This window comes from Schistocerca nitens, chromosome 12, assembly GCF_023898315.1.
Source record: "Schistocerca nitens isolate TAMUIC-IGC-003100 chromosome 12, iqSchNite1.1, whole genome shotgun sequence".
NCBI lineage: Eukaryota > Metazoa > Arthropoda > Insecta > Orthoptera > Acrididae > Schistocerca > Schistocerca nitens.
Genome location: NC_064625.1, coordinates 195,402,444 through 195,690,801, shown reverse-complemented (window position 1 = coordinate 195,690,801; position 288,358 = coordinate 195,402,444). Strand labels below are relative to the sequence as shown.

At 42.1% G+C, this 288,358-nt stretch overlaps 1 protein-coding gene and 6 non-coding genes across 7 annotated transcripts; 6 read left to right on the top strand and 1 right to left on the bottom strand.

Moving 5' to 3' along the window:
- Positions 1 to 94,240: 94,240 nt before the first annotated feature.
- Positions 94,241 to 210,366, bottom strand: LOC126215267 (uncharacterized). The gene is made up of 10 exons (XM_049941951.1): positions 210,340 to 210,366; positions 209,868 to 209,915; positions 208,749 to 208,942; positions 194,258 to 194,430; positions 174,398 to 174,518; positions 155,283 to 155,422; positions 144,144 to 144,277; positions 99,905 to 100,069; positions 99,514 to 99,650; positions 94,241 to 94,472 (listed from the first exon to the last, which is right to left on the bottom strand). The coding sequence occupies exons 2-9, from the start codon at positions 209,877 to 209,879 to the stop codon at positions 99,567 to 99,569; spliced, it is 1,023 nt and encodes a 340-aa protein (XP_049797908.1). The 5' UTR covers positions 209,880 to 209,915; positions 210,340 to 210,366; the 3' UTR covers positions 94,241 to 94,472; positions 99,514 to 99,566.
- Positions 210,367 to 243,460: 33,094 nt separating this feature from the next.
- Trnat-ugu (transfer RNA threonine (anticodon UGU)) lies at positions 243,461 to 243,535 on the top strand. The gene has a single exon. It is a non-coding gene; the product is annotated as a tRNA-Thr (tRNA).
- Positions 243,536 to 246,098: 2,563 nt separating this feature from the next.
- Positions 246,099 to 246,173, top strand: Trnat-ugu (transfer RNA threonine (anticodon UGU)). The gene has a single exon. It is a non-coding gene; the product is annotated as a tRNA-Thr (tRNA).
- An 810-nt stretch (positions 246,174 to 246,983) lies between these two features.
- On the top strand, positions 246,984 to 247,058 carry Trnat-ugu (transfer RNA threonine (anticodon UGU)). The gene has a single exon. It is a non-coding gene; the product is annotated as a tRNA-Thr (tRNA).
- Positions 247,059 to 247,868: 810 nt separating this feature from the next.
- Trnat-ugu (transfer RNA threonine (anticodon UGU)) lies at positions 247,869 to 247,943 on the top strand. Its single transcript has one exon. It is a non-coding gene; the product is annotated as a tRNA-Thr (tRNA).
- Positions 247,944 to 250,049: 2,106 nt separating this feature from the next.
- Trnat-ugu (transfer RNA threonine (anticodon UGU)) lies at positions 250,050 to 250,124 on the top strand. Its single transcript has one exon. It is a non-coding gene; the product is annotated as a tRNA-Thr (tRNA).
- Positions 250,125 to 257,945: 7,821 nt separating this feature from the next.
- On the top strand, positions 257,946 to 258,020 carry Trnat-ugu (transfer RNA threonine (anticodon UGU)). The gene has a single exon. It is a non-coding gene; the product is annotated as a tRNA-Thr (tRNA).
- Positions 258,021 to 288,358: the final 30,338 nt, after the last annotated feature.

The window sequence follows — 288,358 nt, the reverse complement described above, 5'->3', positions numbered from 1 at the left end:
TTGGATTGAGAAACGCCCCAGATTTGCAGACTTGCTGCTGCGTGGGTTGAAACCTACAACATGCTTGGTGTATTTAGATGACATTATTATTTTTTCTAAAACGATAAAAGAACATGCAGAAAGACTGAGGGATGTTTTGCAAAGGTTAAAAGGAGCTCATTTGAGTGTAAAATTAGAAAAGTGTGCTTTCGCCCAGTCACAAGTACAATATTTAGGTCATATAATAAGTGGAGAAGGTGTCAAACCGGACCCCCGTTTGACCACCGCAGTAAAGGAATTTCCAACACCGACAAATGTCAAAGAACTACAGTCATTTTTAGGCCTTGCAAACTACTACAGACGTTTTGTGTATAATTATGCCACCCTTGCTAAGCCCCTGACTAATTTATTGAAAAAAGGAGTTAGTTTTATTTGGACCAAGGAATGTGATAAAGCTATGCAAAAAATTCAACATGTTTTAACTAGAGCCCCTGTACTAGCGTACCCGGATTTTGAAAAACCATTCATACTGTCAGTGGACGCCTCAGATTATGCTGTAGGAGCCATCCTGTCACAAGAGATAGATGGCGAAGAACGACCAATTGGTTATGCGTCTCGACAGCTTAATAAAGCAGAGTCAAATTATAGCACAACTGAGAAGGGAGCCATCCTGTCACAAGAGATAGATGGCGAAGAACGACCAATTGGTTATGCGTCTCGACAGCTTAATAAAGCAGAGTCAAATTATAGCACAACTGAGAAGGGAGCCATCCTGTCACAAGAGATAGATGGCGAGGAACGACCAATTGGTTATGCGTCTCGACAGCTTAATAAAGCAGAGTCAAATTATAGCACAACTGAGAAGGAACTTCTAGCACTCATGTTTGGTGTAACTTATTTCCGATGTTATTTGTATGGGAGAAAATTCACTGTCATCACTGATCACGCCGCGTTACAGTGGATGTTGAGCTTAAAAGACCCTAGTAGTAGGCTAACTCGTTGGGCTTTGAAATTGAGCGAATTTGAGTATGAGGTGAAACACAAACCGGGCAAGTTACATCAAAACGCCGACGCATTAAGCCGAAAAGTCAGAGTGATCGTAGCTAGTGACGTTTCTATTGAAGAGTTAAGGGAGGCACAGCAAAGTGACGTCGAATGTCAGAAATATGTGGCTTTGCCTGAGTTTTCTGTTGAAGATGGAATTTTATATCGAAAGACCCACTTGGGTAAACAGGTAGTAATCCCGAAAGAATTACGTTCCAAGATTATCGCACAATGTCACGATAGCCTGCAGGCATGTCATAACGGCCTTCGCGCCACAAATTGCCGAATAGCCGCCCGTTATTTCTGGGCAGGAAGACGGAAAGACGTGCAAAAGTATATACAAAATTGTCTACCTTGCGTTAAGAGGTCATTACCACCTCGAACGAAAGTGCCTTTACAGCAGGTACCAGAAGCCACTTATCCCTGGGCAGTAGTAGCAGCAGATATTGTCGGTCCTTTCCCTGTGAGCCCCCAAAATAATCGGTATATTCTGTCCCTTATAGATCATTTCTCTAGGTTCTTGATTCTCATTCCCATACCAGATATGTCCGCTGAAACAGTAGCGCGTGCTTTTGTCACCCATTTGGTGTTACCATACGGAAGCCCTGAAGCTGTACTCACAGACCAGGGTACGAATTTCATGTCTGCGGTATTTACCGAAGTTTGTCGGTTATTGCGGATTAAAAAGTGGCGAACGACGCCCTTCCACCCAAAAGCGAACGGTCGCCTGGAGCGAGTCCACCGCACCGTTATGCGCATGCTGTCTTACTATGTTAATAAACATCACTCTGACTGGGACAAGTATGTTCAATACGTTACGTCAGCATATAACAGCCGTGTCCATGAAGCTACAGGGTACTCACCTTATGAAGCAGTATATGGCCGCCCTATGAATTCGCCTTTTGAAATTGACAAACTGCCCCCTGGAATTAAATCCAAAGATGTGAAAGGTTTAGCTCGACGTCTAAAATCCATTTGGAAAAAAGTAAGAGGGAACAATGCCCGAGTCACCGCCCAACAGTTAAAGAGAAGTAATCAAAAAGCAAAAATGCCTGAGTACAAGGTAGGAGACCTAGTTATGTTGAGCAATCCAGTAGTGAAAAAGGGAAGAACCAAAAAGTTTACACCTACTTATGAAGGACCGTACCGTATCATCCGGCTTACTTCACCAGTAAATGCGGAAATTCAGTTAGCGGAACGCACAGTGATCGTTCATTTTGACAGATTGAAACCGTATAAAGGACCCGAGCCACCCCCACCTAACAATGAAACCGGGCCTATTACGCCAGTAGTTCCACCCAAAAAAGCAAGAAAGAAGGTAATACAACCGCCTAGACAGCAACGTAGATATGCTCTAAGGTCAAACCCCTATGATTTGCGTTCCTGAAAGTAGGTCTGGAATGGTATGTAAACAGTTGGAAAAGCCCTGCATGCAGCAAGAGAATTAATTGACGGAAAACACCGTAGTTACTATACATTTAATTAAATTGTGCATGTTAGTTATAAGTAGACATAAGAATTGGCAACCACTGGTAACTAGTAATAGAATTTATGACGTCACATGCTAATGGAAGTGATTGAAGTTATGTAATCATTTTGTCATTTAACGTCTCCAGTAATGTTATCGTAGCAGTCGAGAATTAAAAACACAAACATTCTTTAATCATGGAATTAAGGGGAAAGTTGTCCTTGTCAAAAGAACACGTGGAGAAAGAATCAGTTAATCTTGTATATTTCAAAGGGATTCACATTTCACTTGTTAATTTAGTGAATAGTGCACGAACACAGGTATTAAAGCTTTACCATAAAAACGTGATACTAATACGCCTTCGTAACTGCCAGTAGATCAGTGACTACATGCAGCCGTCTACCTGTCCTTTGAAAGACGCCCTATTACATGTATGTTTTGCTAAATGATCACACAACGATAAAAACATGAATAAATATGTCCAAGTTAAACAACAAATAGGTTACTCTAAAGTAAAAGGGGTCTTCCTCAAGTGGTTCAAATGGTTCAAATGGCTCTGAGCACTATGGGACTTAACATCTATGGTCATCAGTCCCCTAGAACTTAGAACTACTTAAACCTAACTAACCTAAGGACATCACACAACACCCAGTCATCACGAGGCAGAGAAAATCCCTGACCCCGCCGGGAATCGAACCCGGGAACCCAGGCGCGGGAAGCGAGAACGCTACCGCACGACCACGAGCAGCGGACCTTCCTCAAGTGCTATTTTATTGTTTTCATGATGCGATGTGAACAGACAACAAGGTAAGTTTTCTTGGTACCACGTATTTCTGTATATTAAATGCCACGGAAGGAGTCGCGTAAATACCGCCGCTGTTGTCTACAGCTGTTCACATGCGGCGAGTCCCGCCCCTCCCTGTCAGCTGGTGACGCGGCCCCCTTCCCTTCCCTCTCACCAGCCTGCCGAGAGAGCGGCCATTGCAGTTCCCCCTTCCCCACCCGCCGCCTCTGTCTTTTGCACGTGCAGCATCTGCACCTTTCCCCTCGCCCCTCCACCCCCCCCCCCCCCACCCTTCGCCCTGCACGCCAAGTGCGTCAGCCACGCTACACCTTCGTACATTCGTACGTTGCAGTTTAAACAGCAAACCTAAAGGGATAGTTATAGAAATAAAATCACCAGCTTAATATTGCCCTACAGATTTTATTAGTCTTATCTAAAGACGGGAATCTATTTTTGATGTCTACCCGTGTTTTCAGTAAGGAACAAAATCGTGAGAGAGAACTTTTTCCTGGTACGCATTGTCTAAACCATCAGGATTAGAAAACATTGGAATTTCAGATCGATCTCCGGCTATGTTGTATGACCTCCACGGTAAAGAAACGGATCTATATGGCGTCAAGGAAGCCGGCACTTGCCGCTATATCTGTCCTGTAAACGACCGCTGTGTGGGAAACGCGTTAGCCAAGGAGTTGGGTTTGGAATGCCATCGCAAAATACAGTTTATCTAGAAGCCTAACACCTGCCAGTTACCTAAATTTTAGAAGAACAGAGTGTTTAAATAAAATAATTGGAACCCGATAGTTTTGTGACCTCTAGCGATTTAAGTCCCTTAGAAAAGAACATCCTCCATGCATAACTGTCGTGAACAACATAAGATAACTCTGGAAGGAAATTTTGTGACTGTACCGAGAGGTTAACTCCACGTGTAGCAAGAGGACGGACCCAGCGTGAACGCCAGTTCTGCCGCCCAGCCAGTGAAACCGGACGCAGCCGTACTGTCAGCTGTGCTGTCAGCAACTCACAATCTCACGAGCGCGACGCGTGTCGCACCTTAGCACCTCAAGCTGCACTGAATCTCAACACAGAAATACTTAACCATTATATAACGAACCCTTTGGATAACTTTGCGCACATTCTCAATAGTAAGGAACATACTTTGCTCCCTACACTCTCTTTATATGACAAATGAACTCTAATTTTATTAAAAACCAAAGCACCGACAGGTAAGTCATATCGACGTCTTCGAGATGCAACCAGCTTCGTCGAGCCGCCAATATTGATTATATGGAAGCAGGTATGTGAGAAAATTAACAAAAGGAACAACAATCATATCCTTGAACGATTGACTGGGTGACTGATAATCACAAATATTTGCAAAAACAAATCAACACGGCAGACAGCATATCACATGTTTAATAATTATTGGTCTGTTCATTGAAGGCGACACAAAACCACTTTTCATCAGAATCTTGTTAAAGGAAGTATTAACGTGACATCACACTATTCCATAGCATTACACACAACATTGCCATTACTTAATGACAGTTTTCTTGTGGGTAGAAGTACCAAAGATTAGTTGGTATGGAGATGCAAACGAGAGCATAAAGGAATACCAAGGGATACTTACACTCATTTTGCTACGAAATGTAACTGGAGGATAAGGAAGTTTTGTTTGAAGGAAATATTATTTTAAACTTTTGCTTTTGTTGCGGTTTTGCCATGTCTTTTATCACTATGACGAGTTGCCAATTACTTATGTCTAATTACTTGTGTCCAATTACTGAAGTCCATGTATTATTGTTGTTCATTTTCACTGTTTTATTACTACCTATTTAGAGAATTTTGCTAAAGTTTTGCCAGCACCAGTAATTTAGTATTTGTATCAACCTAGTGTTTCCATGTGTCGCTGTGTTACTATATTGATGAGGATAATCATTTTGTAGGATTTGAAATATGCTAAAGTAAGTTCCCGAGTACTGCCAATTATTTGTTTAATAATAATGATGTCTTAGGTGATAAATTGTTTTGGAAGAGTAATTTAGGATGTAACCATGCGTTATTTTGATTTGTATCTGAATGTTTATCTGGAGGGATATACCACATGCCTGCCGCCGTGATAGGTAACATAAACAGAGTGAATCACGCCCACAGAACGAGCAAGCTTTGGCCATATATCTAGTCTGTTGGATGAACAAGAGAACCACACCCGCAAGGGCACATACCTTACGTGACGCGGCTGGCACCCGCGCGGTCCCTTAGCTGTCTGTGTCGTTTCTTCACTTTTCCGTTTCGCGACATAGTCCATCCTACCCACTTTCATCTTTCCTCTCTCAGCACAACACATGAAGAGTCATGAACAACCCGCAGGGGCACGTACCTGACGTGACGCGAATGGCAATCGCGCGGAACCCTAGCTGTCTATGCCGTTTCTTCACTTTTCCGTTCCGCGACATAGTCTGTTCTACCCACTTTCATCTTTACACTATCAACAGAACAACCCTTGAAGAGTCATGCACCACCCGCATGGGCACGTACCTGACGTGACGCGGTTGGCACCTGCGCGGACCCGTAGCTGACTGTGTCGTTCCTTCACTTTTCCGTTTCGCGACATAGTCCATCCTACCCACTTTCATCTGTCAAATTTCAACAGGCACAAAACTATTCAGCCCAGACTTTGATCTTCCATGTCGAAGAAGAGTTCACGAGAACAGTGTTCCGTGCTCTCTGACGACAGCTGATCAGGTACCATCAGACGCGAACCGCGTCTAGCCCGCAGCTAAACACCAGTAAGCGGAAATCTCTGTTCAAAACCTTGAGCCTTCTTTGTTTCCCCATTGTATTTTCCGAAGGAATACCGATTATTGAAGTAGTAGCATTTAACTGTATGACGTGTCCCAGGACACTGCGATACAAGCAAGGATAGACGGAGTTTTAAGCAACCAGCTGGGCCCGAGGAGGCCAGCACTACGGAGTTACAGAGACGGCGAGTTTAGTCGCAAAATGTTGAGAGGATAAAGACGGCGAATTTGGTCGCAAAGTAAAGTTAGTCGCAAGATGTTGAGAGGATAAAGACGACGAATTTGGTCGCACAGTAAAGTTTTTTTTTTTTTTTGTGTGATGGAAGTCGAGTTTGAAGAAGTATGAAGCAGCTATCTTGGAGTCGCAGCATTGTCATGTACACAGTTAAGTAGGCGATAACGTCGTGTCAACGATGCGCCGTGCACTAACCCTTCATAATGGAAAAGTCCTTCAGAAATTACGCTCAAATTATATTCTAATTCAATTCCTTACACTTTCCGTTTCCACTGTGGAAATCTCTAAATTCTCGTCGAATTTTGTTCTTCTCTCATTAGCAACAGCATTGACATCCAACAACACAATCTACACCCCACCTGCACAAAACTGGTGTCACTTTTCCTTGTCAATTTTACTTGATATGTTTTGCAAATATATTGACGCATGAGAAACTTCCTCTCACAATGTGAACGTTATTGCAGTTAGATGGTCAGCCCACAGTTACATGTAACTTTGTTTGTTTATTGATATGGTATATACAGCAATTTAATATGATATTTGTGTACTTCACTTTTATATTTTCATGTTTTTATAACAATTATGTTTGGGCTAAAATGGATTTCATAGGAACTTGGTTACGAACCAACTTACTAATGCCTAATGTAATTTAAAACAGAACCACTGTAACAGCTCATCTAGCTTTATGTCACGCGTAATCCCACTTCTATTTTGTTGCATTTGACAGTCGGCATTTGACAGTCGTAGACCCCTCAGCTGCCGCGTGCAGCCCTGACGCCGCGCTGGCCTTGGAAATTATCTGCCGCGCGCCTTTCTGAGCGCGAGATTCGGCCTTGCAGTCAGCTGCCACTCTGACGTAGCCTCCGCGCAGATCTTTAGCAAACGGTTCCTGTTGGAACACCATTAATAACCTTTCATGCCACTATGGCTTACTCAATTAGCATTCGCGCCTCTTTAATTATGTTTTTTTTTTATACCTGAAAGCTTATTCGTGATCCCTTGTCAGCTAACGTTCCAGTTTTGTCTAATAAATCAAATGTTCACCTCCTATCGTCAATTGATGGCTTGCTAAAACATGAAAAAGGACAAATTTCTTACGTTCGCCTGTTGGCACTTACATGAATGGTAAACAGCCACAAACTAAACTCAACAATAAAGAGAAAACAAGAACCTATCAGGCATGTGCCCTCCCTTAGTTTTAAGAGTGAAACAGAGATATCAACTAATGTGGAAAAACTAGCGTAGTGTAGTGAAGTGTTCCCTTAGTGATAACTCCCTTTTCAACTGTCTTTTGAAACGTGTGGACCTCCCCTCATACCCCCCCCCCCGCGCTGAGTTCCAGTGCACGGACCTGGCCACGGCCACGCCCCCTCTTCCCGCCGGCAGCCTGCGCGCTGCCCGCTGAGGACAACACACCACGCCGCCTCGCGCCAGGCGCCCCGCAGTGACTCACCAGTGGTGATATCTTTACATTTTCAACTTATTCCAACAAAAGAAAAAAAAAGACGTTTTTACTTCAACTTAGCAACAAGAACACTTGACATGTTTATCTAATTCACACTGCTATGTTGTGTCCTAATTTTGTTTTGATATTCTATGATATTTTATGATGTTCTGATGTTTTACAGTGTTTTGATGTTTTATGATGATTCTTGAATACACACAATATTGTTGACATGTGTAAGTCCCCTTGCGACCCTTAGGAGGTCTTTAGAGTCTCTACACCCTCCCGTAGATTAAGACCCCTGCCGTCATCCGTGAGGGCCATTCTTAATCAAGTGATGTTCACTTTCTTTTGCAAGATAAATTTGTTTACATTCAAATAATAATTACATTGAGCGAATTCACGTACGTTCTCCGCTCCCATGGAAGGGGGAGGAATGTAAGGGATGAGCCAGACAATAAGGGATTTTACTTTATTATATGAGCCTCAAACCGGTAACTTCATTTTTCCATTACGGCCAAGCCACGGCCGGCAGTGTTAGCTGCCTGTAAATTCTTTCGTCCCATGGTCTAGTAACAGGAAGTCAGCACCGAGGAAGGCCACCTTGATCACGCGCCTCTCTCATGTGCTTACGAGGTAACGCCGCCCCAGGCGTCGCTTAGCAGGCAACGCTCTGGAAAGTTCCATGCCGCCCGCACGGTTTGCTCGGTCCTGACCAATCAGGGTGGAGGAAGCCGCATGGTGCGTCGAATATACCCGGCCGCCCGTCGCCGGGCCCCCTCTCTTGTATTCTTGCTCACCCGCGAGTCGGATGCGCGTCCTGTAGCACTGAACATCTCCCGCTTCTCCCGGTGCTACGGCACTGTGGACTTAGTTTTGGCAGACGACCAATTTCGGTAGCTTCGCGAACAATGTTCGCCAAATTGTAAGCTCTGGCTCACCCTCACCTCCCTAGGCCTATGTAGCCCCTTTCATCATGCTTTAGCCAATAAATGGCCTTTCTCTAAAATTTACACTATTATTCCATAACGCCCACCGCCTGCCCATACCCGCCATCCTGTACACTATTGCTGCTTCGGGCGCCTTATGTGCGTTCTCCTGTGAGTGTAGTTTTTCGAATCCGACGCAAAACTGACTTTTAATTGTAACGTTGCGACCCTGCTAACGATGATGGAACACACAAATTGCGTCGCGATTCAATACATCGTCCTCCAGCCGATTTGTCTCCAAGGGTCTATTGCTGCTTCGGGCGCCTTATGTGCGTTCTCCTGTGAGTCTAGTTTTTCGAATACGACGCAAAACTGACAGTTAATTGTAACGTTCACAACCTCTTGATGACGTTGGAAGACACAAATTGCGTCGCGATTCAATACATCGTCCTCCAGCCGACTTGTCTCCTAGGTTCTATTGCAGCGTCGATCACCTCAGGGTCGTTCTCCGGTGAGTCTAGTTTTTCGAATCCGACGCAAAACCTGCAGTTAATTGTAACTTTCACAACCTCTTAATGACGTTGGAACACACAAATTGCGTCGCGATTCAATACATCGTCCTCTAGCCGACTTGTCTCCTAGGGTCTACTGCTGCCTCGGGCACCTAATGGTCGTTCTCCTGTGAGTCTAGTTTTTCGAATCCGACGCAAAACTGACAGTTAATTATAACGCTCAGAGCGTCTTAATGACGTTGGAACACATTAACTGCGTCGCGACTGAATACATCGTCCTCCAGCCGATTTGTCTCCAAGGGTCTAGTGCTGTTTCGGGCGCCTTATGCGCCTTCTCCTGTGAGTCTAGTTTTTAGAATACGACGCAAATATGACAGTTAATTGCAACGTTCACAACCTCTTGATGACGTTGGAAGACACAAATTGCGTCGCGATTCAATACATCGTCCTCTAGCGGACTTGTCTCCTAGGGTCAACTGCTGCCTCGGGCACCTAATGGTCGTTCTCCTGTGAGTCTAGTTTTTCGAATCCGACGCAAAACTGACAGTTAATTGTAACGCTCAGAGCCTCTTAATGACGTTGGAACACACTAATTGCGTCGCGACTGAATACATCGTCCTCCAGCCGTCTTGTCCCCAAGGGTCTGTTGCTGCTTCGGGCGCCTTATGTGCGTTCTCCTGTGAGTCTAGTTTTTCGAATACGACGCAAAACTGACAGTTAATTGTAACGTTCACAACCTCTTGATGACGTTGGAAGACACAAATTGCGTCGCGATTCAATACATCGTCCTCCAGCCGACTTGTTTCCTAGGTTCTATTGCAGCGTCGATCACCTCAGGGGTCGTTCTCCTGTGAGTCTAGTTTTTCGAATCCGACGCAAAACCTGCAGTTAATTGTAACTTTCACAACCTCTTAATGACGTTGGAACACACAAATTGCGTCGCGATTCAATACATCGTCCTCCAGCCGATTTGTCTCCAAGGGTCTATTGCTGCTTCGGGCGCCTTATGTGCGATCTCCTGTGAGTCTAGTTTTTCGAATACGACGCAAAACTGACAGTTAATTGTAACGTTCACAACCTCTTGATGACGTTGGAAGACACAAATTGCGTCGCGATTCAATACATCGTCCTCCAGCCGACTTGTCTCCTAGGTTCTATTGCAGCGTCGATCACCTCAGGGTCGTTCTCCGGTGAGTCTAGTTTTTCGAATCCGACGCAAAACCTGCAGTTAATTGTAACTTTCACAACCTCTTAATGACGTTGGAACACACAAATTGCGTCGCGATTCAATACATCGTCCTCTAGCCGACTTGTCTCCTAGGGTCTACTGCTGCCTCGGGCACCTAATGGTCGTTCTCCTGTGAGTCTAGTTTTTCGAATCCGACGCAAAACTGACAGTTAATTATAACGCTCAGAGCGTCTTAATGACGTTGGAACACATTAACTGCGTCGCGACTGAATACATCGTCCTCCAGCCGATTTGTCTCCAAGGGTCTAGTGCTGTTTCGGGCGCCTTATGCGCCTTCTCCTGTGAGTCTAGTTTTTAGAATACGACGCAAATATGACAGTTAATTGCAACGTTCACAACCTCTTGATGACGTTGGAAGACACAAATTGCGTCGCGATTCAATACATCGTCCTCTAGCGGACTTGTCTCCTAGGGTCAACTGCTGCCTCGGGCACCTAATGGTCGTTCTCCTGTGAGTCTAGTTTTTCGAATCCGACGCAAAACTGACAGTTAATTGTAACGCTCAGAGCCTCTTAATGACGTTGGAACACACTAATTGCGTCGCGACTGAATACATCGTCCTCCAGCCGTCTTGTCCCCAAGGGTCTGTTGCTGCTTCGGGCGCCTTATGTGCGTTCTCCTGTGAGTCTAGTTTTTCGAATACGACGCAAAACTGACAGTTAATTGTAACGTTCACAACCTCTTGATGACGTTGGAAGACACAAATTGCGTCGCGATTCAATACATCGTCCTCCAGCCGACTTGTTTCCTAGGTTCTATTGCAGCGTCGATCACCTCAGGGGTCGTTCTCCTGTGAGTCTAGTTTTTCGAATCCGACGCAAAACCTGCAGTTAATTGTAACTTTCACAACCTCTTAATGACGTTGGAACACACAAATTGCGTCGCGATTCAATACATCGTCCTCCAGCCGATTTGTCTCCAAGGGTCTATTGCTGCTTCGGGCGCCTTATGTGCGTTCTCCTGTGAGTCTAGTTTTTCGAATACGACGCAAAACTGACAGTTAATTGTAACGTTCACAACCTCTTGATGACGTTGGAAGACACAAATTGCGTCGCGATTCAATACATCGTCCTCCAGCCGACTTGTCTCCTAGGTTCTATTGCAGCGTCGATCACCTCAGGGTCGTTCTCCGGTGAGTCTAGTTTTTCGAATCCGACGCAAAACCTGCAGTTAATTGTAACTTTCACAACCTCTTAATGACGTTGGAACACACAAATTGCGTCGCGATTCAATACATCGTCCTCTAGCCGACTTGTCTCCTAGGGTCTACTGCTGCCTCGGGCACCTAATGGTCGTTCTCCTGTGAGTCTAGTTTTTCGAATCCGACGCAAAACTGACAGTTAATTGTGAGGTTCAGACACTCTTAATGACGGTGGAAAACACAAATTGCGTCGCGATTGAATACATCGCACTCCAGCCGACTTGTCTGCAAGGGTCTATTGCAGCGTCGATCACCTCATGGTTGTTCTCCTGTGAGTCTAGTTTTTCGAATCCGACGCAAAACAGACAGTTAATTGAAACGTTCAGAGCCTCTTAATGACGTTGGAACACACTAAATGCGTCGCGACTGAGTACACCGTCCTCCAGCCGAAATGTCTCCAAGGGTCTATTGCAGAGTCGATCACCTCATGGTTGTTTTCATGTGAGTGTAGTTTTTCGAATCCGACGCAAAACTGACTTTTAATTCTAACGTTACGACCCTGCTAACGATGATGGAACACACAAGTTGCGTCGCGATTCAATACATCGTACTCCAGCCGTCTTGTCTCCAAGGGTCTATTGCTGCTTCGGGCGCCTTATGTGCGTTCTCCTGTGAGTGTAGTTTTTCGAATCCGACGCAAAACTGACAGTTAATTATAACGCTCAGAGCGTCTTAATGACGTTGGAACACATTAATTGCGTCGCGACTGAATACATCGTCCTCCAGCCGATTTGTCTCCAAGGGTCTACTGCTGCTTCGGGCGCCTTATGCGCGTTCTCCTGTGAGTCTAGTTTTTAGAATACGACGCAAATATGACAGTTAATTGCAACGTTCACAACCTCTTGATGACGTTGGAAGACACAAATTGCGTCGCGATTCAATACATCGTCCTCTAGCCGACTTGTCTCCTAGGGTCAACTGCTGCCTCGGGCACCTAATGGTCGTTCTCCTGTGAGTCTAGTTATTTGAATCCGACGAAAAACTGACAGTTAATTGTAACGCTCAGAGCCTCTTAATGACGTTGGAACACACTAATTGCGTCGCGACTGAATACATCGTCCTCCAGCCGTCTTGTCCCCAAGGGTCTGTTGCTGCTTCGGGCGCCTTATGTGCGTTCTCCTGTGAGTCTAGTTTTTCGAATACGACGCAAAACTGACAGTTAATTGTAACGTTCACAACCTCTTGATGACGTTGGAAGACACAAATTGCGTCGCGATTCAATACATCGTCCTCCACCCGACTTGTTTCCTAGGTTCTATTGCAGCGTCGATCACCTCAGGGGTCGTTCTCCTGTGAGTCTAGTTTTTCGAATCCGACGCAAAACCTTCAGTTAATTGTAACTTTCACAACCTCTTAATGACGTTGGAACACACAAATTGTGTCGCGATTCAATACATCGTCCTCCAGCCGTCTTGTCTCCAAGGGTCTATTGCTGCTTCGGGCGCCTTATGTGCGTTCTCCTGTGAGTGTAGTTTTTCGAATACGACGCAAAACTGACAGTTAATTATAACGCTCAGAGCGTCTTAATGACGTTGGAACACATTAATTGCGTCGCGACTGAATACATCGTCCTCCAGCCGATTTGTCTCCAAGGGTCTACTGCTGCTTCGGGCGCATAATGCGCGTTCTCATGTGAGTCTAGTTTTTCGAATACGACGCAAATATGACAGTTAATTGCAACGTTCACAACCTCTTGATGACGTTGGAAGACACAAATTGCGTCGCGATTCAATACATCGTCCTCTAGCCGACTTGTCTCCTAGGGTCAACTGCTGCCTCGGGCACCTAATGGTCGTTCTCCTGTGAGTCTAGTATTTCGAATACGACGCAAAACTGACAGTTAATTGTAACGTTCACAACCTCTTGATGACGTTGGAAGACACAAATTGCGTCGCGATTCAATACATCGTCCTCCAGCCGACTTGTTTCCTAGGTTCTATTGCAGCGTCGATCACCTCAGGGGTCGTTCTCCTGTGAGTCTACTTTTTCGAATCCGACGCAAAACCTGCAGTTAAATGTAACTTTCACAACCTCTTAATGACGTTGGAACACAAAAATTGTGTCGCGATTCAATACATCGTCCTCTAGCCGACTTGTCTCCTAGGGTCTACTGCTGCCTCGGGCACCTAATGGTCGTTCTCCTGTGAGTCTAGCTTTTGAATCCGACGCAAAACTGACAGTTAATTGTGAGGTTCAGAGACTCTTAATGACGGTGGAAAACACAAATTGCGTCGCGATTGAATACATCGCACTCCAGCCGACTTGCCTGCAAGGGTCTATTGCAGCGACGATCACCTCATGGTTGTTCTCCTGTGAGTCTAGTTTTTCGAATCCGACGCAAAACAGTTAATTGAAACTTTCAGAGCCTCTTAATGACGATGGAACACACAAATTGCGTCGCAATTGAATACATCGTCCTCCAGCCGAATAGTCTCCAAGGGTCGATTGCAGCGTCGATCACCTCATGGTCGTTCTCATGTGAGTCTAGTTTTTCGAATCCAATGCAAAACTGACTTTTAATTGTAACGTTCCGACCCTGATAACGACGATGGAACACACAAATTGCATCGTGATTCAATACATCGCCCTCCAGCCGACTTGCCTCCAAGGGTATATTGCTGCCTCGGGTACCTTATGTGAGTGTAGTTTTTCGAATCCGACGCAAAACTGATTTTAATTGTAACGTTACGACCCTGGTAACGATGATGGAACACACAAATTGCGTCGCGATTCAATACATCGTCCTAAAGCGGACTGGTCTCCAAGGGTCTATTGGTGCCTGGGCACCTTATGGTCGTTCTCCTGTGAGTCTAGTTTTTCAAATCAGATGCAAAACTGACAGTTAATTGTAACGCTCAGAGCCTCTTAATGACGTTGGAACACACTAATTGCGTCGCGACTGGATACATCGTCCTCCAGCCGAAATGTCTCCAAGGGACTATTGCAGAGTCGATCACCTCATGGTCGTTCTCATGTGACTCTAGTTTTTCGAATCCGATGCGAAACTGACTTTTAATTGTAATGTTTCGACCCTGTTAACGACGATGCAAAACACAAATTGCATCGTGATTCAATACATCGCCCTCCAGTCGACTTGCCTCCAAGGGTATATTGCTTCCTCGGGTACCTTATGGTCGTCCTCCTGTGAGTGTAGTTTTTCGAATCCGACGCAAAACTGACTTTTAATTGTAACGTTCCGACCATGCTAACGATGATGGAACACACAAATTGCGTCGCGATTCAATACATCGTCCTCCAGCCGATTTGTCTCCAAGGGTCTATTGCTGCTTCGGGTGCCTTATGTGCGTTCTCGTGTGAGTCTATTTTTTCGAAGCCGACGCAAAACTGACAGTTAATTGTAACGTTCACAACCTCTTGAAGACGTTGGAAAACACAAATTGCGTCGTGATTCAATACATCGTCCTCCAGCCAACTTGTCTCCTAGGTTCTATTGCAGCGTCGATTACCTCCTGTGAGTCTAGTTTTTCGAATCCGACGCAAAACCTGCAGTTAATTGTAACTTTCACAACCTCTTAATGACGTTGGAACACAAAAATTGTGTCGCGATTCAATACATCGTCCTCTAGCCGACTTGTCTCCTAGGGTCTACTGCTGCCTCGGGCACCTAATGGTCGTTCTCCTGTGAGTCAAGTTTTTCGAATCCGACGCAAAACTGACAGTTAATTGTGAGGTTCAGAGACTCTTAATGACGGTGGAAAACACAAATTGCGTCGCGATTGAATACCTCACACTCCATCCGACTTGTCTGCAAGGGTCTATTGCAGCGTCGAACACCTCATGGTTGTTCTCCTGTGAGTCTAGTTTTTCGAATCCGACGCAAAACAGACAGTTAATTGAAACGTTCAGAGCCTCTTAATGACGATGGAACACACAAATTGCGTCGCGATTGAATACATCGTCCTCCAGCCGAATAGTCTCCAAGGGTCTACTGCAACGTCGATCACCTCATGGTCGTTCAAATGTGAGTCTAGTATTTCGAATCCGATGCAAAACTGACTTTTAATTGTAACGTTCCGACGCTGCTAACGACGATGGGATATACAAATTGCATCGCGATTCAATACATCCTCCTAATGCCGACTGGTCTCCAAGGGTCTATTGCTGCCTGGCCACCTTATGGTCGTTCTCCTGTGTGTCTAGTTTTTAAAAACAGACGCAAAACTGACAGTTAATTGTATCGTTCACAGCCTCTTAATGACGTTGGTACACACTAAATGCGTCGCGACTGAATACATCGTCCTCCAGCCGAAATGTCTCCGATGGTCTATTGCAGCGTCGATCACCTCATGGTCGTTCTCCTGTGAGTCTAGTTTTTCGAATCCGTCGCAAAACCTGCAGTTAATTGTAACGTTCCGACCCTGCTAACGACGATGGAACACACAAATTGCATCGCGATTCAATACATCGCCCTCCAGGCGACTTGCCTTCAAGGGTCTATTGCTGCTTCGGGCACGTTATGGTCGTTCTCCTGTGAGTGTTGTTTTTCGAATCCGACGCAAAACTGACTTTTAATTGTAACGTTCCGACCCTGCTAACAATGGTGGAACACACAAATTGCATCGCGATTCAATACATCGCCCTCCAGCCGACTTGCCTCCAAGGGTCTATTGCTGCCTCGGGCACCTTATGGTCGTCGTCCTGTAAGTGTAGTTATTCGAATCCTAAGCAAAACTGACTATTAATTGTATCGTTCCGACCCTGCTAACGATGATGGAACACACAAATTGCGTGGCGATTCAATGCATCGTCCTAAAGCCGACTGGTCTCCAAGGGACTATTGCTGCCTGGGCACCTTATGGTCGTTCTCCTGTGAGTCTAGTTTTTCAAATCAGACGCAAAACTGACAGTTAATTGTAACGTTCAGAGCCTCTTAGTGACGTTGGAACACTCTAATTGCGTCGCGACTGAATACATCGTCCTCCAGCCGATTTGTCTCCAAGGGTCTATTGCTGCTTCGGGCGCCTTATGTGCGTTCTCCTGTGAGACTAGTTTTTCGAATCCAACGCAAAACCTGCTGTTAATTGTAACTTTCACAACCTCTTAATGACGTTGGAACACACAAATTGCGTCGCGATTCAATACATCGTCCTACAGCCGTTTTGCCTCCAAGGGTCTACTGCTGCCTCGGGCACCTTATGGTCGTTCTCCTGTGAGTCTAGATTTTCGAATCCAACGCATAACTGACAGTTACTTGTTAGGTTCAGGGACTCTTAATGACGGTGGAAAACACAAATTGCGTCGCGATTGAATACATCGGACTCCAGCCGAATAGTCTCCGTGGGGCTACTGCAGCGTCGATCAACTCAAGGTCGTTCAGATGTGAATCTAGTTTTTCGAATCCGATGCAAAACTGACTTTTAATTGTAACGTTCCGACGCTGCTAACGACGATGGGACACACGAATTGCATCGCGATTCAATACATCGCCCTCCAGCCGTCTTGCCTCCAAGGGTCTATTGCTGAATCGGGCACCTTATGGTCGTCCTCCTGTGAGTGTAGTTTTTCCAATCCGACGCAAAACTGACTTTTAATTGTAACGTTCCGACCCTGCTAACGATGATGGAACACACAAATTGCGTCGCGATTCAATACATCCTCCTAATGCCGACTGGTCTCCAAGGGTCTATTGCTGCCTGGGCACCTTATGGTCGTTCTCCTGTGAGTCTAGTTTGTAAAAACAGACGCAAGACTGACAGTTAATTGTAACGTTCACAGCCTCTTAATGACGTTGGTACACACTAATTGCGTCGCGACTGAATACATCGTCCTCCAGCCGAAATGTCTCCGATGGTCTATTGCAGCGTCGATCACCTCATGGTCGTTCTCCTATGAGTCTAGTTTTTCGAATCCGACGCAAAACCTGTAGTTAATTGTAACGTTCCGACCCTGCTAACGACGTTGGAACACACAAATTGCATCGCGATTCAATACATAGCCCTCCAGCCGACTTGCCTTCAAGGGTCTATTGCTGCTTCGGGCACGTTATGATCGTTCTCCTGTGAGTGTTGTTTTTCGAATCCGACGCAAAACTGACTTTTAATTGTAACGTTCCGACCCTGCTAACAATGGTGGAACACACAAATTGCATCGCGATTCAATACATCGCCCTCCATCCGACTTGCCTCCAAGGGTCTATTGTGGCCTCGGACACCTTATGGTCGTCGTCCTGTAAGTGTAGTTATTCGAATCCTACGCAAAACTGACTTTTCATTGTATCGTTCCGACCCTGCTAACGATGATGGAACACACAAATTGCGTGGCGATTCAATGCATCGTCCTAAACCCGACTGGTCTCCAAGGGACTATTGCTGCCTGGGCACCTTATGGTCGTTCTCCTGTGAGTCTAGTTTTTCAAATCAGACGCAAAACTGACAGTTAATTGTAACGTTCAGAGCCTCTTAGTGACGTTCGAACACTCTAATTGCGTCGCGACTGAATACATCGTCCTCCAGCCGATTTGTCTCCAAGGGTCTATTGCTGCTTTGGGCGCCTTATGTGCGTTCTCCTGTGAGACTAGTTTTTCGAATCCGACGCAAAACCTGCTGTTAATTGTAACTTTCACAACCTCTTAATGACGTTGGAACACACAAATTGCGTCGCGATTCAATACATCGTCCTCTAGCCGACTTGTCTCCTAGGGTCTACTGCTGCCTCGGGCACCTAATGGTCGTTCTCCTGTGAGTCTAGTTTTTCGAATCCAACGCAAAACTGACAGTTACTTGTTAGGTTCAGGGACTCTTAATGATGGTGGAAAACACAAATTGCGTCGCGATTGAATACATTGGACTCCAGCCGAATAGTCTCCATGGGGCTACTGCAGGGTCGATCACCTCAAGGTCGTTCAGATGTGAATCTAGTTTTTCGAATCCGATGCAAAACTGACTTTTAATTGTAACGTTCCGACGCTGCTAACGACGATGGGACACACGAATTGCATCGCGATTGAATACATCGGACTCCAGCCGACTTGTCTGCAAGGGTCTATTGCAGCGACTCCTGTGAGTCTAGTTTATCGAATCCGACACAAAACTGACAGTTAATAGTAACGTTCAGAGCCTCTTAATGACGGTGGAACACACAAATTGCATCGTGAATTAATACATCGCCCTCCAGCCGACTTGCCTCCAAGGGTATATTGCTGCCTCGGGTACCTTATGGTCGTCCTCCTGTGACTGTAGTTTTTCGAATCCGACGCAAAACTGACTTTTAATTGTAACGTTCCGACCCTGCTAACGATGATGGAACACACAAATTGCGTCGCGATTCAATACATCGTCCTCCAGCCGATTTGCCTCCAAGGGTCTATTGCTGCTTCGGGCGCCTTATGTGCGTTCTCCTGTGAGTCTAGTTTTTCGAACACGACGCAAAACTGACATTTAATTGTAACGTTCACAACCTCTTGATGACGTTGGACGACACAAATTGCGTCGCGATTCAATACATCGTCCTCCAGCCGACATGTCTCCTAGGTTCTATTGCAGCGTCGATCACCTCGTGGTCCTTCTCCTGTGAGTGTAGTTTTTCGAATCCGACGCAAAGCAGACAGTTAATTGAAACGTTCAGAGCCTCTTAATGACGATGGAACACACGAATTGCGTCGCGATTGAATACATCGCCCTCCAGCCGAATAGTCTCCAAGGGTCTATTGCAGCGTCGATCACCTCATGGTCGTTCTCATGTGAGTCTAGTTTTTCGAAGCCGATGCAAAACTGACTTTTAATTGTAACGTTCCGACCCTGTTAACGACGATGGAACAGACAAATTGCATCGTGATTCAATACATCGCCCTCCAGCCGACTTGCCTCGGGTACCTTATGGTCGTCCTCCAGTGAGTGTATTTTTTCGAATCCTACGTAAAACTGACTTTTAATTGTGACGTTCCGACGCTGCTAACGATGATGGTACACACAAATTGCGTCGCGATTCAATACATCGTCCTAAAGCCGACTGGTCTCCAAGGGTCTATTGCTGCCTCGGCACCTTATGGTCGTTCTCCTGTGAGTCTAGTTTTTCAAATCAGACGCAAAACTGACTGTTAATTGCAACGCTCAGAGCCTCTTAATGACGTTGGAACACACTAATTGCGTCGCGATTCAATACATTGTCCACCAGCCGACTTGTCTCCTAGGGTCTATTCCTGCCGCGGGCACTGGTCGTTCTCCTGTGAGTCTAGTTTTTCGGATCCGACGCAAAACTGACAGTTAATTGTGAGGTTCAGAGACTCTTAATGACGGTGGAAAACACAAATTGCGTCGCGATTGAATACGTCGCACTCCAACCGACTTGTCTGCAAGGGTCTATTGCAGCGTCGATCACCTCATGGTTGTTCTCCTGTGAGTCTAGTTTTTCGTATCCGACGCAAAACAGACAGTTAATTGAAACGTTCAGAGCCTCTTAATGACGATGGACCACACAAATTGCGTCGCGATTGAATACATTGTCCTGCAGCCGAATAGTCTCCAAGGGTCGATTGCAGCGTCGATCACCTCATGGTCGTTTTCATGTGAGTCTAGTTTTTCGAATCCGATGCAAAACTGACTTTTAATTGTAACGTTCCGACCCTGTTAACGACGATGGAACACACAAATTGCATCGTGATTCAATACATCGCCCTCCAGCCGACATGCCTCCAAGGGTATATGGCTGCCTCGGGTACCTTATGGTCGTCCTCCTGTGAGTGTAGTTTTTCGAATCCTACGCAAAACTGACTTTTCATTGTAACGTTCCGACCCTGCTAACGATATTGGAACACACAAATTGCGTCGCGATTCAATACATCGTCCTAAAGCCGACTGGTCTCCAAGGGTCTATTGCTGCCTGTGCACCTTATGGTCGTTCTCCTGTGAGTCTAGTTTTTCAAATCAGACGCAAAACTGACAGTTAATTGTAACGCTCAGAGCCTCTTAATGACGTTGGAACACACTAATTGCGTCGCGACTGAATACATCGTCCTCCAGCCAAAATGTCTCCAAGGGTCTATTGCAGCGTCGATCACCTCATGGTTGTTTTCATGTGAGTGTAGTTTTTCGAATCCGACGCAAAACTGACTTTTCATTGTAACGTTCCGACCCTGCTAACGATGATGGAACACACAAATTGCGTCGCGATTCAATACATCGTCCTCCAGCCGACTTGTCTCCTAGGTTCTATTGCAGAGTCGATCACCTCAGGGTCGTTCTCCTGTCAGTCTAGTTTTTCGAATCCGACGCAAAACCTGCAGTTAATTGTAACTTTCACAACCTCTTAATGACGTTGGAACACACAAATTGCGTCGCGATTCAATACATCGTCCTCTAGCCGACTTGTCTCCTAGGATCTATTGCTGCCTCGGGCACTGGTCGTTCTCCTGTGAGTCTAGTTTTTCGAATCCGACGCAAAACTGACAGTTAATTGTGAGGTTCAGAGACTCTTAATGACGGTGGAAAACACAAATTGCGTCGCGATTGAATACATCGCACTCCAGCCGACTTGTCTGCAAGGGTCTATTGCAGCGTCGATCACTTCATGGTTGTTCTCCTGCGAGTCTAGTTTTTCGAATCCTACGCAAAACTGACTTTTAATTGTAACGTTCCGACCCTGCTAACGATGATGGAACACACAAATTGCGTCGCGATTCAATACATCGTCCTAAAGCCGACTGGTCTCCAAGGGTCTATTGCTGCCTGGGCACCTTATGGGCGTTCTCCTGTGAGTCTAGTTTTTCAAATCAGACGCAAAACTGACAGTTAATTTTAACGCTCAGAGCCTCTTAATGACGTTGGAACACACAAATTGCGTCGCGATTCAATACATCGTCCTCCAGCCGACATGTCTCCTAGGTTCTATTGCAGCGTCAATCACCTCGGGGTCCTTCTCCTGTGAGTGTAGTTTTTCGAATCCGACGCAAAACAGACAGTTAATTGAAACGTTCAGAGCCTCTTAATGACGATGGAACACACGAATTGCGTCGCGATTGAATACATCGTCCTCCAGCCGAATAGTCTCTAAGGGTCTATTGCAGCGTCGATCACCTCATGGTCGTTCTCATGTGAGTCTAGTTTTTCGAATCCGATGCAATACTGACTTTTAATTGTAACGTTCCGACCCTGTTAACGACGATGGAACACACAAATTGCATCGTGATTCAATACATCGTCCTCCAGCCGATTTGTCTCCAAGGGTATATTGCTGCCTCGGGTACCTTATGGTCGTCCTCCTGTGAGTGTAGTTTTTCGAATCCTACGCAAAACTGACTTTTAATTGTAACGTTCCGACCCTGCTAACGATGATGGAACACACAAATTGCGTCGCGATTCAATACATCGTCCTAAAGCCGACTGGTCTCCAAGGGTCTATTGCTGCCTGGGCCTGCCTCATGTGAGTCTAGTTTTTCAAATCAGACGCAAAACTGACAGTTAATTGTAACGCTCAGAGCCTCTTAATGTCGTTGGAACACACTAATTGCGTCGCGACTGAATACATCGTTCTCCAGCCGTAATGTCTCCAAGGGTCTATTGCAGAGTCGATCACCTCTTGGTTGTTTTCATGAGAGTGTAGTTTTTCGAAACCGACGCAAAACTGACTTTTAATTGTAACGTTCCGACCCTGTTAACGACGATGGAACACACAAATTGCATCGTGATTCAATACATCGCCCTCCAGCCGATTTGCCTCCAAGGGTATATTGCTGCCTCGGGTACCTTATGGTCGTCCTCCTGTGAGTGTAGTTTTTCGAATCCTACGCAAAACTGACTTTTAATTGTAACGCTCCGACCCTGCTAACGATGATGGAACACACAAATTGCGTCGCGATTCAATACATCGTCCTAAAGCCGACTGGTCTCCAAGGGTCTATTGCTGCCTGGGCCTGCCTCATGTGAGTCTAGTTTTTCAAATCAGACGCAAAACTGACAGTTAATTGTAACGCTCAGAGCCTCTTAATGTCGTTGGAACACACTAATTGCGTCGCGACTGAATACATCGTTCTCCAGCCGTAATGTCTCCAAGGGTCTATTGCAGAGTCGATCACCTCTTGGTTGTTTTCATGTGAGTGTAGTTTTTCGAAACCGACGCAAAACTGACTTTTAATTGTAACGTTACGACCCTGCTAACGATGATGGAACACACAAATTGCGTCGCGATTCAATACATCGTTCTCCAGCCGTTTTGTCTTCAAGGGTCTATTGCTGCTTCGGGAGCCTTATGTGCGTTCTCCTGTGAGTGTAGTTTTTCGAATCCGACGCAAAACTGACAGTTAATTGTAACGTCCGACCCTGCTAACGATGATGGAACACACAAATTGCGTCGCGATTAAATACATCGTCCTCCAGCCAATTTGTCTCCAAGGGTCTATTGCAGCGTCGATTACCTCACGGTTGTTCTCCTGTGAGTCTAGTTTTTCGAATCCGACGCAAAACAGACAGTTAATTGAAACGTTCAGAGCCTCTTAATGACGATGGAACACACAAATTGCGTCGCGATTGAATACATCGTCCTCCATCCGAATAGTCTCCAAGGGTCTATTGCAGCGTCGATCACCTCATGGTCGTTCTCATGTGAGTCTAGTTTTTCGAATCCGATGCAAAACTGACTTTTAATTGTAACGTTTCGACCCTGTTAACGACGATGGAACACACAAATTGCATCGTGATTCATTACATCGCCCTCCAGCCGATTTGCCTCCAAGGGTATATTGCTGCCTCGGGTACCTTATGGTCGTCCTCCTGTGAGTGTAGTTTTTCGAATCCTACGCAAAACTGACTTTTAATTGTAATGTTCCGACCCTGTTAACGACGATGGAACACACAAATTGCATCGTGATTCAATACATCGCCCTCCAGCCGACTTGCTTCCAAGGGTCTATTGCTGCCTCGGGTACCTTATGGTCGTCCTCCTGTGAGTGTGAGTGCTTTCTGAAAAATTGTTGCATTACTTACTGTATATCCCTCATATAATTAATTGAGCATTTTAGACAATCCATTGTTCCATTTTAGTAATGTAGGACATACTATTTTGTATATTATGATCAGCTCAAACAAGCTGCATAGTTATTTCAATTGTAATAGGTGTCAAGAAATTCCTTTTAACACTTATTATTTAATGTTAGCTGAGGTGTAGCCTGTACTGACTACAGATGCTTGTTAGATGTTAAATTTCATTAATGTGTCTGTGTTGTAAAAATAAAATTTCAAACAATTTAATATCAGCAAGGTACCAGTTACTTAAAAGGAATATCTAACAGCATACATCAGTGCATAAAGTGCTGTTACATTTTTGAATAATTTAATGCTGCACTTCTGTATATTTACCCATTGTTAATTGTACCATGACCAAACAATGTACATGCGATGTTAGAAAACATGGTATTGTGTCAACTTGTAGGCTCAGCATAAACATGTAAATCTCACAGTATTAAATTTGACATGATCTTTGGTTTTAAATGTGGTCAATTACCACTTGCCATAAACAGAACAATCATATGTGTCTTACTATCACCTTTCTAGAAATGTCTGACATTACTTCCACTTACTTGTGTCAGACATATTCTGTTTTCTTTCCTGTCGGTCTCCCTTGACCAACTCTTGATCTTTTCTACCTCAATGGTATTAGGTTGCGAGGCCAGAGGGTGTCTTTCATTTTCTTTATTTAATCTCGTCTCTGATGGATGGAGGACATGCTCATGTATTGAAGAACAAGAACAAGATGAAGAGGAAGCAGTTGTGATACTATATTGTATCTCTTCAAAGTGTCTGGAGAAACCTTTAGCAATAATTGTATCAGACAGAGTGATGACCATGCTGTGGTGGAGCATTATTAAATTTCCGTGAAGTTGTGCAAAAGGCTGGACATCCCTGATGGACACAAAAGTAATTGGGAGGTGTCAGATGTTTGGAGAAGACTGAAATAGAAATGAGGACAGGACTTTGTGATGGAGCAGTGTTGAAAGTATATGAGGTACTGCTGTATCTCCTCACAAGAGAGTATCTTCTTGCTAAACAGTTATCCAGATGCTACTATGTTCAGAGTAATGTCTCTCATCCCAGACCTCATGGATGTCTGCCCTGCTCCTATCATTTGTATTTTGGTGTCCACTACTGGGAGAAAGATAATTGTCATCATGGGTGAATGTTCTCCAAGGCTGCTAACAGGAAGATGACACAAGGTCCAGCTAGCATTGTCAGATGCCTGAAGTACCTTTACCTGCAGCCTATCACTTGGGGAAGGCACCAAATTGTCTCACATCAGAAGCCCTACTTGCTGAGCATCACACTTTTTCCAGCCATTTACATGCCTCACCTTCCCAAAAATGTGCATCAGCATTATAAAAGCCAGAGCACAAATGTATTAAGGGTAGTTCATGAGTGACGTCAACTACAAGTTGTGGATTCTCCATCAGGCGTTGACATTGTAGTTACTCACAGCACTTCATATTGGTCTGAAAGCGATGTTAAGTGGTTGTGGATATCACTATTGTCTAGTGTGGGAGGAGCCAGCTTAAAATAAATATTGTGCAAGTTGCCAGTGTTAACCCAGTACTTCAGATGTGGAATTCCCTTCCAGATGTTTTAAAACACACCCAGTGAGACCTGGTGTGGTTAGGCAGGATCCCATAACTTCAGAATTAAATGGATAATAGAAATGGTAAAGTCGCTATTTTGGTCATTTATTTATTTAGTCTTAAATGCCATATGCTTCTGGGATATTTTCATTGGTGTTACATACATTTAATGTAAAATATGCAATCTGTTGTAAAACTGCCACACATTTCTCTTGCTGTACCCAGGGCATGTCAGACTTCCTATTACAGGTGTGTAAGAGTTATAGAAGGGACTTTGTATGTTTCCAGACATAGGTTCATTAATGAAACCTGGTGGATAAAGTTTGCTGTAGAACCTCTCTGTAATAGGAATTGTGAAACACTCTGGATTTTTAGTGACTAGGTGGATGGCATGTGTTGAGTGTAGACTTACTGAGGCTCAATAGTCACAAAAATCTTGCATTTAAGAAGCTTTGCTTTAGTCTTACCTAATCAATATAAATATGCAATAATACAAAAACATCATCATTTGGTGAAGTCCATACGATTCTCAGTTTAGATATCTTTTGTAGTAATATTACCTCAGTTTGGAGTTGTCAGTTATCGACTTCCATGTTTCCCTTTTAAATTCAGTATTACAGTGGTGAAGAATGTGACTGAAACACAACAGGTAAAATTACAACAGTTCGTTCATAAATATATTCTGAGGGCATGTGCTGTCAGCAAGAATCTATATATGTCACACTTACTGTTACAACAAACTTTTTTGTGGTTCACAAGTTACTGCAATAATGTCTTTGTATTCATAATATCATCCCTGTTGCCCCCCTGCGGGTTCGGGGATAAGAATAGGCCCGCGGTATTCCTGCCTGTCGTAAGAGGTGACTAAAAGGAGTCTCAAATGTTTCGGCCTTATGTGATGGTCCCCTCTCGGGTTTGACCTCCATCTTTCTAAATTATTCCGAAGAGCGAGCCAATTGGGGAATGGCGCCTTACACGGTGCACTGTATCCGTCGTGCATTGAGACCTTTAGCCAACTTTTTCGTCGTTGCAATGGTGTCCCGCTCGTTTTCCGTCTCTTGGGCGGGGATACGTCACTGGGTGCGATTACCACGCTGCACTCTGCAGTGTTGCTTTTAACTGCGACGACGACCTTGGACATTTTTGCACCTAAGATCCAGCACGGTAGCCACTCCGTTGTGGTGGGGCCGCCATGTACCCTCTTGGTTGTAGCCCCCTGACAACACAGGGATCGCTCTACTGATGCCTGCGCCGTTAACTCCCCACGTATGCCAAGGAGTAGATGCCCGTCTCCCTGGGGCATCAGGACTCCCGGCAATGGACATCCTGCCAGGTGGCTATTGCTGCGGCTGGGTGGCGCCCGTGGGGAGGGCCCTTGGTCGGAGTAGGTGGCATCAGGGCGGATGACCTGCAATGAAGCGTGGTACATCACCCGTCGGGGACGTCCGTCCCCGATTCTCAGCCGGAGAAGCGTCTAACTTCTTCCGCTGCTCTCGCCCGTAAGGGTTCCCTTGGGACCCTCCCTTCCCAGGGTTCCACCAGCGGGAAGGATGACGGCCGACAGTGGCATAAGTCCTCACCAGCGGCCGGGCGTAGGGCTTCACGATCCTCCTCTGTTCCGGAGACTGAATCGGTGAAGCGTTCCCAGCCGGTGAAACCCAAGGTTCAGCGAGAGAAGTCCAAGAGAAAGACCTCTAAGGCCAAAGAACTTGCGGTGGCACCAACCCCACCGCACCTTTGGCGCTCTGCGTCTGAGGATGAAGTCGAGATTCTAGCGTCCGCTGAGGACCTTGATCTCGCCGGTCCCTCAGACGCCATGGATGCCTCTCGTACGGGTACTGAATCGGTGGCAGTGAGTGAATAAGCGGCGTAAATTGCCTTCCCAGTCCTTTCACGCCTTTCTCAGCCATGGACAAAATCATCCTCCAGTGGAACTGCGGCGGTTTTTTCCACCATCTAGCTGAGCTCCAACAACTTATCAGCCTTCACCCTTTCTTCTGCATTGCTCTTCAGGAAACTTGGTTTCCAGCAATGCGAACCCCCGCCCTCCGTGGCTATCGGGGTTATTATAAGAACCGGGCAGCATATGAAAGGGTGTCTGGTGGCGTCTGCCTCTATGTCCTTCACACTCTGCACAGCGAGTCTGTCCCTCTCCAAACACCTTTAGAGGCTGTCGCTGTTCGGGTGTGGACGCCACAGGCTGTTACCGTCTGCAGTCTTTACCTTCCACCGGATGGTGATGTCTCGCAGCATGTCCTGGCTGCGCTGATAGCCCAATTGCCGCCACCTTTCTTGCTATTGGGCGACTTCAACGCCCATAACCCTCTGTGGGGTGGGTCAGTGGCAACAGGTCGAGGCGCCATCGTTGAGCATTTATTGTCCCAGCTCGATCTCTCGATTTTAAATGATGGTGCCTTCACACACTTCAGTGTGGCGCATGGCACATACTCCGCCATTGACCTTTCAATCTGTAGCCCTAGCCTCTTACCGTCTGTCCAATGGAGTGTGCATGACGACCTGTGTGGTAGTGACCACTTTCCGATCTTTCTGTCACTACCACAGCGTCACTCTTCTGGGCGCCCTAGCAGATGGGCTATGAATAAGGCTGACTGGGACTTGTTCTCCTCCACTGCTGCTCTTGAACCTCTCTCTAATGACGACATTGTTGCGGTGGTTCAATCGGTCACCACCGGCATCGTTACTGCCGCCGAATCTGCCATTTCCCGCTCCTCTGGGTCCCCTCGGCGGCGGACTGTGCCTTGGTGGTCGCCTGAGATCGCTGCAGCGATTACAAATTGCCGGCGGGCGCTACAGCGTCACAAGCGACATCCCTGCATTGAACACCTGATCACCTTCAAACGGCTGCGTGCGCAGGCACGCCGCCTTATCCGCCAAAGCAAGCAGGAGTGCTGGGAGCGGTACGTGTCCACCATTGGCCTCCATGTCGCTCCATCGCAGGTCTGGGCCAAGATTCGACGCGTCTACGGCTATCGGCCACCTGTCAGCGTCCCTGAGCTCTCACTGAATGGAGCAGCTTGTACTGACCCCGACGTCATTGCAAACCACTTAGCAGAGCATTTTGCTATGAGTTCCGCTTCTGCGAATTACCCTCAGGCCTTCCGCTCCATTAAAGAGCGGATGGAACGTCGGAACGTTTCGTTTCGCACCCACCATCCAGCATCGTACAATGTTCCATTCCGTGAGTGGGAATTCCGCAGTGCCCTTGCCGCTTGTCCTGATACCGCTCCTGGACCAGATAGCATCCACTGCCAGATGCTGAAACACCTCTCAGTGGACTGCCAGCGACGGCTCCTCGACCTTTACAACCGTATTTGGGTCGAGGGTGAGTTTCCGTCGCAGTGGCGGGCAAGTATCGTTATCCCCATTCTGAAACCAGGCAAGAACCCTTTGGAGGTGGACAGCTATCGCCCCATTAGCCTCACCAACGTTCTTTGCAAGCTTCTTGAACGGATGGTGAGCCGGCGCTTGACGTGGGTACTGGAGTCTTGGGGCCTTCTGGCTCCATCTCAGGGTGGGTTCCGTAAAGGCCGCTCCGCCGCCGACAATCTGGTGAGCCTGGAGTCGGCCGTCCGTACTGCCTTTGCCCGCCGTCAGCACCTGGTCGCTGTCTTTTTCGACATGCGGAAGGCATACGATACGACATGGCGTCATCACATCCTTTCTACGTTTCATGGATGGGGTCTTCGGGGCCCTCTGCCGATCTTCATCAGAAATTTTCTGTCGTATCGTACCTTCCGCGTGCAAGTCGCAGCCTCATATAGTTCCACCCACGTCCAGGAGAATGGTGTGCCACAGGGTTCTAAGTGTCTGCCTGTTTTTAATAGCCATTAACGGGTTCGCTGCGGCCGTGGGAAATTCTGTCTCTGCTTCCCTGTATGCTGACGACTTCTGCCTTTACTACAGCTCTACTGGCATTGCAGCTGTTGAACGTCAGCTACAGGATGCTATCCGCAAGGCGCAGTCTTGGGCTGTAGCTCATGGGTTCCAGTTTTCGGCAGCCAAGACCTGCGTAATGCATTTCTGCCGGCGACGCACTGTCCACCCGGAGCCGCGGCTATATCTTGCCGGCGTTTTCAGTGGTGGAATCACACAGGTTTTTGGGGGTGGTTTTCGATGCCCGGTTGACTTGGCTGCTTCATATCCGGCAGCTTAAACAGGCGTGTTGGCGGCATCTAAACGCTCTGAGATGCTTGAGCCACACCCGCTGGGGCGCCGACCGATTTACCCTGTTGCGGCTCTACCAGGCGTTAATCCAGTCCCGTCTGGATTATGGGAGCCTGGCTTATGGCTCAGCATCCCCCTCTGCGTTGCGGGTGCTGGACCCAATACTACACAGCGGGATCCGACTTGCCACTGGTGCCTTCCGCACCAGCCCTGTGGACAGCATCCTTGTTGAGGCAGGTGTCCCTCCACTGCGGTTACGACGCCAACAATTACTGGCTGCTTATGCTGCCCATGTTTTTAGCTTGCCCGGGCATCCAAATTACCGTGTCCTGTTCCCGCAGTCAGTCGTCCATCTGCCAGACCGTCGGCCCCGGTCGGGTTGTACGATCGCCGTACGCGTCAAGGAGCTTCTCTGCGGGCTTGGGTTTTTCCCTGTTCCACCTCCTTTCCGGGCGCCTCTGCGTACACCCCCGTGGTGTGTTCCTCGCCCTTGCCTTCGGCTCGAATTGGCACAGGGCTCGAAGGACTCGGTCCCTCCAGAGGCCTTCCGCCGCCGCTTTTATTCCATCCTGGCCACGTATCAGGGCTCTGGAATTATTTACACCGACGGTTCGATGGTTGCTGGTCGTGTCGGGTATGCGCTAACTCTAGGGGACCATTCCGAACAACGGTCCTTGGCGGCTGGCTGCAGCGTTTACACTGCTGAGCTAGTCACCATCTTTCGAGCCCTAGAGTATATCCGCTCCTGCTCAGGTGAGTCCTTCGTTATCTGTAGCGATTCCCTGAGCGGTTTACGAGCTCTCGACCAGTGTTTTCCTCGTTCTCGTCTGGTGATGGCTATCCGTGAGTCCCTGCATACTCTTGCGCGTTGCGGCCGCTCTGTGGTCTTTGTGTGGACCCCCGGTCATGTCGGTATCCCGGGCAATGAACATGTTGACCGCCTGGCGAAAGAGGCCACGAGACAACCTCCCAGAGACTGATTTGCGGGCAGTCCTCTGCCGAAAAGTTTTTGCACTTTGGGACGCTGAATGGCGCGATCGGATCACGCCCAATAAACTCCGTGCCATTAAGGAGACGACGACTGTGTGGCGGTCATCCGTGCGAGCCAACCGCAGGGACTCAGTCGTCCTTTGTCGGCTCTGCATTGGCCACTCCCGGCTAACACACAGTTATTTACTGCGCCGGGAGGACCCTCCTGTATGTCGCTTTGACAGTGGCCCACATTTTGTTGGCCTGCCCCCTTTTAGTTGTGGTCAGGCAGACATTTGCGCTGCCTGATACGCTCCCTGCCCTTTTATCTGATGACCCTGTTATGGCTGCCTTAGTTTTACGTTTTATTAGGGCAGGGAGTTTTTATTCTTTAATCTGAGTGTTTCTGTTTTATTTTATTGTTTTGTGTTGATTCTGGCCTTTGGCCTACGGTTTTAAACTAAGTTTTTAATGTGTTTTCGGTGGTTAGCTTTTCCCTTCTTTTTTTGTTCCTATGGTCGGCCAACCACCGTCACACTCGGTGTGATTTTATTTCGTTTTGTCTGGTCCTTGTCTATGTTTCTTTTGTTCTGTGTCGTCTGTCTCCTATTCTGTTGAACATTTTTTATTCTCTGTGGGTATTTTTAGTATTTTGGAAAAAGGGACCGATGACCTCTGCAGTTTGGTCCCTTTAATCCTTAAACCAACCAACCAATCATCCCTGTTGTGATAATCATATGTACACCAATTATAGTGATATTTGCATGTTCGTGTAGTTCATAAGTGAAAATTTAGTACCTAACCATCCAGATTTTGTAAAGGTATCAACAAATTGCCAATTGTTCAGACTCTGATGCCCTTTTATACACAGGAGTTAATCTTCTGACTGGTTTGCAAATAAGTTAATGGGCTCAATGTTTCACTTAAAGCATAATTGCAAACATTTGCTTGACGTTTTCTTCCTTACATGCTTGAAGTCATCAGAAGTCTGTAAGTGCACTCATCCTGAAATACTCAACAAATAATGTTACACTGACAAGCACACAGTTTCCTACTGTACTACCGGCCAATATCTACTCGCTAAGATGTATAATCTAACATTAAAAATGTCTTGTTGTGTTAAAGTCCATCAATAATTAACATATTTTTGTAGTTCCTGGAAGGCTTTAATAAGGCAACTTGCGACTGGTACTGTGTTCCTTGATATACAAATGAATCTCCAGTACCACAGTGTAAGAGTTAACTTGAAGGTCAGTTACTGGAATAACATTAGTTTAATAAGTGATGTCATTTGTTATGTGACTACTGTGCATAGAAAGCTGGTTTTGCAATACTGTCTGATTGTAAAGTGACTTAGTATTCAAAAAAGCCTTGAGTTATTAATATAGTGCATCTTCATTGGGGCTCTTCTCTGTTTTTATTACACTAGCCATTGGCTACAGATTTTTCTCCATCAGATGCATGTGTCCATGCATGTCCACTCCATGCACATTTCTTACGTAATGTGTAAGAATTTTGGGTACATGAACATTGATTAGTGTAGATCTTGTTTGAGTACATGGTTGTTGGGTGATCATAAATCATTAACTCAATCCATTAATTTATGGCTAAAGGTAGAAGCAGTTCCCAGCTGTGGAAAGTTCTTCATTCTCCTATGTCATATCTTTACTTAAACACATGTTTCATTCTTCTTGTGATACTGATCACTGCAATACAGGGGACCAAGCATACAAAGTGTCTGTTAACTGTTGTAGTTTGAATATGAACTTCTGTTAGTGGATACAGGACTCGGAGCATGTGAGTGTGGACTACCACAATCCAAAGACCCACAAATACCATCAAAAGCATGAGACAGCTGTTTCCAAAGTAGTTCCTCCGTGATTTACTTGTAATTATGTTGGGGGATCTGGTCATTACCAAGATAGTGAGCTGCAGTAGAATTAGCAGTTTACTCCCATTGACTTGCAATGTAGGGGAAGTTAGACATGTTTGCACACTTCCATTCTTTCACTGTTCCTCTCTATTACTGTGATTCAGTAACTTTACAATTGGATAGAAGGCAAACAGCTGGAGTATTTCTCTAGAATGTTTCTAAACACTTTTAATGTGAGTATTTAGAGAGATTGCTATACTCATATTCATTTCCTGTGGTGGATTAAATGTACTAAGCAACCAGTAGGAATAAATGGAATCAGTACCGATGTAGAAATTTCTTCTTAAATCAGGATGATGAAGTACTGGTGCCTCATGCAGCTGCTTTTTAATTAACTCAAATGCTTCTTGATATTCCTTATTCCATTTCCAGATGGAGATGGACTTGTGAAGATAAAAAAAATCGAGGATGAATACTGTGATAGAAATTGCATGAAATGAGAGATTTTCAGTTTTCTACAGCATATTTGTGCAGGAAAATTTCTCAGTGGTTTCATTTTCATCAGATCAGATATGATTCCACACAAAGAAATTACATGCCCAGGGAAATTGTTTTGGGATTTGGCAAATTCTTATTTATCCATCCTTAATGTGAGTCTTGCTCCACTAAACACTTAAATTACATCCCCCCTGTGGGTCCGGGGATTAGAATAGTCCCAAGGTATTCCTGCCTGTCGTAAGAGGTGACTAAAAGGAGTCCCTCCCCCTCAAGGGGGTAGTTAGCGCCTGCGTCCGGAGACGGACGGTTCCACGACCTATATTTGCGGTCATTTTGGTTTTTCACTTCTTCTCGTTTCTTCCTTCCTTTGGTGGGTTCCTTTCTTTGTTCTTCTCCATCTCACTGTCTTCCTTACTCTTTCCCTTGCCTCCTCGTCCTTGCCTCCTCGTCCTTGCCTCCTCGTCCTTGCCTCCTCGTCCTTGCCTCCTCGTCCTTGCCTCCTCGTCCTTGCCTCCTCGTCCTTGCCTCCTCGTCCTTGCCTCCTCGTCCTTGCCTCCTCGTTCTTGCCTCCTCGTCCTTGCCTCCTCGTCCTTGCCTTCGAGACAGTCTGGTTGTGCTGAGAACTAATTTCTCAGGATCTGTGTACCCAAATTGTGTGAAAATGTAATCACATGTCAGTTCTAGTATAATATATTTGCCCAATGAATACCCATTTATCATCTGCATTTCTTCTTGGGGTAGCAAGGCATTATGTATTTAAAGGTTGTAAAATGGACAGAAATACACACAAAAGTGTTTCTAGTTAGCTATTACTAATAAAACATAATGTAAGCTATAGCTTACACTGCTGTTGGTTTAGTTCATTTATTTATCTCCCCAGAAACCATAGTAGCCATTCTAATGCTTCACCTTAAAACCCCCTCCCAATCCATCACTGAGGGCAGGAAAGTGGCTAGCAATATATTATAAACTTTTGAACTGAGAGCATAAGGGTGTATTGAACATATTGATAAACAATATGATAGAGAGGTACGAAGTTCATTTCAAATTGACTTGGCATGAGTTTGCATCAGTTTTGCCATATGTGGCAGACACCCTAAGAAAAGTAGTTTACCACAAACTCCAGTCATTAACAACATTTATTGGGAAACGAGCTGCATGTAGACCAAGATACTTTGCGTGACAGCAGTTTTTTCAGTTGTTATTAATACTTCCAAATTCTATGAAAAAGTTTTGGGAAACTGTTGCGTATGACAAAAAATTAGCTTCATGAGGTCCAATACCAATTTTCATATATCCTAACGTATTTTATGCAAGGATCACATCATGAGTAATGCGTGATGGTTTTAATCATGATTTCAATAACCCACATTCATTCCCAACTCTTGGGCTATAAAACTATGCTTCCCAACATAGCCTCTGTTTAGTTCTGTGGCATTACACCACGTTAATGTGAGTCCGTATGCTGTAATGGTAGCCCTCTACTAGTCTGTCTGGGTAGAGTTCTTCTTGCATCAATAACTTTCTGATCATTACTGTAGTGCTTCCAGGGAATTCATCCTTCAGTGGACCAAAGAGGTCAAAGTATGAAGGTGTGAATTCTGGCCTGTATGGCAGATGGGAGAGAACAGTCACCAAAGTTTTATGGTCTCCACTCAGGTGCACAGACACATGTTACAGGGAAAAGGAGAAATGGGTTTGCATCTTTGTGGCCACAAGCACAGTGCAGTCATTTATTCATTAACTGTGGAGGAGGTTGTTGAACAGAATAATGCCTTCTGCCTCCTGTGGAGGAGGTTGTTGAACAGAATAATGTCTTCTGCCTCCCAGTTGACAGTAGCTATGACTTCACCAGCTGAGGGTACTCTTTCAAAGTACTTCTTTGATAGAGTTGCATTGTACCAGAATGTGGATTGTGTGCTGTTTGTTACCTATTTCGTTTCTTGATAACTGAATGATTGTGGAATCTTACGCGGTATATTGTGGTAGGACCACATTCGCACCACGTGTTTGTAATTGAGAATAATACGAGTAGTTCCAGCACAATTTCAGCAAGACTTATTTATTAGTAGCTGCTGAAAGATTACACACTGCAGATCTCGTTTGTCTAGGGTTTTTCGAAGTTTTGTCTGCAAAAATAATTACTCCAACAAGCATGGCCTGGGTTTTCTTTGTTTGAAATAAACACTACTGGATCCGAAATACTTTCAGCTAAAAATTATATTTATTCGTACTTTTTGTTTAGTAACTACAACATTTTCACTATGAACATTGATACTCTAAATGCATTACACTGCACTGGTCACGTAAACACGTCCATCTCCCTCCAGTATCGACAAAGAAGTGGCGGGCAAGCCAAAATGTGCCCGGAAGTTGCAGACATTCCTGCATTCCAGATTCTTTGGTCTACTGACCTTAATAAACTCCAAAGATACATATAAATAAATAAATACATACAAATATACAACATTTAACATCTCAAACGAATCCATTATTTATCATAAAAGAAACTATTCATAATTAAGTAAATTAAATACACTTTCTGGCAACATAATGAAGTTGCCTTAGCTCTTTTCTGTGGGCATCGCACTTTTCGCATGAGATAAACTTTATCTCAGACAGTTAATTACATTACAATAGCCCACCAGGACCTAAAAGTGTACCCTGGTCCATTTGTCAGTCCGATACAGAAATTGCATCATTGTCTTGGCTTGTATACAACTTTCTATCACCACTGTAGTAAACTGTTTATTCTTTCATCAACCATTGACTTCCTCCTTTGTCTCACAACATAAATTACATAAATACATATATCGATTTGTTGCCCAGAAATTAACTATAAAATAATACTAAAGTTAAAACATTTTATCATATTAGGACAAACATAGTACTAACTCCTATATCATCAGTGAAGTTGCAAAAGTATTTCAATTCAACAACACTATTCTCTCATGAGCCTTGTAAATTATGTGATATCAAAATTAAGAGGCAAAATAAGCCAACAAAGTATCTGTGTTGTGTTGTAAACAGAGCTGAATAAAAACAGTTATGGTGAGCATGATGTAAAACAAAGGCACACTTGCATTTACAAGAAAATATAGTCTATTAACTATACAATTTTTTAAGCATTATGGTCTATTTAAGTGAATGACCAAGATTTCAAAATTTGAGATTGGCTATTCTCAAACTGTGGGGGTGGGTGACATGTCTTGTCTCCTAGCATCATCAGTAAAATAAAATCCCTTATTTATCAAGTTTACATATTTTGTAATTCATTAAATACTGTACAATTACTTAAACAAGCACATAGGAATCATGAAATTAATCTTATAATAGAATTATGTGACAATCAGTCTAGATACAACATCGTTTTGCATGAGATATGTTACATGGCATAGTATGGTGACTGCATTTTTTTTTCTTTGTTTTCTTCCAGTAAAATTCTTTCCAGATAAAGGCATGTTTGTAGGCTCAGTTTGCTATTTTATCAATATACGGCTTCAAAGAAACAACATTCCTAAGACCAAACAGCTTTCTCGACTTGGGATATACTAATCGGTACGCATTTGGGTGGGGGTTCTCAATAATCTCAAATGGCCCAATGTAAAACCGAGCGAGGTGGCGCAGTGGTTAGACACTGGACTCGCATTCGGGAGGACGACGGTTCAATCCCGCGTCCGGCCATCCCGATTTAGGTATTCTGTGATTTCCCTAAATCGCTCCAGGCAAATGCCGGGATGGTTCCTTTCAAAGGGCACGGCCGACTTCCGTCCCCATCCTTCCCTAATCTGATGAGACCGATGACCTCGCTGTCTGGTCTCCTTCCCCAGAAACCAACCAACCAACCTAATGTAAATGTCAAAGAACTTCTTGAGTTCTGCTGTTAGTAACTTTGATCATTCGTGGGATTTCATTAAGACATGGTCACCTACTCTGAATGTGGTAGCTTTTATTTTCCTATCATGTCTGTTTTTCCTAGCTTCACCTAGTTTCTTCATGGTTTTCTTTACAATCTCTTCATGTTCTTTCATTGATATTAAGCTACATTGTGGAAAGTCTATTAATTCAGAAATAAGATTTGCTGGTCTGAGATGAAACATAATTTCATATGGTGAAAACCCAGTAGAGCTATGCTGCAAGCTGTTCATGATATCCTCGGAGTTGTTTACATGGTCGGACCAACTAGGGTGTTTGTGACTACAATATGTCCTACAAAGTCTCCCTATTTCTCTCATGTACCTTACTGCTGGGTTTGAAGATGGGTTGTACACTGATATCAAGATATGTTTTGTGTTAGTTTTTTCCATGAATGCTTTCCAGTTTTTTGAAACAAATTGTGAACCATTATCAGATAGTATAGCTTTAGGTTTCCCTACACTCTTGAAGTAATCTCTCTCAATCTTTGTAATAATCTCTTTACTTGTAGCTTTTCGAACAGAATAAAGTTTAATTAGTTTGGAAAATACATCAACCATGACGAATATAAAACAATGGCCACCTTTGCTTTTAGATAAAGGACCATAAAAGCCTACACCTACTAAATCTAATGGCTTATCTGGAATGATGTTCTGCATTTCTCCCTGACATGTTCTGTTGCTTACTTTTACTCTTTGACATTCGTCACATGTTGATATTTCGTTCCTCACCTTCTTTACCATGTTCTAAAAGTAGATATTTTCTTGTAACTTTTCTGCCTCACACTCTGGCCAACATAGCTTCCAATTGTCAGAGTCCACATCAGTTCTTCTAAAGAGTGTTCCCTTAAAGACCTTATAGTACTTGTCAAGTTTATCATACCCTCTTTTCCCTAAACAGTCCTTAACCAATTTCCAATTAGGATGTCCCCTCCTGATGTTATTGCAAAGTGTCATGAGCTTTTCATCTTGGATTCCCTTCATGTATCTTATTTTAAATTCCTTTTCTTCCTCTTGATCAAACATTTCCTGATCTCCTCCTACTGGTAACCTGGATAAAGCATCAGCTACTACATTTTCTGATCCCTTAATATACACAATTTCATAATCAAACTGTTGCATGAACATTGCCCACCTGGTTAATCTACTGTGATATAGTCTACACTCCTGCAAGTAACTTAAAGCTTTGTGGTCTGAATACACTTTTATCTTGTGTCCTAACAGGTATGTTTTAAATTTTGTAAACGCCCAGTGTACTGCGAGTAATTCTTTTTCTGTGACAGTGTACGTTCTCTCGTGTTTAAGTAACATTCTGCTGGCAAATGCAATGGTACAATGAAGATTTTTTCTAGTCACAACTTTCTCCTGAAATAGTTCTGCTCCTAGTCCATAATCACTACTGTCAGTGTGGAGACAAAATGGCAAACTAAAATCTGGTCTGTGTAAAAGACTGTTCTTACAAAGTTCATTCTTAATTTTATCGAATGCTTTCTGGCACTCTTCAGACCAATTCCATGTAGCATTTTTTCTAAATAAGTTGCTTAAACATGTTACATTAAGGCATTGTCCATTTACATATTTTCGATATAATGCACAGAGTCCGTAGAAAGACTCTAATTGTTTTCGGTTTCTAGGTGATGGAAAGTTTACAATAGATTTTATTTTCTCCAGATCTGCACTTATCCCTTCCTTAGTAATGACATGACCTAAAAATTTGAGTTCTGACACACCAAATTTACATTTTTTCCAGTTTTAATGTCATACCACCTCTTCTGAGTTTCTCACACACCTTTTTCAATAACTTCAAATGATCCTCCCAACTTTGATTTGAAACTAATATATCGTCTACATAAATTGTTAATTCTGACACAACTTCTTGGCCAAGTACATAGTCTAGTGCCCTTATAAATTCGGCAACTGATGAGCTTAATCCGAAAGGCACTACACGATACTGGTAACATCTCCCATTGTATAAGAAAGCAGTGTTCTTTCTAGAAATAATTGCAAGAGGTACTTGATGAAAACCTGAAGTTAGGTCATGGCTTGACATAATTTGGATATTTTTAAATTTATATAACAACTTATCGATGTTCTCTAGGTGGTCAGTTTCTCTATATAAACATTTGTTTAACTGTCTGGAATCCAGTACTAATCTGACTTGTCCATTAGGTTTATTTACAGTGACAAAGGGATTATTATAAGGGCTTATACTCCTCTCAATGATTTCACACACTTCCATCTTTTGCAATTCTTTCTCCACTGCTACCCTTTTCAAGATTGGAATACTGTATGGTTTTGTAAAGAAAGGTTCATGTGGCTTCAACTGTAAAGTACATTGGTATCCAATTACTTTACCTGGTATATTGCTAAATACATCACTATATTCCCACAAAAATAATTTCAAATCTTGTTTTTGGTTCTCAGTTAGTTCTCTAGCTTCGGCTACTTTTTCATTTACCAACTTTTCAAACTCTATCTCGTCTGTATCAAAATCTGTGACATGGCTTTCAATGTACTTACCTTCTTTTGTAACTTCAATACTTTTCAGTCTTATTCATACAAAACGCATTTGATTGAAGAAGTTTCGTAGTGATGACTTCACCACTTTGTAGAGTCATCATTAATTTCTGCCCTGCCCAATCAAATGCTGCACTTACTTTTGTTATCCAATCCTCTGAGAGATCAGGAATGACGAGACACCCATGTGACCATGATACTCCTTCAATTTCAAAAGTAATAAAAGCCTGACTCCTTATTGATTTACTGTGCTTCCCGGTAGCACCTCTTATTTTAATTCCTACTACAGGTAACGCAACATAATCCTTATTAGTTTTCAGTTTTTTACTTAATGTTTCAAATATCCCAGATACTTGACTTCCTGTGTCCACTAAACACTTTCCTTTCCATGATCCTATCTGCACAGCAATAAACGGACTGCTTACATAAAAGTCAAATTTTTTGTTAATATTCTCATGTAATAAGTCATCTTCAATTTCACTAAATCCATATCCCTTTCCAGTGTCCTTACCTGTATCATTACCACAAGAGTTATATGCTGTTATTACCCTAATTGCATTTTCTTTGGCCTGATTACTATTCCTGAATATTTCATTAATCCAACTACATTCATTTGTGCTATTGTGTGTCTCTCCTTTATATTTATCTCTTAACACTTGTGCATTATGATACTTAATTCTATGCCACCATTCTGGATACAACGTTTCACATATATCAAGTGTTACCTTTCTGAAATTTTCATCATCCTTAATGGCACTACTGTTAACCTATAAGTTAAACAAAAATTGCTCACTATCCGACATTTCATCATCTACTCCCCTAATGCTGTTAAGATTACCTGCTGTCAATTCCTTCTCATTTTTCTTACATGTATCAAGATCAAATAACTCGTTGACTAAAATTCTGGCATCCTTATCATTCAAATTGTCAACTGTTTTCATGTGTACCTCACTAACTTCATTACTATCCTCTTTTATATTAGTAATCCCTAAAGCTTCCAACTCCTCACTTACACCAATAAAACATCTTTCTTCACTACTATCCTCAATCTCCTTTCCTTCCCAATCAACATCACAAAAATTATCCTCTTGATCCTCTGCACCCTTACCTTCAGTATGCAGATACACATTTAAATCATCCTTACTAGGTGCTCTTTTCATTCCTAGCACACGAGACTCTTCCATAAGTTCTGTATTTCCTAATACACTTGGATCATTTGAACAACTATTTTCCAGCAAGGTGCCCCTCTCAGCCCACTCATAGAATGAATCTAAGTTTAATTCTTCACAGTTTTCTAAGCAATCAGTGTCTTTAAATAACTTACCTTTTGTTTCTGGTTTATTTGTATGACATATATTATTTGTAACAGATACTACATCAATGGGATAACACTTCTCTTTAAAATTACTCATTATGTCACTGGTATCTTTCTGTTTAGTTAGACAGTTTGGGTTGGCCGTTTCCATTTGCGTATAAGTAGCTCCTACCTTGCGGACCGCCAATGGAGCCCTACTCAGTTTTTTAACTCCTGTTCAGTTCTCCCCATACCATTATGACTATTCCACTCCTTTGGTTTATTTCCAAAGTGCCTGTTACCAAATTGATTATGACTATTTCCATATTGACCCTTGTAATGGAAATTGTGTCCTTGTGATCCCTTGAAATTGTACTGGTGATTTCTCTGATGAGAATCACTACTTCCAAAACTGTGTGGTTCCTTTTTATCATGTTGTGTGTTTCACCAATTTGTATGCCCTGTCTTTCGAAAATGGTTTTGACTATGGTGTGGTGATTTACCCGTTTTCTCAATAATTCTGTCTAGTTTGTCAACATATTTAAAAAACTGATCAATTGTGTCATCTGGACCATAAGCTAACTCCCACTGTAGTTCACACGGTAGCCTCCTTTTAAGTGCATCAATTTGAGTGAGTTCATCAAAAGGTTTGCTTGGGTGAGTGAGTTTCCTTAACTGATTTCTGCAAAATTGCTTCATGCTACCATATTCATGTTTATAAACAGGTTGATTCAAGAATTCGCTTTTTATTCATGCTTGTTCTGTCTCTGACCAGAATTTACTTAAGAACCTCTCCTCCAACTCTGCAAAAGCCATTCCCTCCATACCATAATGATTAGTCCATGACAATGCTTCCCCTTCTAGAAATCTTTTCACAAATTTAATTTTCAAATTATCATTGATATTTGGAAAAAAGTTATCTTTGCAATGCTGTAGGAAATCTACCGGATACATACTGCTCTCATCTGAAAAGTCTTTTACTGGAATGTTGCACCACAAAGTGCCTATATTGTTCGGCAAACTATTCGTGACCATATTGCTACCAACATTTTCAAGTTTCTTAGTGATGTCATTAATACTACTTTCTAAACTCTTGACTTCATTTTTGTTTATCTGATTATTTACATCTATTTTTTCAGTAATAATTCCTATCTTTTGTTCAAATTTGCTTTCTACTTTAACAATTTTATCGTCTACAAGAGAAATACAAACAGATACTGTTTCTTCTACATGCTTGATATCTGAATGCACAACTTCAAACGCATTGTGGATTTTCTCTCTACCTGTATTAACTTCAGTTTTCAGATTTTTTACTTTTGCATCTACATTTTTAACTTTTCTCCTGACATAATTGACCTTACTCGTGATCTTAACCATATTATGACTCAAATTGGAAATTTTTGCTTCTACTTTTTGAAAGTGATCGTCATTTTTCTTTTCATATTCTTTTAACTGTTTTTCAAAATTAACACTCATGAGCTTACGAGTCTGGTCTAACAGAGCAGCATTGTTTTGCTCCATTTGATCCAAACGAATCTCATTAGCATCGAGTCTGTCTTTAATATTTCCTAACCACTGTCCGTTTTGTCTGTTAGTGTCATCAATTGCCTTAAATTTTCCCTCTATATAATTCATTATTTTTGATAACATGTCTAACTTCATTCTGTCTTTCCATACGAGTTTCAACTTTGTCTACAGGATTCGGACTATTACTGTTGCATTCACTTTCGTATGATAAATTTACATCTGTACTAGCGTTGGCGACAATGTCGTCAACACTTTCCTCTTTCACAATAGTTATCTTTTTAAATGGGAATAAACAAAACACAACAAATTTATCTTTTCTAAAGGATACTAAACTATCTTACTCACAGTTTACTGATTTTCTTATCTTATAAGGTCTTCTTTGTTGATTGGTGCGTGATGGAATTCACAACACTGAAACACTACACTTATATGAATATTGCTTTTTTGTTGCACAACACTTTACACTTTTCTCTTCTTTCTTGACTTATTGCGCCGTTATTCTTGCTCCAGTAACTGCATTCTGTTGTCTTGAAGTATCAGCATACGACTTCCTTTGTCTTGAAAGTATCAGCATACGACTTCCTTGAACATTCTCATCCAGGATGTACGAATTCTGTCGTTTTCTTCGCAATCTCGGTGGTAATTTATTTCGGTAACATTTTTAATAATCCCGGACGATGCCACCATATTGTACTGGTTGTTACCTATCTCGTTTCTTGATAACTGAATGATTGTGGAATCTTACGCGGTATATTGTGGTATGACCACATTCGCACCATGTGTTTGTAATTGAGAATAATACGAGTAGTTCCAGCACAATTTCAGCAAGACTTATTTATTAGTAGCTGCTGAAAGATTACACACTGCAGATCTCGTTTGTCTAGGGTTTTTCGAAGTTTTGTCTGCAAAAATAATTACTCCAACAAGCATGGCCTGGGTTTTCTTCTTGTTTGAAATAAACACTACCGGATCCGAAATACTTTCAGTTAAAAATTATATTTATTCGTACTTCTTGTTTAGTAACTACAACATTTTCACTATGAACATTGATACTCCAAATGCATTATACTGTACTGGTCACGTAAACCCATCCATCCCTCCAATATCGACAAAGAAGTGGCGGGCAAGCCAAAATGTGCCCAGAAGTTGCAGACATTCCTGCATTCCAGATTCTTTGGTCTACTGACCTTAATAAACTCCAAAGATACATATAAATAAATAAATACATACAAATATACAACATTTAACATCTCAAACGAATCCATTATTTATCATAAAAGAAACTATTCATAATTAAGTAAATTAAATACACTTTCTGGCAACATAATGAAGTTACCTTAGCTCTTTTCTGTGGGCATCGTACTTTTCGCATGAGATAAACTTTATCTCTGACAGTTAATTACATTACAATTGACATTTTGTTTTTGGCTGAACACCACGAATTCACTTTTTGACATTATTGACAATGTTTCACAAGTCACCGTCAGCCTCATAATAAGCTTTCATGTTGATGTTTTTTGGTTAGGCATTGAGGAACACGGTGGCCACAGAGCTTAGTAACTGGTGGACAGTTTTCAGCTCTACTGGCAGAGATGAAAAGGTGAGCAATTAGTTGTTTGATAGTTACTCATTGATTACCTTAAATAAGTGTGTCTGCACAAAGTTTTGTATAGCCAGTCATTCCATGGGAGATAACAAAGATGTCATTTTTCATGGTCTTTCGATGAATTTTCTCAGCAACTTACTGGCTGGTGTCTGTAGATGGCTGTGAATATTTGTGACAATCTCGTTTTTTGCAGAAAGAAATTTGAAAACTGCTGTTTGCTTGGAATGTACCTCAGTTCCAGTGCACCATTTGGAGGACCAGTTACATGTGGCTATCTGGTGGGAGTTGGTGGAAATAGAGATGATACATGAATGAATGTTTAATGATGTCAAAAAGAAAACTCTCTTCTCGTGTAAATATTTAAGGGAGAACATCAGTTTCTTTATGTTTTAAGATGGAGCATGTGGGGAAAAAGAGGTGGTTATCATGTTTGCCTCAATTTGGAGAGAGTGGTTTGGATTCGATCCATTATGGACAGCCAGTGTCAGTGTCACTGCTCAGGCTGTTACCACCTTCAGCTTGAAACAAAATGGCAGTCCACTTTATGCTACAACATGATTCTTTAGAAGTAGCATTTCAAGAGAGCACTTTCATCTGGTGAAGTGATGGCTACAATCAACTGGGTCTGTGAAGGCATTATTCTATTTTATGACCTCCTCTGTGGTTAAACAATTGGCTCCAAAATCTGTTAGGATACTGTGCCACCACATTAGAGCAATTTTTCATGTTATTCATCAGCAAAGTAGCTGGCTGTCCTCTTGCGGGCTTTTGATACAAAATGAAACTGTTTCCCACAGCAACATCTCCAAAGTTGAAGCAACTTCTTATCAAATGTGATTGTAAGTGATGAAGCCTTTTGGGAGTACAAACATGTTTTGGAAACTGAACTTTAAAAAGAAAGTCTTGGAAGTCCCACGAAAAAGAACATTGGCCACATGAACACAGAGACAAGTTTCAGAGAATGGTTTTCATAAACTATGTGTTACATCCAGAATTATCTTTACTCACAAATATAAAAACGGGATCTGCAAATCTGATAACTGCTGCAGTGTACACAGTAAGCTCAGGGAAGAAAATCACTGATGGTTGTAAGTCATTGGGAATTTCCATTGGCGAACATGGTCCATCCACCAGGATTTGTTTGATCCCAGGTATTGAAAGTGAGATAATGATTCATAGATAAGTTCCGTAGCAGAATTAGATTTCGAGTCATGGTTTGAACAATAAATGAAACGTACCTTGCATCAACATATTTCTGTAATTCGATTCTTCACAGCACTTACATATTTCTTATTTGAAATATTTTGTGCAGGCTGTGCTGGACTACATTAATAAAGGTTGAAAATTGTTCTGTGTAATACATAACTGTGCTTCTTTATTTTTATTACAGACAATCAGTTTGGTCTCAAATCTGACAATCCTTGGATCAGTTGTAACAAAAGAGAATATGCTAACAGGTGTACACAATTATTATACTGAGTGTCTTATAAAACCTTACTTCTGACTCACCTTCCAGAGGGACAGGGTAAAGGAGAGAAACCTGAAGATGTAGAGAGATAAAGGGAGGGTGGAGAGAAGAGGGAAGTGCTGTAAAGATAGTTAGGGGGGAAGAGGGGTTAGGGGAGAGGGAGGATGCCAATGTGGGAGGGAGGAGGGAGAACAATGGTGGGTAAGGCAGTGCATGATCTGGACCAAGAAAGAGTAGTGGTGACAGAAGAGGGAAGGGAAAATGCAAGATGAGGCAGAGGAAACAGGTTAGCACATGCTTAGGGCACAGGGATTGCGAGAGTGCAGGATTTGTTGGACAGACAACTGCCAATATTCCAGTCAATGAACGCCTTGTACCATGCATGAAGTATGCAACAATTTTTTATTTCAGGACATTGTTAGTAGTTAGGAGATAAACGTTCTAAAATTCCCCACCCCCGGGAGGTGAGCCAAAGGTGGGAGACGGTGGAAAGGACCCATTTTTTGGCTTTTCACTTACATCTCAGAAAGAGTGCACTGTAGAAAAAGTGTTCTGAATAAACATGAACGGTGATTAAAATTCTTATAAAATTGTTGCAATACGTATTTGTTGGATTCCCAGTTGTTTCAGAGATATACATTATAGAAAGTTCATGATTTTTAGAAAAAAGAATTTTTACCTGACAGTGTCAAATAATTGCTTGTAGTGCTTCCCAAGATAGTTTCTCCGAAAAATTGTCAGGGAAAAAGTTCGTAGATCATTAAATTAGATTTTTTTTTAGATAGTCTTTTGCCGCTTTATCTCCAATCAATTGAAAGTTACAGAATTTTCGTGATGTATGCTCAATTCTGATGTTTGTCTAGAAGTGAATATATTGAGAACGTGTAGCATTTCAACTGCTGTAACTTATTGTCATGATGAATAAGACCACTTCAACAATGGACATCAGGTAACTGCAATTGAAATATGATAATTTCTTTATAATTTTAGATTTCATTATATCGTTAGAAATCGTGTAATGAAAGTGTTTACATGGAGTGATAGTAATAAAATAATAAAAAAAGTGCTTTCAAAGGAAAACCTTGGGTTTTAAGGCATAACAGTTGACGGTCATTCATCTTCATAAGCAGTAAAGACGTTCTTCTAGATTGGTAGAGTATATATATATCATCACCGACACTTGCTTCTTAACTTAATATTGCAATATTGCCCTTTTAATTCAGATCAGTGTCAAAGCAATTTAGTGATGCCTTTAGCTAAGACACCTGCCACTGTCAATATAGTTTCATACATTGGCAAAAAATAATATTAAAAATTTCGTCACATGTAGCATCCAACTGTGAACATTACAGAACTTGCTGGTCATTCCTCCTCTTCCAATTGCAGTTCAGCACCCCACCATTAGGTTCCTCTCCTAACCACAGGTGTACTTCGTGGTGCATCAGGAATGCATGCTGCTTCACAACATCCTTCAGTTGGATGGATAGCTGACAGATCAGGCAAAATGTTTCCAACATCTTTGTTAAATGATTTCTAGCAAAACTTTTTAAGGGATTTTTCTGTAGCTGGAGATCCATACCATGAGAAAGTACTCATGATGCCAGCTGTCTCAATGAATTCTGAGGAAGAGCAACAGCTAGCAAATACTTCAGCTGCATGTAGTAAGATTTTGGATTTTGGTATATTTTGACAAAACCCACTTTACTCTTGCAATATGCCATGGATGTAGTGATGTAGTGTCAAAGCCTGTAAATGCACCTATGAATAGCAGATGTGCTTTGTCCTTAATTTTCAACTCCTGGAACAGCTGTTGTGAGGAACATATGCTCATCTTGACCTTCACTCTTTCAGGTTTTACTGGAAGAATATCACAATGAGTTGGCTGCCGAGAGAACAGATGGGTTGACATCCACTCCAATAACAGCAATGAAGGAATTTTGTGATCTGTTTTCATAGCTGTCCTTGCAACATAATCATCATCAGCTGAAGCTCGGAGTGAATTTATCAGCTGACTCCTATGATGAAAGTTGGAAAACAAATAATGTTGTTTAACTTTAATTTCACTTTCCAAACTGGGCATTCATGTCCTCATGTCCCGGAGTCAATACTGTCAACATTGTTCAGGTGTCTTTGTGATTACTGAACTGCCAGTGTACCCACCAAAAACTGCTGTACAACCGCTCACCTCTCCGTTAATAACGAGTCTTCAAAAACCTAATGTAAGCATCACAAAAGGTTGATAAAGTTCTCTCTTTGTGGACTAGTAATCCCGATAAACAATAAAGTCAAAGGAATGTCCTCGTCAGTTTGCTTAACCCATGTGTGTAGTTTTTGAACTTCCTCATTCCAGTTTCGTTGAAGAAAGCTGGGGCTAGGGAGCCAGTTCATATTGCATGTCATTCTTCAAATACTCATCTGATTTCTTGATAATGGAGATTTGTGAAAGAGCAAGAATTGATGATAACAGTTTCATTGTCAATCTCTATTGTTGAATTTGCTTGGGAGAGAAGAAGTGTGAGAGCTTTCTGTGATAGTTTGATACTTGTGAATGGCTGGTTTTCCATTTTTGTTATTGCTTGTTTGGCAATTTTAAGTGCATCATGGCATAAGATTGTATCATTTCCCATTACTCCTGTCACTATTAACATGGTTTTATTGGTACTCAGAAAATGAGGATGATTATGAAATTAATGTGTAAGCTTGCCAATGTCATTTTCATCTTAACTTTGGTGAGATTCTCAAAAATTCTTGTGCTGCCCACTTGATGAAAACAATACACTACAATGTTCTTAATGTGAAGCACATACATCTTGAGTTTGTCATCCCAATTACCCATTTACTGGGAGAACTATCTGTCATACCACTACCATGGGTCATGCCACCTTGGCTTGAGAATGGCCAGATCAAAATTGTCTCAATGTCATGTCTGGCCACATGCCTGACCAGAGCTGGTCATTACTTTTCATAGTGAAGTAGTGTTTGTTCACAAACTTCTCATACTCCTCTGTTGTAAGTAGAACACAGGGGCCTTCTGTATCCTGAACACACAAATGTGAAGACTTGATACACAGGAAACCTCCAGCAGCATGAAAATAGGTTATCATTCACTTACAGAAGTTCATATGAGCAAGGAACTCTGCATGGATGTACTCCTTTATGAAATTCACTATTCTGAAGTATTGGATTCATAACATTGCAGTGGGTCCATGTTCCTGACCATGTAAATCACTTTTCCAAATTTGGAAGCAAGTTATTCAAGTAGTTTGTTTTTGTTCAAAGCATTTAGCGAGTGAAGCATGGAGAGGATATGTGATGTGGAGATTGTGATGCATATTTGCTCTTCCTCAGATAGTTTGGCATTGTCTAATATCATGTTTGAGAAGATATTTTCAAGAAGAAAATAACCCCACACTGCTCTGGCAAAGATGTGCCCTTTCAGTAATTGTCCACTGATAATGGAGCATATATAGTGGATAGAGCATCGTTCAAACCAGCTCGAATCATCAGGTACCCCACACAACCTAGAATTCATAATAGCAGATGAAATCTGCTGAGACATGTAACACAATTAGAGCGCTCAGAGTGTGATGTATTTGTGGCAGCTGCACCAATATCCCTGGCTCTTCAGTGTAACTTAATAACAACAAATTGTTTCTGATGAGTGTGATATCACAATTGTTTACATTAGTTTTAAGTGTGGCTGTTAATTTATAAGCAGTAGCAGCAAGCAGTCAGATGCTATCTGAAAAAATTTCTGTAGTGTGTTCAGGCTGTCAGATTTGTGTATGCACAGAGCAATCTCTGGCACCAAGCGCCACGGGTTTCGAATCCGCACCAGATGGCACAGACCTTCATTACCACTAGAGGCCTCTGCACTTGTTGTGCTGTAATTTCACACCTATCTCTTTGGGGCAAAGTTCACACTTCTGACAGACCATAAATCCTTAGTTACACTTTCTGTACCCGACTCTCACCTTCCAGAGCAGACGGTTCAATGTCTCCGGCACGGGTATTATTTTTACGGAATAAGCTTAAACCATCCAGAATTAGACCACCAGCCACCGTGCTAACACTGACGCTTTCACATCTCCCAGCAGGCTCTGATCCTGAATTTGACCAGCAGGAGGTCCTCTGTTCTCACATTGATTCTGCCCGCTGGAATGCGCTGGACAGTCTGTTTCTTATGGCTGCTCACATTGTCACGGCTACACACCGAGAACCTATCTCGCGGCAGGTTCTCCGCTACAGGGTCCACGGGTGGGCCTCGTATTACTCGGCGGATGTGGACTGACTTCAGCCCCTGGCACCACCTGTCCCACAGGCTCTCTGTGGTCGATGACGCCTTCTCTTGGCCATGGAGTCAGATGCCCATTGGGTGGTCATCCCTCTGGATTTGAGGCATCAAGTGCTCAGTTTGTCACATTACGGGCACTTCGTTACATTATGTCCAACATGAAGGTTTTGGCTCACTGGCATGTGTATTGCCCGACATCAATGGCGATTTTGACCGCCTGGTCTGCAGGTGCAATGTGTGAGCGTGTCACCAGGCACGACCCCCTCAGTCGTTTGCACCTTGGCTCATGCCTCGCGGCCCTGGGATTGCATCCATCTCAATTTTGCAGGACCGCTTTTGGGGTCGATGAGGCTACTTATCGTTGATGCCTATTCGGAACACCCATATGTCGTCTGCATGGTGTCCACGACCACGGAGGCCATACTCACGGACCTGGCACAGTTTCTTGCAATTGAGGGCCTGCCTCACACATTGGTCTCTGACAATCACCCCCAATTCAAGGCATCCTCCTTCCACAACTTCTGTCAGGCCAACGGTATCAAACATATCTGTAGCCCACCTTTCCACCCTTCCTCCTCTGGCGCAGTGGAGAGGCTTGTCAGCACATTCTTCCACATATTTCTGACATAAATTTAGTTCAGAGCTCAAAACACCACAACGTTATACCACGTTATCATTTACACCATCTAAAATTTCCACCATTCCCAAACATCTGTCTATTCTTTCCTCCAAATAAGAGAGTTCAGATAATAATAGAGCAGACATTGGTGCTGCACCTCGCTCACGATGTGACTTACTGAATGAAAGTGCTGGCAGGTCGACAGACACACAAACAAACACAAACATACACACGAAATTCGAGCTTTCGCAACAAACTGTTGCTTCATCGGGAAAGAGGAAAGGAGAGGGAAAGACGAAAGGATGTGGGTTTTAAGGGAGAGGGTAAGGAGTCATTCCAATCCCGGGAGCGGAAAGACTTACCTTGGGGGGAAAAAGGACAGGTATACACTTTCATCTTTCCCTCTCCTTCCCTCTTTCCTGACTAAGCAACCGTTGGTTGCAAAAGGTAGAATTTTGTGTGTTTGTTTGTGTGTCTATCGACCTGCCAGCACTTTAGTTTGGTATATTTTTACATATTTGCCTTTTTTGTAGTAATTAATTCAGAAGTGTCAATAAATTTTCTCAGATTTAGTTCCTAGTGATTAGTAATGGTTATTTGTATGACATGTCTCAAAGCAGGGTGCAACACATAATGGAACATTGCAAGTTTGACATTGGTATCTAGTTTCCCGGTGCACTTTGTTTTGTGCAAACTATGCATCTGCGCATTAGCGTACTATTCTGTGAATGTTTGCTCACAATAACTGCCAAAAAATGTCTCCCTGTGAATCACAGAGGATTCTTGTCATTGTAGTGCCTTTGCCTACCATCTTTCCTCTGTACTGTAGTATATTTTTCTACAGTCTCCCTTACAAGAGAAAGGTAAAACTCTGCGAGTGCCATTTTTGCTCTGTTACCGACTGGTGGAGAGCATGAGCATTTAGAATGCACAAATCTAGAACGTGAAAAAAAAAAAAATTCTTATACCATTTCACAGTCTTATGCACTGATTCCATTGAGCTCAGTAACATGTCACAACGGTCAACTGCACCTGTACACGAATTGTAATCCACAATACATTGCGGTTTCTTTATTTTTTTGCTAGTATTTCTCAGTCTTCTCTGTTTCAACCATTTGTGTTGTGCGACTTGTGGTCAACATCTACACCTCTCTCTTATCACACCACTTGATAGAAAGAACCTTTCAGTGGACCTAAACTCAGTTTCTCCTCGTTTTAATTTCTTCTGCAGTTTCGGCATGTCTTGCGAACAGTGCCACATATGGCTATTCCGTGGTTGTGAAGTCAGAGGAACAGGCCTGGGCTGCAGTACCAGTTATTGACATATAGTGTATGACCCTGTTCCAAACATGGTCCCATAAGAGTTGCTACGACGTCGCCAGTTTTTCCCAAATTGTGGAACCCAATTTCTGTTGTTGCGCCTGCATATACAATAAAATCTAAAATATACCCAATCTGACAGTCATACAGTACAAATTTCTTTCAACAGACTTTCATCTCTCTAAAGTTTGTGATGTGGGTGAAATGAATTATGAAACGTCTTACGAACTTTCTCAACAGTCGTTTTAATTTTATATAGACTGTCATCTCAAGTACTCGCACAGTTATCACTGAAGTGTAACATTCTCAGAAGTAGACAAAAATGGTCTTGGGACATAATTTTGGTGAAAACTGGTGTGTTCAAAAGTGTATCTCTGGACCAATAATCACTTAATTTTAACTTCTTAAGGGGAGCCAGAAGGATCCATCTGCTCCGTGTTAATTTTAGCAAATAGAAGGAACATTTTTTCTGAAACCATTAAACATATTGCTCTGAAATTTGGACTAAATGTTCAGTAAATATTTCTCTACAAAGTTATAATGCCACGTTATGAAATACTTATTGGTTTTTGTTTTACAATTTTTTAAACAGATGCTTATTTTTTCTCTAAAATTTTGCACTTTTTCTTTCTTAACTTTTGAATTATAAAACATTTTTACAATTTGTTATACAAATGAAGGAAAAGAAGTAAACAATGTTGTGTATAAATTTCACTGATATACTGTTAGCAGTTTTTGAGAAAATGTTCCTCAAAGATGAAAATTTTAAATTTACGGGAAATGGCTTCCAAAGTTTTTAATTCATTCCTGCCCCATATGATGGATTATCAGCATCCTCTTTCTTTTGCAGTGTTTCCTTTTCACTGGTCTTTTCTTCCCTTTGGCTGCATGTTGTAGGCTTTTGTCTCTTCTTCCTGCACCTCTTAGTATTTCTTCATCAATTAGGTGCGTTGTGGATATGGTGTTGTGTCCTGGTTGTAAACCTAAAAGTTTCAGCACATCACATTTGATCATGTTTGCTTCATTGTATGTTGCCACTGTATCATACACTCCAAAGTGCAATCTTTGTATCTGTGCAAACATTCTTTGGGAATCGTAATCCAAATTAAATTATTTACACTTTCATTTGGATTTTGTGTTTTCCCATGTAAGCACTCTTACAATAAACTTGGCTGTGATAAATCTCTAAATATGGGTTTAATTACATCAATTACAGCATTTGGCAAACAGTTTTTATGGGCATATTCCTTTCCTGATTGGTACTTAAACCATGAGCCATCACCTGTGGAGCACAGTGCATGTTGTGGGTGCTCATTTGTTGATGCAGTATGAAAAATTATGCCCATACTGCTGTCCTCATATGCTCAATGCTTCTTGTATTTTGCGTAATTGCACACCCATAGTACCTTCGCAATCTATCAATTGCTTCCTCCAAGGGTCTTACTGTCACTAAGCTTCTGGGATCCTAATGTCTGCTTTAGTTTGCACAAGCAAGCACCTATGTGCTTCAGCACGTGCCCAAATTTTAGGTAAGCTATTAAAATAATAAGACTAAAATATATTTTATCAAGCAGTAATATTTAAACAACCACTACCAAAGCAATCAGACTCCAATAAGCCTGATACTTAAACTAGAAAAATAACTAGGCCAGAATATAAGTTTTGGTCTTACTCCAAGCCATTCATTACACATGAACTGCCTCTCTTGGTATGAGCCCTTTTACTCTACAACAATCAACAGCCCCACCTCTGCCATCTCCTCAGGCAGGTCATTGTACACATGGGCGAGAACACAGACAAGATTCTAAAACACAGAAACAGATGGTGTTAATTCAACAAGCCTCAAAAACATGTCCGTATGTGCTTCAGGGAATACAGGCCAGACAGTAATGATAATGGCCTGGAAAACTTCAAGCAACCAATTGGTACAGTAAATAAAATAAAAAAAAAGAAGCAATACATAAATCACATTGTTTCCACAGTTCAGTTCATGGGCTGAAATTTTGCTCACCCCCCCCCCCCCCCCCCCCCCAGGAAAGAAAAAAGACGTGGTTCCAATGCCATCATGAGCAGAAACAAGGCTGTCCACTCAGTCCCATCCACCAATGAATGCCAGAATCACCAACACCAGTACCAACAGTCTCTGTTCTATGCATTGCCAGCTTATACTGCCACCCAGTGTGCTTCCAAACACAGTGGATGCAAGACTCATGCCTCCTAGCAGCTCCATGTTCACTCTCTCTTCGTTCCCCATCTGAGGCACATGCTATATCGGCAAACTTTATGCCAGATGGGATCGATATCCGCTAGGTCGATGTGCACACATCACTTTCCCATTTGTCCATCTTGTTTGTTCGCGGGCCACTCCCATTCTGTCCCACCATGCTTCCATTCATGGCAACACGGCAACTGGAATGGTCTCGGTTACAACACAGAGCTGTTATGGGTGAGTGAAGGGGTGGTGTTGGCGGGGGGGGGGGGGGGGGGGGCGGAGGGGGGTACATAGCCTCAACATGACTTCTGCTTATTTTTCATGATTTTTGCTGTTTTATTTTTGTTGGCAGCTCTCGCATTGGCTTGTAGATATCATGTGAATTAACACATTCACGTAGTCATGGAAGACTAAAATATGTTGTTATTTTCAGTTTCCTGATTTTTGCTGATCATTATCTTGCAGGACAACGAAAGAAATGTACCTTTCATGAACCTTTCTGCAGAGGCAGTCAGTTTATTTGTAATGAAGTGTTTCATCCCTCACTATTGCCTAGTTTGAACTGTTTGTTGAATTTCATGTGAATGTTTCCATTTTCTGGAAAGTATGGCATAATGCCTTAATAAACGTCTAACCCTTAGGAAATACAATACTGGTACTCCAAGAACACGCATCCCTACAACTGCACTGAGAACGTAAATGCTAGGTTGGAGTCTACTTCATATGAAACTGGACATATAAATTTGCACTTTAAGCCAAATTATGCACTTCAGTATGGTTTACAAAATTCTGATGATTTTGGAGTTTTCTGATGTCCTTATTCCGTTATGACATACTGTAAGATCTGTTACATACAAACATACATAAATGTTCATGTGAAGATCACTAAGCAGGTGGAATTGGTCAGTAGTATTGAATAAAATTTTAGGTTTTAAATATATTGACAGCTTTAGCAGAATTTTAGAAATCTGCCTTCTGTGAAGCACACTGTTTTTTGACCACAAATGTTACAACACTTGTCTTGTACCACCTCTAGGCTTATAGACTGGCAGCACACCATCATGTTTTATCACTGTAATTTCCCACAAGGCTTTATATTTACTCCTGGAGTAGAATATAAATTGTCCCTACCCTTCCCCACACCCCAAAGAAATTTGAATTCATTCTAATTAGGTTTTTACTGTGCTGTGTGAATGCAAACTTGATTGGAAGTGATAGACAACAGTATGGTCAAGTCATATGACTGAAATGTGATGTAAGGTGTATGAGCACAGAAAACACCAAGCAGGCCTCCCTATATGACCATAACTGTGCATGCATGGTAATGCTTGTCTTCCAGTACACTCTGGCAACTGTTCAGATGGACCTATTTCTGACAGGTTGTGGCAAAATATTGCTAATTGTGATTTGAGGAGCATTACTTTCAAAGTAAATTTCCTTTTATATAAGATGAACCATGTTACATGTGAGAATGTGGGATGAATTTCTTAAATCTCATTTGCCTCTTATTCACTTTGAGGACCTATCACTTAGAAAAATTTGAGGCCCAGAGTGCCAATCATTTCTGTCATTATTTAATATTTTACTGGCACATTTGTGTTTGATACATTTAAAGGGTAACACACATGAAAAAGGGCCAATATTCTGTGGAAAAGCTTAGCTATGCTTTCAGCTATGCTGTATGAGTATTAATTTAAACAATTAGTTTCACCTTTTTGTGTGTTAGCTTTACCTGACAGTGATGTTGCTACTGGCTAACTACATCACATACCCTATGCTCTTCATATCTGCTGTCATAGGCTGGCAAGATCACATAACATGAGCTATGATTGGCTGATGAAAGCACATTGCAATCTCGATTTCAGTGATTTGCAAACTAATGTGCTGTATGTGGCAGAATGTGTATTTATCGTTTCATAAAAAGAAAATCAGGGCACTGATGACCTCAGAAGTCCCATAGTGCTCAGAGCCAATAAGAAAATACACAATGTACATGATGCCGTGCATCAAAGATCTTCCCAAAACACATTTTTTCCCTGTTTCATTTCCTAAAGTGCCAGAAAGTTCTTTGACAGTGTATAAGATGTCCATCATTGAAAGGATTGGTGAGTTATACATCTCTGGGGGAGATGTACTGTCATTTAACACAGAAAGTGTACTTTCACACTGGAAGTAGTGTATTTTCACCTGGGAAGTCCTGGAAATTTTTCTTCTTACCCAAGTATATACACGAAACAAGACTTCTTCCTTGATCACTAAGTCCCCACCCCCTGCCCCAACATAATCAACTTGAGAAAGTTTTGGAGGGATTGGAGGAGAGAATCTACATTCTTCAAGAAGTTCTCTTGGTGGCTAAGTGTTGTAATTGGACTCTTCATTCTGAATACCTTGCCTTATTGTCTTGGCAGCTTTTCTGTTGATCTTGACATGCTCTGCTTCCTCATCATTTTCCTTATCATATAAAATGTTGGTTAACAATATGTACCAAGTGTTTCTACATCAAATCATTGCTACCTTGAATCTGTTGAACCCTGTGATAGTGAGTGTGATCCTCATATCTCCTCAACAGTTCGGTTACGATATTTCTCCACTCAGGTCAGTAATGGTGCACATAATTTCGTTTACTGTGAACTGAGTGTCAGTATTCACCTCCAGTAACTAACCAACCACTTCAATTGCATTTGAAACACAGTCTTCATTTGTGAATGTTTACAGTTTCGCATTCATCATGACATGCATCCTCATTCTGCAACAAAAAATTTAGGGAGAAAAGACAAACCATCATTTCATCTCCCCATTGACTGTGTCTAGCTTCAGCAGCATCCATATTCATTACTTATATGTTGGCTTTATTGTGTCCTCTTGTTATGTTAGTAACCAAAAATATCTCTTATGCCTCTCTTTGAGCTTCTTTTGCTCACCGTTAGCACCTTTGGCGCAAAAGACACACTTTGTTTTGGAACTGAATTTTAATTGTTTGGCTCTCAAACTTGCAGGCTAAGATGATTCAGAGAACACTGAAGGAGCCTTTCTGTTCAAATGAGGATTGATGGTTTGTGGTCTGGTGTGAACTTTTGTTATTATTTTTTTACTATATACGTTTGAAGTGAACTGAAGATAAATGGAGTGAGTGAGAACCCCACTCCCCTTCACACAGTCTCTCAGAAGAAACCATGTGGTTGGCATTTGTTGTTCCTTGAAGGGCCTCCCCATTGTTAATGCGTTCCTGTGCTTGAGGTATGGGCAACTTTGACGGCATCTCCATTGCTGATGAAAAGCAATGTGCCTTGAATCCCGCATCTCAAAACACCAATATGTTGTCTTGAATGCATATTTTCTTCCATTTGTGAATTACTATTGGTCCATTTAAATACACTTATTCTATGAAAAGTCACATTCAGTATATGTTTCCTAATGATATAATAAAAGCTATAAATTTAAAAAAAGTTGCTTGAAGTGGAATAACATTTTGTCCAATGTTAAAGTGATGTTATTCATCATGATCACAAGTTACAGCAGTTAAAATGCTACAGGCTCTCAACATGCTCGCTTGCAGAAGGGCATTGAACTTGAGCATACAGCATGGAATTTCAGTAATTTGGATTTGTTGAAGACAAAATTGCAAATGTTTATATGAAATTGAATGAAATTTTATGCCCTAATACTTTGTCCATGACAATCTTTCTGAGAAACCATCTTGGGAGGCACTACAAACAAATGATTGACAAAAAGAAAGAGGTAAAAATGATTTCTTTTGAAAATAGATTTTCAGTAACATATACGTCACAAACTATTGGGAATCTGACAAACACATACATCTCATAGTAAATTTAATTAGCTTTCATGTTTGAACACTTTTTTTTACAGTTCACTGTTTGCAAGACAAAAAAGAAAAAAATTCTCACTTCTAGCTCACCTCCCAAGGGTGGGAACTTGTATGTTCACCTCCTAATTGTTCCTAACAGTCAGTAAGTCAAGAATTGTTGTTTATTCTGTACACTCTACACTCCTTTTGAGCACCCATTCCCTGGACTACAACTGAATAGTTCAGAGAAATGTGTGCTGTAAGGGAGTATTCAAATGGCCCATATAATGAAGCAGTTGTTGAAGTCATTTGTGTCGCAATGTGAACATTTGGCAGCTGGATGATCAATTTGCAGTATGCCACAGTTTGGTGGTAGCCACAGCCATCCATCTAAGTAGACAGTTGTGAGTAGACCTGTTGTGCGCATGTAAGTGCCTGCTTTCACACATGTCCCTGTCCCATTACTGAAGTGGCATCGACAGATGGTGGGGCTGTAGAAAAGAGGTTTTCAACATTGAATGGTTGGCAACTGTCAAATTGGAGGAAGTGTTAGTGGTTGGTGCACTCGAAACTGATGGACTTAATTATGGAGCAGAGTGAGAGGTCGAGATCCACATCTTGGATAGTGGGGCTGTGATTTGAGGTGGACCACGTGAAGCAAACTTTCAAACTGTCTCAAGTCCATCTTTATACAGGTTTGCTGAGGAACTCCTGCAGCTCCTCAAGGCCTTAGTTTCATCCCAAATTCCGATACCAGAATCCACCTCCCTGTACCTGTTCAGTATAAAGTGTCAGACTGAAAACACCTTCAGCTGTCTATATTTCAGATTATATTTTAGTCATGCAATCAGTTCCGGCATTTCACTATACCATATACATGCCGCCTGGCTGACGTGTGTGAAGAATCTGACCTCATGTGCAATCGAAAGAGAGGCCAGCATTCAGTAACTGGTATCTATAGACTACTTTTTAACAATGTGATCCCTTCATTGGTCAATCACAGATTCATGCACAATAGTCAATTACACATTGGTAGACAATCAAAATGTTACAAAGGTAGTCTGGGGATACCAGTTGCTGAATGATGTCCCTTATTTTGATTGTACCAGAGGTTGGATTCTCCTTAAATGTTTATCAGGGGGCTTGAAATTGGTGTACTGAAATGGCAAAACTGGTCACATAAGTAAAATAAAATCTGAAATATATATGGCAGTTCATGGTGCCTTCTGTCAATTTGAACACTTTTGTCATGCTGTGACTGGGCACTCTACTTCATGATTGATACCTGTCCAGAACATGTGCAGATGTGCCAAGTGTTTAGTTTGGTGGCCTTTCTGATGACCTCTAAGTAACAGGCTGAGATCCTCCATAAGTAACGTTGTAAGAATCACATCGAGGGTAGTACCCTCTTCCATTGAGAAGAGAATGACACCATCTAACAGAGAAAGATGATTGAAATTGTACAAGATCCAAAAATGGCCAGACAGGTATCCTGGCAGACAGTCAATCTGCCCTTGTCAAACGTGCACACAACTCGTTTAAGCCCTGGCTCCGCAGCTACTGCAGGTGCAGTCCTGGAGCTCGTACCGGGGAAACTATCATGCATCTGTCTATAGCTGGAAACCCAACAGATCTTGCCAATCAAAGGATGTATGGGCACTCAAGGCAACGTATCAGTATTTGCATCCTGTGATGTGAGCTGGAAATTTTTTCTTGACAAAAGTAATCCCTGATATTGAAAGGCGATGAGTGGATTTGTCAGATAAAGCAGATGATGGGTTAAACAAGGAAACTGAAAGATTGACATGTGGCTAAGTGGAACTTCATTGCCATATTATAATATGTGAAATTTTTTTGGTGCATAAACTACTATAAGGGTATCTTTTTTGAGTTGCGAATAGTGATGCTGTGCTATGTTAAGTGTTTTGGATGCTTAAATGATGGGTTGCTCGGAGCCGTTTGCATCACAATAGGGCAGAACAGCCACCACCCCATAGTAAGATGTGCCTGTGGGCAAGACTAAAGATTTAACAGCATGGAAAGTCGCAAGGTGAGGAACAGAGCATAATGTCATTAAATAAAACTTCCGGGCTGAATTGCTATGGCCCATATATAAAACTGCTTCACCTTCCTGACGTTTCGTTGCCTACTGTGAGCAACATCTTCTGAGGTGACTCATCTCAGAAGATGTTGCCCACAGTAGGCAACGAAATGTCAGGAAGTAGTAGTTTTATATATCGACCGCGGCAATTCAGCCCGGAAGTTTTAATTAATGAAGACGCCGGTCGTGAAAGCTTACATGTTATGATTAGAGCATAATATGTTTTAAAGTTTCACAAAGGTGTGCTCGCAGGTGAGAGACTGCATAAGAGGAAAAACTTTATAGTGGAACTGGTGCAGAGGGTGTCCCAGCGTGGCTGCACCTGAAATAAACTGGTGATAGAATGCTTTCCTCCTGAGGAATGCCTGTAGTTCTCGCAAATTGGTCAGACCTGTAGAGTGGTGTCATGCTGTTCCAGGCTTGGACACTGTTCACGGAAATTTTGTGTCCAAGATATACAGCAGAGGAAGGGGAAAATGTGGGTCAGTTGGATTACACTTCAGATGCTGTTCAAAATGTTAGAGAGACAATGAAGCTCATGTAACTGTTCTTTAGTTGAAGTGCCTGTTACTGCAATATTGTGGGAACAGATGATGCAGCGAGCAACATCGGCCATATGCTGCTCTGGTGAGCATTGAAATTTTGCTGTGGGCTAGCTACTCCAAACATTTAATGTTCATATCAACTAAGACCAAAATGTGTGCTTACTTTGAGAAATTGTTTCACTGTGTCCTTTAATGGAACCTGCAGGGCGACTGTACACCAGTCAGTTTGGGAATAGGATTAGTGCAATTTTGCAAGTAACTCGTCAGCTAATGGCAGAAGGTATGTGTCAATAACAGGACTCTGATAAATTTGATGTCTCCACAAATTTGGAGGTGCCATACCTGTGTTTTCGATGATCATTAATGTTGTAGCCCACTCATTTGTCTAAAGAAGTCGAATTAAGCCTGGTGACTCAACAGATTCAGTTGTACTCATTCATGTAAGGATGTGAAAAAATGCAGCCAAGCCAAATTGTTAGATTGATATGTGCTGTGAAGTTGTTCACACACCGTAATCCCACAGAAAACAAATCTGAAGATTCAGAACGCAATTAATCTAGGTCATGATAAGGAACCAAATCTGACAAAAGATACATATCTTCATTAATAAAAAATTCAAAGGTAACAAAAGCATGCAACCCAATTAAATTTTCAGTGTCAGTACCTTTAACAACCAAATAAACATCTGCAGTCCATTCAACCACGTAAGCTCTGGTGGACAGAAACTGAGTGAGAATTGTAATATGCTGTTTGTTTGTAGCTTACCACATGGCATTTGTTGGTTGCTGATGGTGGGAGCTGATCTTTGTGTGGGTCTGGGAGCAGAGGAGTGAAACGGTTAATCTGGTGTTCACTTTTGGAGATAACGGTTTCTGCAGCACAAACACTCCAATAAAAAATTCATTCTAACCTGCAGACAATAATGAAATAGAATGAATGTCAATGTCCATTTATATCAAGGAAGGCTGTGTGTGACAAATAGAAGCCATGTGGATTTTGTTATGCCACAAGTCACCATTTGGGGCATGGAGCTGCCTCATGCTGTACAAAGTGAGAGGGATTTGTCCATAGTACCACAGGGTCTCCTTCTCATCGTCGTCATCAGTTTTATCCATCTCAGCTAGGCTTTCGGTTTGAGGGGCAGTGACTTCCACAACATCTGGTGAATTGGTGCCATGTGCTGAAGCAGTTCACTGTATATGATGGTGATGTTGCCTGGTGCTTCGATTTGGGAGGGTACTTAAAGAGAGTGACTAATGGTAAAACTTTTTCTGAGGACAAATCCTCACATCACAGGGTTTTCTGACGAATTTCTGTATCAGGCACTAGGGAGACCATCACGTCACAAACTATAAAGTCTGCATAAGATTCTGTGGAGCTTTTAGTAACAAAGTGACATTCACAGCCCTCAAACCCTTCAGCTCTGCTACCTAATCCTGATAAGACTGACGTGACTGCCTGCGTTTCTGGTAAAACTCTACACGGGCGACACTGATGTGGATGCACTCTTGACTATAAGATGATGACAAACTACACATTTCATCAAAAGTGTGAGGCCAGTTTATTTAAAGCACAGCCATTGTTGCACACATGGCAGGAATCTACAACAATAACAAACCCTTAAGATTCTTTGTCCATTATCCTGAATGCAATAAGGTGTCGGTGTAGCCATTTTTTCACAAATTTTGCTTCTTCAGCAGAGTCTTTGCATGACTGACATAAACCATGGTTGGTGCACCTGTGATGGTGGAGCCTGAACCATCAATGTAGCCACTAGTTTTTCTGAGGTGGGCACAGTAAATTGCTGCTGCCAGACAAGTGGTAGAGGTATCACATTCATAGGTAAGATACAAGAAGAAACAGTCACAGAAACAACTTGTTTCCACTTGTCGTCTAACTCCAAACACAATAAAAGGCGCGGCTGTCAGATACGTTCTAGTTAGTGAGTAAGGATGTGTCAGCATAAGTACAAGGTAGGTGGCTGTATGAGAAGCATTTGCCCAACAGAGGGAGCTGTCTTTCGGCTGCAGGAAATAGAGGTGCAGGCTCGAGATCAGTGTCTGGGACCCAGAGCAGGTGAACAGTGCACTACTCTAATGAGTGATTGTGGGGGTGGAGGTGTAGCGATGCCTGGGTTTCTATGGACTTCATATACGATTTCATTCCATATGATTCACAATCTGGTTTCACCCCATGATGTGTGTACTCATGTACGAGTATTTCTGTTCCTGCTCAGAAATCTGTGTTTGGACTGCAAGATTTAAATGCATTATAAGTAAATTGCTCGTATTGACACTGTTCTCTTTTGCATTGGATTTTCATATTTTCTCATTTGTAATGGAAAATTCCATATTAGCTATTTTTTATGGAGTATATGTGCATCTTCAGTATATTTCCTCACAGAGTGGATATGGAATTCTGCTGTGGAATGGCTTTACTTCTTGGCATTTAGTAAGCTTTGCAATCTTGTTGACTAAATCATTCTTCCATGTAACTGCTAAAAATGCAACAGTAGTTAGACAAATGCGTTCACATGTTGCTGGTAGGAGGCACAAAGAGTACATTTTAGTAGAAACGAAGGTACAACAATCGTGCTTCTACTCCAAAGAAAATAATACATTCTATTACTAAATCGTGTTCCCAAAATTTTTTTTTAAAAGAAAACCTAAATTGAGAGGATCACTCATCAAAAAATTTCTACTTGTGAAGTGAGGTTCAGTGTCCATGTTGAAATTTACATCTTATTGAGGTGTTAACTGAAAACTGATTTAAGAATTACACTAAGATGTAGGTTTAGTTGACACTTGGAACTGGAGTGGGGAACACTTTAGATTTTATTTGTTATTATTAATGTTATATTTTCCCCCCGTTATTTCTAATCATAAAAAGACACACACAGTTCAAATTAAAAATGCTTAGTTGTGTTATAAAGCACAATTAAAATGAATAAAATTGCATACTAATTGCAGCAACTCCTGGGATGGTTTATTTATTCGATGTGCAGTTTACCCAAACTTGACAACAAGAACTTATTAGCAGATATTGTAGATATTATTAGCAGATTCCATAATACCTGTATGGTACCCACATGAAACGTGGGTATTAAATACCTTTCACTTTAATGGGAAGCTGGATTGTAAAAGTAGTTTTTGCTGCTACAATTTGGCATGTAGAAAAAAAAACCACTGTGCCTCATGAACTAAAACTTCAGCAAAGAATACACTAAAAGATACAGACATGTAAGAATATGGTATAAAAAACAAGAACAACTCTAGTATTAAATTCAAACATTTTTGAAGTCCCTCGATTGTGCAGAAGAGGCAACAACTCGCTTTCCCAGGTATGTCATTGGCTGTGTGACCACCAGCAGGTGTGGCCCAGTGAACAGCAGCAGAGCATGCCACAGGCTGTGTGTTGGAAAACCCATTAGGGCTAAATTCATTACTTTCATTCGACTTGGTTTGTGGAGCTGTGTTTTTGTGGGTAAACATTTCTAGGTGCTCCTGTATGTATAGGGTATGTCCTATTGGGGCTCTAGAAAACACTTCTGTGCTTGCTCTCAGATGACACAGCTTAAGATTCTTGAGTTGTCAGTGCATCTTTATGCACTCTTTCTCCAGTTGTAGCAGTGCTCTATAAACAGTGTCATGAATTTTTTTTTTCTCTTTTTGTGTCTTATAAAACTTGTCATAAGGGTTGCAGTTTATTTTGTACATTCTGAAGTACAGCATCTGTCACATTTATTTCCTGTTTTGTGACATATATCCCTGGGCAATATCCCTTCCCACATACTTGGGGATGTGTGTTTCGTAGATATTACAGTGAGTCTGTTCCTGAACTGAAACCTACACCATTACAACTGTAAATCAGATTTATGCTGCTGCAATGTTTGGCATCCAAACAGTCACCTCATCTTGAGAAACTAATGTCATTATGAGCAAATACCCTCACCGGCATATGACAAATAAGTTAAATATTTAAGGTCCCACAGGAAATGCAGTTGGAAGCTCTCTCTGTATTGAGGAACACTCTGCTGATGCTCTATCACTGATGTTTTGCTGTGCAGATCCACTCTGCTGATCGCAGGGGCTGGTAGACTGTGAAACACTCGTTGACGAATCCACACTGTTCTGGGAGTAAGGTATCAGTGTCTGAAATGAATTATGAGCGACTGCATTCCAATATGTTAAATTCTGCATAACAAGGCAAGGAGAGCAATTGGAGTAGAACTTCAGAGAAAGAGCAGGTCGTTTTGGACTAAGGGAATGGTGATGAGTTGAGCTGACTTAAGCAGAGAGGAAACAGGATAAATTAAGGTCGTGGTTGTATAGTCTCGTAAGAAGGTAACAACAGAATGGGAAGAGTGTTCGAGAGGAGGAGCCATAATTCAATTGTGCCAAGGTATTTCTTGTTTGCATGATGCTCAGAATGCATCCAATGTCCCATCTTCACTGTGTTGAATGTCCATCTTGATTTTCTGTCCTCATTTGACTTACTCTTCTAATAATTTATAGTGCAATTGGATACATAAAATGATCTACTACATAGAAGGTCTTTAAGTTGGCAAGCTTAAGTAGTCAGTGGGCCTTCCTTGTGGAAGAAAGGTTGAAGGGGAAGAAAGAGATGTCAAGGACAAGAACTGGTGAGGTTTAGAAAATAGGAGTGGAGTTGGGACTCTTAATTCCTCAAATGGCCCCCTTGTTTCGGACGACTTTTGCAAATTCTACCACTTTTTGTACACCTCAACAGGCCTTCTCCGTCACCTCTCTTCCTTCCCCATCAACCCCTCTGCCAAGAGAGAAGCCACTGGCTTCCAAAGCTTGCAAACTGTAATACCCTCTATATGAGTGTTGGTGAGTAGATCTTTTATCTATTCAGTTACATTATATTTTCAAACCTGATAGTTTTCTTCTGACAAATGTCATTTTTTTACTTCTCATTATCATTTACTAGGTGAATCTGAAACTAAAATTACATTGATTAGGCCATAATTTGAAGTTTACTTTCTTTGAACAGGCTAAACTGTTCTAGCATAGTTTTTTCACTGATTTCCGAGGAATTTTGCCAGCTTCAGCCAATATTGGCTTTTCATCCAGAAAGCAGATGGTTTGCTCCTCTAAGAATTCCTCACATGAGACTCAAATTAAATTAGAATTATCCAGTCACCTGTGTCGAGCAAGCACTGTTACTCCATTGAGTTAATGCAGGAGCCCCAATCTGTGGGGACATGTCCTTCATGGTAGATTCAGTAGACAATTTGTCACTAGAGTATCACATACAGGTGCAAGACAGTTGAATAAAGTAATAGACAGCTGATTGAACATCTGGTTCGCTAATCGTATATATGGGGTAGCCTCCTCATACTTCCCTAACAGGTTGTTATGATTCTCAGAGTTTGAAATGTAAGTTCATTTAACCATCCTCCCAGCATCATCTTCAACACTGGAAAGATGTGGACTTCTGCATTAGTTGCATAATGCCCCTGTTAACATCAGTCTTACATGATGCTGTTAATGTTTTGAGAGAAAGTGTTATTGTCCCTACACATAGTTGCATAAACGTAAAATGTGTATTATGTATTATGCTGCTGAGAGAGCAACTGTGTTGGTTTTGCAATGTTACTTTCGCGTTCTTGTCAGTACGGTACCAGAATGTTTAACTTCTACCACTGTAAAGATGGAAGATCCGCGATTCGGAATGTCAGAGCTGTGCAGTAAGTAGCGGCGGAACACCACCACAAAATCACGCAGCACTAACACTCAAAACCATCGACTCTCGGAGAGAGATTTTAACAGTGTTCAACCCAATGCTAAATTATCAAACTATTTTTCTCCGAATCATACAGTTTGGGGAAAAGCAGTGAGAATAATTACTTTTGGAAACCTTTTATCAGACTAAGCCTATTATAACAATGAACTATTTTGCTTAATAAAATGGCCGCCAGCCCAAATCGGGCACAGTGTCTACACAAAAAGATGAAGTGATTTTTGACACTGAATAAATAACAACTTTCACTTACTGCGGTCACTTGGCAGTAAGTACTATTAATCCCACTTTCTCTTACTTATGGAATTTATCACTATACTTCAGTAATTATTTAAAGAAGACACACACATGTTTCAACAAGGATACAAAAAGAAAAAAAATTGAACTTATACCTATCATTCGTATGACCAAAACTATTATTTAACACGACTAAATTTCATTTCTTTATGACTGTTATTTGTTAACGTTTTACTAAAACCAATATTTGTCTGGCTTTTTTTGACATGGAGAAGCAACACGGCCAATTACTTTTAAGATTGTTGCAGTTAAACAGTTATGTTACTTTACTTTCACAAATACTATTGAAAACCTATCCACATGGTCACGCAAAGCGGTGGCCCTTACACTGATACGTGCTGTAACGTCCTTTAGCAAAAGACATATTGTGCAGTAAAGAGGAAATATTGTGTATCATGTGTTAATATTGTATGGAATTATGTATTTTTTTTATTTATTTTAGATAATATCTGTGTCGGCGAGTACTGAAACCGCACAGACGATAAATATCAGCAAAGATGTGAATATACTACTAGTATAAATAATACAGAACGAACATTAATTTCTCTGTCTTCTTCTTGGAGTTACGCGAGTAGGATAGCCTGTGTCGTTCTTGTAAATGCTAACGTAGTCTTCTTTTGTCATGGTCAATAGATGTACGCCATTACGTACTCATTCTAAAAGGTGTGTATTAGTTAACATATTTGAATATTTTGAATAGAGTTATTTAATGAAACCTTGCATTATTATTTGTAGTAGCTTGCTTGGAGTATTATCCCATCCTTTTGAGACATTTTCAGTTATTTAAATATTATCCGTGGTGCAGAGCTACGCTACGAACGAACGAGCCGCTGCCGCGGCGTATTCAAACTGCGTAAAAGAAATCTATCATACCGCAAGGAAGCGGGAAGGTAATAGTGAAATAAAATCATCTCTTTCAGCTTCCGGACTTGCAGAGCAGAGCAGCAGATTTTGTGATGTGTTTTGCAGGTTGATGCGGGCTGCTGATAATATATTGCTAACAGTACAAAAGAGATAATTTACCTTCGTAACATAATAGGAATTTTGCTGTACTTAGTTCTTGTCTGGCAAACCTTAAAGTACACTCCTGGAAATTGAAATAAGAACACCGTGAATGCATTGTCCCAGGAAGGGGAAACTTTATTGACACATTCCTGGGGTCAGATACATCACATGATCACACTGACAGAACCACAGGCACATAGACACAGGCAACAGAGCATGCACAATGTCGGCACTAGTACAGTGTATATCCACCTTTCGCAGCAATGCAGGCTGCTATTCTCCCATGGAGACGATCGTAGAGATGCTGGATGTAGTCCTGTGGAACGGCTTGCCATGCCATTTCCACCTGGCGCCTCAGTTGGACCAGCGTTCGTGCTGGACGTTCAGACCGCGTGAGACGACGCTTCATCCAGTCCCAAACATGCTCAATGGGGGACAGATCCGGAGATCTTGCTGGCCAGGGTAGTTGACTTACACCTTCTAGAGCACGTTGGGTGGCACGGGATACATGCGGACGTGCATTGTCCTGTTGGAACAGCAAGTTCCCTTGCCGGTCTAGGAATGGTAGAACGATGGGTTCGATGGCGGTTTGGATGTACCGTGCACTATTCAGTGTCCCCTCGACGATCACCAGTGGTGTACGGCCAGTGTAGGAGATCGCTCCCCACACCATGATGCCGGGTGTTGGCCCTGTGTGCCTCGATCGTATGCAGTCCTGATTGTGGCGCTCACCTGCACGGCGCCAAACACGCATACGACCATCATTGGCACCAAGGCAGAAGCGACTCTCATCGCTGAAGACGACACGTCTCCATTCGTCCCTCCATTCACGCCTGTCGCGACACCACTGGAGGCGGGCTGCACGATGTTGGGGCGTGAGCGGAAGACGGCCTAACGGTGTGCGGGACCGTAGCCCAGCTTCATGGAGACGGTTGCGAATGGTCCTCGCCGATACCCCAGGAGCAACAGTGTCCCTAATTTGCTGGGAAGTGGCGGTGCGGTCCCCTACGGCACTGCGTAGGATCCTACGGTCTTGGCGTGCATCCGTGCGTCGCTGCGGTCCGGTCCCAGGTCGACGGGCACGTGCACCTTCCGCCGACCACTGGCGACAACATCGATGTACTGTGGAGACCTCACGCCCCACGTGTTGAGCAATTCGGCGGTACGTCCACCCGGCCTCCCGCATGCCCACTATACGCCCTCGCTCAAAGTCCGTCAACTGCACATACGGTTCACGTCCACGCTGTCGCGGCATGCTACCAGTGTTAAAGACTGCGATGGAGCTCCGTATGCCACGGCAAACTGGCTGACACTGACGGCGGCGGTGCACAAGTGCTGCGCAGCTAGCGCCATTCGACGGCCAACACCGCGGTTCCTGGTGTGTCCGCTGTGCCGTGCGTGTGATCATTGCTTGTACAGCCCTCTCGCAGTGTCCGGAGCAAGTATGGTGGGTCTGACACACCGGTGTCAATGTGTTCTTTTTTCCATTTCCAGGAGTGTAAAAACGTATTTTTCTCCGACAATAGTCTCATGTTATTGTGCTAGTCGTGGTAATTATTGGTGTTTTACGCTTAACAAAAATCCACTGCAAAATGTTGAACAATCTTTGCGAACTGTAACATCAGTATTTCATAACAAAGTAATTTTCATTTTCAATAACTATAAAGTAGGGAAGATATGTTGATTTTTATAGTGAGTTACAGTAACGAAAAATGTTCCTTGAATAGAAAGCCAGATACAGAACAATAAGAACCCAATATATTCTGTTTTGTGGAAAATTAATGATTATAAAGAAATTCTTGGCACAGCATTACTAAAAGGTATTTCGCGGCTCTTTTCGTATATGCGTTATTACGCAAATAATAATAATAGTAATAATCACAAAAATAAAATAAAACAAAATAATAGAGAAAAGGGTTTTACGAGAAGCGAAAGTGCAAACTTTAGTATTTAATAATGATTATCAGAATTTACTACCCAATTTGATAATGATTATCAGAATTTACTACCAAATTTGCATGTTATTTACTATTATTCAAGCTTCAATAAACATCTGGATACTCGGAATAAATTCTTTTAGGTAGGGACCCTATTGAGCTAAATGAGATAGGAAAATTACTGTTAAACACAGAGGTACATTTAACACTTATATTCCACTGATTGAAGATGGATGGTTCATACTGTGATACCACCTTCGACATCAGTAACAGGCAAGGTACTTTATTTAGAAGTGTGTGAGGCGGTGCTGTGTAGTAATATTGCACATATACGGCTCTTGATGTACATACTCTGTCGTCTTCTTGGTGGCGCCAATAAAATTGCAAATTTCTGAGCTATTGATTTATTACCGTACAGTGCCATTTATGTAGAACACATCAGACTTGCAGTTAAATTCGGGGATTCTAGTGCTTGACCAACATAGTGTGTGTTCACTATTTGCTGTGCAGCTACCAACTATATCAGCCACATGCGCGCCAAAATCTCACTTGCGCGCCAAAATCTCACTTGCGCGCCAAAATCTCACTTGCGCGCCAAAATCTCACTTGCGCGCCAAAATCTCACTCGCGCATCCCACCACCTTTCCCATTACACCACAGAATGGAGTTCCGTTCTACCTATGATCCCTACAACTTTTCAATGTACACTTCTGCTTACAAAAACCCTAATTATGAAGCACGTACAATAGAATGACTACATATACATACAAAATTGACCTAATTAATTACAGTTGAACTTTAAATATTACATAATTATTTACAAAATATGTTTTAATACATTATCCACCTATGTCAAAGAGGTTATTTTAAATAGATAAACTACACTTAACAAAAGCTCACTCTCGTTATAGTATTTTTAGTATTTTCTTAATTTTTTAGAATTATTATGGGACAAAAAAATTTTAAAATATACAGATTAATTGCAGTATTACATTTACAATAGCATTACAGTTTCTTCCATACATTTGTCATGATCCACATATTTACTTCAGATTTACAGAGATTTTTTTGTAATTAAAGTGAACAGTGACGTGTAAAAAATATACTCTTGGAATAGGGAATTTGTACACCCTTTCAGAAGTTCCAAATCACTCAAGATCTATTGTTGCAACAGTGCATATGGAGTACATGAAATGACTAAATTTACAGGTTGGTAGCAGAAGTGGTACTGAGGTATCAGATACCGGCCCATGCCAAAATGTCCATTTTAGTATGTGGTGCAGCCCCCACATGTGGCAATGCAGATACTGACTTTGGCACCCAGTCTATTGTACAGATGGTGTATATTGTACTGGGATTCTTTATGCTACACTTGCCAGACCTGTTATTGTAGTTCTGTAAGAGCTGTTGGGACAGGAAATGACTCTTGCTATTTGTCAACAATCATCTCCTGCTCAGCTCCATTGGGGACAAGTGTGGAGAAAGTGCTGGCCAGAGAAGAGTCTGCATGTCTTGCAGAACGTGTTGAGTTCCACGGGCACTGTGTCGGCTAGTGTTATCCTGTTGGGATGACACATTAATTTCCTGCTGCAAGAATGGCAGAACAACTGGGCTAACAACATTCTGCCCATACAGAGCAATGGTTCATGTCCCTTTCAGAAATGCAAAGATAAATGAGAGTTGTAGCCTATCGCAACCCCGACCGTAAGGCCGGTGGTGAGACCAGTGTACCTTGAATGAAATGACTTTGAGACATCACTCACCAGTACATGTCGTACATGCAAATGAGCATCACTTGCTCACAGGCAGAATCTGCTTTCATTGTTGAAGTCTATGACACACCATTCTGTCTTCCAAATGATCCTCTGATAGCACGAACTGTGCAAGTCGATGCTGTGCCGTGGGTGGAAGACAGGCTAGCCACACTACTAACAACCAGTTTTCAACAGTTCATGTTGGCATGTGTTGGCTCACAAGCCCTCTTATCTGTGGTGTGGTAGCTGTAAGAACTGCCACTGTTGCCCTTACCATATGTCTGTCTAGACAGATGTCTGTGCTGTGTGTAGGTCCAGGATCTCTTTCACGTGAGTGACAATCTGAGTGAGGTGGTGCAATGGTTAGTGTACTGGACTCACATTCAGGAGATGATGGTTCAAACCTGCATCCAGCCATCCCGATTTAGGTTTGCCGTGATTGCCCTAAAACACTTCAGGCAAATGTTGGGATGGTTCCTCTGATTGGGTATGGCTGATTTTCTTCCCCATCATTGCCTAATCCAGTGGGACCAATGACCTCATTGTTTGATCCCTTCCCCCAAACCAACCAACCAACCAACCAACCAACCATGCAATGGGTGTGACAATATTCACATGACCGCTGACAAGAGTGTCATTGCACAACTGACACAACACATCCAGGCAGTCTCCTTTTAATGAAATGCAACACATAAGCAGATGTGCTTGACAAGTAAACTTACTGCACTTCATAGGAACCTTAATCATGGAGTTGCCTTGATTTTCCTTCCACACACACAGTAATGCCCATTCTTCATCTTCACTGGTGTGTCAATGACAGCTTCTGAAGGGAGTTTCCTTCTAAAAAAAAATTAGGACATTGGTCCTCAGTGATATGATTTTCTATTTATTTTGCAAAGTGTTCATTTGTCAATGCAAATGCTAAATTCTTCAGGAAATTACATCAAATTTTTACGGTTCCTTTTGGTTTTGAAAGTGAATACAAAATTCGCCAATTTATCCCATATATGTTTAGCATACTATAAAATAACACCATAGGCCAACCCTTTCTGATTTTGGAAACAGAATAACCCGTAATCATTTTATCTACAGTATCCACTACTCCTTCAGTGTGAATGTAATCAATAATGATAATTGGCTTCCCTGTTTTGGGGTCGATATCATCTGTATCATGCATTGTGGATGGGAGTATCAGCGAACAATTACTTTGCTTCCAAGCTAATAAATTTCTTATTTGTACCCAACGAAAAGTTTTGAAACTCCATAGGTTGGTCTCTTAGATGCAAAATTCAGGAGGTATCTCCCATTCCTTCTTGTGTAGAGTGCCTAGAATTGTCAACTTTTTCTCAAGCATGTCTTCCACTACTGGCAGCTTGTGTACCAATTGTCAATGATGACATTTCTGTGTGTACCTTTGATGTCGCTGACAAGCCTTTCTACAATTGTTGTTGGGCTGTTTGATACCAGAAATGGTCCATATAGCTGCTTTCCTACATATACTTAAATATTACTGGTATAAAACTTTTTTCATTCACTCATGGCACATATTTTAATTGAATATTTTGTGGGTTTGTGTGGTATAGATAGGGGCCAGGAGTAGCGGCCTCTAAACCGAGGCAACATTTCATCAATTGTCACATAATCAGGAGGATTATAGAATCACTTCATGTAGCCACCGATTGCATAATTTATCTATGAAAGAACAACATTAAATATGAAAACTAACTTGAAGCTCGCTCTTTTTTTTAGCGTGTGTTACACGTTAAGTCGTATCAAATACAAATGTGCCGGTAAAATTTTAAATAGTGGCATAAATGACTTCTCTTCTGGGCCCGAAATTTTTCAAATGGCTGATCCTCAAAGTGTTAAGTTTTGAATTTTAGCTATAACGCCCTGTGATCTAAGAAATTAACTGCACATTCTCACACGTAAACATAAATCATCTTGTGTGGAAATTTACTTGGAAAGTAACGCTTCTCAAGCCACTATTCGTAATATTTTCCAGTGATCTTTTAGAAATGTAAACAATTGTGACATCACGCATATCGAATGCACGTTAGTTGTTACGGACGTACTGCATAATCTTCAACCTAAAGCGTTTGACACTTTTCGGTGTTGGCAAACTTGTCTGTGCATTGTGTAAATTACCAATTTTCTATGCAACTAAAATTTTATTATGGTGTTATTCTCTGTGTTTCATTGCTGCAGTATTATTCAGCAGTAGTGGGCTGAAGTTCTTTGTCAGCGTATCAGATCTTACACGTGAAACCTACAAAAATTTAACTGAAATCTAAAACAATGAAAAATCTCGGAAATCTAAAAAATTCCCGGGTTTTTCCCAGATGAAAAAATTCCCGGGTTTTTCCTGGACCGTATACACCCTGTTGATGAACTACAAGCATCAACAATTTTGGATTCCACAAAATGTTTCTGTACTGATTACAGAATCATAGAACAAATGGACACTATTTTTCCTCTGCAATGTGAATCCCCTAATTCACATTAATGCATGCCATACTGCTGTCAAGGACCAGAATCCAACACGGGATGTGCAGCTGTTCTCAAAAAATCTTCCCCGAGTTTTTCACGCCAATTTTTGATTTTTCCAGGGACGAATTATGGTTATTTTCTAACAAATTTTGATTGATTTTATGATAAAATCTACAAATTTTGTCAACATATAGGAACATAATGGAGGGTATACTATGAGTTAAAAGAAAAAACAAACATTTTTTTATTTTAACCAAGAAATAAACATACCAGTATGTGATGGCAAAATTAAGTGTAAAATGTAATCTGAACAAAGAATAATAGAAAAATTACAGTTCAGTCAAATTCATGCGAGCGTCATCTCTGTTCGACGTTTATTTTCAATAACCATTCACAGTCGGCAGGTAGCAGCATTAGTAGTACAGGGTGTATGAAAAGTGTTGGGGGACGCTTCATCACTCGTCACAGGGTGCTGAGACACCGAGGTGTGAAGTCGTGCCACTATCTTGTTCACGGAACTAGCCAGCCAGTGTCCAGTGCCGAGTGCACTGATTGGCCGGCTGATTTCGATGCGCTGGTGTCACAACAAGACAATCTATTTATTGCTGGCGACCTAAACACCCAACGTACAAGGTGGAACAATCACCTCATTAAGACAAGTGGCCAGCAACTCCTGCGAGTGGCAGAAAGGAACGATACCATAATTGTAGGACCACTCAAACCAACTTCCCCGACAGAGGACAACCTGTTTTACTGGAAGGTCACACTGTTGAAAGGCATCCAAAACGCAGTGACAGCAACCATAAGAAGAGCAATGTCTTTCTACCATGACCCTCTAATATTTGACATGGACTTATACGGCGCATTCCCACCTGCAAAATCCAAACTCGACATTCGTGGCATCAACTGGCAAGCATATCGGATACAGATTGAGCAAAATATCTCCAATTCACAAGGAGCAGGAGCAGGAACCACACTCCTCTGTCTCACATCAAACGCATTAGAGGCAGCAGCTGCAGGAGCCCCACAACACATCAATAGGACAACTTACACCAGCTCCCCTCTACCATACTAGCAACAATACACGAAAAGAACCACATATTCAGGGAATGGCAAGCCAACAGGAACCCAGCTACCAAACGCCTAGCCAACAGACTCAAATGTGAAATTAAAGCAGCCATCCAGAAATACAGGAGTCAAGTATGGGCACATAAAATCTGCTCACTTCAACTGGAGGACCAGTCTACATGGAAAATGACCAAGAGTTTACTAAGGAAAGGACAATGGACGCCTCCAAACCCACATGGGAAAAATTTCATCAGTGAACCAGATACTGAGGCTAATGCACTGGCGAACGTGTTTGCCAAGAACTTTACGCCAGACAACGACATGGTGGACAAGGCATGCATAGTCCTAATAGCAACAGACTACCCAAGTTACTAGAAGCCCACACAAGGGATGATCACATTACACCCATCATGTAGGAGGAAGTTACCAAGCAACTCCAAGCTCTAAACACAAAGAAGACTGGTGGGCAGGACCTACTGAACAACCAACTGATCAAGCACATGCCCTCAACAGTCACCCCACTACTGCCCCCCCCCATATATATATATATATATATATATATATATATATATATATATATATATATAAACGTTGAGGTGGTCACCATACTGAAAACCGAAAAAGATCTGTTCATCCCATCCAGCTATCAACTGGTAAGCTTGATTTCAGCCATGTCCACGATATTCAAATGGCTCTATATCAAAAGATTACTGCAACATGTGGAGGTGCTGCACCTACTACCAAAGGAACAATTTTTTTTTTTTTTTTTTTTTTTTTTGTGAAACCTCACCCCTACATACCAACTCCTCAGAGTTGTCGAAGAAGCATTGAGGACCATAGAATAATGGGAATTCTTTGCACTGTATTCCTGAATGTATCCCGTGCCTTTGACTGCATGAGGCACGAGTGACTATTTCAAGAACTATTAGACAGAAGAGTCCCCATGTCACATCTACTTCTACTAGTCCGCAGCTCGTGGTCTTGCGGTAGCGTTCTCGCTTCCTGCGCACGGGGTCGCGGGTTCAATTCCCGGCGGGGTCAGGGATTTTCTCTACCTCGTGATGACTGGGTGTTGTGTGTTCATCATCATTTCATCATCATTGACTTGCAAGTCGCTGAAGTGGCGTCAACTAAAAAGAACTTGCAATACGGCGGCCGAACTTCCCCGCAAGGGGCCTCCCGGCCAACAATGCCATACGATTATTTCATTTCATTTAGATCACTCTTGAGTAGAAGTAGATGAAATGATTGAACATTCCACATATGCACTCTGGCCAGGATGTCAGCCATAAGGTGCATCAGGGCAGGAGACCCATAAGGTAGCGTTCTAGGATCGCTACTATATGCTTTGTACACAGCAGACCCACTTAACCCTTTCAGGGGCAAAATAAAATTAGTTTTTGATTTTTCCTTGTTTTTATTGTATTAATTTTCATACAGTGATACAGAAAAATGTAAAAATTAAATGAAATATACATAAACTGAACATATACAGCGTGGTTTCAAATGGAGCCACTGCCCGCTAAATGTCATCACTTTTGATGATACAGTAAAAAGCAATTCCTTTCTGCAGATACGCGTAAGGCTACCTGGCAGTGACTACATGTCCATCTGCTTCTGTGGGGTTCTTTCTTTGTGCTGCAGTGCACACAGCGCCTTGATGTTCCATGTTTTGGCATATGTTTTGCTTCCGATATACGTTTCTCCTGGGGGAACAAGAGTTTTGAATTTTTTTGCAGATGGTTCTGATGGTGTACTGGGATGGCCAGGACTATCTTTGAAGACGTTACTGCCTACCACGCCTGTGGCAAAATGTCTTCGAAAATCTTTTAGCACTTGCTTCGCTGTTGGATTACATAATTGAAACAGAATAAATTCATTTCCAATAGAAATATCAACTATATACCAAAATAATCTTAGCCACCACCTTCGTGATTTCCTGTCTATTGCATAAAAACTGTTCATCATATCTGTCTTATAGACACATCCCATATTTGCATTATATGATTTTACTATTTTTGGGCACGGTACCTTTGTGATTTTTCCATCCTTTTCTTTACGGCTGACTTCTTCAACACATACAGGCGAATCAATTGTAGACAGCAACATGACTACACATTTGTCTTTCCAATGGATGCAGGCAGTGCCATCAGAACAAACTGACCAGTCAAACACTCCTCTTTGAAACTATTTGTCTGTTTTTAGCGTAGGAAGTCCTTTTCTGTGTGATCTAATTGTTCCACAGGCAAAAATTCCGTCATCTTTTAGCTTCTGTAAAAGTGAGATACTGGTAAAAAAATTATCAAAGTATATGTAGTATCCCTTTCCTTCCAAGCCTTTACACATATCTCTCACAATTCTCCCTCCAAAGGATTTTTCCACTATGCCTTCAACTTTTCCAGATTTTGTATCCCCTCTTGATTGGCTTTTGGGGCATATATTGTTTGAATGTGATTCGTCCTTTGAACTTCACCATGCATTCATCTATAGCTTGCTCCTTAGTAGGTGCATAGAATCCTTTGAAGTTTATCAGTATCTGATTGATTAGTGGACGGATTTTATATAATTTGTCATAATTTCTGCTCTCCCTTGAAGGCATAACAGCATTGTCATTGATGTGAATATGTGTCAAAATCCAGCTGAACCTTTTTACCAACATTAGTGAGGAAATGTACTCATCTCGAAGTTCCTTATGGGATGACCAACAATCACGATAATAACAAAGTTTCTTGATTCCCATTAGAATGTTTATAGCCAAAAATACTTTTATTACTGCTTTAGAAAGAGGCCTGAAATTGCCACCTTTCTGTGTTGCGTACAGGTTAGACTGGAAAACTGTGTGTTCTAACATAGTGTCACAAAAAAGACACAAAAAAATCTACTGGTTGCATACCTTCACTGTCATTTTTAAGTTTTCCTTGTACACCAGCTTCCTTCGAAAAATTGGCGGCAAAGTTCATTGCACTGAGGTCCTTTCTCCATGAAAAATTCGCAATGGAAGACAGTTTCAGCACTAATGACGATTTGCCACTATCATCACTGTCATTGTCAAAATGATCCTCACTCTCACTTTCCGAAATAATTTGAGATAAAACAGGTGTTTTCATTCGCAAATCCAGATCACTATCTTCAGCTAAAGCCCGGTCCACACGCAACGATCTGTCTGCGCAGACATTGGCGCAGATGTCTGTACATGCAAAAGATCGCTGCAAATGTGGTGTGTTCACACGACACAAACCCCAATCTACTACTCGCCTGCCATCTGTCGGTGTAGAAAAGAAATATCAGTGGCAAGCGACTACGCTCGCCGTAAACATCAAAAATTTAATTCAGTTATTTTGAAATATAGAAATGGAGGAAGTTCTGTTGTGGTCTGTGTTCACAACTTGTGTTGCAAAAAACGTTCAGACCAACCACAGGAAACAGAGAAAGCAGTCAAGATGGTGTAGACAGTGGCTGCTAAAGCGAAAGCAGTTTTCTCACGTAAATTTACTGCGAGATTTGCAGGGCGAAACTATTCGGTAAACAGTTCGCAACGATTTTTTTTTTAATTACTGTTGCACTGTTTGCCGAGGCGTCAACTGCCCGCAATTTTTCAATTAGAGCATTGTATGGTGCTGTCTTTTTGTCTCGGTCACTATAGTCTTTACTTTTAATCTTCCACATACATGGGTGGTTTCTATATATTTCGATGAATTCACTAACAAACTCTCGAGAACACTGACGAGTATCAGCCATTTTAATGCCCTGTGCGCACAAATACAAACACAGACTGAGCAAACAGCTGTTTCGCGCCAGATTTGCGGCGATCTCCTGTCCACACGCTCCAACTTGTCTGCGCAGATGTGGTTTGAACCCACAGATTTGAGAGGTTTCGCTCAAACCTCCAACTCCAACTTCCATGTTTGCACACACCTCAGGTTGGTGCAAATCTTCTGTCCACACGCAACGATCTGTCTGCGCAGATGTGATGTGCGCAGACATTTGCATAGACAGATTGTTGCGTGTGGACGGGCCTTAACACATCACTTTCACTGTCACTGCTAGTGTCAATCTGTGAGTCTGGATCTGAAGGAATATCTGCGAAAAGGCACTCCAGAATTTCCTCATCCTTTACTCTGTGAGAATACATCACGTGAAACTGGGGGGGGGGGGGGGGGAATTCGTCACACCTACTAACGCTGCCGTTACAGGAGCAGTGGTTTCAAACTGAACCACAACATTCACGGAAATAAATGCATTATTTTGGTTATTATTGCAGTACATATAGTATTAATGTAAACAGAACAGTATTCTGCATTTAACACATGCATAAAAGTTACCTAATATAGAAGAATACAGTCACAATTTGAGAACAAGGACGTTCGCGCACAGCGTACAAAAATGGCTATCCAACTCTCCTCACTACTTGCTAATATTTACAGATTTTGAAGCGGTTCCAGTGACAGTCGCTAGAGGGCAGCACCACCTAGGCTGCTGAATGGTGTCCGCAATTGTAGCCACTGGCCTTTTGCCACAAAATGTGATAATTGTAGGTGGTTTCAAACGGAACCACTTCCCCTGAAAGGGTTAAGGTTAAGAGGATTCCTCTAGCACTCTACGCGGATAACACCGCGATATGTTTTCGCAGCATCAGTCCCACACGCCTGCAGACAAAGGTCCAACAGCAGCTAACGCTCTCTGTGAATGTTCAATGAAATGGAGCATATAATTTTACACCACCGAAACTCAAGTACTACCAATATGTAGGAGGCAGCTACAGCCAGACATTCAATCCATTGACGTACGGGGGACACCAGCCCCATGGATAAAAACAGTAAAATACCTGGGTGTGATGTTAAATAAGTATCCCCAGATCAAGAAGCTGTGAGAGTAGGCTCTCAAAAGACGACACACTGTGTTGCCCCCAGAACTTTACGAAAGTCTGGAGTCACTTGTGTTCCAGCTACTTCGAACACACGTTATTTTGTAGTGGGTGTAGCATAAACAGATACACACTGCCGCAGAACATTATTTGTGCAGGCTAACCGAGAAAGAAGAGCAGACCGGACCAACAAGTGACGCGCTCGGTTGCAGCAAAGAGAAAAGAAAAACTTCCGGCCCAGAATTCTGAGGAAGAATTTCGTGCACGAAAAACATTGGTGATTGTGTGTTGTGGGGAGACAACGGAAGAAAAAAAAAAAGATTATTATTAATAGTGATTTGGTCTCGAGCAGACGGACATGTATATTTGAATTCTATCGTTGGGAAAAAAGTTATTTAATTTGGTTGAATTCAGTCATGTGCGAATGCCCTAAGAAAGTGTGGGCTTACTGTTTAATGTGGCAGTGAAATGGTGTATTGAATTTTGAATATAGAATATGTTAACAGCAACTGAACTTTGAGAGTCTTTATTTGGACTAGATAATAGGATTTTGGAATAGTAGATGAATTTTCACCTCCTTCAAAATATAGAATATTCGGAGCAGAGTTTGATGCAAGCAGAAGATGCTGGAGCTGCAGGGAAGCTGAGCCTGTATCCGGCATTCAAGTAAGTTCATATTGATAGTCCAAGGACCGCGGCTTTAAGTTTTAGAGAAGATACAACGGGGCACCGCAACACACACTACCTGCTCTTAAATCCTTCATCACTGCTGCCACGATTGGGTGTCATATTCCACTTTGCACTAGTGCAGCCTGTCATCAAATACGCCACAGTACTGTGGGGAAACGGCTGAAACCCATCTCCAACAGCTTCAGAGTGTGCACCAAGAGAGCACTCAACCTACTCAAGAGATTTCCAATAGACAAACTCCACTAAATGGCTCATGTCCCTCTTCTGAGAGGCCACTTCAGTAAGTCCATAATAACCTTCTACGAGAAGCTCAACCTAGCAGACAACCCACTGGTCTGAGAACTTCATCAACGAATCCACAAACTCGCCACCACAAAGTGTCCTAACAAACTTCGCGACTAGACCAATTTGCTCATATGATCACCACCTGTAAACTCACATAACATCTAAGTTAGATATAAGTCCTCTAGTAGCATAAGCAGATAACCATTTCACCAACAAACAGCTAAAATGATTGCTGCTGTCCGACCAATGCAAAATATTTAGAAACTTTATTATAACAATCGTCCCCCTTCCGCAAAATGTAACATTTTTATGTACTATAGTATCATAACACGATTGTCATAATTGCAAACGCAAGTGTATTTTCTGAAGTAAATAAATTTACAACCTGGTACTATATTATTTTGTATGTGACTACGTAGGCTTTCCCGGCGTAATAAGTCTTTAAAGTCTTTTCGGGTTTGCTGCCGGATCCTAAAATCAACTTGACTCGATATTTCGGCGATCCAACTGTTCGCCATCTTCAGGAAATGCCGCTTCTGCTGATGAGTCCCGCTGAGAACTGACGCAAGATTGCAATTCGACGTCCTATATAGGCCACCGTTCAGTACACGGCGCATGCGCCGCCCATCACGGTTTCTGACTTCCAAAACAGGGAGGTGGCGCCGCCCTTAGTGAGACACTGCTGGCAACGATATATCGCAATCAAGGCCGCACCGAAGAACGTTCAGTTTTGATGCGAGATAATACAGGATTCCACGTTTTGCTAAGAGGAAATAGTGTGTATAAAGAGGCGATCGAAATTAGGTTGGCTGACAATTTAATCAACAGGGACAATGGGTTTCCTCTTAGCAAGACGTGGAATCCTGTATTATCTCGCATCAAAACTGAACGTTCTGCGGTGCGGCCTTGATTGCGATATATCGTTGCCAGCAGTGTCTCACTAAGGGCGGCGCCACCTCCCTGTTTTGGAAGTCAGAAACCGTGATGGGCGGCGCATGCGCCGTGTACTGAACGGTGGCCTATATAGGACGTCGAATTGCAATCTTGCGTCAGTTCTCAGCGGGACTCATCAGCAGAAGCGGCATTGCCTGAAGATGGCGAACAGTTGGATCGCCGAAATTTCGAGTCAAGTTGATTTTAGGATCCGGCAGCAAACCCGAAAAGACTTTCAAGATATTATTTTGTACTCTGAAAATCAGCATTTTTATTATTTTGACTACCTTCTGAAACCTCATTTCCACTTTTGAGGGCAGTTTCAGTTCAAAGGCTATCTGCTGCACTAGAAATTGAATGCTCCCTTTCATTTTTCACTGATAAGATTACAGCAACGCCTCTTCCATTTCCACAGAAGTAGATACCATTACACTAGCTGTATCTGTATATTAATGCATCCGCTTAAACTGCCAATCCTGCCATTTGAGGGGTTATGACTTTTCCCCACTCTGTTAATGTACACAATTTCATATTTAATAGACTCGGTCGGTCTTCACTGTATTGTAAGGGACATGCTGTTTTTAAAACTTGGAAATGTGGTTTATAATCAGCTGGTGCATTGAACTTGCTATAGGGAATCAAGCTGCTTGAAGGCAGCAGCTGTTTGTTCTGTATGTAAAGAAAATAAACACATAGCTTCATGTATTCTTATGAACAATGATGAGAATGATTCATGTGAAGATCCTGACCTTGTGCAAGGAGAACTGCATCACTCTTCACATGTAGATTTCTCATTCAGAATCTGTAAAACAGTTTGTTGAAACAATATTTTAGGTTCTTTTCTGATATTTTTCATTTCCTGAACTGTTGTTGTGGTGGTATTTAGTCTGAAGACTAGGGTGATGCAACCGAACACACTATTGTGTCCTGTACAAGGCACTTCATCTCTGAGGAACTATTATAACCTTCAGGGTGACAATTACTGAACCATATGAAGAAAAAAACAAATTAGTTGCAAACTACTGCGTGCACACACATTATTCAACATGTAAACATCATTACAGGCATTCAGATTTTGGTTATGACGTTCGATATACCTGCCATCATTGCTATTAATCTGCGCCACATCACCACCAAAGTTCTGCACAACCCACCAACGTTTCTGCACACTGATGCTGTCGATGACCTCCTGAATGGCTGTTTTCAACTCAGCAATGGTTTTGGGGTTGTTGCTGGACACGTCGCTTTAATATGGCCCCACAAAAAGGAGTCACATGTGTTCAAATCCAGAGAATATGGCGGTCAATCAAGATCCATGCCAGTGGCCTCTGGGTACCCCAGAGCCAGAATGCGGTCCCCAAAGTACTCCTCCAGTACATCAAACACACTTGTTTCGATGGGATCGAGCTCAGTCTTTAATGAACCACATATTGTCGAAATTAAGGTCACTTTGGATAATGGGGATGAAATCATCTGCCAAAACCTTCACGTACCGTTTGGTAGTCACCGTGTCATCAAGGAATATCATACTGTACATTTCGTGCTTGGACATTGCACATCACAGAGTCACCAGTCGGGAGGTAAAGAGACTTCTCTATCATGAAATGCAGATTCATGTTCTCCCAAATACTGTACCGTGACATTTTCATGTGGTAATGGCCGACAGCAACAAGGCGCATGTGCATGCGTATAGTACTTCCCACCATGCTCTGCAGCCAACCGTGCAGTTGAACATAATAACGCAAACCATTCAGAAGTTATGATTTTATTTCGTATAGTTCAATGATTGTCACCCTGTGCCTCCAACTGAAGTGGCTTAGTGTATTCATCTCTTGGTCTCCCTCTATGATTTTTACCCTCCACACTGCCCTCCAGTGCTAAATTTGCGATCCCTTGATGCCTCAGAACATGAGCTACCGACCGGTCCCTTCTTCTTGTCAAGTTGTGCCACAAACTCCTCCCCAAATTGTATTCAATACCTCCTGATTAGTTATGTGATCTACCCATCTAATCTTCAGCATTCTTCTGTAGCACCACATTTCGAAAGCTTCTATTCTCTTCTTGCCTAAACTGTTTATCGTCTATGTTTCACTTCCATACAAATAGTTTCAGAAACAACTTCCTGACACTTAAATCTATACTCGATGTTAACAAAATTCTCTTCTTCAGAAATGCTTTCCTTACCATTGCCAGTCTACATTTTATATCCTCTCTACTTAGACCATCATCAGTTATTTTGCTCCCCAAATAGCAAAACTCTTTTACTACTTTAAGTGTCTCATTTTCTAATCTAATTCCCTCAGCATCACCCGATTTAATTTGACTGCATTCCATTATCCTCGTTTTGCTTTTGTTGATGTTCATCTTATATCCTCCTTTCAAGACATTGTCCATTGCGTTCAACTGCTGTCCTTTGCTATCTTTGACAGAATTACAATGTCATCGGCGAACCTCAAAGTTTTTATTTCTTCTCCGTGGATTTTAATACCTACTCCAATATATATATATTTTTTTCCTTCACTGCTTGCTCAATATACAACATCGGGGAGAGGTTACAACCCTGTCTCACTCCCTTCCCAACCACTGCTTCCCTTTCATGTCCCTCGACTCTTACAACTGCCATCTGCTTTCTGTATAAATTGTAAAGAGCCTTTCGCTTGCTGTATTTTACCACTGCCACCTTTAGAATTTGAAAGAGAGTATTCCAGTCAACATTGACAAAAGCTTTCTCTCAGTCTACAAATGCTAGAAATGTAGGTTTGCCTTTCCTTAATCATTCTTCTAAGATAATTCTCAGTATTCACTACAATTCAAAAAATTCTTTTCTTGTCTGAACAGCTTATCATCCAAATTTCACTCGCATAGAAGGCTACACTCCAAATATTTTCAGAAAAAACACTTAACATTTTAATTTGTATTAGAGGCAAACTAATTTCTCTTTTTCAGAAACAATTTTCTAGCTATTGTCAGCCTGAATTTTATATCTACTCTACTTTGGCCATCATCAGTAAATATGCAGCCTAAATAGCAAAACTAACCTACTTTTAACATCTGAATTCCTAATCTAATTCCCTCAGTACTGCTCGATTTAATTCAACTGCATTCTATTGTTCTTGTTTTATTTTTGTTCATATTCATCTTACAGTACGTCTCAGTCTTTGTTCTAGGTTAAAGAAAACGAAATGAGTGTAAAACAGTCGTGTAAGGGCTACGTCTCTCTCTCTCTCTCTCTCTCTCTTATATATATATATATATATATATATATATATATATATATATATATATATATATATAACAGAGGGAGACATCCCACGTGGGAAGAATGACACGTGGGAAAAACCTTGGGTTGCGAAAGCTTGAAATTTGTGTGTGTGTTTGTGCGTTTTTTATTGTGTCTATCTACCAGCGCTTTCTCGTTTGGTAAGTTACAGCATCTTTATTCTCGGGGCGGTTAGTAGACCCGCAACCGAGCGCCTCCCCAGGTGGCGGATAGGGGAATGCCTCCTAGATATAGGTGGTACCGAGGAAATGAAATACTCGGGGCGGACCAAAACTACTAGTAGCGTCTGTTCCCACAGTGGGCGGCTACAAAAGGCGTCTGCTCCACATGTCAGTGGCGGCCTCAACCAACCTCCTGATCTGGAAAGTCAGGTTGTAGTCGGCAGCATGCCATACATCCAACTACTAAACATCATGATGGTACAACGAGAAAAATCTCACTACCCCGGGCCCCAGTCAATAGACTGGGATCGTCGTGAGCATCGGATTCCGGGGGCTCACGGACATCATGAGAAGAATCGGAGCTTCTCAAACTCCCTCAAGACCAAACGCAAACACTACATCGGCACACTCAACGTGAACACACTGATGAAGACAGGAAAGATGAAACAACTGACAGACACTCTCGAAAAATTTCAAATCAAAATATGTGCACTGCAAGAAACACGATTCACAGACGAAGACCATTTCAACACGGAGAATTTCAGAATATACAAAGGAAAACCATCGAGACAACTGAAAAACCTAAGGCTTTTTGGCACAGGATTTGCAGTACACAGGTCCATCACGGACAGCATAATCGACTTTTCGTCACCAAACGAAAGAATCAGCACCATCACAGTGAAATCAGCCAATAAATCCTACACAATAATCAACGCACATGCACCGACTAATGACTACAACAGGAAAAATCCGGACGAAATTGATGACTTCTGGACGACAATGGAAGAAACTATCAGAAAAATTCCTGCACATAGAGTCAACATGGATTCCGCAAACAGAGATCATGTGAAACCCAGCTCGCCCTATTTGCCCAAGAAATTCACAGTGCCGTAGACACTGGCGAGCAGATTGATGCCGTATTCCTGGACTTCAGGAAGGCATTTGATACGGTTCCGCACTTACGTTTAGTGAAAAAAATACGTGCTTACGGAATATCGGACCAGGTTTGTGATTGGATTCAGGATTTCCTAGAAGAAAGAACACAACATGTCATTCTTAACGGTTCAAAATCTGCAGATGTAGAGGTAATTTCGGGAGTACCGCAAGGAAGCGTGATAGGACCTTTATTGTTTACAATATACATAAATGACTTAGTTGACAACATCGGTAGCTCCGTGAGGCTATTTGCAGATGACACGGTTGTCTACAAGAAAGTAGCAACATCAGAAGACTCGTACGTACTCCAGGAAGACCTGCAGAGGATTAATGAATGGTGCGACAGCTGGCAGCTTTCCCTAAATGTAGATAAATGTAATATAATGCGCATACATAGGGGCAGAAATCCATTCCAGTACGATTATGCCATAGGTGGTAAATCATTGGAAGCGGTAACGACCGTAAAATACATAGGAGTTACTATCCGGAGCGATCTGAAGTGGAATGATCACATAAAACAAATAGTGGGAAAAGCAGGCGCCAGGTTGAGATTCATAGGAAGAATTCTAAGAAAATGTGACTCATCGACGAAAGAAGTAGCTTACAAAACGCTTGTTCGTCCGATTCTTGAGTATTGCTCATCAGTATGGGACCCTTACCAGGTTGGATTAATAGAAGAGATAGACATGATCCAGCGAAAAGCAGCGCGATTCGTCATGGGAACATTTAGTCAGCGCGAGAGCGTTACGGAGATGCTGAACAAGCTCCAGTGGCAGACACTTCAAGAAAGGCGTTACGCAATACGGAGAGGTTTATTATCGAAATTACGAGAGAGCACATTCCGGGAAGAGATGGGCAACATATTACTACCGCCCACATATATCTCGCGTAATGATCACAACGAAAAGATCCGAGAAATTAGAGCAAATACGGAGACTTACAAGCAGTCGTTCTTCCCACGCACAATTCGTGAATGGAACAGGGAAGGGGGGATCAGATAGTGGTACAATAAGTACCCTCCGCCACACACCGTAAGGTGGCTCGCGGAGTATAGATGTAGATGTAAAATAATACTGGGAGACTTCAACGCCAAACTCGGAAAAGAAAAGATATACAGACATATCACAGGAAAACATACTCCACACAAGGACACCAACAAAAACGGAAAACATCTGATAGACTTCTGCAAAAGCCACGACCTCGCCATTATGTCAACAAAATTCAAGAAACCAACACGAAAACTTACCACATGGAAATTCCCCAGCGGACAGCAAGAACTACAAATCGACCACGTAATAGTGCAGAAAGACTCACAAAAAGAAATTTTGAACATAGACACCCGTAAAGGCTACTTCGACTCAGACCACCACCTACTACAGATCAGGATTCGTCTTTTGCCCAAGAAAAAGCTCCAGAAGAACAAAATTGTTCGACCAGATCCAGAATACGTTACTTTAAACCAGACACAAATATTACACAAAATTAAAATGGAGAAAACGACAGACTGGACACAACTTTCACGAAGAATCCGAGAGGCCATGAAACTAGCACAAGCACCACGAACACGGAAACACCGTTGGTGGAACCACACATGTGACCAAGCTATTGACCAACGAATCAGTGCATGGAAAAAATTTAGTTGCCATAAATCCCAAGAGAATTGGATGAACTTCTTGAAAACACAGAAGCAATCAAGCAAAATCATTCGCAGTGAAAAACGACAGTATGACAAACGGCGACTGACAGAGATCGAATCGGACTTCATGAAGAACAATACAAGAAACTTCTACAGAACGTTCAGAGAAAATATGAATGGATATCAACCACCCAACTTGTGCTTCAGAAGACCGGATGGAACCCTAGAAACCAATACCAAAAACAATTGTGACATTCTGGCAAAGTACTTTGAAAAACTGCTCATCACGGACCCCCCATGGAAGAAATAATGACAGAAACGAGCACATACAATCCAGATAGTGAACCTCCAACTCTAGAAGAAGTTAAAGAAATAATACAGTCACTCAAGAATCGTAGAGCACCAGGAGAAGATGGCATCATCGCGGAAATCTGGAAGTTACAAGACCCAGAACTCACCAAAGACATCCACAGGATCTTGGAAGACATCTGGAAGACCATGAAAATTCCTGACGACTGGAAAACTGCCCTGATACACCCACTACACAAAAAAGGTGACAAGACTAACCCGAACAATTACAGAGGAATATCCCTATTACCGGTCACATACAAGATCCTCTCTAAAGCTTTACTGAACAGACTAGAATGCCAAACCGACCACTTGATTGGGGAATACCAAGCAGGCTTCCGTAAAGGGCGGTCTTGTGCGGAACAAATTTGGAACCTGAAAATGATTTTACAACACAAACAGAACCTGATCATTACCTTTGTTGACTTCAAAAAGGCGTACGACTCTATCGACCGGAAAACTCTCTTCAAAATTCTAGCAGAATACAAAGTAGACAACAAAACACGGGCTATCATAGAGCAAACTTTAACCAACATGACCTCCAAAGTAAAGTTCTGTGGGGAACTATCAGAGCCCTTTGAAATTCGCACAGGTGTCCGACAAGGCGATGGCCTCTCACCTCTCCTTTTCAATCTGGTGTTAGATAAGGTCATAAAAGAATGGGAAACATCACAACAGGGGATAACCTTAGGAAACCTACAGATTAAATGCCTGGCTTTTGCAGACGATTTGGCGATTGTCACGAAAGGTATAAAGGAAACAAAAGACGCTATTGAAAAACTGCACGAAATCGCTGCCAAAACTGGACTACAGATCTCTTACGAAAAGACACAGTTTATGAGCACAAAGAAACTCTCATCTTTGAACACAAAGTATGGCACGATTTACAAAACGGCAAACTTCAAATACCTCGGTGAAACACTACAAATGAGTGGACATAACAGAGACTCAAACGAAGAAAGAAAGACTAAACTGGACAAGGCATACAAAGTAGTGTGGAATCATTACAACAAGAAGTCTATCTCACAAAAAGCCAAATTACGCCATTACGACACGGTGGTGCTCCCCGAGGCACTATATGCAGCAGAGACCACACTAATCCTAGGGCATACACGTATCAGACAATTAGAAAAAGTAGAACGGAAAATACTTAGGAAAATATTTGGCGCAACTAACAACAATGGAATATGGATCAAGAAACCTACAAAGGAACTGTACAAACATACGGAGACAATCACAGAAAAGATTAGAAAACGCAGACTACAATTCTATGGACACCTATACAGAATGCCATCACACAGGCTGACCAAACAGATCTTTGACTGGGTAACCACTAGAAACAACAAATGGGTGGCAGAGGTAGAAAACGACCTGAACCAGCTCAACATAACAGCAGACACAATAAACGACAGAATAAAGTTCAGAAACATCTTTAAGAAAAGTAAACTACATGAGATACAATGCGACAAACGAACAGGCATAAAATGGACCGAAGAACGCAAGCAAGATCACAGCCAGAAGATGAAAGAAATATGGGCAACCAAAAAGGCAATCAAGATGAAGCCGAAGACACAAAGCCGACAAGAAGCATGGACAGAGGACCGGAAACAGAAACACAGCGAGCGAATGAGGGAAGTTTGGGCAGCAAGGAAGGCAGCAAAAGGAACTGGCCATGTAGTTTAGTCCAAATGCGCTCTTTAAGGGCAAAACACCAATAATATATATATATATATAATAGAGGGAAACATTCCACGTGGGAAAAATTTATATAAAAATAAAGATGCTGTAACTTACCCAAACGAGAAAGAGCTGGTATGTTGATATACACAATAAAAAACAAATTTCAAGCTTTCGCAACCCAAGGTTGCTTCATCAGGAAAGAGGGAAGGAGAGGGAAAGACGAAAGGATGTGGGCTTTAAGGGAGAGGGTAAGGAGTCATTCCAATCCCGGGAGCGGAAAGACTTAACTTAGGGGGAAAAAGGACAGGTATACACTCGCGCGCGCACGCACGCACGCGCACGCACACACGCGCACGCGCACACGCGCACATCCATCCACACATGTACAGACAAAGGCAGACATGTGTAAATGCAAAGAGGTTGGGCAGAGATGTCAGTCAAGGCGGGCTGCAACTTGAAATTAGCGGAGGGTGAGACCTGGTGGGTAACGGGAAGAGAGAATATATTGAAGGGCAAATTCCGATCTCCAGAGTTCTGATAGGTTGGTGTCATTGGGAAGTATCCAGATAACCCGGACAGTGTAACGCTGTGCCAATATGTGCTGGCCGTGCACCAAGGCATGTTTAGCCACAGGGTGATCCACATTACCAACAAACTGTAAAGGATGAGCCAGACAATAGGGGATTTTACTTTATTATATGAGCCTCAAACCGGTAACTTCATTTTTTGTCGGGGGCGCGGGTGGGTGGCGGAACCTGCCCCCCAAGCGTTTCCCTGATTCGACCCCGCGTTGCGGCGGTGGCCGCGCATCTGATTAGAAAATGGAGACTTTGTGGGGCAAACATTATTAGCATGACCTACTGTCTGGCAAATAGTGCTATACGGCGCGCGACAGCGCATTGCCGTATGGTTGGGCTTCCCACAACGCTGACAAAATACTTCTTTTGCTGGGACCGGTACTGGGTCCGTTGGGCGCGGTGCGGCAGCGCAAAAACGTAATACCTCTTCGCGTAGCATTGCCAAACGAACAGCTTCAAACAGAGAAGTGGGGGAGGCTGCTTTGACTTCTCCTCCGATGCGGGGGTCAATACCGCGAACAAATGCATCAATTGCACGCGCTTCCGCTTCTGAGCGCAAAATTCTGTTTTCACTGGCATTTTCACCTAGCTTGTAGGTACGACAAGATACTGCTCGTATGCGATCTGCAAAGGCATCAAAATCCTCATTAGGCTTCTGCCTAAGGGTTGATAACTGATCTCTGTAATATGCGGTACCTCTGGTATCGGAATAACGCGTAGTCAATCCGCGGGCCAATACTTCAAATTCGTGCGTGTCACGCAATTCGTCCACCGTTTCTATGAACATTCGGGCTTCCCCTATCAACTTCAGTCTGGCTACATTGACCAATAGATCATCCGGCCAGGCACACGTGCGACCCACATCACGAATATTTTGTAAGAACATAGCCACATTTTCGTGGGACTTCTCAGAAAACGTGGGAATGAAATCAGCCGCAGGAAAATTGTTTACAGTCGCCATGTTAGCAGAAATTGTGGCGTTTGTATTAGAGACAGAGTTAGTGTTAGTTGTCTCTGTTTGAGCATTAGTTACAGGGGTGGAGCTAGCCACAGGTATGGAAGTTCGCGCACTAGCTTCCAGCGTCTGTTTCAAGATGCGGTTTTGCTTAAGTTGCTCCTGATTTTGTGCGAATAACTGGCGCATTTGTGCATTTATGGCCTCGAGCCGGTCTTGCGAGGCGGGTGCCTCTGCGGGAGTATCCCGTTCCGTCGCTCGTGTTCCCATCGGAATGTTTACAATTTTATGGGACGCTAGTGACCAGAAAAAAGTAATGATTGTTACAAAAAAAGGACGGTCACAAAGATTCTCAATCCAGCGGCGGAAGATCGTCGAAGCTATAGTTGTAGGCATCGCGGCGACTTACATGGCGATGGAGGCGGTGCGACGCAGTGGCTGCAGAGGCGGTGGTCGGCGGGCGGCAGCGACGGCGGCGGCGGCGTCCCGACCCTCGGGCGGCGGCAAATGTGTTGGCGGCGGACGGCGCTGGCTCGGACGGTCGGCGATGGCGGCAGGCCCCTGGCGCGTCGGTGACAGCGGCGGGCGGCGGCGGCTGGCGCGGCGGCGGATGACAGCGGCCCGGCCGGTCGCGCAGCGCAGGCCCCTCGAACTCAGGCAGCGGGCAGCGCGGCGGCGTCCGGCTCACGTGGCTGACTAGCGTGGGCTGCCTCGCTGCAGCGCGCGCCCTGTGCGTGTTTAGTGGTGCAGCCACGGCCCACGTGGAGCAAACGTGGCGGCCGGTTGGCGCATTCCATGCGCGAAGTGTACGGCGTCTTGCCGGGAGAAATTTAGTGTAGCGACAAAGTCACTACGGGAACGCATCCCACTTCTGACACCAGTTGTACAGGATTGCGGGTATGGGCAGGCGGTGGGCGTTATGGAATAATAGTGTAAATTTTAGAGAAAGGCCATTTATTGGCTAAAGCATGATGAAAGGGGCTACATAGGCCTAGGGAGGTGAGGGTGAGCCAGAGCTTACAATTTGGCGAACATTGTTCGCGAAGCTACCGAAAGTGGCTGTCTGCCAAAACTAAGTCCACAGTGCCGCAGCACTGGGAGAAGAGGGAGATGTTCACTGCTACAGGGCGCGCATCCGACTCGCGGGTGAGCAAGAATACAAGAGAGCGGGCCCGGCGACGGGCGGCCGGGTATATTCGACGCACCACGCGGCTTCCTCCGCCCTGATTGGTCAGGACCGAGCAAACTGTGCGGGCGGCATGGAACTTTCCAGAGCGTTGCCTGCTAAGCGACGCCTGGGGCGGCGTTACCTCGTCAGCACGCGAGAGAGGCGCGTGAACAAGGTGCCCTTTCTCGGTGCTGAATTCCTGTTACTAGACCGTGGGACAAAAGAATTTACAGGCAGCTAACACTGCCGGCCGTGGCTTAGCCGTAATGGAAAAATGAAGTTACCGGTTTGAGGCTCATATAATAAAGTAAAATCCCCTATTGTCTGGCTCATCCTTTACAAAACACTGTCTGCCTGTGTCCATTCATGCAAATGACCAGTTTGTTGCTGGTCATTCCCACATAGAGGGCTTCACAGTGTACGCATGTCAGTTGGTAAATTATGTGGGTGCTTTCACACGTGGCTCTGCCTTTGATCGTGTACACCTTTCGGGTTACAGGACTGGAGTAGGTGGTGGTAGGAGGGTGCACGGGACAGGTTTTACACCGGGGCGGTTACAAGGGTAGGAGCCAGGGGGTAGGGAAGGTGGTTTGGGGATTTCATAGGGATGAAACATGAGGTTACGAAGGTTAGGTGGACGGCGGAAAGACACTCTTTGTGGAGTGGGGAGGATTTCATTAAGGATGGATCTCATTTCAGGGCAGGATTTGAGGAAGTCGTATCCTTGCTGGAGAGCCACATTCAGAGTCTGATCCAGTCCCAGAAAGTATCCTGTCACAAGTGGGGCACTTTTGGGGTTCTTCTGTGGGAGGTTCTGGGTTTGAGGAGATGAGGAAGTGGCTCTGGTTATTTGCTTCTGTACCAGGTCGGGAGGGTAGTTGTGGGATGCGAAAGCTGCTTTCAGGTTATTGGTGTAATGGTTCAGGGATTCAGGACTGGAGCAGATTTGTTTGCCACAAAGACCTAAGCTGTAGGGAAGGGACCGTTTGATATGGAATGGGTGGCAGCTGTCATAATGGAGATACTGTTGCTTGTTAGTGGGTTTGGTGTGGACGGATGTGTGAAGCTGGCCATTGGACAGGTGGTGGTCAACGTCGAGGAAAGTGGCATGGGATTTGGAGTAGGACCAGGTGAATCTGATGGAACCAAAGGAGTTGAGGTTGGAGAGGAAATTCTGGAGTTTTTCTTCACTGAGTACAGATCATGAAGATGTCATCAATAAATCTGTACCAAACTTTTGGTTGGCAGGCTTGGGTAACCACGAAGGCTTCCTCTAAGCGACCCGTAAATAGGTTTGTGTACGAGGGGGCCGTCCTGGTACCCATGGCTGTTCCCTTTAATTGTTGGTAAGTCTGGCCTGTGAAAGTGAAGAAGTTGTGGGTTAGAATGAAGCTGGCTAAGGTAATGAGGAAAGAGGTTGTAGGTAGGGTAGCAGGTGATCAGCATGAAAGGAAGTGCTCCATCCCAGTGAGGCCCTGGACATGCGGGATAGACCTACTCCAGTCCTGTAACCCGGAAGGTGTACACGATCAAAGGCAGAGCCACATTTGAAAGCACCCACGTGATTTACCAACTGACATGCCTAAACTGTGAAGCCTTCTATGTGGGAATGACCAGCAACAAACTGTCCATTTGCATGAACGGACACAGGCAGACAGTGTTTGTTGGTAATGAGATCACCCTGTGGCTAAACATGCCTTGGTGCATGGCCAGCACATCTTGGCACAGTGTTACACCGTCCGGGTTATCTGGATACTTTCCGCTAACACCAACCTATCAGAACCCCGGAGATGGGAAGTTGCCCTTCAGTATGTCCTCTCTTCCTGTTACCCACCAGGCCTCAACCTCCGCTAATTTCAAGCAGCCGCCGCTCGTATCTCACCAGTCATTCAACAACATCTTTGCCTCTGCACTTCCTCATCGACTGACATCTCTGCCCAACCTCTTTGCATTTACATATGTCTGCCTGTGTATGTATATGTGCTGGTGTGTGTGTGTGTGTGTGTGTGTGTGTGTGTGTGTGTGTGTGTGTGTGCGTGTGTGTGTGTGTGTGCGCGCGCGCACGCTCGCAAGTGTATACCTGTCCCTTTTTTCCCCCCTAAGTTAAGTCTTTCCGCTCCCGGGATTGGAATGACTCCTTACCCTCTTCCTTGAAACCCACGTCCTTTTGTCTTTCCCTCTCCTTCCCTCTTTCCTGATGAAGCAACCTTGGGTTGCGAAAGCTTGAAATTTGTGTGTGTATTTTTTATTGTCTCTATCAACATACCAACGCTTTCGTTTCCTAAGTTACAGCATCTTTGTATATATATTTTTCTGTGAGACAATAGCATGTAATAATTTAGAGAGATGGTTTTAGGATGTCAGTTTTCAATTACTGGAAGTGTTAGGACTAGAAGTGTAATAAAGAGTTATTTTGGTTTTAATAAACTTTTATTTTTTGAAACACTAACTAAATAAATAAATAATGATCATAGTTAAGTTGGTATTTGATTTTTGTAAATAAATATTTATCACGGCTGAATGTTTTTATTGCAGGAGCTGGACTCCAGTTTACAGAAACTGATTTTCCAATCAATTTCTGTAAATTGGAATCCAGCTCCTGTAATGAAATGAATTTACTGTTTAGGGCCCTTGATATTCTTCCGCATTCTCTCAACAATTTCAAATAATTGTTGTAAACTGGAGTCCCGCTCCTGCAATAAAAAGAATAATGTATTAATGAGTAGGAGTGATGGTGACATCAATTGAGATATGCAAAGCTGCCATCTTTCTGATGACCTGCCAACACAATTTGAAACAAAATTCAAATGGTGTACACTTAAACAGTGAAATGATTAACATTAAATTTAATCTAGAAAGAGGCCCCCATCTACTGATCATCACAAATTGTAGCCTTTGAGACAAATGACTGTTACTAACAGTTCATGTGGTCAAATGGCAATGTTGACAGTTGTTGGTGTAGGGGACCTGGTAGCAGGGACTTTTACTCTAGCAGCAGTAGCAATAACAAAAAAAAAAAAAAACTGCAACGACTTGTACACTGAAAGTTTGTTTTTATTGAACAACATAATAACCAGTCAGTACATAAACAGTTACAATCTGAACAAAGTACTTGTGAGGTGATTAATGGCTGATGGCACATTCTCCTTTTGAGTTTGCGAGTTCATTGCAGCTATGCTAATGGAAAAACACCATCTCACATCACTGTCACAATCAGATTGTAATACCCCCCCCCCCCCCCCTCTATTTTGCACTCTTGGAACTATCACTGCACCCTTCCAGGTATAATTTTTTCCAACAGCTTTCCAAAATGCCTTCTTTTCTGGCTGTAGCGTGGATAACAGCTGTAGTGGCATTCACCATTTACTTCCCTATCTCACTACTAGTCACTTGATTGAAAGCTACCACAAGACATTTTCAACTCTGAAGATGGTAAGCTTTTTGTTGTTTGCAGAAACAGTTTTATATGTATCCATGCACATAGCATACCAGCATTGAAATGCCAATGATGAAGAGGTAGCCTAACAATTTCATGCCCATGTCTTTTAGCAATTTCACTGATTATTAATACAGTTTAAAGCAATACAAACTTTTCAAATAATCTCAGAGATCTGCATCCAACCTGTTCAGCCACTGAATAATTTACTGTTTTCTTGTTGCCAATGTTGGTGTCTTATCTTTAACAAAAGAATGATAAAGGCCATTACCCGCGACAATGACTGATGGTCTTGCGAGATTTGTCATAACGTTTGTTTCAAACCATTTCTGAAAGCTACAACATTGACCTCTTAATGCCAACTGCTTGTCTTTTGTGAACGAAGCAGTAACATGAGGTTTAATCAAAGTACCAGCATGGCACCAATTTGCCTTTTTTTTTAAACAGGTACTGTCATTCACCCCTTGGAGGGTACCACAGCTTCAACCTCTATGTAATATATGAAATTAATTTTATGTATGTGTGATGAAAGATTGACATTAACCCAAGTTTCATCAAGCCACACAATATTATTGAGTGCCACACCCTTTATCTTCTGCAGAATTACGCATCACGAGTCAATGACATCCATCCTTACCATTAATATTTCTCATCCACTAATACATGAGTCACTCAAGCCTGGGTCGTACAGCACTACACACAATGAAATTTACTCCCCTTAAAAGTATTCGGTCTTTCTGAAACAGGCTCAAATATGTCTAGTGTTCACTTCTCTTATTACAAAAACAATGAATAGTATTGTTCTGAAAGTCATCAAAAACTGTTACTTCCTTCTCCTGTGAACTTTTTCCTGGTGTATGCACTTTTCGTGTTCCAATCTCATCATAATTTTAGTGTTCTTTCCCTATTAATACAATTATTTTGCTTACTTCCGAAACTGTTGTTCTTTTTACAACCTGACCAACAGGGAATAGAATCTCAGTCTTTTCCAAAGTACTTCTTTGCCACATAGCTGTATAGCATGGATTTCTCCCTCCATTTCACTTCATGCATTTCGCTCGCATCACTCATTGCACAGGACATTGTTTAAAATGAAAAAGAAGTGAATACCACTACAACAACAAAACATACACAAATCCAGTATTAGATTTCTAGTCTAAACAAATTGAAATCATGAGACAGTTTAAAAAGAAAAACCCTCTGCACTTCCATAAATGCGAGCATTTGTTTTACAGTGTAACAATCTGGCTCGTACTACCTGTGGCTGCTAGGCGATGAAACAATGCTTCCGAGTTGTCAGTACCAAGAAAACCAATTACTACATCGAAGTATCAACAGTGGTGTTAGATCCGTAGGATGCACACAATCTTCCATATTCAACCTACTGTACCTTGTTTTTTGTTATTGCCTCATCTGGTGATACTTTTTTGCACTCACCGTTGCTGTCACATGACTGCAGAAGCCAAATAAGTGGATACCCATTCAAATTTCTATTCCTCAAATGATACTAACATGCCACATACCTATGTGTCATACCAAACATCATATATGTTGTGATTAACTTATTTAATAATTAATATTCCTTTCTGCATATTTTATGTACTCGAAGTCAAGCACAAGGAACACTGTAGTGTAACAGCAATGATAAATTGTGACACTACCAAAAAGACTATTTTATAACTGCATTTTCAGCAAGCAAATGAGATGTACTTACCAGATGTGCACCTGTTCAATTTTTCCCAGGTGGAGAATGTAACTCAAATCACAACTCAAAATGTAACTACAACTAAAACAAAAGAACTGAAAGGGAAAAAATCCTTTTTCTGATGAAAAATTTGGCAGATAAAGCAACAACAATTAATGAAACCACACTTCAGATAACGTGGGCCTGAAGATGGATGTTGTGTGGGACAGTGTATGGAAGAGACACGATGATCTTTCCTCCTAAGGTAGAACACTTTCATAGTGGCCAACATTTTTGTTAAGGAAATTATGTACATTTAAAGTATTATTTCATTGATTTTATACTATATTCATGAAACTGTAACAATGGAAAATCCAGGACAAAATGCAACAATGCTACAAAAAGGATAGTTGCTACTCATCACATAGCGAAGATGTAGAGTTGCTGATAAGCATAACAAAATAAGCTTTTAGCCAACAATGGCCACGACCGCATGCACACACAGGGATAGCACGACAAGGATGGGGGAAAGTTTAAGTGCTGCTAGTGGGAACTTACAGGGGTGTGGTGGAGAGAGGGGGAGAGGATAGGGCAGCTAGGTGCAGTTGGGAGGTTAGATGGAGGGCTGGTGAGAGCGGTGGGAGGATTGTGGAGGAGGAGAGAAGTAAGAAAGACTGAGTGCATTGGTGGAATACAGGGCTGTGTAGTGCTGGAATGGGAATAGGGATGGGGCTAGATGGGTAAGGACAATGACTAACCAAGGTTGATGTCAGGAGGGTTACGGGAATGTAGAATATATTGCAGGGAAAGTTCCTACCTGCGTAATTCAGAAAAGCTGGTGTTGGTGAGAAGAATACAGATGGCACAGGCTGTGAAGCAGTCACTGAAATAATGAACGTTAAGTTGGGCGGCGTGCTCAGCAACAGGGTGGTCCAGTTGTTTCTTGGTCAGTTTCTTGGGGGCCATTCTTGCGGACAGACAGCTTGTTGGTTCCCATGTCCACGTAGAATCCAGCACAGTGGTTGTAGCTTAGCTTGTAGATCACGCAACTCATTTCACAGTCCACAGTGGTATTCTGAAACTCACCAAACCTACACAATGTCCTCATCCATCCCTACACAACGACCCCCCCCCCTCAACCCCTTGCATCACGGCTCACATCACTGTAATAAACCTAGATGCAAGACCTGTCACACACCACCACCACCACTGCCACCACCGCCTACTGCAGTCCAGTCACAAGCATCACTTATCCCGTCAAAGGCAGGGCTACCTGTGAAACCAGGCGTGTGATCTACAAGCTAACCTCCAACAACTGTGCTGCATTCTACGTGGTCATGACAACCAACACGCTGTCTGTCCGCATGATTGACCAATGACAAACTGGCCAAGAAACAACTGGACTGCTCTGTTGCTGAGCACACCAACCAACACTATGTTCTTCATTTCAATGACTGCTTCACAGCCTGTAGCATATGCAACCTTCTCACCAATACCAGCTTTTCTGAATTGTGGAGGTGGGAACTCTCCCTGCAACATGTTCCCGTAACCCTCCTGGCCTCAATTTTTGTTAGTCATTGTCCTTACCCATCTAGCCCCATCCCTGTTCCCAATCCAGCACTATACAGCCCTCTATTCCATCAACGTACCCAGTGTTTTTACTTTTCTACCCCCCCCCCCCCCCATCTAACCTCCTGTCTGCACCTAGCTGCCCTACCCTCTCTCCACCTCATCCCTGAACGCACGCACTTAAAAAAAAAAAAAAGGGAGAGCGCTCATTTTGTGATAGTCTTTTTGTTGTGCCTATCTGCAACTCAGGACCTCCACTATATGGTGAGTAGCAACTATCCTGTCTGTAATATTGTAATGTGCATTGCGTCTTCAAGACATATGCATTTTGATTTTTATTCCCAAAGAGATAACCGTGTTAATTAGCTTAGTAAACTTTTACATAAATTCTGGCACATTGTCTCCTTCTCTCTCTCAGAAAAGGGCAGTATATTAAAACTGATGAATTTTAACATAAAACATGCCAAATGTGAATACTGTGTAATTCTGAAGAAATGGCAGACTCAAATACAAGCAATGTAAGCAATTCTTTCATCCAGTACTGCAAAAGAAAAGTGTATATAAGCGTATAAGAAAATTGAAAACTAGATCGGCAATCAATTTTTTGCTGTAGTATATTTCGTTAAACAGTTTGGCTGCATCTTAAATAAATAAAGATATTTCGTTTTCCACTGGATGTGTGAATATAATTTCAATTTCATCCAGATTAACGTATTACCAAACTACAGAAATCCCTCTTATTCAACTCCAGCACTTACCTTGTAACTGTACAAAAACAAGCTTAATGGAATGCAAGCTTCAGATTTAATGTGTCAATCATACTTTAGGGTTGGAAAACATGGTAACTACACTAAATAAAGAAGGAAAAAAATGTTAACCATCTTGCTTTCTTCTCTACACAACACTGTTTTGCAGCATCAATCTAGTGGCAAATGCTAAATGTTAGTACTCTGAGTGCAATGCAAGTATGTGTGTATTCATTTTTATGGCAACAGGAAAAAATATCAAATTTTTAAATGTTTAGGAATTTTGTTCTCATTCTTACCGTAATCTATAAACTTAAACACATCACTGTCATTCCCATTTCCGAGGATAATTTTAATTTTCTGCTGATACATGATCAAACAACTTCTCATCCTCAGTGGCCACATTAAGTAGGGTTCGTAATCTGGAGAGCAACTCCTGTAATAAAAAGAATAATTCATTACTGTGCAGGAGTGACGCTAAAAACACCCATTAGCTTCAAAGCTGTCCTCCATTGGATAGCAATCGAGCATATAAAAAAAGTTACCGAGTTGTTTTCTTCTATACACTATACTGTTATATGGCATTAATACAGAACGAATAAATACTTCAATATTACGAATGTATCACAAAAACACTGTCCATTCAAATTTTAAAATATAAATAAAGAGCAAATTTAAAGCTGACAATACCTCTTGTTGTTTCAATTTAGCTTCTAGCTGTTTTATATGTTCTCTCTGGATTCTCTCAACTTCTTTAAATTTATGAAGTTGAATGTTGAGAAAATGTTTTAACTGCTGCAGAGTTTCTAATTGTGTTCTAGTGAAGGTTTCAACTGTTGCTCTGTATCTCTGGGCCTGAAATTATTTAAAAAAATTAATAAACATACATATTCTGAAAATATTAATCATGAAACCTAGATCCATCTTCACTGGCTCCTCCAAATTGATCGGTATATTCAAAGAAATTTTGGGTTTCCAGACTGTGACCAGGATATTTCAGTTGGACACCTGCCAGTCGTCCGTAGGTGGGTCGTTCAAGGCTGATGAAGACTTGCCCCGTTACGAATTCATTAGTGTAATTCGTGTGTTCTACATGGGCTTCAAGATTGTGGTGACTGAAGACCTAGTGGAACTGCTGAACTTAGTTGCTGCTCATGATGGCCATCAGTATGCTATATTGTCTCTGATTAGAGCAAATTGTGGAAATGATGGGGTCCCTAGTTGGTAGCCACTATCACAGTTCAGATTTTTTGTCATGTGAATTTCCGTGGATTCTTTAGCAATGGAGTCCCAAAAACTTACTCCATTGAATGTCCGGTAAAGGTACAATGAATGCACAGCTGCAAAAGACGAATGCTTCATTGACATTCAGTGCTGTGTTTGTGTGTGTGTGTGTGTGTGGGGGGGGGGGGGGTGAAGGTTTTGGTCAAAAGCTACTTGTGTAGCAGTCTTAATTGTCCCTGTCTCCAACTCAATGTGTCATCTTTTCAGTGAGTAGCAATCTTTCCTTTTTCTTCTATAGTTGATATTCCAACCTGGAGGTTTCATCATTTAATTATGAAGGTCAATCACACAAAATATGTACTAAGAGAATATAATTGAAAAATGTGAATTTGGGAAGAATGGATAATTAAAGCAATATAAAAGAACAGAATTACTGATGAAACCAAAAACTGTGTCAAAGACAAAAGTAGTTTGTTGATCTCTGACATATAGATCACATGAACCAACCAGTCTATAAACATCTACAATTATACTCCCCAAATCATTGTGAGGTGCTTGTCGGAGGATACATCCCATTGCATCAGTTGTTAGGGCTTCCTCCCATTGCATTCACGCAGGAAGAATGATGGCTTAAATATCTCTTTATACACAGAATTGCAGTATATTCCTAGATTCACCATTTAATGTTTGTTCTAGAAACTTTCTAAGCAGGTTTTCACAGAGTAGTTTGTGTGTATCTTCAGTTGTGCCAGTCCATTCCTTTCAGCATTTTCAGACACCACCGTAAGCCAAACCACCCGGTTATGATTTGTGCTGCTCTTCTTTGTATCTGTTAATTTCCCTCATAATTACTATTTGTTAAGGGTCTCACGCACTTGGGCAATATTCTATGATGGGTCGCACGAGTGTTTTGTATGCAAGATCCGCAATTTGCCACCTGCTTTACCAACGACTGACTGATCATTCCACTTCATATCCCTACAAATTGTTACTCCCATGTATCTGTTTGAGGTGACTGATTTCAACAGTGACTCACTGATGTTACAGTTACAGGATTTCACCCTGTGAAATCCACAATTTTACATATACAAAAATCTAAAGCAAGTTGCCAATCTTTGCATCACTTTGAAATATTATCAAGATCTGACTGCATATTTGCACAACTTCTTTCAGAAGTTATTTCATTACACATGGTTGCATCACCTGTGTCCAGTCTGAGGTTCCTGTTGATGCTGTCTGAAAGGTCACTAGTATACAACATGATCAGCAAGGATCCCCAACACACTTCCCTGGGACACACCCCAAGAACTTTTACATCTGTCAGTGATCCCCATCCAAGACTTGCTGGATACTCCTTACCAAAAAATCTATAATTCAGTCACAAATTTCATTTGATACCGCCATACAATCTTACTTTTGATAATAAGTGTAGAAATGGTACAGAGTCAAATGCTTTTCAAGTATGCATCTGTCTTACCACTTTGATCCAAAGCTTTGAAACAAAATAGGTCCCAAGACTATACAACAAATCAAGGTCAAGCATATTGGATGGAAGTTTTGTGGATGATTTTTACTACCCTTCTAGTTGGTAGGTGTGATGTGCTTTCTTCCATCTATTAGACATGGTTGTCTGAGAGATCTATTGTAGTTAAAAGAGGAACTAACTCGGCTGAAAATTCAGTACAGCTATTCCATTTGGCCCTGGAGCTTTGCTCAGTTTTAACAATTTCAGTTGTTTCTCAAAATCACCAACACATCTATTTCACTCGCCTTTTCAATAGAAAGAGAATTACATTGGGATAAATCTCCTGGGTGTTCCTTTTGAGAACAGAGTTAAGCATTTCTGCTTTTGCCTTGCTACCCAAAATTTCATTTCCCGTCTCATCTGTGCCACAAACAGCCTTTACATATACCCAGAATTACCTTTGGATTTTGTGAAAGATCATCCAATAAAATTCTGCTTAAGTAGTCACCCCAAATAAAATCTGCAAGTATTTGTGAATCACTTTAAATGACACACCGAACTATACAACTACCACAGCACTAGTTTCATTGTTTTATTAATTGGATGGTGTGATGGTTTGTTTTGGAATTTGTACACTAAACATCGCAGGAGTGAGTATCAAAACAATTAAATATTACCTACTGGTGTATTAAAATAGAACAGAGACTAAAAAGAATAAAAACATTTGAGAGCGTGCACATACAAATTAGTTTTATAGAGTTATATAACTGTTACATGAAATTATTATTACATATGTGGCAGTTTAACAAACACAGTAAATTATATTTTTAGATACATCTGGCAAACTGACAATAATAGTAATGAAAGACAACAAACCAGCTACCCTTGAGAAACTTCCTACCTCTCCACATCAGAGTAGCCTTAAAATAAACAAACATTAAAAAAAGAAAGGGCTTATTTATTCCATTACCAGCTAGACTAGAAGTTAATATTCCCAGATATAACAATAACTTCATTATAAAAAAATGAAACATCTGTTCTCCAAATGCTCTGAAAAGGAAAGTTGCTACTCACAATATAGCAGAGACACTGAGTCGCAGATAGGCACAACAAAAGGAATGTCACACAAAGATTTTGGCCCATAAGGCCTTCATCAAAAATAAACAACACACACACACGCCTGCAGTCTCAGGCAACTGTAGCCACACTGCGATGGGAGGGGTGACTGGGTGGGGTAAGGAGGAGGCTGTGGCAGGGAGGGAAAAGGATGATAGGATAGAGGCTGCGGACAGTGCAGTGCTGCTCGGGAGTGTGCAGGGATGAGGTGAAGAGACGATAGGGCAGCTATGTGCAGTCATAAGGTTAGATGGAGGACCGAGGAGGGGGGAGGGCAGTGGTAGCGGAAAAGAAAAGAAGAGAAGTAAAAAGACTGGTTGCGATGGTGGAATGAGGCCTGTATAGTGTTGGAACAGGAACAGAGAGGCTGGATGAGTGATGTCAATAACTAACGAAGGTTGTGGCCAGGAGGGTTAGGGGAATGCAGGATATATTGCAGGGAAAGTTCCCACCTGCACAATTCAGAAAAGCTGGTGTTGGTGGGAAGGATCCATATGGCACAGGCTTTGAAACAGTCACTGAAATGAAAGATGTTATGTTTGGCAGTGTGTTCAGCAACACCATTCATGGGGACAGACAGCCTGTTGGTTGTCATGCCCACGTACAATGCAACACAGTGGTTTTACCTTAGCTTGTAGACCACATGACTGGTTTCACAGGTAGTCCTGCCTTTAATGGGATAGGAGAATTTGTGTCCAGACTGGAGCAGGTGGTGGTGGGAGGATGTATGGGACAGGTCTTGCATCTAGGTCTATTACAGGGGTATGAACCCTAAGGTTGGGGTTGGGAGCAGGGGTTTTGTGGGGTTGGACAAGTAGATTGTGTAGGTTTGGTGGGTGGCGGAATACCACAGCGGGAGAGGTGGGTTGGATAGTGGGCAGGACATTTCTCATTTCAGGGCATGACGAGAGAAAGTCAAAACCCTAGCAGAGAACGTAATTCAGTTGCTTCAGTCCTGAGTGGTACGCCGTTACAAGGGGAATGCTGCTCAGTGGCCAGGCGGTGGGGCTTTTGGAGGTGATGGGAGACTGGAAAGGTAAGGCATGGGAGATTTGTTTTTGTAAAAGGTTGGGAAGGGGTCAGTGGATGCTTCAGTGAGGCCCTCGTATATTTCAAGAGGGACTGCTTGACACTGCAGATGTGATGACCACGGGGACTAGGCTGTAGGGGAGTGATTTCATGGTGTGGAACGAGTGGCAACTGCAGAAGTGGAGGTATTGCTGGTAGTTAGTAGGTTTGATATGGACAGAGGTACTGATGAAGCTATCTTTGAGGTGGAGGTCAACATCTAGGAAGGTGGCTTGTTGGGCCGAGTACGACCAGGTGAAGCAAATGGGGACAAATTGAGGTTCTGGAGGAATGTGGATAGGATGTCCTCGCCCTCCATCCAAATTGCAGAGACGTCATCAATGAATCTGAATCACTTGAGGGGTTTAGGATGTAGTGTATATATAAAGGATTCCTCTAGATGGCCCATGAATAGGTTAGCATAGGATGATGCCATGCAGATGCCCATAGCTATACCTCGGATTTGTTTGTAGGTAATCATTTCAGAGGAGAAGTACAGTAGTTGTGGGTGAGGATACAGTCGGTCATGGCAACTAGTAAGGACCTTGTTGATTTGGAATCCATCAAGCATTGGGAAATGTAGTGTTCAATAGTGGTAGGCCATGAGCATTACAGATGTTAGTGTGAAGGGAGGCACAGCAATAGTGATGAGCCGGCCGCCGTGTGGCAAAGGGATAGGAACTGTGGAGAGTCGGTGTAGGAAATGGTTGGTATCTTTTATATAGGAGGGTAGGTTCTGGGTAAAAGGTTGAAGGTGTTTGTGTACGAGAGCGGAGTTTCTCAATGGGGGCACAGTAACAGGCCACAATGGGGCTTTCTGGGTGGTAAGGTTTATGGACTTTAGGAAGCTTGTAGAAGGTAGGAGTGCAGGGAATGGTTGGGGTGAGTAGAGAGATGGACTCTGGGGAGAGGTTCTGGGATGGGCCTAAGGACTGGAGTAGTGACCAGAGATCCCTCTGGATTACTGGAATGATGTCACTGTGGCAAGGTTTGTAGGTGGAGATATCTGACAGCTGTCCGCCTGCCAGGTAATCCTTGTGGTTCAAATCAACAGTTATGGAACCTTTGTCTGCAGGTACAATTATAAGGTCAGGATCAGTTTTTAGATGGTGGACTGCAGTTCTTTCAGTGGATGTAAGGTTAGTTGCATGTTGAGGGATCTGGGGAATGATAGTGAGGCAAGGTTCGAGGTTAAGAAGTTCTGGAAAGTTAACAGGTGGTGATTTGGGGACAGTGGGGGTGGATCACGGTTGGATGGAAGAGTGAACTGAATTAGGCACGGTTCAACATTGGCCTTTGATTGAGTCTGATTGGTACTGTTGGTGGCGAAAAAGTGTTTCCACTGATGGGACTGGGGGAAGGTTGGATCAAGAAGGGACCAAACTACACGGTCATCAGTCCCTGCGACCCTAGATTAACTAAAACCGATAAAATCCCACATAGTGAAGGATAGCCCAGAGCAGGGGCGGATATGGTCCAGTGCGTGCAAGATGGCTACCAATTCTGCAGTAAAACCACAGCCATCTGGCAAGGAACGAAGTTCCGTGCGTCACGCATAGGTGTAAGCAAAACCAGTGCGACCAGCAACCATGGAGCCATCAGTATAGATCATAGATCACTTCTGAACCCTGAAAAATTCTGAGGAGACAAGAGAACTGGTGGCGAAGAGCCATTGGAGGGACAGAATCCTTTGAATCGATTGAGAGATCAAGACAGAGTTGTGGCCGAGAGGCACATCACGGAGGGGTACGTGCATTAGCGGAGAAGAGTGGCGGTAAAGGCAGTTGCTCGAGCTCAGAAAAAGAGCGACTGAATTCGGGCAGCCATGGTGAGCCCACATCGTGGTCGCCGCTGTGGCAGGGTGATCTTCATGTCTGGATAAAGGATACCATATTTAGGTGCTTTGGGGTGCAGCGAATGCGGAGCGCATTAGATATGAACTGTTGCTCGCGCGAAACTTGCAGTGGTGGAATCCCCGCCTCTGCGATAAGGCTAAGTATGGGGCTGGTCTGGAAGGCACCAGTCGCAAGTCACACCACACAGTGGTGGATGGGGTCTAGTGTCGAAGGTGACGCAGAACCATAGACAGGACTTCCACAGTCTAAACGAGACTGGACCAACGCTTCATACAATTGCATGAGAACGGAGCGGTCTGCACCCTAGGAGGTATTGCACAGACACCTAAGAACATTGAGATAGGACCAGTATGTCCTCTTCAGCTGGCAAAGATGAGGGAGCCATGTCAACTGGGCATCGAAGACCAGACCCAAGAAGTGATGGGTTTCCACCACCTCAAGGGGCTGGCCATCAAGGAACTGTTCCGGATGGGGATGGAGTGTACAGCAACGGCAGAAACGCGTGACATGTCTTGGCCGCCAAAAACTGAAAGCCATGGGGAAGAGCCCTGAGTGCGCCCGACAGATTGCTCCTGTAGACAGCGTTTTGCAGCGCCCATTACGGAGGAGGCGAGATAGATACAAAAATTGTCAGCATACAAAGAGGGGGACAATGTCGGCCCAACAGCTGTCACCAGACCATTAAAGGCTATGAGAAAGAGAGGAACGCTCAGCATGGAACCCTGTGGAACCCCATTTTCTTGCCGACGGGGAGAGCTGTAGGAGGAGCCAACTTGGACTCAAAAAGAGCAACAAGAAAGGGAGTTACAGATAAAAATGAGCAGAGCACCACGAAGGCCCCATTCATGAAGGGTGGTGAGGATGTCGTGGCACCAGGTGGTGTCATAGGCTTTACGCAGATCAAAGAAGCCTGCAAGGAGGTGTTGCCGATGGGAAAATGCCAACTGGATAGCAGACTCCAGGTGGACCAAGCTAGCCACCGTAGAGCAGCCACAGCGAAAACCACTTTGAGTCGAGACAAAAGGTCATGGGATTCAGGGATCGAAATCAGCCACCGACTCACCACGCGTTCAAGGAGCTTACAGAGGGTGTTAGTAAGGCTAATTGGATGGTAGCTATCCAACTGAAGAGGCAGCTTCCCTGGCTTCAACACCAGAACAACAATGCTTTCCTGCCACTGGGTAGGAAAGACTCCCTCACTCCACACATGGTTGAAGAGGATCAGTATATGATGGTGGCCAGTCACTGATAAGTGTTGGAGCATTTGGTTATGTATCCGATCCGGTCCAGGAGCTGTGTCAGGACAAATGGCGAGGGTGCTGGCAAATTCCCATTCACTGAATGGGGCAGCGAGAAACAAAAGACAAAGGCAGGTGTTCTGAACGCTCTTTCAGGAGAAGGAATGTGGACGAATACTGAGCCAATGCCGAACCTTGAGCAAAGTGTTGAGCGAAATTTTCTGCTACAAAGTCTGGATTGGTAAGGACAACACCATGCACAGAAATTCCTGCAACCCCGGTGGGAGGACGGTGGTCAAAAATTCGCCTTAGTTTCGCCCAGACTTGTGAAGAGGGGGTGTGGGGTCCAATGGCAGCTACATAACGTTCCCAGCAAATCAGTTTCTGAAATTTGATTAGGCAGCAGTAGAAGGGTGCCTCTTTAAGTGTTGAAGAGCACGGGGGCGGTCTTTTATGGCTGCAGCAATTTCCTGAGTCCACCAGGGGACCATCTTCAGCGGGGGGGACCTGAAGAAGAAGGGATTGCTGAAACAGTTGCTGAAAGGATGGCGGCAGTTAAGGCCCGAGTAGATTCATCAACACTGCCGTGTGGCAATACAGGGGGGATGGGAGCAGAGGAGAAGGCACCTCAATCAGCCTTAGATATGGCCCACCTGGGAGGGTGATGGAGCGAGAGACACTGAACGAAGGTCAAAACAATCGGGTAATGGTCGCTGTCACATAAGTCACCATGGACGGCCCACTGAATGGAGGGAAGAAGGCTGGGACTGCAGATGAAGAGGTCAATGGTTGAGAAAGTGCCGTGTGCCATACAAAAGGGTGTGGGAGCATCTGTGTTTAGTAAACAGAGGTCAAGCCCTGCCAGAACAGCTTCAATTGTCCTGCCCAGGGAAGTAGTCACATGACTACCCCAAAGACAGTTGTGGGCATTAAAGTCCCCTAATAACAGGAAGGGAGAAGGGAGTTGATGAAGGGTGGTGAGGGCATGGGATGTGGGCGGCCTGTCAGGTGGGAGGCAGAGATTGTTGTTGTTGTGGTCTTCAGTTCAGAGACTGGTTTGATGCAGCTCTCCATGCTACTCTATCCTGTGCAAGCTTCTTTATCTCCCAGTACCTACTGCAACCTACATCCTTCTGAATCTGCTTAGTGTATTCATCTCCTTGTATCCCTCTACGATTTTTACCCTCCACGCTGCCCTCCAATACTAAATTGGCGATCCCTTGATGCCTCAGAATATGCCCTACCAACCGATTCCTTATTCTAGTCAAGTTGTGCCACAAACTTCTCTTCTCCCCAATTCTATTCAATACCTCCTCATTAGTTGTGTGATCTACCCATCTAATCTTCAGCATTCTTCTCTATCACCACATTTCGAAAGCTTCTATTCTCTTCCTGTCTAAACTATTTTCATCCATGTTTCCCTTCCATACCTGGCTACACTCCATACAAATACTTTCAGAAACGACTTCCTGACACTTAAACCTATACTTGATGTTAACAAATTTCTCTCCTTCAGAAATGTGTTCCTTGCCATTGCCAGTCTACGCTTTATATCCTCTCTACTTTGAGCATCATCAGCTATTTTGCTCCCCAAATAGCAATCCACCTTTACTACTTCAAGTGTCTCATTTCCTAGTCAAATTCCCTCAGCATCACCCGACTTAATTCGACTACATTCCATTATCCTCGTTTTGCTTTTGTTGATGTTCATCTTATTCCCTCCTTTCAAGACACTGTCCATTCCTTTCAACTGCTCTTCCACGTCCTTTGCCGTCTCTGACAGAATTACAATGTCATCGGCAAACCTCAAAGTTTTTATTTCTTCTCCATGGATTTTAACTCCTACTCCGAATTTTTCTTTTGTTTCCTTTACTGCTTGCTCAATATACAGATAGAATAGAATCAGAGAGAGGCTAGCACCCCTGTCTCACTCTCTTCCCAACCACTGCTTCCCTTTCATGCCCCCTCGACTCTTGTAACTGCCATCTGGTTTCTGTACAAATTATAAATAACCTTTCGCTCCCTGTATTTTACCCCTGCCACCTTTAGAACTTGAAAGAGAGTATTCCAGTCAACATTGTCAAAAGCTTTCTCTAAGTCTACAAATGCTAGAAAAGTAGGTTTGCCTTTCCTTAATCTAGTTTCTAAGATAAACCGTAGGGTCAGTATTGCCTCACGTGTTCCAATATTTCTACAGAATCCCAACTGATCTTCCCCGAGGTCGGCTTCTACCAGTTTTTCCAAACTGATTTTCCCCGAGGTCGGCTTCTACCAGTTTTTCCATTCGTCTGTAAAGAATTCGCGTTAGCATTTTGTAGCTGTGAATTATTAAACCGATAGTTCGGTAATTTTCACATCTGTTGATGCCTGCTTTCTTTGGGATTGGAATTATTATATTCTTCTTGAAGTCTGAGGGTATTTCGCCTATCTCATACATCTTGCTCACCAGATGGTAGAGTTTTGTCAGGACTGACTCTCCCAAGGCTGTCAGTAGTTCTAATGGAATGTTGTCTACTGCTGGGGCTTAGAACTGGGTTTCCATCTGAGCTCTTGATATTCATGCAAGTGGTTCTCTTTTCTCTCCAAAGGTCTCTTTAATTTTCCTGTAGGCTGTATCTATCTTACCCCTAGTGAGATAAGCCTCTACATCCTTACATTTGTCCTCTAGCCATCCCTGCATAGCCATTTTGCACTTCGTGTCTATTTCATTTTTGAGGCGTTTTGCCTGCAATTCATCCCTCACAGCAACAGCTACCCATTCTTCTCCTACTGTATTTCTTTCCCCCATTCCTGTCAATTGTTCCCTTATGCTCTCCCTGAAACTCTGTACAAACTCTGGTTTAGTCAGTTTATCCAGGTCCCATCCGCCTAAATTCCCACCTTTTTGCAGTTTCTTCAGTTTTAACTAGAGTTCATAACCAATAGATTGTGGTCAGAGTCCACATCTGCCCCTGGAAATGTCTTACAGTTTAAAACCTGGTTCCTAAATCTCTGTCTTACCATTATATAATCTATCTGAAACCTTCTATTATCTCCAGGGTTCTTCCATGTATACAATCTTCTTTCATCATTCTTGAACCAAGTGTTAACTATGATTAAATTATGCTCTGTGCAAAATTCTACCAGGCAGCTTCCTCTTTCATTTCTTAGCTCTAATCCATATTCACCTACTACGTTTCCTTCTCTTCCTTTTCCTACTCTTGAATTCCAGTCACCCATGACTCAAATTTTCGTCTCTCTTCACTATCTGAATAATTTCTTTTATCTCATCATACATTTCATCAATTTCTTTATCATCTGCAGAGCTAGTTGGCATATAAACTTGTACTACTGTAGTAGGCGTGGGCTTCGTGTCTATCTTGGCCACAATAATGCGTTCACTATGCTGTTTGTAGTAGCTTACCCGCACTCCTATTTTTTTATTCATTATTAAACCTACTCCTGCATTACCCCTATTTGATTTTGTATTTATAACCATGTATTCACCTGACCAAAAGTCTTGTTCCTCCTGCCACCGAACTTCACTAATTCCCACTATATCTAACGTTAACCTATCCATTTCCCTTTTTAAATTTTCTAACCTACCTGCCCGATTAAGGGATCTGACATTCCACGCTCCGATCCGTAGAACACCAGTTTTCTTCCTCCTGATAACAATGTCCTCCTGAGTAGTCCCCGCCCGGAGATCCAAATGGGGGACTGTTTTACCCAAGAGGATGCCATCATCATTCAATCATACAGTAAAGCTGCATGCAGCAGGCAGAGATTACAGATTGTGATTGGAGTGGCCAGATGGCCCCTGACAGCAATAGCTTCCAGAGTGGTATGGAGGGGAACCCGTTTACTAACAATGTCCTTGCAGACCAAGGTGCAAACACCACCAGAAGCCTACGAGGGGTCAATTCGGTTCCGACAGACAGTGTGGCACCCACAAAGGGCGGGTGAGTAAGAACTGACAAAATGGGTCTCCTGGAGCACAATACAAGTGGCAGAGTAGAAGGAAAGAAGGGGCTGCAACTCTGGAAGGTGACCCAAATAACCATTACAATTCCACTGGAGGATTCCCAAGTCGGAGTCCAAAGTGGAAGCGAATGGACTGGAGTCGGTCACGCCACCTAGTTGCTATCCGTCACCGATAAGGATGGGGTAATATCCTTATAGGTGGGGTCAGACACTGTTGGTTCATTGACTGTAGGAGGGGAAGGCTGTACCTCAGGGGGTACCAGAGGGGCCTTGCCCTTGTTCCTGTGTTTCTGCTTCTTCTCTTGGGAAGGAAGAGAAGGGCAGACTTCAGCGAGGGCAGGCACGGAATTACACCGGGCAATACTGACACCCACCGGCCACGCATCACGCTGCCAATGTGAAGCAGTAGATCGCCTTTCAGGGGGGTGCCGGGAAGAGGAGTCCCGGGAGGGAGCTCCAGTACTGGCAGCCGCCAAAGGAGGGGAGCACTTCTCCGGCAGGGGAGGGGGAGCAGCACCTCAAGGGGTGGGTATGGGTACTGAAGGGGGAGTGGGAGAGGAGGAGCAAGATTAAGAGTAGGAGTAGGAGGCTGAAGACATGGGGTGAAGGGGGTGGGGGCTGGGAAGAGGACGGGGGTAGTAGGGGGAATTGATGTAATTGAAGCAAAACTAAAAGTCATAGACACGGGATGGAGTAGGTCATATTTTTGACAAGCCTCAGTTTAGGGGAGCCGATATAAGGTTTTGTACTCTTGAATCCTTCTTTCTTTCACAAACACCAGGCATGTAGGCGAGCGTGGAGAATGCTGTCACAATTAACACAAATCGGCGGGGAAGCACAGGCGTTCTCCTCATGGATGGGGCGCCCACAGTCACCACAGAGGGGATCAGTGGTGCAGTGGGAAGATGTGTCCAAACCATAAGCATTTAAAGCACCTCATCGGTGGTGGAATATAAGGTTTTACATCACACCGATACACCATTACCTTGACCTTCTCTGGGAGGACACCCCCCCCCCTCGAAGGCCAGGATAAAGGCGCCCGTAGCGATGCGATTACTTGGAGGGCCTCGTTGCACACGGCAGATAAAACGATCCCCTCGCAGCTCAAGGTTAGCACGGAGCTCCTTGTCAGTTTGCAGAAGAAGACCTCGGTGGAAAATAATGCCCTGTACTGAGTTCAAAGATTGGTGGGGTGTGACAGAGACTGGGGCGTCACTGAGACTGTCACAAGCACGCAGAGTGTCAGATTGGGCAGCAGAAGATGTCTTGACGAGTAAAGCACCGGACCGCATTTTATTCATTGATTCAACTTCGCCATACTTATCTTCAATCGTCTCCACAAAAAACAAAGGCTTAGTCGTGGCAGAACTACTGCCATCCGTGCTGGTACAAACCAAGTACCGACGGAAAGGTTTCAACCCAAGCCGGCGAGCTTGACCCTCCTCCCAGGGGGCGGCCAGGGAGGGGAAGGCCGAACAATCAGAAGGAGTGTCACGTCTGCTGCCACTTCTAGAGGCCGATACAGAATGGTCAGGATGGTGAAGCTTTTGTCGCTCCATGCGCAAGGCGTCCGCCCTAGTACCATCCACTCCGATCAGGGGCTCACCCCGTGGGCACCACCCAGCAACAGCAAGGGCCGTCTGGCACGGCGGCCATTGCCGGGAGTTCTGGTGCCCCAAAACGATGAGCTTCGACTCCTGGGCATACACGAGGCATTAACAGCTCAGGTACTAGTAGTATGAGACCTATGGTTTCAGAGCGCTCAGCCAAGTGGGTACTTAACAGCCCCACCACATGGACTGGCTACCGTGCTGGTGACCTAGCAGGAGGGGGACCAGGGTGCAAAGGGAAAGGGAAAGGGAAGGGGAGAGTGAGAGGAACCTGCACCATGAAAGCTAGGTAGGGAGTACATCCCCAAATGGCTCACACTGAACGGAAAATTTTGGAAATGGAGGTCAAACCCTGAGGGGACCAAAAACGCCGATGAGGAGATGGAAACAGCAAACTAAACAATAGCTCAAACCAAAACAAATCCAGGAGGATAGCCAGGTCGACACAAAGAAGTCCACTAAGACGGAAATGAGGGGGCAGGGACAAAGGAGCAAGGATAGGGAGGGAGAGGAACAGGGATGGTAATGTAGCCTGGGAAGGAAAGGAAATGAAAGGAGACTGCAATAGCTCGTGGCCCTGTCTGCGCCACAAACGTACTTACAAAAGGACTGTGTGCCTCCTGGGGGGCTGGGGGAAGGGGAGAAGGTCTTTAAGAAGTCCTGCATTACTGAATTTGGGAGTGGGGCAAAAGGTGAGGCCTTTGGAAAGAACTGAGGAAAGGTTCTTTATAGTGTGTCAGGTCTGTTTAGGTTCTGGATTCTGTGTGATGGTGGGAGGGAGCTTTGGAGGATGAGGTGAATGTAGGAGGTTTGCAAGACAGGGCTTGTCAGCCATGAGGGGACATGGAAAAGGTGGTGGCCAGTGGTATTCCAAGGCAGGAGGAGGAAGTGAGCAGGGTGGAGAACTTTTTGGAGGTCCCATTTTGCATGTTGCTCTAGGTCCTGGGGGGCAAAAGTTTCAATGTGTGTTATGGGTTCCAGGAATTTTGGATTGCATACCAAGGGAGCTTTACAGATGGAGAGAAGGTTCTGCAAGGAAGTTTTGCAGGATTATGTTGGAGAGGGCTAATGACGGGCAGAAAAAAGTGGAGGTCATTGTGGAAGGAGGGGTGGCAGCCAGAGATAGGTAAGTTGATGGTAAGGACATTGGGGGGGGGGGGGGGTTCCATCAGCCAAGAAACAACACAGGAACAGTATGGGGACTGGGTTCTTGCTAGGGGTAAGAAAACTTTTCTGTATTGAAACAGATGTACAGAGCAAGGAACCAAGGTGGTGGAAAATTGCGAAAAATTACGTAAATAATGTATAATGATACCTGAAAAGATTCGCAAAAGTACACCCAAATATGTGGGGAAAAAGTCACGACAAGAATGAAACGGAAGCAAAAGGGAGAAGCAAGACAACATCTGAGCGAGTTGACAACAGCAAAAACTCACTAAAGTTGGCGTTAAGTCACAATGAGCTCAAAGAAAAGATATAAATAATATATGATATCGGTGGGAGTAATGCAGGACATAAAATGCAGCACCAACAATCAGCGTGGTCTTGCAGCCGTCTGTTGTGCGCAGCTGAGACAGTTGATACTGTGTGGCTCGTACGTAGAGCATGTAGTATGGTGTGTAAGGTGACAAGAAAATCACAGGAAAGAAGAGAAAGAAGCATGTACGTTGACTGAAGTGACACATTAGAACATAGTAACAAAGGAAACAGCACTTGGTTAGGACTGAAGGATATTCATTAGGCAAAAATGAAAAAATGGAAAATCCAGGATGGAATGTAAAATATTATGAAAAGAAAAGTTGCTACTCAAAATGTAGCAGAGATGCTGATTCGCAGATAGGCACAACAAAACACCTGTCACTAATAAAAAAAAAGACACACACGCGCACGCACACACGCGGGCGCGGGCACACAGCGCGCTGACTGCAATCTCTGGCAACTGAAACTACTGCAAGCAGCAGCACCAGTGTATGATGAGAGTGGTGACTGGGTGGTGGTAAGGTCGAGGCTGGGGCCGGGAGTAAGGGGGGGATATTAGGGCAGGGTTGGTGGACTGTGCCGTGCTGCTGGAGAACGTGCAGGGACAAGGTGGAGAGGGGATTGGGCAACTAGGTGCAGTTAGACAGAGGGCAGGGGAGAGGTGGGGAGGAGGAGTTCCAAATGCCTGATGGATTCCAAACCAAGAACAACCTCCTCCTTAGTCGCCATGACAACTATATCCTCACCCAACAATTACTTCTCCTTTGAAGGCATTACATACAAACAAATCTGAGGTACGGATATGGGCACCTGCACTGCACCACACTATGCCAACCTATTCATGGGCCATCTAGAGGTATCCTTTCTATACACCCTTAATCCTAAACTCCACACCTGGTTCAGATTCACTGATGGCCTCTTTGCTATCTGGATCGAGGGTGAGGGCACCCTCACCACATTCCTCCAGAACCTCAACAACTTGTCTCAATTTGCTTCACCTGGCCCTACTCAATCCAACAAGCCACCTTCCTAGATGTTTACCTCCACCTCAAAGATGGCTACCTCAGTACCTCTGTCCATATCAAACCTAATAATCACCAGCAATATCTCCACTTCAACAGCTGCCACTTGTTCCACACCAAGAAATCCCTTCCATACAGCCTAGCAACCTGTGATCGTCGCATCTTAGTGACAAGTGGTCCCTCTAGAAACGTACTGAGGGCCTCATTTAAGTCTTCACAGACTAATTATCCTCGCAACCTTGTACAAAAATAAATGCCCTGTGCCTTACATTTCCAGTCTCCCACCACCACCTCCCAAAGTCCCACCATCTGGCCACAGAGCAGCATTCCCCTCTTAAGCGAGTACCACCAAGGACTGAAGCAACTGAATTACATTCTCCGCCAGGATTTCAATTGCCTCTCGTCGTGCCCTGAAATGAAAAACGTCCTGCCGACTATCCTTCCCACCCGCCCCACAACGGTATTCCACCATTCACCGAACCTACACAATATATTTGCCCATTTTTGTACAACCCCTGCTCCCAATCCCTTACCTCATGGCTCATACCCCTGTAACAGACCTAGATGCAAGACCTGTACCATACATCCTCCAACCAGCACCTACTCCAGTTTAGTCACAAACTCACCTATCCCATTAAAGGCAGGGCTACCTGTGGTCTACAAGCTGCGGTACAACTTCTGTGTTGCATTGTATGTGGGCATGACAACCAACAGGCTGTCTGTCCCCATGAATGGCCACTGGCAAACTGTGACCAAGAAATAAGTGGACCACCTAGTTGCTGATCAAGCTGCCAAACATGACATCCTTCACTTCAATGACTGCTTCACAGCTCTTGCCATATGGATCCTTCCCACCAACACCAGCGTTTCTGAATTGCACATGCAGAAACTTTTCCTGCAATATATCCTACATTCCCCTAACCCTCCTGGCCACAACCTTCATCAGTCAGTCAGTCATTGTTCTCACCCATCCAGCCTCCCTGTTCCCATTCCAGCGCTATACAGCCCTCATTCCACCATCGCACGCAGCCTTTTTACTTCTCTTCTTTACTGCCACCCCCGCCCTCGTCACCTCTTCCCTGCCCTCCATCTAACCTTTCAACTGCACACTGCTGCCCTATCCTCTCACCACCTCATGCCTGCACACTCCCCAGCAGCACTGCACTGTCTGCAAACCCTGCCCTATGATCCATCCTCTTTAACCACAGCCATGCTTTTCGTAATATTGTTACATTCCATCCTGGGTTTTCCATTGGTTGATTGTTGTCCAAATGTTGCGCTCCACAAACTTGTCATGACCGTGCATCGCCTAGCAGTGATCCCAGCAAAATTCCTCTCCTGTGTCACTGTCACACCAACAGTAACTGCTGAGAGGTATTACGTTAATGTGAGGTCCACCACTGTAAGTTTTTAGAAAAACAATGATATAGAAACATTTTTTGGTACAAATGATTTTATTGTTCCCGCAAACATGCATCCTTAAAAAAATTACTCTTTTGCATGTACTGGAAAATACTCTGAAAATATTTTTCCTCTCTGACACTGGTGTCTCTAAAACATGGTTTTGGAAGTATTCATGGAGAGATGAAAATCACTGTCCATGGGTTAGTCTTTTCCTCCACTTATTTCGTCAATAGCTCTTAGAAACATAATTGTTCTCCAAGCCTTTAAAGGAATGATTGAGACATGTGCGACGTAACTAAACAAAGGATCAATTGTGTGCTTCCAGGCATTCACTACTTCCATTCTATGCATAAAATTTCGATGACTTATTCAGTACTAGTCTTAGAGTGCTGCGACTTGTGCTGTTATGAGTACTTTCCGCCAACTGTGCTCAATTACTGGTGGTTTCTTGTCACTACGTATTACTGATAGTGATGTTTTTCAGAACCTGCTGAGGATGTGGTAGTAGACATCTTAAAAATGAATATCAAATGCAAAATCCTGTTTTTAGGGTTTCTGACATCTTTATTTCGCTGTGTTCCTTAATTATGCTGATCCAGAAACTTGGTATTTGCTTTGAGATACAAGACTCATTGTACACGAGTTGGAACTTTCATAGTAGCTACTATTTATTTACAACGTATACAAAATACATACAAGTTTCAAAGTTATACTGCCCTTCAAAATAGAGAACAGCATTGTGCATAACCTGTTGCCATTGATCTGGAAGCTGTAGGATACCCTTAGCAACATAACTTGTGTGCATAGTTCGAGTGGAGTGGTCTATTGCCCGACAAATCTCTTCGACAGTTCTGAAGTGAATGTCATTAAGCGCTTTTTTGAGCTTAGCAATCAAGTAGATGTCACATGAGCTAATTCCAGGGAGTGTCATAGACGGTAAAGTACTTCACAGCCTCATTTGACTGAACAAATCAGTCACAACTTCTAACATATGTGCCTGTGCATTATCCTGCATAATGATAGAGAGGTCCTGCAGAAAGTGTCACTGATTCTTTCTTTAAGCTGGTCACAGGTTGTGTTAAAAACATGAACAGCTTACATAAAGAATAGGCAACACTTTGTGAAAACTCTCCAATCATTTTGCAGGACAATGCTTGGGCACATACAATGCCAGTTATGACTAATTTGTTCATTTGTTGGGGCTAAGAAGTGCTGTGCTAGCCACCACACTCCCTGGACTTAAGCTCCCGTGATTTCAACTCTGTTCCTAAATTACAGGAAGCACTTCAAAGCATTTGCTTCAGCACTGTTACGGAGATTCATTGGACAATAGACCGCTCCACTCAAACTATCAATAAACTAACACAGCTAAGGGTATCCTACGACTTCCAGATCACTGGCAGTGGTTTATACACGATGATGGTAACTACTCTGAGGGACAGAAAAATTTTGAAACATTCATCTACTTTGTTTACAATGTAAATAAATAGTTGCCGCTATGAAGAATCCAACTCTCACATTCCATTTCAAATTTATTTCGAGGATGCGTTCAGCAACAGTTGATTTGCTTGGTTGTTCTAGACAAGTGCATTCCTGTTCTAATGGTCTGTCCCAGTAAAATATGCCACATTCACATGGAGTGCCGTACACACCCAGCACTTCGAGATATAGATCATGTGTAATGTTACGAAGGAGACTTTTTATCTTTGTTGACTGAAGTTAAGTACACTGGATGCCACATTTCTGTAGGAGTCTCCCTATCATTCTCAATATTGTGCCAGCACAAGGTAAACACACAGTTCTTACTTCTCAGTCTCAACACCTTTCTAGGTGTTCCTGATTTTGACTCCAAAGCTCACTCAATTTGACAATCGGAGTTCACTTTCCTTCGGAACGTCATTTGTAGCTCTATGGATCAGAGTATTTTGCACCAAATTTCTTTTTCACAGAGGGCGATGGCTCGAGGCATGGTGGTCTGGAGAGTTGTGCACCTAGCAAGTGGATAAAGAATGGGAAAGAACCACCACAGTTTAATAACGAAATTTGGAAGATGCTGAGGAAGTGGAGGCTGTTGCACTCACTGTTCAAAAGAGAATGCACAAATAACAACAAATAAAGGTTAGTAGAGCTTAGGGTGTCTGTGAAAAGATGTATGCACGAAGCATGCAACTAGCACCCTCATACCTTAGCAGAAGATATAGCAGATAACACGAGAAAATTCTGGTCGTGTAGAATTGCTAGCTAAACAGGTCTAAGGCTTCCATTCAGTCCCTCACTGGCCAGTCTGGTGTGGCTGTTTAAGATAGCAACACAATAGCCATAGTTTTAAATTTAACGTTCAAGAAATCGTTCATACTGTTCGTGTACCATTATTTGACTATAGGACAAACTCTCGCATGAATGTCAAGCAAATAAACCACCTGGTTTGGATGGAATCCCAATTCAGTTTTACATAGGAGTACTATACAGCATTGGCCCCTCACCTATCTTGCATTCATTGTGAATTTCTCCCCCAGCACCAAGTTCAAAGTGATTGGAAAAAAGTGCAGGCGACTCCTGTATATAACACAGGTAAAAGGAGGAACAGCATAATTACAGACTAATATCCCTAACTTCCGTTTGCTGCAGAATCCTTGAACATGTTCTCAATTTGAATATAATAACTTCCTTGAGACAGAGACATTATGTCCACAAACCAGCACGGTTGTAGAAAGCATCACTCATGCTAAACTCTGCTTGTCCTTTTCTCACGATATACTGAGAACTATTGATGAAAGGCAACAGGCTGACTCCACATTACCAGATTTCCGAAAAGCATTAGACATGGTACCCTACTGCAGACTGTTAACGAAGGTATGTAAATATGGAATAGGCTCCCAGATATGTGACTGGCTCGAAAACTTCTTAAGTAATAGAACCCAGTATGTTTATCCTCGACGGTGAGTGTTCATCAGAGACAAGGGTGCCGCACGAAGTATGATAGGACCACTACTGTCCTCTACATACATTTATGATTTGTTGGACTGGGTGAGCAACAATCTGTGGTTGTTTGTTGATGATGCTGTGATGTATGGTAAGGTGTCGAAGCTGAGTGACTGTGCGAAGATACGACTTGGACAAAATTTCTAATTGGTGCGATGATTGGCAGCTGGCTCTGAATGTGGAGAAACTTAAGTTGATGCGAACGGGTACGAAGAACAAACCTTACAGGTCACCACAACCACCACCAGCCAAACCTGTAGTGTTTGGACACAGTATTAGTAGAGTCCTGCTTGACAGTCAAGTCATTTAAATATCTGGACATATCTGGGTGTAACATTCCAAAACAATATGAAATGGAAGAGACATGTGATAACTGTTGTGAGGAAGAAAAATGGTCGAATTGGGTTTATTGGGAGAATTTTAGGAAAGTGTGGTTCACATGTAAAGGTGACTGCATATAGGATCCTGATGTAACTTATTCTTGCTCGGGTATTTGGAATCCGTATCAGGTCGAAGTGAAGGAAACGACACAATACAGAAGTGGGCCGTTAGATTTGTTACCAGTAGGTTTGAACAACAAGTAAGTGTTATATGGAGATGTTTCTGGAAATCAAATGAGAAACGCTGGAGCGAAGGCGATGTTCTTTTTGGCATTTGAAGCTGACTGCTGAATGATTCTACTGCTGCCAACACACATTGCACGTAATGACCAAGAAGATAAGATATCAGAAATTACGGTTCATAGGGAGGCATATTGACAGTCGTTTATGGTGGATTTGGGAGGAGGGAACCAAACAGCGAGGTCATCAGTCCCATCAGATTAGGTAAGGATGGGGACGGTAGTCTGCCGTGCCCTTTGAAAGGAACCACAGCAGAATTTGCCTGGAGCGATTTCTGGAAATCACGTAAAAACTGAATCAGGATGGTTGGACATGGGTTTGTACCTGGTCCCCCTGAACGCCAGCACAGCGTGCTCAACAATGCACCACCTCGCATGGTCAGTCATTTTTCCCTCACTCTATTTGCGAGGGAACGAAGGAGGATACTACTAGTAGCACATCGTACCCTCCGCCACGCACTTTGATGTAGGTATAGAAGGTGTGTGTGTGTGTGTGTGCGCGCGCGCATGCGCGCATGTTTTCCCATTTTAACTAACATGTTCAGCTTTTATATTACAATGGATAATAGTTTATATGTTCAAGAAACTTTCTAGTTTTTTTGTTACAAGCAGACACACCACAAATGTGTCATCTACGTACTGATAGAAGCTTGATAGTCTGAACTTCGTGCCTTTGCTTCGGAGTGTTCCACACGCATAGGTTCATCAAGACAGACAATAATGTACTATGTATCACCATGTCATTGGTTTATTCACATTTTCTAACGGAAACTAAGTTGACTTCAAAAGTATCTAGACCCAGTTGGTGTACAAGATGAACAGAGTTACAAATGTGGTGTTTGTATTTTCTCACATTTCTGCTGACAATGTGTTTCAGGTATTTTGCCAGCTGCTGTGCAGTTGTGCCAATATTACTATCAGCCCTGAGGAACAGCTTTCTCGTGTACCTTAGGAAGGCCATATAGCCATGGTGACACAGCTGCTTGTATTCTAAGAGATTTAGGGCTGATTGTAAAAACATCACTGACAGGATAAACTCTGACCTCATTTCAGAAATTTAAATTTGTTCAGCAATCTGCTCTATTGTGTAACAAACTTAATCCACTGAACAAGGTTCACTGTTGATCTAAATCAGCACAAAACATGCCTGGAGACACCATTAAAATAGATATTAACCTGATTATCACACTTTGAACACAGACATTAATTGTACATCTACATCTACATCTATACTCCGCGAGCCACCTTACGGTGTGTGGCGGAGGGTACTTATTGTACCACTATCTGATCCCCCCTTCCCTGTTCCATTCACGAATTGTGCGTGGGAAGAACGACTGCTTGTAAGTCTCCGTATTTGCTCTAATTTCTCGGATCTTTTCGTTGTGATCATTACGCGAGATATATGTGGGCGGTAGTAATAAGTTGCCCATCTCTTCCCGGAATGTGCTCTCTCGTAATTTCGATAATAAACCTCTCCGTATTGCGTAACGCCTTTCTTGAAGTGTCCGCCACTGGAGCATGTTCAGCATCTCCGTAACGCTCTCGCGCTGACTAAATGTCCCCATGACGAATCGCGCTGCTTTTCGCTGGATCATGTCTATCTCTTCTATTAATCCAACCTGGTAAGGGTCCCATACTGATGAGCAATACTCGAGAATCGGACGAACAAGCGTTTTGTAAGCTACTTCTTTCGTCGATGAGTCACATTTTCTTAGAATTCTTCCTATGAATCTCAACCTGGCGCCTGCTTTTCCCACTATTTGTTTTATGTGATCATTCCACTTCAGATCGCTCCGGATAGTAACTCCTAAGTATTTTACGGTCGTTACCGCTTCCAATGATTTACCACCTATGGCATAATCGTACTGGAATGGATTTCTGCCCCTATGTATGCGCATTATATTACATTTATCTACGTTTAGGGAAAGCTGCCAGCTGTCGCACCATTCATTAATCCTCTGCAGGTCTTCCTGGAGTACGTACGAGTAGATACATAGAATGTATTATCAAAGGTGCGGAATTGTAGATATGAAGGAAAGTAAGCAGAAACATGTGTGATGTGCAGTTTAGACAGAGGGCAGGAGAGAAAGTGTGGTGGACGGTGGGGGTGTGGGAGTGGGGGTGGTAAGTAGCACAAAGGAGAGAAATAAAAAGAAAGAGGGAGCTGGATGGGTGAGGACAGCGACTAAGGAAGGTTGAGCCCAGGAGGGTTAGGAGAACGTAGGATGTATTGCAGGAAAGGTTCCCACCTGCGCAGTTCAGAGAAGCTGGTGTTGGTGGGAAGGATCCATATGGCACAGGCTGTGAAGCAGTCATTGAGATGTTTGGCAGCGTGCTTAGCAACAGGGTGGTCCACTTGTTTTTTGGCCACAGTTTGTCGGTGGCCGTTCATGCGGACAGACAGCTTGTTGGTTGTCATGCCTACATGGAATGCAGCACAGAGGTTGCAGCTTAGCTTGTAAATCGAATGAATGGTTTCACAGGTAGCCCTGCCTTTGATGGGATAGGCGATGTTAGTGACTAAACTGGAGTAGGTGGTGGTAGGGAGATGTATGGGACAGGTCTTGCATCTAGGTCTATTACAGGGGTATGAGCCATGGGATTGGGAGCAGGGGTTGTGTAAGGATGGATGGTAATATTGTGTAGGTTCGATGGACGGCGGAGTACCATGGTAGGAGGGGTGGGAAGGATAGTGGGCAGGACATTTCTCATTTCAGGGCAAGACGAGAGGTAATCAAAACCCTGGAGGAGAATGTAATTCAGTCCCGGATGGTACTGAGTTACGAGGGGAATGCTTCTCTGTGGCCAGACTGTGGGACTTTGTGAAGTGGTGGGAGACTGGAAAGATAAGGCACGGGAGATTTGTTTTTGTACAAGGTTGGGAAGGGGTCAGTGGAGGCTTCAGTGAGGCCCTCGTATATTTCGAGAGGGACTGCTCGTCACTGCAGATGCAACGACCATGGGTGGCTCGGCTGTACGGAAGGGACTTCTTGGTATGGAATGGGTGGCAGCTGTCGATGTGGAGGTATTGTTTGTGGTTAGTAGGTTTGATATGGATGGAGGTACTGAAATGAATGGCCCAAAGCTTTAATTGTGTGAATCTTTTTGTTGAGCCTTTCGCAACTCAGCATCTCCGCTATATGGTGAGTAGCAACTTTCCTTTCTGGTATTGTATATACCTTCTTGGATTTTCCCTTGTATGATTGTGTGACTTTTTAAATTTATTCCCATTTTGCAACTGTTTTACATGAATACACTGTTAGCAAATGCCTGCATTGCACTATGATATCTGTTAGCTTCATTTTCTGTAGGTAATGGAATTTCTTCGCAGTGTCTTCTCCCAGTATAGTGTAATCTCTTTCAGGTCCCCTCATCCACTGCACTAACTGCTTTACTGTACTGTGCACTTCAAATGTTGCAGTACTAACTGCCAAACAATTATTTTCCTTTCAACATTTTGCACATTAAAAACTTTGCCAGAGGTGGAAGAAGTGGCAATTGCAAGAAAGAAATTTCGAGAACTGATGTGGAGCTGATCCTGAAATCCTCAGGACTGTATTTCAGGATGCAGCCACAAAGCCACCACTTGATGATTACTAATTAAGTTAAATATGCTTACTACCATTTTTGCTCATCAACATGCATGCCGTTGTCTTTCCAGTTTAAGAACTTAATGCTGTGGTTATGGGTATAAAGCAGAGTCGTTTCTATTTTACACACAATACAAGGCATTCGTAAATTAGTAATACACAAGAAAATAACTGTGAAAATGGTAAATAACTTGCAGGAATATTTGATACTGCACTGAATGCAACATATTTTCAAGCTTTATTTCCACCTAACACTGTTAAGTTACTGATGTTCCCAGTAGGTGGTGTATGCGAATGAGTTATTGAAACACTCATCATGGAATCATATGAAGCTGCAGAATGTGCCTGTTGCTAATGGTTTCATGAACCCAAATCTGCTACTAAAGTTGAGAGACAATCCACGATTGAATATCACAAGCCACCACCTCCAACAAACTTATCAATTGTGTTGAGTGGTACTTAAGTAAATAAATTAGTGAAATCAAAGTGAACTAGAAATTAGAATATAAAGGAAAAACTTGGTTTAGTTTAGAGAGTTACATACTCGCAAACAGCGGGCCGAACAGCAGAACAGAAGAAACAATGACCATGAAGTCAGCAACTTCCACATAAGCGGGCGCTGTCGATTCAGCCGCCAGGGCATCGCCCGACCGGCTCACGTGTTTCTCAGTTGTCGTATGTGAGCAAAGGCCCTCGCCTACATCCCAAGAGCCAATGACCGACGTAAAGAAGATTCTTCGAGAAGCTATTCAACGTGACAGAAGAGGCAATGACCGGCTCACGTGTTTCTCAGTCGTCACATGTGATCAAAGGCCCTCACCTACATTCCAAGAGCCGACGACCGACGTTAAGAAGATTCTTCGAGAAGCTTTTCAACGTGACAGACGAGGCAATGACCGTGAAGTCGTTCACCTCCAGTAAACTGAAGTGAATAAATACGCAAGACGCAGTGGGCCAGACAGATGAAGTCAGAGGAAGTCAGATGAAGACTGAGACGGAGACGGAGACGAAGACGGAGACGGAGAGAAGAGACGAAGAAGACGAAGAAGTTTTCAGTCAGTTTCGGTGCTGAAGACCGTCATGCAAGAAGAGTCTGCATCATGCACAGACGAACCAAGTCCGCCGCTGTAATGGAATAGCAAGTAGCCGCCGTAGCACCAGAAGACAGAAGTTAAAAGGTATTTGAAGTCTGGTTTTTACATACCCGGGTGACTCGTGAGGACGGGAAGGAGACGGCCTCACATCAGTAGTCACCTGTGAGCTGGGATGAAGACCTGACAGCCGAAGACTGGCAAGCGGGAGTCCGTGGTTCGAGTCCGGGACACTGGCCTTCCCCCGCCGCGCCGCTCCGCTGGTCGACCCACAACACACGCGGCCGCATAGAGAAGAGAAACACTGGGACGCCACTCCCAAGGTATCATCCGATGCACGACTTCGCTCGCAATAATTAAACCGGCCACCTCGCGCTGCGCGTCTCCCGACAACTGGGCGAAACAGCAACACGAGATACACACCGCTACGCGTAATCAGACGCCGCCGCCGCCACTGCCGCAGCAGAAGACTTCACAAACGACACAGCTGCCGCTCTCCGAACCAGAATATTTCGTAAGATACAGTTGTGCAAATCTTCAATAAAAGTTATCTTATGTAAAAATGATGTTTCATTCGACCTCATATCCGAGCCAAGGAAGAACCCACCCTGCCCACATGTTGTTAAGAGAGAAAAGTTAATTTATTTAATAGTTTCACCCTGACAGAATGCTTTAGAATGCTCATCCTGACAATTGACAGCATCAAAAGAGAAAACCCAGTTACATTTAGTGACAGAAGTATCACATTTAGTAACACAACTGTTACATTTTATGTCAGAAGCTGTTTTAGTTGTTACATTTGGTGTCAGAGAAAAAACCCTTGGCTCAATATGAGGTGTGAATGACAGTCACTAAAGGTCCACAGTTAGTATCATTTAATGTGTGAAAGAATAGGGGTTTGCATAGCAGTCGTAATATTTTCTTTATTTAGAAGTGTATTTTCTCTCGTGATTTTAAGAGTTTTGTCGAAAATATTTAAACATCTTTTGAATTCAGTGTGGTAATATTGTGTTACTACTAGTTTGTAAAATGATGACACGAAATCGTACAAAGTCAGAGTCAGCACCACAAGCGGTTTCTACTGAGGAAGCTATTCAGAGCTTAGTTAATCAGATAGCACAGCTTAAAAGTGATAATAATGCATTATTTAAACAGTTGAGTGAGGTTAGGCAAACCAGTTCAATCCCTCCCACCCTAGATTCCTCAGCAGCAGCCTTAGTAACTCCTTTTTCAGGTAAACCTGGGGAGGACATAACAGCCTTTTTTGATGATTTAGTAGCAGCTGCAAAGGTAGGATCATGGTCAGATGAACAGCTCTTACAAATGACAAAGTTAAGATTGCTAGGAGAGGCTAAAGCACACGTCTTATACCATGAAGAATTACGGAATGCTCCAACATTTGAGGACTTGAAGAAAGGATTGCTTAAACGTTTTCAAAAACAGAACAGCTGTAGATTTTATAGGGAACAATTAAACACTATCACTCAGAGGCAAAACGAGTCGTTAGAAAGTTTTGTAGATAGGATTAGAAAAGTTAATATTAACACCTATCAGTTGACAACTAGTGATGAAGCAAATAAAGTTATTTTACAAGAGGCAGAAAATAGAGCTCTGGATACATTTTTACGTGGGTTACCTCCTGAAACGTCCCGTCGTGTCAGGGCAGAGTTTCCTAAAAATTTAGCAGAAGCTGTATCTGTGGCGACGGCTTTCGAAGAAATGGACATTGCCACCAGATACAAGGAGAAGCGAAATGTATTTTCAGCAGGAGTACGATGTTTTAGGTTCGATCGCCAGGGACATATAGCAAAAAACTGCAGACAACCTCAATGCACTAATTGTCAAAGAATAGGTCACACATTCAAGGAATGCAGGTCTAAGAAAGTTTTTGGAAATAGAAATCAGTTAAACTCAAACGGGAATGTCGGAGCCGCCGCCAGGCGTTCCCAATAAAATTTCATCCCATTAAGGCTAATGTGAAGGCGGAATGCTGGTTATCTGCTACCATACAGGATAAGGAGGCAAGGATACTAGTGGATACATGTGCAAACGTATCAATAGTAAGTAATAAATGTATTGGAGAAAAGAAATATGACCCTCCAAGGTATAGACTGAGTGGAGTAGGAGGAGGTACAGTGAAGTCATTAGGATGTACATCACTGATTTTCTATATTCACGGTGTACAATTTCAGGAAGATGTAGAAGTGGTAACAAAGGTAACTGACGGGTACGACGCGATCATAGGGCTGGATTTCCTGAATAAACATCACGCTAAAATAGACCTCAGACAGCAAACTGTAGAACTTAGCGGAATAGTGTTTCAGCTAGGTGACACCGCTGCAAAGGGCCCTCTGCCGCAAGATTTCCCTAACCGGAAGGCGAAATCAACTATACTGCGTGCAACGTCCTTGAAGGTTGATTCGCGGGATCAGATACCATCTGGCTCAGGAAAACTTTTCTGGATGACAGTTGACCCCGAAGTACCTACAGATACAGTATGTCTAATAGAGCCTTTAGAGGAAAATGAGGAATTAGATGTATCACATTGTTTTGTACGTAGAAGTGTTGTACGGGTTCAAGACGTTGACGGAGAAAGAAAAGTACCGGTACATATTGACAATTTCGGAGTGGAGGACAAAGAGTTGCATAAGGGAATATTAGTAGCTACAGTCAGTACTTTTGAAGAAGAACATTTCATTTGGTCAGATATTAACGATGGTCAGAAACCAGACGCCTATAAAACCGCATTACGCCAGAAGATTGAGCATTTGAAAGGAAATGATAGAGACACGATAGAAGCAGTTTTAGTTGAGTTTCAAGAATTATTTAATGCAGAAGGTCCACTGCCAGAAACAGATATCACACAGCATAGGATCCCAACAGGAAATAGCCCCCCAGTTTATAGGAAGCCTTATAGAGTTGCGCATCATTTACAGCCAGTACTGGATGAATTTTTAGAACAGCATCTAAAAGATGGAATTATAGAATATTCTGATTCTCCTTATAATTCAAATATTGTAATTATTCCAAAGAAGTCTCCCGACGGTACGAAACGATATAGATTTTGTTGTGACTACAGACACCTTAACAAACTATCTCAGATGTTTATCCTCTTCCAAACATTACAGATATCATTGACAGTTTGGGTAACAGTAAATACTTTTCAACAATCGATCTACGTAGCGGATATCACCAATTGGAAGTTGCCCCTGTAGATAGGCATAAAACAGCATTTTCTACCCCTGGAGGCCACTGGCAATTTAAAAGAATGCCTTTCGGTTTGAAAAATGCACCAGCAACTTTTCAAAGACTACTCGATGGAGTATTGCGAGGACTCAAAACTCAGCAATGTTGTGTATATCTAGACGATATTATTGTATTCTCCAAAGACATTAATGAACATGCAGTGCGTCTGCGTAATGTTTTTCAGAGACTTAGAAAAGCTAAATTAACATTAAATATGGAAAAATGTAGTTTTGCATTGACAGAGGTTACATACCTAGGGCATGTCATTAGTGAAAAAGGAATTAAAACAGATCCTCGATTAATTTCGGCAGTTAAGGACTTCCCAACACCACAACGCGTTAAGGAGGTACTAAGTTTCATTGGTCTCGCATCGTACTACCGGAAATATGTTCAAAATTTCGCTGAAATTGCCCGACCCTTAACCCAATTATTGAAAAAGGGTGCAAAATTTCATTGGTCTGAAGATTGTGAATCAGCATTTCAAACCCTTCAAGATAAGTTAACACACAGTCCAGTATTAGCCTACCCAGATTATAATAAAGAATTTATTTTATCCTGTGACGCAAGTGGTCATTCAGTAGGAGTTGTTTTGAGTCAGAATATTAATGGCACGCAACACCCCATAGCCTACGCTTCGAGACAACTAACAACAGCAGAAAGAAATTATTCCACAACGGAGAAAGAATTGTTAAGTGTTATTTATGGTATCAAATACTTTAAATGCTACTTGTATGGTAGGAAATTCAAGGTCATTACAGACCACGCAGCTTTAAAATGGTTGCTTGGATTAAAGGATCCATCTAGTCGTCTCACGCGTTGGGCCCTATGTCTTTCCGAAATGGATTTCGAAGTTATCCATAAACCAGGCAAAAAACACACAAATGCAGATTGTCTAAGTCGGAAAATAGCACTTTTGGAAGCAACAGGCCGAGATACTGAGGACTGGAGAAAGGCACAAGATGAGGATACAGAATGCAAAAAATACGCAACTCAAAAACAATTTTGCTTTGAAGATGGTGTATTATGCCGTAAAACAAAACTTGGACCGCGAATTGTTGTTCCCCAACACCTTAGACAAGAAATAATGGCAGAGGCCCACGATCATATCCTTGCAGGACACGGTGGACAGCGGACAACCGAAAGACGTGTAGCAGAGCGATTTTGGTGGCAAACCAGAAAGCAGGATGTTGCGCAGTACGTTCGTAATTGCATTGCGTGCGCACAATGAGCTGAACTTTCTCGTTCAAAAATAGCCTTACAGAGGCTCCCCGAGGCTTCAAGTCCATTTCAAATCTGTGGACTAGATCTCTACGGGCCATATCATAGAACACCGGCTGGTAATAAGTATGTCCTTACAATTATAGATCACTTTTCACGCTATCTAGCTATGGTGAGTCTCCCAGATCAGCAAGCAAATACAGTTGCCCAAGCTTTAGTTAACAACTGGATACTTAAATTTGGCGTACCTGAAGCTATTATCACAGATCAGGGATCTAATTTTATGTCGGAATTAATGAAACAGCTATGCCACTTACTAAAAATACGTAAATTACGCACAACTCCGTTACACCCTCAGTGCAACGGGCGCACAGAAAGAGTTCATCGGACAATTGGCAAGATGCTTAGTTATTATATTAACGAACAACATTCTAATTGGGATACGTATTTACCAATAATCGTGTCGGTATACAACGCCAAAACACATGAAGCAACTGGCATGTCACCTTATGAAGTGGTCTATGGGAGAAAAATGCCGTCCCCTTTTGACGTAATCAGGCAGAAAAACGGAAAAGTCGGAGAAACAGTAAGAGATTTCAGTCGAATGATGAAGGATGTATGGAAAAAGGTTCAAAAATCTAATACAAAGGCTTTGGAACGACAGGAAAGATTAGGTAATGCCCAAGCTAAATATCCAAATTACAAAATCGGTCAGTGGGTTATGCTTTCAACTCCTTACGTTGCAAAAGGAAAAACGAAGAAATTTGTAAGAAACTACAGAGGTCCTTATCAAATTATTGAGATCACGTCACCAGTCAACGTTAAATTGCAACTGCCCACCCGAACTACCATTGTCCATGCAAGTCGTTTAAAACCTTTTAAGGGCGCTCCAGATCTAATTCCTTCCACAATAGTGTCTGCTTTTCCGAAGGGTGGAGGAAGTTCCCGTAAAGGAAAAAGAGTGGCCACGCCAGCACAACATACAGACATGGCACCATACAATCTTCGATCAAGGGTGCGAATGTCCTAGTTGAATCTTAGTAGACTGTGGATAATATACAAATGTAAATAATTAATACATGATAATGGTTTATTTTCTAAGAAAGAAAATTTGAACGTAGAAACATGAAGATCTTGTAGTTAACAATGTATTCCTTCATTTCTTTGTTTTTGTTTTTACGAGATTGGTAGGTTCATAACCATGTTGTTTGCTTTTTTCAGAAAACGCCATGCAAGCATTTCCTACACAAAACCTGTCCTACCTCAATGACTCCCTTGACAGTTCCCTTCTGAAGTCATTAGATACGTTCATAAACTCACAGCAAGGCAAAATTGATGCCAATGTTATGATGCAACATGTTTTAAAATTAAAAGGTGAACACAAAACTAAAATTATAATGCTAGGAACGGGTATATCTGGAACCTTTGTGTTGGTGTTTCTGCTTTGTACAGTTTTCTTTTATCTAAGACGAAAAAAGAAGCCAAATAATAATATACCACTTCATCAAATCCCTGTTACCTGGATACCACACTCTTAACTGGTGTACTTCAGTAGTTACTTTTCAGCATTAGTGTATTAATTTTGTTTATTGTACTTCACTCTTTATTAAACAGTCTCATGTTAAAATAAACAATACTGTAGAATAGATATTCTTGCATTAGTATAGGGTACATTAAACAGGTGTTGCTATGTTACTTTCTAAGTGAATAATCTATTTTTGTTCATTCATTGTCATAAAGATTTGTTACACTTATTACAACCATTTATGTGTGAACTATGTGATTTATGAGCGTTCAGTGCTTTAGTAAAGTGATAAAGTATTTTCAACATACTTAATGTGAAGCGTGTGTAATCTTCTAAGCCGAGAGTTTTCATTGCTTATGTTAGTGCTTTTGCCGTGTGAAGAGTGGAGGAATGTTGAGTGGTAAATTCGAGGGCGAATTTCTCCGAAGGGTGGAGGAATGTTGAGTGATACTTAAGTAAATAAATTAGTGAAATCAAAGTGAACTAGAAATTAGAATATAAAGGAAAAACTTGGTTTAGTTTAGAGAGTTACATACTCGCAAACAGCGGGCCGAACAGCAGAACAGAAGAAACAATGACCATGAAGTCAGCAACTTCCACATAAGCGGGCGCTGTCGATTCAGCCGCCAGGGCATCGCCCGACCGGCTCACGTGTTTCTCAGTTGTCGTATGTGAGCAAAGGCCCTCGCCTACATCCCAAGAGCCAATGACCGACGTAAAGAAGATTCTTCGAGAAGCTATTCAACGTGACAGAAGAGGCAATGACCGGCTCACGTGTTTCTCAGTCGTCACATGTGATCAAAGGCCCTCACCTACATTCCAAGAGCCGACGACCGACGTTAAGAAGATTCTTCGAGAAGCTTTTCAACGTGACAGACGAGGCAATGACCGTGAAGTCGTTCACCTCCAGTAAACTGAAGTGAATAAATACGCAAGACGCAGTGGGCCAGACAGATGAAGTCAGAGGAAGTCAGATGAAGACGGAGACGGAGACGGAGACGAAGAAGTTTTCAGTCAGTTTCGGTGCTGAAGACCGTCATGCAAGAAGAGTCTGCGTCATGCACAGACGAACCAAGTCCGCCGCTGTAATGGAATAGCAAGTAGCCGCCGTAGCGCCAGAAGACAGAAGTTAAAAGGTATTTGAAGTCTGGTTTTTACATACCCGGGTGACTCGTGAGGACGGGAAGGAGACGGCCTCACATCAGTAGTCACCTGTGAGCTGGGATGAAGACCTGACAGCCGAAGACTGGCAAGCGGGAGTCCGTGGTTCGAGTCCGGGACACTGGCCTTCCCCCGCCGCGCCGCTCCGCTGGTCGACCCACAACACACGCGGCCGCATAGAGAAGAGAAACACTGGGACGCCACTCCCAAGGTATCATCCGATGCACGACTTCGCTCGCAATAATTAAACCGGCCACCTCGCGCTGCGCGTCTCCCGACAACTGGGCGAGACAGCGACACGAGATACACACCGCTACGCGTAATCAGACGCCGCCGCCGCCGCCGCCGCCGCCGCCGCTGCCGCAGCAGAAGACTTCACAAACGACACAGCTGCCGCTCTCCGAACCAGAATATTTCGTAAGATACAGTTGTGCAAATCTTCAATAAAAGTTATCTTATGTAAAAATGATGTTTCATTCGACCTCATACCCGAGCCAAGGAAGAACCCACCCTGCCCACATGTTGTTAAGAGAGAAAAGTTAATTTATTTAATAGTTTCACCCTGACAGAATGCTTTAGAATGCTCATCCTGACAATTGACAGCATCAAAAGAGAAAACCCAGTTACATTTAGTGACAGAAGTATCACATTTAGTAACACAACTGTTACATTTGATGTCAGAAGCCGTTTAGTTGTTACAATTGGTACAATTGTTTCACTGAAACTGGCTATGTTTCATGTAAGACACCAGATCGGGGTCGGCCAGCAGTCTCTGACGCAGCAATTGAACAAGTTTGGCAGTGTTTCATTCGTAGTCCAGGTAAATCAATGAGACATACCAGCTTAGAATTGAATATGCCTAGTGTTACACTGCAGAAAGTATTACAGAAATGCCCATCATTCAAATCCTACAAATTGAAACTGTTGCAAACTTTAAGAGAAAGTGACAAAAGCGAGCTGAGTTTTGTGCACATTTAACAAAATGCAGACTGAAGATAATTTTCTTAATAAAATTGTGTTCAGTGACAAAGCCACCTTCTGTACCCACATTAAAGTTAATCAGCATAACATTCGCATATGGGGTGAGCATGAACCACATCACATAATCCAACATGTATGGGACATAGTTAAGACAAACATTTTTTCTTTTCTTTTGCTTTTTTTCTCCCGCTGTAAAGTGTAAAAGGTTTTTGGTCCTTTCATGTTTGCCAAGTCAACTGTAACTGGCATATCGCACGTCTCAATTACAAAAGGAGATTGGTGCACAATTTACTTTCCAGCAAGAAGTCGCACCACCACATAATCATCATGAAGTTGTGTTACCTCTGTAAGAATATGCTGATTTGGATCGGACGTGATGCAACAATATCCTGCCCACCACAATCACCTGATTTAACCCCAATGGACTTCTGTGTATGGTGTTACTTTGAAGACAGTGTTCATTCCTCTGCTTCTGGGAAATGTCAATGAGCTGCAATAGTGAGTAACAGGAGCAGTTGTCACCATCCATCAAGACTTCATTCATAGGATTTGGCAGGAAACTGATTACAGATGGGATATTTGTCGTGTTACAAAAGGTAGCCACACTGAACATTCGCAAATGAAATTTTAAGATATACTGCATTCAGTGCTGTTTCAAACATTTCTGTAAGTTATTTACCTTCTTCACAATTAAACCTTATTTTTGCTTAACTGATTTATAAATACCCTGTATTTCAATGACTGGCCCAGTTCTATTCTTCAGGTGCCATGAGTTTTGCTGTTGTGTGTCCTTGCTGCCTTTACTACGACCAAACTATGAACTATTGTTGGTCTTGTGCCACAGGAGACCAAGCATTGAGGACTTAAAACAGCAAAACTTGTAGCACTTGAATGAGATTGCTGGTTTGGTCATAGAAGCACTGGGCACAAGTGTAAACAACAACCCGGCAGGACAACAGGAAATACACCATTAACTAATCACATTGATACAATGAGAGTTTAAGCCCTTGTGTTGTGGTTAGGAATTTAATACGAATTGTGTAGTTACTGCCATTGGAGCTTCGATAACTTTTTGTAAGAGGTGTTCAATTATCACTGGCTGCTGTTGAATTCAATGCAACTTGCATTTTTGAGAGTGGGTGTAAGTTTCATCTTTCCGGAAGGATCTTCATTGTATCCTTATCCAAACGTCAAAGTGAAACTTATTATCGTACGACTCCCTGGATCTTGTCTTGGCTTTTTGTGCAAGTGATTGAATTTTGCTTTCTGTTGTACACAGATTTTCAGCTTCACAAATTCTGCTTGTGACCACACAGTGTAGCCATCCATCCCCAAGAATCTGAATAGTGTGGCTGAAATGTAAATATGGAGATGAAGATGCTCTTTTGAAGTGATATCTAGCATTTGTTGGCTGCCACAAATTCTCTCTCTTACTAGTGTCAGGCTCACAATGCCCATAATCTTACTGGCCACTACAGTTGGAGTCACATATGATGGTGGTAGAGTTTAGGCTTGTTCTGCACACCTGCATCACGTATGCACCATATGCTCAGAATGTTCCGTGCAGTCTGCTGTGAATGCCGTAGGTAATGCGAGCATTAATGAGACTATAGTGAGTTGTTTAGTGACTTTTAATTCCATTTGTTAAGTTGTCACCCTCGACTGTGGTGAAATTCTGCATAAGTAAGCGAGTGACACAATTTGCAGGATATACAATTTCTTCAAGCGGAAAACAAGTGCATGTGCGTACTGCAATTGTCACTTAGCATCATCATCAATGCAATCCCTACCTGTGCCTCGACATCTCTTAACCACCATTGTTCGTGGATCGGACTATAGTGTGTTAGTATGATGTTTGACTCTGGTCCGAGTCCAGGCAGTGGGTACACACAACAGTGTAGGTCTCAGCACCAGCAGAAGACTGGGTCAGTGGTTGCAATATCGTGCGTGAAATGGAAACGACAACTCAGTCTAATACCCGGATGTGCACAATTAGTCACTCCGATAAAATTTGAGGCACCAAAGATACAGACGATTTTCTTTAAAGTGCTTCGTGAATGAAATACATTTGCTGGCTTTGGTTCATTCAGGAAGACTTGAACTGTAGACCGCTCATTAGTTTCCACATGGTATATACGCAGAGGAGAAAAAAATTACCAGATCTCCCAGTTAAAAATACACTTTCCCCCGGGTGAAAATACACTTTCTCTGTGTTAAGTGACAATATACTTTCCCTTGGAACCATAAAACTTATCAATCCTTTGAATGGTCAAGGTTTTATACACTGACTTAGAACTTTCCGGCACTTTAGGAAACAAATCCCAGGATGTGCAGCAACATGCTGCATTTTTTGTATTACTTATGTATATAGTCGAATTTCACAAAACACAGATAGTTAGTTTCCAAAGTATTGAAATACAGATCGCGATGCACTTTTTGAAACCTCATGTCACGTGAGCTCGCCAGCCGATGACAGCAGATATTCGCCGCATTTACATGGAGCTCCCAAAACCAGTTTTTGTAAACTGATTTCCAAATACCACTTTGGGTGCTCATGTAAACACTTTAAAATTGATTCTGGAAATCTGCTTCTGGTTGCCCGTTTTCCAATCCTGCAATCGATTTTCACTTCTTGTAAATGTGCTTGGACTGTCAGGTTTCGTCTCAGTTTTAAAAATATTTTGGCTGATACTGACAGTGTGGCTTTTTAAAAGCTGTTTCCAAAATCTGGTTTTTGTCTTTTGGAAGACGTGTCCCAAGTAAATGTAATGATTCAAACCACAGGATACGTGATATGATCAGCCTATAGCAACATCACTGTTAAGTAGCACAAACAAACAAATAGGGAAAGTTAATGGTTTAAATTAATGTACACAGTGTTGCTACAAGAAAAGCTAAGCTTCCACATATATTTGTCTTTTATGCATGTGTTACACTTCGATAAATCACACAATGCGCCAGTCAAATTTTAAGCTATGACAAATAACTGATCTTTTGGGCTCGAAATTCGAAGTGTCTGGCCCTCAAAATGTTAAGCTTTAAATGAGATTGAAACACTCTATCCTTTAAGAAATTCAAAGTTCGTTCACACACATAACATAATTCACATTGCGTAAAATGAAATGTACTTTGGAAGTAACGCTTCTCAAACCACCAATCGCAATAGTTTCCCGCAACCTGTCAGAATTCGTTTCAGCAGCTGTCAGAGAGTGCTAGAAAACAGTGTTACTGTGTATTTGCAGCTACGATGATGAAGGTAGCCTGTATCTTCGTACAAATAAAGCATTAAGAGACCTTACATTATGTCATAAATGAAACAGGACATCAAGAGGATACTCCAACAGCATCGGAATTTCATAAACCATACTAAGAAGCACGATTTTGCTTAAAGAGCACATTTGTATGTCCAGATTCACAAACAAGTAGGCCCCAACCTGATATTAAACTTTTTGAGTGTTGTTTTTGGGATGCAAATTTTCTTGGAGTAGCAGTACTGTTATTATCTCATGTTTAGTTCTTTATTATGGCATAGTGCCAAACATCCTGGAAGATAAAAACGTGCACTTGAAATTCCACAAACAGTTGACAACAGGATATACTGTTTCAAATATATTGACTGCCTCTACTCAAAAGATTTTAATTATTTTTTTTTTTTTTTTTTTTTTTTTTTTTTTTTTTTTTTTTTACCAACTCAACAAAAATAATTTCATTGTTCTGCAAGGAAATTAATGCCCGACTGCTACAAACCAGGAAATAAAATGAAATCAGAAAACTGAAATTATTAACATAGTTTAGTTTTCCGTAATTATGTGAATGTATGTTAATCCACTTTATAGCTCCTGGCCACAGAAGTATGTTTTGTTTGCATTTTGCTTGAGAACTGTGAATGAAGAGGAAACAGCAAAATCACCAAAAGTAAACACGGTTCATGTGGAAACTACTACTCACCCACTACAACTCAGACTGCTCTGCGCATGCGCAAATCTGGTAGCTTTGGCGTGCCGGAAAAATTTTTCCAGTTAGCATCTGGCTGTTTGTTACTGTGGTGTCACCACCAGACACCACACTTGCTAGGTGGTAGCTTTAAATCGGCCGCGGTCCATTAGTACATGTCGGACCCGCGTGTCGCCACTGTCAGTGATGGCAGACCGAGCGCCACCACACGGCAGGTCTCTAGAGACTTACTAGCACTCGCCCCAGTTGTACGGATGACTTAGCTAGCGATGCAACACTGACGAAGCCTTGCTTATTTGCAGAGAAGATAGTTAGAATAGCCTTCAGCTAAGTCAATGGCTACGACCTAGCAAGGTGCCATTAACAGTTGCTATTATTTATACCGTACCGTCAAGAACGATGTATACAAATGATGGATTAAAGTTAAGTATTCCAGCAGCTACGTACTTTTCTTTATAGCATTCATTCCGTATGCTGTTTCAGACCTCACGCCAGCCTGCGTGAGTTTAACGCGTGCATTTCGGCCTCCTCTCTCAATTAGTGTGCGTAGTGTTGGCTAACTGCCAACACTACAAATTTGGCGACGAGGCTAAAAACGGTATTCTTTCTCTTTGCTTAATTTACTTGTGTCATGGCTTCGCCACAATCTCCAGATGTACTGTCCGAATTTTTTCGCTTGCAGAATCAGCAGACGCAGGCGTTATTGGATGCCCTTGGACAGCTCGTCCAGGGTCACCGTGCAATGCAAAACAATGCGGCGGCCGCCGCTTCATCGCTACCGCAGCCACAACATGCTGTTGCACCCCCATTTCGGCGATGGAAAGCTGGACGGAGTGGTCACGCCAATTTGGATTCCATCTCGCCGCCTACAGAATTCAAGGTAACGAGCGGCAGCCTTTTCTTTTGGCCTGTGTCGGTGTGTCCACCTACCGTGTGATAGTGAAATTGTTTCCCTGACGCGACGTAGCAACTCTGTCCTACGAAGAAATTTTGTCGGCATTAGATGCATATTTCAAAGAAACAGTCAATGTAGTTGCAAAAAGGTATACGTTCTTTCGTACAAAACGTACGGCCGGTCAGACTAATAGGGAGTGGGTTGTAACATTGCAAGGCCTTACTCGGGATTGTGCTTTTGAGTGTGAATGTGGACTCCCTTATTCAGATACAATGGTGCGTGATGCAATTGCACAGAACGTTTCTGATGTTCGTATACGGGAACAGATTTTGAAACTAGTTAATCCGTCCCTTCAACAAGTGATAGACATATTGGATAGGCATGACACTTGACTTTGCTCAGGAATCATTTGCAACTTCGCCAGCCGTGTGTCACATTAACTGGCCCGTCGGGCGCACTGCACGGAACGGTAAACAGCCCTCGCGCCCGCCCGCGCAGCTGCCGCCAAGCTCTCAACCAAATGTGCCGCGTAAGCGAGCAAATGCAGTTCTAAAATCATGCCCACGATGTGCTACTACACATTCGCGTGACAATTGCCCGTCACGCCAAGCTATTTGCTTTTACTGTAATAAGAAAGGACATGTTCAAAGTGTTTGCCAGAAAAAGCTCAGATCAGACAATCACAACCATTCCAGGCCCTTTGCTTCACGCCGGAATCGAACCAAGGACACTCAGGCTTGTGAACCTTCGCCCATGGACATTCATGTAGTTAATTCCACTCCACCCAGTGCCACTTTCTCTAACAGTGACTGTGTTCGTCCCACAACTAGTGTGCGTCGACGTCGCCGGAAATCCCGTCAAGTCACGAGTGCTTCTGTACCCGTATCAGTTCCAATTGCACGAGACAGTCGCTCTTGTCGTCAGCAGGACAATAAACTTTTTGTAGACTTGGACTTTCATGGCCACGTGATACCATTCCAGCTCGATACCGGAACTGCAGTTTCATTGATCAATCACGACATGTACAAACAACTGGGCAAACCTCCGTTGCGTGCCGCAAAGGTTACGTTACATAGTTATTCAGGTCAGAATATCCCTGTGTTAGGACAGTGCAGCCTTCTTGCAACATACAAGGGACAAACAAAACTTGTGTCATTTTACGTTCTTCGTTCTTCTTCTGCAGTGAACTTGTTTGGTTTAGATTTATTTCAGTTGTTTAACTTGTCTATAGTCAATCAGGTCCTATCAGTGAACCAGACTGTGCCTTCAGCCAGTGTTTCTTGGCTATATGAAGAATTTGCAGACATTTTTGCACCGGGCCTTGGTTGCGCTAAGAACTATGAAGCACATTTGGAACTGAAAGTAAACGCGCAACCGAAATTTTTCAGAGCGCGCAATGTTCCCCACACATTGCGTGATGAGGTCGCAAGAACATTACGCGATTTAGAATCACAAGGTGTAATTGAACATGTGCAGGCTTCTCTCTGGGCCTCACCCTTCGTAATTTTGCCAAAACCTTCCGGAAAATTGAGACTTTGTGTGGACTTGAATCCACAACTAGTGATTGCAACTTTTCCTTTACCCCGCCCGGAAGATCTTTTTGATAAACTGTGCCCGGGTAAATACTTTTCGAAGTTGGACCTAGCAGATGCGTACTTGCAAATACCAGTGGACGACGAATCCCAGCGCGTCTTGGTGGTTAACACGCATCTTGTTTTGTACCGATTCAAAAGACTGCCATTCGGGTGAGCATCCGCCCCTGCATTGTTTCAGCAATATTTACAAACTGTTTGTGCGTCGGTCCCTACTGCAGCAAACTATCTGGACGATATTGTGATCTCCGGAAAGACGGAAGAAGAACATTTAGCCAATCTCAGAACATTATTTCAGGTATTCCGACAAAATGGTCTTCGCTTGCGGAAGGACAAATGTGTGTTTTTTGCTCGTGACTTTGGGACATGTAATCAATGCCCAAGGCATACATCCGAGTCCAGAGCACCTCCGTGCCATACACGACTTGCCTTCGCCACAGAATTTGAAGCAGCTACAGAGTGTGTTGGGAAAAATTAACTATTACACGCGGTATATCCCGCATGCCTCTTCCATTTCAGCACCGCTTCATCGCTTATGCCGTAAAGGTGTTCCGTTCGTCTGGACGACGGAATGCAAACGCGCCTTTCGCCAGTTGAAATCGGCGTTGCCTTCTAATACTTGCCTTAAGCCATTCGATCCCCAGAAACCCCTTTTGTTGATGGTAGATGCATCGGATTTCGGGATCGGTGCTGTGCTTGCGCACAAAGATGGATCGCATGATCGCCCTATTGCCTTTGCGTCAAAATTGCTCTGGTCTGCGCAAAGAAATTATTCACAGATCGAGAAAGAAGCTTTGGCTCTCGTATTTGGTGTTACTAAGTTCCATGATTTCTTGTATGGTCGTCATTTTACCATCATCACAGACCACAAACCTTTTACATCACTTTTTCATCCAAACAAGCCTGTACCTCTGCGTACAACGCAGAAATTTATTCGCTGGTCTATTTTCCTCTCGCAGTACCGCTACGATATCTTGTATCGGTCCACTGCTAAGCACGGAAACGGTGATGCGTTGTCCCGTTTGCCTGTTGCTGAGGATAGAGCATTCGATTCTTCCGAACTTGCTTGCCTGTTCATTGATGCGGAAACCGATGACGTGGTCGAATCGTTTCCAATTGATTTTCGTCGTGTTGCTACAGCCACAGCTGCTGACCCTGTCCTTGCTACCGTTTTGCGTTTTGTTGCTACGCAATGGCCTTGGTCAAAGTCGCGGATCGAGGATCCGTTGGTTCGCCGATTTTTAGCTCACAAGGAGAGACTTTTGTACGACGTGGTGTTTTGTTGTTGCGTTCTGATAATGATTAGTCCAGAGTCGTGGTCCTACGTTCGTTACAGTCCTCTGTTTTACGGCTTCTTCACCAAGGACATTGGGGTATAGTGCGAACGAAACAACTTGCTCGTCAGCACTGTACTTGGTTCGGAATCGATGCTGCGATTACGAAATGTGCTCTTCTTGCATGGCGTGTGCCGAACAACAATCCACACCGGCGCGGAAATTCTTTGCATGGCCGAAAGCCACTTCCCCTTGGCAACACTTGCACCCCAATTTTGCTGGTCCATTCTGGAATGCTCGATGGTTGGTTGTGGTCGATTCTTTCAGTAATTTTCCTTTTGTTGTCCGGATGTCTTCCACGACGTCATCTGCCACCATCCAAGCGTTATCTGCTATCTTTTGCATTGAAGGTCTTCCACAGACTATTGTTTCCGACAATGGCCCACAATTCACGTCCGCAGAATTTCAGTCTTTCTGCAGGGCCAATGGTATTCAACATCTGACATCCGCGCCGTTTTCGCCTCAGTCAAACGGTGCCGCTGAACGATTGGTACGGACTTTCAAGTCACAGATGTTGAAGTTGAAAGAGTCGCATTCTCGGGAGGACGCGTTGTTGCTCTTTTTGTCCTCGTATCGCTCTCAGCCCCAAGATGGTCGCTCGCCGGCTGAGTTGCTCCACGGTCGTCCTCATCGAACCTTGATGTCTTTGCTGCATCCGCCGCATCAGGTTCCTGTGCAGCGGCAGACTCTTGCTTTTGCTCCAGGCGACGTTGTATTCTATTGCAACTATCGAGGTTCACGGCGTTGGCTCGCAGGGCGCATTCTTCGCTGCCTCGGCCGCGCGATGTATTTCGTTTTGGGGGCCTCTGGTGAGGTGCGTCGGCATCTCAATCAGCTGCGCCTCTGTCGTCGCACGGGTTCTGCCGCTCCCCGTCTGCTTTCAGCGATGGGGCCATCCGGTCAGCGCCCTGGGGACCCATCTACTGGCTCGCCTCGTCCCCAGGTGTAACCGACACTGCCTTCCAATTTGCCCCATGGCGACGCGCCGCCGCCTGTTCTCCCGCCGGCGCCGCCCGCAGTGTACGCGTCGCTGCAACCGCCTGGCGCCTCCCTGGATCACGCGCTGCCGATCGCTTCCCGTGACCAGATGTCCTCCGCCATGGACCTCTTGCCCGCTCCGGACCACTTGGCGTCTTCGCGCGTCGGGGTACCCGACGCGATGGGGGTCGACCCTTCGGCCCCTCCTGTCTCTTTACGGGCGCATACACCACATGTTGGTGTGCACCCTGGACTAGGTTTTCAGGCGTTTCCTAGCTCCCCTCGGACCAAATGGCCGGGTGCGGGTGGCACAGCCTCGCCTGTTGTTAGGCTCCCCACCTCATCGCATACGCCAACATGGGGTCCTCCCCACGGCGGGCGGAAGCCTTATAACACGACCGTTCGCCGATTTGCGGGGGAGGAATGTGGTGTCACCGCCAGACACCACACTTGCTAGGTGGTAGCTTTAAATCGGCCGCGGTCCATTAGTACATGTCAGACCCGCTTGTCGCCACTGTCAGTGATGGCAGACCGAGCGCCACCACACGGCAGGTCTCGAGAGACTTACTAGCACTCGCCCCAGTGGTACGGACGACTTAGCTAGCGATGCAACACTGACGAAGCCTCGCTTATTTGCAGAGAAGATAGTTAGAATAGCCTTCAGCTAAGTCAATGGCTACGACCTAGCAAGGCGCCATTAACAGTTGCTATCATTTATACCGTACCGTCAAGAACGATGTATACAAATGATGGATTAAGTATTCCAGCAGCTACGTACTTTTCTTTATAGCATTCATTCCGTATCCTGTTTCAGACCTCACGCCAGCCTGCGTGAGTTTAACGCGTGCATTTCGGCCTCCTCTCTCAATTAGTGTGCGTAGTGTTGGCTAACTGGCAACACTACAGTTACTATCGCTGATACAGCTAAGCACCGCACTTCCAGCAGTCACAAGCGGGAGAAGGCACTGCTCATACGCGACACTACTGCGCATTCGCATAAGCCTGCTGGTAACTGCTAAAACAATCTAATGTAAACCGTTGTGACGTCACGCTTATCAGAAGCAGTTTGTTGTTACAAAGCATTGCATAGGCTTCATCCTAAAGCCTTTGATACATTTTGCTGTTGGCAGCTGCTTGTGAGTGCACTGTGGTTTGTTCTAAACGGCGAATTTCCTTTGCAACTTAAGTTTTATTTTGTTTTTTCCCCTCATTTAGGTTTTATTGCTGCAGTAATATTTTGCAGTAGTGGGCTAAAGTAAAATCCATTATTAGAGTATCAATTCTTACCAGGCAAAACCACAAAAATTTAACTGAAAATTGAAAAAATTAAAATTCCCGGAATTCTAAAAAAATCATAGTTTTTCCCGGTTTTCTCCTGGGGCGTATACACCCTGTTTCAGGTCAAGCAAATACATCCAAGTTTTATCTCCCGTTATGATATTTTATATAGATTTTGCTTTCCCTCAGATGAATTTTAAGTATTTGTTTCCACTAACTGAAATGAACTTATTCTTGAGATTCGGCTGAACTGTGAAGAATCCAGTGTGAACTTTTTTTCACAGGTAATTCTTTGCGCAACAACTAGTGTATGGCTAAGTCTTTCCTGTAGATTACTGGTAACCAAGAGTTAGGCATTTACAAAATGTGTAAAGAATTATCGAAATAATACCTTCACATGAAATTTTCACCTTTTGACAACATTTCTTTCAACATTCCACTAGCACCACATAGATGTCATTTTTTAAACGTTGAAATGTGATCCTTGTACAGACTGGCAGTGTGCCTTCATTTCACCCCTTTCTTCCTCCCCAAGTTTGCACTGAGCTATCTTTGCACAACTTTCCTGATGTTAACATTTTCACGGAGGAATGGTTCCACAAACCCGTGATAGAAAACATCATACTGAATTGTCATTACGGATATTTATCGGATGATGACGATTATGGGTAGGTAGACTTAGTAATATCAGACTCCCTTCAGCATACTGGCAAATAAATATAAATAGCTGGTAAAAATGCTGTTTAGCCTAGAATCTATTAACTGTGTCTGCTGGTAGGAAATTTTCCAGGAGTAATGACACAGATATTCTGTCAGGCCAAATTAAGTAACTACACAACACCTAACGGGCATCTAATCCATAGCACATTTGAAAGAAAAGGTGGGTAATACTCAGTGTTGTTAAAGTTATGCCTTTTTATTCCCATTTACTATTTGTATCACAAATAACTGATTTCTTAACTGTATAACCACTAGAAATAGGCTTTAACATAACAGTAAAGAAACATAAGTACAATATCTTCTACACAGTAACTGCTCACCTGATGTGCTAAAGCAACATTTTCAGCCAAATGATTCTGGATCAGGGATGAAAGTCGTTTTGTTACGAGATTTGATGAAGCTGTATTTTCACTTAATGTCAACAGACTTTCATGTCTTTTCTGTATACCTTCATCTGAAAATAAAAACACATTCCCTGCAAATGTCTTTCACCTAATAAGATCTACATAGTTGACATGAATGTACATTTAGTTATTAGTGCAACCACAAATTTTGCACACGTACAATAAGAACTTTCGAGTTACGAACTTGGGGTAAACTGTAAGCTACTCAGGAAATGTGGTACATAGGCTACACAGTATAAATCTGGATACTAATCAGAATTTTCAGAAATTATGGTACCTTCATACAATGGCTCCTGCAAAAATTCCCATATTTTTCTAAGCTTAGGTAGAAAGTCCAACATACAATTCTCACTGGTCATCTAACAAAATGTGCAAGTAGAAAAGATCATTGCTGTGTTAACACAAACAAGTTGTTGTGACTTAACTTTAATACTGTGTGTGGAACCATGTAAGTGAACATGAAGGGCATTGGAAACTAAGCAAAATCCAAACAATTTGTTTCCAGTGAATATACTACACTGGAGATGAAAACTGTTCCATCTACAGGAAAAGTAAATTTTTTATTTAAACAAACAAAGAAAGAGATAGATAGAGAGAAAAGGGGTGGAAGGAATTGTAGGTCATTACAGATGTAGAATAAGATTGCGTAGGAAAGGATAAAGAAGAAAATCTGTTGAGAAACTTTTTTAAAAGGAAACACCCTGCCATTTGTGTTAAGTGATTTAAGGAAACTACAGGAAACCAAAATATGAATTTGAACAGCCTTCGTTGATTTGAATATTCTCCGTCCAGAGAGTAGCTGCATGAGTAGGACCAAAAAAAGTGTTCTTCAATGTTAACACTAATTACATAAACAGACTTATTTCACATATTTTCAACAACAGAATCGTTCAAATGATCTATGGGAAATGTTACTAACTAGCAGTTCCAGAGTAACATCACTGTGCAATTTACATCACAATAATTTTTTGGAATGTGAATAATCAGACAGTATCACTAGACAATATTACAATAAAATATTGGACTGTGTCCACTGGGTGAACAGAAAAAAAGAGCATAAGTGGGGGAAAGGGGATGGAAAAGAGGGGGAGGCAGGGGACAGGGTGGGGGAGGCAGGTGGAAGTGTGACAAGGAAAGGGGGGAGGGGGGTGCGAGATTGGCTGGAGGGGGGAGGGGTGGTGCGAGATTGGCTGGAGGGGGGAGGGGGGGTGCGAGATTGGCTGGAGGGGGGAGGGGGGTGCGAGATTGGCTGGAGGGGGGAGGGGGGTGCGAGATTGGCTGGAGGGGGGAGGGGGGGTGCGAGATTGGCTGGAGGGGGGAGGGGGGGTGCGAGATTGGCTGGAGGGGGGAGGGGGGGTGCGAGATTGGCTGGAGGGGGGAGGGGGGGTGCGAGATTGGCTGGAGGGGGGAGGGGGGGTGCGAGATTGGCTGGAGGGGGGAGGGGGGTGCGAGATTGGCTGGAGGGGGGAGGGGGGTGCGAGATTGGCTGGAGGGGGGAGGGGGGTGCGAGATTGGCTGGAGGGGGGAGGGGGGGTGCGAGATTGGCTGGAGGGGGGAGGGGGGGTGCGAGATTGGCTGGAGGGGGGAGGGGGGGTGCGAGATTGGCTGGAGGGGGGAGGGGGGGTGCGAGATTGGCTGGAGGGGGGAGGGGGGGTGCGAGATTGGCTGGAGGGGGGAGGGGGGGTGCGAGATTGGCTGGAGGGGGGAGGGGGGGTGCGAGATTGGCTGGTGGGGGGAGGGGGGGTGCGAGATTGGCTGGAGGGGGGAGGGGGGGTGCGAGATTGGCTGGAGGGGGGAGGGGGGGTGCGAGATTGGCTGGAGGGGGGAGGGGGGTGCGAGATTGGCTGGAGGGGGGAGGGGGGTGCGAGATTGGCTGGAGGGGGGAGGGGGGGTGCGAGATTGGCTGGAGGGGGGAGGGGGGGTGCGAGATTGGCTGGAGGGGGGAGGGGGGTGCGAGATTGGCTGGAGGGGGGAGGGGGGGGGTGCGAGATTGGCTGGAGGGGGGAGGGGGGGTGCGAGATTGGCTGGAGGGGGGAGGGGGGGTGCGAGATTGGCTGGAGGGGGGAGGGGGGGTGCGAGATTGGCTGGAGGGGGGAGGGGGGGTGCGAGATTGGCGATAGTGGGTGGGGTGTGTGAGATTGGCGGAAAGGGGCGGGGGGTGGGAGATTGGCGGAAAGGGGCGGGGGGTGGGAGATTGGCGGAAAGGGGCGGGGGGTGGGAGATCGGCGGAAAGGGGCGGGGGGTGGGAGATCGGCGGAAAGGGGCGGGGGGTGGGAGATCGGCGGAAAGGGGCGGGGGGTGGGAGATCGGCGGAAAGGGGCGGGGGGGTGGGAGATCGGCGGAAAGGGGCGGGGGGGTGGGAGATCGGCGGAAAGGGGCAGGGGGTGGGAGATCGGCGGAAAGGGGCAGGGGGTGGGAGATCGGCGGAAAGGGGCAGGGGGTGGGAGATCGGCGGAAAGGGGCAGGGGGTGGGAGATCGGCGGAAAGGGGCAGGGGGTGGGAGATCGGCGGAAGGGTTGCGGGGGATGGGAGATTGGCGAATGGGGTGGGAGGGGCGAATGGGGTGGGAGGGGCTAAGTGGGGAGGGGCGAAGGGGGGAGGGGCGAAGGGGGGAGGGGCGAAGGGGGGAGGGGCGAAGGGGGGAGGGGCGAAGGGGGGAGGGGCGAAGGGGGGAGGGGCGAAGGGGGGAGGGGCGAAGGGGGGTATGCGGGATTGGCTGGGAAGGAGAGCCCGCAAAGAAATATGAGAAAAACATGCTGCTGGTGAGGCCACACTTGGGCACTTGACAGAAGATGCGTATGGCACATCAGATGGTAGAGTGGGTTGACATAGTGATATAAATCAAGGAAGAAATAACTACAGAGCTACAGATTGGGACTAGGATCAAGGTTGTGTGGTGAGGAAAATGGCCAACTATGTAATTTAGAGGAGTCGGAAAGGGCATCAGGAGGAGAGGGGTTGTGAAGCAGGCTTGGGCACATCTTAGCAGTGGCCATTCATTCACGTGGACAGTTAGCTGGTGCTCATGCCCACATCAAGGGCTGCGCAGACACTGCAGCAGACACTGTGTATGGCACTACTTTCAAAGGTAGCATGTGTCTGGCAGGATTGGAGTAAAATGTGTTAGGTGGGTGCACAGGGCATGTCTTGGAACTTAGTATTCCACAGGGATGTGGCCCATAAGCTTCAAACTGGAGACAGGCATGGCATAGTAATGGATCAGGTAGTTGTTAAAGTAGGTGGCAGTGGACCACCTCTTTTGAGAGAGGTTTCTAATTTCACGATGCACGAGACATAGTAAAACCTCAGAGGATAGGATTATTTTAGTACTGGATAATATGTAGAGTGTTCCTTTGCAGCAAGTTCATGATTGTTGCCAGATAAGGGTCTCATGTGGAGATGGCAAGCGCAATCTATTTGTGGATGGACTTTGGAGGCTACTACATGCCTGTGAAGGTCTTGGTGAATCCTTCAGTGTTAACTGTATACGAGCAACTTTCAGTGGAAAAGGATAGCGGCTATCGAAGGAGTATACAGTTGATGGTTGATGGGCTTCATATGGATGATTTTTAGGTAACTATCAAGAGATTGATGTCATTTTCAGAAAGATAGCAGGCTGAGTTGAAGACAGTACTTGAGAGCATCAAGGCAAAATGCACACACAATGTTAACACTCTGGAGACCAACGTCAAGCTTAGCTCAGGCCGTTAAAAAGACCACACCCGAGTGTAAGTCAGGTCGCAATTTTCTTGATACACGAGTCACCTATTGCTTGTAAACTAGAATAATTTGGTATGAGAACAATGTACGGACATCTCACAACCTGAAATTTGGCTGGTGCTGCCTTCAGCTGTCAATATCTATAATTATTTCAAAACAACATTAGCGAACATTAACAGGTGCTGTGTAAAGGATGAGCCAGACCATAGGGGATTTTACTTTATTATATGAGCTTTCAAACGGTAACTTCATTTTTCTTCTTACAGCCAAACCTCGGCCAGCAGCATCGGCTGCCTGGAAATTCTTTTGTCCCATAGTCTAGTAACAGGAAGTCAGCACCAAGGAAGGGCGCCTTGACCACGCACCTCTCTCGTGTGCTGGCAAGGATATGCTATACGCTCTGGAAAGTTCCACTGCCGCCCCCGCGGGTTTCTCGGTCCTGACCAATCAGGGCGGAGAAAGCCGCGTGGTGCGTCGAAGATACTCGGCCACCCATTGCTGGGCCCGCTCTCTTGGACGCGCACCCTATAGCAGTGAACATCTCCTGCTTCTCCTGTTGCTGCGGTGCTGGGGGCTTAGTTTTTCGAGCCATCACGCCGCTCGAACTGGCCCGATTGGCAGATGCCAACTTTCGTTAGCTTCGTGAATTATGTTTCGACAAACTTTACACTCTGGCTCACCCTCGCCTCCCAAGGCCTGGCTATGTGACCCCTTTTTAACATGCTTTTGCCAATAAATTGCCTTTGACTAAATATTATCCTAATCATTCCATAACACCCACCACCTTCCCATCCACCCATCCTGTACAGCTGTCACGAATGTATTGGCCAATATGATAGATTGCACTGACATTATTTCGTGCATGTATTAATAAGGTTTCGCAGTTTGCTATAATTCCGATACAAATAGGTCGTGTTCATTGGGCAAGCGAGATCTTTTGGAATCTCAGAAGGAAGAAATTGCTCAATAAATTAATACACTCTTTCCTTGAGAGGATGCCTATTCTTCCTGTCTTCATTATTTTAAAATTTGTCATCTATCAAAGAATTAAAGTAAATATGAAAAATAACTCTTAAAGCTTGGCGTTTTTAGTACGTACTACTTTTGAAGGTACATCAATTACAAATGTGTCAGTAACGCTCTGAAGAATGTCATAAATGGCCAGTTTCTTAGGTCCACCATTCTTCTAAGTGGCCAGTCTCCAAAGTGTTAATATATGGTGGTATGCCAGTATGGTCAACAGTGATTAAAAAGATTCCAGGTGATAACTGTGTGGAGATGGTGGTACGTGTCTCTGATATACACTGAAGAGCCAAAGAAATAAGTACACCTGCCTAATACCGAGTAGAGCTCCCACGAGCACGCAGAAGTGCTGTAACACCACGTAGCATGAACTCGACTAATGTCTGAAGCGTTGCTGGAGGGAATTGACACCATGAATCCTACAGGACTGTCAATAAATCCGTAAGATACAAGGGGTGGAGATCTTTTCTGAACAGTGCGTTGCAAGGCATCCCACATAAGCTCAATAATGTTCGTATCTGGGGAGTTGGTGGATAGCAGAAGTGTTTAAACTCTGAAGTGTGTTCCTGGAGCATCTCTGTAGCAATTCTGGATGTGTGGGGTATCCGATTGTCCTGCTGGAATTCGCCAAGTCTGTTGGAATGCACTATGGACACAAATGGATTCAGGTCATCAGACAGGATGCTTATGTACATGTGACCTGTCAGAGTCGTATCTAAATGTATCAGAGGTCCCATATCACTCCAACTGCACACACCCCACACCATTACAGAAGCCTCCAGCAATTTTAACAGTTCCTGCTGACATGCAGGATCTATGGATTAGTGAGATTGTCTCCATACCCGTATACATCCACATGCTTGATAAAATTTGAAACGAGACTCATCCGACCAGGCAACATGCTTCCAGTCATCAACAGTCCAATGTCTGTATTGATGGGCCCAGGCGAAGCGTAGAGCTTGGTGTCGTGCAGCCATCAAAGGTTCACCAGTGGGCCTTCGGCTCCAAAAGCCCATAGAGATGATGTTTCATTGAGTGGTTCGCACGCTGACACTTATTGATGGCCCAGCACTGAAATCTGCAACAATTTGTGAAAGGTTTGCAGTTCTGTCACCATGAACGATTCTCTTCAGCCGTCATTGGTCCCGTTCCTGCAGGATCTTTTTCCGGCCGCAGCGCTGTCTGAGATTTGCCGTTTTACCAGATTCCTGATGTTCACGGTACTATCGTGAAATGCTCGTATGGGAAAAATCCCCACTTCATCATTACCTCGGAGATGCTGTGACCCACCGCTTGTGCGCCCACTATAACACCACGTTCAAACTCACTTAGACTGGTTACTGCTGCTACAGCGGCAGGTTATCAAGATTTAACAACTGCACCAGACACTTGTTGTCATATTGGCGTTGCCAACTGCAGTGCTGTATCCTGCATGTTTACATATCTCAACATTTGAATACGCATGCCTATACCAGTGTCTATGGCACTTCAGTGTATGTCTGCCTGTAATTATCTCTGTTATGAATATTCACATATTAACACTCTCTGTACCAGGCCTATTTTATTACTGCATCAAATCTAGTTTTTGGATTGTGGCAAATTTGGTACCATGTTGAAGCTGCACTTTTATACTTTCATTCTGTGCAAAAGAAACTACTTTGGAACGCACAGCTTTAAGGTACAGTTATAGAAATCACATAGTGTTTTTAAGAATTTAAGAGAATTTAGATAAGTCATACGGATAAGAGAATGCAACTGTTATTCACTTTTAACTAATATTATGGCACTACATAACCAGGGTGTATACGGGGACAAGGAAAAAAAATTCCTGGATTTTTCCCGGGTATCCCGTTTAAAAAATATGCTTTTTCCATACACTTTTTCTGTGTTAAGTGACAGTAGGTTTTCCATAGATTTTCCCTCAGAACTGTAAAACTTATCAATACTTTAAATGGTTAACGTTATACACACTCGCATAAGAACTTCCCGGAAAAAGAAAAGGCAGGGGAGAGAAGTTTTGGAAAGACCTTTACTGAAAAAAAAAAAGGAGAGAAGTTTTGGAAAGACCATTGATTTGCAGCTACATATACGATGCATATTTTCGTATTATGAAAGTATAAATTAGAATTGCACCAAACACAGAGCGTTATTTTCCGGAGCGTTGAAACCGTGGTTGCGATTTCCTTTTGTAAGCCAATCATATCTCATACCACGAGATCTTGCCAGCCGATGACAGCAGATATTCAGAGCATAGGACACGTGTTATACTGAGCCAATAGCAAGATCACTGGTTACCTAGCGCGAGCACACAAATAGGAAAAGTAAAAGGTTTACATTAATATACATAGTTTAGCTACTAGAGAAGCTAAGCTTTCATATATAATATTGGTCTCTACGATTAACAAGCTACAACAGAAGTTAAGCTTTCACGTGTAATATTGATCTTTTTTTGCGTGTGTTGTACTTTAAGGTACATCAGACAAACGTGCCAGTAAATTTAAAATTACGACATAAATGTGTGGGCTCGAAATTCTTGTAAGTGGCTGGTCCTCAAAGTGTTCAGTTTTAAACGCTCTGTGATTGAGAAATTCATCCCACTTTCTCGCACGTAACATAATTCATCTCGCGTAAAAAGAAATTTACTTTGAAAGAAATGCTTTTCGAACCACCGTTCGCAATACTATCCGGAGACTGTTAGAAATAGTTTCTATTTACCAGTTGCCAGAGAGCACCAGAAAACAGGCATTATTGCGCGTGCGCAGCTGCAGTGGTGTAGGAAGCCCGCATGTTCGTTATGTATAAAGCACTAAGAGAGCTTACATTACACCATAAAAGAAAAAGGGAATCAGAGGATACTCCCAAGGGCATCGTAATTTCGTAAACTGTACTAAAATGCATAATTCGGCTTGAAGTGCACATTGTTTTTTTCTAGATTCACAATGAAGTAGGTCCCATCTGATACTCTACGATCTCATTTTTGGTTGTTTATTATGGTAGAATATGATAACGTGCACTTTAAATTCAGTGGACTGTTGGAACTAGCCAATACTGTGGAATGAAACACTTCGTTTCAAATAAAATGGTTGCCTCAGCGGAAAGATTAATGAAGCCCAATTTCTTTAGCAAATTTGCAAAAATAACTTCACTGTTCTGCAAGGCGATTAATGCTTAACTGCTAATAACTCGGAAATAAAATTAAATCAGAAAACTGAAACTAATAATATATTTTTGTCCTCTGTAATTATGTGAATGTATTTTGATTCCCTCGATAGCTCCCATCCACAGAAATCAGTTTTGTTTTCATTTGACGTGGGAGCTGTAAACCAAGAGAAGCAGCGAAATCACTAAACGTCACTTAACGCAAACACGGGTCACGTGGAGACTACAACTACCCCCTACAACTCAGACAACTCTGCGCATGCGCGGGAAAAATTTTTCTCATTTGCATCTGGCTGTTTGCTGCTACTGCCCATACAGGTAACAGCCACACTTCAAGTAGTGGGAAGAGTGAGTAGGTACTGCTCATACACGAGTGAACTACGCATGCGCACAAGCCCTCTGGCAAGTGGTCAAACGAACCTAATGTGAACAGTTGTGACATCGTGCTCATAGCAAGCAGTTTATTGTTACAAAGAATTACACAGTCTTCGCCCTACGGCCTTTGACAAATTTTTGCGATTTTCCAGACACTTGTGGGTGTACGGTGTTTTGTTGTTGTAAATTGCACATCTCCTTTGCCACTATAGTTTTATTTTTGCCCCTCTTTTATATTTTATTGCTGCATTATCATTCTCCAGTAGCAAGATACAGTAATGTTCTTTGCTAGAGTATCATTTCATACCAGTCAAAATTATAAAAATTTAACTGAAAGCTAGAACAGTGAAAAATTCCCGGATTTACGAAAAATTCCCGGTTTTCTCCCAGATGAAAAAATTCCCGGGTTTTTCCCGGATCGTATACACCCTGATAACATCTTTCTGTCAGTCTACAATAACTGCATACAAATTTCACACAGAATCACAATTTTGAAGCAAGGTTGCAGGCGCAATGAAACACCACACTGTTCACATTTGTACCGTGTCTCTTTGCGAGAAACTTTGCTATTCTCTTTCTTGCTCCTGGAACTGCACATGTGATACACACGAGCAGCATATTTCTTTGTAGTTGGAGGTATGTGCTGCAAAAAAATGTCTCTTTGTTAGCCGACTTACAGTTCCTTCATTCCTTTATATGACTTCAAGTGTATCATCTTCAACAAGCTGAGGTGCAAGCACTGTTATGAAGTCTGTTATTGTGAGTTTCTTGTTGTGCACTGCATTGTATAGCCAAAAAGAATTTGATACTCCCATCAGCAGCAGATGGAAATATAATTTTCGCCACCATTTCACAGTTCTGTGCTGGAATGGATTGCACTGAAGGCGCTGGTCTCCAATATCCACTCCAATTTTATTCAGATTGTAATCCAATACCTAAAGTGGTTTCATTACTACAGACCTATTTTCCTTAGTAATGTGTACCAAATGTGGCCCGATGTCTTGTAGACAATGTATACACATCCCTCTTACCCTTCCACTTCATTTGCTAATACATTATCTTTACGCTGAAAAGACATTTCGCCCTCTTTCAGCATATTAGATACTAAAACTTTAGGTAATCCTTTCCTACATTTGTTCACAGTACCAACAGCTCCAGTACCTCAGCCAGTCTTTGAAAAAGCTCTGGAATGGAATACAATCTGTAAATACACAGTGTGACCTTTATTCAGTAAGCCGCCGTCAGGCAACAATTGCAGTACAACAGTGGGTGAAGAATTGTCAACAATATGCTTACCAGTGTAAACTTCATAGTTTACAACATACCCACTACTGGCTTCAGCAACAGCATAAACCTTCAGTTCATACTCATGAGGCTTATTTGCATGTAAACATGGAAGCTCACACGACCTTGAAATGGGCATATTCCTTCATCAATTGTCAGTTTTTCTGTGGGACAATATGCCTGGATACATCACTCCTTCAAATTATTATAATAACGTTAAACTTTATAAAGTGGGTGAAATCCATCTTCACCTGGTTTTCTCTCTTTAGAATTGTCAACAAGATGCAAGCACAACAGTATCTGAGTAAAACGCAAACGACTCCTAAGTTGGGGACAGAAGTTACAACTAAGGACAGGATTAGTGCTCCTGTGGTCCATAATTTTTGGCTTTTTTGAAATACTCATGTAGAAAAGCGTACCCAAGAAACGCCTCATCTCACTTGTAGTCACTGGCTTCCAGGAACTCAAAACTGAATTAGGCTTCATGTTATTTCCTCTTCTTTTCTTCTGGATTGTCTGTGATGCGTACAAATTTGTCTGTATCTTGAGTTCTTTTACGTCACTGTCAGTAAGGAACACTTTATTTTTTATCTGATAAATCGACATTTTAAAATATTTTAATATCAAAACAGATAAACACAATTATATTCAAACTCACAAAAATTACAAGGCAGAAAAAGAATGATATAAAGAAAAAATGGAAACAAATGAAAATTTCTACAATGATTAAAATGTAACACAGGAATAGAATTAAAAAATTACATTTAAACCAATTAACTGAATAAAAATAATTATCAAAGTCAATTTGGTGAAGATTTAAAAATAAAAAAGTTAAGGCACTTGAGATTCAAACCTATGAGCTTCACCACATGAAGGCCTTATGGTAGCTATTACACCATGCAACCAGGCTACATTAATCTTCTCCTTTAAAGCTATATCAACAGTCAGATAAAATTACCATTTTTTTTTTCCGTAAATTACTTGCAAACAAGGGCCCACCAGGGTGAATGGGTGCAGGGTGCGATATCTGGGATCTTAACTTACATCACTATGTAGACGTTTCAAAATGTCCATTCCACCAATGGGGACCTCTCCTTGTTAGTTAACGCCAAAAGAAACAAAACGGCATCAGATGCTGAAGTCACGTGGAGTATTAAGACAGCAAAATAGCTAGCCACCATAGAAGCAAAAGTATATTACATATTACATTTAAGAAACCTTGATAGCTGCAGTATCCTATTATTCAATGAGTAATGTTTTTTGGAGTTGCAAAGTAACCTTGCATTTTTAATCTCTGCAATAAAGAGCATGGCAAGTAGTAAATTATACAAATTGTATGGGCATCTACATCCCCGAACTACATAAAATGCAAATTGGAGGTGTCAGCAAGATTAACTAGAACAGAATCTGCAAAACTACTTCCTGAAAGCAGAAATAATATTAAAATTTATGAAAGCAACAGTCATGCTGAATCTGAACTGCTGAAAAACTTACCTATTGTTTTCATCATTTCAGCAAAGAAACTTTCATTCCTGTTTAAAAAATTAGCAAAGCCACACTGCATCTGTGCGCTTTTTGCGTCTATTTCTAAGCCGATGTCATGGCTGATGCGTACAATTTCTAGCTCAGTAGACCTAAAAAACCACAAAAATGTATGATTAACAGGGTAAAGTGTGTATTTATCAAATTATACATTATGTCTCCTACTGTCTGTATGATGGATGACCACCAACATTCCTTTGGGAATCACCAACTCATTGAACTGATTCAAGGAGAACCATTTTATTTAAGAACTAACATTTAACATTAATGAAGAAACACATTTATTTTATTTTAAATCTAATATTTCACTACACGGTAAGTGAGAAGTTACTTTCAAGTTCTTTTGCAGTGGTCATTTCTGCTATCAGCTGTTTGAAATTTGGTTGATAATTAATGAACACAGTTCACATCAGTTCACTTAAATGTACACCAATCTGTTCATGTTGATACTCCGATCAGACTAACCTCAAGTACTACTACTCAGCTTTTGATACAGTTTTTACTAACATATCAATGAAAATGATCGACTTTGGAAAGACAATGTAAACAGGATAGACAAAAAAATCTACACACCAGGCAGCAGCAAGAAAACACACATAGAAAGGTTTTTGGGGACTGTCGTGCCCTCTTCTGGAAGAATGGCTGAAGGAGAAGAAAGAGGGGTGAAGGAAAAAGACTGGTGAGGTTTAGGAAATGGGAAGCGTTCAGAAAAGTCACCCAGGACCCTGGGTCCGGTAAGTCTCCACTCTCACAGACTCTCACAGATTCCAGGTTACTTTCCTGACCTCTCCCCATTTCCTAAACCTTGCCAGTCCTTTTCCGTCAACCCTCTTCCTCCCCCTTCAGTCCTTCTGCCAGAGGGAGCCACTGGATCCAAAACATTGTAAATGTAAATACACTGATGAAAAAAAATTGGAAAACACCAAGAAGGAGATGTGCAACAAACATAAGTTTGCAGGCGTGTTTCTCCATCTGAAAGATGATGTTGGAAATTTCACAACAGTGGCATAAGAGTGGCGCTAACAGTGTCATTGTAAGGATGCAAATCAGGTTTGCTTTAAATACATACTGTAACAGTTGCGAGCGTTAATTATCTTTGAGATTAGATGTGGTGAGCTGATGTTAGTCGAGAATACCTGTAAGGCAACAAAGCCGACATTATCAGTACCTCAATGAGATTAAGCGAGATCATTTAATAGGATTGTATTTGGCATATGGCGCTGGTGAATAGTACTGCATCTCCAGCAGCAATCTTAGGAGCAGTTGGCACCACAGTGACACAACGAACTGTTACAAGTCAGTTATTTCACGGGCAGCTCCCAGCCAGATGCCGTGTATCTTGCATTTCACAGGCCCCAAACCACCGCCATTTGCTATTTCAGCAGTGTCAAGTGAGAGCTCATTTTTTTCTCTGTTATGATTTTTAGGGCTCAAAACTGCTGCGGTCATTAGCGCCCGGTCTGTGGTGTAGGAAAAGGTAAGAAACGAAACTGGAAACCAGCAGCAATGGCAACAAAACTCAAAAAATTGGAGAAACTAAAAACAGAAGGAAAGCTTTAAAACACCAATATAGAAGAGGGTTGGTTGTCCCCAAAAAGAGCTTCAAATGACTGACGTCATCTCACTGGCACTAATAAACTCGAGAACGCTATCAGCTGAGCGCGTGTCATCTGCTAAAATTGACGATATATCAGGCGACAGCTATAGACGGGTGCGTAACGGAGTAAAATAGGGCCACTCAAGTAAAAGGTGTCTTACCGTCCACAGCTGAGAGCAGTGGGGACAGAGTGGGGGAGGATCGCCGCTTAAAAGATGTCGATGGCTGAAAAGACAGTGCCCTATCCAGAGTCTAATTAAAATTACCTCCTCCCGACGACGCGTTCGGGAGGAAGAGGTCCAAGCACAGGGAAGAGCTTTCACATCCCGCAATTTATTATTGGGAAGTGTCGGCCAATGTGCGTGCCATAAAAGAACAACACGACGACATAAAACGCGCCGTAGATCGGCGAAGAGAATCATGCGAAGAAGAGAGACTGCTGCCTTGGCCGCTATATCGGCCGCCTCATTTCCACAGATACCAACGTGTGCTGGGATCCAGAGGAACACCACAGACACACCCCCCAAGTGGAGGCAGTCCTGAATCCGATGGTCCAGAGGGTGTAGGGTAGAGAGCTTGGAGACTGAGGAGAGAGCTGAGAGAATCTGAACAGATAACATACTGTATCCACTGATGGCGACGGATGTATTGGACAGCCTGGAGAACAGCGAAAAGCTCCGCAGTATAAACCGAACACTGGTCGGGAAGACGAAATCGATGTGGGGTGTTGCCAACAATATAGGCACTCCCAAGACCTAACGATGTTTTTGAGCCATCAGTGTAAATAAATGTGGCATCCTTCATTTGTGCGCATAGAGCAGCAAATGCCCGACGATAAACAAGTGAAGGGGTACCATCCTTAGGAAACTGACAAAGGTCACGGAGCAGGCAGGTACAGGGACAGAGCCAAGGCGGTGCTGTACCCCAAGTCGTCAAGAAAGTTTTAGGAAAGCGGAAGGAAAGAGAATGGAGCAGTTGACGGAAGCGCACTCCCGGTGGTAGTAGGGAGGAAGGGCAGCCTGCATACCCTAAATCCAAGGAGGTGTCGAAAAAATGTCATGGGCCGGATTTGCAGGCACGGAAGACAGATGGCTAGCATAACGGCTCAGAAGGACAGCTCGCCGATTGGATAGCGGAGGTTCAGCAGTCTCAGCATAAAGGCTTTCCACAGGGCTGGTGTAAAAAGCTCCAGTCACTAAACGTAATCCACGGTGGTGGATAGAGTCGAGACGCCGAAGAATAGACGGCCGAGCAGAGGAGTAAACTATGCTTCCATAGTCCAATTTCGAGCGCACTAAGGCGCGATAGAGGCGGCGAAGGACCACTCGGTCCACTCCCCAGGAGGTACCATTCAGGACACGGAGGGTGTTGAGGGATCGCAGACAGCGAGCCGAAAGATAGGAAACGTGGGAGGACCAGCACAGTTTTCTGTCAAACATAAGACTCAAGAATTTAGCGACGTCCAAAAACGGAAGGTTGACAGGTCCTAGATGTAAGGAGGGTGGAAGAAACTCCGTACGATGCCAAAAATTAACACAAACGGTCTTACTGGGAGAAAAGCGGAAGCCGGTTTCGATGCTCCAAGAGTGGAGGCGATCGAGACATCCTTGAAGACGTTGTTCAAGAAGGCTGGTCCATTGAGAGCTGTAGTAGATCGCAAAGTCGGTCCACAAAGAGGGAGCCTGAGACATCAGGAAGGAGACAATCCATAATTGGATTTATGGCAATGGCAAACAGTACAACACTTAGCACAGAGCCCTGGGGGTACCCCGTTCTCTTGGGAGAAAGTACGGGAGAGAGTAGTGTTCACCCGCACTCTAAATGTGTGCCCTGCCATAAAGAAGAAAAAGGGGCAGCCGACCTCAAAAGCCCCAAGAGAACAGTGTGCGGAGGATACCTGTCCTCCAACAGGTATCGTATGCTCTCTCCAGATCAAAAAATATTGCTACTGTTTGGCATTTCCAGAGAAAATTGTTCATGATATAAGTGGACAGAGAAACAAGATGGTCAACTGCAGAACGATGCTTTCGGAAACTGCATTGGGCAGGTGTTAAAAGACTGCGGGACACCGGCCACCAAGCTAAACGGCAATTCACCATATGCTCCAAAACCTTACATACACTACTCGTGAGAGAAATGGGGTGATAGCTAGAGGGGAGATGTTTGTCCTTTCCAGGTTTCGGAACAGGAACGACGATAGCCTCCCGCCAGCGTCTGGGAAAAGTACTGTCGGTCCAAATTCGATTATAAAGGGCGAAGGAGGTAATGCAGACTATGGTACGATAAATGCAGCAACATTTGGATGTGGATATCATCCGGTCCTGGGGCGGAGGAGCGAGAAGAAGAGAGTGCATGTTGGAGTTCCCGCATGGAGAAAACAGTACTGTAGCTTTCGTGATTTTGAGAGGAGACAGTAAGAGGTTGCACTTCCGCTGCATGTTTCTTCGCGAGAAACGCTGGCGGGTAATTTGAAGAGCTCGAAATCTCAACAAACTGTTGACCCAATGAGTTAGAAATTGCGACGGGGTCCACTAATGTATCACGAGCAACAGTGAAAATGGTTCAAATGGCTCTGAGCACTATGTGACTTAACTTCTGAGGTCATCAGTCGCCTAGAACTTAGAACTAATTAAACCTAACTAACCTAAGGACACCACACACATCCATGCCCGAGGCAGGATTTGAACCTGCGACCGTATTGGTCGCTCGGTTCCAGACTGTAGCGCCTAGAACCGCACAGCCACTTCGGCCGGCGTGCGACAGTGAGCCCAGAGACGGGGAGAAACTAGGCGCGCCAGACAACCGTCGAATCCGATTCCAAACTTCCGAGGAGGGAGTGAAGGCATTAAATGAGCTAGTAAAGAAGTCCCAGCTTGCCTTCTTGCTATCGCGGATGACGCGACGGCATCGCGCATGGAACTGCTTGTAGCGGATACAGTTAGCCAAAGTAGGATGGTGTCTGAAAACGCGAAGAGCATGTCGCCGCTCACGTATTGCGTCACGGCATGCCTCGTTCCACCAAGGAACTGGGGGGCACTAGGACAATTCGGAGGTGCGAGGTATTGAACGTTCCGCAGCTGTAAGAATAACGTCTGTAATATGAGTGACCTCATCGTCGCCGCTGGGAAAGTGACGGTCATCTAATGTCGCTAGAGACGAAGAAAGTGTCCAATCGGCTTGGGCAAACTTCCAGTGTCGCGGGCGCATATATGGCAGTTGTGGATGCAATCGAAGGACGCATGGAAAGTGGTCACTCGAGTGTGTATCAGCAAGGGCGAACCATTCGAAGCGCCGAGCTAGCGGAACAGTACCGACCGAAAGGTCAAAATGAGAGAAATTTTGCGTGGAGGCAGACAAAAATGTAGGGTTCCCAGCGTTGAGGCTAACAAGATCCGCTTGGTGGAAGACGTCTATCAATAGTGAGCCACATGGACAAGGATTTGGAGATTCCCAAAGCGGGTGGTGGGCACTGAAGTCCCCAACCAGCAAATAGGGGGGTGGAAGCTGACCAAGAAGATGAAGGAGATCAGCTCGTGCCATTGGTGTGGACGATGGAATTTATACAGTACAAAGAGAGAAGGTGTATCCAGAAAGGGAAAGACGGACAGCGACTGCTTGGAAGGAAGTGTTTAACTGGATTGGGTGATAATGGAGAGTATCATGGAGAAGAATCACAAGTCCTCCATGTGCTGGAGTGCCTTCAACAGAGGGGAGATCAAATCGGACTGACTGAAAATGGGGGAAAACAAAGCGTGTCCTGAAGACAGAAGATGACCGGCGAGCAGAATCTTAAGAGGATCGACAATTCATCCTGATTGGCCCAAATGCCGCAGATATTCCAGTGGATAATGGACATAAGGTGGACAGAAAATGGAAGAATGTGACCAATGTTGCCGTCAACTCAACGACTGCTCAGAGCTTGCGACCGAAAGCGTGGAACGGCATTCAGCCGAAGGCAGAAGATCCTGATCCATAGGTTGTTCAGGAGCAGCTCCTGCCACCAGCAATTGATCGGCCACCAGCAGTGCGCCTCAGCGACACAGAAGATGGCCGAGGGCGGCTACCGCCAGATGGTGCTGTAGAAGAGAGACGCCATGGCCGAGACGGAGAGGAACTGGGTTTCTTATTAGCCTTCTTGGAAACAGGATGTTTAGATGGAGGAACCGATGGTTGTGAAGTTGGGGTACGTAAAAAATCTTTGCGACTAGGCTCTTTTTGGAAGTCCAGGTGTCTGACTTTTGGGCTCGAGATTTAGCAGAACCCAATGAAGGGTGAGCCCTAGAGTGAGCAGGCGAAAGTGTGGAGGTTGAACGGGCGATCTTTGAGCTGGATGATCTGACGACCGTGGCACTAAAGGTGAGATCACAAGTCTGCGTGGCCACCTCCTTTGTTGGCCGAGGAGAGGCAAGGACAGTGCTGTATTTACATGTCTGAGGCACAGTGGGCTTTCGACTGGCGAATAATTTTCAAGCAGCAAAGGTCGACACCTTTTCCTTCACTCTGATTTCCTGAATGAGCTTTTCATCTTTAAAAATGGGGCAATCTCTAGAGGAAGCAGCGTGGTCACCCATACAGTTGATGCAACGAAGGGATGGAGGTGGACAAGCACCCTCATGGGTATTCTTGCCACACGTAACACATTTGGCCGGATTGGAACAGGACTGGCTAGTATGATTGAACCGCTGACACCGATAGCAACACGTAGGGTTTGGGATGTAAGGGTGAACGGAAATTATCTCGTAGCCCGCTTTTATGTGCGATGGGAGTTAAACTCTGTCAAATGTCAAGAAGACAGTGCGGATTGGAACGATGTTTGTGTCAACCCTTTTCATGACCATGAACAGCTGTTACGCCCTGGTCAGACAGATAGTGTTGAATTTCCTCGACTGACAATCCGTCGACGGAGCGTGTATAAACGACCCCACGTGAGGAATTTAAAGTGTGGTGCGCTTCTACCAGGACAGAGAAGGTGTGTAGCAGTGAAGTACGCAGCGATTTTTGTGCCTGGAGGGCACTGACTGTTTCTAACAACAAGGTGCCATTCCGTAATCTAGAACAAGACTTTACAGGACCTGCAATTGCGTCGACAACTTTCTGAATAATGAAAGGGTTGACCATGGAGAAGTCGTGACCTTCGTCAGACCGAGAAACAACAAGGAACTGTGGCAACAATGGAAGAACTGTCTGTGGCTGAGACTCATTGAACTTACGCTTGTGAGCAGACATAGTAGAAGACGAGGAAACCATTGCGGAAGTACCCCCATGATTACCGGCATCTCCGATGGCGCGCTCCTCCCTTTTGGGGGCCCTATCTGAGGGCACTCCCGCCTTAGGTGATTGTTCACACCTCCCGAGAAACGGACGGAGGGACCAATCGGCACTTTCGGAAGGTATCAGCTCGGGTAATCACCCCTCCCTGGGTCTAGGCGTTACCAGGGGGTACGTATGTGTCCTACCTGTCTACCCGGGGCGGGGAATTACGCGTTACCCCGTCAGTGGCTACGCATGGAAATGTGTGGGTCGGCCTTCAGACACGCACAGGGAGGAAAAAAGAGAAAGGGAAAAACAAAGGGAAAAACAATAAAGGGGAAGGGAAGAAGAGAGGTCTCAAACGCCGCAGCGGAGAAAAGGGTAAAGAGAAGAGGTAAGGAAAAGAGAAGGACAAAGGAAGGACAAAGACTTGCAAGCAGAAAAAGCGAAAAAAGTGTTACATTTTCGAGCGTCCATCTCCGGACGTAGGCACAAATCAATACTCCCAGAGGGGGAGAAAGGGAAGGAAAGAGGCGGTGGTGAGGGGGGAGGGGGGGGGGGCCAAGATGGGGGATGGGGAAGGATGCGGAAAATGAAGGTATGCAGCCCGGAAAGGAGGGAGGGCCACATTACCTCGGGGTCCCGTGCTCGCTACGCACGTATCCACAAAAGCGTTGTGGATCCCCTGGGGGGTGAGAGCTCATTGGCAGGCAGGGTGGAGGCCTGTAGCTTTTTCTCACAAAACCTGGTTCTGCCTCAGTGCCAGTGATGGCTATGTATAGAAGGAGACCAGTTGAGGCCTGCAATCAACCTGTATGCATAATAGAAACAGTGGACCTAAACCTGAAATTATGGTATAGGGTGCAATTTGTACATCAATCTGGTGATTTGACATGTTGTGCCACTACTTCCTAAAGAGCATTCCAAGAGATGTTTCCTGACAGGATAATGCTCACCTCCACATACCACTGTTGTAATCCAACACAATCTCCAGAGTGTCGACATGTTGCCTCGACCTGCTCAATTACCAGATCTCTCCCGCATCAACCGTGTATGGGACATCATTGGACAACAACTACAGTGTCATCCACGAGCAGCATTAATTGTCCCTGTATTGCCCGATCAAGTTTAACAGGCATGAAAATCCATCCCACAAACTGACATCTGGTACATGTATGACACAATGCACACAGTTTGTGTGCTTGCATTCAACATTGTGGCAGTTACATCAGTTATTAATGTACTAGCATTTCAAATTTGCAATGTATTATCTCGTGCTTACATTAACCTGTTATCTTGCAATGTTCATCACTTAAATACAGGGTGCGTCAAAAAAATGTATACACACTTTGAAGCACCATAGAAAATATATTTCCCGTTCTACAACGTTAAATTACTGGAAATGGAAAGCTTAAAGTCCAATTGGAAAAATAAATGTACTTTGCAAATGTGATTAATGTTCAAACTGCCCCGCCTGATTTTGCAAAGAATTACCCGTTTGTTGCCAGCCAAGATTTTCACCCAGAAAACAGTAAAGCTACTGTGCATCCCATCTTCATCTATTTCGTATGAGTAAGTACAAAACAAACGCTTTTGCACAGCTGACAGCCTAAGACACAATACAATTGCAGTTCCTTTCTTTCTGACAAAACTTGTATGTTTACTGAGAAAAAGAAAGTGACAAATCTGCGTAAAACCATAAACTCACTTTGTCAGAAAAGATCCACAACAGTTTTTTTTTTTTTTTTTGTAAAAAGAAAAAACAGAAAACTGCACTTGCCAATTAATGATTCTAGCTCCTATAGAAGCAGTCCCCTTGGCTCTCTACACACAGATGCCAACTTTTCTGGAAGTATTGGAAGCAAGCAGGGAAATTTCCAACTGTGATGCTTTTAAGCTCATTTGTCACAGCCCATTGAATGTCCACAGTATCTTGATGAAGCTTTCCTTTCAGCTGCCTTTTTACTCACAGAAAAAAGAAAAAATTGCACGGCAAGATGTCGGGCAAATATGGCAGATGTCAGATGGAAACAACAGAATGTCTGGCCAGATAGTCTAGCAGATAAAGCAGTATAGGGTCTTGTGGTCATGCAATAAGAAACAGTCCTGAGAGTACAACCAGTCAGGGTGATGACATCAAACTGCTTGTCACAAATGTTTCAAAACTTTGATGTAAAGACAGTGGTTCACTGTTTGACCTGGAGGTACATACTTATGTTGAACTGATCTTTTACTATCAAAGAACGTGATGATCACTGTCTCTGTTCTCAAAGGCTGGCGATCCAGGACTCTGCCATTCAGCACTTTGACATTTTGTGTGAGGGTCTTACTGGTAGCGCCAACTTTTATCGCCAGCAATAATCTTGGACAGAAATGTAGGATCACATCTGGCTCTATACAGTAGTTCAGCAGAAATTGTTTTTATTTCCTCTTTTGTTTGTTTGTGTGTGAAGGAAGAGTTTTGCATTAAGTTTCTTTTTCCCTAAATCTTGCTTTAAAATCTTATGACACATAACATGGTTCAAATTATGTTCTGATATCACACTCACAGTTACATGACGGTCTTCTTGCAGTAACTGTCTCACACGCTCCACATTTGCATCAGTATGTACTGTGGACAGGCGACCAGGGATCATTTTGCACTGAATCTCCACCTTCACGAAACCTTCTGTGCAACTCGAAAACACGACTTCTTGAAAGTCTCTCTTCTGCATATGCTCAGTTAATTATTGTCCATATTTCACTAGGAGTTTTCTTGAGCTTAAATCAGAAATTAATGTTCACTCTTTGCTCACAATCAGCATCCATCGTGACACCATAACTAAATGTGCCAAGAGCCAAACAGTGTGTCGCTAAGAACAACTCTGTTGCCTAGTGAGTGGCCAAAGTCATTTCAAGGACACACAAATACCAGGTAACATAAAAACAATATTTGTTCCTTCTTAGTATCGTAAACTCAGAAATAAAAACTTTTCTGACAAAGGCACTACTTTAGAAGGGAGTCTGTTGTCCAATACAAAAAAACTGTAAGAATTTCACAATGCCGTCTGATCACCTAGTAGATTTTGGTGTAAAATTCTGAGTGAAACTTTTTTGCAAGAAGCCACAGGAAATCTGCATGTGATGGAATTAGAGACACTGTAATATGACTCGCCTCACGAGATAGACTAGGGTGCTCAACGGATAACCAAAGCCTCACAACTCAGTATTTACACAAATTCTGTGATTTTGTCAACCCCCCACCTTCCATGAGGCCTGAATTTTATCAGCTAGAGCTTTTCAGGGAGAAATGTTTTCTTTGTCTTCAAGAGTTATTGGACTAAGTTAAAATTACCAGTTTATATAAATGCAGGTGGGTGACAATTGGAAACTGACTATATTTTGACAGGAGCACAACCTGACATTTTCCCAGACAAAACTGCAGCAAGAAAGTGCTGGCAAGGTGATTTAAAACCACTGTTTGCAGAGAAACTCTGCAAAGATAAAACACACACTGTAAACACTAGCGCCATCACAAGCCAAAGACGACCGAGCCGGAAGTTATAGACACTGAAATTAATAATCGACGGGTGAGGTAGCAGTAACTCTATCCCTCTGTTTCTTGACAAGGAAGAGAACATGATTCCACTCAGAATTTAAACAATAACCACCATCTGTATTTATAAGGTTACTTGCTAATATGATTTCAACAGCTTCCTTAGTAACACTATTCAGTGAACACTAACAGATCTGCTCAGCTATTATACAAGCATGTGTGATGCTTATGCTCAGTACACTTATCCTACAGAGTCCCTATGGTCTGACCAATATATGACATGCCATACCTGAAAGGGATATGGGAGACACTCGCCCTACACAAACAAAGACCAAATAGGACCCTGATCTTAGAAGGTGACCACAGAACACATTTCACCTCATGTTTCCATAACATACGACCAACCCTGTTTGAAATGCTACCTCTATACGGCAAAAAGGCCATAGACTTTTTGCCATCTCAGTATTACTATCACTCACCCACTGCACAGCTAGTCAATACTGCAACACAGATCTGCTCTGTCTTCCACTGTAGCCATTCTGACAAAAGGCGACTTTAAGATGGGCTAACTCAGGGTACCAGGTGGCATGGGCCCCATGAACCAAGATAAGAAGCTCCTCTTCACATTGAGCCGTATGCTGAGAACTACCAGCCTTCAGATAGAAGTCTGTGAGAGTGGGCTTCCTATAAATGCCATGTCCCAGCATACCATCAACCTTCCTCCTATATAAAACATCTTGCAAGAGAAGACTGCTATCCTTTTCCACCTCCATCGTGAAGCAAAAGTTGGGTGAATTAAATTCAAGTTTTCCAAAAAGTTATTCAAATTCTTACTGCCAGAAGCCATACAACAAAGGTATCATCTACATACCTGTAAAAACACTCAGGTTTCAAAGGTGCCGACTTCAAGGCATGTTCCTTAAAATTTTCCATAAACGAACTGGCAATAATAAATGACAACAGGCTTCCCATCGCAACTCCATCCGTCTGCTCATAGTACTGGTCATTGAATAAAAAGTAAGTTGAAATCAAAACATGTCAAAATCGGTTCATTAATTCAACAACAAACAAACCAAACTTAATCAAATGTACCCAATCAGGCAGAGAACACCAAGCGAAAAGAGATAGCACATCAAAACTTATTAGAATATCAGTTCATTCACACACCTTCTCTCTAACAAATGCAAGCAGTCCACTGAGTTCTTAATGTGATTCTTGCAGCGACCTACTGTAGGGCCTAACATACTGGCAAGGTACATTGTATGTCAGCCTGCCAATGTTACTCACAGCCGGACAAAGAGGAACTCCTTCCTTACGAACCTCCGGAAGGCCACGGTGTACAGCACAATACAAATTGAGACTCCTGATGGTCTGCGATAAGAAACTTTTCTTCGGGAGTTTTACTGGTCTCTTTTTGTTGGATCAGCACCAATACTGCGATACTCTGACTCACATAGTAAACACTGCATCTTTTGAATGTACTCCCACTTGTCCAAAACAACAGTAGCATTGCCCTTGCCTGCAGGTAAAATAATAATATCCGGATAAACTAAGTAGCCGGCCGCTGGTGGCCGAGCGGTTCTGGCGCTACAGTCTGGAACCGCGTGACCGCTACGGTCGCAGGTTCGAATCCTGCCTCGGGCATGGATGTGTGTGTTGTCCTTAGGTTAGTTAGGTTTAAGTAGTTCTAAGTTCTAGGGGACTTATGACCTCAGCAGTTGAGTCCCATAGTGCTCAGAGCCATTTGACCCATTTTTAAAACTAAGTAAACATAAAGCAGTCCTCTCAACTGCTGTGATGATATTCTCAGGGGGATGTGCCCAGTCAACACACAACATGCCTCCTTCCTGGGCTCCTCTGCAACATCAGGAGGTACTCTAAGAACAGCTTGCTGATCAGAACTAATAAAACAACCACTTGGGCGTCAGTGCAAAATTTAAATCTTTTCCTTGCACGGGTAAAGGTGCGTCATCAAAAACTAAATTTCTCCATAAGCTTTATCACAATACATTGAGATATAATATTAGACTTTGTAACGAGACATCCTCCTCTAGTATTACTTTTCCCCCACAGTAGTTGTCGATACCAGTATCATTTTTCGAATTTTAGACAGATCAATATTATCTCAGTTGATTTTATGAAAACTTTCAAATAATTTTACACAAAGTATTTTATATTTCAGAAAATAATGACTTCATAAAATATTTTAGTTTTGATGTCTGAAATTATGAATTATTTGCAATCTTAAAATGTGTGTTGTTAATTACGCAATCCTGTACTGTTTACTAAGTTTATTTCTGGATTCATTTTTGAAATAGTAATCGAAATTAATAATGTAAAAAAAACTAGTAGGAATTCATTTGTTAAGAAAAATTATAAACCCTTTGGAATATTGTTATTTCCACAGAGTGTGAAAGTCATAAGCTTGCCTCTGATGTGATCAGACGTAGTTTTGTATAATAGGTGCGAACAACATAACTTCAGCTTTGTTAACATGAAAACTCAAAATAGTGTAAGATATACTAAAATGTGAGAAAATCAGTGTAAAATATATTCACGTAAAAAATTCTGCAACAACAATCTTCCCATTCATTTAGTTCAAACCTACTGTGAGGACCTAACGTTAGATTTTCAGCTTCAAGAATCAGACCCCTAGACAAGACAAGAACTGGAGCCATCTCATCATGACAAGCTAAGTAAACTCTAAAGTTTATTGTAATCTTCGCTCCTCTCACACCTTCATAAAAGACTTTGCTTATTAATTACTTGGAGAGGGCACTGTTTGATGTGGACAATAGATGGAAGGAAGGCAGGGGGGGAGATTAAAACTTCCAGCTTGGGCAGTGTTCAAACTTTACCAAATGCCGGCAGATACACAATGAAATTCCCAACCAGACAGTGACCATGAAAATCCCAAGAAAAAACAAAAATTTTTGAAGCAATCCTTAAAATATGCCAAAACAATTCTTTGGAAACGAAAGCCAACTGTTGGTGAGTGCAATGTGCATTGTCATTTTTGTAGAGGTGTTGTGATCAAAATACCGTTCCAACACTTGCCAAAGTTGTGCGTCATATTAATTCTACTGCTAGCAATCTGATCAAGAAATATGCTGGCCCACCTCATGTTCATGGAAGGGTCCATTACACTCATCGACATTTGGATTCTGTTTCCGAGGAATCGTTTTGGCTTCGTGTAATGACTGTCAAAAATTTTGGCTTTTTCTTGGGATTGACTGTAGGTGCTTCATGGTCGCAGTCTGACTGGGAATTTTATTCTGTACCTTCCCAGAATTTGGCGAAGTTTGAATATTCCGTGGCTCGAAGTCTAATAGTATATCTCTACAGGCTGTGATAAATCTCACAGAGAAAGGAAGCTTCTGACAATGGGGCTTTATCTGTGCAAGGGAAAGGTTTAAATTTTGCACAGATGCCCGACCATTTGACAGTGACTGATTTTATTAGTTCTGTTGAATAAGCTGTTTTTAAACTAACTCCTGATGTTGCAGAGGAGGCTAGGAGATAGGCATATCTGTGTTGAATTGTATTTTTTCATTCTTTTCTTTTCATACATGTAAGCTATATGTAAACTGAATGGGATATACACAACACCAAAGGTAAATTAACGAGTTGTTTTGTGGCAAGGATAATGTTTTGATACATCTTCATGAAACAAAGAAATACGCACTTCAATTTATTAATTCCTGTATTTGTTTCTGTAAGAGGTAGTGTGCGGATGTATGCTTGGATCCGTTGTACCAGCATTGTTAAGAAATTTGTATCTCAACCATACATTAAAAGTGTTATAAAAACTTATTAGAAATGTAAAATTAATTTGCGTATATGAGATGTGCATCCTGTGTACTCATCATTTCACCTGCCACCGGGATCCTGCATCAGGAGGTTTGGAGCAAACAAGAGGAATTTGCGCGAGCAGCGATCCTGCATCGGCATTGTTATAACCAAGACTATGCACAATGGAATTAATGTGAATATTGACTTTGAATGTATTGATACTGAAGGTCTGTTGATATTGGTATCAGTTAATGTCACCCAGGACTACATATAGATTCATGAATCACCTTCCAGTTTCTTTCAATTATTCTTTCCAACCAATTTCTCCTATTATTCAAGCAATTATTAATCATTTCCATTTGCCCCACATATATACATATTCAATGGTGATCATTTAAAGGATGGCACCACGCGAAATATGAACAGACCTTTCAATTGTTGAGAAAAATTTTGAGAAATGATTTATACTATTGTTACAAGAAACTAATGAAACTGTCATTGCATTTGTTACATGTCCACAAGATTGAAAATGACAAAAACATTAAAGGAGAAAATTAAAATTAAATTCTGCCTATAAATGAGATGAGCCAGGGGTGCTGATTTCAGTGATAAAGATAGGAAGCTGCTATACTGCATGCTTATATTACCGCTCTTGGCACTGTCTCTCTGACAGTAGATAATCTCTTTTCCATCCAATTAATATCCTTTAAGGAAAGTGCACTTCCACGGAAAAAGCAAAAGTTTGTACAAAGTCATTCTAAAGTGCAAGATAAGTCATTCATATTCTATAAGACTGTCAGATAGCAATCAGGTTCATTAGTGAATATGCAGCTAAATCTGATAAAGACAATTTCATTTTTGAAAAAAAAAAAAAAAAAGTATTCATAATTTTGTTAAAAAACTATTTACAATGGAGTCAAAGGGAATGACCATTGTTGAAAATTCATTACAAAATGCAGTAGGCCAAGATGGAAATCCAAACTCGGCAACAGATGAGGGTAATGCACCAACTCATGAACTGGCCGATGGCAACTAAAACAACGAAGCTGGCGTCCTATCAAAAAATTATGAGACTGGTAATACAACTAATCATGATGTCACTTTTATGACGTTCCATGAGACAATTTCTCAGTTCTCACCGGGAAACATTTTTTTGAAAAAGTGAAACAGAAGGGCACGACAGCGAAAATTCTTTGATTACTTGCTCATGACATTGCAAACGAAGAACAGGAAAAAGTTCGTATAAACAATGTAAAAACTAGTGAGAGACACAATTTGATACAACTCATGCAACAAATAACACAACAGTTTACAAAACAGGAATTTCAGGAAAATGTAACAACAACTTGAGGGTATAGGACAACAGTTGACACAGCAAAAGCAGGCATTCAACGATTTCAAGAATAGTATTAGTCAACAGTTCAGTGAGATGAGCAAAACTATATGCACTGAACTATCTGACAAACTATGTGGGAAGTTGACCAAGCTAGGTAAACAACTAAAATGAAACAATTACTGACATATCCCACAATATAAATACATTAATGGAAGGAGTGTCATCTGTAGAAAATAAACAGGAACAATTAGAAGTTGAGTTACAAAACCTCAGTGAAGGATATTCCCAAATTCAGGAGAGACAATCCCAAGTGGATGCATCGGTAAAAAATGTGACAAATGCAGTCAGTGAGCTGCAAGACGTATGCAAAAACTTACCTACAGAAGTACAGAAGATAAGTCTACGAGTGATTGGTCAAGTTAAGAGTCAAAATTTGCCACAGAACAGAGATAAAATATGTGCAGATGTAAAGGAAATAACTTAAAAAGCTGAAGCCGGGAAGCTGGATAAGGGCAGCACCCTTGCCGTAAAGATAGTGTACAAAATTTATGTGATACAGTAGAAGAGGTTCTAAAGGAGAAAAAGTCAATTTCTAGCTAAAATAGATTCAGGTTTAAAGGAAGCAGAGGAAAGGTTACGAGTCAGTATTGCTAAAACTACTGACATTCCAAAACAACATCTGACAGAAAACAAACCCATGCTTTTAGAGAAGTTAGATCCTTTCACTGGTTATCCACAATACGTGGCTAACTCGTCAAAGAAAAATATCAAAGGTTGCAAAATGCAACAACACTTGCCGGCAGCTGTAACTGTTGAGCAAGGGCAGTTGCCATACACTGCGCCCCAAGCGAACATAAACAAGCCTGTCACGGACAGGTATTGGTCCGAGTCCGTACAAAATATGCTCAGATGTTAAGTATTCAACCCAGCTCCGTTCAATAGCATGTGTGGAAGTTTAAGGGGCTATTTTGAAAACTATTCGAATAAAACCGGATACTGGATAAACACGGTATCTCAAGTAGACGGGAGAGCTATCTTCCTGCCCACATTGGGGAAAAACTCATTACCATTCAGGAACACGACACCGAATACTTTCTATCTGTACTGGATTCAATAGATTTGATATATGAAGAGAGACCAGTACAACCCAAGTCTGTTAATACGCAGCTAGTGCCATAGAGATTTACGGACCAACAGGTTAACAACGGATCCGTAGTACAACATGGATGGCAACCTTGCCCCACACAGATCTACAGTAATGGTAACGACAATGGCAATAGCAAAAGCTGTCAATTCAAGGGCAGATATTAAAAAATTGGGCAAAAATTTAACAAAAACAACGGGCAAGTAGCGTATGGCCAGCCTGTACAATATGTAGAGACAAGCTACTGGCAATAATCAGCCGATCACTTGGAAACACAAAACAATACCAGACAACCGAATAATCCACAGACAGCGGAATTCGGCCAGCAAAGTAACGCACATATGCAAAGGCAAAAAGAATTTCAGTCGAGAGCCTCACAGGATAACCAACAGTCCATATAGTAGACGTTACACCTAACCCAGAGACCGATGCCACAGCGATGCAGGAAAACTTGAACCGGTTACAGCAGGCCCCTGTTCTGTGACCTTGGAGGAGAATGGGGACGTGAGCTCAATCGACACTTGCTTTATGAGATACAATCAAGGTAGTGATGTGAAAGATGATCTGTATCAAATGAGGGTACACAGGAGAACTTGACAGAAGATAAGATCCAAGCTACTATTAAAGCCAAAATATTTGACCTTTATGTACCCATTGCGTTTGACACACGTGCTACAACTAATCTGATGTCACAGTGATTCTTTCAAGAACTGAAGAAATGTGGGTGTATACCCACACAGCCAGTGCAAAACTGCAAGGTACAAACTGCCACTGGTCAGTTCACTCCTCCATCCAGCAGTGATCCACCCCCACTGGCCCCAAACCACCCCATGTTAACTTTCCAGAATTTCTTAACCTCTAATATCGCCTCACCATCTTTCCCCAAATCCCTCAACATGCAAACTAACCTCACATCCACAGAAAGAACCGTAGTCCCAACCTTATAATCCTACCTGTGGACAAAGGCTCCACCACTGTTGTTTTGAACTGCAAGGACTGCCTGGCCGAAGGGGTCCGCCAGCTGTCAGATACTTCCACCTACAGTGACTCCATTCCAGTAACTAATCAAATCCCTAGCCCCCATCCTGGAACCTCTCCCAGAAGTCCATCTCTACTCACCCCTACCACTCCCCCTACTCCTATTATCAACATGCTTCCTAAAGTCCATAAACCTGACCACCCAGGCTGCCCCATTGTGGCCAGTTACTGTGCCCCCACTGAGAGAATCTCTGCTCTCGTAGACCAACACCTTCAACCTAATACCCGGAGCCTACCCTCCTATATAAAAGATACCAACCATTTCCTCCACCGACTCTTAACAGTTCCTGTCTCTTTACCATGTGGTGCCCTAATAGTCACTATTGATGCCACCTCCCAGTACACTTTAATTCCTAATGCCCATGGCCTTACTGCTACTGAACACAACCTCTCCCAATGCCCGATGTATTCCAAACCAACAACCTCCTTCCTAGTAGCCATGAGCAACTATATCCTCACCCACAATTACTTATTCTTTAAAGGCATTACCTACAAACAAATCTGGGGTACATGTGGTCAGGATGTAAATATTCGATACATATAGAATAGCAGCCCAGTCAGTAATATTGTGGGGATGCAAACATGGCGGATATGAACATCACTTGTCATTCAACCCTTGGGTTGGCTGTGTGCTTCTGGGAAGGAAAAGAGGAAGCATATATGGATGGAATGGTAAAAGAAGAGAGGAAGACAGACACGAAAATTTACTGAATTGCTGAAGGATATGCAGACCAAATGACTTCACAAGTACCAAAGCACTGTCTCCAGTAGCTCGTAAGCTCTAGCTCTGCTTTTTGTTGCACTTTTCTTAATTAGTCTCCAATCAATTTAACTTCTTTTCTAATTATAACTTAAATGTTTTTACAGATGTATTTCCCTGTATTTCAACAACAATTGATAGTACTGCTGGTTTTCTTCCAACAGTTATTATACTTGTTGGATTTTATACATCACAAAGCTGGAGATCTCCACTCCTACAGACTTCCAGAAATTCTAAATGAACAAGCTTCCACAGGTTTTGAAGCCTTGTCCACAATTAAGCTTATACAACACAGCAAATTATGCAAAATAAACAGTTTGGCATCACTCTTATCCATAGATGATCAATAATAATGCACAATATTACTCTGTCTATGCGCATGTGCTAAGAAATCAGTATACATGAAGCAAGTTATATTACACAAAAAAGCAGCAGTCACATAATGTGAAACACTATAAACTAGAGATAAATTTATTTTAAATGTTATTTTGACTTCTGTAATGCAAAGCCAGTGATGAGCAAGTGTACCTAATATTAGTCCACCAATAAATGAATAAATTGGTAAAAATAAATGGTATCATCAATCAAGTGCAATGCAGACATTGATGTACTCACTCGTTCTGGTACCAGCTGGAACTAGTAAGTGGGAATATGTGCTCGTCAGCTGGAGCTGAAAGTTCAGTAGGGTTATTTCCCATCTGAGGTAGCAACGGCGGTGTGTGGGTGGATCCTACACCTTTGAAAGAGAAACACTTCTTGTCAAAGAATTTAGCTTGTGATTTAACACTGCAACACACCTAATTTCACAATGTCAATGAAGTTTGATGTATCAGATTTTATTTATTTATGTTTTGCTTCGAACTTTCTTGGCATTGGTTTGACATTTTTCTACAGTTGCTATTGCAATTTAGAGGTTGGGTTTGTAATTATGGAAATAGTCGTATCATTCACTACTGAGAACACAACAACATGACTTCACACCACGAATTATTTGTGAATTTCCAACACTCAGCAAAAAAAGGGAGATCGGAACGTTACCACCACCAATTAAATTTCAGTTAAAATTTAATGAAAAATCTACAATTCAATGCAATAAAATTCCACTGTATCTAACAAAAACTTCTGAAACACAGCACATCTCACAATATAGATTATTTTAGTTACCAATATTACGTATTTTATGTTTTTCTCACTTTCTGAATGAGTTTGAAAGTAATTCCAATTTACTGAATATATTCACCATACTAATGCATTTTTAATTTAGTAAACTACTGTATTTTAGTTTCACTGCTGTTCAATTGGTTGAATATCAAATTACAAAGTTTAACAGGTTTTTTAGCCTTACTAGAGCCCACAGTTTTCCCATCAAGTCTATGGTAGTACTGATCATAAGTGAAAATATCCAATGAGTTTAATCTCTCATTAATGCCACATTCTTAGATTAAAACCAGCTGACTGTGACAATGAAGTTTGTAATACAACCTGCAAATATTCTCACCTCAGTGTCATCATCAGATGCTGTCTAAGGAGTGTTATTTATCTATCTTGCTATCAGTGTTCCGAGTCTTGAGAGTAAATCCTTTGGTGCTACCAGAGAGGGATGGAGTCCACAAGAAATAACCACTAATACGTCCAAATAACAATGATAGGTATTGTCAAAACTAACTTGTGAAAGAAAAAAATACAGGCTGTTGAAGGGGAAGTGATTGGCTTGAAATAACAAAGCAGGAGCAATGAATAGTATGATGCGTGTGAGGTGGTAACAAGAACAAAGAATGAAGCATATAAAAAGATGCAGGCCAGAAGAACAAGAATGCTTGCGGATGGTTGTTGAGAAGAAAGGCATGCGGAAAAGCACATTCTGAAAGCAGATGTTTCTCTAAAGACACCTGCAGAACACTGAATACACTAATGAAAGTGGATAATTCTACAGAAAGGTGAAAAACCTTAGAAAGGAATTTCAACAAAATACAATACAGTGTAGAGAGAAAAATGGCGAACTAAAGCATCACAGAAAAGAGTGTAACATCATTAGGCAGAGTACTTTAAGGAATCATTACACTCAGAATGCTGACGCATGGCAACTAACCGAAAACCATTACGTGGAAGACGAGGAAAATGGAATGTCCTCAATGTAAGAGATTTGGCTAGCAATAAAGAAACGAGCCAACCGTAAGTCACCTGGTAATGACAACCATTCAGCTCAGCTTATTAAATGTGATGGAGATGATTGGAATAATGGTGTGATATTTGCTATATATAAGGAAGGGAACATCCTGGAATGTACAAATTAGGGGGGAATTACATTATTGAACACTGTACATAAAATATCTCCTTCCTGCTTTGTACCCATGTAAAACCTTCTGCAGAAAAAGCAACTGGTGGTGATCAGGTAGGCTTTAGATCTGGCAAATCAACTATTGACAAAATATCCACCCTGAGGCAGATAGTGGGAAAAACATACAACACATTATTTTAAAGCAGCAAAGAAATGGGCTTATTGAAGCTATGAAAGAACTGGGCATACCACAGCATTTATTACACCTCATTAGTCTGACCATTAGTTAGCAAAGTACGGGTACAAGAAAATTTAACACACAGTTTTGAAACTAACTGTACACTTGAGGCAAGCAGAACATACATGGAGGTGCAGGAAACAGTGGCAATGGTTTCTTCTGTGTTTGGCACTGAGGCACGATGTGAAACCTCTTTTGGAAAGAAAGGTGTGATCAGTTCCTTACATGCATGCACTCTCATGTATGCTCTAACATGACACTAGAGAAGGTAATAAGGTCAGATCAAATCAACACAACAGGCACAATATACACTCCTGGAAATGGAAAAAAGAACACATTGACACCGGTGTGTCAGACCCACCATACTTGCTCCGGACACTGCGAGAGGGCTGTACAAGCAATGATCACACGCACGGCACAGCGGACACACCAGGAACCGCGGTGTTGGCCGTCGAATGGCGCTAGCTACGCAGCATTTGTGCACCGCCGCCGTCAGTGTCAGCCAGTTTGCCGTGGCATACGGAGCTCCATCGCAGTCTTTAACACTGGTAGCATGCCGCGACAGCGTGGACGTGAACCGTATGTGCAGTTGACGGACTTTGAGCGAGGGCGTATAGTGGGCATGCGGGAGGCCGGGTGGACGTACCGCCGAATTGCTCAACACGTGGGGCGTGAGGTCTCCACAGTACATCGATGTTGTCGCCAGTGGTCGGCGGAAGGTGCACGTGCCCGTCGACCTGGGACCGGACCGCAGCGACGCACGGATGCACGCCAAGACCGTAGGATCTTACGCAGTGCCGTAGGGGACCGCACCGCCACTTCCCAGCAAATTAGGGACACTGTTGCCCCTGGGGTATCGGCGAGGACCATTCGCAACCGTCTCCATGAAGCTGGGCTACGGTCCCGCACACCGTTAGGCCGTCTTCCGCTCACGCCCCAACATCGCGCAGCCCGCCTCCAGTGGTGTCGCGACAGGCGTGAATGGAGGGACGAATGGAGACGTGTCGTCTTCAGCGATGAGAGTCGCTTCTGCCTTGGTGCCAATGATGGTCGTATGCGTGTCTGGCGCCGTGCAGGTGAGCGCCACAATCAGGACTGCATACGACCGAGGCACACAGGGCCAACACCCGGCATCATGGTGTGGGGAGCGATCTCCTACACTGGCCGTACACCACTGGTGATTGTCGAGGGGAAACTGAATAGTGCACGGTACATCCAAACCGTCATCGAACCCATCGTTCTACCATTCCTAGACCGGCAAGGGAACTTGCTGTTCCAACAGGACAATGCACGTCCGCATGTATCCCGTGCCACCCAACATGCTCTAGAAGGTGTAAGTCAACTACCCTGGCCAGCAAGATCTCCGGATCTGTCCCCCATTGAGCATGTTTGGGACTGGATGAAGCGTTGTCTCACGCGGTCTGCACGTCCAGCACGAACGCTGGTCCAACTGAGGCGCCAGGTGGAAATGGCATGGCAAGCCGTTCCACAGGACTACATCCAGCATCTCTACGATCGTCTCCATGGGAGAATAGCAGCCTGCATTGCTGCAAAAGGTGGATATACACTGTACTAGTGCCGACATTGTGCATGCTCTGTTGCCTGTGTCTATGTGCCTGTGGTTCTGTCAGTGTGATCATGTGATGTATCTGACCCCAGGAATGTGTCAAAGTTTCCCCTTCCTGGGACAATGAATTCACGGTGTTCTTATTTCAATTTCCAGGAGTGTATAATAGAGAGGTGCAGCTTCTGGTATATCCAGGTGATTTGGATATTATTGGAAGAACAGAATCATCTACTACAGAAACATACAGAGCACCGGTGGTAGCAGCAGTACAAATGGGGGTTGGAAGTGAACATCAATAAAACCAAATGCATGCGAATAAGACAAGCAGGACTAAATACAATGTTAGAATTGCAAACTGAAATTATTATTGAATTTGTTTGTCTGGGAATACTGGTAGCATCATAGAATTATATTAGTTTGGAAATAAAGCAGCACATCCATCCAGCTAATAAACGCTATCATGTGTTGGCCACACATGGTAGACCCAGGAATTTGTCCAGGAGAATGTAGTGTCAACTGTATAAGACTTTAACAAGTACAGTATTAACATACGGCTCAGATACCTGGACAATGACAACACTTAAGAGTAACAGGATGTTCTGAATGAAAGATGATACAGAAAATGTACGGGGCGACTAATGAAGTCATCACAGCATAAACAATATAGTTTTGAACTTCATACGAGGTGTGATTTGTTTTAAGAATGGGCTTGTAATTGTATAATGGTGGTACTTACATGCTACTGTGATATCTCCTTCAAAATAGTCCCCTTCTGACTGAACACACCGATTCCAATGGTGTTTCCACTTTTAGAAACATTACTGGAAATTTTTTTTTCCTGAAGTGTATTAGGACGCTCTCCGTATTTGCCTGGATGTATTCAATCACGTCAAACTGCTTCCCTTTCACTGAAAATTTCAGTTCAGGAAACAGGTAGAAACCCGCAAGGGCCAAATCAGGGGAATATGGCGGTTGTGGAAGCACACAAATTTTGAATTTGTTCAAAAATGGAGAAAGCACAATGAGCTGGAGTATTGTCATGGTGTAGCACCCAACTCCTGTCTTCCCACAATGCAGGCCTTTTCTTCCGCACCTTTTCACAGAAACAATCGAGGACACATTTGTAGTATTTCTGGTTAATTGTCTGTCCTTCAGAGGTAAATTCATGATGCACAATACCAGTAGAATCGAAAAAAATTACCAACATTGTCTCCACCTGCGACCGACTTTGCCATGCTTTTTTCGGTTGTGGTGTACCTGGAGTTTTCAACTGTGGGGACTGCACTTTGGTTTCAGGATAATATCCATATTTCCATGATTCATCATCTATAATTACCCTCTTTAACAAATCTGGGTCATTTTTAGTCCGATTAATCAGTTCTTGACTAAATTCAAGTTGGTACTGTCTCTGGTCACTTGACAACACTTTTGAATGAATTTTGTGGACATTTGACGCATGTTCAGATCTTCCGTTAAAACTGACTGAACTGCATAGAAATTTCAATTAAGTTCATCAGCCATCTCCCTAAAAGTCTACGATCAGAGCGCACTAAGTCACTAACTTTCACAACATTTTGATTCGTCTCTGAGGTGGAAGGATGGTCAGACCATGGTTCACCTTCAAATGATATGTGGCTGCTTTTAAATCTGTTGAACCAGACAAAAACATTTGACTGGCACATACAATTATCTCCAAAAGCTGTTTTAAACAGTCCGTAAGTCTCAGAAGCTGATTTCCCAGTTGGGTCAGCATGTTGCCAACCCCTTTTAACAAGTTCATGCATGTACACACAAAACTGGCAACACAGTGAGCATGTGGTACTTCAGGAAAACGTTCTTTTGTTTGGCAGTTGCTGAAACCTCAATCACTAAGTTACTTTAACTGAAGTAAATTCAAATCACTACTTTAACTATATGCCTACGCATTTTGTTGACTTCCCCAATTCTTGACCTAGCTGTCACATTCCAATCTAACTTGGACCTCAGTCTATGCAACAAACCAGCCCGTCAGAAAAATTCCTTTCTGTTCTTCGCAGGTCAAACCTATATCAGTAGGTTCAACCAACATAGCTGACAGTACTTTTTGTCATAATTTATATTTTTTGTGGGACATCCACAACTGTAGCTAAAGTTTTTCCATTATTAACAAACCTACTCCTGTTGTAATTGACAAATTTTATTTGGATAAAAATCGCACGCGGCCCAGATTTCTGGAACTACATCATATCCTTCAGGTACTACAGAAAACAAGAGAAATTAAGAGGGATACTATATAGACCCCCCCATGAACCATGGACCTTACCGTTGGTGGGGAGGCTTGCGTGCTTCAGCGATACAGATGGCCGTACCGTAGGTGCAACCACAACGGAGGGGTATCTGTTGAGAGGCCAGACAAACATGTGGTTCCTGAAGAGGGGCAGCAGCCTTTTCAGTAGTTGCAGGGGCAACAGTCTGGATGATTGACTGATCTGGCCTTGTAACAATAACCAAAACGGCCTTGCTGTGCTGGTACTGCCAACGGCTGAAAGCAAGGGGAAACTACAGCCGTAATTTTTCCCGAGGACATGCAGCTTTACTGTATGATTAAATGATGATGGCGTCCTCTTGGGTAAAATATTCCAGAGGTAAAATAGTCCCCCATTCGGATCTCCGGGCGGCGACTACTCAAGAGGACGTCGTTATCAGGAGAAAGAAAACTGGCATTCTACGGATCGGAGCGTGGAATGTCAGATCCCTTAATCGGGCAGGTAGGTTAGAAAATTTAAAAAGGGAAATGGATAGGTTAAAGTTAGATATAGTGGGGATTAGTGAAGTGCGGTGGCAGGAGGAACAAGACTTTTGGAGGAAGAAGACTTTTGGTCAGGTGATTACAGGGTTATAAATACAAAATCGAATAGAGGTAATGCAGGAGTAGGTTTAATAATGAATAAAAAAATAGGAGTGCGGGTTAGCTACTACAAACAGCATAGTGAACGCATTATTGTGGCCAAGATAGACACAAAGCCCACACCTACTACAGTAGTACAAATTTATATGCCAACTAGCTCTGCAGATGATGAAGAAATTGATGAAATGTATGACGAGACTAAAGAAATTATTCAGGTAGTGAAGGGAGACGAAAATTTAATAATCATGGGTGACTGGAATTCGTCAGTAGGAAAAGGGAGAGAAGGAAACATAGTAGGTGAATATGGATTGGGGGGAAGAATTGAAAGAGGAAGCCGTCTTGTAGAATTTTGCACAGAGCATAACTTAATCATAGCTAACACTTGGTTCAAGAATCATGAAAGAAGGTTGTATACCTGGAAGAATCCTGGAGATACTAAAAGGTATCAGATAGATTATATAATGGTAAGACAGATTTAGGAAGCAGGTTTTAAATTGTAAGACATTTCCAGGGGCAGATGTTGACTCTGACCACAATCTATTGAGACTTTTATCCATTGTGGATGTGGAGCACTGCGACTGTGGTGTGAACAGGTTTTCAGAAATTACTGTGTATCTGTGGCTAAGTGTGTTCAGCGATGTTTACGAAAAAACGAGATATATGTTTCCAACAGTGCCTCATAAAAGTAATATACATCTAGTGAAAGTTTTATCTTGTGAAATTGTGCAAAACAAGACACAATGGTTTCAAAAATACGTCCTAAAAGAGATATATATACCTGCAAAAAGATTTATTTCCACAGATACTCAACCACCCACACAATGGGTACAAAAAAGCACTAAATGTATACACCATCTGATGATGAGTTGCTAGGCAGCTCGAAACCGGTCATGGTTAAATAAAATACATCTACATAAAAGGCGACTGGTTGCAGTAATTTCTGAAAACCTGCACAATCTATTGGTTATGAACTGCAGATTAAAACTGAAGAAACTGCAAAAAGGTGGGAATTTAAGGAGATGGGACCTGGATAAACTGAAAGAACGAGAGGTTGTAGACAGTTTCAGGGAGAGCATAAGGGAACAATTGACAGGGATGGGGGAAAGAAATACAGTAGAAGAAGAATGGGTAGCTTTGAGGGATGCAGTAGTGCAGGCAGCAGAGGATCAAACAGGTAAAAAGACAAGGGCTAATAGAAATCCTTGGGTGACAGAAGAAATAATGAATTTAATTGGCAAAAGGAGAAAACATAAAAATGCACTAAATGAAGCAGGCAAAAAGGAATACAAACATCTCAAAAATGAGATCGACAGGAAGTGCAAAATGGCTAAGCAGGGATGGCTAGAGGACAAATGTAAGGATGTAGAGGCTTATCTCACTAGGGGTAAGATAGATACTGCCTACAGGAAAATTAAAGAGACCTTTGGAGAGAAGAGAACCACTTGTATGAATATCATGAGCTCAGATGGCAACCCAGTCCTAAGCAAAGAAGGAAAGGCAGAAAGGTGGAAGGAGTATATGGAGGGTTTATACAAGGGCGATGTACTTGTGGACAATATTATGGAAATGGAAGAGGATGTAGATGAAGATCAAATGGGAGATACGATACTGCGTGAAGAGTTTGACAGAGTACTGAAAGACCTGAGTCGAAACAAGGCCCCGGGAGTTGACAACATTCCATTAGAACTACTGACGGCCTTGGGAGAGCCAGTCCTGACAAAACTCTACCATCTGGTGAGCAAGATGTATGAGACAGGTGAAATACCCTCAGACTTCAAGAAGAACATAATAATTCCAATCCCAAAGAAAGCAGGTGTTGATAGATGTGAAAATTGCCGAACTATCAGTTTAATAAGTCAGAGCTGCAAAATACTAACGCGAATTCTTTACAGACGAATGGAAAAACTGGTAGAAGCCGACCTCGGGGAAGATCAGTTTGCATTCCGTAGAAATACTGGAACACGTGTGGCAATACTGACCTTACGACTTATCTTAGAAGAAAGATTAAGGAAAGGCAAACCTACGTTTCTAGCATTTGTAGACTTAGAGAAAGCTTATGACAATGTTGACTGGAATACTCTCTTTCAAATTCTGAAGGTGGCAGGGGTAAAATACAGGGAGCAAAAGGCTATTTACAATTTGTACAGAAACCAGATGGCAGTTATAAGAGTCGAGGGACATGAAAGGGAAGCAGTGGTTGGGAAGGGAGTGAGACAGGGTTGTAACCTCTCCCCGATGTTATTCAATTTTTACTTCTTCTCCATGAATTTTAATACCTACTCCGAATTTTTCTTTTGTTTCCTTTACTGCTTGCTCAATATACAGATTGAATAACATCGGGGAGAGGCTACAACCCTGTCTCACTCCTTTCCCAACCACTGCTTCCCTTTCATGCCCCTCGACTCATAACTGCCATCTGGTTTCTGTACAAATTGTAAATAGCCTTTCCCTCCCTGTATTTTACCCCTGCCACCTTCAGAATTTTAAAGAGAGTATTCCAGTTAACATTGTCAAAAGCTTTCTCTAAGTCTACAAATGATAGAAACATAGATTTGCCTTTCCTTAATTTTTCTTCTAAGATAAGTCTTAAGGTTAGTATTGCCTCACGTGTTCCAACATTTCTACAGAATCCAAACTGATCTTCGCCGAGGTCCGCTTCTAACAGTTTTTCCATTCGTCTGTAAAGAATTCGCATTAGTATTTTGCAGTTGTGACTTATTAAACTGATAGTTCGGTAATTTTCACATCTGTCAACACCTGCTTTCTTTGGGATTGGAATTATTATATTCTTCTTGAAGTCTGAGGGTATTTCGCCTGTCTCATACATCTTGCTCACCAGATGGTAGAGTTTTGTCAGGACTGGGTCTCCCAATGCCGTCAGTAGTTCCAATGGAATGTTGTGTACTCCGTGGGCCTTGTTTCAATTCATGTCTTTCAGTGCTCTGTCAAATCTTCACGCAGTATCGGATCTCCCATTTCGTCTTCATCTACATCCTCTTCCATTTCCATAATATTGTCCTCAAGTACATTGCCCTTGTATAAACCCTCTATATACTCCTTCCACCTTTCTGCCTTACCTTCTTTGCTTAGAACTGGGTTTCCATCTGAGCTCTTGATATTCATGCAAGTGGTTCTCTTCTCTCCAAAAGTCTCTTTAATTTTCCTGTAGGCTGTATCTATCTTACCCGTAGTGAGACAAGCCTCTACATCCTTACATTTGTCCTCTAGCCATCCCTGCTTAGCCATTTTGCACTTCCTGTCTATCTCATTTTTGAGACGTTTGTATTCCTTTTTGCCTGCTTCATTTAGTGCATTTTTAAATTTTCTCCTTTCATCAATTAAATTCAATATTTCTTCTGTTACCCAAGGATTTCTACCTCGTCTTTTTACCTACTTGATCATCTGCTGCCCTCACTACTTCATCCCTCAAAGCTACCCATTCTTCTTCTACTGCATTTCTTTCCCCCATTCCTGTCAATTTTTCCCTTATGCTCTTCCTGAAACTCTCTATAACCTCTGGTTCTTTCAGTTTATCCAGGTCCCATCTCCTTAAATTCCCACCTTTTTGCAGTTTCTTCAGTTTTAATCTGCAGTTCATAACCAATAGATTGTGGTCAGAATCCACATCTGTCCCTGGAAATGTCTTACAATTTAAAACCTGCTTCCTAAATCTCTGACTTACCATTATATTATCTATCTGATACCTTTTAGTGTCTCAAGGGTTCTTCCATGTATGCAACCTTCTATCATGATTCTTAAACCAAGTGTTAGCTATGATTAAGTTATGCTCTGTGCAAAATTCTACAAGGCGGCTTCCTCTTTCATTTCTTCCCCCCAATCCATATTCACCTACTATGTTTCCTTCTCTCCCTTTTCCTACTGACGAATTCCAGTCACCCATGACTATTAAATTTTCGTCTCCCTTCACTACCTGAATAATTTCTTTTATCTCGTCATACATTTCATCAATTTCTTCATCATCTGCAGAGCTAGTTGGCATATAAATTTGTAGTACTGTAGTAGGCATGGGCTTCGTGTCTATCTTGGCCACAATAATGCATTCACTATGCTGTTTGTAGTAGCTAACCCGCTATTCACTATTATACCTACTCCTGCATTACCCCTATTTGATTTTGTATTTATAACCCTGTAATCACCTGACCAAAAGTCTTGTTCCTCCTGCCACCGAACTTCACTAATTCCCACTATATCTAACTTTAACCTATCCATTTCCCTTTTTAAATTTTCTAACCTACCTGCCCGATTAAGGGATCTGACATTCCACGCTCCGATCCATAGAATGCCAGTTTTCTTTCTCCTGATAACGACAACACCATCATACCTAATAAACAGGGCCTAGCTGGGTGTATATATTTAAAAAAAAAGGAATGCATCAACAGCTCCAGGCTAATTTTACATGTAAACCAACTGAACCAACTGTGAATGGCCTGACATGTGGCACAGGCTTAATGAAGTAAAATAAAGGCACAAATTACACAGAATGCCAATTTGTGAACCTGAAAAGTAGCCTATGATATAATTGCTCACCACTACAAACTGCTGCATGAAACGCAAAGAGACATTTCAATACACATGTACGTCAGAGCAGCCACTACCACATGTGTAATAACAAGGGTGGGAGTGAGAACTAAAGGCATCATGGTGAACAACACAGTCGCAACCCCACATTTTTCTCAAATGCCACTTGCTACTAATAGTGCTAAAATCACGTTACTGAATGAATTGCATTAACTAACACAGGTGTGATATAGAGCAAACAATAAAAGCAGAACATGCAATGTATCGTGTGATTTTCAAGATATAAAAATAATACAAATGTATGATGAAAGTGTCAAGAACCAAATATAATAAAACCATAGTATAAAATGTAAGAGACCAGAGTAACATAACACATTATCCATTGTAGTGCACAATATGTCAAAAGTACAGAGTACATCAATTAAGAATACAAGGCTATAAATGCAGAGAGTGCAACAGAACATGTAAGGTAAACTACAGAACCTTGGTGCACAAAATCTCCAGTAGCAGATAAATCAGTCTGACTAGTAAACCCCCAAAAAATACTGAATGTATTCTGATCAAAGATGCTGGAGTTGGCAGTTGTGTGTGCATGAGGTGTGCTTGGTTTTTGTGTATGTGGGGAAGGGGGGGTGTCGGCACGTGTACATGTCTTTTACTGATGAAGGCTGTAGGCGGAAGCTGTATGCGAGTATCTTAATTGTGCCTGCCTGCAACTTGATGTGTCTTCTTTACAGTAAATAGCAATCTGTTTTCTCCAACATTGTTTAATATATACGCAACTACACATTAGTTACGTAAGTGAGAAACAGTACAATAATGCTGGTACTTAGTATTAAATGTCCACTGTGTGAGTGTAGATACAAGGTATGTCTACAAAGTAAGTTCCGTTTGGTTATATGAAACAAATATGCACAGATATAGAAAAAAATATTTATTGAACAAAAATATACAACTGTTAAACTACTTTTCTACATAGCTTCCGAAATTTTGTAAGCACTTATCATAGCATGGCACAAGCTTTTGTAAGCCTTCTTCATAGAAGGTTGCCGCCTGTGTATTCAACCATGGGGTAACATATTCTTTCAGCTTGTCATCATTGTTGACATGTAGACCAACAAGGACAGATTTTAGGTGCAAGAAGAGATGAAAGTTGCTAGGAGCAAGGTCTGGGCTGTACGGAGGATGATCAAAAGTGTCCCAGTGTAATTCCCATAAGATTTGTTTGGTCATATTCGCCGTGTGAGGTCGGGCATTATCGTTGGGCGGGGGGAGGGGGGGTGGGGGGGGAGAAGCTTTTGACAGTAATCCTCGGCACTTGTTCTGTATTGTGCGGCGCAAATTCTTAATGGTCTCACAGTAACCATGTGCATTGATTATCTGGCCCCATGATAAAAAAAGAAAAAAAAAAGAAAAAAAAGAAAAAAAGAAAAAAAAGAAAAAAGAAAAAAAAGAAAAAAGAAAAAAAAGAAAAAAAGAAAAAAAAGGTTCATCACCCATGACTATCCGAGAAAGAAAACCATCACCTTCTACATTGTAGCATGTCAAAAACTGAAGTGCACTGCCCATCCATTGTTTTTTGTGTTGTTGACTACGAATTTCGGGTGAGCAACATAAGCAAAGTTTTTGAAATTTCAGTTTTTCAGTAACAATTTCATGAATCAGTGATTGTGAGGTTTGGGAACTTCCATAGCAAGGGCGCTAAGTGTAAACTTACGGTTGTGCTGAAACTTCTCTTCAGTTGTGTGAGCCAGTTTATCAGTAACCACAGAAGGGCATCCACTTTGTTCTTCATCGTGCACTTGATCACATTCTTCATTGAACAGTCGGAACCCATCTTCTAACCATTGAATCACTCACAGCATTTTGGCTGTAAGCCTTGCAGATTTGCCAATGAATTTCCTTTGGTTTAACTTTCTTTGCATTGGGAAACAAATCGCAGGTCTGATTTCACACGTGACAGCATTTTCAATTACAGCTGACATTATAAAGAAGCACTACAAAGCACATGTCGGTAGTAGCAATCTGAAAATGGCTTACATGTCTTCTCCTCGAGTCAGTAACTGCCGCGCATGCTGGGAACTGCGATTGTAGCGCTGCCGCGGATATAAATATAAACTGAACTTACTTTGTCGACGACCCTTGTATAATGGGCAGACAGGGAGAAGTTTTCAAACTAAGTCAGAGAACATGGTACCACTAGTCATACTAAGTCATCTTTAGCGGTGAATTTGGCACACAGCATGCACAGCTTGTGTAACATTAAAGATGACTTAGAAATCTTGCATAGACAATCAAAAGGCTCAGTGCTTAACATTTGGAAGAGTTAGAAATTATTAAGTGCAAGTTGCAACAACCAAACAGCAATGAACAAATTGAATGCTCAGTTAACTATTTCTCATGTCTACCGTGATCCCCCGCCATAGTATACCGTCATATTTTGTCATCTTTGTATGTTGTTGTTGTTGTTGTTGTTGTTGTTGTTGTTGTTGTGGTCTTCAGTCCTGAGACTGGTTTGATGCAGCTCTCCATGCTACTCTATCCTGTGCAAGCTTCTTCATCTCCCAGTACCTACTGCAACCTACATCCCTCTGAATCTACTTAGTGTATTCATCTCTTGGTCTCCCTCTACGATTTTCACCCTCCACGCTGCCCTCCAATACTAAACTGGTGATCCCTTGATGCCTCAGAACATGTCCTACCAACCGATCCCGTCTTCTGGTCAAGTTGTGCCACAAACTTCTCTTCTCCCCAATCTTATTCAATACTTCCTCATTAGTTATATGATCTACCCATCTAATCTTAAGCATTCTCCTGTAGCACCACATTTCGAAAGCTTCTATTCTCTTCTTGTCCAAACTATTTATCGTCCATGTTTAACTTCCATACATGGCTACACTCCATACAAATACTTTCAGAAATGACTTCCTGACACTTAAATCTATACTCGATGTTAACAAAGTTCTCTTCTTCAGAAACGCTTTCCTTGCCATTGCCAGTCTACATTTTATATCCTCTCTACTTCGACCATCATCAGTTATTTTGCTCCCCAAATAGCAAAACTCCTTTACTACTTTAAGTGTCTCATTTCCTATGCTAATTCCCTCAGCATCACACGACTTAATTTGACTACATTCCATTATTCTTGTTTTGCTTTGGTTGATGTTCATCTTTTATCCTCCTTTCAAGACACAGTCCATTCCGTTCAACAGCTCTTCCAAGTCCTTTGCTGTCTCTGAGAGAATTACAATGTCATCGGCGAATCTCAAAGTTTTTATTTCTTCTCTATGGATTTTAATACCTACTCCGAATTTTTCTTTTGTTTCCTTTACTGCTTGCTCAATATACAGATTGAACAACACCGGGGAGAGGCTACAACCCTATCTCACTCCCTTCCCAACCACTGCTTCCCTTTCATGTCCCTCGACTCTTATAACTGCCATCTGGTTTCTGTACAAATTGTAAATAGCCTTTCGCTCCCTGTATTTTACCCCTGCCACCTTTAGAATTTGAAAGAGAGTATTCCAGTCAACATTGTCAAAAGCTTTCTCTACAAATGCTAGAAACATAGGTTTGCCTTTCCTTAATCTTTCTTCTAAGATAAGTCTTAAGGTTAGTATTGCCTCACGTGTTCCAACATTTCTACGGAATCCAAACTGATCTTCGCCGAGGTCCGCTTCTAACAGTTTTTCCATTCGTCTGTAAAGAATTCGCATTAGTATTTTGCAGTTGTGACTTATTAAACTGATAGTTCGGTAATTTTCACATCTGTCAACACCTGCTTTCTTTGGGATTGGGATTATTGTATTCTTCTTGAAGTCTGAGGGTATTTCGCCTATTTCATACATCTTGCTCACCAGATGGTAGAGTTTTTTCAGGACTGGCTCTCCCAAGGCCGTCAGTAGTTCCAATGGAATGTTGTCTACTCCGGGGGCCTTGTTTCGACTCAGGTCTTTCAGTGCTCTGTCAAACTCTTCACGCAGTATCGTATCTCCCATTTCATCTTCATCTACATCCTCTTCCATTTCCATAATATTGTCCTCAAGTACATCGCCCTTGTATAGACCCTCTATATACTCCTTCCACCTTACTGCTTTCCCTACTTTGCTTAGAACTGGGTTTCCATCTGAGCTCTTGATATTCATACAAGTCGTTCTCTTCTCTCCAAAGGTCTCTTTTAATTTTCCTGTAGGCAGTATCTATCTTACCCCTAGTGAGACAAGCCTCTACATCCTTACATTTGTCCTCTAGCCATCCCTGCTTAGCCATTTTGCACTTCCTGTCTATCTCATTTTTGAGACGTTTGTATTCCTTTTTGCCTGCTTCATTTAGTGCATTTTTATATTTTCTCCTTTCATCAATTAAATACAATATTTCTTCTGTTACCCAAGGATTTCTATGAGCCCTCGTCTTTTTACCTACTTGATCGTCTGCTGCCTTCACTACTTCATCCCTCAGAGCTACCCATTCTTCTTCTACTGTATTTCTTTCCCCCATTCCTGTCAATTGTTCCCTTATGCTCTCCCGGAAACTCTGTACAACCTCTGGTTCTTTCAGTTTATCCAGGTCCCATCTCCTTAAATTCCCACCTTTTTGCAGTTTCTTCAGTTTTAATCTACAGGTCATAACCAATAGATTGTGGTCAGAGTCCACATCTGCCCCTGGAAATGTCTTACAATTTAAAACCTGGTTCCTAAATCTCTGTCTTACCATTATATAATCTATCTGATACCTTTTAGTATCTCCAGGGTTCTTCCATGTATACAACCTTCTATCATGATTCTTAAACCAAGTGTTAGCTATGATGATGTTGTGCTCTGTGCAAAATTCTACCAGGCGGCTTCCTCTTTCATTACTTAGCCCCAATCCATATTCACCTTCTACGTTTCCTTCTCTCCCTTTTCCTGCTACCGAATTCCAGTCACCCACGACTATTAAATTTTCGTCACCCTTCACTATCTGAATAATTTCTTTTATTTCATCATACATTTCTTCAATTTCTTCATCATCTGCAGAGCTAGTTGGCATATAAACTTGTACTACTGTAGTAGGTGTGGGCTTCGTATCTATCTTGGCCACAATAATGCGTTCACTATGCTGTTTGTAGTAGCTTACCCGCATTCCTATTTTCCTATTCATTATTAAACCTACTCCTGCATTACCCCTATTTGATTTTGTGTTTATAACCCTGTATTCACCTGACCAAAAGTCTTGTTCCTCCTGCCACCGAACTTCACTAATTCCCACTATATCTAACTTCAACCTATCCATTTCCCTTTTTCAATTTTCTAACCTACCTGCCCGATTAAGGGATCTGACATTCCACGGTCCGATCCGTAGAACGCCAGTTTTCTTTCTCCTGATAACGACATCCTCTTGAGTAGTCCCCGCCCTGAGATCCGAATGGGGGACTATTTTACCTCCGTAATATTTTACCCAAGAGGACGTCGTCATGATTTAATCATACAGTAAAGCTGCATGCCCTCGGGAATAATTATGGCTGTAGTTTCCCCTTGCTTTCAGCCATTCGCAGTACCAGCACAGCAAGGCCGCTTTGGTTATTGTTACAAGGTCAGATCAGTCAATCATCCAGACTGTTGCCCCTGCAACTACTGAAAAGGCTGCTGCCCCTCTTCAGGAACCACACGTTTGTCTGGCCTCTCAACAGATACCCCTCCGTTGTGGTTGCACCTACGGTACGGCTACCTGTATCGCTGAGGCACGCAAGCCTCCCCACCAACGGCAAGGTCCATGGTTCATGGGGGGACATCTTTGTATAAGTTATATATATGACATCATGGCCCCTAATGTTGAAGGTCATGAGTCACGTTAACTGGAAGGCATTGCATACCATTTTAAGCGCTTGGTTTAATTTTTCTTTTAATGGGTTTGTGTATAATATGCTGTTCCTCAACTACGCAACTTACGTGTAGCTCTACAGCTACCGTCAGTTTATTTCTTGTATTTACTAGTCATGCTGTCTTCTCTGCTACTGGTGATTTTGTGAACCACGATTCTGTAGGTTACTTTATACATTGTGTTGTACTGTCTGCATCTGTAGTCTTGTATTCTTAATATGACATACTCTGTATACTTGACATATCATGTACTATAATGGATAATTTGTGGTATGTTAATTTGATCTCTCTCATATTTTATACAATGGTTCTATTATTTTTAGTTCTTGATCATTTCATTACACATTTTTATTCTTTTTATTTCTTGTCAATCACATTATCCATTGAACAATGAAAGGATAGTTGCTACTCACTGTACAGCGGAGATGGCGAGTTGCAGATTGACACAGCAAAATGACTTTCAGAAAAGAAACTTTTGGCTAACAAGGCCTTAGCTGAACATTAGACACACACACACACACACACACACACACACACACACACACACACACACACAGACCCTGCAAGCTACAGCCAGACTATGAACAGCACATGATGGGAGAGGCAATCAGATGGGGGTAAGGAAGAGGCTGGAGTTGGGAGGGGGAAGTACAGCAGGGTAGGGATGGGGGACAGTTAAGTGCTGCTTGTGGGATCGCGCAGCGATGAGTTGGAGAGTAGGGCAGCTAGGTGCAATGAGGATGTTAGAGAGCGGGGGAGAGAGGGGGGTAGCAGGAAGGGGGAGAAGTAAGAAGACTGGGTGCTTTGGGGCAGTACAGGGCTGTGTAGTGCTGGAACAGTAACTGGGAAAAGGATAGACGGTTAAGGACAATGACAAATGAAGGACGAGTTCAGGAGGGTTTTGGGAACGTAGGATATACTGCAGGGTGAGTTCCCACTTTCACAATTGAGAAAAGCTGGTGTTTATGCGAAGGATCCAGATGACACAGACTGTGAAGCTGTCATTGAAATGAATGTCATGTTGAGCAGCATGCTCAGCAACATGGTAGTCCAGTTGTTTCTTGTCCACAGTTTGTTTTTGGCCATTCATGCAGACAGACAGCTTGTTGGTTGTCATGCTCAAGTAGAATACAGTACAGAGGTTGCAGCTTAGTTTGTAGATCACATGACTAGTTTCACATGTAGCCCTGCTTTTGACAGCATAGGTGATACTTGTGACCGGACTGAAGTAGGTGACTGTGGGAGGATATATGGGACAGGTCTTGCATCTATCTCTATTACAGGGATATGGGCCATGAGGCAAGGGGTTGGAAGCAGGGATTGTGTAGAGATGGACAAGGATATTGTGTATCAGTTGCTCTGTACCACACCTATCTTAGGTAACACCATTCGTATGGTAATATGGCTTTAGCACTTTTAGTAGCAGGTGGTGTTTGAGAGGAAACGTGGGGGGTACTCCTGTGTTATTAGCTGTGATTTCTTAGGTTGTCCCTCCCCCTCCGCCCCTTTCGAATTATTTCTAGCAGCAGCCACTCTACGATGTAAATGTCTACCGAGACATCTCACTGCAGTTCGTGTGGCATCTGTTGACTGTCTTGCTGGGTGTCCGTATCATGTGTTGGCTGAGCCCTTATGCGGTAAACTACTTTTAACGTTCAAAAATTGGCATTCTATGATATTTATGTCTTCATTTTACTTAAGCCTACACTGTGTCTAACCATTCGCAGTTCTTAGGTTACATTAATCTGGCAATGTTATACATTGATTCATTACTTTTTTTTCCACTTATGCCCTGTTTAGTTGACCCAAATGATCTTTTCATGACTCACCCACACAGGAGCTCACATGCTACTCGATAAATTTGCTGCATGTTTTACATGACTGGTACAATTTTCTTTTACAAAATCAAGGTATAACCTGACGTTCACATTTGTATAGACCCTTTTAACATTAATTTTAAATAGTACACCCCCCTTAGTTCCCCCCCCCCCTTTTTTTTTTTAGAGCTTGACAATGGGATTTACTTCCCGATGTATAAGATTTTATCCAAATAAAGGATTTGTCAATTACAACTACATCAGATTAATTCATCATGAAAAATGGTAGCAACAATTGTGGATTTATCAAAATAAATACTGTCACATTTGTTGGTTGAATTACTGATATAGCTTTGGTGTGTTAAGAAATAATGAAGCAGTGTGACATTATGTTTGGTTTGTGAGGCGCTCAACTGTGCAGTCATTAGCGCCCGTCCTAAGTCCCGATTTTTTTCACAGTCAATTTTTGTTTCACAGTCCAATCAAGCCACTGTCACAAATTAAGAGGATGACGAAATGTTGAGGACAACACAAATGCCCAGTCCGTGGGCAGAGAAAATCCCCAACCGGGCTGGGAATCGAACCCGGGACCCCGTGATCCAGAAGCAGCAATACTAGCCACTAGACCACGAGCTGCAGAGACAGTGTGACATGTATGTGCAAAAAAAAAATGTAGATTGTTCTGACAGGCTGCTCCATTACTAGGTCTACATCCGGGTCAAGAGTTGGCGAAGTATAGTTCAAGCAGCAACTTCTGTTGTGCATCACATGCAAAAGTTTTTTGTATAAAATATATACTGCGAATTTTGAGGATCCATTTTTCAAAGGACTTTAAAATTACATGGAAAAGTCAAGGTAGGGTTTGGCACAACTAGTTAAATTCATTGCTGTGAAACATACGTGTGTTGCTCTGTCATTGGTATTTATAACGGATTATCCATACATCATTGTGTTCCCGTTATATATATAACTAGTAGCGCTAAATAAATAGCTCCTTTAAATTCTCTTACAGACTCCAAAACAAAATCAGCTTCAAACATAAGCAGATGACTACACATAACACAATGCAGGTGCTGTTTCATTACTGCTAAGGAGAGAGGGTACCTAAAGTTTTAAATGGAACCTCACTGACAATTTCATTATCTGTGGTTATAATACCAAGGACCTGCAGTTTCAAAGCTAGTAAACAACCTTACAACATAGGAAAGCTAGTTGCACTCTCTCTACACGCTTTCTCAGCAGATTGGATCTATCACACGGCAGAGCAACAAGTTCCTGACTATGTACTTACTGCCATTTGCTGGTATCCTGGACTCTGCAAGAGATGTTATTGCTGGCCCTGTGGGTGCAGGCAGTGCTGCCGTACTGAAGCCACCCTCTGGCAAGGCTACAGGATTGCCAATAATCCTTCCCACCTCCAAACCCTTTGCCAGTATTGTCAGGTCAAGGATTATGATGACACTCCTGCAACACAGATTTGCAATAATCACTAAATTTCAGATGACATGCATTACTAAAAGAAGGGGCTGGACACTGGAACAATGTGAGAATAAACAACAATGAAAGGTATAACCTGTACACTCACTGTGTATGTGTGATTCATTTTTGAAAATTATACAGGAAATGTTTTCTCCTAGTCAAACATCAGCCAGTTCAGTTTCAGATGGCTCAACCTTCTATAATACTGGCTCTTCAGTTGGAAATAATTTTGTGCGTTACCACAACAAATCGCTGTTCAGATATTGTTTACCATTTGTTGTCTGTCCACTGTATTTTTAGGTAGGCCTATGCCTTTAATTTTATGAATTTTAAGACAGCTGAAAAATAGGCGCAAGTAAAAAAATGAAGCAAATAATTAACATAACAAAAAAAAAAAACTGTAATATTTTATAGAGGTAGCTCTAGACCTATTTCATCTAAAGCTTGGTTTGCAAAAGTGTGAACACAAGTTAATGTCCACAGTGTAAACAGGACACAAACAGATGCTAAAAACATTCAGTAGCGATTCATTTGCATTAACGCATGAGCGCTTGTTTCATTACATGTTTTTTCCAGAGAATCAAAATTGGCAGGGTTTTTGCTTCTGCGTTTGCCTAAATGTCAACAGTGCAGAAAGCATTAACTTTTGAAGTCTGCTGTTTTCATGCATGAACTACCTTAGGTATTGAGCAATCCAGGGGCAGAGGAGAAAAATGTTACTGTAATGCCTTTAACCCTTTGACTGCTGAAGGCGCACCACCGTCTGCGGCGTAATCCGTCTACCTGCGCTGCGTGCCTGTCCCTTGGAGCCGCCGCCGGGACCGGATCGGCCCGTGCTGCTCAACCTGCCCTGTGCTGAATATTTCTCGGCTGAATATGACACGCACAGAGCCAGTGTGAATTTTCGGCGGCATTGAGCTGTAATATCTTGGGCAATTGTTTTTGTAAAGAAATAAAATTTGGCCATCTTGTACAATTTTATGCGTTCTCTTAAGAATAATAATGAAAAGAATTTTATGAGCCATACTGAGCCAGAAAATTGTAGGTACATAGGCCAAAAAAATTGGCGCCCGAAAAAATTTCGAAGTTTGGTTTCTTGCATCTCCCGAACTAATGCTATGACGAACGTGCAACTTGGCATGTAGTAGCCTAACAACACAAGGTTCTTAAAGATAAAGTTTCATTTCCATAGCACTTTTCAGAACTGAATGAATTAAGCACAAAATTGAAGATTTTGTAAAAACAGCAAAAATGCAATATTTTCACTCTGATTTTGCTAGAAAACTATGCTCCATAAAACATACCAACTGGAATGAAAGTTGGGCACAAAAATGAATGTAAACTTCGGGTACACATGTCTAGTAGTGTGAACGCATGATGAAAATTAAATTTAGAGTGCAATAGATTGACTGCACAACGATAAGGAATCAAAATTTTTATTACCCTACTATTTTCCAATAATCAACAAATTAGTCGAAAAGATGTTGATTTTTATGAAAAGATGAAAGCAGGGTGTATTCGATACTTCTTTTTCAAATACCGTTTTCTATTAATGCTTCAAAGCCAGTCTCATTCGAACAACAAATTTTAAGCCCCCACCCTCCCCAGAACAAAAATTTTCAATTTTGGCCAACAACAGAGACAAAGTAGCAAGAAAAATCACACTTAGAAAAGAGTTTTAACTTTGGCATGTTGTTTAACATTGATCAAAGGCGTTTAAATCAGTTATGGAAAACATGTTTTGTACAAGTAGACCGAGTGTGCTCCACATTTGTACTACTAAGGATAAAAGATTATAACTGTCCATGTTAATAATTTAAATGTATCATATGCAGATTAATGTATGGGTTTTGTTATACTGGCGCAATGTACTCGGCATAATCACATTTGCCACAGTACAGATATTGCGCCATCTCAATCACCAAGTCCGTTCATTTCCCAGTGAACTGCTACATATGACGTTAGGATTCGTTTGAATAATTTTACACCTGTTGCATCTATTTCCAATCCTTCTTTTCGATCTGGACTTGGACCGGCGAAGGTAAAAATAGATTTATATTTTTTTTACATTTTTGCCTTTTTTTTACTAATTCATTCAGAAGTGTCAATAAATTTTTTCAGATTTATTTCCCAATGATTGGCAATGCTTCTTTGTATGATAAGTCTCAAAGCAGGGTGCAGCACATAATGGAATGTCTTAAGTTTTGCATTGGTATCTAGTTTCCCGGCGCACTTTCTGTTTCATGCAAACCACGCTTCTAAGCATTAGCATACTTTTCTGCGAATGTTCACTCACGATAACAGCCGGAAAATGTCTCCCTGAGAATCGTAGAGGATTCTCGTCATCATAGTGCCTTCCCCTACCAGCTTTTCCCCATTCTGTAGCAAATTTTTCTACCATCTCCCTTACGAGAGAAAGGTGAAACTCTGCGAGTGCCAGTTCTCGCCGTTACCAACCAGTGGAGAGCATGAGCATTTAGAGTGCACAAATTCAGAATGTGAAAAAATATTTCTTATACCATTTCAGTCTTACGCACTGATCCCACCAAGCTCAGTAACCTGTCACAATTGTCAAATGCACCCATACTCTAATTGCGGTTTCTTTATTTTTTCGCAAGTATTTCTGTCGGTTTTCTCTGTTTCAACCATTTGTGTTGTGTGACTTGTGGTCAACATGTACACCTCTCTCTTATTGCGCCACTTGATGGCAAGGACCTTGTCAGTGGACCTAAACTCAGTTTCTCCTCGTTTTAATTTCTTCTGCAGTTTTGGCATGTTGCGCCTGTTCTTACGAACAGTGCCACATGCGGCTGTTCCACGGTTGTGAAGCTAGAGGAACAGGACCGGGCTGCAGTACCAGTTATCGACATATAGAATATGACCCTGTTCCAAATATGGTCCCGTAAGAGCTGCCACTACGTCGCCACTTTTTCCCAATTTGTGGAACCCAATTTCTGTTGTTGCTCCTATATATACAAGAAAATCTAAACCCACTCTGACAGTCACACAGTGCAAATATCTTTATTCTGAATGTACTTCGCTTGGTTGGAATAAATTGCTTAGAAGATAATCGTCCTTTGAACAGCAAGAGACTTTATCGACACAAAGCATGTGATGTGGGCGAAATGAATTGCGAAACGTCTTACGAACTTTTGTCAACAATCGTCCTAAGTAAATAGACTGTTGCCTCCAGTGCTCTCAGAGTACATTCTCAGAAGTAGACAAAAACGGTCTCGGGACATAATTTCGCTGAAAACTGGTGTGTTCAAAAGGGTATCTCTGGACCAATAATCACTTAATTTTAACTTCTTAACTTGCGCCATTAGAAGGCAAACAGAAACAAAACAATACATTTTCTCAAATCCAGTGTCTTTCCACTTTGACAGTCGAGAATTCACAGATTCTGTAGTATTTTCTCTGGTGTAAACGTAAAAGCGATTTGTTTCGTCTGCAATAAATTGCAACAGTTTTTTCAGACATAAATATCACAAAAAATGAAACAATGCTTGGGTCAGTATCTAATTGACATTTGTGTCCTGAACTCGAGTCATTGAAGCGACGGTTGAGCGGCTGGAAATATGTTTCTTTCCAGGCAAATGTGTCACTTAAGTGTGCTCTTTTCTGAACCGTTTCACTGTCACTGTCTGATTCCTCGGATTCAGAGGAACTGCTGACTGTAATTCTTGCTCTCCCCTCTGATGTAAAGGATACTGAGGGCTACAGCTTCTAGATTCTGTTGAAGACTCATCACTGTTAGCAGCGTCAAGTGATTCACACTCACTGTCGCTCTTAGTGAGCACATCCAGGATTTCTTTATCTGAGCAACCACGGCGACATAGAAAACAAGAAAACGGACAAAAATACAGGAATCTAAGTCGAATTCTGCAAAGAGCGAACACAGCAACAAAGAAATATGCACTCTCGAACTACACAGTCAGACCACTGAACAGTTACTAGAAGAGTGAGGTGGAAAAATAGCTCTGCGTGTATACACGTCCGTAGCCCTAAGGTAGTTGTGACTCAGTGCACCCAAACAAGTCCCTAGCGGTAGGAAGGCCGGTGGCGTGGGACGTGTAAACACTTCCTTAGCACTGTAGGGAAGACCCAAGAACACGTTCACCAGCTGTGAAGATAATGTTCTGCTGCAAAATATTCCTCCGAATTTGATAATAGTAATGGACAAAGCGGCACACCATTCTGTTGTAATGCATAAAACTAAGACAATGCAGCAAAGGTTGAACCTACCATGTATAAATATGGCGAAGTTAATGGAACTTTTTTGCTGTACAAGCCAAAAACTTCACGCTAGCAGGTCGACCAACTGGTTGATGCTAAAGGACACGGTTTAATCACACTTCCTCTGTATCACGTTCATTTAAATCCGATTGAGAATATAAAACCACCAAGAAGTCTGCACTCACTGAGGTTGAAATGCTAACAAAAGAAGCCACTGCAAATGTTGCACCACATGACAGGTCTCGAGTTGTCGTCATACCGAGAAGGTAGTTTAAGACACAAGGGTTCATGAAAAACTAAGACGAGTCTTGAACACACAACTTCTCTTGTTGCCATGTTGAAAGTTGCTTCTTTTGCCAAAACACAGCAGAGTTTACAAATATCATCTGATTAACATTCTAATACAGTTGACGCTGCAACAGAATCCTGAAACACTGTACTATTAAACTAGCATCTAAGGGCAACAAAGGTCCACAGTTCATGAAAAAACCAATTCTCAGAATAAAAATAAATGTTTAACTTCAGTTATATTGTTGCAAAACCCACAGCAATTCTTGGTTCACCAGCTGTTTATTATCCTTAAAAATCACATTACTTCATTTGAAAGAAAATTTGTAGTTTCTTGAATATCAGAGTAGAGATGGAAGCTTCACATATTAATCATATGGCAAAATCCTATCCTAATGTTATCATTTGCCAAACCTTGTTTTGATATCTCAAACCATTTATGAGATGTTGTTGATGTTGTTGTTGTGGTCTTCAGTCCTGAGAATGGTTTGATGCAGCTCTCCATGCTACTCTATCCTGTGCAAGCTTCTTCATCTCCCAGTACCTACTGCAACCTACATCCTTCTGAATCTGCTTAGTATATTCATCTCTTGGTCTCCCTCAACGATTTTTACCCTCCACGCTGCCCTCCAATGCTAAATTTGTGATCCCTTGATGCCTCAAAACATGTCCTACCAACCGATCCCTTCTTCTAGTCAAGTTGTGCCACAAACTCCTCTTCTCCCCAACCCTACCCAGTACCTCCTTATTAGTTATGTGATCTACCCATCTAATCTTCAGCATTCTTCTATAGCACCACATTTCGAAAGCTTCTATTCTCTTCTTGTCTATATTTATCGTCCATGTTTCACTTCCATACATAGCTACACTCCATACAAATACTTTCAGAAACGACTTCCTGACACTTAAATCTATACTCGATGTTAACAAATTTCTCTTCTTCAGAAATGCTTTCCTTGCCATTGCCAGTCTACATTTTATATCCTCTCTACTTCGACAATCATCAGTTATTTTGCTCCCCAAATAGCAAAACTCCTTTACTACTTTAAGTGTCTCATTTCCTAATCTAATCCCCTCAGCATCACCCGACTTAATTCGACTACATTCAATTATCCTCATTTTGCTTTTGTTGATGTTCATCTTATATCCTCCTTTCAAGACACTGTCCATTCCGTTCAACTGCTCTTCCAAGTCCTCTGCTGTCTGACAGAATTACAATGTCATCGGCGAACCTCAAAGTTTTTACTTCTTCTCCATGAATTTTAATACCTACTCCGAATTTTTCTTTTGTTTCCTTTACTGGTTGCTCAATATACAGATTGAATAACATCGGGGAGAGGCTACAACCCTGTCTCACTCCCTTCCCAACCACTGCTTCCCTTTCATGCCCCTCTTATAACTGCCATCTGGTTTCTGTACAAATTGTAAATATCCTTTTGCTCCCTATATTTTACCCCTGCCACCTTTAGAATTTGAAAGAGAGTATTCCAGTCAACATTGTCAAAAGCTTTCTCTAAGTCTACAAATGCTAGAAACATAAGTTTGCCTTTCCTTAATCTTTCTTCTAAGATAAATCGTTAAGGTCAGTATTGCCTCACGTGTTCCAACATTTCTACGGAATCCAAACTGATCTTCCCCGAGGTCGGCTTCTACCAGTTTTTCCATTCGTCTGTAAATGATTCGCGTTAGTATTTTGCAGCTGTGGCTTATTAAACTGATAGTTCGGTAATTTTCACATCTGTCAACACCTGCTTTCTTTGGGATTGGAATTATTATATTCTTCTTGAAGTCTGAGGGTATTTCACCTGTCTCATAGATTTTGCTCACGAGATGGTAGAGTTTCGTCAGGACTGGCTCTCCCAAGTCCGTCAGTAGTTCTAATGGAATGTTGTCTACTCCCGGGGCCGTGTTTCGACTCAGGTCTTTCAGTGCTCTGTCAAACTCTTCACGCAGTATCGTATCTCCCATTTCATCTTCATCTACATCCTCTTCCGTTTCCATAATATTGTCCTCAAGTACATCGCCCTTGTATAGACCCTCTATATACTCCTTCCAACTTTCTGCTTTCCCCTCTTTGCTTAGAAGTGGGTTTCCATCTGAGCTCTTGATATTCATACAAGTGGCTCTCTTTTCTCCAAAGGTCTCTCTAAATTTTCCTGTAGGCTGTATCTATCTTACCCCTAGTGAGATAAGCCTCTACATCCTTACATTTGTCCTCTAGCCATGCCTGCTTAGCCATTTTGCACTTCCTGTTGACCTCATTTTTGAGATGTTTGTATTCCTTTTTGCCTGCTTCATTTACTGCATGTTAATATTTTCTCCTTTCATCAATTAAATACAATATTTCTTCTGTTACCCAAGGATTTATACTAGCCCTCGTCTTTTTACCTACTTGATCCTCTGCTGCCTTCACTACTTCATCCCTCAGAGCTACCCATTCTTCTTCTACTGTATTTCTTTCCCCCGTTCCTGTCAATTGTTCCCTCATGCTCTCCCTGAAACTCTCTACAACCTCTGGTTCTTTCAGTTTATCCAGGTCCCATCTCCTTAAATTCCCACCTTTTTGCAGTTTCTTCAGTTTCAATCTGCAGTTCATAACCAATAGATTGTGGTCAGAATCCACATCTGCCCCTGGAAATGTCTTACAATTTAAAACCTGGTTCCTAAATCTCTGTCTTACCATTATATAATCTATCTGATACCTATTAGTATCTCCAGGATTCTTCCAGGTATACAACCTTCTTTTATGATTCTTGAACCAAGTGTTAGCTATGATTAAGTTATGCTCTGTGCAAAATTCTACAAGGCGGCTTCCTCTTTCATTTCTTCCCCCCAATCCATATTCACCTACTATGTTTCCTTCTCTCCCTTTTCCTACTGACGAATTCCTGTCACCCATGACTATTAAATTTTCGTCTCCCTTCACTACCTGAATAATTTCTTTTATCTCGTCATACATTTCATCAATTTCTTCATCATCTGCAGAGCTAGTTGGCATATAAACTTGTACTACTGTAGTAGGCATGGGCTTTGAGTCTATCTTGGCCACAATAATGCGTTCACTATGCTGTTTGTAGTAGCTAACCCGCACTCCTATTTTTTTATTCATTATTAAACCTACTCCTGCATTACCCCTATTTGATTTTGTATTTATAACCCTGTAATCACTTGACCAAAAGTCTTGTTCCTCCTGCCACCGAACTTCACTAATTCCCACTATATCTAACTTTAACCTATCCATTTCCCTTTTTAAATTTTCTAACCTACCTGCCCGATTAAGGGATCTGACATTCCACGCTCCGATCCGTAGAATGCCAGTTTTCTTTCTCCTGATAACGACGTCCTCTTGAGTAGTCCCCGCCCGGAGATCCGAATGGGGGACTATTTTACCTCCGGAATATTTTACCCAAGAGGACGCCATCATCATTTAATCATACAGTAAAGCTGCATCTCCTCGGGAAAAATTACGGCTGTAGTTTCCCCTTGCTTTCAGCCGTTCGCAGTACCAGCACAGCAAGGCCGATTTGGTTAATGTTACAAGGCCAGATCAGTCAATCATCCAGACTGTTGCCCCTGCAACTACTGAAAAGGCTGCTGCCCCTCTTCAGGAACCAGATGTTTGTCTGGCCTCTCAACAGATACCCCTCCGTTGTGGTTGCACCTACGGTACGGCCATCTGTATCGCTGAGGCACGCAAGCCTCCCCACCAACGGCAAGGTCCATGGTTCATGGGGGAAGATGTCGTTATCAGGAGAAAGAAAACTGGCGTTCTACGGATCGGACCGTGGAATGTCAGGTCCCTTAATCGGGCAGGTAGGTTAGAAAATTTAAAAAGGGAAATGGATAGGTTAAAGTTAGATATAGTGGGAATTAGTGAAGCTCGGTGGCAGGAGGAGCAAGACTTCTGGTCAGGTGACTACAGAGTTATAAACAGAAAGTCAAATAGGGGTAATGCAGGAGTAGGTTTAATAATGAATAGGAAAATAGGAACGCGGGTAAGCTACTACAAACAGCTTAGTGAACGCATTATTGTGGCCAAGATAGATACGAAGCCCACACCTACTACAGTAGTACAAGTTTATATGCCAACTAGCTCTGCAGAGGACGAAGAAATTGAAGAAATGTATGACGAAATAAAAGAAATTATTCAGATAGTGAAGGGAGACGAAAATTTAATAGTCATGGGTAACTGGAATTCGAGTGTAGGAAAAGAGAGAGAAGGAAACTTAGTAGGTGAATATGGATTGGGGCTAAGAAATGAAAGAGGAAGCCACCTGGCAGAATTTTGCACTGAGCACAACTTAATCATAGCTAACACTTGGTTTAAGAATCATGATAGAAGGTTGCATACATGGAAGAACCCTTGAGACACTAAAAGGTATCAGATAGATTATATAATGGTAAGACAGAGATTTAGGAACCAGGTTTTAAATTGTAAGACATTTCCAGGGGCAGATGTGGACTCTGACCACAATCTATTGGTTATGGCATGTATATTGAAACTGAAGAAACTGCAAAAAGGTGGGAATTTAAGGAGATGGGACGTGGATAAACTGAAAGAACCAGAGGTTGTACAGTGTTTCAGGGAGAGCATAAGGGACCAATTGATAGGAATGGGGGAAAGAGATACAGTAGAAGAAGAATGGGTAGCTTTGAGGGATGAAGTAGTTAAGGCAGCAGACGATCAAGTAAGTAAAAAGACGAGGGCTAGTAGAAATCCTTGGGTAACAGAAGAAATATTGAATTTAATTGATGAAAGGAGAAAATATAAAAATGCAGTAAATGAAGCATGCAAAACGGAATACAAACGTCTCAAAAATGAGATCGACAGGAAGTGCAAAATGGCTAAAGATGTAGAGGCTTATCTCACTAGGGGTAAGATAGATACTGCCTACAGGAAAATTAAAGAGACCTTTGGAGATAAGAGAACGACTTGTATGAATATCAAGAGCTCAGATGGAAACCCAGTTCTAAGCAAGGAAGGGAAAGCAGAAAGGTAGGAGTATATAGAGGGTCTATACAAGGGCGATGTACTTGAGGACAATATTATGGAAATGGAAGAGGATGTAGATGAAGATTAAATGGGAGATAAGATACTGCGTGAAGAGTTTGACAGAGCACTGAAAGACCTGAGTCGAAACAAGGCCCCGGGAGTAGACAACATTCCATTAGAACTACTGATGGCCTTGGGAGAGCCAGTCATGACAAAACTCTAACATCTGGTGAGCAAGATGTACGAGACAGGCGAAATACCCTCAGACTTCAAGAAGAATATAATAATTCCAATCCCAAAGAAAGCAGGTGTTGACAGATGTGAAAATTACCGAACTATCAGATTAATAAGCCACAGCTGCAAAATACTAATGCGAATTCTTTACAGACGAATGGAAAAACTAGTAGAAGCCAACCTCGGGGAAGATCAGTTTGGATTCCGTAGAAACACTGGAACACGTGAGGCAATACTGACCTTACGACTTATCTTAGAAGAAAGATTAAGGAAAGGCAAACCTACGTTTCTAGCATTTGTAGACTTAGAGAAAGCTTTTGACAATGTTGACTGGAATACTCTCTTTCAAATTCTAAAGGTGGCAGGTGTAAAATACAGGGAGCGAAAGGCTATTTACAATTTGTACAGAAACCAGATGGCAGTTATAAGAGTCGAGGGACATGGAAGGGAAGCAGTGGTTGGGAAGGGAGTAAGACAGGGCTGTAGCCTCTCCCCGGTGTTATTCAATCTGTATATTGAGCAACCAGTAAAGGAAACAAAAGAAAAATTCGGAGTAGGTATTAAAATCCATAGAGAAGAAATAAAAACTTTGAGGTTCGCCGATGACATTGTAATTCTCTCAGAGACAGCAAAGGACTTGGAAGAGCTGTTGAACGGAATGGATGGTGTCTTGAAGGGAGGATATAAGATGAACATCAACAAAAGCAAAACAAGGATAATGGAATGTAGTCGAATTAAGTCAGGTGATGTTGAGGGTATTAGATTAGGAAATGAGACACTTAAAGTAGTAAAGGAGTTTTGCTATTTGGGGAGCAAAATAACTGATGATGGTCGAAGTAGAGAGGATATAAAATGTAGACTGGCAATGGCAAGGAAAGCGTTTCTGAAGAAGAGAAATTTGTTAACTTCGAGTATAGATTTAAGTGTCAGGAAGTCATTTCTGAAAGTATTTGTATGGAGTGTAGCCATGTATGGTAGTGAAACATGGACGGTAAATAGTTTGGACAAGAAGAGAATAGAAGCTTTCGAAATGTGGTGCTACAGAAGAATGCTGAAGATTAGATGGGTAGATCACATAACTAATGAGGAGGTACTGAATAGGATTGGGGAGAAGAGGAGTTTGTGGCACAACTTGACCAGAAGAAGGGATCGGTTGGTAGGACATGTTCTGAGGCATCAAGGGATCACCAATTTAGTATTGGAGGGCAGCGTGGAGGGTAAAAATCGTAGGGGGAGACCAAGAGATGAATACACTACGCAGATTCAGAAGGATATAGGTTGCAGTAGGTACTGGGAGATGAAGAAGCTCGCACAGGATAGAGTAGCATGGAGAGCTGCATCAAACCAGTCTCAGGACTGAAGACCACAACAACAACAACATGTTTCCTTCTCTCCCTTTTCCTACTGTCGAATTCCAGTCACCCATGACTATTAAATTTTCGTCTCCCCTCACTATCTGAATAATTTCTTTTATCTCATCATACATTTCTTCAATTTCTTCGTCATCTGCAGAGCTTGTTAGCATATAAACTTGTACTACTGTAGTAGGCATGGGCTTCCTGTCTATCTTGGCCACTATAATAATTTATGAGATATGAGGGATTAATGAGTAATTCATTCTAGCTTCTTTTGCTGTTGTGTGTGTGTGAGATGGAATCGTTTACACACATTTCATTTTCTCAAGATTGGAGACAGATAGTGATATCCTTCCAAGTTTAAAGAATAATTCAACATGTTATTGACATTTTATATGTGACAACATATGACCTAACATCCACCAAATACAAATCAGTGACTTTAAAAAATTGTTGCAGCACTGTTTACTTAATATCGAAATAGCACAATAATTATGACCATTAATGAAATGATAGACAGTTCATCATGAAGCTGATGAATTAAGCTATAAGATGTGTAAGAACCAGAGTTTGTTACCAAACAGTTTCTCTAAATTCGTTTGAGAAAGACTCCAGATCAGCCAATTTGTGCGACTTGCTTTTCATGCAAGCCTGCCACATAGGCCTGGCTTTATGGTCACCTGCATGTGTACTCAGCACATGCTGGCAACTACACTTCCCTTCACTTGCTCCGTACTGAACTGTTGCAATTAATTTTAAACACATTATAACAGAAGAATATAAATCTCGCCGTAGTTTGCTTGATGCCAGGCATCCACAGCACAAAACAAAGAAAGAAATTTTGCTTGGCAGGAAATTTCTAAAGCAGTCAACATCCTACATTTCTAAGTGAAGAAAATGGTAAAGTCATTAATTGCTTAATTCAAGAGGAACAAAGTGAACTGGGCACAAGATGCAAAACATTAAAGAAATACTTGCAACTAGTGTGACTGTGACCAGTTTCTAAAAGTCACCTTTCATAACTGTTGTCAGTAGATAGGAAACAGCTCTGTAATTTTTGCTCATCTGCAATGAGTAGCCCAAGATAATAGTCTATTGACACATGTGTTCTGAAACATGTATTAGGAAGGCTGGAGCTCCAATTCAGTCGTAAAAGTATCACTGTCACCAAGCATAAACATTCATAAATCAATATCCTCTCTCCTCTACAGCAATTCAGCAACACACTACTTGTCATACAAAAACCATACCACGTGTTTGCAATACGAAATAATCCTATTTGTATTCATAATTTGATTTCACGACTATACTAGCATTGTACTGACAAACCCGGGTGCCAATGAGTTATATAACACACAACTCGCATTCATTAGTGCTTGTTCTTTCACGTTCTCTTCCATTTTCTCCACTGCAGAGGTTTCCTCACTGTTACAAGTAAATGGTATTGACAAACAGTGATTGTACTGTGAATGCTGCTTCTGCTTGTATTCATTTCCATTGGTCTTACACAAAGCATAACTGCTTTTAACCTATTTAAGAATATTTATTGACTCCAGGTCTGAATAAATTTCTAGATGAAAAATAAAAATCAAAAATTCTGTTGCTTTAGAGGTACCCAAAACACTCAAGAGAATGTAGCACTTGTCAGAAGCGTTGATAGCTTCATCCAGAATCAGCAGCTACAAGCACTGGCACTCAAAAACAGTTAACCCTCCCTCCAATTATCAGCTCAGCATTGGTATGCTGCGAATTCACAACATTTGACATTACGGGGTACTATATAAAATGTTATTACCATTCTACATCTTTATTTTTCATATCAACATTTTTTTCTCAACTATCACCCTGGCGACAAACACATTCCTCCCAGGGACTAATGACCTAGTAGTTTGGTCCCCCCCCCCCCCCTCTTAAACCAACCAACCAACCAACCAACCAACCAACATTCCTCCTTCAATGTTTCCCAATACAGTCGATGTAGAATGTTTGATGTTGACAAAGCCACAATCCCACCTCTGTTTGCATCACTTTATCACTACCACAGTGAAGTCCTCAAAAGTATTCAAACAGGTTGGTTGGTTGGTTGATTTGAGAGAGGTAACCAAACAGCGAGGTCATAAGTCCCATCAGATTACGGAAGGATGCGCAAGGAAGTCGGCCGTGCCCTTTCAAAGGAACCATCCCGACATTTGCCTGGAGCGATTTAGGGACATCACGGAAAACGCAACTCTGGACGGCCAGACGCGGCTTTAAACTGTCGTCGTCCTGAATGTGAGTCCAGTGTGCTAACCACTGCACCACCTCGCTTGGTACCGAAACAGGCAAAAACTGGATGGTGCTAAGTTGGGACTGTATGGAGGGGACCGATGACAGTGAATCCGAGGCGTGTAATTGTTGCAGATGTTGCAGCATTCTTGTGTGGTCTGGCATAGTCATACTGGAGGACACAACTCGCCATGTGTGGATGAACTCTTTTGATTTCTAAACTCTATTACAACATGCTGTTTCTCATGCAGCAACAGTTACTTTAGACACCAACATGTTACAATTTTGAGCCCTCTAGTGACATAGGGCTGCACATATGTAGACAGGAAAAATAAAGAAGTGGAATGTCAACTTTTATTTTAGTTAGAAAGCTTTAAGAGTTTTCACATAAAAATTTGGAAAGATCATTTTTCAGCTTACTTAATGTATGAATTATTAATGTAATCTTACAGGGAGCACACTCAACAAAAAAAAGAATACTGGATCCACTGCTCCCGAAATCTCACATTAAAAGGAATTCTCCATACTCAGCAGCAATTATGACTACACATTCAAGAAGGACTGAATAATAACAGCCGTCTACTACACATTAAACACTGTTTTCATCTGACACAGACGTGTATGAAGACTATGGGTTTCTTCCTAAGCCTTGAGCCCGAACTGACAATTATTTCTATGAATTTTCATTATATGATGTAACAGGTATAATTGGACACTGCCTTATTAACTAAACCCATTGTCAATATGTGCCTAAAATCACAGTAAGACAGAAAGGAAAAGTGGCGAACCAATGTCTTACGCCAACATACTAGGAGCTTACATTTCCATTCTTACCATCCAATTATATACCAAAGATTCATTTTATGGCTCTTAAAATGCAGTAGTAAGTGAATCTCTCCAGTAAGCAACACAAATATCAAATGAGGACTCACATTTCTGGCCTTCCTAATTTTTGAACCATAGATGTAAACAAGTGGTTCATTCGGACTACGGAGTAGACCGACAGCTCTCCAGACGTCACCTTGTCATTCAAATGTCTTGCAAGCAAGGCATACTCGTTCAAGTGGTAGCCATCAGAAACCACAAGCTTATATCTCTCTCTTGGTCCTGTTATTCTCGTGCTGCCCTGAAAATCGAAAAATAAATTAATCTAATTGGTTACACACATATTGGCATGAGTATTTGTTGCCTGCTACTTTTCAGTGAAAGAAGACTGCCTAAAAAACCCCACACTGAGCTCTGACAGGAAAAACTTCAGTATCTAAGAATGGAATCTCCATCATGCTGATAAGTAAGACACTCTGAAATTTCACACCAATTTCTCACTTCCTCTCTTTATTGGCTCATTTGCATCACCTGCAAATTTTATGTAGTCTCGCTTGTGGTTTGGTTAGAAATACAAAAAGAAATATCATTTAGCTTTTTAGCACAGCATGTCAAATGACAATGTTTTGGAATGTTAATTCCTTTATCAGTTTTATATCTTGCAAGTATGAAGATACAAAAATTGGTTCCACATGTTCCCATTTTGTAAACATTAACACAAAATCATTAGTCTCTAATATCGCTGTGTTTTTCCTTCAATGTATCAAATGGCTTTCAAATTAAAAGGGAGTTTTACGATATCAAGTACATCACATTTGAGAACTTCAAGATAAGGCAATTTGTTCAATGTGAACAAGAATCATTTGTTTTCCCTCCGCCTACCAATGAGAGAGGCATTTTATAACAAAATTAGCTCTTTCTTAGTGAGGTAGCATCATAATATTAATGTTCTCAATGTGCACCTCCAGTGCTTGCCATCAGATATGTCTTCTTCATCGAAGTTCTTACAAGAGGGCAAGAAGTCAGCCACCTTCTCTATGCCTCTGTCTCTGCACTGGCAGAAAAACGAACATCGCTTATACTAACAACGGGTGATAACCGTAACAAATTTTGTGTAAGGGATACTTCAACGTACGATTCTTCCTCGAAGATGGCATACTTCACAATCAAACCGTCATACAAACGCTGGCAGTAAACAAGGGATTGTATAGAACTGTAATACTTACCAGTAACTGCATTACCGGCTCTTTAACGGTGCCCCCACGTATTATAGTCTGCAAATTGGAAAAGTGACCATTAGGAAACGAGTCGCACTACAATATACTGGTAGAACATGTATATAATAGACATCAATTACAATGCTCCAACAGGCATAATAATGACCGTTCCTTGCATGGCCTAAAAGGAAAATCAAATCAATTTCATGTAGAACAAATTAGAAACAACCTATATGACAGTCACCACTGACATTTAAGCCTTGCACATTTGCTAATAAAGTGACAGTCGACCTTGAACACGGCATTAGTTTCACAATGTCACATTCGTGTAGCGCAATAACAAGACTTCAAAAATTTCACTTCCATTATGCTGCAGCTAATTCCGAGAGTATACTGTAGATTTGATAACGTGAAACCACGACGTTAATCTCACTTAGTTTACAAAAACTATCCCTCATGGTATACCAACTAAAAAACTCACGGCAAGTGCTCCCGCGCTAAGTTGCCAGTTCATCTTCACGTAATAACTACACACGCAAGCTACTATTCACTATATACAAAATACAATTATCCATATTACCTTCAATTTCAAATAGTCCTATGCCGCGGTAAACATTGAGTCAGAGATACTACAGCACAATTCTCCAAAGTGGTTCACCCTTGGTTGGCTGTAGCACGGCCGCCTGTATTAGTTGCTTCCATACACATGAAATTTCTTCCACGACAACATCCAACGCGACCAAACCGGCAGTAACACTCGCATAAGTCAACTTACATTTGAAAGAACCCTCCTTGCACTCTGTCATGCTAACTCGTAAAGCCGGCATTTTATTTCACATCCATGAAATTCTTACATGCTCATCCCCTTACCACAAATCACTGCTCCACTCGCGTAAGTCAACTTTCATGTAGAAACACCGTACTTCATACTTTCATACTTGCACACTGTCATGCAAACTTCTTGGCGTTCTACTTCCTTACAAGATGTCATTTCTCCCACCAACTTACAAACAAGTCAATCTTCTCTCATTCTATTTTTTTTCTTTATTGTGATTTTAAAACCTACGCTGCTCTTCAGCCATAGAATATACAAGGGGCAAAAACAGTGAGAAGACACATAAGTTACAGAACGGTGGGCAATAAAACAGGAGACACATAGAGACAAACACGGAGCCGTTCACACTCGTCGATAATCCACACTGCTAACTGATGAGACGACACACAAACACTGAAGATGACGATGGCACTGGTGAACGATGGAGTGTGACGGTGAACACTGAGCACTAAACACCACGGCACACACAAAACACTGATGGCGATGATCTCCGGCGCGCGAATGTCCATTTAGCGTGTGCGAGTCCGGGGACCTGCCAAGAGGGGAACAGTGGTGAGGTGGGGGAGAGGGGAGAAAAAGGATGCCAATGGCTGAGGAGACGGGGGCAGGAGGAGAGGGACAGGGGAGGGGAAGCCCGGGGGAGGAGGGGAGAGAAAAGGAGGAGGGAGGGAAAAGGGAGAGAAGGGAGGGAGGGTGCCCAGAGGAGCAAGCACAGGAGGAGCGCAGGAGGATCAAAGTTGGTAGGAGGGGTGATGGAGGGGAGGAGGACATCATCAGGGAGGGGGAGCTGGCGGAAGCCACCTTGGGAGAGGGTAAGGAGGGTGGAGAGATGGAGACCGGGTGGGACGTGGGAATACAGGCGCGGCAGCGGGTGGGGGTGAGAGAGGATCGGGGAAATGAGCGGGTGAGGAGGATCGAGTTTACGGGAGGTGTACAGGATCCGTATCCTTTCCAGGAAAAGGAGGAGGTGGGGGAAGGGGATGAGATCGTACAGGATCCGCGTAGGGGAGGGGAGACGGATGCGATAGGCGAGGCGGAGAGCATGGCGTTCAAGGATTTGGAGGGATTTATAAAAGGTATGGGGGGTGGAGATCCAAGCCAGATGGGCATAACAAAGGATAGGGCGGATGAGGGATTTATAGGTGTGCGGAATGGTGGAGGGGGCCAGACCCCACATACGGCCGGAGAGGAGCTTGAGGAGACTGAGTCGGGAGCGTGCCTTGGCTTGGATTGTCCAGAGGTGGGGAGTCCAGGAGAGGCGATGGTCGAGGGTGACGCCAAGGTACTTAAGGGCGGGAGTGAGGGCGATAGGACGGCCATAGATGGTGAGATAGAAATCAAGGAGGTGGAAGGAAGGGGTGGTCTTGCCTACAATGATCGCCTGGGTTTTGGAAGGATTGACCTTGAGTAACCACTGGGTGCACCAAGCGGTGAACCAGTCAAGATGGGATTGGAGAAGGTGTTGGGAGCGCTGCAGGATGGGGGCAAGGGCAAGGAAGGCAGTGTCATCGGCAAACTGGAGAAGGTGGACGGGGGGTGACGGCGGCGGCATGTCCGCCGTGTACAAAAGGTACAGAAGGGGGAAGAGGACGGAGCCTTGGGGCACACCGGCGGAGGGGAAAAAGGTGTAGGAATCTGTATTATGGATGGTGACATAGGAAGGACGGCGGGAGAGAAAGGAGCCGATCAGACGGACGTAGTTAATGGGAAGGGCGAAGGTTTGGAGCTTGAAGAGGAGACCGGAATGCCTTACGCGCTCATAGGCACGTTCGAGGTCCAGGGAGAGGAAGATTGCGGAGCGACGGGAATTAAGCTGTTTGGAAAGGAGATGAGTGAAGTGAAGGAGAAGGTCGTTGGAAGAGAAGGACGGCCGAAAGCCACACTGGGTAATGGGAAGGAGGCGGTGCTGGCGGAGATGCTGGTGGATGCGTCGGGTGGGGATAGACCTTGCTGAAGACCGAGGTAAGGCTGATGGGACGGTAGGAGGAGACGGCGGACGGCGGTTTGCCGGGTTTAAGGAACATGAGGATACGGGAGGTTTCCCACAGGTCGGGGTAGTAACCGGTGGACAGGACTACATTGTAGAGCCTGGCCAGGGTGGAGAGAAAAGAGACAGGAGCTTCACAAAGGTGACGGTGGGTGACACGATCGTGACCACGAGCGGTGTTGCGTTTTGTGCGGAGTGTAGCAATGAGATCCTGTGTAGTGATAGGGGTATTGAGTTCCGTGTGTGCAATGTTGTCCAAGTACTGAAAACCAGGAGCGAGGGGAGGGACAGAGGTGTCAGTTCGATCGCAGATATCCGGGAAGAGGGAGTAATCAAACAGGAGATCATCGGGGATGGAAAACACATCGGACAGGTAGGAGGCAAAGTGATTGGCCTTACTAAGGGCGTCAGGGAAGGGGTGATCATCATGGAGAAGAGGATAGTAGGGGGATGGCTTAGTTCCGGTAAGGCGACGGAAGGCTGACCAGAACTTGGACGAGTTGATAGGTAGGGTAGCATTTAAACGGGTGCATGTCTGCCGCCAGTCCCATCGTTTCTTAGCCGCGAGCAAATTACGAATGTGTCGCTGGAGTTGCCGGTGGCGTCGTAGGGTGTCCGGGTCATGCGTGCGGAGGAAGGCACGGTAGAGGCGGCGGGATTCACGGAGGAGGAGGACGGCCTGTGGGGGTAAGGTAGGACGGTGGGGGTAGATGGCGACAGTAGGGACGTGGGCCTCCACGGCCTCAGACAAGGTCTGCTGGAGAAAGGAGGTGGCATGGGTGACATCATCGGGATGGTGATAGGTGAAAGGGTGGCTATCGACCTGGGTGGAGAGGGTATCCCGGTAGGCATTCCAGTTGGCACGGGAATAGTCATGGACGTACTTAGGGGGAGGGGCATTACGAGTGTCGGGGCGGAGGCGACGACCGTCTGAAACGGTGAGGAGGACAGGGAGATGGTCGCTACCAATAGGCTCCAGGACATCCACCGTAATGCGACCAAGGAGTCTGGGGGAGGAAAGAATAACATCGGGAGTGGAGTTGGATTCGGGACGGGTGTGCTGGGGGATGGGGATGAGGTCGCCCTGAAGGGAGGAGAGGAAGCGATGCCACCGCCATAACTGGGCAGCGAAACGACTATGGATGTTGAGGTCAGCGGCGATCACGTAGGAGGAGAAGGTACGGTCGATGTGGGAGAGGGTGTCGAAAGGAATAGGGGCGTTGGGACGGACATAGATGGTGGCGCAGGTAAGGGGAAGAAGAGACTAAGGATCAGGTGTTCGGTGGGGTCAGGAAGGAGAGGTTGGAGCCAGACGGGGATCTGGCGGTGGTGACCAATGGCAACTCCGCCACGCGCAATAGGGAGGGGATTATCGGAGAGGTGGAGGAGATAGGGTGAGGTGTGGATGGAGTGGTGGGGTTGGAGGAAGGTTTCATTGAGGAGGAAGGCATCCACGCGGTGGGTAGCAAGGGTGTGCAGGAAAATGTTTTTGTTGCCGGGAAGGGAGCGGATATTGTTGAAAAGGATACGGTGCTGTCGCGCCATGATAGGGATTTAGACGAGGGTGTCAAGACGGGAGAAGGTGAAATGGGCCTGGTTGTTGGAGTAAGTGGCGTACATCTTTAGGTGGAAAATGGAACGGGCGGCGAGGGAGATCTGTTGGAGGGTGTGGGGGCGCTGAAAGGGATGAACATTTTCAAGGATGATGGTGAGGAACCTGATGATGTCCTCAGCGGTGGGGGGGGGTGGACGAAGGGAATTGCCAGGAGGGGTGGGGGCGTCCAGAGGGCGGACAGGAACGGTAAGTTCAGGAGTGGTCGGAGGGGGTCGGGCCTTACACTTCTTGGAGTAGGTGGGATGAGGGAGGTTACAGGTATTACAGGAGGGGGGGACTGGAGATTGGGGCACTGCCGTAAAAAGTGGGCTTGCCTACAGTGCGGGCAGGTGGGGGCATCGCGGCACTCAGATGTTGGGTGCGCATTATACCGCAAGCACCTTTGGCAGCGGAGGGATTGAGGAGGGGAACGGGAGGGGTGGACTTTGTAACGTTGGTTAAAAAGGAGGGCACCCTCCTTCAGGAGACGGTCTATGGAGGGGGCGTGCTCAGAAAAAACCCGCATAAGGCGGGTGGGGCCGGCAGCATTGTGGATGCGACGAACTGCACGCACCTCCAGATGGGGATGGGCCTGAAGCTCCGCCAACACCTCCTCCTCCATGATCGCCAGACTGAGCCGAGTGATCACAGCGGTGAGGGTCGGCGGGTGACGCGGGGGTTGGGGTTGGCGGGAGAGAGGTGGGGAAGGAGCAGGTGTGAGGGAGGCATGAGAGCCAAAGCGGGTGACAGGGATGCGGGAAAGGAGGTCTGTGTGGAGGGTAGGGCTGGGGGAGGAAATGAGCACCGAAACACGGCGAGGAGTGAGGAGGGAGATGGGGGCACCAGGACAATGCTGGCGAAGGAAGAGGGTGAGGTTCCGGGCTTCAAAGAGGGGGGGTCAGGACGGGAGAGGAGGTCGAGGTAGGAGGAGGGGGTAGAGGTGGAGGAAGAGGGGGCAGGGACGGGCGGGGAGACATCCATGGCATCATGGGTGGGGGAAGGGGGACGAGGCGGAGCCTTTTTGGGAGCAGAGGAGGCAGTGGTGGCACTGGGGCGCTTGACGGCGGCGGAGGAGGTGTGGGGGATGGGAACAACTGGAATGTGGCGGGGAGTGGCAGGTCCCGGGGCCGGAGTCGGCGCCGGAGATGGTGACGGTGACGGTGACGGTGAAGGCGACGGCGACGATGACGGTGGCGGCGGTGATGGCGAGAGCTGGGCATGGACAGTGGCCCAATGGGCCACCACCCTAGCCGGAGCTGCAGTGACCGGCTGGGGGAGTGGGGGGAAAGGATCAGATCGAGAGGAGCGGGAGGAAGTAGCCAGAGAGGGGGTGACAAAGAGCGAGGGCGAAGGGAGAGTGAGAAGAGGTGGTATGGAAGGAGGGTGGTGGGACTGGGCACACCACGTTATAGTGGTGGAGGCGGCGGAAGGGGAAGTGTACACTATGGCGGTGGTGGTAGTAGTGACGGTGGTGGTGGGGGCGGACATGACGACAGGGAGAAACAATAACGCACAGAACGAAAAGGAAAGGACACAAACTGGGGACAGACGCAGACAAAGACGGAGGAAGACAAAGACGGCCGAAGACCAGGGTCGGACGGCGACGGCGTCGGCGACGGCGACGGCGACTGCGACGGGGACGGCGACGGCGACGGCGACGGCGACGGCGACGACGGGGGGCAGGAACGCCGCAGCTGCTTCTACTGCTGCTGCCGCGGACGGGGCCGGGGCGGCTGCTGCTGCTGCTGCTGCTGCTGGACTGCTGGCTGGCTGGACTGCTGGCTGGTTGGCACCTGCAATACCTAACGCTTCGATTAAACCGAATGGTCAATCGAAGGGCGGTATCCTACCGGATAACCGCCGAAGATGCTCTCATTCTACTGTACTTATTTATTTATTTACGTGTTCCATAGATCCCTGATGCGAGTGCAACGGTAAGATGTAGAACTGTCAGAAGCTGTGCTGTGGTTCGTCTAACATAAGCTATCTATAGTGGTCTGTTTATGTAAGTAAGAAGTCATTTATGGCCAGGTTAAAATAATGAGCTCTGTCATCACCTAGGTAAACAAATACTCTCTAAAGTAAGAAATTATTCTTACCAATGCGGTGGGAATTTCATTCTAGCACTTTGCAACACCTTATAATCATTTATTTGTAACAGATCACCGCACCATCGTTTGAAGTGACTAACTGGATGAAAAATATTGAAATTGAAAATGTGAAATTATTTAGGTACATATTACTGCAAAACAGTCAGCTGTATTGACACAACAGAAATTTGCGACTTTAGAGATTTAAAACTATTCTTGATCGCTATTAAAATAAAAATATAAATATAAGAGTGTTCGTATAATCGCAATCATAACAGTGTATAACAGTGTGAAGTTTGCATATAAAATTAAGCATCATATAGGTAAAACATGCGTGTATTTACAGCACCTATAACATATCAGAACCTTATGAAAATAAAAACAAAGCTGAGCAGTTGAGACAATAACCTTACTTTACAATGTAGCTCCGATGTATTGCAGATAACATAATGCTATTTGGAATGCAATCAGTATACTCCAATTGCCAGATATTTCAACGTTACATGTAGCACTAATGCGAGCTAGAACAGCATCTCACATACTTGTATTAATGGTCGTCTTCAAATAATCCCTTATTAGCATGTATAATGTTCCTAAGCGATTCTTGTGAAATTCCCTATTCCATAACCAGCATCGGTGGGACAATTTAATTTTTTCTTCATCAGTGTCACTATAAGCATGTCGGCGAAAATCTATGAAACTCCCATACAAATAATTTCACTTTTCGCCATCTCGAAATTCGTAAGTAGCGTTTCCAACACCAGGGTAAGAAAAAAATAATGTGCATGTAACGCTAGTGGTGGAGGGATGCACCTGTAAGTAATTCATGCTTCAGAAAACCCACATTTGACTCAGTGAGTGAAGAATTTGACCAGGATCAACTAGACGGGAAAGCCATGCAACAGTCAGACCTCAGGGTTGTGACCTCAGTGAGAAGTGGTAAAAGTCAACAACTGCCTTCTGTTGTATCAGTAACATGCTGGGTATAAAGAAACTTATACAGTGTGGTGGTTACAAGTTCGTTAATTAAGAACACAGAAAGCATTTTATGTGTTACTAACTTGTATTTGTGTAAGTTTAACAAAACATAATATGTGTTTATTCAGTTCATTATCAAGAGAACTTTGTAACTGAAGAGATCACTTTTTTGGTAGGGAGTAGACAGCAAATTATCTTGGCTGAAGTATCAGTCTCAAATAAAGAAGAACTTCAGGTGCAACCCAGGAAAGTGTGTTTCTGCTCATGATGAATCTCAATAACATTCCACACAATATTAACAGTAGCCTCAGACTTTTGCAGAAGACGCAGTTATCTATAATTAAATACTGTCTGAAAGAAGTTGCATGAATATTCTGTCAGATATTAAGACTATTCGAAAGTGGTGCAGTTATTAGCAGCTTGTTTTAAATGTAAATTGTACACTTCACAAATAAAAAACAAATTAAAAATACGCAATTACATATAATTTGCAAAATCTGGCTACAGTTTTTTTCAACCAATCGCTATTATAAAACATGTAGAAGTTGTAGGTGTCAGAGTAAGTAACTTATATCTGTTTTTTTAAGTATTCATACACAATACAAATTTCTCCTCCTTGTACATTACATAAATAATTCTCATTTTCACCTATTAATTGTTTTATGAAATAAGAGAATATATCTTCTTCATCACCAGGATAACATTCAGATGTAAAATACGTAAGAGCTAATTTTCTCAATCATATTGTGTGATACAGTCAATCATAAAAAAATTTTTATTAACCCCAACAAAAACATCAGGGATAAGAGGTAATGAAAAAATTAATATGTAGTAAAATAAATCTATTTGTTTACATTTTAAAACGACAAAAAATTAAACTTATTCAAAATCAATATCACGAATTGAAAAATAATTAATTTCTTTTTTAAAACTATATATAAATTTATAGTAAATCATTTTTCTAATTTATTTTTTTATAGAAAAGATTTTAGTATAACAATCAGGGAGAATAATTTTATATTTATTATTTAAAACTAAATAAATCTTTTGATCATATCTAGTTGACAAAAGTTCAGCATTTGAAATTATCGTACAGTAATTACTTTTCAATTCTGTTAATTAAGTAAATCCATCTCTAATTCCTTTATTATAACTTTTTACGTCATTTAATAGATTTTCATTATCTGCATTTCAACAATAAAAGTTAAAAATTGAAAAATCTTTAAATAAAAGGAAAAATTCTCAAATACATTGAATCATAAACGCTTTAAAATATAAAGTCCATATTTTAAACATATAAGTAACGCAAAAAAGTGCACAAACAAATGGACAGCCTTAGATTATGAGACTTACATAGTCTTTTAAAAAAAATAAATTGAAGAATAAATCAGAATTAAGTTCCAATGAAGTCAAGACTTATTAACAATTATTATAACAATGATTTAAGCTATAAACCTATAAATAAGATTCGAGCAATTTGTAAAACGAAATTATCAAAAAAAATTTTTTGAACTTAATAAACGAGAGTTATTCGAACTTACTGAATATTGTAAGTTTAATATTAAGACTAACGATAATGAACAAACGAGGACTCAAAACACCCCCAAAGAAAGAGAAACAACATCAAACTAAGGAAAAAGACAATACATGGGATCCCCTAAATGAAGATGATGTGAAAGAAGTAATAAAAGCATTGAAGAATAAGAAAGCAGCAGGACCTGATAATATATATAATGAACATATAAAAGATGCAAAAGAGGCCCTCCAACACATATGGACCAAACTGTTTAACAAATGCCTGGAACTTGGAAGAATTCCGACACAATGGAGACACTCGACAATAAAAGTTCTCTACAAGGTAGTGGAGACCCAATGGACCCAAACAAGTACAGAGGCATAGCCCTGGAAAATACTCAATTCAAGATGTTTTCAAAAATAATAACACAAAAAATCCAAGCCTCTGTGGACAGTCATCTCCCAGAACGACAAATGGGTTTCAGATCTGGAAGATCAACACTTATGGCAGTCAGGCTTCTTCTAAACAACATCGATGATGCACTACAAAAGAAACAAATGTTCTACACAGTGTTCATAGACTTTACCAAAGCCTTTGACCTATTGGAAAGAGAGCTCATAGTCCGAAAACTGGAAAACACAACGGGAGAAGATAGCGTATGGGCAAGAATAATCAAATCAATCCTCGAATACAACTTAATTACAATATCAGACAACCTCTCTTTTTCGAACCCCATTCTGCAATCGAACGGAGTCTTACAGGGTAACCCAATGAGCCCTTTGCTGTACATTCTTGCCACTGAAGAAGTACTCCGAATTGGAGAAAATGAAGAAAATGTGTATGTATATGCATACACTGACGACATAGCCGTAGGTTCAACAGATATACAGAAGCTGCAGAGAATCATTGAGAAAATAGACAGATGGTGCAGTGAACACAAACTACACATAAACATAACAAAGACAGAAATGGTAATTTTCAGAAAAGGAGGCAAAACACCCAAGAATGCGGAAATCAGTATCAGAGGACAAAAAATAAAAATCTCATCAGACTTTAAATACCTAGGAGTGACATTGCAACCAACAGCCAAATGCTTCACAAAACATACAACAGAGCGTGCAGCCCAAGCAATAATAGCAATACAGGACATCAAAAACATCCGCCTACTCAGTCTAGAAACAGCCATGAAATGATTCAACACAAAAATCTTGCCAATCCTGGCCTATGGGATGGAGGTTATATGGGACCACCTGACAGAAAAAAATCTAGAAACACTAGAAAAGGTAAAATCGGCCTATCTAAAAAGAGCACTAGGTCTCTCAAAGACAACAAGATCTAGACTAGTGTACCTGCTAGCGAGAGAGACATTCCTAATTGAAGACATCAGGCTTCGATATATGATGCTACACACCGGGGCTTCCAGAAAGCAACTGAAGATCATGGAGGACAAACGAGAAAAAATATGGCCGGAGTTTTATGGCACCGAAGCAATGACGAACCGCTCATGGACAGCACCAAACTTCGAACAGCGACATGTCGTAACTAGACTTTCTATTCACGGCTTTCATAATCTAATCTGCAAGAACAAAACTTATCATGACACAACCGCAACATGTGTATGTGAACTGTGTAACGAAGCCTGTGAACGATATCACATAGAACTGTGCAGTAAAAGAGTGAAATCGATAAATGAATACGCAAAAATGTAAAATGTAAATGTAAAATATTAAGCAAAGTAACTGTATATGGCTATTTGGCTGTAATTTTATTAAATAAATAATGAACTGAAAAACAGAATGTTAAAAGATATTCATGAAGTAAATAAAACAAAAGAACAAAAATATTCTAAACTGAATAAACAAGAAATAATGAAGTTATTGAAAAATCAAAATGATATATTAATAACAACTAGAATGAATTGAAAAACAAAACTCTAAAAGAACAACAAGTAAATTTTAAATCGGAATATTTAAAGAAATATTCTAAGCTTAATAAACAATAATAACTGGAACGTATTGAAAAATCAGAGTATAATATTAACAAACAAGAATCATTCGAAAATCCCAAGAAGAGTATTAATAAAACGATAGTGGATCGTAAAAAATGACACCAAAACTTCGAGTTAATAGACATCAAGAAATTAAACAAAAAGTAATCAGAAAAATTATTTAGATCTCAGCTTAGTAAATCTTGATGATGACGGATAAAACAAATAAATAAATTCACATAAAAATCGCAGCTCTGAAATCAAGAAAATTAAGTTATAAAATTAAAAGTACCATTACTGTAGTACAACCATAAGAATTTTTAATCAAGTTAAAGAAGAAGTAATCTGTACATTTAAGCATACTTTAATACAAAGAAGATCGACTAAAGTTAACATGAATGCTTTTGTCATTTTAAAAGATAAGATGAAGACGATAAATTTTTATGCAACTAACGAAGTTTTATTAAGATCTACAGATTTAGAAGATTTATGTCAAAGATCAACAAATAAACAGATATGAAAGAAATGCAGAAGAATTAACCTTATAGATCTTCATTATTTACAAATAATTTACAATTAAGTGTTAATAAAACATATTCCAGGTTTTGCATCTTCATACATTGATTTACCAGAAATAATTAAAAACAAAAAAGGTTAAGTTAATATTTAAAACAACCATCAATAATGTTTACTTTATTCAATACGATCAGTTTAATCCCCAAAAAATAGAATGTAGAAAGGGTTATCAATTGTAAAGTATATCGGTCTTGAAATAGACACAATTTTTGAAAAATTAATTTTCCCATTCAATTAACAGATAAACCAAAATTGGAAAAAATGAAATTCTCTATAAATTTTTTATGCTTGTGATGGAAAAATATTGTGTACCCAGTTTACCACACAAAATAAAAAGCAAAAAGACCTTGTATACCTTCTTTTGCACAAAGATAAAAAAATTCACATTTTTTTAGGTAAAAGATTTGTCTAGATTTGTTAGAGCACAAAGAACTAGTTATAAACAAAAAGTTTATTCCTATGGTAGACACTTAAGACTTTTTAACTTATAAGAAAAATTAGACAATCACAAAAAATTGCATAGAACATAAAGAAATACGAATAAACATACCTATATAACGGAAAAAATTTACAGTTTATAATAATCCAGTGTAGTACCCATTGTAGTTACGAAAATTTCAAATGCCTTTTAGAAATATCACTTGTCAACCAAACCCAGGAAAATCTTATATGAAAAATATTGAAAACATGTATATTTTCTATTAGTTATTATGTAAAATATTCTAACGGTGATTATAAACCATCTGTAAGGATTCAGTGGAAAAATTCGTTCAAATGTCAAGACAAATATCTTCAGAAATTAAGAAAGTAGATGAACGGGTTGCACGAATGATATACACTAAAGAAGAGAAAATAAATGTTTAAAATTCAAAAACTTGTTTTCTTTGTGAAGAAAAGTTTATTGACATAGAAAGAAAAGTAAAAGATCATCTCAAATTACTGGAAAATACTGAGGTACTGCTCATTAAGGTTATACTCCTAATTATAAACATCCGCTTTATTTTGCTTATTTTCTTAATTATGAAATTGATTTCCTTATCAAAGTATTGACAAAAGATATTAAAGACTTTAATCCTATTCCAAATAACAAACAAAAATATATTTCTTTCGATAAAACGGTTGAAGATGGATTAACTTCAAGATTTTTGGATACTTTTAAATTTATGCCCTCGAGCACTGATAAATTGTCTTCTGATATGAAAAATGCATAATTTAAAAAACTTAAAAATATTTCAAAGGTGAAAAATTAGCTCGAATGATTGAAAAAGGAATTTATCGTTATTATTATATGTAATCCGAAGGAAAGTTAGAAGAAACAAATTTGCCTAACAAAAAAATTTGTTCAAGAGTTAATAAATCCTGAATTTCGAATGAAGAGGAATTTAATATTAAAAATTAGAAGAATATACATGATTACATAATAAATGTGAATGAATATCTTTGAAAATTTTAGAGATACTTGAATTTAATCTTATAAACTCGATCCTTCTAGTAATTTAATTGGACCACATATATGTTAGGATCCTATCTTAAAGATGACGAAATTTCCATTAAAGTTATTAACAGATTATGACGCTATTTTATTTATTGAAAAGCGAATTCGAGAAGGAATTTCTCAAAGTATTAAAATATATGTCAGATCTAGTAATAAATATATGACCAACTTTAGACCAGAGAGACAATGAAAATTATATTATATATCTGTGCGCCAGTCATTTATGCCATTTTTTCTTTTAAATATTTCAGAGTGTTAGAGAAAAATTCTAGAAAAATACTTGCCTTACCAGATGACAGTAACCATGGTTATATTTTAGAAATCGATTTAGAAATCCTGTTGTTGTTGTGGTCTTCAGTCCTGAGACTGGTTTGATGCAGCTCTCCATGCTACTCTATCCTGTGCAAGCTTCTTCATCTCCCAGTACCTACTGCAACCTACATCCCTCTGAATCTGCTTAGTGTATCCATCTCTTGGTCTCCCCCTACGATTTTTACCCTCCACGCTGCCCTCCAATACTAAATTGGTGATCCCTTGATGCCTCAGAACATGTCCTACCAACCGATCCCTTCTTCTGGTCAAGTTGTGCCACAAACTCCTCTTCTCCCCAATCCTATTCAGTACCTCCTCATTAATTATGTGATCTACCCATCTAATCTTCAGCATTCTTCTGTAGCACCACATTTCGAAAGCTTCTATTCTCTTCTTGTCCAAACTATTTATCGTCCATGTTTCGCTTCCATACATGGCTACACTCCATACAAATACTTTCAGAAAAGACTTCCTGACACTTAAATCTATACTCGATGTTAACAAATTTCTCTTCTTCAGAAACGCTTAGAAATCCTAGAAAATTATAATATTTCCACAATGATGTACGACTGGCACCTGAAAGTGGAGAAAAATTATTAACAAATTTAGATAATAAGGAAATATATATTTTATGTAAAGGAATCTTCAACAGTATTTAAAATATGGATTAATATTAATCAAAATCCAAAAAATCTTTTCATATGCATTATATGACTGGTAAAAAACACTGGTTTAATACAGGCTGTACATAAAATCTTGGAACACTTTCAATTATTTATTGTACAAGAACCAAACAATGTACAGATGTCATATGTATGTTATTTTGAAGAGAAACCCTGAAAAAATTTTTTTTCGTGTATACTGCTAAAGTGTAGGTTGGTGATTGCTGATAAACAGGACTAGTCACCAACATGGCAAATTCAGGCTCAGAGCGAGCTTTCAGAGTAGAAGATGAAGAATATAAAAAATCTTAACAGGTTAAAGCATTTGTCATGTAAATGAAATTACCTTAAACAATTATCAAAATTGCTTAAACAATAAAATAAAACAATATAGAAAATGAATTTGATCAGATCTTATAAACATGAAATTATTTTATTTATTTATTTTATTTATTTAACCTGACAAGATTAGGGCCATCAGGCCCTCTCTTACATCTAACCAGGCATTCTACTTATTTTACATTCATATGTTTTAGTAGGCATGTTAAACTACATCTAGTACAAAAAGTGAAATAAACAATTAGAAAGGTACACCTGGAAGAATACATACATATAGAGTTTATATTCTTAGATCATTAGTACTGTTATAATTAGACATTATTGAAGAGACAGATTTTAGATAGGAGTGCTGGCAGCAGGGAGTATGAGGGAGACTCATGGTGAAGGGAGGAGAAGAATAGAGAGACATGATGAAACATAATTAAGGAAATATAAAGGAAAAGAAGATTGCGTGGCTAATAGAGATAGATGAAGAGGAAGGCATCTCAGGAGCAAGATTGGAGACGCTAGCTTTGCTATTTGACAGATGAGGGGATTGCGCTTGTACATTAATTTTGTGGAGAACTTTATGAGGATGATAGTAGGAAATGCTTCAACTTCTTCTTAAAAGCACCAGGAGATTGAAGTTTGCGCAAGGTAAGGGGCAGTTTGTTCCAGAGGCGGACAGCGGCAACTGAGAAGGAGTTTGCAAAAGTTTTTGTTTTGTGAGTGGGCACTGTTAGGATACCAAATAAGAGTGACCTCGTGTTTCGATTATGATGGCATGACAGGTTTTTAATCTCTGAAGCAAGGTACTGGGGTGCTTGCGCGAAGAGGAGTCGGTGAAGTAGACATAGAGTGTGGTAGTCACGCAATTTGTCCGGCCGCAGCCACCCTAGCTCGGAGTATGAAGCACTAACATGATCATTATGGCGAATGTTGCAGGTGTGACGCACACAGGCATTCATGGTTAGCTCTAGCCGTCTTTTGTTTTCATGCCTTGTTGAATCACATCACAATAGTGGAGGTTCGGTAGAACGAGTGCTTGCACGAGCTGGCGTTTCAAGTCCTGTGGAAATATGTTCCGAAACTTTTTGAGACCATGGAGACAAGCAGACGTCTTTCGGCACACTGCGACTGTATTCTCCGCCCAGTTGAGATGCTCATCCAAAGTTACACCCAAATTCTTCACTGTTTTCTGATATGGTATTGGAGTACCGTCGAGCAGAATAGGAGGTAGCCGTTCGCGGAAATCTGAACTTATTAATTTCTGATGGGCTATTAAGATTACTTGCGTCTTTTTTGCATTTAGTTTAAGCCCCAGGTTTTTCGCCCATGTCACTACTGAAGACAGATCATCATTCATCTGAGCGATTGCAGTGTTTACATCTTCAGGTCTGACGCTTAGGTAGAGCTGGAGGTCGTCGGCATAGAAATGATATTTACAGGAGGACAGAACCGACGAAATATCGTTGACATATAAAGAAAACAAAAGTGGTCCTAAGACTGATCCTTGTGGCACTCCCGAGGAAACATGTTTCCAGGAAGATTTTTCATTTACGCAGACAACACATTGCTGTCTGTCTTTTAAGTAGCTTTCGAACCATCTCATTGCACTCTCAGAGAAATTAAGCTGTTGCATTTTTCTGAACAATATGTCAAAGTTAACAGTGTCAAAAGCTTTGCTGAAGTCCAGTAGCGTCAATATTGTTGCCTTTCGATTGTCGATGGCATATTTCAGGTCATCAGTTACTTTAATTAGAGCAGTGCTTGTGCTGTGATGTTTACGGAAACCGGATTGAAATCTGTCATATAGGTTGAATTCATGCAGGTGTTCAGTGATTTGGTCATGAACAATATATTCAAGTGCTTTGGAAACAGCAGGCAGTATGCTAATTGGTCGGTAATCACTAGGCAGTTGCGGGTTTTCGATCTTAGGGATGGGTCGAATTATGCTTCTTTTCCATGCACTGGGGTATATTCCGTTCACGAGGGAAAAATTAAATATGTCAGTTAAGACAGGTACTAAGATATCGGCAACATTCTTGATCATGGTTATACCGATACTGTCGTTGCCTATTGCATCAGAAGAGATTCTCATTATTGCTTTTCTTGCCGTATTTGTTGTTACATGTTTTAGATGGAAGGTATCGTTGTTAGTTATCCTGTTTGGGGATTCTTGTGGACGGTAATTATCAGCCGTGCTGGTATTCAGAGGTGCAGAGAAGAATTCATTTAATTCGTTAGCTGACACATGAAAAGTAGTTTCTGATTTTGCCTTTCCGACCCCCAAGCTACGGAGATTCTTCCATAGAGTCGTGGGCGTCAGATCGCTGCATACAAGGGAGCGAGCGTGCCTGATTTTAGCATTGCGAATGCATTGTTTCACTCTGTTCCGTAGCTTTCTATATTCTTCGAAACGCTCGGGTTTCGGATCTGCCTTGAAACGCCTGTGGGCAGCATCCCTATTAGTCATCATTTGACGTAATTCAGCTGTCAGCCATGGAGCAGGAGATTTTCTTACACGGATTGTGTGTACAGGTGCATGTTTGTCATAGAGGGCAGTGAGTTTATCACCAAGTTCATTAATTTTGCCGTCGATTGTAGGTTTTCTGATTATTTGATGCCATGAGATTTCAGAGCAATCGGCTGTTAGAGCGTCAAGGTCAATACGTTTCATGTTCCTACAAGTTATGTAACGCGATTTGATCCTTGGGGGCTGCACAGAGTAGGCCAGGAATATTACATCATGTGCTGAGAGGCCAGGGGCCGATGTTTGACCAACATCTCTTACTTTGTCGGTCTGTTTCGTTGCGATTACGTCTATAAGAGTATGACTGTGCGCCGTATGGTGTGTAGGTTGTAATGGAATGCTATTGCAGCTAAACAGTCTTCTTAGGTTTATTGCGGAGGGAGTGTCTCTTAGCAGGTCTATGTTCAAGTCGCCCATTACGATGACATGTTCGTATTGACACTGAAGTGAATGTAATTCCGACTGGAAGGAACCCATTGAGCTTATTTTTGGCGGCTTGTACACGACGCCAGTCAAGAATTTCCGACTTTGTATATTTATTTCAATTAACATGAATTCAGCCTCTTTTTCTTCAGCAGGATTTGATGTACATAAGACTTTCGCTTTCAGATCTGTTCGTATATACGCGCCGACCCCGCCACCTCGCTTTTTTGATCTGTCTGCCCTAAGAAATGTGTACCCTGGGAGATGAAAAGATGCATAGGATATGTGTGGTTTCAACCACGTTTCGGATAAGAGGATTACATGGTAGTTTAGTTGTTTGAAGAGGAGGCTGAGTTCTTCGTAATGTGCAGGTAAAGACTGGATGTTGCAGTGAGCTGCTAAAAGCTCTGACGCGTTCCGCTGAGCAGCCTGGAGTCGGGTGGCAGACTGGTTTGTCCCTTTGTTAGGCACTACCTGCCGCGAGGGGCACTGGCCGCTGCTTCCGCCAAGTGACATAACACAGGAGTGTCCGAGATTTTGCGCGCCCTGTTTGTGACACCGCGTGTGCCGAAAGAAAGGCGACTGCAAGAGATTTCCTGAGGTTGCGGGAGTATAGAAAATGGATTAGTGGTATTCGGTGCAAGGAGAATATGACCAAAATAGTGACGGCTGTGTGTCACTGTGTATCCTCTGTCGTAAGAGGAGAAATGTAATTAGCGTATTTGCAACAGCTTAGGGTGGAAATAAGGGAAAAGGGAGTGATTTAAGAGGCCGACGCTGCCAGCAGAGAGAAGTAAGCTTAATAATTAACAGATTATCGTAGGAAGCTAGAATTAAATTGAAATTTACTAAAGTGATACTGGTAGTGATTATCGTAGGAAGCTACAATTAGATTGAAATTTGCTAAAGTGATACTGGTAGTGATTTTTGTTATGAACAATTTAAACCGAAGAGATGGGTGATTAATGAACTAAAGGAGAGTCTAATAATTGCAATAGAACTATTTCAGAACGGAAGAGAATAAACTGAGAAAATGAAAAAAGTATTAGCAGTAACTAAAATTAAGTAATGATTAGAGCTACAGACACAAAAAAATAGTGAAAAGTTAATACAGTTACAAAAACAATTAGTTGAAGGTACAAATATGGGTATAATTAAAAAATTAATACAATTACAAGACTATATCACAGTATAGGGCTGTTACAATTTGCAAATGGTGTTAAGTTTGCACTTTTGGCTCGAGTAGCTTCACTTAATACTATTCAGTTCTGTCATGTTTGTGACTGTCTTCTTTCCAGCTGCTGTCTTAATGATTACTCTGCCATCCTGAGTCCACACATTCTGAAGACCGAAATGGGATATGGCACTGTTTAAAATCTTTAGCCGTTCGTGTGTCAGATCTTCCCTTATTGTAAGCCCTGTCCTTGCTAACTTCTTCTTCTGGGTAAAGATCTCTGCCCTTTTTCGGTACGAGACAAATTTAATTATTATTGGGCGAGGTTTGGTAGCACCTGGTAGTTTTCGTCCCACCCGATGGCTCCTGTCAATGTCTGCCTTGGTCATTTCAACGCCTAATTTTTCACGCACAACCTGTATAAGCAGGTTGTCCGTGTCTTCTTCCTTATTTTCTACTACTCCAAACAGTCGTAGACTATTTCGCCTTTGGTACTGTTCTAGCTCGTCAGTTGCGGCAGATAGTTTCACTTCCAACTCTCGTGCCTTTTTCTCGTATTCAGACACAGACTTTTTTAGTGCTGTAATTTCGGCAGTATTGGCCTCAACAAGTTTCACGCATTTTGGCCAATACTGCTGCCGTTACAGTATCTGATATAGTGCCTGCTATCAGATCGAGATTGTTTTTATCGCGAAGCGCAGCGTTTACCTCAGAGCGGACCAGCTCCGCTAGGCCGGGAGCCGCGGCCGCACCTTCCGCCAAGAGCGGGCCCGCCGGACCTGCTGCTTCCCCGCTGCTGGACGCGCTGCTGTTGACTCTTCTGTTTACCATTTTCTCGAAGATATTGGCGGAGCACAGAAAAAAATAGCACTACTGCACAGAATACTGTTGTTTACACGATTTCCACTTGTACTAGACAACACCACCTGCGAGAACACCTTCGAATTCAACTAAATTTCGCGAGCCGAACTTAATACGTGTTAAACTGCAGCCGCCATGACATATGTAATGATAATTTCTTACAGTTGAAGTGAAGATTATCTTAAAAATTACATAAATAATTATGTTTCTTAAAGTGAATTAAACAGTTGTAGAGAATATTATCCAAAAACGAAATGAATAAAAATGATTTCTAAAGTGAATAAAACAATATTACAGAAGATTAACTAGAACTAGTATAAATTAATGTAACTTCTGCTCAGTTTTTAGTATATTTTCATGAGAAGTTAATTTTTTATGTTTCCTTTGGTTTATTTTACAATTAAAATCTCAGTAGAAAAATATACCTATTTGACAGTATTGCCTGTATGTTTTTGAAAACTGCTGTCCTTTTTTCCTGAACTATGATCACAGTTGTGTACATATTTAGAACATTTTTAAGTTGTTTTTTACATATTGTAAAAGTACATGTTTAAATATGCCAATTATTCAAATTCTCTTATATTTATTATAAATTATTTTCTTTACACTCTTTTTTGTATACAGTCAATGCAACCTCCTTTTTAAGGCATGTTTTTTTTAATTTTAATTTCCTTAGTGATATCTTTTCTTGTTTACATTTATAAAAAAAAAGTACTAAATTTTAATATACAGAAATGGACTCATTTTCAAAGCTTAAAAATACGAAACTTAAATATAACAATAGAGAAGTTCTTATGATATTTGATGAACTGAATAATCCTTAGTTTTATGCATATCAAGTTGCTAATGTTGTATGATATGAACTGGCTAATAAAGTACTTGTTAAGAAAAAATATCGTAAAAAATATGAAAATTTCAATAGTCCAGAAGTAGGATTATCCAAATATTCATTCACTTACAAAATTTATCATCGAACCTGTAATTTATTCATTAGTTATGAGTTCTAAAACGCCACTTACAGAAAAATTTCAAGATTAAATTTATGAAGAAGATTTACCATCAGTTCTATAACATCTCAAATATAAAACACACTCTAATGTTAAACAACTCTATGAAGGTCTAATAAACATTTAAATGATCAAAATAAAATTAAGGATGACTGTATAAGAAAAGATTTGAAAAGTTCGATGGATTATAGAAGTTTTAGTTGAAAGTAACATAGAAATAAATACTTTATTGCCTCATATTGTTTCTCCAATAACTATTGAAAATTTCAGATTACTGTTGTTCATATAAGATTATTTGATTATTATTTTAATTATGAATTTGTGTTATTTGAACGAAAGACTAAAAAAACAACATTATTATTAGAAACTGAGATATAAATTCTGAAGAAATTTTAGGAATTAATTATATAATTAATTCAATAAATTATATGAAAGAATTATTGCATATTGTTTTAATCGAAATTATTTTAGTATTTGGGATAATTGCTCACAAGAAGAATTGACTGATGATATGTTGTTGTTGTGGTCTTCAGTCCAGAGAGTGGTTTGATGCAGCTCTCCATGCTACTCTATCCTGTGCAAGCTTCTTCATCTCCCAGTACCTACTGCAACCTACATCCCTCTGAATCAACTTAGTGTATTCATCTCTTGGTCTCCCTCTACGATTTTTACCCTCCACGCTGCCCTCCAGTACTAAATTGGTGATCCCTTGATGTCTCAGAACATGTCCTACCAACCGGTCCCTTCTTCTAGTCAAGTTGTGCCACAAACTCCTCTTCTCCCCAATTCTATTCAATACCTCCTCATTAGTTATGTGATCTACGCATCCAATCTTCAACATTCTTCTGTAGCACCACATTTCGAAAGCTTCTATTCTCTTCTTGTCCAAACTATTTGTCGTCCATGTTTCACTTCCATACATGGCTACATTCCATACAAATACTTTCAGAAACGAGTTCCTGACAATTAAATCTATACTTGATGTTAACAAATATCTCTTCCTCAGAAACGCTTTCCTTGCCATTGCCAGTCTACATTTATATCCCCTCTGCTTCGACTTTGCTCCCCAAATAGCAAAATTTATCTACTATTTTACGCATCTCATTTCCTAATCTAATTCCCGCACCATCACCTGATTTGTTTCGACTACATTCCATTATCCTCGTTTTGCTTTTGTTCATGTTCATCTTATATCTGCCTTTGAAGATGCTGTGCATTCTGTTCAGCTGCTCTTCCAAGTCGACTGATGGTATAATGAATAACTGATGAAAATTTCAGATCTACTGTTGTTCTTTTAAAATTATTTGATTATTATTTTAATTATGAAGATTAAGACCGATGATATAATTCATCTTAATAAGTTTCTTAGGAAATGAAACTTAAAATCCAAGAACTTTTTTCATAGTTAAATTTTATGTAACATTCATAACGATTTTTATTGTCTTCTAACAAACGACAACTATCACGACTATCTGATTCAAATAACTCAAATTTGAAGTCTTAAAAAGAGTTCGACTTTTTAAACATTTTCATTAACATTTATTTTAATATCAGTATATACTCTATGTCCTTTAATAAAACAATAAGCCTAATAAATATTATATTCAATCCCAAACATGTTTAAATTTTGATTAATGAATTCTATTTATATAAGAAATTATAATATAATTTATTTTTAAAATGGTTATAAACGGAAATGCGATTGATTTTTATTACAGATATTATTTGGAAGATTTCTTATTTTATATACATATGGGGTTAAATCTGTCTTTGAGAAGTAATCTGAAATAGCTTTTTGAGGTTCCTTATTTTTAATTAGTTAGATTAGTTTTGCCATTTAACTCTCTTACCCACATAATTATTGAACTGTATTAAGAAACCTCGAATATTCATTCATTGTAATGAGATTTTTTACATCATCCTTACTTACATACATACTTCAGTGTGTTAAAATACTTATGTATTCACGCTTTGTATCAAGATTTTTCAATTGTTTTTATAAATACTGTATATTAGCAACATCTGTTTTATCGACAGTATCTTTTAAATTTAGTATTATTCCCACCACTGACAGACACTAGCCTGAAAATGGCCTTATGATTGCTGGCAGAAATATTGTGGCTACAATCCCAAAACCTCAAAGAATAGTGCTTAAATAAGTAGCATTCAGAGTCTACATACTCTAAAGTTAGTTTGCCAGTCACTTCATTGCTGTTCGATGATTTAGATAGTATAGAGTAAGGTATCTCAATATGCTATATTATTTCCAATTCTATGAGAGGGTAAATCCTGTCTCAGATGAAGGTCTGAAAGTTATCCTTTGTATATGAGAGAAAAGTTTAAATGTACAAGTTTATGGTAGTTAACAATTTTAGGTCAATAAACAATGGTAATCTTAATAACTTTCTTTTGGAGTTCTGATCATGAGTGCTACTGCCCCAAAATAAAAGCCCATAGGTTAGAACACTGTTTAAAAAAGTAAAACAGGTTGATCTTAAATGAACCAAATGTTTATGCTTTTTAAAGTTTCTTAACAAGTACATTACTCTTGGCAGACTTTCTCGAAGCTATTTAGTGTGCGAATCCCAAGAGAGACAAGTATCAATAACAATATCTACAAAGTGAACACTCACTAAACGGTCATCTACTGGCAAGTCTCTTAAACTGAATACAGTCTGTTGGGTTGTACTCTCAATGACTCAACTAGGGTGTCTTTACTCTTAGACTGAAGGATATCAAAGTCTGAACTGACATGGAAAAAGTACTATTATCAGTGCAAAAAATAACAAAGGTCCCAAAACAGAACCTTGTGGCACATCACACTTAATTTCAACTACTCTTGATCTCTCCTTCTCAGTACAGACAATTTCTTTACCATTGGTAAGAAATGATTCAAAAATACTACCAACGTTATTGTTAATACTTCCGTAATAAACTAAATTGTTGAGAAGTGAATCATACTCTATACAATCGAAGGTCGCAAAAAGCAGTCTGACCACATTCTTGCCCGTAACAACTAAGTGTCTTTTTAATCAAAGATTCAACAGCATGAACAGCAAATTTGCTCTTCCTGAAGTCAAACTGTGTAGCCAGAAGGATGTTGTTATATTTAAAAAATCACATACCTGGTAATTGATAACGGATTCCAAAACGTAAGATAAAATCAGTGCCAGATACAGTAGGGCAATAAGTAGGGGCAGCCAATTTGTCTCTCCCTTCTTATAAATCGACACAGCTTCATGAGACCTAAAAATTCGTTCTCAGACTTCATTAACAGACTGTATTTAAACGTATTTAATTCAGATGGCAATACTGCTAAAGTCTGTTATTGTTTGTATTTGGTCACTGCATTTACTACACTCCAGACGTTCTTGCACTTATTTTCGAATTAATGGGAACTAAAGAAGTTATATTGATTCTTAGTCTCGTCTGCATGTTTATAATCCTTTTGAGCTCTTCAGTGTATTAGCTTATCCATATCTGTTTGTGTCGTCTAGAAAAATCTAAATATATTTAAAATCTGATTTTCATATTGTCTATTTCAAAAATATACCACACATTCTTATGATTATTAGGTTATATGTGTTGTGGTTGACTTTAATCTGTACTGAGGAAAATTGGTCTCCAAATTATTTTAAAAAATTTGTCAAAGACTTTTTTTAGCAAAACTAAGACTATTATTGTAAAATAAATTCTTCCAATTATAATTATCGACTAAAACCATAAACCTAGAAATTAGTCCTGAATTATTGGTCTTGTAATGGCCACCTAAGGATTGTTGAGCTTGTTAGATTTCGCACTAGGCCAATTTATTTCTATCCAAACTCACTCATGATCGAAGAAAGCAAGAACAGCTACATCTGAACACATTAATTCTCTAAAATGTGTAAGTATATTATCAAGAAAAAGCTGCTTCATTCGTAGCTGTACATTTTGGAAAAGTAAAATTGTCTTAGCAGAACTTTAAATTCATTTACTTTGTGTAATGGTTTATTACACCAAATGCAGCATTTATGCCACCATCAATCATTACACTGTACTTTCTCCACTGAGCACTACGAAAGAAGTTTAATAAATTCTCAAGATTTTCTAAAAACTTTATTCAGTCACAATTGGCTGATCTGAAAAGTGATAGAATAACAGTTTTTAAAAGCTCAAAATATATCCCTGTAACTTAAAAGTGTAGCTCACTACACAAAAAAACATAGATCTAATTCACTATTACCATTTATTAAACCTAGCTTTATATTAATTGATACAGCTCCATGAAATCATCTAATACATGAAATGAAATTTCATTTCTATTAGACCTGTACTTCCCAACACATAGTGCATCGAGGACATTATCATTTGCAAAATCAGTTAAAACTATTTGTTCTGCACTCACACCTAAACACTCAGGCAGCTTATCTTAAATGACAATGTTGATGAATAAGTTGTATTATAAGGGCAGTCATGGTATCTGCTATTTTTGTGAACATTGACTAGCTTCAGACTGGATCATATCACAGGGTGAAGAACTATTTACAAAATTCCTATCATTAAATTGCCTCCGACCTTTGATATTTTCTTGACTATCATCAAGGGCCTAGTATAGATATTTACAAAATCTTGTTAATTTTTAAGCTTTTTCTCCAGTGTGAATCCAGATAAACCATCTAGTCCCAGGCCTTCTTTGTTACCCCTAAAAATAATTTTCCTTCAAACAATAGACTCTAACCTATCTGTTTGTGCTAAGCCTAAGTTGTCAGCTAGATTTATGATTTCCTAAGACACACATTATTTTCCAAGCCCATTCAGGTGCAGACCATAAGGTATGAATTCTTTTACCTAAGTCAGTTATATTTACAAAATAAAATTTTTAAGGTATTTACAGAGTTTCTTCATGTCTTAATTTTCTCATGCCACTTCCACATTCATGCATGACCAGAATGGAAGATCGTGATGAAATGGTGTTGAGAAGAATATAATTTCTGTGTTTTGTAGGTCATGCACCTTTTTTCTGAATGACCATAAGAACAGTTTTCCTTCTTTTCTGCAACATCATTTGCTCCAGCAAGAAAAAATTGCCATTTTGCTAGCATCTATAGGTGCAGAACTTGCCACAATGTCTTTAAATTTTGCACAAAGATTTCTTTCGACTGAGATATGAAGGCTCAATCTGCTTTGAATAATAGCTATTATTTTCCATTTGGAATTTTTTTTTTCATGAGGTCTTATGGAACGAAACAGCTGAGTTCATCGGTCCCTGAGCTTATGCACTACTTAATCTAACTTAAACTAACTTACACTGAGGACAACACACACACCCATGCCTAAGGAGGGACTTGAACCTCTGACGGGGGTATTCGTGCCGACCCTGACAAGGTACCTGAGACTGCGTGGCTACCTCGTGTGGCTGTTACTTTCCATCCTTAGATGACTGCATAGAAATGCATTTTCACAGGCATAGATCTGCATTGACATCTTGGTGTCTTTGGACTTTTATTTCTTTACATCCATTGACATTTGGCTAATTTTTACTGCATTCTTTATTCACTTCACTTTGATTAGTCTTATGTAGGTTTGGCAGTTTAACTTGTAAGCCTACTTTAATGTTTTATTCTTTAACACCAAGTGTTCAAGAACGTGAAATCTCTTTTTCAGGGATGGAAAATTTACATGATCTTTCTTCAGCATAGGACTGCAACTTTTTGTGTTAGGATAAATCTCCTAGCATTTCTGTAAACAGTCTTTTGACCTACATTGATTGTTTCTTTTTACTCATCCTGGAAAATTTTTTTCTGAGTTCCAAATTAATCACTGTGTACTCCTTTTACAGTTTCTCATTTTCTTTAGCCAAAGCCAAGTTCTCCTCTATAACAGCAGATAAAATAACTTGTAGAGAATTATAGTCTTGTGTACCTGATGTTTATCTTCCTCCAGCATGATATTGTCTGTATCCTCCAGGCAAACTTTGCACTGCTGTTCGCTGGTTTTGTCTGGAATAGAGCCTACAGTTAACTTTGCACATCGAAAATCTGTACAATAATAACGATCATCTCCATAGAATACCGTTTTTCACGTTTTAATACACTTTGTTCATGTTATACACATGACAAATCTACTTTTGTTGGAAGCTGACTCAGAGGTAAGCATACTAATTGCCGCCATCTATCACTCAAGTCAAACTCAAACACACTTCATACTATGCAACAAAATAATTGCAGACATGTGTTCCCAATTGTTTTTGTATCATTCCCACATAGTCAACTACACATGTTATTTCTGTTAACTAATCCCATCAAAGTATCAAACCAAAGATGGCTGATTTTATGAGCCATATAATTATTTTAACTTTGTCTGATTTATATTACAGCCGCTGTTTGGCTCTGACAAGGTGTGGTTGTTTGGTCCTGTTTCCATGTGGCGTTGGTTGTATCCACATATTCGTTACAACTGTTTTAAGAATACGTTTTTGGTGTAGATTTTAAACTTTGAGAAAGGTCTTAAAGGTAATTGTGGTGGGGCAGTCTTAAGCATTTTAACTGTGGTTCTTGTTCATAATTTTTTCTCAAAAAATTATCTATCTGAGAAAAATTTTTCTCAAATATTGATCTATCATGGTACTGTAAGTGCAACCATAATTGGGGGGGGGGGGGATCTGTTGAGAGTCCAGACAAACGTGTGGTTCCTGAAGAGGGGCAGCAAGCTTTTCAGCAGTTGCAGGTGCAACAGTCTGGATGATTGACTGATCTGGCCTTGTAACACTAAACAAAAGGGCATTGCTGTGCTGGTATTGCGAATGGCTGAAAGCAAGAGGAAACTACAGCCATAATTTTTCCCAAGGCCATGCAGCTTTACAGTATGGTTAAATGATAATGGCGTCCTCTTGGGTAGAATATTCTGGAGTGAAATAGTCTCCCATATGGATCTCCAGGCGGGGACTACTCAGGAGGACGTTGTTATCAGGAGAAAGAAAACTGGCGTTCTACGGATTGGAGTATGGACGCGTCAGATCCCTTAACCAGGCAGGTAGGTTAGAAAAGTTAAAAAGGGAGATTGATAGGCTAAAGTTAGATATAATGGGAATTAGTGAAGTATGGTGGCAGGAGGAACAAGAATTATGGTCCGGTGAATACAGCTTTATAAGTACAAAATCAAATAGGGTGAATGCAGTTGCAGGTTTAATAATCAATAGGAAAATAGAAATGCAGGTAAGCTACTACAAACAGCATAGTGAACGCATTATTGTCGCCAAGTGAAAGACGTGTACATTGCCGGCGATGGGCGAGGCATGACAGAATCTCTGACCAGAGAGTAGTTTATCGTTAGCTGTTGCTAGTCTATAATAATTCCAAACCCAAAGAAAGCGGGTGCTGACAGATGTGAAAATTACTGAACTATCAGTTTAATAAACCACGGCTGCAAAATACTAACACGAATTCTTTCCAGATGAATGGAAAAACAGGTATAAGCCAACCTCGGGGAAGATCAGTTTGGATTCCATAGAAACGGTGGAACATGTGAGATAATACTGACCCTATGACTTATCTTAGAGAATACATTAAGGAAAGGAAAACTTACGATTGTAGCATTCGTAGACTTAGAGAAAGCATTTGACAATGTTGACTGGAATACTCTTTTTCAAATTCTGAAGGTGGCAGAGCTAAAATACAGGGAGCGGAAAGCTATTTACAATTTGTACAGAAACCAGATGGCAGTTATAACAGTCGAGGGGCATGAAAGGGAAGCAGTGGTAGGGAAGGGAGTGATACAGGGTTGTAGCCTATCCCCGGTGTTATTCGATCTGTATATTGAGCAAGCAGTAAAGGAAACAAAGGAAAAATTCGGAGTAGGTATTAAAATCCATGGAGAAGAAATAAAAACTTTGAGGTTCGCCGATGACATTGTAATTCTGTCAGAGACAGCAGAGGACTTGGAAGAGCAGTTAAACGGAATGGTCGGGGCTTGAAATGAGGATATAAGATGAACATTAACTGAAGCAAATCGAGAATAATGGAATGTAGTCGAATTAAATCGGGCGATGCTGCGGGAATTAGTTTAGGAAATGAGACGCTTAAAGTAGTAAAGTAGTAAGCAGGAGATCCCGGGTTCGAGTCCCGGTCGGGGCACAAATTTTCAACATGACCCCAATAAAGTATATCAACGCCTGCTTGCAGCTAGGGTGTCGATTTAACTATCATTTCATTTCTAGCAAAGTTGCATGGTCATTGACGGTAACTGTTCTTTCGGGAACAGATACTACCCACATATATATAGTTAAAAATATGGGTTCCCGGCCTTTGACCTTCTTGTGCGAACGCACACGCTATGCCCGAACTCGTACGGGACTTGGTAGATTAATCTGCCACGAGTCATGAGTATGATGGGCAAACATCTATTAGGCGAACTACGAATGTAGTGTTGTGGACATGTTGAAAATGTGAATCTCACGGGGAGCGTGCAAGGGATAAGTCCCTGCAGACGCACTATCCTCTGTGCCCGCGGTGGCTCAGATGGATAGAGCGTCTGCCATGTAAGCAGGAGATCCCGTGTTCGAGTCCCGGTCGGGGCACACATTTTCAACATGTCCCCAATAAAGTATATCAACGCCTGCTTGCAGCTAGGGTATCTATTTAACTATCATTTCATTTCTAGCAAAGCTGCATGGTCATTGACGGTAACTGTTCTTTCGGGAACAGATACTACCGTCATATATATAGTTAAAAATATGGGTACCCGGCCTTTGACCTTCTTGTGCGAACGCACACGCTATGCCCGAACTCGTACGGGACTTGGTAGATTAATCTGCCACGAGTAATGAGTATGATGGGCAAACATCTATTAGGCGAACTACGAATGTAGTGTTGTGGACATGTTGAGAATGTGGATCTCACGGGGAGCGTGCAAGGGATAAGTCCCTGCAGACGCACTATCCTCTGTGCCCTTGGTGGTTAGAGCGTCTGCCATGTAAGCAGATCCCGGGATCGAGTCCCGGTCGGGGTACACATTTTCAACATGACCCCAATAAAGTATATCAACGCCTGCTTGCAGCTAGGTTGTCTATTTAACTATCATTTCATTTCTAGCAAAGCTGCATGGTCATTGACGGTAACTGTTCTTTCGGGAACAGATACTACCGTCATATATATAGTTAAAAATATGGGTTCCCGGCCTTTGACCTTCTTGTGCGAACGCACACGCTATGCCCGAACTTGGGACTTGGTAGATTAATCTGCCACGAGTAATGAGTATGATGGGCAAACATCTATTAGGCGAACTACGAATGTAGTGTTGTGGACATGTTGAGAATGTGGATCTCACGGGGAGCGTGCAAGGGATAAGTCCCTGCAGACGCACTACCCTCTGTGCCCTAGGTGGATAGAGCGTCTGCCATGTAAGCAGATCCCGGGATCGAGTCCCGGTCGGGGTACACATTTTCAACATGACCCCAATAAAGTATATCAACGCCTGCTTGCAGCTAGGGTGTCTATTTAACTATCATTTCATTTCTAGCAAAGCTGCATGGTCATTGACGGTAACTGTTCTTTCGGGAACAGATACTACCGTCATATATATAGTTAAAAATATGGGTTCCCGGCCTTTGACCTTCTTGTGCGAACGCACACGCTATGCCCGAACTTGGGACTTGGTAGATTAATCTGCCACGAGTAATGAGTATGATGGGCAAACATCTATTAGGCGAACTACGAATGTAGTGTTGTGGACATGTTGAGAATGTGGATCTCACGGGGAGCGTGCAAGGGATAAGTCCCTGCAGACGCACTACCCTCTGTGCCCTAGGTGGATAGAGCGTCTGCCATGTAAGCAGGAGATCCCGGGATCGAGTCCCGGTCGGGGCACACATTTTCAAAGTGACCCCAATAAAGTATATCAACGCCTGCTTGCAGCTAGGGTGTCTATTTAACTATCATTTCATTTCTAGCAAAGCTGCATGGTAATTGACGGTAACTGTTCTTTCGGGGACAGATACTACCGTCATATATATAGTTAAAAATATGGGTTCCCGGCCTTTGACCTTCTTGTGCGAACGCACACGCTATACCCGAACTTGGGACTTGGTAGATTAATCTGCCACGAGTAATGAGTATGATGGGCAAACATCTATTAGGCGAACTACGAATGTAGTGTTGTGGACATGTTGAGAATGTGGATCTCACGGGGAGCGTGCAAGGGATAAGTCCCTGCAGACGCACTATCCTCTGTGCCCTTGGTGGTTAGAGCGTCTGCCATGTAAGCAGATCCCGGGATCGAGTCCCGGTCGGGGTACACATTTTCAACATGACCCCAATAAAGTATATCAACGCCTGCTTGCAGCTAGGGTGTCTATTTAACTATCATTTCATTTCTAGCAAAGCTGCATGGTCATTGACGGTAACTGTTCTTTCGGGAACAGATACTACCGTCATATATATAGTTAAAAATATGGGTTCCCGGCCTTTGACCTTCTTGTGCGAACGCACACGCTATGCCCGAACTTGGGACTTGGTAGATTAATCTGCCACGAGTAATGAGTATGATGGGCAAACATCTATTAGGCGAACTACGAATGTAGTGTTGTGGACATGTTGAGAATGTGGATCTCACGGGGAGCGTGCAAGGGATAAGTCCCTGCAGACGCACTACCCTCTGTGCCCTAGGTGGATAGAGCGTCTGCCATGTAAGCAGGAGATCCCGGGATCGAGTCCCGGTCGGGGCACACATTTTCAAAGTGACCCCAATAAAGTATATCAACGCCTGCTTGCAGCTAGGGTGTCTATTTAACTATCATTTCATTTCTAGCAAAGCTGCATGGTAATTGACGGTAACTGTTCTTTCGGGGACAGATACTACCGTCATATATATAGTTAAAAATATGGGTTCCCGGCCTTTGACCTTCTTGTGCGAACGCACACGCTATACCCGAACTTGGGACTTGGTAGATTAATCTGCCACGAGTAATGAGTATGATGGGCAAACATCTATTAGGCGAACTACGAATGTAGTGTTGTGGACATGTTGAGAATGTGGATCTCACGGGGAGCGTGCAAGGGATAAGTCCCTGCAGACGCACTATCCTCTGTGCCCTTGGTGGTTAGAGCGTCTGCCATGTAAGCAGATCCCGGGATCGAGTCCCGGTCGGGGTACACATTTTCAACATGACCCCAATAAAGTATATCAACGCCTGCTTAAAGCTAGGGTGTCTATTTAACTATCATTTCATTTCTAGCAAAGCTGCATGGTCATTGACGGTAACTGTTCTTTCGGGAACAGATACTACCGTCATATATATAGTTAAAAATATGGGTTCCCGGCCTTTGACCTTCTTGTGCGAACGCACACGCTATGCCCGAACTTGGGACTTGGTAGATTAATCTGCCACGAGTAATGAGTATGATGGGCAAACATCTATTAGGCGAACTACGAATGTAGTGTTGTGGACATGTTGAGAATGTGGATCTCACGGGGAGCGTGCAAGGGATAAGTCCCTGCAGACGCACTACCCTCTGTGCCCTAGGTGGATAGAGCGTCTGCCATGTAAGCAGGAGATCCCGGGATCGAGTCCCGGTCGGGGCACACATTTTCAACATGACCCCAATAAAGTATATCAACGCCTGCTTGCAGCTAGGGTGTCTATTTAACTATCATTTCATTTCTAGCAAAGCTGCATGGTCATTGACGGTAACTGTTCTTTCGGGAACAGATACTACCGTCATATATATAGTTAAAAATATGGGTTCCCACCCTTTGACCTTCTTGTGCGAACGCACACGCTATGCCCGAACTCTTACGGGGCTTGGTAGATTAATCTGCCACGAGTAATGAGTATGATGGGCAAACATCTATTAGGCGAACTACGAATGTAGTGTTGTGGACATGTTGAGAATGTGGATCTCACGGGGAGCGTGCAAGGGATAAGTCCCTGCAGACGCACTATCCTCTGTGCCCGCGGTCGCTCAGATGGATAGGGCGTCTGCCATGTAACCAGGAGATCCCGGGTTCGAGTCCCAGTCGGGGCACACACTTTCAACATGTCCCCAATAAAGTATATCAACGCCTGCTTGCAGCTAGGGTGTCGATTTAACTATCATTTCATTTCTAGCAAAGCTGCATGGTCATTGACGGTAACTGTTCTTTCGGGAACAGATACTACCGTCATATATATAGTTAAAAATATGGGTTCACGGCCTTTGACCTTCTTGTGCGAACGCACACGCTATGCCCTAACTCGTTCGGGACTTGGTAGATTAATCTGCCACGAGTAATGAGTATGATGGGCAAACATCTATTAGGCGAACTACGAATGTAGTGTTGTGGACATGTTGAGAATGTGGATCTCACGGGGAGCGTGCAAGGGATAAGTCCCTGCAGACGCACTATCCACTGTGCCCGCAGTGGCTCAGATGGATAGAGCGTTGCCATGTAAGCAGGAGATCCTGGGTTCGAGTCCCGGTCGGGGCACACATTTTCAACATGACCCCAATAAAGTATATCAACGCCTGCTTGCAGCTAGGGTGTCTATTTAACTATCATTTCATTTCTAGCAAAGCTGCATGGTCATTGACGGTAACTGTTCTTTCGGGAACAGACACTACCGTCATATATATAGTTAAAAATATGGGTTCCCGGCCTTTGACCTTCTTGTGCGAACGCACACGCTATGCCCGAACTCGTACGGGACTTGGTAGATTAATCTGCCACGAGTAATGAGTATGATGGGCAAACATCTATTAGGCGAACTACGAATGTAGTGTTGTGGACATGTTGAGAATGTGGATCTCACGGGGAGCGTGCAAGGGATAATTCCCTGCAGACGCACTACCCTCTGTGCCCGCGGTGGCTCAGATGGATAGAGCGTCTGCCATGTAAGCAGGAGATCACGGGTTCAAGGCCCGGTCGGGGCACACATTTCAACATGTCCCTAATAAAGTATATCAACGCCTGCTTGCAGCTAAGGTGTCTATTTAACTATCATTTCATTTCTAGCAAAGCTGCATGGTCATTGACGGTAACTGTTCTTTCGGGAACAAATACTACCGTCATATATATAGTTAAAAATATGGGTTCCCGGCCTTTGACCTTCTTGTGCGAACGCACACGCTATGCCCGAACTCGTACGGGACTTGGTAGATTAATCTGCCACGAGTAATGAGTATGATGGGCAAACATCTATTAGGCGAACTACGAATGTAGTGTTGTGGACATGTTGAGAATGTGGATCACACGGGGAGCGTGCAAGGGATAAGTCCCTGCAGACGCACTATCCTCTGTGCCCGCGGTGGCTCAGATGGATAGAGCGTCTGCCATGTAAGCAGGAGATCCCGGGTTCGAGTCCCGGTCGGGGCACAAATTTTCAACATGACCCCAATAAAGTATATCAACGCCTGCTTGCAGCTAGGGTGTCTATTTAACTATCATTTCATTTCTAGCAAAGCTGCATGGTCATTGACGGTAACTGTTCTTTCGGGAACAGATACTACCGTCATATATATAGTTAAAAATATGGGTTCCCGGCCTTTGACCTTCTTGTGCGAACGCAAACGCTATGCCCGAACTCGTACGGGACTTGGTAGATTAATCTGCCACGAGTAGTGAGTATGATGGGCAAACATCTATTAGGCGAACTACGAATGTAGTGTTGTGGACATGTTGAGAATGTGGATCTCATGGGGAGCGTGCAAGGGATAAGTCCCTGCAGACGCACTATCCTCTGTGCCCGTGGTGGCTCAGATGGATAGAGCGTCTGCCATGTAAGCAGGAGATCCCGGGTTCGTGTCCCAGTCGGGGCACACACTTTCAACATGTCCCCAATAAAGTATATCAACGCCTGCTTGCAGCTAGGGTGTCTATTTAACTATCATTTCATTTCTAGCAAAGCTGCATGGTCATTGACGGTAACAGTTCTTTCGGGAACAGATACTACCTTCATATATATAGTTAAAAATATGGGTTCCCGGCCTTTGACCTTCTTGTGCGAACGCACACGCTATGCCCGAACTCGTACGGGACTTGGTAGATTAATCTGCCACGAGTAATGAGTATGATGGGCAAACATCTATTAGGCGAACTACGAATGTAGTGTTGTGGACATGTTGAGAATGTGGATCTCACGGGGAGCGTGCAAGGGATAAGTCCCTGCAGACGCACTATCCTCTGTGCCCTAGGTGGTTAGAGCGTCTGCCATGTAAGCAGGAGATCCCGGGATCGAGTCCCGGTCAGTGCACACATTTTCAACATGACCCCAATAAAGTATATCAACGCCTGCTTGCAGCTAGGTTGTCTATTTAACTATCATTTCTTTTCTAGCAAAGCTGCATGGTCATTGACGGTAACTGTTCTTTCGGGAACAGATACTACCGTCATATATATAGTTAAAAATTTGGGTTCCCGGCCTTTGACCTTCTTGTGCGAACGCACATGCTATGCCCGAACTCGTACGGGACTTGGTAGATTAATCTGCCACGAGTAATGAGTATGATGGGCAAACATCTATTAGGCGAACTACGAATGTAGTGTTGTGGACATGTTGAGAATGTGGATCTCACGGGGAGCGTGCAAGGGATAAGTCCCTGCAGACGCACTGTCCACTGTGCCCGCAGTGGCTCAGATGGATAGAGCGTTGCCATGTAAGCAGGAGATCCTGGGTTCGAGTCCCGGTCGGGGCACACATTTTCAACATGACCCCAATAAAGTATATCAACGCCTGCTTGCAGCTAGGGTGTCTATTTAACTATCATTTCATTTCTAGCAAAGCTGCATGGTCATTGACGGTAACTGTTCATTCGGGAACAGATACCACCGTTATATATATAGTTAAAAATATGGGTTCCCGGCTTTTGACCTTCTCGTGCGAACGCACACGCTATGCCCGAACTCGTACGGGACTTGGTAGATTAATCTGCCACGAGTAATGAGTATGATGGGCAAACATCTATTAGGCGAACTACGAATGTAGTGTTGTGGACATGTTGAGAATGTGGATCTCACGGGGAGCGTGCAAGGGATAAGTCCCTGCAGACGCACTATCCTCTGTGCCCTAGGTGGTTAGAGCGTCTGCCATGTAAGCAGGAGATCCCGGGATCGAGTCCCGGTCAGTGCACACATTTTCAACATGACCCCAATAAAGTATATCAACGCCTGCTTGCAGCTAGGTTGTCTATTTAACTATCATTTCTTTTCTAGCAAAGCTGCATGGTCATTGACGGTAACTGTTCTTTCGGGAACAGATACTACCGTCATATATATAGTTAAAAATTTGGGTTCCCGGCCTTTGACCTTCTTGTGCGAACGCACACGCTATGCCCGAACTCGTACGGGACTTGGTAGATTAATCTGCCACGAGTAATGAGTATGATGGGCAAACATCTATTAGGCGAACTACGAATGTAGTGTTTTGGACATGTTGAGAATGTGGATCTCACGGGGAGCGTGCAAGGGATAAGTCCCTGCAGACGTACTACCCTCTGTGCCCGCGGTGGCTCAGATGGATAGAGCGTCTGCCATGTAAGCAGGAGATCACGGGTTCAAGGCCCGGTCGGGGCACACATTTCAACATGTCCCTAATAAAGTATATCAACGCCTGCTGGCAGCTAAGGTGTCTATTTAACTATCATTTCATTTCTAGCAAAGCTGCATGGTCATTGACGGTAACTGTTCTTTCGGGAACAAATACTACCGTCATATATATAGTTAAAAATATGGGTTCCCGGCCTTTGACCTTCTTGTGCGAACGCACACGCTATGCCCGAACTCGTACGGGACTTGGTAGATTAATCTGCCACGAGTAATGAGTATGATGGGCAAACATCTATTAGGCGAACTACGAATGTAGTGTTGTGGACATGTTGAGAATGTGGATCACACGGGGAGCGTGCAAGGGATAAGTCCCTGCAGACGCACTATCCTCTGTGCCCGCGGTGGCTCAGATGGATAGAGCGTCTGCCATGTAAGCAGGAGATCCCGGGTTCGAGTCCCGGTCGGGGCACAAATTTTCAACATGACCCCAATAAAGTATATCAACGCCTGCTTGCAGCTAGGGTGTCTATTTAACTATCATTTCATTTCTAGCAAAGCTGCATGGTAATTGACGGTAACTGTTCTTTCGGGAACAGATACTACCGTCATATATATAGTTAAAAATATGGTTTCCCGGCCTTTGACCTTCTTGTGCGAACGCACACGCTATGCCCGAACTCGTACGGGACTTGGTAGATTAATCTGCCACGAGTAATGAGTATGATGGGCAAACATCTATTAGGCGAACTACGAATGTAGTGTTTTGGACATGTTGACAATGTGGATCTCACGGGGAGCGTGCAAGGGATAAGTCCCTGCAGACGCACTACCCTCTGTGCCCGCCGTCGCTCAGATGGATAGAGCGTCTGCCATGTAAGCAGGAGATCACGGGTTCAAGGCCCGGTCGGGGCACACATTTCAACATGTCCGTAATAAAGTATATCAACGCCTGCTTGCAGCTAGGGTGTCTATTTAACTATCATTTCATTTCTAGCAAAGCTGCATGGTCATTGACGGTAACTGTTCTTTCGGGAACAAATACTACCGTCATATATATAGTTAAAAATATGGGTTCCCGGCCTTTGACCTTCTTGTGCGAATGCACACGCTATGCCCGAACTCCTACGGGACTTGGTAGATTAATCTGCCACGAGTAATGAGTATGATGGGCAAACATCTATTAGGCGAACTACGAATGTAGTGTTGTGGACATGTTGAGAATGTGGATCACACGGGGAGCGTGCAAGGGATAAGTCCCTGCAGACGCACTATCCTCTGTGCCCGCGGTGGCTCAGATGGATAGAGCGTCTGCCATGTAAGCAGGAGATCCCGGGTTCGAGTCCCGGTCGGGGCACAAATTTTCAACATGACCCCAATAAAGTATATCAACGCCTGCTTGTAGCTAGGGTGTCTATTTAACTATCATTTCATTTCTAGCAAAGCTGCATGGTAATTGACGGTAACTGTTCTTTCGGGAACAGATACTACCGTCATATATATAGTTAAAAATATGGGTTCCCGGCCTTTGACCTTCTTGTGCGAACGCACACGCTATGCCCGAACTCGTACGGGACTTGGTAGATTAATCTGCCACGAGTAATGATTATGATGGGCAAACATCTATTAGGCGAACTACGAATGTAGTGTTGTGGACATGTTGAGAATGTGGATCTCACGGGGAGCGTGCAAGGGATAAGTCCCTGCAGACGCACTACCCTCTGTGCCCGCGGTGGCTCAGATGGATAGAGCGTCTGCCATGTAACCAGGAGATCACGGGTTCGAGGCCCGGTCGGGGCACACATTTCAACATGTCCCTAATAAAGTATATCAACGCCTGCTTGCAGCTAAGGTGTCTATTTAACTATCATTTCATTTCTAGCAAAGCTGCATGGTCATTGACGGTAACTGTTCTTTCGGGAACAAATATTACCGTCATATATATAGTTAAAAATATGGGTTCCCACCCTTTGACCTTCTTGTGCGAACGCACACGCTATGCCCGAACTCCTACGGGACTTGGTAGATTAATCTGCCACGAGTAATGAGTATGATGGGCAAACATCTATTAGGCGAACTACGAATGTAGTGTTGTGGACATGTTGAGAATGTGGCTAACACGGGGAGCGTGCAAGGGATAAGTCCCTGCAGACGCACTATCCTCTGTGCCCGCGGTGGCTCAGATGGATAGAGCGTCTGCCATGTAAGCAGGAGATCCCGGGTTCGAGTCCCGGTCGGGGCACAAATTTTCAACATGACCCCAATAAAGTATATCAACGCCTGCTTGCAGCTAGGGTGTCGATTTAACTATCATTTCATTTCTAGCAAAGTTGCATGGTCATTGACGGTAACTGTTCTTTCGGGAACAGATACTACCCACATATATATAGTTAAAAATATGGGTTCCCGGCCTTTGACCTTCTTGTGCGAACGCACACGCTATGCCCGAACTCGTACGGGACTTGGTAGATTAATCTGCCACGAGTAATGAGTATGATGGGCAAACATCTATTAGGCGAACTACGAATGTAGTGTTGTGGACATGTTGAGAATGTGGATCTCACGGGGAGCGTGCAAGGGATAAGTCCCTGCAGACGCAATATCCACTGTGCCCACGGTGGCTCAGATGGATAGAGCGTCTGCCATGTAAGCAGGAATCCTGGGTTCGAGTCCCGGTCGGGGCACACATTTTCAACATGTCCCCAATAAACTATAACAACGCCTGCTTGCAGCTAAGGTGTCTAGCAAAGCTGCATGGTCATTGACGGTAACTGTTCTTTCGGGAACAGATACTACCGTCATATATATAGTTAAAAATATGGGTTCCCACCCTTTGACCTTCTTGTGCGAACGCATACGCTATGCCCGAACTCGTACGGGACTTGGTAGATTAATCTGCCACGAGTAATGAGTATGATGGGCAAACATCTATTAGGCGAACTACGAATGTAGTGTTGTGGACATGTTGAGAATGTGGATCTCACGGGGAGCGTGCAAGGGATAAGTCCCTGCAGACGCACTATACACTGTGCCCGCAGTGGCTCAGATGGATAGAGCGTTGCCATGTAAGCAGGAGATCCCGGGTTCGAGTCCCGGTCGGGGCACACATTTTCAACATGACCCCAATAAAGTATATCAACGCCTGCTTGCAGCTAGGGTGTCTATTTAACTATCATTTCATTTCTAGCAAAGCTGCATGGTCATTGACGGTAACTGTTCATTCGGGAACAGATACTACCGTTATATATATAGTTAAAAATATGGGTTCCCGGCTTTTAACCTTCTCGTGCGAACGCACACGCTATGCCCGAACTCGTACGGGACTTGGTAGATTAATCTGCCACGAGTAATGAGTATGATGGGCAAACATCTATTAGGCGAACTACGAATGTAGTGTTGTGGACATGTTGAGAATGTGGATCTCACGGGGAGCGTGCAAGGGATAAGTCCCTGCAGACGCACTATCCTCTGTGCCCTAGGTGGTTACAGCGTCTGCCATGTAAGCAGGAGATCCCGGGATCGAGTCCCGGTCAGTGCAGGCATTTTCAACATGACCCCAATAAAGTATATCAACGCCAGCTTGCAGCTAGGTTGTCTATTTAACTATCATTTCTTTTCTAGCAAAGCTGCATGGTAATTGACGGTAACTGTTCTTTCGGGAACAGATACTACCGTCATATATATAGTTAAAAATATGGGTTCCCGGCCTTTGACCTTCTTGTGCGAACGCACACGCTATGCCCGAACTCGTACGGGACTTGGTAGATTAATCTGCCACGAGTAATGAGTATGATGGGCAAACATCTATTAGGCGAACTACGAATGTAGTGTTGTGGACATGTTGAGAATGTGGATCTCACGGGGAGCGTGCAAGGGATAAGTCCCTGCAGACGCACTACCCTCTGTGCCCGCGGTGGCTCAGATGGATAGAGCGTCTGCCATGTAAGCAGGAGATCACGGGTTCGAGTCCCGGTCGGGGCACACATTTCAACATGTCCCTAATAAAGTATATCAACGCCTGCTTGCAGCTAAGGTGTCTATTTAATAATCATTTCATTTCTAGCAAAGCTGCATGGTCATTGACGGTAACTGTTCTTTCGGGAACAAATACTACCGTCATATATATAGTTAAAAATATGGGTTCCCACCCTTTGACCTTCTTGTGCGAACGCACACGCTATGCCCGAACTCGTACGGGACTTGGTAGATTAATCTGCCACGAGTAATGAGTATGATGGGCAAACATCTATTAGGCGAACTACGAATGTAGTGTTGTGGACATGTTGAAAATGTGGATAACACGGGGAGCGTGCAAGGGATAAGTCCCTGCAGACGCACTATCCTCTGTGCCCGCGGTGGCTCAGATGGATAGAGCGCCTGCCATGTAAGCAGGAGATCCTGGGTTCGAGTCCCGGTCGGGGCACACATTTTCAACATGTCCCCAATAAACTATATCAACGCCTGCTTGCAGCTAAGGTGTCTAGCAAAGCTGCATGGTCATTGACGGTAACTGTTCTTTCGGGAACAGATACTACCGTCATATATATAGTTAAAAATATGGGTTCCCACCCTTTGACCTTCTTGTGCGAACGCACACGCTATGCCCGAACTCTTACGGGGCTTGGTAGATTAATGTGCCACGAGTAATGAGTATGATGGGCAAACATCTATTAGGCGAACTACGAATGTAGTGTTGTGGACATGTTGAGAATGTGGATCTCACGGGGAGCGTGCAAGGGATAAGTCCCTGCAGACGCACTATCCTCTGTGCCCGTGGTGGCTCAGATGGATAGAGCGTCTGCCATGTAAGCTGGAGATCCCGGGTTCGAGTCCCAGTCGGGGCACACACTTTCAACATGACCCCAATAAAGTATATCAACGCCTGCTTGCAGCTAGGGTGTCTATTTAACTATCATTTCATTTCTAGCAAAGCTGCATGGTCATTGACGGTAACTGTTCTTTCGGGAACAGATACTACCGTCATATATATAGTTAAAAATATGGGTTCCCGGCCTTTGACCTTCTTGTGCGAACGCACACGCTATGCCCTAACTCGTACGGGACTTGGTAGATTAATCTGCCACGAGTAATGAGTATGATGGGCAAACATCTATTAGGCGAACTACGAATGTAGTGTTGTGGACATGTTGAGAATGTGGATCTCACGGGGAGCGTGCAAGGGATAAGTCCCTGCAGACGCACTATCCACTGTGCCCGCAGTGGCTCAGATGGATAGAGCGTTGCCATGTAAGCAGGAGATCCTGGGTTCGAGTCCCGGTCGGGGCACACATTTTCAACATGACCCCAATAAAGTATATCAACGCCTGCTTGCAGCTAGGGTGTGTATTTAACTATCATTTCATTTCTAGCAAAGCTGCATGGTCATTGACGGTAACTGTTCTTTCGGGAACAGATACTACCGTCATATATATAGTTAAAAATATGGGTTCCCGGCCTTTGACCTTCTTGTGCGAACGCACACGCTATGCCCGAACTCGTACGGGACTTGGTAGATTAATCTGCCACGAGTAATGAGTATGATGGGCAAACATCTATTAGGCGAACTACGAATGTAGTGTTGTGGACATGTTGAGAATGTGGATCTCACGGGGAGCGTGCAAGGGATAAGTCCCTGCAGACGCACTATCCACTGTGCCCGCAGTGGCTCAGATGGATAGAGCGTTGCCACGTAAGCAGGAGATCCCGGGTTCGAGTCCCGGTCGGGGCACACATTTTCAACATGACCCCAATAAAGTATATCAACGCCTGCTTGCAGCTAGGGTGTCTATTTAACTATCATTTCATTTCTAGCAAAGCTGCATGGTCATTGACGGTAACTGTTCATTCGGGAACAGATACTACCGTTATATATATAGTTAAAAATATGGGTTCCCGGCTTTTGACCTTCTCGTGCGAACGCACACGCTATGCCCGAACTCGTACGGGACTTGGTAGATTAATCTGCCACGAGTAATGAGTATGATGGGCAAACATCTATTAGGCGAACTACGAATGTAGTGTTGTGGACATGTTGAGAATGTGGATCTCACGGGGAGCGTGCAAGGGATAAGTCCCTGCAGACGCACTATCCTCTGTGCCCTAGGTGGTTAGAGCGTCTGCCATGTAAGCGGGAGATCCCGGGATCGAGTCCCGGTCAGTGCACACATTTTCAACATGACCCCAATAAAGTATATCAACGCCTGCTTGCAGCTAGGTTGTCTATTTAACTATCATTTCTTTTCTAGCAAAGCTGCATGGTAATTGACGGTAACTGTTCTTTCGGGAACAGATACTACCGTCATATATATAGTTAAAAATATGGGTTCCCGGCCTTTGACCTTCTTGTGCGAACGCACACGCTATGCCCGAACTCGTACGGGACTTGGTAGATTAATCTGCCACGAGTAATGAGTATGATGGGCAAACATCTATTAGGCGAACTACGAATGTAGTGTTGTGGACATGTTGAGAATGTGGATCTCACGGGGAGCGTGCAAGGGATAAGTCCCTGCAGACGCACTACCCTCTGTGCCCGCGGTGGCTCAGATGGATAGAGCGTCTGCCATGTCAGCAGGAGATCACGGGTTCAAGGCCCGGTCTGGGCACACATTTCAACATGTCCCTAATAAAGTATATCAACGCCTGCTTGCAGCTAAGGTGTCTATTTAACTATCATTTCATTTCTAGCAAAGCTGCATGGTCATTGACGGTAACTGTTCTTTCGGGAACAAATACTACCGTTATATATATAGTTAAAAATATGGGTTCCCGGCCTTTGACCTTCTTGTGCGAACGCACACGCTATGCCCGAACTCCTACGGGACTTGGTAGATTAATCTGCCACGAGTAATGAGTATGATGGGCAAACATCTATTAGGCGAACTACGAATGTAGTGTTGTGGACATGTTGAGAATGTGGATCTCACGGGGAGCGTGCAAGGGATAAGTCCCTGCAGACGCACTATCCTCTGTGCCCTAGGTGGTTAGAGCGTCTGCCATGTAAGCAGGAGATCCCGGGATCGAGTCCCGGTCAGTGCACACATTTCCAACATGACCCCAATAAAGTATATCAACGCCTGCTTGCAGCTAGGTTGTCTATTTAACTATCATTTCTTTTCTAGCAAAGCTGCATGGTAATTGACGGTAACTGTTCTTTCGGGAACAGATACTACCGTCATATATATAGTTAAAAATATGGGTTCCCGGCCTTTGACCTTCTTGTGCGAACGCACACGCTATGCCCGAACTCGTACGGGACTTGGTAGATTAATCTGCCACGAGTAATGAGTATGATGGGCAAACATCTATTAGGCGAACTACGAATGTAGTGTTGTGGACATGTTGAGAATGTGGATAACACGGGGAGCGTGCAAGGGATAAGTCCCTGCAGACGCACTACCCTCTGTGCCCGCGGTGGCTCAGATGGATAGAGCGTCTGCCATGTAAGCTGGAGATCAGGGGTTCAAGGCCCGGTCGGGGCACACATTTCAACATGTCCCTAATAAAGTATATCAACGCCTGCTGGCAGCTAAGGTGTCTATTTAACTATCATTTCATTTCCAGCAAAGCTGCATGGTCATTGACGGTAACTGTTCTTTTGGGAACAAATACTACCGTCATATATATAGTTAAAAATATGGGTTCCCGGCCTTTGACCTTCTTGTGCGAACGCACACGCTATGCCCGAACTCCTACGGGACTTGGTAGATTAATCTGCCACGAGTAATGAGTATGATGGGCAAACATCTATTAGGCGAACTACGAATGTAGTGTTGTGGACATGTTGAGAATGTGGATCTCACGGGGAGCGTGCAAGGGATAAGTCCCTGCAGACGCACTACCCTCTGTGCCCGCGGTGGCTCAGATGGATAGAGCGTCTGCCATGTCAGCAGGAGATCACGGGTTCAAGGCCCGGTCTGGGCACACATTTCAACATGTCCCTAATAAAGTATATCAACGCCTGCTTGCAGCTAAGGTGTCTATTTAACTATCATTTCATTTCTAGCAAAGCTGCATGGTCATTGACGGTAACTGTTCTTTCGGGAACAAATACTACCGTTATATATATAGTTAAAAATATGGGTTCCCGGCCTTTGACCTTCTTGTGCGAACGCACACGCTATGCCCGAACTCCTACGGGACTTGGTAGATTAATCTGCCACGAGTAATGAGTATGATGGGCAAACATCTATTAGGCGAACTACGAATGTAGTGTTGTGGACATGTTGAGAATGTGGATCTCACGGGGAGCGTGCAAGGGATAAGTCCCTGCAGACGCACTATCCTCTGTGCCCTAGGTGGTTAGAGCGTCTGCCATGTAAGCAGGAGATCCCGGGATCGAGTCCCGGTCAGTGCACACATTTCCAACATGACCCCAATAAAGTATATCAACGCCTGCTTGCAGCTAGGTTGTCTATTTAACTATCATTTCTTTTCTAGCAAAGCTGCATGGTAATTGACGGTAACTGTTCTTTCGGGAACAGATACTACCGTCATATATATAGTTAAAAATATGGGTTCCCGGCCTTTGACCTTCTTGTGCGAACGCACACGCTATGCCCGAACTCGTACGGGACTTGGTAGATTAATCTGCCACGAGTAATGAGTATGATGGGCAAACATCTATTAGGCGAACTACGAATGTAGTGTTGTGGACATGTTGAGAATGTGGATCTCACGGGGAGCGTGCAAGGGATAAGTCCCTGCAGACGCACTACCCTCTGTGCCCGCGGTGGCTCAGATGGATAGAGCGTCTGCCATGTAAGCTGGAGATCACGGGTTCAAGGCCCGGTCGGGGCACACATTTCAACATGTCCCTAATAAAGTATATCAACGCCTGCTGGCAGCTAAGGTGTCTATTTAACTATCATTTCATTTCCAGCAAAGCTGCATGGTCATTGACGGTAACTGTTCTTTTGGGAACAAATACTACCGTCATATATATAGTTAAAAATATGGGTTCCCGGCCTTTGACCTTCTTGTGCGAACGCACACGCTATGCCCGAACTCCTACGGGACTTGGTAGATTAATCTGCCACGAGTAATGAGTATGATGGGCAAACATCTATTAGGCGAACTACGAATGTAGTGTTGTGGACATGTTGAGAATGTGGATCTCACGGGGAGCGTGCAAGGGATAAGTCCCTGCAGACGCACTACCCTCTGTGCCCGCGGTGGCTCAGATGGATAGAGCGTCTGCCATGTAAGCTGGAGATCACGGGTTCAAGGCCCGGTCGGGGCACACATTTCAACATGTCCCTAATAAAGTATATCAACGCCTGCTGGCAGCTAAGGTGTCTATTTAACTATCATTTCATTTCCAGCAAAGCTGCATGGTCATTGACGGTAACTGTTCTTTTGGGAACAAATACTACCGTCATATATATAGTTAAAAATATGGGTTCCCGGCCTTTGACCTTCTTGTGCGAACGCACACGCTATGCCCGAACTCCTACGGGACTTGGTAGATTAATCTGCCACGAGTAATGAGTATGATGGGCAAACATCTATTAGGCGAACTACGAATGTAGTGTTGTGGACATGTTGAGAATGTGGATCTCACGGGGAGCGTGCAAGGGATAAGTCCCTGCAGACGCACTATCCTCTGTGCCCTAGGTGGTTAGAGCGTCTGCCATGTAAGCAGGAGATCCCGGGATCGAGTCCCGGTCAGTGCACACATTTCCAACATGACCCCAATAAAGTATATCAACGCCTGCTTGCAGCTAGGTTGTCTATTTAACTATCATTTCTTTTCTAGCAAAGCTGCATGGTAATTGACGGTAACTGTTCTTTCGGGAACAGATACTACCGTCATATATATAGTTAAAAATATGGGTTCCCGGCCTTTGACCTTCTTGTGCGAACGCACACGCTATGCCCGAACTCGTACGGGACTTGGTAGATTAATCTGCCACGAGTAATGAGTATGATGGGCAAACATCTATTAGGCGAACTACGAATGTAGTGTTGTGGACATGTTGAGAATGTGGATCTCACGGGGAGCGTGCAAGGGATAAGTCCCTGCAGACGCACTACCCTCTGTGCCCGCGGTGGCTCAGATGGATAGAGCGTCTGCCATGTAAGCTGGAGATCACGGGTTCAAGGCCCGGTCGGGGCACACATTTCAACATGTCCCTAATAAAGTATATCAACGCCTGCTGGCAGCTAAGGTGTCTATTTAACTATCATTTCATTTCCAGCAAAGCTGCATGGTCATTGACGGTAACTGTTCTTTTGGGAACAAATACTACCGTCATATATATAGTTAAAAATATGGGTTCCCGGCCTTTGACCTTCTTGTGCGAACGCACACGCTATGCCCGAACTCCTACGGGACTTGGTAGATTAATCTGCCACGAGTAATGAGTATGATGGGCAAACATCTATTAGGCGAACTACGAATGTAGTGTTGTGGACATGTTGAGAATGTGGATCTCACGGGGAGCGTGCAAGGGATAAGTCCCTGCAGACGCACTATCCTCTGTGCCCTAGGTGGTTAGAGCGTCTGCCATGTAAGCAGGAGATCCCGGGATCGAGTCCCGGTCAGTGCACACATTTCCAACATGACCCCAATAAAGTATATCAACGCCTGCTTGCAGCTAGGTTGTCTATTTAACTATCATTTCTTTTCTAGCAAAGCTGCATGGTAATTGACGGTAACTGTTCTTTCGGGAACAGATACTACCGTCATATATATAGTTAAAAATATGGGTTCCCGGCCTTTGACCTTCTTGTGCGAACGCACACGCTATGCCCGAACTCGTACGGGACTTGGTAGATTAATCTGCCACGAGTAATGAGTATGATGGGCAAACATCTATTAGGCGAACTACGAATGTAGTGTTGTGGACATGTTGAGAATGTGGATCTCACGGGGAGCGTGCAAGGGATAAGTCCCTGCAGACGCACTACCCTCTGTGCCCGCGGTGGCTCAGATGGATAGAGCGTCTGCCATGTAAGCTGGAGATCACGGGTTCAAGGCCCGGTCGGGGCACACATTTCAACATGTCCCTAATAAAGTATATCAACGCCTGCTGGCAGCTAAGGTGTCTATTTAACTATCATTTCATTTCCAGCAAAGCTGCATGGTCATTGACGGTAACTGTTCTTTTGGGAACAAATACTACCGTCATATATATAGTTAAAAATATGGGTTCCCGGCCTTTGACCTTCTTGTGCGAACGCACACGCTATGCCCGAACTCGTACGGGACTTGGTAGATTAATCTGCCACGAGTAATGAGTATGATGGGCAAACATCTATTAGGCGAACTACGAATGTAGTGTTGTGGACATGTTGAGAATGTGGATCTCACGGGGAGCGTGCAAGGGATAAGTCCCTGCAGACGCACTACCCTCTGTGCCCGCGGTGGCTCAGATGGATAGAGCGTCTGCCATGTAAGCTGGAGATCACGGGTTCAAGGCCCGGTCGGGGCACACATTTCAACATGTCCCTAATAAAGTATATCAACGCCTGCTGGCAGCTAAGGTGTCTATTTAACTATCATTTCATTTCCAGCAAAGCTGCATGGTCATTGACGGTAACTGTTCTTTTGGGAACAAATACTACCGTCATATATATAGTTAAAAATATGGGTTCCCGGCCTTTGACCTTCTTGTGCGAACGCACACGCTATGCCCGAACTCCTACGGGACTTGGTAGATTAATCTGCCACGAGTAATGAGTATGATGGGCAAACATCTATTAGGCGAACTACGAATGTAGTGTTGTGGACATGTTGAGAATGTGGATCTCACGGGGAGCGTGCAAGGGATAAGTCCCTGCAGACGCACTATCCTCTGTGCCCGCGGTGGCTCAGATGGATAGAGCGTCTGCCATGTAAGCTGGAGATCACGGGTTCAAGGCCCGGTCGGGGCACACATTTCAACATGTCCCTAATAAAGTATATCAACGCCTGCTGGCAGCTAAGGTGTCTATTTAACTATCATTTCATTTCCAGCAAAGCTGCATGGTCATTGACGGTAACTGTTCTTTTGGGAACAAATACTACCGTCATATATATAGTTAAAAATATGGGTTCCCGGCCTTTGACCTTCTTGTGCGAACGCACACGCTATGCCCGAACTCCTACGGGACTTGGTAGATTAATCTGCCACGAGTAATGAGTATGATGGGCAAACATCTATTAGGCGAACTACGAATGTAGTGTTGTGGACATGTTGAGAATGTGGATCTCACGGGGAGCGTGCAAGGGATAAGTCCCTGCAGACGCACTATCCGCTGTGCCCGCGGTGGCTCAGATGGAAAGAGCGTCTGCCATGTAAGCAGGAGATCCCGGGTTCGAGTCCCGGTCGGGGCACACATTTTCAACATGTCCCCAATAAAGTATATCAACGCCTGCTTGCAGCTAGGGTGTCTATTTAACTATCATTTCATAAATGAGTTTTGCTATTTGGGGAGCAAAATAGTTGATGATGGCCGAAGTAGAGGGGATATAAAATGTAGACTGGTAATGGCAAGGAAACCGTTTCTGAAGAAGAGAAATTTGTTAACTTCGAGTATAGATTTAAGTGTCAGGAAGTCGTTTCTGAAAGTATTTGTATGGAGTGTAGCCATGTATGGAAGTGAAACGTGGATGATAAATAATTTAAACAAGAAGAGAATAGAAGCTTTCATAACGTGGCGCTACGGAAGAAGCCTGAAGATTACAAGGGTAGATCACATAACTTATGAGGAGGTATTGAATAGAATTGGAGAGAAGACAAATTTGTGGCACAACTTGACTAGAAGAAGGTATCTGTTGGTAGGGCATATTCTGGGGCATCAAAGGATCACCAGTTTAGTATTGGAGGGCAGCGTGGAAGGTGCAGTTGGTACTTGGAGATGAAGTATCTTGCACAGGATAGAGTAGCAGGGAGAGCTGCATCAAACCAGTCTCTGGACTGAAGGCCACAACAACAACAATTATCCATCATACTGTAACCATCATATCATGTTACTTTTAGTTCCCCACTTCAAAAGCAGTGCATATGGCACAATTTGTTGTAATTTTCGTTAGTTCCTAATTTGTTTCAGTAGTTTGTTTTAACCATAAACTCGACAAAACAGTAATTTGAGATTCAACGGCATCACATCACATCAAATCAAGTCAAAAGATTCCAAAATATATTTTACATGGCAGCATTTCTACAGGTCATCAATGGGCCGCTATCTCACAGAAACGTTTCTCACAAAAAAAGTTTTGATGGGCTCATCTTCTGCTAATGACAGAAGCTAAACTACTTTCGCTGCGTTCATTATGTTAAGTTAGTGAATGTTATTATTGTGATTTGTTTTCCATGGCAAAATGCAAATGTTCTATGACACCTTGTATATTTTTTCCATTGAATGTTCTTACAGAAGCGAGGTCACGATTATGAAAGTGAGAAATTATTTAGGTTTTATAACAACAGAATAGAACTGACATTCTTATGGCATATAAATAGGAAATTAAATTGATTATGCAATTTTCATTAAATAACATTTTAAATGAAGTAGACAGCTCTACAGAAGGAGAAAAATACAATTATTTGTAACGTTATTAGCTACTCATGGAAAAATATAATGACTAAGGTAATCAGGTTTTTTTATGTCCTTATAAAATTGTTTTATGTGTTTGTATTTATGTATTTTCGATGCCACTAAAGGTCACGGTATTGAAATATTGTTTCACTTCTCAGTGCTTTTCCGCACAAAAATTGATCAAGAACATACATTATGATGTTTTCTTTGGACATTAGTAAACTGTATTGTTGTTAATTCCCCAATACCAATGCAATATTCTGACTTTTTGTAACACAGATGGTGACTCATCACTTGAATCTGTTCTAAGCGAAATGACGTGACAATACATGATGATCAGTGTAAGTACCCCCTGCAATGACAGTGCCATGACATGACATGACGTGATGTGATGGTCAGCGCTAATTGGTTCTAACAAGCGAAGAAGTGTATTTAAGACACCAAGACAGTGATGTCCAAAGATAGAAAGATGAAGGATAAGATGATCAAGATTGCTGAATAAACAGTTTCGATATGGACTACTAAGAGACGTTGATTTTTTGTACCAAAATACTAAGGAAGCAGGCATGGTGAGAGTGGTAGCTGATCCAGAAAGAAACTAGATTTTAAAAATTTAAGGCAATTCAATGACAGACACAAAGAGTGAAAGGGAACATTGAGTGTACATATGATAAGGAGCAACTCTGTGAAAATGAAAATGACTTTCATTGCAACAGAATGCTACTTCTGCAAAAATTTTTAACATTACCACTGAGCGGACATCCTCCTAAATTTTTGTTTTCAAAAAGGAAATAGAAATCTAGCAATATTCAATAAAGGAAACTATGAATTATCAGCTAAATGTTTCAAGGATGTATTGAGTAGTGTCAAATAAAAAGATTACTTTCCGTTTCAATTCTTGATGTAATGTTTTCAGAATAAAAACCAGCATATAAGAAAGAACTTTTAGAAATTATTCAAGACATAGAAACAGTAAAGCAGCAGCTGAAGATGGAACTGCATCAGAATTGTAGAAACAAACTGACTGAAAATTAACTTAGATGTTACATGAATAAAACATAGTATTTGACTGGCAGATAAAATTCTACAGGATTAGGAGTGCACATTAATCCATTCCTTACATAAGAGGGGAGATGAAACTGATGCAAACAACTACAGAGGAATATCACTGTTACTAGTTAACACAGCACTAAATAATATGGTAGAGAAGTGGGTAGACACATGATCAGGGAGCATGAAGGTGGATTTCAGAAGGGTGGAGCCTTAAGGTAATAGTCCAAGACAGAAGAGCAAGATGCATCCTCTGGGTCACTGTGATTTTGGTCAAAAACGAGTGCAACCCTATTGACAGAACACCTCTGTCTTAAATTTTGGAAGATTCCTGTATTGAAGGCAAAACAAGAAACATAATTTGACTGACACTAATGAACACAAAAAACACAGTTAAACTTTTAGGAGAAGTATGTGAAGCTTTCAAGGTCAAACAGGTTTTAGAGGAGGTGGTTTACCCCTTCGAATGTTCAACTGTGTTCTTGAAATGACAATCTGAGAATGGGAATAAGAACTCAGGAAGGGTAGAGTGAATGATTTGGTAGAAATTAGACTATTAAAAACAAGAATCTTTGAATTTACTGTTTATCTTTTGCTGACAGTCTTACAGTATTATCAGGAGACATAGCAGTGGCAACAACAAACATCAACAATTGAGAGAAAATGGTAGAAAAAAGGGTTTTCAAATAACCTATGCAAAAACAGGATTATGAGAAATCTAAAAGATGCTCCAATTATGAAAATAGGTTATGGTAAAATTAAGGAGTAAACAAATTTAAATATCTTTGTGAGGTTATGCAGAAGAACTGCCATGATGGGTAGGCTACCAAGACTGATGTCTAGGAAGATGGTAATGGCCTTTCAGTTGACTACAGGAAGACATTAATGCAGTTCAGAGGACTGGTGCTATATTTGATAGTGATAGAGTGAATCTACATGCAAGTGTTACAGAGATGTATCATTAACTCAAATGGGAATCCCCAGAGGGAAGACAATGTTTATTTTCATGCAACACTGTTGACAAAATTTAAAGAACTGGCATCTGCAGTTGGCTGCAGTACGATTCTACTCTCATCAACGTATATTTTCCGTCAAGACCACGACGACAAGAAATAGAAATTAGGGTTGCTTTGGAGACATACAGGCTGTCGCGATTTCCATCCTTCCATTTGCAAGTGGAACAGGAAGGAAACGACCAGTAGTGGCACAGGGTACCACTGCATGTTCCGTATTGCAGTTTGCAGAGTATGTATGTAGATGTCAATGTAAATCTAGAGAGATGGGGCTTGTGTACAAAAAGAAATTTATCTTTTCTCAAGCAAAGTTACAATAATAAAACCAGAACCTTATGAATTACTATATAAAGACAAGTCATTATTTATCTTTGTTACTAATAATTTCGAAAAATACTTGACCAGTTTACTTCACACTTTTACACAATATTCTAATGAGTATTATGATGGGCATAGGCTGTATGTTTTAATATACATCATATAAAATATATACATAATGTGTATAGGGTAAACATTGTTAACAAAACTCACAAATAGTTTGAAACCGATTTTCTTTGAATTTATACATAATGCTCTAATGAACATTGGGATGGGCAGAGGGTAGATATTTTTTAATATAGACAATTGTCTGGTTGGTTTATTTGGGGTAGAGGATCAAACATCGAGGTCATCAGTCCCATTGGATTAGGGGAAGATGGAGAAGTAAGTCAGCCATGCTCTTTAGAAGGAATCATCCTGACATTTGCCTGTAGCGATTGATGGAAATCACAGAAAACCTGAATCAGGATGGCCAGACAGATGTTTGAACATTCATCTTCCCGAATGCAAGTCCAGTGTGCTAATCACTGCCCCACCTGGTTCGGTGAATATATGTAATATATTATTATATATGTAATATAGAAAGAGAAAATGTTATAAAAGTCGGAGAAAGTTCTTGACCAATTTACTTTAAAATTTTCCACGATACTCTAGTCAACGTGCAGTCAGGTACAGGCTATATGTTGTTGCTGTATAAATACATATAAAATATATAAAGTGGATACATTGTTAGTGAAACTCATGAAAAGGTCTTGACTGATGGTTGGGTTATTTGGGGAAGGAGACTAGATAGCGAGGTCTTCGGTCTCATTGGATTAGGAAAGGACGGGGAAGGAAGTTGGCTGTGCCCTTTCAAAGGAACCATCCTGGCATTTGCCTCGAGCGATTTAGGGAAATCACGAGAAACCTGTGGTGTCACAGCCAGACACCACACTTGCTAGGTGGTAGCTTAAATCGGCCGCGGTCCATTAGTACATGTCGGACCCGCGTGTCGCCACTGTCAGGATCGCAGACCGAGCGCCACCACAAGGCAGGTCTCGAGAGACGTACTAGCACTCGCCCCAGTTGTACGACGACGTTGCTAGCGACTACACTGACGAAGCCTTTCTCTCATTTGCCGAGAGACAGTTAGAATAGCCTTCAGCTAAATTAATGGCTACGACCTAGCAAGGCGCCATTTGTACCATTGCATGTACCTCAAGATAGAGTCTCACTTGTATCATCCAGAATGCTGTATACCAAAGGACAATATAAAAGTTAAGTGTTCTAGTAGCTACGTTCTTTTCTTTATCACATTCATTACGAATCCTGTTCCAGACTTAACGCCAGACAGCGTGAGTTGACGCGTGCCCTTTCAGCTACTTCACTGTGGACTGGCTGCCTTAACAGTCCACTACAAAACCTAAATCAGGATGGCTGAATGCGGGATTGAACCATCATCCTCCCGAATGCGAGACCAGTGTGCTAGCCACTGCGCCACCTCACTTGGTCTTGACTGATGTTCTTCAAATTTTTACACACTACTCTATTTCAGACAGACATAGCTATATATATTAATACACGTAATATCCAAATGTATATACATAGTACATACAGGTGAAACATTATTACCAAAAAACTTGAAAAGTTGTTAGCCAATTTACTTCAAATTTTCTATGATACTCTAACAAACATTAGGACCGGCACTGTCTAGATATTTTTAAGTATATATAACATATAAATACATAGAGAATATACAAATGGGAATTGTTGTTACTTAAATGTCAAGAATTTCTTGCCCAACTTACTTCAAATTTGTACAAATACTGTATTTCAGATGGACATAGGTAATATATTTTTAAACATATATATGTAATATAAATGCATATGTAATACATAAAGGAGAATATTGTTATCAAAGATCTCGAAAGTTACTTGATATATTTACTTCAAATTTTTACATAACATTCTAGTGAACATTCAGACAAACATAGGCTATTTATTTTCATATGTAACTTTATATGTAATGTACAAATGGGAAATGTTGTTACCAAAATCTTGAAAAGTTCTTGACTGGTTTACTTCAAATTATTACTCGACACCCTAAAGAACATTTGGATGGACATATGCTGAATGCGTTTCTGACAGACAATGAAAAGGCTGTTTATTGAAACTGGCTGCAATTTAAAAAATGCTGTGCTGTGTAAATGTGTGCTTTTGATTTCTTTCTTACAGTCTCTTTCAGTTCCAATAGAAGGGCATCCAAACCATTGAAAGAATTGTTTCTCCGCTATATTAGGTCTCTCCTTATATATATTTTCAAACAAAAATTGTATACACAGCAATCTGCTGGTTTGCCTTGTTCCTCACTGTTGGTCTTACAGAAGACAAAAAAGTTGTATTTATGACTTATTGTTTAATTATTAGAGTACTAATTCAGAATGTGAATTGTCTGAAGCTTTGTAACCCTATCCATTTGAGGATTAAAATGATGCGAAATACTGTCACTGAAGCTACTGTCCTCACAGATCCACTAGCTGGAAAGGTGTCTCTCGTACCCTATATATCAATAATCCCAACTGATTTAAACTTTCATCTGCAATAACAATAAGCAAGGCTCTAGGTCAGAGAGAGGTGTAAAAGAACAGAGAGGGGAGAGGGAAACTGATGTATAGAGGATGGAGGAGGAGTGCATAGAGTGGGGGGAGGGGAAGAGGACATGGACAAAGAGAGCAGGGAGGAGGAGATGGGCAGAGAGGGGATGGGAAGGCGTTTAAAATGTATGTGCAATCCTTGTTCTTGTTTAGTAATTGTGAAGCATTGTCAGATTCACTAGTGCTTATATAGCAATTAATGTCTGGGTTTAACTACAGATAGAGAATTAGAAAATATTAAAAACCAAATGAGAAAAATGCTAAGACAATGTTGAATCCATCTAAACAAAATGGCGTATACAGGAGCAGAAGTAATGAAGATAAGAAAATGTAGAATGGTGTTTTGTTACCATCTCGTTCACATAAATGGAAACAGTTTATCCAAGAGAATTATTAACATGCCAACCATAGCAAAAACCCCTTGATTCAAGTGGCTCCAAGAAATCAGAACTCTTCCGAAAGTGATAAGGACTGAAGAACATGAAATTCTGAACAGAGATACATTTAGAAAGAATCTTCGTATTTTAGATTCCCATCTGCAGAGGAAACGAATGGGCGCTGACCTCTGTGCAGGTAGCACCAGGCTGCTAGATCGTTTGTGTGTTTATTTTAGCAGCTCATAGACAGAAATGAGTTACTCATTTAGATTCGCCTGTGTGGTTGTGTAGTATAACCTTACATTTCTTGTTTGTTTGTGTTTTTACAAGGCATAATATCGTGTTTCAGTAACTGTGTAGTATGCATTCAGACAGTCTTGCCACTGTCGTTTGTTTTCATTTTATCAGCCAGTGGCCATAGCAGATCTCAATCAGGTGCTGACCTCTGTATGAGCAGCACCATCCCAGTAGATCATTTGTGTTTTCATTTTGCGATCTTCTAAATAAGAGCGAGTGGCTCATTTAGATTTATCTGCATGATCTGGATGTTTCATCATAAATTTGTAGTGTGTTTGTCTAGTGTAGGCTCCCACCATCTTTAGTATGGATAGAGACTGTGCAGATGCAAGTTGATTGGAGAGCGTTTGTTCACAGTTCCAGTTGGTGCTGGCTTCAGTCATACAGCGTGAGACGGTTGCAATGGGAATCAATGTAGGGAGTCAGAAATGGCAATCCAAGAGGCGTCCAGCATGTTCCCGACTTCCTCTGATCATTTCTCTACTGTGGTCGGCACTTACCGCCCACATTGACAGTTTCAAGGTGTAAAAGACTTTTCAGGCGATCGATCGAAAGGCCTCCCTAGTTTGTCTGACTTACAGGTTTCAGGTGTTATCTGTGGCTGTTAAAGATCTTGAGCCAGCTGCAGTCACTTGCCTTGTTTGAAAGGACTCATCCTGGCTCGCAAGCATTAATGGAAGGTGGAGTTATTAGTACACTACTGTTAGGAAAAGTGTAACACTCAGAAGCCATTATAAGAGAACGCGTAGAACAGTGGAACCATAGTAAGTGATTTAAATGGCAGAGAGTTGGCGTGCATATTGGTGCAGCAGTCCATCGTTTTTTGTAAGTAGACAGGAGAACATTACGCAACGCTCAGTCATCATACAAAGTGTAATCAAGTGTTATTATGCGTCGCCAATATCACAAGGTGAAATATTGGCATGTGAGTGCATTCGAAAGGGGCAGAATGGTTGGTCTGTAAGAGGTGGGTCTGTCGTTCAGTGACATTGTGGCTCATAGAGGGCAGACTTCTTCAACAGTGAGTTGTATGCGGAAACAGTGGAGGGAAGAGGGCTTACACAGTGTCAACAGGGTCTGCAAGATACAATGTGATCACAGTGTGAGATGCCTGCAGTCTTGTCTGTTGGCTGGTTGGTTTAAAAGAAGTGGGATGGGACCACACTACGCGGTCATCGGTCCCTGTAGTCTTGTCTGCTTGGTCGTAATGTACAGAACAACGTCATCCACAGTGTTGATCGACATTGGATCACTGCAGTGTGTGGGGACACGTCTGCATTAACGGTTCACGCCGTCCTTTGAGGCTGAATTGGTGGCATGCAAACCATTGTGTTGGCTTTCATTGACCAGAAACCACAATACTGGCGACTGTAATGGGCACATGTGGGCTCACACAAGCATAATAAGTGGTAAAATGTAGTGTTTTCAGACAAATCACACTTCTACTGTCCTACAGTGCAGTGATCAGTGTGCCATGGTGAACGCAATCGGACAGACTGATTGTTGAGTGACATAGCAGACAACCACCAAGTGTAATGGCTTGGGGTGCCATTGCCTAAAACACATGATCTCGCCTCCTACACCTTGAGGGCAATCTGAACAACGACTACTACATCAGGGAGGTTTCACAGCCTGAGACATTACCCCTCCTGCAGATCGTTCCACGTGCCAAATTTCAGCAGGGCAATGCCCAGCCATATGTGGCTTCTTCAAAGAACAATGTGAAACACTGGTTTCCTGGGCAGCCAGTTCGCCTGATACGTCGCCCGTCGAACATGCCTAGGATGTGGTTGGTCAACAACTTGTTCATTTAGGTCCACCTGCAGCTTAAGTTATTGTTTTGTGGACATACCTACAAACCACATGGCAGAGTATTCCCTAGCAGCGTATACAGGTTCTCTCTGATTCCTTGCCACGACGTCTCGTGGCTCTGATTGCAGCATGTGGTGCACTACTTCGAGCTGAAATTCCAGTCACAGTCCATGTACAGGTCTGTAATGCTAATTATTTGTTTAGCGTCATGTCCCTAATCGGTGGAATAAATTTCATTGTGATCACGTCTCTCAGTGCTGATGTTTCACTTTTTTTAAACAATAGTGTAGTTGACAGCTCTAGTGTTAGAAGTGTGATTGAGCTCATTAGGGATATAGCTGCCACGGAAGGACAGAAGTCCAATGTACACTCTGTGTGCATACCAAGAAGAGTCATCCCAGATGTGGAACAGTTCCTTCCGGATGTCATGAAGAGTGCAGGATGCAATCAGCTACTGGTGGTGACTCGTTTGGTACTAATGACATGTGTGTCTTTGGATTGGAAGAGAACCTCTCTGGTTTTCAGCAACTATCTGAAGTGGTAAAGACAGCCAGTCTTGCTTGCTAAATGTAGGCAGAGCTTACCAAGCTGTAGCATCATGAGCAGGACTGACTGTGTACATTCAGTACAGAGTCAAGAGGAAGGTCTGAATCAGAGGCTCAGATGGGTCTGTAACCATGTGGGCTACAGATGCCTTGACATGCAGCATAGGGTGATAGGGTATTGGATTCCTGCAAAAGTGTGGAAACGGTGTTCAGTCTCAATTGGAGCAGGTCAAATACAGGATGAATTTAGCCCTAGAAAACATCGGTATTATGGCTGTAAATTGTCGTAGTTGTGCTGGCAAAGAATCAGAGTTTGAAGCACTCATAGAAAGCACTGAAGCAGAATTTGTTGTAGGAACTGAAGTTGCCTCAAGCTGGAGGTTAGTGCTGCCAAATGTTTTACTAAGAACCCCACAGTGTTCACAAAGAATTGATTAAATTTAGTTGGTAATGGCATGTTTGTTGCTGATACAAATAGTTTACTTTAAAGTGAAACTGAAGTAGATACTTGCTGTGAGTTAGCATTGGTAAAGATTAAACTCAACAACCAGAATACATTAATAATTGGCTTCTTTTACTGACCCTCGACTCAGATGATAACAGTTGATGAAGAATTCAAGGAAGATTTGAGCCTTATCTCGAACAGCTATCTGACTCATAAATTATAGCTGGTGGTGACTTCAATATATCCCCAATATGTTGGCGAAAATATATGTTTAAAGTCGGCGGTAAACATAAAACATCGTTCGAAGTTGCACTAAATACATTCTCTGAAAATTATTTTGAGTATTACGTTCAGGAGCCACTCAAAGTGTAAATGGTTGTTTTAACATACTTGACTTCTTGGCAACAGATAACCCTGAGCAAACAGGGAGCATCATGATGGATACAGGAATTAGCGACCACAAGGTCGTTGTATCGAACATCCAACTCCATCAAAAATAAACATAAAATAGACCTATTTAAGAAAGAAGATTAAAGGAGTCTCTTGACACTTACCTAAGAGACAGACTCTATTCATTCAAATTATGTAAAAGTAGCTTAAATTCAGAGTAGTAGTGTTGGTGGCAACTGAGACATTTATTGCAAATAAATAAATAATAATAAGAGATTATACAGATTCGCAATAAATTTAAAAGAACACATTACCTCTAAGGCTGATGGTGTTGTTAAGCAGCTGGAAATTTAGTGTGGACTTCAAAGCAAGATGAAGATGCTTCTGATAGTTTCCATAAGAAATCTGGCAGAAAATTTAAAGAGATTCTGGAAGTACATAAAGTAAATCAGCGCTAAGATACAATCAAACTTTCACTGCACAATAGCAATAATACTGTTATCAATGACATTGCCACAAAATCGGTGTTACTAAAGACAGTTTCCGTCTTTCTCTTACCAAAGAAGACGAAGTAAATATTCCAGAATTCGAATCTAGAACACCTGGCAGAATGAGTACTTTAGAAGTTGATAACCTTTTCTAGATTTCCGGTTGGCTTTTGGCTCCATCTTTCACAAGTGGCTTCTAATCAAACTGACTACCTATGGTGTATTGTCTCAGTAGTGCAACTGGATTCATGATTTCCTATCAGAAAGATCACATTTCACAGTAATTTATGGAAAATCATTGAGTAAAGAACAAGTGATTTGTGGTTTTCCCCAAGGAAGTGTTAAAGGCCCTCTCCTGTACCAAATCTACATTGACGTTTAGGAGGAAATCTGAGTAACCTCTTAGGTTGCTTGAATATAATTCTGTCATGTAGCATCTAGTAAAGTCAACAGAAGATCAAAACCAACTGCAAAATTATTTGCACAACATATTTATATCCTGGAAAAATTGCCGATTGAATAAAAGGCGTCATGGCATCCACATGGGTACTAAAAGGAATTCACTAAATTTCAGTTACACCATGAACTGAGAGCTAAAATTATGAAGAACTGAAAGATTTAAAATTAAGAAGAATTGAAACTGGAGTGTTGACATAGACAGTGTTGTGGTGAAGACTAACCAAAGTCAGCATTTTATTCATATAACATTCACAAGATGCAACAGATATGCTAAAGAGACTGCCTACACTTGTCCATACTCTTCTAAGGAATTTTGCATGGTATGGGATCCTTGCCAGTTAGGACCGACAGAGGACACCGAAAAAGTTCTAGAAGGACTGCTCGTTTTGTATTATCGCGAAATGAGGAAGACAGTGTCATAGATGTGATATCTGGGTTGGGGTGGCAATCATTAAAACAAAGTCATTTTTTGTTGTGGCGAGCCCGCATCTCGTGGTCGTGCGGTAGCGTTCTCGCTTCCCACGCCCGGGTTCCCGGGTTCGATTCCCGGCGGGGTCAGGGATTTTCTCTGCCTCGTGATGGCTGGGTGTTGTGTGCTGTCCTTAGGTTAGTTAGGTTTAAGTAGTTCTAAGTTCTAGGGGACTGATGACCATAGATGTTAAGTCCCATAGTGCTCAGAGCCATTTGAACCATTTTTGTTGTGGCGACACCTTTTCAACAAATTTCAGTCACCAACTTTCTCCTCCGAATGTGAAAAAATTTCAAGATGTCCACCTATATTGGGAGAATGGCCATTGTGGTAATATGCAAGAAGTCATAGCTTTCACAGAAGGATTTAGGTGTTCATTTACCCTATCTGCCGCTCGAGAGTGGAACAGTAGAGAAATAATTGGACAGTCGTTCGATAAATACTCTGCCAACCACTTAAGTGAGTAGTAGGATAGTTGTGTAGATGTATACTGAATGAAAAATTAAGTAGAAATCAGAAGTAGTTATCTGTGTGATCTATAGGTCCAAACAAAGTAAAGGAAAAGTGCATGTACTCATGTCAAAGTGAAAAGTTTGTTTTTGATTTCTATTCCTATGTTAACAAGACATCATATCTGATCTGTTAGATCAAGAACTATCTATAATAATTACTCAATCAGATCAAATTCACCTCATGAATAAAAGACATGTAAGAAGTAAGCCGACCAACATGTACATACTTTTCAGGAGGTTATCCGACTCCAGCTCTGGAAACAGCTGACTGGTACTCACATTCCACCTCAGATATACGCTTCACAAACTTTTAGAAAATATTATCATACTTGCTCACTGGCTTCACTCTATAGACAGACGGATGGGGTACAGAGATTCTGTCCCATAGGGGAACGCTGGTGTCAGGAAGGGCATACAGCCACAATCTGTCACTAACATCGCTGCAACCCATATACTCATAATAATGCCAACACCACACATAAATAGGAACAGGCAAGAAAGAAGAAAAAGATGAGTTGAAGTTACCAATAAAAAAATAATTAGTTTTATGTGTGAAGCTTTAAAAGAAGTTTATCTGGATGTAACAGAAAATATTTTCTGGGACAGTTATGACGATATTGCAGGGAGTAGTCAAACTACGTGTTTCAGTCAGTGTAGGGAACAATGAACCAAACATTTGTTAAGAAAATGAAAGGAAATAGCTCTTCACATAGACAATAGAGCTTAGTAGGAGTAGACTGACTGAGGGAGACATAGGTAGCCACATTCTGCACCATTCTCTGCATATTTATGTGTGTAGGTTCAAATTCAAATTTACAGCTATCTTGAAATTTTAAACTGCTCCACATGTGAATACACCTTACAGAGTTGGCTCCATTGCGCTACAGCTAACGTTATGTTCAGCATACAAAACGCAGACATTTCTTTCTTTTTGGTCAATTTTTAAAAATCTAGTATACCTATTACCTTTTAGACCGCCACCACTCAGCCAGCTTTTACTACTTCACAACTTTGCTGTAAGCTCAAAATCTATAGTATTCTGCCTCTGTAGGAACTATCAATGACACTTGCTTCCTCAGAAGGACATTCATACACCATATTACCTCCCACAAAGCGATCATAACCGCTACAATATATAGGTTTCAGTCCTCCCTTGTCAGTGCACATACTCGTTTTCATTCCATAACTATGTAAGGGCACAGTGTCCTGCCTGGAAGCACATACCTCCGTTCTTTCCTCTTTACTCCTGTGCTTTGAGATAACTTACTCTTACTTATCGTGGACTCATACCTGACTGCCTGGTTTCCATCCCTTCGACCTCTTAAACACTCCTCTATACTCCCTTAATACTGACCAAAATGTATTACGATTCTAGAACTTGTACTGACTTACAAAAACTGACACCAATCTGTGGTGCTATGGACAACAGTAAGTACTTTTGTCTTTTGGCTCTAATTTCGATATTAGCATGATCTCTGATTTAAGCTAAATTGCACTTTCCACTTTTTCTTTCTTTCCCCCCGCAATCTGATGTCAATCTCTTAGTGACATCAGATTGGAGGGGGAAGGAAATCCAGAGTGGAAAGTGCTCATTAAGATGTCATGCACACAAATAGAGAAGCATTACCCCATAAAATAATACAATACGATATTATACTTTGGAAAAATTAAAAATAGGATGTTCTGACAAGTACTGCATGTATGCAATCCACAAACCGCCGTAACAAATAAATTACTCTCGATAACCTGCCACAACTATACCGCCCATGTTGACTGTAAGATAATTTATAATCTAAGTATACCCCCAAAAACTTAACATTATGTGGTTCATCTAATGGAAACTTGTCTTTTACACTAAATATCTTGAGCTGCATTTGTTTTGATTCAGGCAGGAATGCATTTGCTTTAAACATATAGGGTGCTTCATCAATTGTCTTTGGAACACACGTTTTAAGATTTCTAAAATAATTATTACTGTGAAGAAAAGTAGTATCAGCTGCATCTAGCACTGTATTGGATTTAATAAAAAGAAAGGGCCCCGTACAAATCCTTTGTAACTCCTACCTTAACTTGTCCTTTACTGGACATTGCTTTGCAAACACAGACAACTTGGTTATGGTCCTGCATATAAGGTTTTTAATAATTTAAAGGTGTCGTTTCTGATGGCATAAATGTACATTTCGTTCAGTATGTTGTCCTCAATCATTAATAGCAATATCTGCAATTATTCTCTATATATGTATAGGATGATTTTTTTCACTAATGGTTCCATATTCGAAATCACGAAGGATGTACCCGAAATGTTCAGGCACCAGATTTGGAGGAAAATGTGACTAACACTGTGGAAGGAAACTGCCGTGTCAGTACTTTGCAGTTGGCCCACCAGTACAGGGTAAGCCAGACGACTGAGTCGAAGATTCCCATGACAATTGTTACTTACAGTGTGTGCAGGGCTTACTAGCGACAGACTTTCCACGTCAGGAGCAGTTTTGTCACTGGTTTCTTCACCAGGCAACCATGATTCTGGGATTTGTGTCATCCATTCTACTCACAGATGAGGCCATCTTTACACAGAGTGGTATCTTCAATCTTCATTATAGTCATCTATGAAATAGTATGCAGAACCCTCATGGGTTAGTGACAGCGAATCCTGGAATGTGTGGACCGGGATAATTCGCAGCTGTATTTTGGGACCAGCCTTCCTTTCAAGTCGCTTAACAGGCCAAAACCGCAGGTATTTCTTGTCGGTGACCTTTCCTCCCCTGCTGGAAGAAGTGCCATTGATGATTCGAAGGGTTATGTGGCTGCTACATGATGGTTCTCCAGCCCCCTTCGCTGTTAACGTGCGGACGCATCTCAATCATGCCTCCCTTGTCTCCACTGTTGAGCCTCCACTGGAAGCGGCTACATAAAAGATGCTGCCACAATGTCTGTACCTATACGCCTGACACTACATATTTACATAAAGTACTTTTTCTCTGACTTCGTAGTAACTACAATTTTCTACATGTTTGTCATATGATCATCTCAATCATATTCAAATCATTACCGTAATTTACCTGTGGGAGTACAGCAATCTCTGTGTTTGACTGAATTGCTTAATTTCGTTGTATGGCTGTGTAGGTATGAGCTATTTGTCCTTGAAACTGGCCAAGAATGTTTACAAGAGAATAGAATCCTTATGGCTCTGTAGCTAAATCTCGTTACACGTCTTTAGCATGGTGTAAGTAATCTATATGTATCGTGCAGAAAATATTTCCATTTGAATTTCTTAAGTGTGACCCATTATTCTAAGAAGATAAGTATACTTACTGTCATATTATGCTGTGTTTACTGCACAGCTACATACGACCTCCTTATATGATGTAAGCGTCTATATGGCGCCAAAGCAATCCTTAGGTTACAGATATGTGTGAAGAGACAAAAAAGTTTTATCCCTTGTGACTTAAGCGTCTTTAAGGTGTCAAACAATCTTTATGTTACAAGCATATGTGAAGACATAAAATACTTTTGTCTTCAACAATAAGTGTGACACCCTTATATGACATAAGCATCTATATGGCGATGGAACAATGATAACGATGAGGCAGTCATGGAAATATTTTATGGGAACACACCTGTATGAGAGGAAATTTATTGACGAAGGATCACAGTATTTACAGAGGTGGAATGTTGTGTGTCGTGTGTGCGTGTGTGTGTGCATGCGAACTGTGTTTGGCAGATCTGTCATATTGGTTAATGTCATTCTGGATTGTTAGTAATGTGTGTGCCTGCAACTTCCAAGCAATTCTTTCATTGAACTACAAACTAAGCCTAGGCAGTGCCACATAATATCAGTAAACAGTAATTTCACTATTCCTGTGTAGTAAAACATTCTGACAGCTTGCCCCAAGCTGTCACAGCGTCTGTGACATATTGCATCGTGGCTTGACTTTGTATAATATTCTCTCCAGTTAAATATTGAGCTCACTGGTATTTTTATTTCTGTTTTTGGCTCATTCGTAACTGGTTCGAGATAATACAATGAATTATAGTAATGAATATCAAAAATTTCATACAAACTCTCAGCGCTTGAGCAAGACTTTTTTAAAGGTCCAATCATGTATTTTCAACTGTGTTTCTTCTTGCTGTGTTAAATCGGACTTCTTGATAAGACAGCACCCCACGACAATGGTGGATCGGCTGGACGACTTTTTGCTTAGATGTATGGAACCTTTTGCCATGCCAAGTCACCCAACAATCTTACAATAATAATAATAATAATAATAATAATAATTTTATTGTCGTTCAGCTGATTACAGCAATAGACAAAGTCAAGAGCATATATTTCTACATAAACTACTATATCGATGTAAATTGGTTTACATAAAAGAGGTACACGTTAGAATACAGTATTTTCATCTTCAAAGAATTCATCAATGGTGTAAAATGGATTGTTCACTAGTAGCTTTATAATTTAGCTTTAAAGATATTTACAGGCAGTTCTTTAAAGTCAGCACTTAGTCTATTAAACATCCTTAGTCCAAGAACTAGGTAAGAGTTATGCGATTTTGATAATCTATGATATGGTACGTCTACAGATGTTCTGTTTCTAGTGTTATGGCTATGAATATCACTTCTCAACACAAAATTAGACACATTGTTTCTAATGTACATTACAACATTGTAGATGAATAAGTTTACTACTGTAAGACACTGCAATTTAATAAACAGAGGTTTACAATGTTCTCTTTTATCAGAATCTGTTATTATTCTTATTACTTTCTTCTGTACAAGTAAAATGTCATTTACATGACAGCTACTACCCCACAGTAAAATTCCATAAGAGATGATGCTTTGGAAGAAGGCAAAATATGCTGATCTCACATAGACATTGGGAACATGTCTTTTTAAATTTCTAATTAGATAAATAACTCTTTAAAGCCTAGTCAATATATTTTTAATGTGTGGTTCCCACGTCAATTTATTGTCAATAGTAACACCTAAAAATTTAACAGTTTCTAATTCCTGGTAGTTAGAAATCTCTTTGAGGCTAAAGTAAAGTGTCTGGGTTTTGTTTTCATTTAGCAAGAAGCCATTAGCTTTGAACCATAATGAGGACTGAGCAAGGGTATTTTCGGTCAGTGTTTTCAGTGTACCTAGATCAGAGCTTTTATGTAGAAAAGTTGTGTCATCAGCATACAATATCGTATGAGAATTTATGAATAAGGGCAGGTCATTAATCATTAGTATAAACAGTAAAGGTCCAAGCACCGACCCTTGAGGCACTCCGTACCTAACATTAACCAAATTTGATTTCTCCCTACCAATGCACACAACTTGTTGACGGTTCTCTAGAAAAGACCTGAACATATTTATACTGTTGTCATCAAAACCATAGTAAACGAGCTTATTCAGCACAGTGTCATGGTCTACACAGTCAAAGGCTCTGCTCAGGTCACAAAATGTAGCCTGGGCATAGTCCCTAGCCTCGAACACATCTAGGACTACTTTTACGAGGGAGTCCATTGCATCTGTTGTGGATTTACCTTTCCTAAATCCAAACCGTTTATCACTAATTATACATAGTTTACCCAAGTAGGCACTAACTTGCTCATACATAATCGTTTCTAAAATTTTCGAAAAAACTGGGGTTATGGAAATAGGTCTGTAACTAGCGGGACAGTTCTTTTCCCCTTTTTTGTATATGGGCACAACTCTAGAAATTTTTAGTATGTCGGGGAACTTACTTTACTAGGCATCTGTTAACACAAAAGGTTAAAGGATAAATCACACAATCAATAACATCTTTCAACAAATTACATGAGATATCATAGTAATCAACACTAACTGAAGGTTTGAAATTTTTCACTATTTTTAGGATATTATTTGGGCTCACTTCTGTGAAAGTGAAGGTGCTTGGGGGAAGCTTTTCAAAGCAGCTGTCCATAATACTAAGTGCATTTTCAGGTGGTTTAATTATTGAACTACTAATTTCTTCAATGGACTGAATGCAATATTTATTAAATTCTTCTGGGGTAATGGCAATTTCCTCTTTGTGTTTAGTGTGTGCAATGGAGTTTATTACACTCCAGGCCTTCTTGCATTTATTGTTAGATTTCTCAATGTTTACTATGTTATGCAGGTTCTTTGCTTCATTTATTGCCTTCCTATACTTTAGCATACAGGTCTTTATACAGTTCTGATTTACTGGTTTTGTACAGACTAGAATACAGCATAACAGTATTTTTCAGTTGCCCTAACTGTGGAGTATACCATTCCTTCGTTTTCCTTTTCTTGTAATTACTACTAATATTCACTGTACATTTTTTCAGAGGGATGTTATTTTCAAATACATTTAAAAAGACGGAGAAAAACGGAAATACGGAAGCGTCCGATCCCGCCCGTCTGCTTTGACCCATGACGTCACAAATATGACGGAAACAAAAACAAACACACACACTTTCCACAAGAAGCCTAGTGACACTAACGGGAGCAAGTGCGGGAAATGGGGTGTTTTGGGTGGGGGGGGAGCAAACTAAATATAAACAAATTTAGACGCCTTGCGTAGCTACAACATGTAAGTGAAGACAGTCATGCATGAATACCCACCCACCTCCCCAGGGGTCGTAACCCCTGGAACCCATAGAAGATAAAGATGCTTCAGTAGCTGATTAGTGTTTTTTGTCTTTAAAAAAATCTCACGGGATAGAACGAACAGATCAGAAAGATAAATATAATAAACTAAAACAGAAATTGGAGGAAACAGATAATTAAAATAAGTAATAAGTGTTTTTAAATTTTAAAAAAAATCTCACGAGATAGAACGAACAGATCAGAAAAGTAAATAAAATAAGATAAAACAGAACTGGAGACAGCCACACTCAAACCAAACTCCGCGCCGTCATGACGTCACACACGACAACACCCTTACGTCAAAGCTGAACAGTGTTGAAGCCTAATAAAACATGTGTCCCAACTGAAATAAGGGGTCTAGTGCAGCAGGGGATACAACCCGTCGGCTTTGAACAATGATGTCATTTCTTAGTCATAGATCGTAATGTCTTCACTTCGAGGCATAGACAATAAAGCAGTTCTGTGTTCTAATAAGCACTATCATTAAAGTAATTGAATGTTAATCTAAAAGCGATCGCTTGATATTCGGTACATCATTAAACGTGTGATTTAATTAACTTAATTGTTTGTTTTTTATTCAGCTGGTACTTAATAATAACCTGATCCTAAGATACAGATGCTTCAGTAGCTGATAAGTGGTTTTTGGCTTTTTTAAAAAAAATCTCACAGTAGCTGATAAGTGTTTTTTGGCTTTTTTTTAAAAAAATCTCCCGCAATAGAATAAACTGATCCTACTTTATTAAGCAATCAATAAAAAAACTAAACTAAAACATAACAGCTTTTGCTGTTATGTTTTAGCAGTAGCTGATAAGTGTTTATGGCTGTTTTTTAAAAAAATCTCACAGTAGCTGATATTTATTTATTTATTTATTTATTCATCCATAGACAACTTGTATGGATGTCGTCAACTGTGTACATGGAATGAGTATATACATAATAGTACTTCTGGTAGTACATATTTCTATGGTGCAACTTAATCGTTTGTACACAAAACAAATACACACCAATCTTAGTTACAAATAAATATAAATTTACTAATGTATTCTTGCATGGATTACACAAAACAAATACACACCAATCTTAATTACACATAAATATAAATTTACAAAGGTACTCTTGCATGAATTGAGGTGAACACATGTCATTTACAGTATTCTTTGACAGTATAGTAGCATTTATCTGCTAAATAATTTTTTGCAGCTTTCCTAAAAGCATGTATTCAAGTTTCAGCTTTGATCTCCTCTGGAAGTCTATTATACATTTTTAATCCATTAAATAATAAACTATTTTGGGTTTTTGTTTTGTTTTTTCGTATGAGATGCAAATGGTGGCAGGATCTAGTCCAGTGTTGGTGTATAGATCTGTTTTGTGTGTACTGGTCAATGTGTTTCTTTATATATATCACAGTCTGAAAGATGTATTCACATGGTACTGTCAAGATTCCCATGGTTTTGAATAAATCAGTACAGTGAGCTCTCTTGCTGCTTTTTGTTATTATTCGTACTGCCCTCTTTTGCAGCTTGAAAATTGCTTGTATGTTCTGCTCATTTGTACCCCAGAAGGTTATGCCATAACTAATTATTGAATGCACATATGCAAAGTATGTAGTCTTAGCACATGAACTATTACATACTGACATAATTATCCGGAGTGCATAGCAAGCAGTAGCAATTTTCTTTTCTAGTGCTGCAATATGGTCAGTCCAGTTAAGCTGTGAGTCAACATGCATTCCTAGGAATTTTGTGTTTGTGACACAATCTATAAGTTCATCTTTAACTTTTAGGCCTATGCTATTATGTTTTTTATTTATGTGGAAATTAATACTGTTTGTTTTTTTAATATTGAAGGTTAATTTGTTGCTTACTACCCACTTGCATACATGATCGAGAGTTTCATCAGCTTTGTCTCTCAATTTGTCTGGTGACTCATCACTGATAAGGATGCTGCTATCATCTGCAAATAGTATTGCTTCCCCGTATTTGACACTCTGGGGAAAATCATTGATATATATTAGGAAGAGTATTGGACCTAACACACTTCCCTGAGGGACGCCTATGTTAATATGTTCTGGTTTGGAAATGTGTTTTGTCAATCTGCTGAACTTCGTTTGTGAGATCACTGTACCCTATTTTCCAAGTACGATTGAAACCAATTATTTACTGTTCCCCTTATTCCTAGTGCCTCCATTTTGTTTAATAGCATTTTGTGGTCTACTGTGTCAAATGCTTTGCTAGGGTCAAGGAATATGCCTGTTACATGTTCACCTTCGTCAAGTGCTTCTAAGACAAAATTTGTGAAGTGAGCTACTGCTGAACCTGTGCTTCTTCCTGGCCTGAAACCAAACTGTTCTTTACACAGTAGGTTGTACTTGTTTAGGAAATCCATTAGTCTCTTTTTCATTATATTTTCTATTACCTTGGAAAAGGATGAGAGTAATGAGATGGGCCTATAGTTTTCTATATTTTCTGGATCACCTTTCTTAAATAGAGGCAGGACTTTTGCACATTTTAAGTATTCTGGGAAGCAGCCTGTAGTGAATGATTCATTTATGATGTGTGCCAAAGGATGTTGTATGCTGTCAATGTAGTCCTTCAGTAGGCACACTGGCACTTCATCTAAACCTGCAGATGTTTTATTCTTTAGATTCTTCACAACCATCCTTACTTCTTCTGTAGAAGTCGGTAACAGTAACATTGAGTTATCCATATAGTTCAATTTTTGTTCAGACTGTTTTTTCCAAACTTTTGCTGTAGCTTGGTAGCAACACTGCTGAAGTACTCATTTACAGTATTTACTAGTGTATTTGGGTTATGTATAATAGCACCATTATGTTTAATTTGAATGTTTACTGTTTTTAATTTATTACTGTTTGTTTCCTGTTTGGTGACAGTCCAGGCTGCTTTAATTTTATTTTCTGCCTTTTCTATAATACTGTCATTGTGGGCTTTTTTTGCATCTCATAATACTCTCACGCATATTCTTCTGTATGTGTGGTAGTAGTTTAGGAAACCAGGATCACTATGGTAGCTTTTTAACCTGTTCAGTTGTTTGAGTGTTGCAGAGGATTTCCTTATTCCTTTGGTCACCCAGGTATTTCTTTTGTGCGAGTGTACTGCAGTTTGCACGTTTGGGAATGCTTCATCAAATCTGAGTTTAAATAGCGACATGAATTTAGAAAATTTCTTATTTACACTAGTTTCAGCATAGACTTCTTCCCAAGTTATACTGTTTATTTGCTTGGCAAATTCTGATCTGTTTGGTTTGGAGAAAACCCTTCTGTATGCGTATGTTTTAGTTGTATTTTCTATATTTATGTTTAATTTTAGGATTTGACAGGAGTGATCAGAAAGGCCAAGGTTATCTACAATAATTTCACAACTTTCTTTATCTATGTCTGTGATCAATTGTTGATGATGAGTTTTTGGCTATCCTCGTGGCTCTGTTAACTAATGGTGATAACTTATAACAGCGCAATATATTCAAGAATGAGTTACAGAATCTGTGTGTTTATATTTAAGTCTCCACAAATGAGAACCTTCCCTTTAGGATTCGAAGCCATGTCTAGAATCTGAATTAGTTTTGCAGTGAAAGTATCTATATCACCACTGGGTGAACGGTAAATACATATTATAGTTAACCTTTGTGCCTCATCTGTCTTGCTTATCTCTATGGCTGATATTTCTATGTGTTTTTCCTCACTTACAGAATTAATATTATATCTAATTTTATAGGCAATTCCTTGCTTAACATATATACATGATCCACCACCTCTAATGGTGGTTCTACTATAATGACATGCTAGTATATATGAGTTTCAATTTATTAATGTTATTTCAGTTCCTCTACACCAATGTTCAGTAATGCATGTGACTGAACTGTTTAAAGTTTGTAGTTCCACTTCTAATTGTTGCACTTTGTTTCTGATAGATTGTATATTTTGATGAAAGACTGAGAAACGAGCACAGCTTACCTTGCCTGTATCTTTTGTTTGCATTTTGTTGACAGTGACTGATGCTATGTGCCGGTTTGTCCCAGTTTTTTTCTCCTCTTGGGGCTGACCCATAAAAAATCCTCCTTTGGAGCGATGTACTTTCTTGTCCTCTGGCTCCTTCTGATGGGGTGTGGTTTAGCTGGTGGCTTCTCCATAGGTACTGTCGTTTCTGGTGCTACTGCTGTTGTTGGCTTTGCTGTTGTCTGTCCCACTGTTGCTGTGTCTCCTGTTCTTATTGTTGGTGGTGGTGGTGAAGGTTCTGCTGATGTCAGTTCTGCTGCTGACGAGATGACTGCCTTTGTTGATTTTTCTTGTACTGTGGAATGTTCTATTACTGATAGTGGTATAACAGTTGTTTTTGTGTTGAAGGTGTTTTGAAGCAGTTTTAATTCTTTCATTATCATGTTCGCCAGATATTCTTTCCCAATACTGTTTAAGTGTAGTCCATGTTGTGTATGGAATCTACGACCTATATTATTTATATTAACACATTTAACATTTTTAAAACGTCTACAGATTTTGGCAAACTGATAGTTGGCTTTTTGTATTTCTGTATTTACACATGATTGGTTATCCAAATCGTACCGATGTGGTGTATTCACGATTATCACGTTTGTATGCGTGTAGCATTTGCAGTTTCATTTTTATATACATCGTTTGAACCTCCGATGAGTATTACACAGTCTTCATCGTGTAGATTTTTAACCTCTCTAGATTCAGTCGTTTTTATTATTTCCGCTAGTGGGGCTCCCGGTTTTACTATGCTACACAAACTTGTATTAGTTTTCTCTTTAATTTTCTTTGCAAGTCCACGGCCATGACTATCTGAAAGCATGAGTATTTTATTATGCGAGTTATCTGTTACAATGTTTTTCGTTTGAGTGTCTGTCTGTATCGGTATTTTGTGACGTACTTCAAGGTCATTTTGTACCAGTATTGTCTCATGAAGTTCATACGACACTTTATCGCTGTTTCGAGATTTTTTGATGTGTTTAGACTGTTCACTGGTGGTTTTAGGCCTACTATCTTGAATGTTTTTCTTCCCAAGCGACTCGTAACGGCTCGTTTTACCCTCGCTGTCTACAATTGCGAGTACTTCAAACGAGTTTTCATGCACGAAATTAACGTTGCGGTCATTGTTCACACGATTTAACACTTCTTGTTTGTTGTTTTTAAACGTAGCTTGTTTGTTTTTAAACGTAGCTTTGTTCCAGTTCTTGGAAGCAGGCGAAATGTTTTGCACCGAGTCCCGCGTGTAGCACGTACCTTGTTTTGATTGGAGATCATAATTTTCTGTCTTGAGCCATGAAATTTCTTTACGAAGCACTTCGACAGATTTCTGTAGGCTGATAATACGTTCATTTAATTTTGTTGTAACACTATTATCATTCACATAATGACTGTTTTTCACTACGGAGCTGTAATTTTCGCGCACAGGAATATTACGAACACTTGAATCTGTCGTCATGTTTGATGCCATTATCAAATAAGTGTTTTTTGGCTTTTTAAAAAAAATCTCACGAGATAGAATAAACTGATCCTAACATTACAGCAAAAGCTGTTATGTTTTAGTTTAGTTTTTTTATTGATTGCTTAATAAAGTAGGATCAGTGTATTCTATCTCGTGAGATTTTTCTTTTTAAAAAACCAAAAAACATTTATCAGCTACTGAAGGGAGCTACAACACTAAGAAGAATCGCTTCTCGGCTTTTGACAATTTCAATGTTTATCTCTCTTGCATTCCTTTGTTTCTCAACATTCTCCTCAGCTCTTTCATCTTTGTAATACATGGTCTCTGGCGACTTGTGACGTCATTGTTCAAAGCCGACGGGTTGTATCCCCTGCTGCACTAGACCCAAAATAAGTGAGGGCATGTCTAAACCTATCCATCCTCTCTCTGCCCACTGGTCTAGTAATCACAGTTTTAGATTCTGGTTTGGTGCAGTCTGAAGTTACATTATTGAGACTAAGATATACTGCATCATGGTCTGAGAAAGGGAAACTAATTACATCAGTGGACATACAAGTTCTCTTAATATTTGTTAATATATTGTCTAGACAGGATGAGCCTCTGGTTGGTTTGCAGTTTACATAGTACAGGTTAAATTGTTGAAGCACATTTTTGAGCTCTGTCACAGTTTTTTTGTCCTGCAGGACATCAAAACTTGAATTGATATCCCCTCCAATGACAACATTGTATTTTTTCCATTTCGGTATACATATGTACATTAAGAGTTCCTCAAGTTTCTCCAGAAAGATATGGGGGTCACCACTAGGTGGCCTGTACACTACTACGACCATTAGCTTAAGGCTCTCAATTACTAGACCTGACATTTCAAAATGCATTTCATCACAAAGGGTATTGAGATCTATCCTGCCACAGTTTGGTGCAAGAGGTGTTTTTGCATATATTGCTACCCCACCACATAAGTGCTGTTTTCTGCAATAGCAACTAAGTAGTGTGTAATCATCCAATACTTTGTACCCAAGCTCGTCCTCTTTACACCAATGTTCACTTAAACATAGAATATCTATCATGTTTTCATTTGAAAATTCGTTGACAATTAAGTTTTTATCTGCCATGCCCTGAATATTGAGGTAGCATATTTTGAACTCTACTTTAGGCATTTCTTTTTTTGCATATTCTCTTAGTTGACATGACCTACTGTTACTGCATGAAAGTTGACCAGGTTGTGTCCTTATGTTACTAGAACACCCAACCTAGTCTATGCATACAAGCTTTTTGTCATCTCAGTTGAAACATAATCCAAACACATTACTGGGCTTTTTTCCTTCTCTAGCTTATCCAATACTATTCCGATAATTGTATCACTTAAAACACGTTTACCTAGATAACTGAAATGTTGACCATGCTTGGTATGCCATTCTCTGCTACAACTACTGGTGTTAATTAAGGAAACATTCTTAAAGTGCTTACAGATAGCTTTGTACTCCTTGTTTGTCTGCACCACTTCCTTACTCACACATGACCACTGGGGCAAATCATGTCGATGTGGCACATTAACAACAATCACGTTGGTGTGGGTTAACATTCCGAGAGTCTTCTTCAGTGTCGAAGTAGCAATCTTCGTTTCGTTTCTGCTGACGTCGTTTGCTCCGGCCATTACCACTACAAAGTCTCTGTCTGCGAGAACTGTGCTTTCTTTCTTGATTGATGTTGAAACATCTCGTAAACCAGCTCTGGATTTAACGGTACCTTCTATTTCAAACTCGTTAATCACACGAGGTCCGCTTTCCGTTAACATAGCAGCTAATCCTCTGGCGTAACTGTCTGAAAAAATTTTGATTTTACGTTTTTTCTTATACCTTACTTGGCTGTTCGCTAAGTTTTGAGAATCCTGCACCGCCTTATCAGACGAGTGTGCTGATACAGTTTCAAAGTCATCTGTGTTTTGAAGCGAATTATATTTGTTATTTAATGGTAACACAAAGACCTGCCTATGTTTATTGTTAATATGTTTGTAAGCGCTCCCCTTCGATTTTACATTTACCCATCTACTGCTAGGCCTGTTGTGAGCCGTTTTAGTCGTAGCTTCACTTTCTGGCAATCCTTCCATAGGTTTGGGGATATTAAGACATACCTGATGACCACTCTCTTCCAATTTAAGCTTGAGTCTTCTGTTTTCATCACTCAGAATTTTTGTGTCCTCTCGTAGACTTGTGTGGATTTAATTCATATTTCTCGTACAGTTTTTTTTTAATTCGTCCTGTAAGAGTCCAATAATTGTAATATATGATAGGTTTTCCTTTTTGATACTGTCGGTCTTCCTGGGGAGGTGGGTGGTTGTGAGTGGGAACTCCCGCACCCATTAGAGGATACAGATGCTTAAGTAGCTGATAAGTGTTTTTTGGCTTTAAAAAAAAATCTCACGAGATAGAATAAACTGATCCTAAGATACAGATGCTTCAGTAGCTGATAAGTGTTTTTTGGGTTTAAAAAAAAATCTCACGAGATAGAATAAACTGATCCTACTTATGAATAGGTGGAAATACACGTACGTTACTTTTCCAACCTGTTTCATTTTATATGTTTTGATTGTTTATTTAACCTTTGTGTTTCACTTGTCTTTTGCTGTTATGTTTTAGTTTAGTTTTTTTATTGATTGCTTAATAAAGTAGGATCAGTTTATTCTATTTCGTGAGATTTTTTTTTAAAAAGCCAAAAAACACTTATCAGCTGCTGAAGCATTTGTATCTTAGGATCAGTTTATTCTATCTCGTGAGATTTTTTTTTAAAAAGCCAAAAAACACTTATCAGCTACTGAAGCATCTGTATCTAATATCAAGCGATCGCTTTTAGATTCACATTCAATTATTTTAATGATAGCGCTTATTAGAACACAGAACTTCTTTATTATCTATGCCTCGAAGTGAAGACATTACTATCTATGACTAAGGAATGACGTCATTGTTCAAACCCGACGGGTTGTATCCCCTGCTTCACTAGACCCATAATAACAGTATGACACTTACATTACGTAACTGCGAGTGCCGTTTGGTTACAACTCGTGAATGTATTAATAAAATAATGTAGTATTAATGGTGGTGTGGAACAATGCGTCCAATCTGCACAAGAACTAGAAAACAAAATGTGCCTCTATTTCCCCCAATAATATGACGATCAAAAATCTTCAAGTGTTTCCAGCAGCTGCATACAATATTTATACAGCTGTGGACTATATCTATTTCCTTATTTCATAACTTATAATTAGGTTTTCTGCTAGTGAAAGATCAGCATGCAAATGTGCCTTTAAAGTATATACATTATTCAGAGTCAAACATCTTACGTGCGTCTCGCGGGCCCCGAGGAATCGCTTCATGACGTCATCAGAAAGTAGTGGTGGGCAGGAAATCGCGTATCTGTTAGAAATCACAGTGATTGAGAAGTCACAGATATCACAACAACAACTTTACAAAATCTAACCGCGATTTCAGTCACAGTTAGCAGTCGCAAGTAGCATTTCACATTCAACGCTGCGAGCCATCTGTTGGCCGAATTCCATACTCCTTTCTGCGATTTCACTGACAAGTCGCGGCTAGAAGTCACAAGTAGCAACTAAAAAGAGCAGTTAACAGTGTCATCTGTAGGCCAAAGTTCGTACTACGCTCGTCTCTGCGACACGGTATCGAGTCCAACTGCGATTTCTGTGACTAGTCGCAACTAAGAGTCGCAAGTAGCAACTAAAAAGCGCAGTTAACAGTTCCATCTGTAGGCCAAAGTTCGTACTACGCTCATCTCTGCGACACGCTATCGAGTGAAACTGCGATTTCCGTGACAAGTCGCAACTAAGAGTCGCAAGTAGCAACTAAAAAGCACAGTTAGCACTGCCATCTGTAGGCCAAAGTTCGTACTACGCTCATCTCTGCGACGTGCGTCTCGCGGGCCCCGAGGAATCGCATCATGACGTCATCAGAATGGCTGAAAGCGTGACAGCGCTGCCTGGTGACTAGACCTGTTAACAACTCTGTTGACGTAAGTGACGTCAAAACAGCGTTTATACAGACCTACCTTCAGCTGTTGTTTTGGAACGTCAAATCAATCCAGATTGTTTGAATGAATCTTCCGTTAACAGAATTAAATGTAGAAAGAAGGTTTGAATGCGAATAATCTGGATTATGGTCACGTAATAATCCGCAGCGTAGTCAAAGTTACATATTAGAGTCTTACGTGATTGATTGAAGCCAACTGATTACAAATTATTGGTCGAAAGGCAGAGTGATTTATAGCATAACACCTATTACGCATTGAGGACAATGTGTCTAAATGTTTTTAACGCATTAACTGCAGCTTACTAATGTAGACTAACTACCACTGAGACGTTTGCAGCACGAATTTGTCTTTGAACCCATACCAGCAGTAGCAAATGCGGAAAAACGAATCAAATATGGTAAAGGATACGTAGTGGAACGCCCATTGCATTTTTCCAGTTTGTGTACGATATCTGTACGTAATATGCATCAAAACACGTCGGATGCTTGTTCATTTTCTAATATATGTTTTTGTGGATGACCTAGTAGTTTTATTATATTTTTAATTATGAGCAATGCGTTAAATGTGGGAAAAAACATTTAAATACGCCGCAAACAAATATTAGGCAAAGACACACGTCTGTCTCTTACCACAACCTTTATTTCTCATTCGCTGTGTTCCACAACTGTCAACGAAATTATCGCTTTTCACCCTAATCTATTCCCCAGACTATGCTACAAATAAATTTATAACTCCAGCCAAGGTTTCTAGGGAAAAGGGGGTGGGGGGAGGGCGCGAAATAGCCAAGGTTTCTAGGGAAAATGGGGGGGGGGGGGGGGGGAAGGGGGCGAAATCCAGTATAGCGCTCTAGCCCAGATATGTGCTCTTGCCCAGTGTATGCTTAAATTTTGATCGTTGTTTTTCTGTAAACGGCTATATGCCTTCTTCCTGTGTGTAGTTTCTCAAAAATCCAGTTTATGTGATCTTAAGATAAAAAGAGCTCACTGTGGGAATATTAATAGATCTAAGCAATACTGACATCTCCAAATTGTAAGACTGCTACAGATGCAAATCCCTGACTGACAGAGTGTATCAGTGGGAGAAAACATTTGAAGTAAATCACGAAGCTTTAGGTTAGTTCAACTATTACTTCTTAATGTAGTAAGCAGTCACAATTTTCTTCCGTATTTTGATGTATATACATACTACACAAGCAACCAAATGGTACCTGGTGGAGGGTATCTTGTACCACTACAAATCATACTCTTTCTTGTTCCACTCGCAAATAGAGAGAGAGGGATGAAAGGCTATCTACTATCCGAGCCCTGTTTTCTTATGCCCTCTAAATTTTCTCAATAGTGTTATACAAAAAGAACATTGTTTCCCCTCCAGGGATTCTTACATGAGTTTGCCAAGCATCTTCGTAATACTCGCACATAGTTTGAAACTACTGGTAACCTATCTAGCGTCCAACCTTTGAGTTGCTTCAGTGTCTTGCTTAAATCTGACCTGGATCTCAAACATTGGAGCAATACTCATGAATGTGTCACATAAGTGTTCTATACGGGTGGTGTAAGTGATCTTCCCCTCATTTCCAGTCACAAAAGATATTCATCTTCACAGAGGAAGGAAGTAATGACCGTAACAGATAGAAATGTTTTTTTTATTCAAGTTCTGTTTTTCTCTCATACTTCATACAAAGCAATGAGTACTGTCAGCCCTGCATAAAATGATAAAATTAAAATCCTGTTAATTTGAACCGTAGTGTTAACTAGCATATGCATCCTTGAGTCGAAACATTACGTTTAATTATAATTATAGAAGGAGAGGCTAATAAAATAATTTTTTTATTTTGAATTTTTTTAATATCTTAGGATTTTCAGTTTTTTACCTGATGGTTAGCAACAACCTATTGAAGACTTTCGACCCGAATGTGAAATTCCATTCTGAATCGTAGGCATGGATGTACAGTCTAAATGGACATTGTTTTTACTTCCAGTATTTTGCAAGTTCATTTAACTGAACGGAGTAAAATTACCCCTATTATGAACAACAAATACTATTAGGGAGTAAATATGTTGACATGTAAGTGAAAGACTCCGAAGGGCCCTGAAGAGACTTCTGTAAGAAGCTGCGCTATCGATTTTACACAATAGTTTTACTCACATGGATAAAAAGTTCTATTGACTTGCCACATCAGATTTGAATAAAATTGCAAGATTTTCATAACA

Coding starts and splice junctions, on each gene's coding strand:
- LOC126215267 (XM_049941951.1), bottom strand. Junction 144,278..155,282: donor TGAAATGATGAAAACAATAG/GTAAGTTTTTCA, acceptor TTTTATTTTCAG/ATGAAGGTATACAGAAAAGA. Junction 100,070..144,143: donor ATGTTGCTTTAGCACATCAG/GTGAGCAGTTAC, acceptor AAATAATTTCAG/GCCCAGAGATACAGAGCAAC.